Source organism: Bufo bufo, chromosome 2 (genome assembly GCF_905171765.1).
Source record: "Bufo bufo chromosome 2, aBufBuf1.1, whole genome shotgun sequence".
Taxonomy (NCBI): Eukaryota; Metazoa; Chordata; class Amphibia; order Anura; family Bufonidae; genus Bufo; species Bufo bufo.
In genome coordinates this window covers 160,629,760-160,918,117 of record NC_053390.1, presented here as the reverse complement: position 1 = coordinate 160,918,117, position 288,358 = coordinate 160,629,760, and the positions used below count along the sequence as shown (strand labels likewise).

The window sequence follows — 288,358 nt, the reverse complement described above, 5'->3', positions numbered from 1 at the left end:
AAAACGTAATTTTATCTTTTCATCAACAGAGGTGTGTGAGGGCTCGTTGTTTGCAGGGCGAACTGTAATTTTTTATTACCATCAGTTGTTCCATTTCTTGGGGGAAGTGAGATAACCAAAAATACAGCAATTTTTGTGGATGCAGCAATACTAATTATATTTATTTTTACTGTGATAAATAAGGAAAAGTGGGCAATTTGAATTTATTTAATATTTTTAAAAACTATTCAAATGTTTTTTTTTTTTTTCCCAGTCCACTTGAACCTATAATTGTTTGTACTATTCACAGCATTTCTGTGTTTGCATTTCTGTGACTGGCAAGGTGCTGATAAAATTGTTAGCGCAGCATCTTGGTACCCCATTATCTAAGCCTTCAGATGCAGTGGTCACTATTGACCATGAAATCTGAAGAGGTTAAAAGGACAAGGTTGGAGTTATCCCCAATTCTGCCCATAGCAGGTGGGTATGCGCAGTATAACACAGCCTACTCCCGCCCAAATTAAACAAAATTGTGAAAACTTTAATAGGTTATTTCAGAATGTAGATTCCTTTTTAAAGAGAACCTTTCACTGGTCGCGACATAATATTAGTACCTTGTAGATGGTACTAATGTGCTAATGTTTTAGAGATCGGCTGCCCCATTGGGGTGGCAAAAAAGAATGAGGGCACAGTGCCCCGACGGAGCAGCCGATCTGAAAAAAAATTAGCACAGGGACATCTACTGATCATGCCCTACACGGCCAGGTATTATGTCAGGACCAGTAAAAGGTCCTCATTTAAGGGGAACATCAGCTGCTAATTTCTGTATTTTCAGCATTTTCAATATCTCTTTCCTAACAAACTATCCCAGTGTTGGTTATGTGTCTGATTGGGGTCATAATCTTCATATGTCAGTCGAAACTTAAAAGCTTCATTACTGGGCAGAGATGAGCCCAAAATATGACTGCTTATTATAATGCAGCTTTGAATAACAGGAGAAACTTAATTAAAAAATAGCATTCATAGACTAATATGTTGTAATTTTATGCTAATAAATTTGCAGGACAAATGAGACAAGAAGAAAGCCTGAACTGTACTCATTAATGAGCACTATGTCAAGCCTTGCAGTCTTCTGCACAATATAATGGGATATTTCCAGCAAGTTTTCATTTTTTAAATGCCTCTGGTTGTAACCATATACTCACCAGTAATGTCCACTTAACATCGGCAGTTTATAGTCAATTAAGTAGTACACTGACTCCATTATAGTGCGTAACACAATCTCCAAAAGTCTGCATTTTCAAATATATATTAGGGAAGGCACTTTTTCAGAAGCATGTAAAGTATTTTTTGGACTTTAAAATTCACTGTTTAGCAGGAATAAAATCTTTCTTAAAAGTGCCTGCGTCTTATAGCCTGCAGTCTGCGTGGTCCAGTTTTAATTAGTAGAAAATGTTTATTTTGTAATTTCCTGTTGTCTAAAGCTGGGGGGGGGGGGGCATCCTATGGTTAGCTGAGTCTTATAGTCCCAAAAAATACAGTAATTTGTTACATATCTACTTAAATTCTGATCTTTCGTGATCCTCTTGGCTGTTGACCAGCCTTTACTGAACGACTGATCAGTATAAATAGAGTGCTGATTTATCACAGAGGTTAAGAAATGATAAGCTCAGAGTCCTGTCTACAAATGCTCGCAGTTTAGGTAAAAAAAATCAATGAACTTGGGTCAATAATGGCATCTGAGAATGTAGATTTAGTGGCTGTTACGGAGACATGGTTTAATGAAAGAAATGACTGGGACATAACCATACCAGGGTACTCTTTATACAGAAGAGACAGAGAAGGCAAGAAAGGAGGAGGAGTGGCCCTGTATGTGAAAGATAGCATTAAATCTAACCTAATACAAGTTGGTGAGGCCAACATAGAGTCAGTTTGGGTTACGTTGCAGTTTGCTAACCATGCAGTAACTCGTGTAGGTGTGATATATAGACCACCTGGTCAAGTTAAAGAACTAGATGATCTACTAGTTGAAGAAATAGCTAAAATGACAATGAAAGGAGAAGTTATCATTATGGGAGATTTCAATCTTCTAGATATAAACTGGAAAACCAAAATAGCAAGTTCTACCAGGAGTACAGATATTCTAAATTCCCTACTGGGGTTATCTCTACAACAAGTGGTTGAGGAGCCAACCCGGAGGGAGGCCATTTTGGATTTGGTATTCACAAACGGGGATTCGGTATATGATGTCATTGTAGGCGAAACCTTGGGATCTAGTGATCACCAGTCAGTGTGGTTTAATATAAGAACTGTGAAAGAGTCCCACCACACAAAAACAAAAGTTTTAGATTTTAGAAAAACAGACTTTTCAAAAATGAAATTAGTCATAAATGAGTCCTTATCAGACTGGAACGGATTACATGGAGTCCAGGAGAAATGGGACTACTTAAAAGTTGCATTATTGAAGGCAACAGAAAATTGCATTAGACTTGTCAGTAAAAGCAAAAAAAGGAGGAGACCAATGTGGTACTCAGCAGAAGGGGCCCAAATCATTAAAAATAAAAAGCTAGCATTTTGTAATTATAAAAAAACCCAGAGCAATGAAGATAAGGAAATCTACAAGATTAGGCAGAGAGAGGCCAAGCAAGTTATAAGAACTTCTAAAGCGCGGGCAGAAGAAAAACTAGCTCAGTCTATGAAAAAAGGGGATAAGACATTCTTCAGATATATAAATGAAAAAAGGAAATTAAAACAAGGAATAACTAAATTAAAAACAAAGGACGGAAGGTATGTAGAAGAGAATAAAGGGCTAGCCGACTGCCTTAATGAATACTTCTGTTCAGTTTTTACAAAAGAAAAAGGAGAAGGACCTCCACTAGAAAGAATTACTATTAAATCGTTTGATGCATGTATCTTTACAGAGGAAGATTTTCTAAGTTTTCTGTCTAAGGTGAAGACAGATAAGTCACAGGGGCCTGATGAGATACACCCAAAATTATTAAAAGAGCTTAGTGGTGAGCTGGCAAAACCGTTAACAGATTTATTTAACCAATCATTAGTAACAGGAGTCGTCCCGGAAGATTGGAAATTGGCAAATGTCGTGCCCATTCACAAGAAAGGTAGTAGGGAGGAATCGAGCAACTATAGACCAGTGAGTCTGACATCAATAGTAGGCAAATTAATGGAAACCCTATTAAAGGATAGGATTGTGGAACATCTAAAATCCCATGGATTGCAAGATGAAAAACAACATGGGTTTACTTCAGGGAGATCATGTCAAACAAATCTTATAGATTTTTTTGACTGGGTGAATAAAATAATAGACGGTGGAGGTGCAGTAGACATCGCATATCTAGATTTTAGTAAGGCTTTTGACACTGTCCCACATAGAAGACTTATCAATAAACTGCAGTCATTGAGCATGGACTCCCATATTGTTGAGTGGATTAGGCAGTGGCTGAGTGACAGACAACAGAGGGTTGTAGTCAATGGAGAACATTCAAAACAAGGTAATGTTACCAGTGGGGTTCCACAGGGATCTGTACTGGGACCGATTTTGTTTAATATCTTCATAAGTGATATTGCAAAAGGCCTCGCTGGTAAGGTTTGTCTTTTTGCTGATGACACAAAGATATGTAACAGGGTTGATGTTCCTGGAGGGAAACGCCAAATGTAAAAGAATTTAGGAAAACTAGAAGAATGGTCAGAACTCTGGAAACTGAAATTTAATGTGGATAAGTGCAAGATAATGCACCTGGGGCGTAAAAACCCAAGGGAAGAATATAGAATATTTGACACAGTCCTGACCTCAGTATCTGAGGAAAGGGATTTAGGAGTAATTATTTCAGAAGACTTAAAGGTGGGAAGACAATGTAATAGAGCAGCACGAAATGCCAGCAGAATGCTTGGATGTATAGGGAGAGGTATAAGCAGTAGAAAGAGTGAAGTGCTTATGCCGCTGTACAGAACACTGGTGAGACCTCACTTGGAGTATTGTGCGCAGTACTGGAGGCCATATCTCCAGAAGGATATAGATACTCTAGAGAGAGTTCAGAGAAGAGCTACTAAACTAGTACATGGATTGCAGGATAAAACTTACCAGGAAAGGTTAAAAGGACCTTAATATGTATAGCTTGGAAGAAAGAAGAGACAGAGGGGATATGATAGAAACTTTTAAATACATAAAGGGAATCAACTCGGTAAAGGAAGAGAGCATATTTAAAAGAAGAAAAACTACCACAAGAGGACACAGTTTTAAATTAGAGGGGCAAAGGTTTAAAAGTAATATAAGGAAGTATTACTTTACTGAGAGAGTAGTGGATGCATGGAATAGCCTTCCTGCAGAAGTGGTAGCTGCAAATACAGTGAAGGGGTTTAAGCATGCATGGGATAGGCATAAGGCCATCCTTTATATAAGATAGGGCCGGGGGCTATCCATAGTATTCAGTATATTGGGCAGACTAGATGGGCCAAATGGTTCTTATCTGCCGACACATTCTATGTTTCTATGTTTCTATTAGTGATGAAAATGGCCTGCACTAAGATGGATCTGTCTCATAACTTTTATCTAATTTTATCTAATGTGTATGGCAAACTTGGATCTGTCTCATAACTTTTATCTAATTTTATCTAATGTGTATGGCAAACTTGTGTACCAGCAAGGACTAAAAATTATTTAACTCTATGGTTGGGAATTTGATGTCCATAGCTCCTGCTCCAACCCCAAAAGATAAATAATGGAATTATTCAGAGCAGAATTTTGTACCACTAAAACAAGGATCCCAAGTCAGCCAGTCAGCCAGACATTGGATGGAGTGGAAGGGTGCATTCTCAAACACTGCTCCATTGAAACTCCTCCTTATTGCAGACATGCATGAGTTAGAACCCCATTCTAGTGAGTGGTGGGTGTCCCAGCAATTAGGCAATATTTTACACTGGGGGGATAGGGATTTACCAGGAAGGGAATTATTTTTTAAAGTACGTTTTGCAGTTGTCTGGGCAGCCATAGTCTGCACCAAATGTCACACAATAGAGGACATTTATAAAAGCTTTTACACCACTATTGTGGCATAAAAAATGAGTGCAATATGGCATGTGCCATAATTTGTGACTTATGTTACAATATGCAAAAGAAGAGGGAGGACTTCACAGTCCCCAATCTACATCTTAATTTTTTGGCTTCACAACTACAACATATTAAAGGGAGATTATCACCACAGTTGCCCTTATAGACCACTTACATATCACTGTAGCATAACTATAGATAAGTCAAATGGTACCTTTGTCTTTTTGTTTGGATGTTCACCACGGGCAAAAACTGAGTTTTATTCACATGTAAATGAGGGCTCGCAAGTGCCCAGAGGCGGCGTTCGGGCTGTAAGTGCCCAGGCTGCTTTTCCTTCTCACTTAACCCCTCCCCAGCCTGTTGATTGGCCCACCCTGTAAGCCTCTTACGTCATCCAGTGTACTAGCTGAGATCCCGCAGGCGCAGGCGCATGCGCACTGTGATGACCATTGTGGGCAGCAACATCGTTCCATGCAGTGTGGTGCATGCACCGGCGGGATCTCGGCCAGTACACTGGATGATGTAAGAGGCTTACAGGGCGGGCCAAGCAACAGGCTGGGGAGGGATTATGTGAGAAGAAGGAAGAGCAGCCTGGCCACTTAGAGCCCGAATGCTGCCTTGGGGGACGTGCGAGCCCTCATTTACATATGAATCAAACTGTTTTTGCCCCTGGTGAACATCCAAACAAAAAGACAGGTACCATTGACTGATCTGCTACAGTGCTATGTAAGCGGTCTATAAAGGGAAAATTGTGGTGACAGACTTACTTTAAGGGCTTGGAGAATGACAAGGAGATAAATTCTAGGGAAAAATTAAATTAAAGGGAATCTGTCACTAGCATATTAGCAAAAAAATTTTTTTTCATGAATCCATGTGTAATAAAGTACCTTATTTCCATATGTCTTGTTCTTTTTATTCTGTGTCTTGTCATTTCTTCGAAAAAACGCTTTTTATGATATTCAAATGAAGCTGTAAGGAGCCCAGAGGGGCGTTATTCTTTGTCCACGGTGCCCAGGAACGCCCCTCTGAAGTGCCGTGCCCGCCTAAATTTTAAAACTAAGAACTCCTCCAAGATCGCCTAAATCGCCTCCCAGAGGCGAGGCTAAGTGGTCCCCCCCACCCAGCGCCGCGCTCTGCGGCAAACACCCCCGATCCTCCTCTCGCCTGCATCCGAAATCCCGCGCAGGCGCAGTGACGACGATTGCCTGCGCCTGCACAATGATAAGACGACTGAGGGCAACAGCTTCAACAGCGTCACTGGGCATGCGCCGATCCCAGTGACGTGTTCACTGGGCATGCGCCTGCGCAGGATTTCGGATGCGGGCGAGAGGAGGATCGGGGGTGTTTGCCGCAGAGCGCGGCGCTGAGGGGGGGTGAAGCACTTAGCGATTTAGGCGATCTTGGAGGAGTTCTTAGTTTTCAAATTTAGGCGGGCACGGCACTTCAGAGGGGCGTTCCTGGGCACCGTGAACAAAGAATAACGCCCCACTGGGCTCCTTAAAGCTTCATTTGAATATCATAAAAAGCGTTTTTTCGAAGAAATGACAAGACACAGAATAAAAAGAACAAGACATATGGAAATCAGGTACTTTATTACACATGGATTCATGAAAAAAATATTTTGCTAATATGCTAGTGACAGATTCCCTTTAACGTTCCATCTTTGTTTGGAGGTTCTTGAATACACGTGGTGTTATACTCATGGAAGAGGTTTACCCACTGTTCTACTTATACACAAACTATGATGGAAATTGCGAGATGTTTGAGGTTCAAAATCTCCCTCCCTATACATCTATATGGGATACACTATGGCAGGGGTGGGGAACCTTTTTTCTGCCGAGGGACAATTTGGATATAATTCTCAACTTAAAAATTTGACTACTGTATTTGGTCAAACATATACTCGACTAAGGGGTAAGTTACAGAAATTACGCTTCAATAAAAAAATAATAATCTAGAGCGCTGTATTTAGCAGCAGAAAATGATGCCTGCACCATCTATATTACATATAGTATAGGGGCCATTTTGACCACACAAAGCAGTCTAATTTTTAAGTTCAGAATGTTACTTATTTAGTTCTTTATTTGGCATTAATGGCAGGAAGCTCATCCCAGGGAGGTCCAGAGAGGGGTTCACCCAGCTTTCAGTCTCCCTGCCTCTTTCTTCGCAACTGCCCCTGCCTTTGTACCTTTCTCAGCCTCAGATCTGACCCCCACCAATATCAGCCTCAAATCAGCCTTCTATCAGACCCCCCAGCCTACATCAGCCTCAGATCAGACCCCCAGCCTCAGATTAGACCCCAATCAGACCCTCCCTAGCTTCAGATAAACGTATCTCAGCTTGTCACGATGGGATGATCCAGCTAATAGACGACCATAAGGCGCATTACCACAACCCGATGTAGGATACAACAGAGTTTATTACGAGACAACGCGTTTCGGGACCTCGACGACCCCTTTATCAAGTCTACAAAGAACATAAATAGTAAAAATATAGTAGAAAATAAATAGTAAAAAATAGATGTATATGTACGTATAAAAGTCGTATATAGAATTTGATATATAGAGATCTATGGGTATATATTTGCATGAATAAATAAATATATAGGTAAAAAAGAACCCTCAATTAAGTGGGCAAGTACATCAATGAATATAAGAAAATATATATAAAAAGAGATCTGTAAGTATATCCTTATATACATAAATAGATAGATAGATGAATAAGTAAAAATTAAAATAAATAAAAATTAAAATACTTGATTGGGTGAGTAAATACCTCAATAACATAAATTCATCGGTAAATATATATATATAATAATAGTGTATACATAATTCATTATCCACATAAATAACGTATATATAATTCAGTATGACGAGACGTTTTTATGTTGGTAGGACTGACATACGTTGATACACATTGACAGAAAATGTTTACGTGTTTAAAAGTACCTGTGTCACCCTAGTTTAAGTGCAGCTGGGTGTATACTGCCTGGTTCCTTCTAAAAGTGGCGTGTGTCGGTGCCAATGCGGTCATGTAAAACAGAGAGGGAAGATATTTAGAACATTGGCTAGGATAGACTAACAGGTAAATCTATACCTTTCCCTTTTCCCCTTCTCTCCTTTCCTTCTTTTCCCCTTTTTTCCTCCTTCACCCTTCTCCTTTCTTTTTCTCCCCTTTTCCTCTCCTCCCCCTCTATGTGTATGTAACTGTTTTGGACAGGTAGACCTTTGAATATGTTTAACAGTCTGTGGGTATATAAGTGTATCCATATGAAGATAGTTAACTTGTTTCAATTGTGGATGGAATTTGTGTAGCGGTTTATTGCAGCGTTCTTGCTACAGTCTTGCACGTGGCACATGTGGAAAGGGTGCGCAGGCAGGAGGTCTACGCATGCTAACACAGGGGTTGATATCGGGAGGGCAGGGGACGGGGTCAGACAGCGCTGGGATGCCGGCCACTTCTTTGAGCAGCACGCCAAATGTGCTTGTTAGCGGTGTCAGTGCTCTGTAAGTGAGCGAAGCGATGAAAGAGAGACACTGATCCTCCTCTCATCGGTGTCTTCCCTGATAGTCTAGAGGAGAGAAGCGCTGCACCATAGACTTCGTTATGTGTGAGAGGGCGACAGCATGACTGTGACATGGCAATTGATTTATTAAAGATGGAATGAACTGGTTGGAGGACAATAGGAGAATGGATGTATGAATGTGTAAATAAATACTGGAGAGATGATTAGGATGGAAGGGAGGGTCAGGGGGGAGTGTTGGAGAAATTGGTAAAAAAATGTTGGGGATAAAGACTAGGGATGTAGAATTATACGGGAAGGGAGTGACATTAAACATGGATATAAATATAATGAGATAAATAAATGGATAATTGAATAAATGAATGTAATTGGTGATGATACTGCTCCGGTATAGTGATGAGGAGAATATGATTAAAACCAAGATGTATAATAGAATGAATCTGGGGTTAGGTTGCAAGTCTGGGAGATTGCGATTAAGAGGTAAAAGCACAAATCTGCAATGATAAAAGGCAGAAAGAAGGGGAAAAAAGAAAAAAAAAAAAGGGAAAGAGACAATGAATAATCCGGCAATATAATGGAGGGAAAAATACAGGGTGAGCCATTTATATGGATACACCTTAATAAAATGGGAATGGTTGGTGATATTAACTTCCTGTTTGTGGCACATTAGTATATGTGAGGGGGGAAACTTTTCAAGATGGGTGGTGACCATGGTGGCCATTTTGAAGTCGGCCATTTTGAATCCAACTTTTGTTTTTTCAATAAGAAGAGAGTCATGTGACACATCAAACTTATTGGGAATTTCACAAGAAAAACAATGGTGTGCTTGGTTTTAACGTAACTTTATTCTTTCATGAGTTATTTACAAGTTTCTCTTTGTTTACAGCCATTGACATGTCGCCGAGGTTAACACGTGAGGAGCGGATAGAAATTGTGTTGATGTCTGGTGAACGCAGTAACCGGGTCATTGCAGCAGATTTCAATGCAAGACACCCTACGAGACCACCCATCTCCCATGCTACAGTTAGCAAACTGCTTGCTAAGTTTCGTGAAACTGGTTCAGTGTTGGATTTGCCAAAATGTGGACGCATGAAATCTGCCTCTAATGAAGAAACATCAGTGGCTGTCCTAGCTTCATTCAGCAAGAGCCCACAGCGTAGCACTCGCCGCATGTCACTGGAGAGTGGCATTAGTCTAACATCCCTTCGGCGGATTTTAGCTACTCACAAATGGCACCCTTACAAACGCCAGCTACTGCAGCATCTCAACGAGGATGACCCATATCGGCGCACTGAATTTGCAGAATGGGCAAAAAAAAAATTGGAACAGGACCCTCAGTTTACGCAGAAGATTTTGTTCAGTGATGAGGCATACTTTTATGTGAATGGTGAAGTTAACAAACAAAACCACCGCTATTGGTCTGACACTAACCCACATTGGATAGATCCCTCCAAGACTGTTGGAACAAAAAAATTGATGGTATGGTGTGGTATATGTGGTACAAAGATAGTGGGGCCATTCTTCATCAATGGAAACCTCAAGGCCACTGGATATGCGAAATTGCTACATGATGATGTGTTTCCCTCTTTATGCACTGAAGCTGGCACGTTCCCTGAGTTTTTCCAGCAAGATGGTGCACCACCACATTATGGGTGTCAGGTCCGAGCATTCCTAGATGAACAGTTTCCTGGAAAGTGGATTGGTCGTCGTGGGCCAGTTGAATGGCCCCCAAGGTCTCCCGATCTGACCCCCTTAGACTTTTATCTTTGGGGTCATCTGAAGGCAATTGTCTATGCTGTGAAGATACGAGATGTGCAGCACCTGAAACTACGGATACTGGAAGCCTGTGCTAGCATTTCTCCTGCGGTGTTGCTATCAGTGTGTGAAGAGAGGGAGAAGAGGGTTGCATTGACAATCCAACACAATGGGCAGCACATTGAATACATTTTATAAGTGGTCAGAAACTTGTAAATAACTCATGAAAGAATAAAGTTACGTTAAAACCAAGCACACCATTGTTTTTCTTAGGAAATTCCCAATAAATTTGATGTGTCACATGACCCTCTTCCTATTGAAAAAACAAAAGTTGGATTCAAAATGGCCAACTTCAAAATGGGCCCCCAATGGTCACCACCCATCTTGAAAAGTTCCCCCCCTCACATATACTAATGTGCCACAAACAGGAAGTTAATATCACCAACCATTCCCATTTTATTAAGGTGTATCCATATAAATGGCCCACCCTGTTCTATAATGTACTAAAAAAGAATAAAAAGTATATTAAATTCAATTGGAGTGAGCATTAGAGAAGTCGCAAACATAAAATTTTCCGTTCGTGAACGGCGAACGTGAATTTTCGCAAATTTTCACGAACAGGCGAACCGCCATAGACTTCAATAGGCAGGCAAATTTTACAACCCACAGGGACTCTTTCTGGCCACAATAGTGATGGAAAAGTTGTTTCAAGGGGACTAACACCTGGACTGTGGCATGCCGGAGGGGGATCCATGGCAAAACTCCCATGGAAAATTACGTAGTTGACGCAGAGTCGGGTTTTAATTCATAAAGGGCATAAATCACCTAACATTCCTAAATTGTTTGGAATAACGTGCTTTAAAACATCAGGTATGATGTTGTATCGATCAGGTAGTGTAAGGGTTACGCCCGCTTCACAGTGACAGACCAAACTCCCTGTTTAACGCACCACAAACAACCGCAAACAGTCCATTTGCACAACCGCAAACTCCCCATTTGCACAAGGTTGGATACAAAGCTAGCCATGTCCCGTTCCTTGTCCTCACTGATGTCATTGAAGGTCTCTTCCTCCACCCAGCCACGTACAACACCAAGGGTCCCTGAAAGGTGACAACAAGCCCCCTGGGACGCCTTCTGTGGTTGGTCTTCCACCTCCTCAAAGCCACCTTCCTCCTCTGACTCCTCTTCTTCAGACTCCTCTCTCTGCATTGCCGCAGGTCCAGCAATCGACGACGACAAGGCTGCTTCTGGTGGTGATGGTGACCACAACTCTTCCTCTTCATGCTCATCTACGGCCTGATCCAGCACTCTTCGCAGGGCACGCTCCAGAAAAAACGCATATGGGATGAGGTCGATGATGTTGCCTTGGGTTTGACTGACCAGGTTTGTCACCTCCGCAAAAGGACACATGAGCCTACAGCCATTTTGCATGAGCGTTCAGTAACGCGGCCAAAAAATACCCAGCTCCGCAGAGGCTGTCCTCTTTGTTTTGTCCCCTATCAGGGGCCGGTGTATGGAATAAATTTTAGGAACCGGGAGATGGAAAAAGATGCTTGGTCGGTCCTCTTACTTCCAATTTGGGGCACTGCGCGTACGCCTTGCAATGTACTGTGCCACCAGATATGAGTGGTGTGTTAAGTAGTACTATTCCTATCAGTTTAATCCCTGTTACGTCCCCTATCAGGGGACATGTATGGAATAGATTTTAGGAACCGGGAGATGGAAAAAGATGCTTGGTCGCTCCTCTTACTTTCAATTTGGGGCACTGCACGTACGCCTTGCAATGTACTGTGCCACCAGATATGAGTGGTGTGTTAAGTAGTACTATTCCTATCAGTTTAATCCCTGTTACGTCCCCTATCAGGGGACATGTATGGAATAGATTTTAGGAACCGGGAGGTGGAAAAAGATGCATGGTCGGTCCTCTTACTTCCAATTTGGGGCACTGCGCGTACGTTTTGCAATGTACTGTGCCACCAGATATGAGTGGTGTGTTTAGTAGTACAGTGACAGTTAAGTGACATAGAAAACAATGATTCTGCAGTGTGGGCCCATTGTTGGCTTTAATGATCACCTTAGATGATCACAAAGAAAATTAATGTTTTGTTCTATGCAAAATTATCCAGCCGATCGCTTTTGGTCTGTTCACAATGAAGCAACGACCTTATCATCTGGGGTGTGCCAACATTGCCATTGCCAACACACTCATAGAGGTGGTCGCTTCATTGTGATACATAAGCCCCTTCACCACAACAAGGTAATGATCACGAAGGGGAATAGACACATGTATGTGCCTTTTTTTTTTTTTTTTTTGCAGCCACAGTGCAGCACCAGAGGCCAGAAAAATTAGGCATGTACACATGCCAGAAAAAAATTGGTATTGTTGCAGCTGCTGCTGTAGCAGCGACCAGAAAAATGTATGTTTTCCAGGCAGAAAGTGCACTAAAACATTGCGGCTTGAACCCTAGTTGGTGGCAGATAAGTCACGCAAGTCATCCGGCATGCAGAGATAACATACAGCAGCGTGTGGACCATTTTTAGCCGAAGGCAGCTCATCTCATCACCAGGCCTTTTTTAGTCAAATGTATCGCCCACTGTCAGTCCCTTCGGGATCCATGCCTCATTCATCTTAATAAAGGTGAGGTAATCTAGACTTTTTTGACCTAGGCGACTTCTCTTCTAAGTGACAATACCTCCTGCTGCACTGAAGGTCCTTTCTGACAGGACACTTGAAGCGGGGCAAGCCAGAAGTTCTATCGCAAATTGGGATAGCTCAGGCCACAGGTCAAGCCTGCACGCGCGGTAGTCAAGGGGTTCATCGCTCCTCAGATTGTCGATATCTGCAGTTAAGGCGAGGTAGTCTGCTATCTGTCGGTCGAGTCATTCTCTGAGGGTGGACCTTGAAGGGCTGTGGCGATGCGTAGGACTTAAAAAGCTCTGCATGTCCTCCATCAACAACACGTCTGTAAAGCATCCTGTCCTTGCCGGCGTGGTCGTGGTAGGAGGAGGATTGCTTTCACCTCTTCCCCTGTTAGATTCCCGTTGTGCTGTGACATCACCCTTATACTCTGTGTAAAGCATACTTTTTAATTTATTTTGGAACTGCTGCATCCTTTCCGACTTGCGGTAATTCAGTAACATTTCAGGCACTTTCTGCTTATACCGGGGGTCTAGTAGTGCGACCACCCAGTACAGGTCGTTCTCCAACAGCCTTTTTATAAGAGGGTCCCTCAACAGTCACGACAGCATGAAAGACCCCATTTGCACAAGGTTGGATGACGAGCTACTCATGTCCCGTTCCTCGTCCTCACTGATCTCACTGAAGGTCTGTTCTTCCCCCCAGCCACGTACAACACCACAGGTACCAGATAGGTGACAATGAGCACCCTGGGATGCCTGCTGTGGTTGGTCTCCCTCCTCCTCCTCCTCAAAAGCCACATTTCTCCTCTGACTCCTCTTCCTCAGACTCCTCTTCCAGCGTTGCCGCAGGTCCAGCAAGCGATGCTGATACGGCTGTTTCTGGTGGTGATGGTGACCACAACTCTTCCTCTTCCTCTTCAGGCTCATCTACGGCCTGATCCAGCACTCTTCGCAGGGCACGCTCCAGGAAGAAAACTAATGGGATGATGTCGCTGATGGTGCCTTCGGTGGGACTGACTAGGTTTGTCACCTCCTCAAAAGGACGCATGAGCCTACAGGCAATGCGCATGAGCGTCCAGTAACGTGGCAAAAAAAATTCCAGCTCCACAGAGGCTGTCCTAGCACCCCGGAAATACAAATACTCATTGACGGCTTTTTCTTGTTGGAGCAGGCGGTCGAACATTAGGAGTGTTGAATTCCAACGTGTCGGGCTGTCGCAAATCAAGCGCCTCATTGGCATGTTGTTTCGCCGCTGGATATCTGAAAAGTGCGCCATGGCCGTGTAGGAACGCCTGAAATGGCCACACACCTTCCTGGCCTGCTTGAGGACGTCCTGTAAGCCTGGGTACTTATGCACAAAGCGTTGTACAATCAGATTCAACACATGTGCCATGCACGGCACATGTGTCAACTTGCCCAAATTCAATGCTGCCAACAAATTGCTTCCGTTGTCACACACCACTTTGCCTATCTCCAGTTGGTGCGGAGTCAGCCACTGATCCACCTGTGCGTTCAGGGCGGACAGGAGTGCTGGTCCGGTGTGACTCTCTGCTTTCAGGCAAGTCAACCCCAAGACGGCATGACACTGTCGTATCCGGGATGTGGAATAGCCCCTGGGGAGCTGGGGGGGTGCAGTTGATTTGTGGAGCAAGATGCAGCAGCAGAAGAGGACTCAGCCGAGGAGGTTATCGTAGAGGATGGAGTAGGAGGAGTAGAGGAGGTGGCAGCAGGCCTGCCTGCAAATCGTGGCGGTGTCACCAACTCCTCTGCAGAGCCACGCATTACATGCTTGGCAGCCATCAGCAGGTTTACCCAATGAGCAGTGTAGGTGATATACCTACCCTGACCGTGCTTTGCAGAACAGGTATCAGTGGTCAGATGGACCCTTGCCCCAACACTGTGTGCCAGACATGCCATGACTTCCTTTTGCACAATCGAGTACAGGTTGGGGATTGCCTTTTGTGCAAAGAAATTTTGGTCGGGTACCTTCCACTGCGGTGTCCCAATAGCTACAATTTTTTTGAAGGCCTCAGACTCCACCAGCTTGTATGGTAAAAGCTGGCGGGCTAAGAGTTTCGACAAGCCAGCTGTCCGACGCCGGGCAAGGGGGTGACTTTTTGATATTGGCTTCTTACGCTCAAACATGTCCTTGACAGACACCTGACTGTGAGCTGAAGATGCTGGACCAGGAGGAAGATGCTGGACCAGGAGGAGGATGGCGGCTTTGAGTTTGTGTGCTGCTTGTACTCATGTGTTGATCCCATAGGCGTTTGTGATTTGAGATCATGTGCCTTCGCAAAGCAGTTGTACCTAGGTGGGTGTTGGACTTCCCACGACTCAGTTTCTTTTGGCACAGGTTGCAAATGGCATCGCTGTTGTCAGAGGCAGACACACAAAAAAAATGCCACACTGCTGAGCTCTGCAATGACGGTATTCTGGTGGTGGCAACAGCATGCATTGATTGGCGTGCTGTCTGGCTGACCCCGGGTGCCGATGCATGCTGTCTGACTGTGCCACTAGCTCCTTGCGACGACCTCCCCCTGCTTCCAACTCGTCTCCTCCTCCTCTCTGTCTCCCCATCTGAACTTTCCCCCTGTTGTTCTTCTCTTCGAGCGGGCACCCACGTGACATCCACGGACACATCGTCATCATCAACCGCTTCACTTGTATCTGACAACTCAGCAAAGGAAGCAGCAGCGGGTACAACATCATCATCATCATCATCATCATCATCACATCGTACGTCCATATGTGTGAGGCTGCCTGACTGAGACATATCCCTGTTATCTTCATCCTCTGGCAATAATGGTTGCGCATCACTCATTTCTTCCAACTGATGTGTAAATAACTCCTCTGACAGATCAAGTGAAGCAGCTGTGGTGCTAGTGCTGGTGGTGGCGGCAGGTGGGCGAGTGGTAACTTGAGAGGTGCCCGAAGCTGAGCTAGAGGAGGATGGTGCGTCAAGGTTCCGAGCGGAAGCTGTAGAAGATTGGGTGTCCTGTGTTAGCCAGTCAACTATGTCCTCTGTACTTTTCGAGTTCAGGGTACATGGCCTCTGAACACTGGGCATTATTCTAGGGCCAAAGGGAATCACAGCACGACGGCCCCTGCGGGGTGGCCTGCCTCTGCCTGTCATTTTTTTTTAGATTAGTTTAGTTGTACTATGCGTGCAAGCTACTGTGACACCAGATATGAGTGGCACTGTGCACTGGCAGAAGTTGGCAGAGTAGACCCTGTAGGCCTGACGCACACGCTTGCAGACCACTAACTGCTATTCAATCTATTACAGTCAAAATTGTTTTTGTTTTTTTAAATGTAATCTACTGTGACACCAGATAGGAGTTGCGCTGGTGACACTATGCACTTGCAGGGCCTGAAACACACACGCGTGCAGGCAACTGACTGCTATTATTTTACAGTCAGATTTTATTTTATTTTTTAATGTAATCTACTGTGACACCAAATAGGAGTTGCGCTGGTGACACTATGCACTTGCAGGGCCTGAAACACACACGCGTGCAGGCAACTGACTGATATTATTTTACAGTCAAAATTGTTGTTGTTTTTTTAAATGTAATCTGCTGTGACACCAGATAGGAGTTGCGCTGGTGACATTATACACTTTCAGTTCCTGAAACACACACGCGTGCAGGCAACTGACTGCTATTATTTTACAGTCAAAAATTTTTTTTTTTTTTAAATGTAATCTACTGTGACACAAGATAGGAGATGCGCTGGTGACACTGTGCACTTGCAGGGCCTGAAACACACACGCGTGCAGGCAACTGACTGCTATTATTTTACAGTCAAAATTATTTTATTTTTTTAAATGTAATCTACTGTGACACAAGATAGGAGATGCGCTGGTGACACTGTGCACTTGCAGGGCCTGAAACACACACGCGTGCAGGCAACTGACTGCTATTATTTTACAGTCAAATTTTATTTAATTTTTTTATGTAATCTACTGTGACACCAAATAGGAGTTGCGCTGGTGACACTATGCACTTGCAGGGCCTGAAACACACACGCGTGCAGGCAACTGACTGCTATTATTTTACAGTCAAAATTGTAGTTTTTAAAAAAAATGTAATCTACTGTGACACCAGATATGAGTTGCGCTGGTGACACTATGCACTTGCAGGGCCTGAAACACACACGCGTGCAGGCAACTGACTGATATTATTTTACAGTCAAAATTTTATATTTTTTTTAAAATGTAATCTACTGTGACACCAGATAGGAGTTGCGCTGGTGACACTATGCACTTGCAGGGCCTGAAACACACACGCGTGAAGGCAACTGACTGCTATTATTTTACAGTCAAAATTGTTTTGTTTTTTTAAATGTAACCTACTGTGACACCAGATAGGAGATGCGCTGGTGACACTGTGCACTTGCAGGGCCTGAAACACACACGCGTGCAGGTAACTGACTGCTATTATTTTACAGTCAAAATTTATTTTTATTTTTTTATGTAATCTACTGTGACACCAGATAGGAGTTGCGCTGGTGACACTATGCACTTGCAGGGCCTGAAACACACACGCGTGCAGGCAACTGACTGATATTATTTTATAGTCAAAATTGTAGTTTATTTTTAAATGTAATCTACTGTGACACCAGATAGGAGTTGCACTGGTGACACTGTGCACTTGCAGGGCCTGAAACACACACGCGTGCAGGCAACTGACTGCTATTATTTTACAGTCAAAATTTTATTTTATTTTTTAAATGCAAGCTACTGTGACACCAGATATGTGGTGGCACTGGGCAAGTGGGCACAGTATACGCTGTGAGCCTGACACACACGCTGGCAGTCAACTGCAATTAGATTACACAGAAAAAAAAAAAAAGCAGACTGATGTACTAGCCCTAAAAAGGGCTTTTTGGGGTGCTGTCAGGACGCTGTCCTTACAGCAGAGATCAGATGAGTCTTGCAGGACTGGAGTGGACACTGAATACACTAGCCTAGCTATCGATTTCCCTATTAAATCAGCAGCAGCTACACTGTCCCTCCTCTCACTAAGACTGCAGCTTCCGAATGAATCTAAAATGGATGCTGTCCAGGAGGTGGGAGGGTCTGGAAGGGAGAGTGTGCTGTTGATTGGCTGGAATGTGTCTGCTGACTGTGAGGTACAGGGTCAAAGTTTACTCAATGATGACGAATAGGGGGCGGACCGAACATCGCATATGTTCGCCCGCCACTGCGAACAAGCGATGTTCGCCGGGAACTGTTCGCCGGCGAATAGTTCGGGACATCTCTAGTGATCATCAGCTTTGAAGGATCTTTATTGTGGACAGTGAAAAAGTGTCGGGACACGCTATGTTTCAGGAAGCCCTTCATGATATTTGACCTGTGTTTGTTGAGGCGTTCTCTGAGTGTTTGTATCGTGCGACCTACATACTGTATTCCACACTCACATTCCAGAAGGTAGAATATATATACGATGAGGAGCAGTTAACAAAACTTTTGATGTGGAACTCTTCTTTTGTGAAGTTGCTTCTAAACTCTTTTTTTTTTTGCAAATAAGTAGATTATTTTCTATTTGTATATGCAGTTTTTGCAGTTTATGCAGTTTTTTACTTATTTTGTTTTTTTTTGAGTTTTTGCAGTATAACAATTGCAAATTCAAGTGATATGAACATTTCAAGTATGATGGCTATAGAACTGTAGTGGGCAGGCCTTTTTTTCTGGCAGAATGCGCCAGAATGGCGTTCCGCCACCTATTTTCGCCGACTCGCCCCCGCCCCCTTTAGTTACTGGGCCCAGCCGGCCCGCTGCTAGTTGCGTCGCTAGAGGGGGGCGAGGGGGGCCCCCCCCTATGTTATTCTTTGCCCCCCGCTGATTCTCCCAGGTGAATACTAATGAGCGCTTCCATTATAGAAGCGCTCATTAGTGTACCGAAGGACCAGGAAGTGGTGAACGCTCTGTACTTACCACTTCCTGGTCCTCGGCTGTCGGCTGTGCAGGGCTGCGCACAGTGTGACCTCACGCTGTGCGCGCCAGTTCAGAGCACAGTCGACTGAGGAGAAAGAAAATTGCAGGCGGCATCCGTCCAGGAGCAGGAGAGGTAAGTGTTTTTTTATTTTATAAAAAATGGCTGCTGGGGGCATAATGGGGGCTAAATGGAGGCATATGGGGCTAATTGGAGGCCTATGGGGTCTATGGGGGCTAATTGGAGGCATATAGGGGCTAACTGGAGGCATATGGGGGTTATGGGGGCTAATTGGAGGCATATGGGGGCCAATTGGAGGCATATGGGGGCTAATTGGAGGCACATGGGGGCTAATCGGAGGCACATGGGGGCTAATTGGAGGCCTATGGGGGCTAATTGGAGGCCTATGGGGGCTATGGGGCTAATTGGAGGCATATGGGGGCTAATGAGGCATAATGGGGCTAATGAGAGTCATCATGGGGGCTAATTAGAGACACAATGGGGGCTAATTAGACTATTAGAGGCATATGGGGGCTAATGAGGCATATGGGGCTAATTAGAGACATAATGGGGGCTAATTAGGCATATGGGGGCTAATAAGAGGTATAATGTGGGCTAATGAGGCATAATGGCTTATAATGGGGGCTAATAAGAGGCATAATGTGGGCTAATGAGGCATAATTGCTTATAATGGGGGCTAATGAGGCATAAGGGCTGATATGGGGGCTAATGAGAGACATGGGGGCTGATATGGGAGTGATGAGAGGCATAATGAGGGCTAATGAGAGGCATAATGTGTCATCCACAGATGCCCCCATAACAGTGTGTCTTCCACAGATCCACCATAACAGTGCGCCTGCGCACTGACGAGAGACAGAAAGAAGGGGAAAGAATCCGCGGAAGCAAGCAGAGGACAGCACAGCAGACGACTGAATAGCTTCTTTTGTAAGTAAATTGTTTATTATAAGTGTATCCCTGCATACCGCAATTCTCTCGTATTTTGTAATCTTATTTATACACTGCTCAAAAAAATAAAGGGAACACTTAAACAACACAATGTAACTCCAAGTCAATCACACTTCTGTGAAATCAAACTGTCCACTTAGGAAGCAACACTGAGTGACAATCAATTTCACATGCTGTTGTGCAAATGGGATAGACAACAGGTGGATAGGCAATTATAGGCAATTAGCAAGACACCCCCAATAAAGGAGTGGTTCTACAGGTGGTGACCACAGACCATTTCTCAGTTCCTATGCTTCCTGGCTGATGTTTTGGTCACTTTTGAATGCTGGCGGTGCTTTCACTCTAGTGGTAGCATGAGACGGAGTCTACAACCCACTCAAGTGGCTCAGGTAGTGCAGCTTATCCAGGATGGCACATCAATGCGAGCTGTGCCCAGAAGGTTTGCTGTGTCTGTCAGCGTAGTGTCCAGAGCATGGAGGCGCTACCAGGAGACAGGCCAGTACATCAGGAGATGTGGAGGAGGCCGTAGGAGGGCAACAACCCAGCAGCAGGACCGCTACCTCTGCCTTTGTGCAAGGAGGAACAGGAGGAGCACTGCCAGAGCCCTGCAAAATGACCTCCAGCAGGCCACAAATGTGCATGTGTCTGCTCAAACGGTCAGAAACAGACTCCATGAGGGTGATATGAGGGCCCGACGTCCACAGGTGGGGGTTGTGCTTACAGCCCAACACCGTGCAGGACGTTTGGCATTTGCCAGAGAACACCAAGATTGGCAAATTCGCCACTGGCGCCCTGTGCTCTTCACAGATGAAAGCAGGTTCACACTGAGCACATGTGAGAGACGTGACAGAGTCTGGAGACGCCGTGGAGAACGTTCTGCTGCCTGCAACATCCTCCAGCATGACCGGTTTGGCATTGGGTCAGTAATGGTGTGGGGTGGCATTTCTTTGGAGGGCCGCACAGCCCTCCATGTGCTCGCCAGAGGTAGCCTGGCTGCCATTAGGTACCGAGATGAGATCCTCAGACCCCTTGTCAAACCATATGCTGGTGCAGTTGGCCCTGGGTTCCTCCTAATGCAAGACAATGCTAGACCTCATGTGGCTGGAGTGTGTCAGCAGTTCCTGCAAGACGAAGGCATTGATGCTATGGACTGTCCCGCTCGTTCCCCATATCTGAATCCAATTGAGCACATCTGGGACATCATGTCTCACTCTATCCACCAACGTCACGTTGCACCACAGACTGTCCAGGAGTTGGCAGATGCTTTAGTCCAGGTCTGGGAGGAGATCCCTCAGGAGACCGTCCGCCACCTCATCAGGAGCATGCATAGGCGTTGTAGGGAGGTCATACAGGCACGTGGAGGCCACACACACTACTGAGCCTCATTTTGACTTGTTTTAAGGACATTACATCAAAGTTGGATCAGCCTGTAGTGTGTTTTTCCACTTTCATTTTGAGTGTGACTCCAAATCCAGACCTCCATGGGTTGAAAAATTTGATTTCCATTTTTTAATTTTTGTGTGATTTTGTTGTCAGCACATTCAACTATGTAAAGAACAAAGTATTTCAGAAGAATATTTAATTAACTCAGATCTAGGATGTGTTATTTTTGTGTTCCCTTTATTTTTTTGAGCAGTGTATATACTTATTTTGTTTTTGCCCCCCATTTTTGACTGTGGTATCTTTGTGCCCCCCTATATATTGTTCCTGGAGTCGCCACTGCCGCGGGCACTGGCAGCCTGGCTGTCACGCCCGTCACTGGCAATTTTACTTGCATCCCTGTTCTCTAAAGGGGCGGTCCTAGGGGTGGGTAGGGGTAGGGGCATGGCCAGGGGAGGGGGGGGTGAGTTCCACCACCTTTTCTCTGAGAAAAAAAAGCCCTGATAGTGGGTATATAAAACCCGACATCAGGCAATATAAATCACAGAATAATATGAGGTAGAAGTGCCCAAGTGGACAAGTAGCTTATGATAGTAAACAAACAGGCGAGACATTAGACAAGGGGTCAGGGGGGAGGGAAGGGGGGAGATGTGAAAAGGGTTACAGTTTCTTTAGAAGAGCTTAGACCTGCGCATCCCGAAATGAGCCTGAAGAGCGGAAGGCTTCCCAGGGGCTCCATGTCTTCACATATCGTAAGGTGTCAGTGGGTGTAATACTGATTAGGTCCTCTAGTCTCTGGTATAGGGCGATTTCATCAAACCACTCCTCAGGCGAGGGGGAAGAGGTGGATTTCCAATGCCTGGGGATCACCGCCTTCGCTGCCTGTACCATGAATTTTAGGAGGGATTTCGTATATGCTGGGACATTCAGGACACAGTCAAACAGCAAGAGGGCTTCTGGAGAGTTTTGAATGGGGACACCTGTGACTTCTTTGACTGTTTTATAAACAAAGTTCCAGAAAGGCCGTAAGCCTGTACAATTCCACCACACGTGGATCATCGTGCCTTCCTCCTTGAGACATCTCCAGCAACGGTCCGATACTGTCGGGAACCATTTATGGAGTAACGCTGGTACTCTGTACCATCTAGATACAATTTTGTAGCTCGTTTCTTGAGCTTTGGCCGAAATTGTTGATTTGTGCGATAGAAGGAAGCATCTGTTCCACTGGGCTGGAGTATAGTGGTTTCCCAGATCCCGCTCCCAGGCTTGACAATATGGAGGAAGGCATGATGATCGTTGGTGTATCAGCAGCTTGTACACAGAAGATATGGGGTGTAAGATAGCTGAGGGGGAGATACACATCTGCTCAAACTCAGTGAGTTTCCGGGCTAGAGTGTGGGTTTTACTAAAAGAGGTATAGAAGTGCTGAAGCTGCAGATACTCGGGCTAGTAGAGCTACTAGTATTTGGAATTACGGGCTAGTGGAGCTACTAGTATTTGGGACAGAGGTTTCAGTGTGGGACCAGAGAGGACATGGTAGAACCTGATCGGGCGGGTTCTTGTGCCCTGAAGAAAGGGTCTGGATGAGCGACCCGGGGGGAATCTGGGGTGGTCAGTTACCGGTACTAGAGGGCCTTTAGGGTCAATCAATGAAGTTGGGCAACCTATGGATGCTAAGGTTGCGAGGGTATGATGGGCAGAGAAGGACAATTGCGATAACGCATGACGTGGAGAGCCCACTAACCATGGGAGGGTTGTTACAGAACACGGTGAGGTGTCCTGTGTATTTTGCACCCATGATTTGGATGTGTCAGTACGCGTCAAGTCCAGCAGTCGGGCATAGGCTGCAGCGTGGTAGTCTGGGAGACCTACCCCTCCAGTTTCTTTGGTGCGAGTCATTATCTCCCAATTTATCAGCGGTCGGCCGGGAGCCCAGACAAACTGCGTGAAGTATCTGCGAAGTTGGGACCAGAATGTGGACGGGATGCGAAGGGGGATGGTTTGTAAAAGGTACAGTAGTTTTGGTGCTTCTAAACTCTTTTGTTCAATGGGATACATTGTTACAGCACTTACACAGGGTGTGATTACATTTATAACTGCCCACAGTATCAGAATGCACAACGTTTTTTTGGAGGGGCTCTTTCTGTTTCAACTTGCTAGGGGCCAGTAAATTTTTCAAGGTCCTCACTCTCCTGAATGTAATTCGTGGTTTTTGTGGAATATTGTGTCTAAGATAGGGGTCGTTTTTCAGAATGTGCCAATGTTTTTTTAGAATGTTCCTTAACTTAGCGTGATTTGGATTGTAGGTGGTAATGAATGAGGGTCTGTACTTCTTTGACTCCTCTAATCCTTTTAGTTTAGTTTTGGTCTCGAGGCATTCACTTTGAGTGAGGTTTTTTTGCACGTTCAAAGGCCCCATTTATGATTTTTATTTTGGAATCTAGATCTTAGTATTTCGCTTTGTGTTGTGAAGTCATTTGTAGTTGAGCAGTTCCGGCGTATTCGTTTGAATTGGCTAAAGGGTATGTTCTTTTTCCACTTACTGTAATGTGCACTTCTGAAATCTTAATAGTTATTTACAGCCACCTTTTTAAATTAGATTCATTCTGTTATACATCTTTGTTTTAATTAATCATATTCTCCTCATCACTATACCGGAGCAGTATCATCACCAATTACATTAATTTATTCAATTATCCATTTATTTATCTCATTATATTCATATCCATGTTTAATATCACTCCCTTCCCGTATAATTCTACATCCCTAGTCTTTATCCCCAACATTTTTTACCAATTTCTCCAACACTCCCCCCTGACCCTCCCTTCCATCCATCCTAATCATCTCTCCCGTATTCATTTACACATTCATACATCCATTCTCCTATTGTCCTCCAACCAGTTCATTCCATCTTCAATAAATCAATTGCCATGTCACAATCATGCTGTCGCCCTCTCACACATAACGAAGTCTATGGTGCAGCGCTTCTCTCCTCTAGACTATCAGGGAAGACACCGATGAGAGGCGGATCAGTGTCTCTCTTTGATCGCTTCGCTCACTTACAGAGCACTGACACCGCTAACAAGCACATTTGGCGTGCTGCTCGATGAAGCGGCCGGCATCCCAGCGCTGTGTGACCCCGCCCCCTGCCCTCCAGATATCAACCCCTGTGTAAACACGTGCAGACCTCCCTGCCTGCGTGCCCTTTCCACATGTGCCACGTGCAAGACTGTAGCGAGAACGCTGCAATAAACTGCTACACAAATTCCATCCACAATTGAAACAAGGTAACTATCTTCATATGGATACACTTACAAGTGATACCTCGGTTCACGAACTTAATTGGTCGCGAACCGAGGCACATTTTCCCATAGGGTTCAATGTAAATCCGGTTAATCCGTGCTGACCTTTTTTTGGGGGGTTTTGAAGCACAAAAATATGAAACAAATTACAATACACATTAGTACAGTATAGTAATGTATAAAGAGAGGACACTAACCTTGCTTGAGATGACTTCTGGCATGGAGGAAGGCAGGTGGGAGGCAGTTATTGTTTGGAGGGAGAGTCCCCCTCCATAAGGACATCAGGGGATCTCCTTCAGGGGTTTCCTCTCTCCTTTGTCTCCTAGCTGCAGGCTCAGTTTTTCTGAAAAATCTGTCCAATGTCACTTGTCTCTTCCTGCGCTGCATAACCCTCCGGAAATGAGAGACCACATTATCATTTCTCTCCACGGTCTTCCTACAGGAAGTCACGACCATGTGACAGCCTGGAAATAGCATTAAAATGGCCGCGGCTCCTGTTCGTGAACCGAGGCGGAGTTCGTGAACCGGAGCATATTTTTATAAACTTTTCTGTTCGTGAACCGAGTTGTTCGTGAACAGAAGCGTTCGTGAACCGAGGTATCACTGTATATACCCACAGACTGTTACATATATTCAAAGGTCCACCTGTCCAAAACAGTTACATACACATAGAGGGGGAGGAGAGGAAAAGGGGTGAAAGAGAAAGGAGAAGGGTGAAGGAGGAAAAAAGGGGAAAAGAAAGAAAGGAGAGAAGGGGAAAAGGGAAAGGTATAGATCTACCTGTTAGACTATCCTAGCCAATGTTCTAAATACCTTCCCTCTCTGTTTTACATGACCGCATAGGCACCAACACACGCCACTTTTAGAAGGAACCAGGCAGTATACACCCAGCTGCACATAAACTAGGGTGACACAGGTACTTTTAAACACATAAACATTTTCTGTCAATGTGTGTCAATGTGTATCAACGTATGTCAGTCCTACCAACATAAAAACGTCTCGTCATACTGAATTATGTATACGTTATTTATGTGGATAATGAATTATGTATACACTATTACAAACCGGATTCCAAAAAAGTTGGGACACTAAACAAATTGTGAATAAAAACTGAATGCAATGATGTGGAGATGGCAAATGTCAATATTTTATTTGTAATAGAACGTAGATGACAGATCAAACGTTTAATCCGAGTAAATGTATCATTTTAAAGGAAAAATACGTTGATTCGAATTTTCACGGTGTCAACAAATCCCCAAAAAGTTGGGACAAGTAGCAATAAGAGGCTGGAAAAAGTAAATTTGAGCATAACGAAGAGCTGGAAGACCAATTAACACTAATTAGGTCAATTGGCAACATGATTGGGTATAAAAAGAGCTTCTCAGAGTGGCAGTGTCTCTCAGAAGCCAAGATGGATAGAGGATCACCAATTCCCACAATGTTGCACAGAAAGATAGTGGAGCAATATCAGAAAAGTGTTACCCAGCGAAAAATTGCAAAGACTTTGCATCTATCATCATCAACTGTGCATAACAACATCCGAAGATTCAGAGAATCTGGAACAATCTCTGCGCGTAAGGGTCAAGGCCGTAAAACCATACTGGATGCCCGTGATCTCCGGGCCCTTAAACGACACTGCACCACAAACAGGAATGATACTGTAAAGGAAATCACAGAATGGGCTCAGGAATACTTCCAGAAACCATTGTCAGTGAACACAATCCACCGTGCCATCCGCCGTTGCCAGCTGAAACTCTACAGTGCAAAGAAGAAGCCATTTCTAAGCAAGATCCACAAGCTCATGCGTTTTCACTGGGCCAGGGATCATTTAAAGTGGAGTGTGGCAAAATGGAAGACTGTTCTGTGGTCAGACGAGTCACCATTCGAAGTTCTTTTTGGAAATCTGGGATGCCATGTCATCCGGACCAAAGAGGACAAGGACAACCCAAGTTGTTATCAACGCTCAGTTCAGAAGCCTGCATCTCTGATGGTATGGGGTTGCATGAGTGCGTGTGGCATGGGCAGCTTGCATGTCTGGAAAGGCACCATCAATGCAGAAAAATATATTCAGGTTCTAGAACAACATATGCTCCCATCCAGACGTCATCTCTTTCAGGGAAGACCCTGCATTTTTCAACAAGATAATGCCAGACCACATTCTGCATCAATCACAACATCATGGCTGCGTAGGAGAAGGATCCGGGTACTGAAATGGCCAGTCTGCAGTCCAGATCTTTCACCTATAGAGAACATTTGGCCCATCATAAAGAGGAAGGTGCAACAAAGAAGGCCCAAGACGATTGAACAGTTAGAGGCCTGTATTAGACAAGAATGGGAGAGCATTCCTATTTCTAAACTTGAGAAACTGGTCTCCTCGGTCCCCAGACGTCTGTTGAGTGTTGTAAGAAGAAGGGGAGATGCCACACAGTGGTGAAAATGGCCTTGTCCCAACTTTTTTGGGATTTGTTGACACCATGAAATTCTGATTCAACATATTTTTCCCTTAAAATGGTACATTTTCTCAGTTTAAACTTTTGTTCCGTGATTTATGTTCTATTCTGAATAAAATATTAGAAGTTGGCACCTCCACACCATTGCATTCAGTTTTTATTCACGATTTGTATAGTGTCCCAACTTTTTTGGAATCCGGTTTGTATTATATACAGTGGGGGAAATAATTATTTGACCCCTCACTGATTTTGTAAGTTTGTCCAATGACAAAGAAATGAAAAGTCTCAGAACAGTATCATTTCAATGGTAGGTTTATTGTAACAGTGGCAGATAGCACATCAAAAGGAAAATCGAAAAAAAAACTTTAAATAAAAGATAGCAACTGATTTGCATTTCATTGAGTGAAATAAGTATTTGAACCCCTACCAACCATTAAGAGTTCTGGCTCCCACAGAGTGGTTAGACACTTCTACTCAATTAGTCACCCTCATTAAGGACACCTGTCTTAACTAGTCACCTGTATAAAAGACACCTGTCCACAGAATCAATCAATCAAGCAGACTCCAAACTCTCCAACATGGGAAAGACCAAAGAGCTGTCCAAGGATGTCAGAGACAAAATTGTAGACCTGCACAAGGCTGGAATGGGCTACAAAACCATTAGCAAGAAGCTGGGAGAGAAGGTGACAACTGTTGGTGCGATTGTTCGAAAATGGAAGGAGCACAAAATGACCATCAATCGACCTCGCTCTGGGGCTCCACGCAAGATCTCACCTCGTGGGGTGTCAATGGTTCTGAGAAAGGTGAAAAAGCATCCTAGAACTACACGGGAGGAGTTAGTTAATGACCTCAAATTAGCAGGGACCACAGTCACCAAGAAAACCATTGGAAACACATTACACCGCAATAGATTAAAATCCTGCAGGGCTCGCAAGGTCCCCCTGCTCAGGAAGGCACATGTGCAGGCCCGTCTGAAGTTTGCCAATGAACACCTGAATGATTCAGAGAGTGACTGGGAGAAGGTGCTGTGGTCTGATGAGACCAAAATAGAGCTCTTTGGCATTAACTCAACTCGCTGTGTTTGGAGGAAGAAAAATGCTGCCTATGACCCCCAAAACACCGTCCCCACCGTCAAGCATGGGGGTGGAAACATTTTGCTTTGGGGGTGTTTTTCTGCTAAGGGCACAGGACAACTTATTCGCATAAACGGGAAAATGGACGGAGCCATGTATCGTGAAATCCTGAGCGACAACCTCCTTCCCTCTGCCAGGAAACTGAAAATGGGTCGTGGATGGGTGTTCCAGCACGACAATGACCCAAAACATACAGCAAAGGCAACAAAGGAGTGGCTCAAGAAGAAGCACATTAAGGTCATGGAGTGGCCTAGTCAGTCTCCGGACCTTAATCTAATCGAAAACCTATGGAGGGAGCTCAAGCTCAGAGTTGCACAGAGACAGCCTCGAAACCTTAGGGATTTAGAGATGATCTGCAAAGAGGAGTGGACCAACATTCCTCCTAAAATGTGCGCAAACTTGGTCATCAATTACAAGAAACGTTTGACCTCTGTGCTTGCAAACAAGGGTTTTTCCACCAAGTATTAAGTCTTTTTTTGTTAGAGGGTTCAAATACTTATTTCACTCAATGAAATGCAAATCAGTTGCTATCTTTTATTTAAAGTTATTTTTTCGATTTTCCTTTTGATGTGCTATCTGCCACTGTTACAATAAACCTACCATTGAAATGATACTGTTCTGAGACTTTTCATTTCTTTGTCATTGGACAAACTTACAAAATCAGTGAGGGGTCAAATAATTATTTCCCCCACTGTATATATTTACCGATGAATTTATGTTATTGAGGTATTTACTCACCCAATCAAGTATTTTAATTTTTATTTTAATTCTTACTTATTCATCTATTTATGTATATAAGGATATACTTACAGATCTCTTTTTATATATATTTTCTTATATTCATTGATGTACTTGCCCACTTAATTAAGTGTTCTATTTTACCTATATATTTATTTATTCATGCAAATATATACCCATAGATCTCTATATATCAAATTCTATATACGACTTTTATACGTACATATACATCTATTTTTTACTATTTATTTTCTACTATACTACTATATTTTTACTATTTATGTTCCTTTTAGACTTGATAAAGGGGTCGTCGAGACCACGAAACGCGTTGTCTCGTAATAAACTCTGTTGTATCCTACATCGGGTTGTGGTAATGCGCCTTATTGTCGTCTATTAGCTGGATCACCCCATCGTGACAAGCTGAGATACGTTTTTGCAATTTTTACCTGAGTGGCGACCTGGCCTTCGCCCTAAGGGTTCCCTGACGCATCTGGCAGCACCAACCTGTGACCTACAAATCTCACAGCCTACCTTCAATACGGTTGCTCCTGATCTCGGTGCAACCAAAACAGGTGAGTTTATCGTATCCATCTGCTTTTGAAGGAAGCTGTTGTATCTTGACTTATTTACCCTATGAGCGCCTCTCTCACCGACTCCCATCAGAGCCCCCAACCTTAGATCAGCCCCATCAGACCCCCCCAGTCTTCGATAAGACCCATCAGACCCCTCAGCCTCAGATCAGACCCTCCCTAGCCTCCAATCAGCCCTCATCAGACCCTTCCCAGCCTCAGATCAGACCCCCAAATAGGCCTCCAGCCTCAGATCAGACTGCTATCTGAACTTCAGCCTCAGATCAGACCCCCCAGCCTAAGATCAGACCCCCATCAGACCCTCCCCACCCTCCAATCAGATCTCAGATCAAATTTAAAATAAATGAACTTACCTTTTCAGCTCCAGACAGCGCTGCCTCTTGGCAGATTAAGTTACACTCCATGGTCTTCTTCCTGCTGCACTGTACTGTGACCTGACAGCGCACAGCGTCAGGTCATAGTGCACGTCTACATGCACTAACTCCTGTCGCTGTATGTGTCAGGACAGTGCAGAGCTGGAAGAAGACCAGGGAAAGTGAGGACAGCCAGTGCAGTGCTGTTCTCACCTTCCCGTGCCTCTCGCATGCTAATGACTGCTGCCATAATGGCAGCGGTCATTGGCATTTTCACAATATGTTCTGGCAGGGGGCCAGGGGCCACATGAAATGATCCCCCGGGCCAGAGGTTCCCCACCCCTGCACTATGGCTTGCAGAGCAGTATTTTCTTGATGGTTTTGGAGAGTGGTGGTCTAAGGCAACCTGCACATAATGAGGATTACGCACAATTTTGTCCATGTGGAATCTCGTGCTGAAAACACACAGCACAATACAGTACCAGAAAAGTGTATGAGATTAGACAAATTAAGTTAACTCCCCCTTATATGCATTCTTGGCTGTGAAGTGAAAGATCTTGGGATACGTGAAGGTGAAAAGATAACCAGAGCCGGGCTGCTTTATAAAAAGTAATTGCCTAGCGATGGTTAGATGAAAAATCTCCAACTATAGGGGAATTTAAGCAAAGTCAATTGTTGTCCTTGGAGAAAGGAAAGAAAATAAATTTTCCAGTAAATTTGAGATATTATGGTCCAAATGGCTGGATACCCCCAAAAAAAACAAAAAAAAACCAATTATATATATACAGTACAGACCAAACGTTTGGACACACCTTCTCATTCAAAGAGTTTTCTTTATTTTCATGACTATGAAAATTGTAGATTCACACTGAAGACATCAAAACTATGAATTAACACATGTGGAATTATATACATAACAAACAAGTGTGAAACAACTGAAAATATGTCATATTCTAGGTTCTTCAAAGTAGCCACCTTTTGCTTTGATTACTGCTTTGCACACTCTTGGCATTCTCTTGATGAGCTTCAAGAGGTAGTCCCCTGAAATGGTTTTCACTTCACAGGTGTGCCCTGTCAGGTTTAATAAGTGGGATTTCTTGCCTTATAAATGGGGTTGTGACCATCAGTTGCGTTGAGGAGAAGTCAGGTGGATACACAGCTGATAGTCCTACTGAATAGACTGTTAGAATTTGTATTATGGCAAGAAAAAAGCAGCTAAGTAAAGAAAAACGAGTGGCCATCATTACTTTAAGAAATGAAGGTCAGTCAGTCAGCCGAAAAATTGGGAAAACTTTGAAAGTAAGGGCTATTTGACCATGAAGGAGAGTGATTGGGTGCTGCGCCAGATGACCTGGCCTCCAAAGTCACCGGACCTGAACCCAATCGAGATGGTTTGGGGTGAGCTGGACCGCAGAGTGAAGGCAAAAGGGCCAACAAGTGCCAAGCATCTCTGGGAACTCCTTCAAGACTGTTGGAAGACCATTTCAGGGGACTACCTCTTAAAGCTCATCAAGAGAATGCCAAGAGTGTGCAAAGCAGTAATCAAAGCAAAAGGTGGCTACTTTGAAGAACCTAGAATATGACATATTTTCAGTTGTTTCACACTTGTTTGTTATGTATATAATTCCACATGTGTTAATTGCATGATTTTATGACGTAAAGTCATGATTTTATTAAAGACACGGAGGCGAGTATTGCATCACTCCTTCTTTACTGAAATTCCACAGCAGCAAAGAATTAACATAAAAAAACCAAGGACAACCCCAAACAACCCCTCCCAATAGTTAGTCCATAAATAGGTCCTCCCCTGTCATCTCTTCCTTTTTCTTTGATAAGAACCACACTCGAATACTGGACCGAACCTCATCCAGCGGAAACTCCAACCGGGAACCATGAACCGAGAAACTGGAACCAGAGCTCAACCGGAGCATCGGCCAACTGGCATCAAGAACTTTTTGGACACATCACTAGGTGTATATCGGGAATCAACCTACGGAAAGAAAAAACAGGATAATACGAGGTAATTCACAGAACCCAAAACTTTTTCCAAGCATTTGGAAGACAAAAGCGTCAATTATAAATAACATAATACAATCATCTGGTCATCAGCTAAACAAGAAGGGAGGGAAACAGAAGGGTGGGCAATACTCGCCTTCGTGTCTTTAATAAAAGCATGACTTTACGTCATAAAATAGGAAAATCATGCAATTTTATAACAAGACACGGAGGCTCGTATTGCAAGTTTAAAGTGACGAAATAACAGCAGAAAAAGCATGTGGAGGTGGCCTGAAATAAAATTCCCTAAACATTGAAGCTCTAGACCAATCAGCTAATCGCAGAACATCCTCCAGACGGGCTCCTGCAACGGTCATGGAGGTAGCCGAAGCTCCTCTAACCGAATGAGCCGTGAATACCGACGTATCAACCCCAGCTTGAGAAAGAATCCACTTAACCCAACGGGATAAGGTGACACTAGAAACCGGGAGAAACGGTCTGCGGAAGGAAATGAACAATTGCGGGGCAGAAGGAATACGTAAGGAAGTCGTGCGGTCTAAGTACTCCTTCAAACATTGCACCGGGAAAAGAGCTTGGTTATCAGGAAAAGCCGGGTAGGATACCGACCGAATATTAGTCTTTGTGCGACGAGATATATTAAAGGAGACACCACTTGGAGTAAAAGACAGAGCATCGAAATCCAAGGCTCGCACATCTGAAACCCTTTTGCAGGAGATCAGACACAGCAGGGTGACCAGCTTCGCCGAAAGTTGGCGTAGAGATAAAGAAGAATTGAGAGGCCAACCAGAGAAAAATTGAAGAACCAACATAACATCCCAGGAACTAGTGAAACGGGGTCTAGGAGGACGAGATAACCATGATCCCTTGAGAAGCCGACACACCAAAGGGTGTTGACCCGCCGGGCAACCCGCAAACCCTTGGTGGCGAGAAGATATGGCTGAACGGAAGAGGTTAATGGACCTATAAGCCTTACCCTCTTCATAAAGAGACGACAAAAACTCGAGCATGTCCGTCACAGGAGCCGAAAAGGGATCCAGATCCGCCCCACGCACCAATCAGACCAACGTTTCCAGGCTGACTGATAAGCGCGTCGGGTGCCGGGGGCCCACGCGCTCTCCAGAAGGGTACGAGCCGTTCCCGATAAGCCTGTGACGTCCCAACGCTCCCTGAAACTCTGCACGCGAGGAGACGAAGAGAGCCGTCCGTCAGCAGTGGATGAGGTTGGTCCAAAGGTCTGCGAAGGAGATCTGGAAACGATGGAAGAAGACGGGGGTCCTCTACTAGAAGCTCCAGAAGTTGAGGGAACCATGATTGGGCTTGCCAAAAGGGAACTATCAGCACCAAGTCCGCCAGTTGACGACGAACCTGTGATAGCACCCGTGGGATGAGCGCAAATGGGGGAAAGGCATAAGCCAGATGACTCGATTAATCCTGTAGTAGGGCGTCCACAGCCTTCGACCGAGGGTCCGGCCTCCAACTGTAGAAGCGCGGGAGCTGGGCGTTCCAACGTGAGACAAAGAGGTCCATAGAGAGGGGTCCCCAAACCGACATGATGGAGGAGAACACCGCTGGATCTAATCTCCAATCGCTGAAATCCGATGAGTGACGAGAACTCCAATCCGCGAAAGTATTGTGTAGTCCTGGGATATATTCCGCGATTACCGTGAAGCCTTTGTCTAGGCAAAAGGACCAAAACTCCTTCGCCAGATGGGTTAGGATCAATGAATCGGTGCCCCCCATGACATTGACATAACGCACAGCCGACACGTTGTCCATCCTGAGTCTGATACATGCCGAGATCCTGTCGTTGGTGAAGCTGCGGATGGCGAAAGATCCCGCCAACAGTTCCAGAACGTTTATGTGGAGATGAGATTCGTTGCCTGACCAGGGTCCTCCGGTGGAAACCCCATTGCAGTATGCACCCCAGTCGAGGAGACTGGCATCCGACTCCACAATCAGGTCCGGTTGAGGTCCCACGATGGCCTTGCCATTCCACGCGTCGAGGTTGGAGATCCACCACATGAGTTCGTCCCTCGTCTCGCGATCCAGGGTCACCACATCCGCATAGGATGCTCCCGCTTGCAGGTGGGCGATCTTGAGCCGTTGCAACGCTCGATAATGAAGAGGTGCCGGAAAAATCGCCTGGATAGAAGAGGAGAGAAGACCGATAATGCGTGCCAGGTGACGTAGTGACATTTGAGGAAGTTTCAGAGCGTGACGTAGTTCTTTGCGTATGGACCTGACCTTGGGCCCCGGGAGGCATAGGGTCTGTTCGCTGGAGTTCACCACAAAACCCAGAAATTCCATCAACCTGGAAGGTTGTAAACAGGACTTCTCGGTGTTGATGACAAACCCAAGACCTGTAATAAGAGACATTGCAGACTGCAGGTGAGTTAGAAGCTCCGATGGGGATTGAGCCATGAAGAGGATATCGTCCAGGTAGATCACAAGACGAATACCCTGACTGCAAAGCCAAGCTACCACTGGTCTCATCAATTTGGTGAAACACCAAGAGGCTGATGAGAGGCCAAACGGTAGGCACGTGAATTGCCAGAGGAGGTCGCGCCAGCGAAATTGGAGAAGCAGTCTGGACTGAGGGGACACAGGAACCGTCAGGTAGGCATCTTTCAGGTCCAACTTCACCATCCAGTCCCCTGGAAGTAGAAGGTCCCTGAGTAAATGAATCCCTTCCATTTTGAAATGGCGTTAACATACAAACCTGTTCAGATTCCGTAAATTTATTACTGGTCGGAATTGGCCTCCCTTCTTTTCCACCAAAAACACATTGCTGACAACCCCAACAGAATGGGGAGGAGCTGTCACGACCGCTATCCCAGCAGCAGTCGTGTCGCACCAGACGGAGGGGAAGGGGGACCCTTATCTACGGATGGGAAATAGAATGGCCACCCCTGACTAACCCTAAGCTGGCACCTGTCTGCCCTGATACCCTAGACGGGGTGTGAACCCGTGCGGCGAGCAGGATGCCTAAACCCTCAGTCGCCCTAACAAGACTGGACTGGGGAAAGGCCGATGGGAGCGCTAGTCACCATCACTCACGTCTAGGAAAACAACAGGGGAAGACAGCAACAAACAAACAACAGCAGAGATAGACTTATCCAGTCACGAGCAGAGAAGGCGATCCCAAACACGACAGTCCACGCCGGACAAGAGCTCCACAGCAACACCATCAAACGATCTCCTTCCAAGGTCAGAGTAGCACTGGAAGTAAGGACTATATCTGGCAATGACTGCAAGTGAAAGTGAAACTAATATAGTAGCTGGGAGTGGCAGACAGGACTCACCTGAGAAGGATGCCTACAAACTCCCAGTCAGGACAAAAAGGGTCACAAGGCAAAACCCAGATGACATACCCTGAACCACGGAGCAAACTCACAAGCTATCGCGAGTAGCAAGTCGCTGCGACCTTCTCCTCCCAGACCTGTCTGGATCAGTCACAGTCGTGACAGTACCCCCCTTTCTACGAGGGGCCCCTGGACCCTCAAGACCAGGCCTCTCCGGATGGGAGCTATGAAAAGCCCGAATGAGTCTGTCCGCTTTTATCTCTGATGCTGGAACCCACATTCTCTCTTCGGAACCATAACCTTTCCAGTGCACCAGGTACTGAAGAGAGCGGCGAACATATCGTGAATCAACAATCTTTTCTACCTGAAACTCAAGACTGCCATCAACAACCACCGGTGGAGGCGGTAGTGGCAATGGTTCAGGAGGTTCTACATATCTCTTAAGCAGAGATCTGTGGAAGACATTATGGATCCTTAGAGTCTGAGGTAGCTCCAGACGAAAAGCCACCGGGTTAATGATCTTAATTACCCTATAAGGACCAATAAATCTCGGACCTATTTTCCACGAGGGAACCTTCAACTTGATATTTCTGGTAGACAACCACACCAAGTCATTCACCCCAAGGTCCGGACCTTCAGAGCGCTTCCTATCAGCCGCACGTTTGTATCTACCACCAATTCTCTTCAAACTTTCTTGCACACTCTGCCACACTGAAGAAAGTGAAGACGCAAATCGTTCCTCCTCGGGAATCCCAGACGGCCCCCCCTCACTAAACGTACAAAACTGAGGATGGAAACCATACGCACCAAAAAATGGTGACTTATCGGTGGATTCTTGACGACGATTATTAATGGCAAACTCGGCTAACGGTAAATAAGATGACCATTCCTCCTGATTTTCGGAAACAAAGCATCTCAAATATGTCTCTAGGTTTTGATTGGTACGTTCAGTCTGACCGTTGGACTGTGGATGGAAAGATGAAGAAAACAACAGATGAACCCCTAAACGAGAACAAAAAGCTTTCCAAAATTTAGAAACAAATTGGGTACCACGATCCGAAACAATATCGGAAGGGACCCCATCAAGCTTCACGATGTGGTCAATAAAAACCTGAGCCAGTGTGTTAGCATTAGGCAATGCGGCAAGAGCAATAAAGTGCACCATTTTACTGAATCTGTCAACAACTACAAGAATAACAGTCTTCCCCGCTGATACTGGTAGATCCGTAATGAAATCCATTGACAGGTGCGTCCAAGGCCTGTTGGGGATGGCCAGAGGTAAAAGACGCCCTGCCGGACGAGTATGATCTACCTTAGAACGAGCACAGGTAGCACATGCAGACACAAAATTCAACACCTCCTGGCGCAATTTAGGCCACCAGAACCAACGAGACACTAACTCAGAGGTTGCCCTACTACCTGGGTGTCCTGCCAGTGTGGAGTTATGGTGTTCTTTTAGTATCTCCAGTCGTAGATTTTCTGGCACAAACAGTTTACCCGAGGGGCAGGAGGCCGGGGCGTCCCCCTGAGCTTCCAACACCCTCCCCTCCAAACCTGAGTATAATGCAGAGACCACCACCCCCTTTTGCAAAATGGGCTCTGGTACCTCAACATCACCCCCTCCAGGAAAACTTCGAGACAATGCATCCGCTTTAGTATTTTTTGCCCCCGGGCGATAGGTTATTACAAAATTAAACCTAGTAAAAAATAACGACCACCGAGCCTGTCTAGGGGTGAGACATTTAGCAGACTCCAGATATAATAAGTTTTTGTGATCAGTAATCACCGTGACGGGATGAACCGCCCCCTCCAAAAAATGACGCCACTCCTCAAAAGCCAACTTAATAGCCAAAAGTTCCCTGTTGCCAATATCATAGTTCCTTTCTGCAGTAGACAATTTATTCGAAAAGAAAGCACACGGACGCCATTCACCAGGGGACGGGCCCTGAGATAGTACCGCTCCCACCCCCACTTCTGATGCGTCAACCTCTACAATAAAAGGAAGCGAGACATCTGGCTGTACGAGAATAGGGGCCGAGGTGAATCTCTCCTTCAGAGATGCAAAGGCAGTTTTGGCTGCATGTGACCATTTGGAAAAATCAGATCCCTTTCGGGTCATGTCCGTCAGTGGTTTGACCACCAAGGAATAGTTCTTTATAAACTTTCTATAAAAATTGGCAAACCCCAGGAAGCGTTGCAATGCCTTCAGGTTCTCAGGCAGATCCCAGTCTATAATCGCCCGGACTTTCTCTGGATCCATGCAGAAACTTGAATCTGACAACACATACCCCAGAAATGGCAGTTCTTTTACGGCGAACACACATTCTTCTAACTTAGCAAACAATTTGTTGGCCCTTAATATCTGCAGCACTTGTCTCACATGGATCTTATGTGTATCCAGATCCGGGGAATAGACCAGGATGTCATCAAGATATATCACAACAAATCTCCCGATAAGGTGACTAAAAATATCGTTGACAAAATGTTGGAATACCGCAGGCGCATTAGTAAGACCAAATGGCATGACCAGATTTTCATAATGCCCTTCCGGAGTATTAAAAGCCGTCTTCCACTCATCCCCCTCTTTGATGCGAACCAGGTTATATGCTCCTCTGAGATCCATTTTGGAGAACCATTTAGCACTAGCAACCTGATTAAAGAGGTCGGGAATGAGAGGAAGAGGATAGGGATCTCGGATAGTTATCCGGTTTAATTCCCGGAAATCCAGGCAAGGACGTAGGCCCCCATCTTTCTTTTTAACGAAAAAGAACCCTGCAGCCACAGGTGAAGAAGAGGGTCTGATGTGTCCCTTAGCCAAACTCTCCGAAATATAATCTTTCATAGCCTTCCTCTCCGGGCCGGAAAGATTGTATAACCGGGTTTTAGGTAGTTTTGCCCCAGGTAATAGATTAATCGGGCAATCATATGGACGATGAGGTGGTAACCCCTGACAACCCTTCTCAGAGAACACATCCATAAAATCTGACAGAAAGGCAGGTAAAGATGTTACAGAGAGTGTAGAGCACCTACTACTCAAGCAGTTGTCCTTACAATGTTCACTCCACTCCACAATCTCCCCGGCCTGCCAATCCACCACTGGATTGTGAGTCACCAGCCAGGGAAGCCCCAATACCATAGGAGCCGGAAGACCGTCCAGGACATAACAAGAGATATGCTCTTTATGGAGGTCCCCTACCTGCAGATGGATATGGAGGTCCCCTACCTGCAGATGGATATTATGGATGATCTGAGTTAACTCTCTCTGAGTAAGAGGGGAGGAGTCGATGGCAAACACAGGAACAGTTCTGCATACCGGTTCCCGAGTAAAACCCAGAGCCTGAGCAAACCGTGAATCCACCAAGTTGAGCCCCGCCCCACTGTCCAAAAAGACGGAACAGATCTCAGTTTTATTGCCCGCCTCAACGGTAGCGGACAACAAAAACTGAGACATGCGTATGGAGGAAATGAATACGCCCAGACTGTTCTCCTCCGCACAATCTGGGGACTCTAGTTTTCCGGCGGCTCCTTTGTTTGTGGTCTCTTGGGTTCTGAGGGACAAACCTTTACAAAATGACCCCTCCCCCCACAACGAAAACAAACCTCTGACCTACGGCGGAACTTAGGAGGATTCACCCGTCTAGTGGCGCCCCCTATTTGCATTGGTTCGACTGGACCATAACAGACCGATCCCTGCCCTATAGAGGCCTCCGTAAAATTTAATAGTCTCTCCCTGAGTCGTCTGTCGATTCTTATGGACAGAGACATAGCAGCCTCAAGAGACCCAGGGACCTCGTATACCGCCAGCGCGTCTTTTAATTTTTCAGACAACCCCTGGCAGAACTGACTCCTAAGGGCCGAGTCGTTCCATAACGTATCAGTAGCCCACCTACGGAATTCGGAACAATATAGTTCAGCAGACCGGTTCTCTTGCCGAAGTCTACATAGCTTAGACCCAGCCAGTGAGACCCTGTCCGGGTCATCATATACGAGACCCAGGGCTTCAAAAAACTCCTCCACTGATCGTAAGGCCGGAGAGTCTGATGGTAGGGAGAAAGCCCAAGCCTGCGGATCTCCTTGCAGGAGAGAAATTACAATGCCCACCCGTTGTTCCTCACCGCCGGAGGATCTAGGGCGTAACCTGAAGAACAATTTGCAAGCTTCTCTGAAGGTTACAAATTGGTCTCTCCCTCCAGAGAACCTATCAGGTAAAGCCACTTTTGGCTCAGGAGTACCTTTGTTTCCCGTAGCAACGGTGGAACCCAAGGATTGCTGCTGCAGCACTGTTGCTTTTAATCCTGCCACTTCAAGGGATAACCCCTGTAATTGTTTCGCCAAAACCGAAACCGGATCCATAGTGGAACAGACAAAATACAAAGCAAAACAGCAAGCAAAAAAGAAAAAAAAAATGTCACTTTTTTTTTTTTTTTTTTTAAAAGGCCAGATATACTGTCACGACCGCTATCCCAGCAGCAGTCGTGTCGCACCAGACGGAGGGGAAGGGGGACCCTTATCTATGGATGGGAAATAGAATGGCCACCCCTGACTAACCCTAAGCTGGCACCTGTCTGCCCTGATACCCTAGACGGGGTGTGAACCCGTGCGGCAAGCAGGATGCCTAAACCCTCAGTCACCCTAACAAGACTGGCCTGGGGAAAGGCCGATGGGAGCGCTAGTCACCATCACTCACGTCTAGGAAAACAACAGGGGAAGACAGCAACAAACAAACAACAGCAGAGATAGACTTATCCAGTCACGAGCAGAGAAGGCGATCCCAAACACGACAGTCCACGCCGGACAAGAGCTCCACAGCAACACCATCAAACGATCTCCTTCCAAGGTCAGAGTAGCACTGGAAGTAAGGACTATATCTGGCAATGACTGCAAGTGAAAGTGAAACTAATATAGTAGCTGGGAGTGGCAGACAGGACTCACCTAAGAAGGATGCCTACAAACTCCCAGTCAGGACAAAAAGGTTCACAAGGCAAAACCCAGATGACATACCCTGAACCACGGAGCAAACTCACAAGCTATCGCGAGTAGCAAGTCGCTGCGACCTTCTCCTCCCAGACCTGTCTGGATCAGTCACAGTCGTGACAGGAGCCCTCTCTATTGCTCCTTTGTCCAAAAGGGAACGGAGCTCTTGGTCCATGCAAGACCGGGCCGGTTCTGCTAGAATTAGTGGATGAGGGTCTGGAAGTGACAGATGAGAAACTATCAGATCTATCCGAAACCCCTGGACCGTGTCTAGCACCCACGGATCGGAGGTAACCCGGTTCCAAGCAGGTAAAAAATGTTGGAGTCTGCCCCCGATACAAGGGTTGGAAGAAAACCATAGGTTTTGAGGACTTACCAAGTGGACGTCTTGATCCAAGATTGCCTCTGAATCCTCTGGAGCGATACGTCTGACCCCTGGATGGGAAGAAGGAGGACTGTTGTCTCTGATCTTGGAAAGAGGGTCGTTGATTATAGGGACCTCGAGCGTTTCCACGCGTCTGGAAGTGGACACGGCCGGACAGTCGGCCCCTGAAACTGCCGGCCTTATTAGAGAGACGCCCGTGGAACACTCTACGCATGGAGCTCTGAGCTTTGTCAAGCGCAGTAAAAGCTCCCACAAATTTGCCTAAATCCTTAACCACTTCAGCCCCCCTAGCTTAAACACCCTTAATGACCAGGCCACTTTTTACACTTCTGACCTACAGTATTTTCACCGTTTATTGCTCGGTCATACAACTTACCACCCAAATGAATTTTACCTCCTTTTCTTCTCACTAATAGAGCTTTCATTTGGTGGTATTTCATTGCTGCTGACATTTTTACTTTTTTTGTTATTAATCGAAATTTAACGATTTTCTTGCAAAAAAATGACATTTTTCACTTTCAGTTGTAAAATTTTGCAAAAAAAAACGACATCCATATATAAATTTTTCTCAAAATTTATTGTTCTACATGTCTTTGATAAAAAAAAATGTTTGGGTAAAAAAAAATGGTTTGGGTAAAAGTTATAGCGTTTACAAACTATGGTACAAAAATGTGAATTTCCGCTTTTTGAAGCAGCTCTGACTTTCTGAGCACCTGTCATGTTTCCTGAGGTTCTACAATGGCCAGACAGTACAAACACCCCACAAATGACCCCATTTCGGAAAGAAGACACCCTAATGTATTTGCTGATGGGCATAGTGAGTTCATAGAACTTTTTATTTTTTGTCACAAGTTAGCGGAAAATGATGATTCTTTTTTCTTTTTTTTCTTGCAAAGTCTCATATTCCACTAACTTGTGACAAAAAATAAAAACTTCTATGAACTCACTATGCCCATCAGCGAATACTTTGGGGTGTCTTCTTTCCAAAATGGGGTCACTTGTGGGGTAGTTATACTGCCCTGGCATTCTAGGGGCCCTAATGTGTGGTAAGTAGTTTGAAATCAAAATCTGTAAAAAATGGCTGGTGAAATCCGAAAGGTGCTCTTTGGAATGTGGGCTCTTTGCCCACCTAGGCTGCAAAAAAGTGTCACACATGTGGTATCTCCGTACTCAGGAGAAGTAGGGAAATGTGTTTTGGGGTGTCATTTTACATATACCCATGCCGGGTGAGAGAAATATCTTGGCAAAAGACAACTTTTCCCATTTTTTTTATACAAATTTGGCATTTGACCAAGATATTTATCTCACCCAGCATGGGTATATGTAAAATGACACCCCAAAACACATTGCCCTACTTCTCCTGAGTACGGAGATACCACATGTGTGACACTTTTTTGCAGCCTAGGTGGGCAAAGGGGCCCACATTCCAAAGAGCACCTTTCGGATTTCACCAGCCATTTTTTACAGATTTTGATTTCAAACTACTTACCACACATTAGGGCCCCTAGAATGCCAGGGCAGTATAACTACCCCACAAGTGACCCCATTTTGGAAAGAAGACACCCCAAGTGTTCCGTGAGGGGCATGGCGAGTTCCAAGAATTTTTTATTTTTTGTCACAAGTTAGCGGAAAATGATGATTTTTTCTTTTTTTTCTTACAAAGTCTCATATTCCACTAACTTGTGACAAAAAATAAAAACTTCATGAACTCACTATGCCCATCAGCGAATACCTTGGGGTGTCTTCTTTCCAAAATGGGGTCACTTGTGGGTTAGTTATACTGCCCTGGGATTCTAGGGGCCCTAATGTGTGGTAAGTAGTTTGAAATCAAAATCTTTACAAAATGGCCGGTGAAATCCGAAAGGTGCTCTTTGGAATGTGGGCCCCTTTGCCCACCTAGGCTGCAAAAAAGTGTCACACATCTGGTATTCCCGTACTCAGGAGAAGTTGGGCAATGTGTTTTGGGGTGTCATTTTACATATACCCATGCTGGGTGAGATAAATATCTCGGTCAAATGCCAACTTTGTTTAAAAAAATGGGAAAAGTTGTCTTTTGCCAAGATATTTCTCTCACCCAGCATGGGTATATGTAAAAAGACACCCCAAAACACATTGCCCAACTTCTCCTGAGTACGGGGATACCAGATGTGTGACACTTTTTTGCAGCCTAGGTGGGCAAAGGGGCCCACATTCCAAAGAGCACCTTTCGGATTTCACCGGCCATTTTTTACAGATTTTGATTTCAAACCACTTCTCACGCATTCGGCCCCTAAAATGCCAGGGCAGTATAACTACCCCACAAGTGACCCCATTTTGGAAAGAAGACACCCCAAGGTATTTCGTGATGGGCATAGTGAGTTCATGGAAGTTTTTATTTTTTGTCACAAGTTAGTGGAATATGAGACTTTGTAAGGAAAAAAAAATTTCTAAAAAATCATCATTTTCCGCTAACTTGTGACAAAAAATATAAAATTCGAGGAACTCGCCATGCCCCTCACGGAATACCTTGGTGTGTCTTCTTTCCAAAATGGGGTCACTTGTGGGGTAGTTATACTGCCCTGGCATTCTAGGGGCCCTAATGTGTGTTAAGTAGGTAAATGACCTGTGAAATCCGAAAGGTGCTCTTTGGAATGTGGGCCCCTTTGCCCACCTAGGCTGCAAAAAAGTGTCACACATGTGGTATCGCCGTATTCAGGAGAAGTTGGGCAATGTGTTTTGGGGTGTCTTTTTACATATACTCATGCTGGGTGAGAGAAATATCTCGGCAAAAGACAACTTTTCCCATTTTTTATACAAAGTTGGCATTTGACCAAGATATTTATCTCACCCAGCATGGGTATATGTAAAATGACACCCCAAAACACATTGCCCAACTTCTCCTGAGTACGGCGATACCAGATGTGTGACACTTTTTTGCAGTCTAGATGCGCAAAGGGGCCCACATTCCTTTTATGAGGGCATTTTTAGACATTTGGATCCCAGACTCACGCTTTAGGGCCCCTAGAATGCCAGGGCAGTATAAATACCCCACATGTGACCCCATTTTGGAAAGAAGACACCCCAAGGTATTCAATGAAGGGCATGGCGAGTTCATAGAAATTTTTTTTTCTTGCCACAAGTTAGCGGAAATTGATTTTTTATTTTTTTTCCTCACAAAGTCTCCCTTTCCGCTAACTTGGGACAAAAATTTCAATCTTTCATGGACTCTATATGCCCCTCACAGAATACCTTGGGGTGTCTTCTTTCCGAAATGGGGTCACATGTGGGGTATTTATACTGCCCTGGCATTCTAGGGGCCCTAAAGCGTGAGAAGAAGTCTGGAATATAAATGTCTATTTTTACGCATTTGGATTCCGTGAGGGGTATGGTGAGTTTATGTGAGATTTTATTTTTTGACACAAGTTAGTGGAATATGAGACTTTGTAAGAAAAAAAAATAATAATTTCCGCTAACTTGGGCCAAAAAAATGTCTGAATGGAGCCTTACAGGGGGGTGATCAATGACAGGGGGGTGATCAATGACAGGGGGGTGATCAAGGAGTCTATATGGGGTGATCACCCCCCTGTCATTGATCACCCCCCTGTAAGGCTCCATTCAGACGTCCGTATGTGTTTTGCGGATCCGATCCATGTATCAGTGGATCCGTAAAAATCATACGGACATCTGAATGCAGCCTTACAGGGGGGTGATCAATGACAGGGGGGTGATCAATGACAGGGGGGTGATCAGGGAGTCTATATGGGGTGATCACCCCCCTGTCATTGATCACCACCCTATAAGGCTCCATTCAGATGTCCGTATGTGTTTTGCGGATCCGATCCATGTATCAGTGGATCCGTAAAAATCATACGGACATCTAAATGCAGCCTTACAGGGGGGTGATCAATGACAGGGGGGTGATCAGGGAGTCTATATGGGGTGATCACCCCCCTGGCCATTGATCACCCCACTATAAGGCTCCATTCAGATGTCCGTATGTGTTTTGCGGATCCGATCCATGTATCAGTGGATCCGTAAAAATCATACGGACATCTGAATGCAGCCTTACAGGGGGGTGATCAATGACAGGGGGGTGATCAATGACAGGGGGGTGATCAGGGAGTCTATATGGGGTGATCACCCCCCTGTAAGGCTCCATTCAGATGTCCGTATGTGTTTTGCGGATCCGATCCATGTATCAGTGAATCCGTAAAAATCATACGGACATCTGAATGCAGCCTTACAGGGGGGTGATCAATGACAGGGGAGTGATCAATGACAGGGGGGTGATCAGGGAGTCTATATGGGGTGATCACCCCCCTGTCATTGATCACCTCCTATAAGGCTCCATTCAGATGTCCTTATGTGTTTTGCGGATCCGATCCATGTATCAGTGGATCCGTAAAAATCATACGGACGTCTGAATGGAGCCTTACAAGGGGGTGATCAATGACAGGGGGTGATCAGGGAGTCTATATGGGGTGATCACCCCCCTGTAAGGCTCCATTGAGACACTTGTATGTGTTTTGCGGATCCGATCCATGTATCAGTGGATCCGTAAAAATCATACGGACATCTGAATGCAGCCTTACAGGGGGGTGATCAATGACAGGGGGGTGATCAATGACAGAGGGGTGATCAGGGAGTCTATATGGGGTGATCACCCCCGTCATTGATCACGCCCCTGTAAGACTACATTCAGACGTCCGTATGCGTTTTGCGGATCCGATCCATCTATCAGTGGATCCGTAAAAATCATACGGACATCTGAATGGAGCCTAACAGGGGGGTGATCAATGACAGGGGGGTGATCAATGACAGGGGATGATCAGGGAGTCTATATGGGGTGATAAGGGGTGATCAGGGGTTCATAAGGGGTTAAAAAGTGACAGGGGCGGGTGTAGTGTAGTGTAGTGGTGTTTGGTGCTACTTTACTGAGCTACCTGTGTCCTCTGGTGGTCGATCCAAACAAAAGGGACCACCAGAGGACCAGGTAGCAGGTATATTAGACGCTGTTATCAAAACAGCGTCTAATATACCTGTTAGGGGTTAAAAAAATCACATCTCCAGCCTGCCAGCGAACAATCGCCGCTGGCAGGCTGGAGATCCACTCGCTTACCTTCCGATCCTGTGAACGCGCTCGCCTGTGTGCGCGCGTTCACAGGAAATATCGCGTCTCGCGAGATGACGCGTATATGCGTGACTCTGCGCAGCGCTGACACCTCCGGAACGCGATCCTGCGTTAGGCGGTCCAGAGGTGGTTAATAAAACTGTCGCCAAAAAGGAGCCCCTGAGCCTCCTTACCCGTCTCAGTTAGAGCCATGTTGGAAAGTTTGGGCTCAATTTTCATGAGCAGCGCTTTCCTTCGTTCAATGGAGAGCGAGGAATTAACATTCCCTATCAAACAAATGGCGCGTTGCGCCCAGCCACTGAGTTCTTCTGGGTCTATGCCAGTACCTCAGTTCTGGCAGTTTCAGCCATTTCAAATATTTTTGTCAGGGGCCCCAGACTGTCTAAGAGCTTGTCTTGACAAGCCAGAAGAGCGGAGTCTAGGCCTTTGCGGGGATTAAATCCAGACTTGGAAAGGAACTGGATCATCTTTGGATCTACATTAGGCGTCTCACACACCTTATTCGGTACTAAGGGACGGGGGCATTCGGCCTTTAATTTATTTCGGGTTTCTTTGGAAAGAGGTTTCCTCACCCTATTTTCTAGATATTGGGCCACATGTGGAATGGGCAACCACTCGGCCGACCTAGGATGGTGTAGGCTGTCTGGATCAAACAGGGGTTCGCCCTGTGGATCAATAAGGGAATTAGATCCCGGAGTATTGGCATCTGGACCCGTGCTAGAAGGGGGATGAAGCGGCGGGGAAAACCCTTTAAATTCGTCAGCCACCCGGACCCCCTCAAGGTCTATGTCAGAGGTATAATGATCCTCACTCAAAACCTCCTCATCAGACTCAATTTCAGAGTCAGAACTGAGTTCGGGACGAGCCCGAGCGGACTTCCAGGGGCGCGCTTTTTCCGCCTGGTGCGGACAGGCTCTCTTACGTGACCTATGCACACTGTCTTTTGATGGAACTAAGCCATCATTACAATCAATTCTGGAGGTAATCGGGGTTGGGGTAACAGTTGGGGTGGTGACAGGGTTTTGCGCTCTAAGCGCCTGGGATATAGACTGAGAAATAATAGAAGATACATTGCCCATGGCATTAGCAATTGCTGTAGAGATGGATTGTTGAAAATCCACAACCTGGGGCTCAGTATGGGCGAGATTTGATCCTGCAGGGAGCAGGGCAGAGCTAGTGGTGGGGCCCACTAGAGCAGAGGGAACAGAGGGAGTATCGCTAGGCAGGGACATGATAGAGGAGTTAGTCACTCCTGAGAAGAGCTGTACAACAATAGAAGGTAATAGAAAAAACACCTAACGATAATCAGAGCAGGCAGGAGCAGGCACCGATGTCCAAACGTGCGGTGGAATGGCGCCGCCGGAACAAGGAAGAGGGTGAAGGGGGAGGAGGCAGAAACGCCCCTCTACACCCAACAAGAAACAGAGGGGTACCAAGATGGCGGCCGAGATGTCCAGTCTCGGCGCCCCAAGAAGTAATACAGGCGAGTAGCAAGATGGCGCCTGAGAATCTCGGGCCCGGCGCGCTCCCCCCCCCCCCCCCGCGACTGCCGCCGAAGTCCCGCGAGTCGCGTGACTTCGGGCGGCAAGAAGCGCGAACGGCTAGCCGAATAGGGGAGGAATGGCGCCTGGAAAAAAGTAAGTAGGGAAAGGGGGGAGACGGAACGGAGAACTCGATATAGAGAAGACTATGGTCCGCAGTAAAACCAAAACCACGCACAGCTATCAGAAGGAAAAAACTCCTAGGTACAATGAAAGAATATAGGACAAAATAAAATAAAAGAACCAAATGTAATCACATAAGAATCATCGTAATACATAAGGCTATAGTCTCAAAGGTTATAAGAAATAGACATTCATAACAGTAATACGAATAAAGAATAATCCCAAGTAAAATCGAGAGGCACTTATCTGCTGTGGGCAGTAGCAAAGAAAGAGGAAGAGATGACAGGGGAGGACCTATTTATGGACTAACTATTGGGAGGGGTTGTTTGGGGTTGTCCTTGGTTTTTTATGTTAATTCTTTGCTGCTGTGGAATTTCAGTAAAGAAGGAGTGATGCAATACGAGCCTCCGTGTCTTGTTATAAAATTCATAGTTTTGATGCCTTCATAGTCATGAAAATAAAGAAAACTCTTTGAATGAGAAGGTGTGTCCAAACTTTTGGTCTGTACTGTATATAATATATATATATATATATATATATATATATATATATATATTTATTTATTTATTCTTTTATTTTTTTATTTTTTTTTATTAATATTATAAGCTCCTGGGCAGCACCAAACCAAAGTAAAGTCCGTGTGCCGGCGGTTAAGGCAGGGGTCATACCACCCGTAAATCCAGCAAAAATAAAGAATAACGCTGCACTTCCAATAAAGTGACATATGCTTTATTCACCAATTTTTCTTTTTTCTTTTCTTTGCTTTTACTGGCTATGATTCTATATTGGATATCTGATCACCCTTGTGGCCTCCCTTGAACAGTGCTGCTCTCTATGCTATTTATATAGTCTGTTAACAAGACTGAAAGCCTGTAAAGCTACATTGGGTTGTGGCCCCTTTTCTGATCAGACTCCACCTATATTGCTTCACCTGAGTACCTGCTAGACCAGTGCTTCTCAATTATTTTCGGTCATGCCCCCCCTAGGAAGAAGAAAACATTTTGCGCCCCCCGCGCGACTGTAAATAGTATCATTTGTCTATAAAATTGTTATAAGTACACCTCTGCATAACACTGTATCCTTATTAACATATAAGAGAATAAAAAAAGAAAGAAATGTGGATCGGACACACACTTATGGGGGGATCTGTGGATGACGGACACTTATGGGGGGATCTGTGGATGACGGACACTTATGGGGGGATCTGTGGATGACGGACACTTATGGGGGGGATCTGTGGCTGGCACTGTTACAGGGGGATCTGTGGCTGGCACTGTTATATATGTGCCATCCACAGACCCCCCACCCCATAACAGTGCCATCCACAGTGCCCCCCCAGCCCATAACAGTGCCATCCACAGACCCCCACCCCTTAACTGTGCCATCCACAGATTCCGTGTGCCCGCCGCCGCCGTTTAAAGTTATTAAACATGCTCCCCTCACTCCTAATAGTACCGTATATCCGAATTTCTTCTGTATAATGCCGGCAGGCGGGCCGGGCGGCCGGCGCGTCCCTCAGTGACGTCACTTGTCTGCGCCGCCTGCTTCATTCATAAAGCAGGCGGCGCAGGCACGTGACATCACTGAGGGACGCGCCGGCCGCCCGGCCTGCCTGCCGGCATTATACAGAATAAATTCGGATATACGGTACTATTAGGAGTGAGGGGGGCATGTTTAATAACTTTTAATTCAATAATACATTTTATATTAGTATACTGGAGGGAGCGGTGGGGCTATAGTACAGTGACCGCACCGCCCCACCGCTATTGCCGGCCCCCAGCTCCTCCTCCCAGTCCATCCCCTGGCCCCCGCTCCGTACATCGCGTCCAGCGCCTGCGCCGGCCTCTGATCAGACGGGAGATGAGCGCTTCCACAATGGAAGCGCTCATCTCCCTGCCGCATATTACACTGCGAGCTGTCGGCCGCCCGGCGCCCCTGTTGCTATGGCGCCCTGTGCGGCCGCACAGCCCGCACACCCCAAAGGCCGGCCCTGAACGAGCCCCCCTTTACGGAGCCTGGATTAGATTAATTTATTCACCAATAAGGCGCAATGTTTCGGTTCACTCCATGGAACCTTTTTCAAGCAGTGATAGCAAACAATGGTGCCAGTACAAGTATATAAAGGAGTGCAATAATTAATTAATCAATTCATCCAATTAGTGCAAAACAATCCATAAAATGCCAAAATATATATATATAAAAAACATGAATTCACCATATCATATTACATATACATGATCCAATATTATAAAAGTGCATATATAATAAAGTATAAATATCATTCACATGTGTAAATATATTCCATATACGATAATTCCATAATTAATCATAATTACATCATTAGTATCCATCGTGAAAGAGACAGGTGCAGAGTTAAAAACATGATTACATAAATGAATAAGATAGGATCAACCAACCAGCATGGAGGAACAATCTGGATTCACGGCATCTCAATGGGAAAACTGTGCATGTCCATGACACACTGGAAGTGCTGCGACTCACTATCAGCTGATCACAGCATATCCGGTATGTACCTGGAACGCAGTCAAGGAAGGGAGGCGGGCCGCCAGGGATCACGCGACCACATCATGGTCACCTGACCGCAGCACGCCCGTCTCCCACCCCAAAACCGCCAGTCCAAGTCGCATACACCGCGCTCCAGGAAGAGCTACAAGTCACGTGAGAAGAAACCACATGATAGGTCAAAGGGCATGGGCAAACTGTCAAATATCTATTATCCCCAATGCTGCAAATAACTAAGCTTGGTATGTATAAATAGTGGCCTGCTTCACTAAGGGTATGGTGTTATTTTGGTGATGTGCAGTGTTTTTGCGCCAAACATATCTTTTGGAATTATGGCCAAAAAGTTCAACCTTGGTTTCATCAGAGCATAACACCTTTTCCCACATGCTTTTGGGAGACTTCAGATGTGTTTTTGCAAAATGTAGCCTGGCTTGGATTTTTTTCTTCGTAAGAAAAGGCTTTCATCTTGCCACTACCCCATAGCCCAGACATATGAAGAATACGGGAGATTGTTGTCACATGTACCACACAGGCAGTACTTGCCAGATATTTCTGCAGCTCCTTTAATGTTGCTGTAGGCCTCTTGGTAGCCTCCCAGACCAGTTTTCTTCTCGTCTTTTCATCAATTTTGGAGGGATGTCCGTCTTGGTAATGTCACTCTTGTGCCATATTTTCTCCACTTGATGATGACTGTCTTCACTTTGTTCCATGGTATATCTAATGCCTTGGAAATTCCTTTTAACAATGAGATCCCTCTGATGCTTTGGAAGCTCTCTGTGGACCATGGCTTTTGCTGTGAGATGTGACTAAGAAAATTTCAGGGAAGACTAACTAGAGCAGCTGAACTTTATTTGGGGTTAATCCGAGGCACTTTAAATGATGGCAGGTGTATGCTGACTCCTATTTAACATGATTTTGAATAGGATTGCTTAATTCTGAACACAGCTACATCCCCAGTTATAAGAGGGTGTGCACACTTATGCAACCACATTATTTTTGTTTTGTTTTCTTCCCTCTACCTAAAAGATTTCAGTTTGTTTTTCAATTAAGTTGTACAGTTTATAGGTCACATTAAAGGTAGAAAAAGTTTTGAAATGATTTATCTTTGTCAAATTTTTTTTTACAGCACAAAAACCTGATATTTGAACAGGGGTGTGTAGACTTTTTATATCCACTGTATATAAAAAAAAAATAAAAAAATTATATAATATATATATATACATATATACACTCACCTAAAGAATTATTAGGAACACCATACTAATACGGTGTTGGACCCCCTTTTGCCTTCAGAACTGCCTTAATTCCACGTGGCATTGATTCAACAAGGTGCTGATAGCATTCTTTAGAAATGTTGGCCCATATTGATAGGATAGCATCTTGCAGTTGATGGAGATTTGAGGGATGCACATCCAGGGCACGAAGCTCCCGTTCCACCACATCCCAAAGATGCTCTATTGGGTTGAGATCTGGTGACTGTGGGGGCCATTTTAGTACAGTGAACTCATTGTCATGTTCAAGAATCAATTTTAAATGATTCGAGCTTTGTGACATGGTGCATTATCCTGTTGGAAGTAGCCATCAGAGGATGGATACATGTTCTCATTCTGTTTACGCCAAATTCGGACTCTACCATTTGAATGTCTCAACAGAAATCGAGACTCAGACCAGGCAACATTTTTCCAGTCTTCAACAGTCCAATTTTGGTGAGCTCGTGCAAATTGTAGCCTCTTTTTCCTATTTGTAGTGGAGATGAGTGGTACCTGGTGGGGTCTTCTGCTGTTGTAGCCCATCCGCCTCAAGGTTGTGCGTGTTGTGGCTTCACAAATGCTTTGCTGCATACCTCGGTTGTAACGAGTGGTTATTTCAGTCAACGTTGCTCTTCTATCAGCTTGAATCAGTCGGCCCATTCTCCTCTGACCTCTAGCATCCACAAGGCATTTTTGCCCACAGGACTGCCGCATACTGGATGTTTTTCCCTTTCCACACCATTCTTTGTAAACCCTAGAAATGGTTGTGCGTGAAAATCCCAGTAACTGAGCAGATTGTGAAATGCTCAGACCGGCCCGTCTGGCACCGACAACCATGCCACGCTCAAAATTGCTTAAATCACCTTTCTTTCCCATTCTGACATTCAGTTTGGAGTTCAGGAGATTGTCTTGACCAGGACCACACCCCTAAATGCATTAAAGCAACTGCCATGTGATTGGTTGACTAGATAATTAGATTAATGAGAAATAGAACAGGTGTTCCTAATAATTCTTTAGGTGAGTATATATATATATATATATATATATATATATATACACACACACACACAGTACATGTATGGCACTGGTACAGTCTTTAAACATGATGCCTGCTCACGAGTGCAGCAGAGGCCCGCAGCCAATGTCCACAAACGGCAATAATGCCGATCACGGACATTAGCCTTTAGATGCCATTATCAAGTGTGATCACAGCATCTAAAGGGTGAATAACTCAGAAGTGGGTGCTTCAGGGTTAGAGAATGGAATCCTTGTGCAGTGATCGGGGATGCTGGTCATTAATTCTAATAGGTTGGGTTTCTCTATAGCAAAGAAAGTCCGCAGCACTCCTTGAAAGATAAAATGTGCTCTTTATTCACACATCAAATGTTGACAACGTTTCGGTTCTCTTACAGAACCTTTCTCAAGTCACCTGAGAGAACCGAATCGTTGTCAACATTTGATATGTGTGAATAAAGAGCACATTCTATCTTTCAAGGAGTGCTGCGGACTTTCTTTGCTGTCTTCCGTCCTGAATCAAGGGACTACCGCGGGCACCCTACATTTGCCTTGAAGGGAGTGCTGCCAGATTTTCTCTATGGAGATTATATTATATATATATATACACACACAAAAAAAAAAAATATATATATAGATTTAAATCATCCCCCCTTCCGTTAGAATAAAAGACGCACCTGATAAGACTCACCTAGCTTTTTAAAGGGTTTCTGTCACCCCACAAAACTCATCACCGAAAGAGAAGACGTCATCGGCGCAGGCGCACTGAGGGAGTGCTGAGGAGACGAGCCTCCTCATCTCAGAGCGCCTGCGCCGAATGAACAGAGGCGCGCGATTTTTGAAATACTGACAGGGCCGGCCGGAGGAGGAGATCACGGCTGGCCCTGTCAATCAACACGGCGAGGGGGCGGTTTTCTGCTGCGGCTACCAGCAAGTAGACGCCCTACTTGCTGGTAGAGCCCTCATTTACATATTATAAAACTTTGTTTTATAAAGAATCGGCCGCATGAAAGTAAGTAAGACTATTATATTCTCCTATATCGCCCTATAAGGAATCTAACTATCCAAAAAAAAAAAAAAGAGTTTTGTGGGGTGACAGAAACCCTTTAACCACCTCAGCCCCTATGGCTTAAACACCCTTAATGACCAGGCCACTTTTTACACTTCTGCACTACACTACTTTCACCGTTTATTGCTCGGTCATGCAAATTACCACCCAAATGAATTTTACCTACTTTTCTTATCACTAATAGAGCTTTCATTTGGTGGTATTTCATTGCTGCTGACATTTTTACTTTTTTTGTTATTAATCGAAATTTAACGATTTTTTTGCAAAAAAATGAAATTTTTCACTTTCAGTTGTAAAATTTTGCAAAAAAAACGACATCCATATATAAATTATGCTCTAAATTTATTGTTCTACATGTCTTTGATAAAAAAAATAATGTTTGGGTAAAAAAAAAAATGGTTTGGGTAAGAGTTATAGCGTTTACAAACTATGGTACAAAAATGTGAATTTCTGCTTTTTGAAGCAGCTCTGACTTTCTGAGCACCTGTCATGTTTCCTGAGGTTCTACAATGCCCAGACAGTACAAACACCCCACAAATGACCCCATTTCGGAAAGTATACACCCTAAGGTATTCGCTGATGGGCATAGTGAGTTCATAGAACTTTTTATTTTTTGTCACAAGTTAGCGGAAAATGATGATTTTTTTTTTTTTCTTACAAAGTCTCATATTCCACTAACTTGTGACAAAAAATATAAACTTCTATGAACTCACTATGCCCATCAGCGAATACCTTGGGGTGTCTTCTTTCCAAAATGGGGTCACTTGTGGGGAAGTTATACTGCCCTGGCATTCTAAGGGCCCAAATGTGTGGTAAGGAGTTTGAAATCAAATTCTGTAAAAAATGGCCGGTGAAATCCAAAAGGTGCTCTTTGGAATGTGGGCCCCTTTGCCCACCTAGGCTGCAAAAAAGTGCCACACATGTGGTATCTACGTACTCAGGAGAAGATGGGGAATGTGTTTTGGTGTGTCATTTTACATATACCCATGCTGGGTGAGATAAATATCTTGGTCAAATGCCAACTTTGTATAAAAAAATGGGAAAAGTTGTCTTTTGCCAAGATATTTCTCTCACCCAGCATGGGTATATGTAAAATGACACCCCAAAACACATTGCCCAATTTCTCCTGAGTACGGAGATACCACATGTGTGACACTTTTTTGCAGCCTAGGTGGGCAAAGGGGCCCACATTCCAAAGAGCACCTTTCGGATTTCACCGGGCATTTTTTACACATTTTGATTTCAAACTTCTTACCACACATTTGGGCCCCTAGAATGCCAGGGCAGTATAACTACCCCACAAGTGCCCCCTTTTTGGAAAGAAGACACCCCAAGGTATTTCGTGATGGGCATAGTGAGTTCATGGAAGTTTTTATTTTTTGTCACAAGTTAGTGGAACATGAGACTTTGTAAGAAAAAAAAAAAAAGAAAAAAATCATCATTTTCCACTAACTTGTGACAAAAAATAAAAAATTCTAGGAACTCGCCATGCCCCTCACGGAATACCTTGGGGTGTCTTCTTTCCAAAATGGGGTCACTTGTGGGGTAGTTATACTGCCCTGGCATTTTCCAGGGGTCCTAATGTGTGGTAAATAGGTAAATGACCTGTGAAATCCTAAAGGTGCTCTTTGGAATGTGGGCCCCTTTGCCCACCTAGGATGCAAAAAAGTGTCACACATGTGGTATCGCCGTATTCAGTAGAAGTTGGGCAATGTGTTTTGAGGTGTCTTTTTACATATACTCATGCTGGGTGAGAGAAATATCTCGGCAAAAGACAACTTTTCCCATTTTTTATACAAAGTTGGCATTTGACCAAGCTATTTATCTCACCCAGCATGGGTATATGTAAAATGACACCCCAAAACACATTCCCCAACTTCTCCTGAGTACGGCGATACCAGATGTGTGACACTTTTTTGCAGCCTAGATGCGCAAAGGGGCCCACATTCATTTTATGAGGGCATTTTTAGACATTTGGATCCCAGACTTCTTCTCACGCTTAAGGGCCCCTAGAATGCCAGGGCAGTATAAATACCCCACATGTGACCCCATTTTGGAAAGAAGACACCCCAAGGTATTCAATGAGGGGCATGGCGAGTTCATAGAATTTTTTTTTTTTTTGGCACAAATTAGCGGAAATTGATATATATTTTTTTTTTCTCACAAAGTCTCCCTTTTGTCCCTAACTTGGGACAAAAATTTCAATCTTTCATGGACTCAATATGCCCCTCACGGAATACCTTGGGGTGTCTTCTTTCCGAAATGGGGTCACATGTGGGGAATTTATACTGCCCTGGCATTCCAGGGGCCCTAAAGCGTGAGAAGAAGTCTGGAATATAAATGTGTAAAAAAATTTACGCATTTGGATTCCGTCAGGGGTATGGTGAGTTCATGTGAGATTTTATTTTTTGACACAAGTTAGTGGAATATGAGACTTTGTAAGAAAAAAAAAAATAATTTCCGCTAACTTGGGCCAAAAAAATGTCTGAATGGAGCCTTACAGGGGGGTGATCAATGACAGGGGGGTGATCAATGACAGGGGGGTGATCAATGACAGGGGGGGTGATCAGGGAGTCTATATGGGGTGATCACCCCCCTGTCATTGATCACCCCCCTATAAGGCTCCATTCAGATGTCCGTATGTGTTTTGCGGATCCGATCCATGTATCAGTGGATCCGTAAAAATCATACGGACATCTGAATGCAGCCTTACAGGGGGGTGATCAATGACAGGGGGGTGATCAATGACAGGGGGGTGATCAGGGAGTCTATATGGGGTGATCACCCCCCTGTAAGGCTCCATTCAGATGTCCGTATGTGTTTTGCGGATCCGATCCATGTATCAGTGGATCCGTAAAAATCATACGGACATCTGAATGCAGCCTTACAGGGGGGTGATCAATGACAGGGGGGTGATCAATGACAGGGGGGTGATCAGGGAGTCTATATGGGGTGATCACCCCCCTGTCATTGATCGCCCCCCTGTAAGGCTCCATTCAGATGTCCGTATGTGTTTTGCGGATCCGATCCTTGTATCAGTGGATCCGTAAAAATCATACGGACATCTGAATGCAGCCTTACAGGGGGGTGATCAATGACAGGGGGGTGATCAATGACAGGGGGGTGATCAGGGAGTCTATATGGGGTGATCACCCCCCTGTCATTGATCACCCCCCTGTAAGGCTCCATTCAGATGTCGGTATGTGTTTTGCGGATCCGATCCTTGTATCAGTGGATCCGTAAAAATCATACGGACATCTGAATGCAGCCTTACAGGGGGGTGATCAATGACAGGGGGGTGATCAATGACAGGGGGGTGATCAGGGAGTCTATATGGGGTGATCACCCCCTGTAAGGCTCCATTCAGATGTCCGTATGTGTTTTGCGGATCCGATCCATCTATCAGTGGATCCGTAAAAATCATACGGACATCTGAATGCAGCTATACAGGGGGGTGATCAATGACAGGGGGTGATCAATGACAGGGGGGTGATCAGGGAGTCTATATGGGGTGATCACCTCCGTCATTGATCACTCCCCTGTAAGGCTCCATTCAGACGTCCGTATGTGTTTTGCGGATCCGATCCATCTATCAGTGGATCCGTAAAATTCATACGGACCTCTGAATGGAGCCATACAGGGGGGTGATTAATGACAGGGGGGTGATCAATGACAGGGGGGTGATCAGGGAGTCTATATAGGGTGATCAGGGGTGATCAAGGGTGAATAAGGGGTTAATAAGTGACAGGGGGGGGGGTGTAGTGTAGTGGTGCTTGGTGCAACATATTACTGAGCTACCTGTGTCCTCTGGTGGTCGATCCAAACAAATGGGACCACCAGAGGACCAGGTAGCAGGTATATTAGACGCTGTTATCATAACAGCGTCTAATATACCTGTTAGGGGTTAAAAAAATCACATCTCCAGCATGCCAGCGAACGATCGCCGCTGGCAGGCTGGAGATCCACTCGCTTACCTTCCGATCCTGTGTGCGCGCGTTCACAGGAAATCTCGGCCATCGCGAGATGACGCGTATATGTGTGACTCTGCGCAGGGCTGCCACCTCCGGAACGCGAATCTGCGTTAGGCGGTCCGGAGGTGGTTAAGGAGGAAAATAAGAAAAAAAAAAATTTTAACCAAAAGGTGTGCTTTTGGTGGGTTTGGAACTAATGGGGGATCTGTGGATGACGCACTGTTATGGGGATGATCTGTGGATGACGCACACGTTATGCTATATATGTGTCATCCACAGATCCCCCCATAACAGTGTCCCTGTGTAAATAGTGACCCCCAATACAGGGGGGTGGAGGCTGGCAACTGGTGTTGGAATCGCGGCAGGGCCCGGTACAGTCACTGTACATCGGGCCCCGCTCACAGCAGTCTTTATATATAAAGTGTAGTCATGGGAGCTTTGTAAAGTATGGCAATCCTCTGCAGTAGCGCAATGCTTTGTAGTACTCACTGTCAAACTACCGTAGCAGGCAGGCCAGCCGACAGCATAACATCAGTCACTCCCTTACGCGCCTGCTCCACCGATTCCATTAATAAAGTGGGAGGAGATGGGCGTGGCCTGGCATGGAGTGAGGACGCAGGTCGCTTCAGCTACGGTATTATCCTGTCTGTATCCTGACCATCCGCTCTGGTGGACCCTGAATTCCTACCTAAAGACCCTCAGTGAGTCTCTGTGACTGTCCCCCCCAAGTTTCGTCTGACCCTGTGCCCTGCGGTGGCTGCCGGACAATACCCTGGGGCCGGGCCTACATACCAGACGACATCCCTGCCTGCTGGCCGGATCTATCGGTGGGGGAGCCGGTGAAAAGGGATTCCCTGCCATACTTACCTGCACCGGAGGTCGAGCAGAGCCTGGAGGTTTAATCCGGTGGGTTCCCTTAACTTCTTCCCTGGCCGGACGGTGAGCCTGCGATTCCTGCACGTTTGGCGCTGCGGGCACCATCTTGGCCGCAGCACTGAAGACGGCTATACCTCTCCCTCTGTAGCCCGCGCTCCAGGTAGAGAACCTTCTCTTCTTCTGCATCATCAAAGAGACTTACCTGGGGCGGTGTGACGCCGGTTGGGGACACTGTGTCTATGTTATCCTCAGCATAGAGAGGTCCAACACTTATATTAGGCCACAAGAGTTGTTTGCTGGAGTGCGGCTTCCTTCTTTTTTAACATCAAAGCGTGGGGTGTGTTGAAGATTTTATGGGTCGCAAAACGGGCACCTCAGGGCCTGCTATCCCTCCTAAGTTGATGCTCGACAATATGAGCCAAACAGATGGCCACGATGCTGGGGCTTCTTCTGAACGTCCGGAGGTGGATCTTGCAAAAGTCATGGCGGCCATTACTAACTGCCAAACGACACTCACGGTCAAAATTGACCATGTACAGGCCGACCTAACTCTCCTCAGGCATGATATCGATAAGATCCGAGAGAGAACGACTGAGGTGGAGAGAAGGCTGGGAGAGGTGGAAGATACGGTTCAACGTGAGGATTCGGTGGTCCGTGCTTTGCAAAATCAAGTTAAAACCCTGGCGGCAAAAGTGGAAGACGCTGAAAATCGAAACAGGAGAAATAATATTAGGATTATGGGCTTACCGGAGAGGGCAGAGGGTCCTTCCCCTGAGGAATTTACGGAGCGCCTTATCAAACAAATCCTGAACCCAATTACCCTCTCGGTGACTTTTGCAGTGGAGAGGGCGCACATGATTCCTACTCGTCCTCTGCCCCCTGGAGCCCCGCCACGTCTTTTTATCTTTAAAGTGCTAAATTATAGAGATCGGGATGCTATTCTGGCTACGGCCCGTCGTATAAAGGACATTCATTTTGATAACGTCCGGATTTCCTTCTACCCGGACTTCTCTACAGAGGTGCAGAAACAGCGCAGGCAATTCACAGCAGTGAGAGTTCGGTTGCGGGAAAAAGGCCTTGTCTACGCCATGATGTATCCAGCACGTCTCAGAGTCCAGGATGGAGAAGTGGTGAAATTTTTCGCCACCCCAGAGGAGGCGTCCGACTGGCTCGATCGCAGGGGCTGAGTATAATGGGACTTGTGTACCGAGAGTCTTATTTTATGTTCAGGATGGTCACTTTTTTATGTGGGAGCTGAATGTGCTAAAATTGAGTTACCCTACTGCCTAGGTTCAGTTCTTGGGTTTACCTAGAGTGGTGGGTGGCAGCACGGGCCTCCCCGTCCTGATCTACTAGAAAGGAGATTGATTATGGGATATTCAAGCTTGGATAGGTTGGGGTTATCTGGGCAGGGTGGGGGGTTTTGCCCGCTGTTCTGGGCATGTTGGGATGTTTTTACTGCATTCTTGATGTATGGGTGTGACTGTGTGTATGTATGGCTTGGGTGGTGCATTTTCCTCATGAGGTATATCTTTGACACTCCGCCGTAATGGCTATCTGTCGGTTTGTCTCGTGGAATGTCAGGGGACTAAATGATAAAATTAAAAGATCACTTCAATTTTATAAGGAAACATAACCCTGATATGTTGATATTGCAGGAGACACATCTGCAGGGGCGGAAACTGCTAGCGTTGAAGAAGCCTTGGGTGGGAGCAGCTTACCATGCGGTGTATAGTTCCAGAGCGAGAGGTGTATCAATTCTGGTGGCGAAGTCCCTTCCCTTCCGTTCCTACTCTGTTCAGACTGACATGATGGGACGTTTTGTGATCCTTCACGCTGCAGTCAGAGGCATCGATTATCTTGTGATAGGGGTGTATGTCCCCCCCCCCCTTTTCAGAGGGATGTGTTGGATGAAATTATGAAACGAGTTGCAACGTTGCCTCCGGTGCCTCTGATTGTGCTTGGGGATTATAATGCAGTGTTGGACCGGTCAATGGATAGGCTTCGCCCTGGGGGGTCGCATACTGATGCGTTGAATTCCTGGGCAGAGGTATTTGCTCTAACAGAGGGATGGAGGTATACAGGGAGTGCAGAATTATTAGGCAAGTTGTATTTTTGAGGATTAATTTTATTATTGAACAACAACCATGTTCTCAATGAACCCAAAAAACTCATTAATATCAAAGCTGAATATTTTTGGAAGTAGTTTTTAGTTTTTTTTAGTTTTAGCTATTTTAGGGGGATATCTGTGTGTGCAGGTGACTATTACTGTGCATAATTATTAGGCAACTTAACAAAAAACAAATATATACCCATTTCAATTATTTATTTTTACCAGTGAAACCAATATAACATCTCAACATTCACAAATATACATTTCTGACATTCAAAAACAAAACAAAAACTAATCAGTGACCAATATAGCCACCTTTCTTTGCAAGGACACTCAAAAGCCTGCCATCCATGGATTCTGTCAGTGTTTTGATCTGTTCACCATCAACATTGCGTGCAGCAGCAACCACAGCGTCCCAGACACTGTTCAGAGAGGTGTACTGTTTTCCTTCCTTGTAAATCTCACATTTGATGATGGACCACAGGTTCTCAATGGGGTTCAGATCAGGTGAACAAGGAGGCCATGTCATTAGATTTTCTTCTTTTATACCCTTTCTTGCCAGCCACGCTGTGGAGTACTTGGACGCGTGTGATGGAGCATTGTCCTGCATGAAAATCATGTTTTTCTTGAAGGATGCAGACTTCTTCCTGTACCACTGCTTGAAGAAGGTGTCTTCCAGAAACTGGCAGTAGGACTGGGAGTTGAGCTTGACTCCATCCTCAACCCGAAAAGGCCCCACAAGCTCATCTTTGATGATACCAGCCCAAACAAGTACTCCACCTCCACCTTGCTGGCGTCTGAGTCGGACTGGAGCTCTCTGCCCTTTACCAATCCAGCCACGGGCTCATCCATCTGGCCCATCAAGACTCACTCTCATTTCATCAGTCCATAAAACCTTAGAAAAATCAGTCTTGAGATATTTCTTGGCCCAGTCTTGACGTTTCAGCTTGTGTGTCTTGTTCAGTGGTGGTCGTCTTTCAGCCTTTCTTACCTTGGCCATGTCTCTGAGTATTGCACACCTTGTGCTTTTGGGCACTCCAGTGATGTGGCAGCTCTGAAATATGGCCAAACTGGTGGCAAGTGGCATCTTGGCAGCTGCACGCTTGACTTTTCTCAGTTCATGGGCAGTTATTTTGCGCCTTGGTTTTTCCACACGCTTCTTGCGACCCTGTTGACTATTTTGAATGAAACGCTTGATTGTTCGATGATCACGCTTCAGAAGCTTTGCAATTTTAAGAGTGCTGCATCCCTCTGCAAGATATCTCACTATTTTTGACTTTTCTGAGCCTGTCAAGTCCTTCTTTTGACCCATTTTGCCAAAGGAAAGGAAGTTGCCTAATAATTATGCACACCTGATATAGGGTGTTGATGTCATTTGACGACACCCCTTCTCATTACAGAGATGCACATCACCTAATATGCTTAATTGGTAGTAGGCTTTCGAGCCTATACAGCTTGGAGTAAGACAACATGCATAAAGAGGATGATGTGGTCAAAATACTCATTTGCCTAATAATTCTGCACACAGTGTATGCACCCTGATATTCGGCAATACTCTTGCTATTCGGCTTCATATGCAGCGCTCCCCCGGATCGATTTAGTATTTCTCAGTAAGGAGCTGCTGCCCTCGCTAGTGGCCACGGAATACTTGCCGAGAGGCATTTCTGACCATGCCCCCCTGTTGGTGGTTCTGAGACAACCGCTTGCACCTGCCGAAAGGCAATGGAGACTAAATAGTAAATGGCTTGAGGTGCTGCCGGTGGTTTGGGCTGCGCAACAGGGGATGAAAGATTATTGGGAACTTAATGAGGGCTCTACTAACCCTCTGGTGGAGTGGGAGGCATTTAAAGTTGTCCTGCGTGGTACGTTAATTCAGGCAATTGCATCTTACAGGAAAGAGCTGAGTGCCACCAGAATTAAACTAGAAGACGAGGTAGTAGGGAAGGAACAGGCTTTCATCACAGACCCTAATGATGTGAACCGTAGTTTATGGGACGAGGCACAGAGGAAACTTACCCTGCATCTCACTGAGTACACCCAGAAGAGGTTGCTGTTCCAGAGGCGCCTAGTCTTTGCAGATGGCGACAAAAATGGGAGTGCCTTGGCTTTCCTGGCTAGGACTGAGGCGCCGCAGACGGTAGTTCCGCACATTACCTGCGGGGATGGCTTGAAGGTATATCGGCCGGCGGATATTTGTGAACAGTTTGTTCAGTTCTATACTGACCTATACAGTTCTAAATCCACTTCCTTCCCAGATGGGATCCGTTCATTCCTTCAATCCATCCCACTTACTCCTTTGGCTGAGGCTGATAGTAGATATCTAGGGAGACCTATTGATGATGGGGAGGTCAGGGCAGCAATTGAGGACATGGCACCTGGGAAGTCACCTGGTCCGGACGGCTTCCCGATTGAATGGTACAGGTTAGACGTTAATTTACAATCTGCACGTTTACTCAGGCTTTTTGACTATGCATGTGAATCCGGGAAGTTGCCTTCTTCCTTTGGGGAGGCGACCATCGTGGTAATTCACAAAGTCGGGAAGCCTCCGGATCAGTGTGCATCATACAGGCCGATTTCCCTTCTAAACACGGACGCGAAAATCTTAGCCAAAGTCCTGGCTAGGCGTCTTGGCGGGGTGATTCTGTCCATTATTGACCCAGACCAATCTGGTTTTATGCCCGGGAAGACGACTGATATAAATCTTAGGAGATTATTTACCAACTTGCAGGTCAGGCATGATAATGCGGGTTCAAGAGTCTTGGCGTCCCTGGATAACGAGAAGGCCTTTGACTCGGTGGAGTGGCATTTTATTTGGGAGACAATGTTCCGTCTTGGTTTCCCTTCCTCCTTTATCAAGTGGGTCCAATTGTTATATCAGACACCTATAGCACGGATTAGAGTGAATGGAGTCATGTCCCGGCCCTTCAGGTTGTATAGAGGCACTAGACAAGGGTGTCCTTTATCCCCATTGTTGTTCGCCCTGATAATGGAACCCTTGACACAATTGATCAATAATAGCTCTCTGATAGAGGGGTGGACGGAAGCGGGGATTCAGGAGAAGGTATCACTATACGCGGATGACCTGTTAGTCTACTTGGCTGACCCTGGCCCCTCCTTAGAAACCCTGCTGGATGTGGTGAATGGTTATGGGAGGTACTCGGGATTACGGGTAAACTGGGCCAAGTCTAGTTTATGTATAATAGATGTAGATGAAGCTGTAGACATTTCCCCGGTATCCCCCCTGAGAGTAGTGGATAGCTTTCTTTACCTAGGGATACATATTCATAGGGACCCTAGACAGTTTTATCAATTGAACTTGAGGCCTACCATGGAATACGTCACGCGTAAGCTGGAGGCCTGGGAAAATCTTCCGCTGACCCTGGTGGGAAGAATTAACATTGTTAAGATGGTGTTACTACCCAAACTTCTGTATATTTATAGAGCAGCGCCAGTAAGGATTCCTAAGTCCCATTTTGACATTTTGGATAGAACCTTGTCCCGTTTCTTGTGGCTCCATCGGTCCCCCAGACTTGCGAGAAAGACGCTGAAGGCTTCCTACATACAGGGGGGTTTGCAGCTTCCAGATATGTATATTTATTATATAGCTACGCGCCTAATGTATGCATCTTGGTGGATTAGGGCAGATGCCAATAACCCTGCGGTGGTATTAGAGGCGGCGCTGGCTGGATCATATGAAGCTCTAACTAATCTGGTATACAGGGGGGGAAGACCCACAGGTCCTGGGATTTATACGGACTCTATGGTGACAGTTAGCGAGGCTTGGGTGAGGTTTGTGGAGATTCATACGGAAGGTCAGGAGGGGGATACCTGGTCCCCTTATATTCCACTATGGCGTAACAAGCTCCTTCCAGAGCTCTTGCACCTTTCCGATTTTGAATTCTGGCCTAGGAAGGGCCTTAAATATCTAACACAATTGTTCCATGAAGGGATCTTCCGCTCCTTTGAGAGCCTATGAGCTGAGTTCCGGCTGCCCCAGACGAGCTTTTACCGCTTCCTCCAACTGAGACATGCCTGTGAGAAACAATTTAAAGCCCTATCCCTAAATTTAGAGTGCGGCCCACTAGAGTCAGTAGCCAGGAGGAAAATCCCATGCAAACCTATTTCTTCCTTTTATGCTGAAATTGTTAAAATGCAAGAATCTCCTATTAGGCGTTCCTTTGTTAAATGGGCTGAGGATATTCCAGAGTTGGAGGATTCTCATTTGGAGGAGTGGCGTCTGAGATGGAGGACGTCGGTTATAAGTGCGAGAGATCAGCTCATTCAAGCGAAGTGGATGCACAGAGTGTACTTGACCCCACTGCGTCTCTATCAGATGCGGCAGTTACCGAATCCAGGATGTGATAAATGTGGGGAGGAGAGGGGCTCTTTCTTCCATATGGTGTGGCTCTGCCCGGTGATGAAGACATATTGGAAGGGAATTTGTAACTTTATTAATGTTAGGTTGGGGCTCCCAGGGATTTGTAATCCAGTAATATGCTTACTAGGGTTAGTTTCTGATGCTACTCCTTCCAAATATAATAGAATACTATTAAGATTGTTGATGTTCTATGGGAGGAAGAATATACTTTTGAACTGGAAACCGCCCAAGTGTCCTACAGTGAGCCAATGGGTACTCCTTATAAATAATGACCTGCAAATGTATAAATTGACATACGAGGCAAGGGGATCGACTGATCGATTTGATAATATCTGGGGCCTTTGGGTCCAGGCTGAGGGCACGACTTGAAGTCATTGACGATGGCGAATGTATCACCCATTGTATGTATGTGAGAGTGTATGTGATTGAGTGAGTTCTAGAAGCATCTTAGTGACAACAGCGACACCTTGCATTAAAGTCATTTATATGTCTTTTATGGTCAAGATATATGATGATAATAATGGACTTGCTGATGTGAGTGCATGTATCATGGAAGAATGTTTCTTCTTTGTTCTCCCCCTGGGAGTGTTGTATTAATTGCAAAAATGCTAAATAAACACTATTAAAAAAAAAAAGTGGGAGGAGCAGGCGTGTGATGGAGTGAGTGACATTACACTGCCGGCCGGCCTGCCTGCTACGGCAGTTTGATAGTGAGTAGAGTTGAGCGAACACCTGGATGTTCGGGTTCGAGAAGTTCGGCCGAACTTCCCGGAAATGTTCGGGATCCGAACCCGACCCGAACTTCGTCCCGAACCCGAACCCCATTGAAGTCAATGGGGACCCGAACTTTTCGGCACTAAAAAGGCTGTAAAACAGCCCAGGAAAGGGCTAGAGGGCTGCAAAAGGCAGCAAAATGTAGTTAAATCCCCTGCAAACAAATGTGTATAGGGAAATGAATAAAAATAAAAATAAAATAAATAAAGATTAACCAATATCAATTGGAGAGAGGTCCCATAGCAGAGAATCAGTCTTCATGTCATAGCAGAGAATCAGCCTTCATGTCATAGCAGAGAATCAGGCTTCACGTCACCCAACACTGGAACAGTCCATTGTCAGATATTTAGGCCCAGGCACCCAGGCAGAGGAGAGAGGTCCCATAGCAGAGAATCAGTCTTCATGTCATAGCAGAGAATCAGGCTTCGCGTCACCCAACACTGGAACAGTCCATTGTCAGATATTTAGGCCCAGGCACCCAGGCAGAGGAGAGAGGTCCCATAGCAGAGAATCTGGCTTCATGTCATAGCAGAGAATCAGGCTTCATGTCATAGCAGAGAATCAGGCTTCATGTCATAGCAGAGAATCAGGCTTCACGTCACCCACCACTGGAACAGTCCATTGTCAGATATTTAGGCCCAGGCACCCAGGCAGAGGAGAGAGGTCCCACAGCAGAGAATCTGGCTTCATGTCAGCAGAGAATCAGTCTTCATGTCATAGCAGAGAATCAGGCTTCACGTCACCCACCACTGGAACAGTCCATTGTCAGATATTTAGGCCCAGGCACCCAGGCAGAGGAGAGAGGTCCCATAGCAGAGATTCAGGCTTCATGTCAGCAGAGAATCAGTCTTCATGTCATAGCAGAGAATCATGCTTCACGTCACCCAACATTGGAACAGTCCATTGTCATATAATTTAGGTCCCGGCACCCAGACAGAGGAGAGAGGTCCCATAACAGAGATTCAGGCTTCATGTCAGCAGAGAATCAGTCTTCATGTCATAGCAGAGAATCAGGCTTCACGTCACCCACCACTGGAACATTCCATTGTCATATATTTAGGCCCCGACACCCAGACAGAGGAGAGAGGTCCCATAGCAGAGAATCTGGCTTCATGTCAGCATGGAATCAGTCTTCATGTCATAGCAGAGAATCATGCATCACGTCACCCACCACTGGAACAGTCCATTGTCATATATTTAGGCCCCGGCACCCAGACAGAGGAGAGAGGTCCCATAGCAGAGAATCTGGCTTCATGTCAGCAGAGAATCAGTCTTCATGTCATAGCAGAGAATCATGCTTCACGTCACCCAACATTGGAACAGTCCATTGTCATATATTTAGGCCCCGGCACCCAGACAGAGGAGAGAGGTCCCATAGCAGAGAATCTGGCTTCATGTCAGCAGAGAATCAGTCTTCATGTCATAGCAGAGAATCATGCTTCACGTCACCCAACATTGGAACAGTCCATTGTCATATATTTAGGCCCCGGCACCCAGAGAGAGGAGAGAGGTCCCATAACAGAGATTCAGGCTTCATGTCAGCGACTCAGCAGAGAATCAGTCTTCATGTCACCCACCACTGGAACAGGCCACTGTCAGATATTTTTAGGCCCCGGCACCCAGACAGAGGAGAGGTTCATTCAACTTTGGGTTGCCCCGCAATATAATGGTAAAATGAAAATAAAAATAGGATTGAATGAGGAAGTGCCCTGGAGTACAATAATATATGGTTAAGGGGAGGTAGTTAATGTCTAATCTGCACAAGGGATGGACAGGTCCTGTGGGATCCATGCCTGGTTCATTTTTATGAACGTCAGCTTGTCCACATTGGCTGGGTTTGTCTGTAATGACGCCCACTGCCGTGCTGAATACACGTTCAGACAAAACGCTGGCCGCCGGGCAGGCCAGCACCTCCAAGGCATAAAAGGCTAGCTCTGGCCACGTGGACAATTTGGAGACCCAGAAGTTGAATGGGGCCGAACCATCAGTCAGTACGTGGAGGGGTGTGCACAGGTACTGTTTCACCATGTTAGTGAAATGTTGCCTCCTGCTAACATGTTCCGTATCAGGTGGTGGTGCAGTTAGCTGTGGCGTGGTGACAAAACTTTTCCACATCTCTGCCATGCTAACCCTGCCCTCAGAGGAGCTGGCCGTGACACAGCTGCGTTTGCGACCTCTTGCTCTTCCTCTGCCTTCGCCTTCCACTTGTTCCCCTGTGACATTTGGGAATGCTCTCAGTAGCGCGTCTACCAACGTGCGCTTGTACTCGCGCATCTTCCTATCACGCTCCAGTGCAGGAAGTAAGGTGGGCACATTGTCTTTGTACCGTGGATCCAGCAGGGTGGCAACCCAGTAGTCCGCACACGTTAAAATGTGGGCAACTCTGCTGTCATTGCGCAGGCACTGCAGCATGTAGTCGCTCATGTGTGCCAGACTGCCCAGAGGTAAGGACAAGCTGTCCTCTGTGGGAGGCGTATCGTCATCGTCCTGCGTTTCCCCCCAGCCACGCACCAGTGATGGGCCCGAGCTAGGTTGGGTGCCACCCCGCTGAGAACATGCTTCATCCTCATCCTCCTCATCCTCGTCCTCCAGTAGTGGGCCCTGTCTGGCCACATTTGTACCTGGCCTCTGGTGTTGCAAAAAACCTCCCTCTGAGTCACTTCGAAGAGACTGGCCTGAAAGTGCTAAAAATGACCCCTCTTCCTCCTCCTCCTCCTCCTCCTGGGCCACCTCCTCTTCCATCATCGCCCTAAGTGTTTTCTCAAGGAGACATAGAAGTGGTATTGTAACGCTGATAACGGCGTCATCGCCACTGGCCATGTTGGTGGCGTACTCGAAACAGTGCTACAGGGCACACAGGTCTCGCATGGAGGCCCAGTCATTGGTGGTGAAGTGGTGCTGTTCCGCAGTGCAACTGACCCGTGCGTGCTGCAACTGAAACTCCACTATGGCCTGCTGCTGCTCGCACAGTCTGTCCAGCATGTGCAAGGTGGAGTTCCACCTGGTGGGCACGTCGCATATGAGGCGGTGAGCGGGAAGGCCGAAGTTACGCTGTAGCGCAGACAGGCGAGCAGCGGCAGGATGTGAACGCCGGAAGCGCGAACAGACGGCCCGCACTTTATGCAGCAGCTCTGACATGTCGGGGTAGTTGCGAATGAACTTCTGCACCACCAAATTCAGCACATGCGCCAGGCAAGGGATGTGCGTCAAATCGGCTAGTCCCAGAGCTGCAATGAGATTTCGCCCATTATCGCACACCACTAGGCCGGGCTTGAGGCTCACCGGCAGCAACCACTCGTCGGTCTGTTGTTCTATACCCCGCCACAACTCCTGTGCGGTGTGGGGCCTGTCCCCCAAACATATGAGTTTCAGAATGGCCTGCTGACGTTTACCCCGGGCTGTGCTGAAGTTGGTGGTGAAGGTGTGTGGCTGACTGGATGAGCAGGTGGAAGAAGAGGAGGAGGAGGAAGCTGAGTAGGAGGAAGAGGAGACAGGAGGCAAAGAATGTTGCCCTGCGATCCTTGGCGGCGGAAGGACGTGCGCCAAACAGCTCTCCGCCTGGGGCCCAGCCGCCACTACATTTACCCAGTGTGCAGTTAGGGAGATATAGCGTCCCTGGCCGTGCTTACTGGTCCACGTATCTGTGGTTAGGTGGACCTTGCCATAGATGGCGTTGCGCAGTGCACACTTGATTTTATCGGATACTTGGTTGTGCAGGGAAGGCACGGCTCTCTTGGAGAAGTAGTGCCGGCTGGGAACAACATACTGTGGGACAGCAAGTGACATGAGCTGTTTAAAGCTGTCTGTGTCCACCAGCCTGAATGACAGCGTTTCATAGGCCAGTAGTTTAGAAATGCTGGCATTCAGGGCCAGGGATCGAGGGTGGCTAGGTGGGAATTTACGCTTTCTCTCAAATGTTTGTGAGATGGAGAGCTGAACGCTGCCGTGTGACATGGTTGAGATGCTTGGTGACGCAGGTGGTGGTGTTGGTGGTACATCCCATGTTTGCTGGGCGGCAGGTGCCAACGTTCCTCCAGAGGCGGAGGAAGAGGCCGAGGCGGCAGCAGCAGAAGAGGCCGAGGCGGCATCAGCAGAAGAGATAGCAGGGGGAGCCTGAATGACTTCCTTGTTTTTAAGGTGTTTACTCCACTGCAGTTCATGCTTTGCATGCAGGTGCCTGGTCATGCAGGTTGTGCTAAGGTTCAGAACGTTAATGCCTCGCTTCAGGCTCTGATGGCACAGCGTGCAAACCACTCGGGTCTTGTCGTCAGCACATTGTTTGAAGAAGTGCCATGCCAGGGAACTCCTTGAAGCTGCCTTTGGGGTGCTCTGTCCCAGATGGCGGCGGTCAGTAGCAGGCGGAGTCTCTTGGCAGAGAGTGTTCTGCTTTTGCCCACTGCTCCCTCTTTTGCTACACTGTTGGCTCGGTCTCACCACTGCCTCTTCCTCCGAACTGTGAAAGTCAGTGGCACGACCTTCATTCCATATGGGGTCTAGGACCTCATCGTCCCCTGCATCGTCTTCCACCCAGTCTTGACCCCTGACCTCCTGTTCAGTCTGCACACTGCAGAAAGACGCAGCAGTTGGCACCTGTGTTTCGTCGTCATCAGAGACGTGCTGAGGTGGTATTCCCATGTCCTCATCATCAGGAAACATAAGTCGTTGTGCGTTAGTGCATTCTATCTCTTCCACCCCTGGGGAAGGGCTAGGTGGATGCCCTTGGGAAACCCTGCCAGCAGAGTCTTCAAACAGCATAGGAGACTGCTGCATAACTTGAGGCTCAGACAGTTTCCCTGATATGCATGGGGGTGATGTGACAGACTGATGGGCTTGGTTTTCATGCACCATCTGTGCGCTTTCTGCAGAAGACTGGGTGGGAGATAATGTGAACGTGCTGGATCCACTGTCGGCCACCCAATTGACTAATGCCTGTACCTGCTCAGGCCTTACCATCCTTAGAACGGCATTGAGCCCCACAAAATATCGCTGTAAATTCTGCTGGCTACTGGGACCTGAGGTAGTTGGTTCACTAGGACGTGTGGCTGTGGCAGAACGGCCATGTCCTCTCCCAGCACCAGAGGGACCACTAACACCACCACGACCATGTCCGCGTCCGCGTCCGCGTCCCTTACTAGATGTTTTCCTCATTGTTACCGTTCACCACAATAAGAAAAATATTATTTGGCCCAATGTATTGAATTCAAATTCAGGCCTTTTTTTTACAGACACCTAACACTATCTGGCTATATATTTAGGTACCGTATTACACTAATACAGGCACAGCAGTAATGACAGATTTAGCTGAATATAAATTTGAGGCCTATTATTTAGGCGCTGGGTGACAGGTATACGTTTACGGACAGAATTAGACTTGGATCTGCACAGTAGCGTGTGTGTGAAGTTATTGAGAATTACCCTATCAACACCTTGAATCTAATATACCCTTTTAGGGATAGATTTAAAGTAGGCCTGATACAGCAGAAACCACTAATTTAGAGAATTGCAAAATTGGGAATTGTATTTCAACCCAGAACAAAAACTGTGCTTTGACGGACACTAAATAACTTGACCAGCTAAAGCAATAATGACAGATTTGGATGGCCTATTATTTAGGCGCTGGGTGACAGGTATACGTTTACACACAGAATTAGACTTGGAATTGCACTGTAGCGTGTGTGTGAAGTTATTGAGAATAACCCTATCAGCACCTTGAATCTAATATACCCTTTTAGGGATAGATTTAAAGTAGGCCTGATGCAGCAGAAACCACTAATTTAGAGAATTGCAAAATTGGGAATTGTATTTCAACAGCAGACAGTATTACAATTGGCTGGCCACAGCTGAAACACCAGATTTAGGGTACTGCTATTTTGGCAATTGTATTTCACCCCTCAATAAAATAGCAAGCACAGCCAAGCCCCATATGTAGGATATAGCCAAAAAATAACCACACTATTGATGGTTAAATGCACTTGGTGACAGGCTCAGCTTGCCCCTGATGTAGTATATGGCCAAAAAATAACCACACTATTGATGGTTAAATGCACTTGATGACAGCTTGACCCTGATGTAGGATATAGCCAAAAAATAACCACACTATTGATGGTTAAATGCACTTGGTGACAGGCTCAGCTTGCCCCTGATGTAGTATATGGCAAAAAAATAACCACACTATTGATGGTTAAATGCACTTGATGACAGCTTGACCCTGATGTAGGATATAGCCAAAAAATAACCACACTATTGATGGTTAAATGCACTTGATGACAGCTTGACCCTGATGTAGGATATAGCCAAAAAATAACCACACTATTGATGGTTAAATGTACTTGGTGGCAGCTTGTGCTGGCGCACCACAAGACACAAAATGGCCGCCGATCAACCCAGAAAAAAGTGAATGAAAAACGCTCTGGGCAGCCTAAAAACAGTGAGCAATTGAATAGCAGCAGTTCAATGATCCACAGCTGTAGATCGATCACTGAATGAAGTCTTTTGGAGGAGTTAATCACTGCCTAATCTCGCCCTAATGTCGCAGCTGCAACCTCTCCCTACACTTGTAACAGCAGAGTGACGTGCAGTGCTATGTGACCCAAGCTTATATAGAGGCTGAGTCACATGCTGCACTGGCCAATCACAGCCATGCCAATAGTAGGCATGGCTGTGATGGCCTCTCGGGGCAAGTAGTATGACGCTTGTTGATTGGCTGCTTTGCAGCCTTTCAAAAAGCGCCAAGAAAGCGCCGAACACCGAACCCGAACTTTTACGAAAATGTTCGGGTTCGGGTCCGTGTCACGGACACCCCAAAATACTATACATACTATACAGTTCGGGTTCGCTCATCCCTAATAGTGAGTACTACAGAAAATTGCGCTACTGCAGAGGATTTCCATACTTTAACAAAGGTCCCATGACTATCCTTTATATATAAAGTGTAGGGGCCCGGTGTAAGAGTACATGACTGCACCGGGCCCCATCGCGATTCTAACACCAGTTGCCGACCTCCAGCCCCTCCTCCCTCCCCGCTGATACATTGCAGGCCACGCTGTGCAGCATAGCGGCCGGGCGATGTATCAGTGTCAGCAGAGTAAAAATGGCAGCACTTGCTTAAGACGCACTGCCATTTTCCCCCCACTTTTTTTGGGGGGGGGGGGGGAAAGGGAGTCTTATAAAGTGAAAAATACGGTAAACATCATGGGAATAAAAGCATCTAAAAATACTCATACTATTAAAATATCAAAATATATTTCCAATACCGCAAATGGCATAACAGAAAAAATTAAAAAAAGGATCAAAATGGTTAATTCACCATTTTTTCATCGCTTCATCAGGAGAAGAGGGTGGCAGCTTACGCGTGAGGCAGCAGGGTGGTAGAGTGGCTGAAAGTCAGCAGGGTGGCTGCAATGGGAGCCAAACGTGCCCGGATAGACCACCCGCTTCGCAGGAGCCTACCGGTTCACAGAGGCAGCTGTAGCAGGCAGTATGGAGTGTTGGGGAGAAAAATGCCATACTCAGCAGTGTGGCAATTATTTGTTAGGCCGCCAGAGGAGGTGAACATGGCCATTTGCCGAATTTGTGGGCAGAAGGTAAAGCATGGCCAGGGTGCCAATGTTGGCACCACTGCCCTGCATCAACACATGCACCATGAAATGGCATGGGAGAACCGTGGCTCTAATCTGGTGGTCCAGCCTGCCGCAGCAACCGCTGTATCACCCAGTGGTACGCACCTGATTTCATGCAGTCAAGGCTCCACCACCTCAGCTGAAGGGAGCGGTCTGTCCTTCGTCATCTACCGGTCCTGATGCTCCTGCTCCTCCTCGTGAGTCATTCCATCAGCAATCGATCACCGAAGCGATTGCCAAAAGACAACAGTAGGCGTGCACTCATCTAACGTGCATTAACTAAACTTGATCCTGGTCAAGTTGCTGGTGCTCCAGTCCCTCCCTTACCAAGTGGTGGACTCTGCACCTTTCAGAGAACTGATGGCTCGTGCCGAGCCGGGGAGTCCAAAGCAGTCATTTCTTAGCCAAAAAAGGCAGTACCAGCCCTACACACGTATGTAGAACAGAAGATGGGTAGATGTGGTTCCTGCTCAGCCACACCAGCAACTTGGCCAGGTGACGATGCTTCCCCCTACACGTTATCAAGCAGTTAGTCCTACGGCAATATCCGCCTCTGCCTCCTCATCCCCCACCATGTCCTCAGCCTCCACTTCAGGGACAATTCACAGTGCTCCACCAGCATGCCACATGTGCAGGGCACGGCCATATCATGTTGTTCTGCACCTAGTTTGCCTGGGCAAACTGAGTCACACGGGAGGACCTGCTCTACGTCCTTCATCAAGAAATCGAATCCTGGCTTTCTCCCCGACAACTCAAAATCGGAACCATGGTGACCGACAAAAGGAAGAACATGGTGTTGGCGCTGCGTCAAGGGGTGCTGAGCCATGAGCCCTGCATGGCGCAAGTGTTCAATCTGGTTGTAAAACGGTTCCTAAAGTCTTCACCCTATCTGCGAGACATCCTGAAAATGGCCAGGAAAAATTAGCATGCACTTCCGCCACTTTTACACCGCAAAGCACACCCTTCTTGAGCTGCCCCAAAATAGGCTGCAACGTTTCCACCTGTTGGAATCCCACCCTCCATATGTTGGACCGATTATATGAACAGAGAAAGGCCATATACAATTTCTTGATGATACAGGCAGACAGAGGCACTCCCCTGTGTAACTTTGATGTTAGCCAGTGGCAGCTCATGCGCGACACCTGCCGTTTTCTTGGGCCCGTTGAGGCCACTTTGCTAGGACTACGGGATGAAGGTCATTCCACCGATTCATGTCCTGGAGCACATGCTGCTAAATCTGGCTGGCCAGGGGACAGTAGATGTGGAGACTACATCTCAAGGCCACATGAGCCCTGTGGGGGCTGAACTAGAGGAGGGGGAGGACATTAAAGCACAAGCAATGCGTAGAGAAATGGGTTGTTTTTCCTACACAGGTGACAGGAGAGGAGGAGCAGGAACAGCCAGAGGAGCTATAGGGCGATGAGGAAGACGAGGCAGAGGACCCAGACACACTGTGGCAGTATGCAGTGGAGATGGAGGCAGGGAGTCCCTCTGAGTCACTTGCACAAATGGCCCGATGCATGATCACTTGCTTGCGTAGTGACAGCGGAATTGTCACTATTCAGCAGAGGGATGACTACTGGCTCTCCACCATGTTATACCCTCACTACCGATCCAAAATGGGGGAGGACAAACTAAACTACTATTGAGACATCCTATGTAGTCAGTTGGCCACTGCCTATGTGCGCCATCGCCCATCCTCACACAGGTCTGATCGGAGGGGCCCTCTGTGCTTACAATTCCACTACCATGGCTGATGGGGGGGTGGGGTAGAGGAGCAGTACCAGCTCCATCAGCAACAACTTAGGTCTAGAGTCGCTGATGAACAGTTTTCTTCACCCGCCTACTAAATAAAACTACTCACCAGCAGCTAGACAGAGCAGAACCTGAACCAGCAGGTTGTGGCATACTTTAAGTGCACCCTGACACCCCACATCGAATATCCCCTGTACTACTGGGCAGCCAAACTCGATTTGTGGCTGCAACTGGCCGAGTTTGCCCTGGAGAAGCTTTCCTGCCCAGCCAGCAGTGTGGCATCAGAGCAGGTGTTTAGCGTGGCAAGGAGCCATAGTTACCCTAAGGAGAACTCTCCTGTCCACTACAAAATCTGAAAAAGGTGTATTGGGTATGCGTCCTTATGCACAATTGAACAAATATAAGTGAGAATAGGACACTAAAACAAAATAATAAATATTTTATTAATTTATTTTGCTAGAATAAAGGGGTATCTACTGAAACACTGCAAAAAGCAGCAACATAAATCTACACTCATTTATGGGGCCTCACCTAGAACAGCCACACAGGCGGCAAAGAAAGCCACCATGTGGCAAACGGTGGATCCCACAATAAAACCCACCAACACTAAGGGGGCTAAGATACCACAGGTACAGGATGTTGAGCCTGGGTAACTCGTACTATCAAGGTAGATGCCTGGTACCGAAACACCAGGTCTCTCTCCTAACAGTTAATGTCAGCGCGCAGACATTCACTGCACTAACATAGTACAGGTGCAGGATAAAGATCGGGCAAACACAATTAGCTCCACTAGGTGTATCTGGAGCTATGATAGCCCTCCCCTATCCTTGATGGTTTAAGCTCTACGTGTTTCTATGCATTGAATATGCATTTCATCAGGAGCGAATGCACCATGGGTAGTACAGGCCACCACCTCTCAGTTGTATATTTAACCGAGGCTGAAAGCGTATACTATCAATGATATAGCCCAAAACCTCTGACGTGGATGTATGACAGAGGCCGTGAACATAATCTCCACAGGCGGTGCAGCCCAAAACCTCTAGGTTGTATATTTAACCGAGGCTGTGGGCGTCCACCACCAGTGATGTGGCCAGAGGCTAAGAACAGTAGGCAGCAGTAGAGTGATCTCACTAGCACCAACTTTCTCTAGTGTGAGGAATGATGTGATCACTTGTGATATACTGTCCTGCCTAGGCTGACAACCTCTAGATTGAGGCGCAGCGTGCTGGTGTGCAGACTAGCCGGCGCTGTAATGGCCGTGAAGCGGCTCCTAGAACGCCGAGATTTACAGGGTAAACCCCGCCCTGCTAGACACACCCCCCGCCTGCCAGCCAATCCGTCCAGGAGGCTCGGTACAGGACACACCACTAGCAAAGCAGCAGGAGGGATTATATTAGTCTCAGGGGAAGCGCGATGCGCAGCATAATAACCAGGGAAATTCATAGCGGTTCAGTGTATATTGTCACCGCAGTTGCAAACCTAATAGTAAATATACAGTGGAGTGAAACCACAATCGAGGATCCTCATAAGGAGCGCTGACACTCAGCTGCACATGTAGGCAGAGGCTCATGTAAATCTACAAGGTATCCCTCTGATTAAAAGCATGAAAAGACACAGATCTGAAAGCAGATCGATATTCATTCATATAAAGGGGACATATGAAATGGCATCATTGAGGCCGGATGGTTTAATAGTTTTCAAGAAAAAAATCCATCTTGCCTCTTTCTGTAACAAAATGCGGTCACAATCACCGCCTCTGGATGACACCTTCACAGAATCAATCACCTGAAATTTAACCGATGATGCATTACCATTGTGAAATTCTGATACATGGCGTGCAATCGGGGTGTCTTTTAGATTCGTAATATCCAAGATATGTTCCCCAATGCGACGCCTGAGCTCTCTGATAGTTTTGCCAACATATTTGATGCCGCAAACACATGTCATAAAGGTAAATAACCCCAACCGACTTACAGTTGTAAAATGACCTGATAAAAAAGGTTCTCTCCAAAGTGCTGCTGGCAAAACTCTTGGACTTGTCTATAAATCCACAGAATTTGCACGATCCACAGGGAAATGTCCCTGTGAGCGAATTCCGCAACCAAGACTGTGGTTTGGGACCTAGATATAAACTGTGTGTCAACATATCTCGTAGGTTGTTGCTACGCCGGTAGGTGACTGAGGGTCTAGATGGAATCATACTACCAATGTCGGGATCCGATTTGAGTATATCCCAGTGTTCAACGAGTACTTGACGTACAGCCTCATGGGCACTATCATACGTGCCAATGATCCTGACAGTACTATCACTCGTTTCTCTCTTTTTAGGGGATAACAGAAGGTCCCTGTTTGTACTCAATGAATGTTGGTATGCCAGTTTCAGATATCGCGGAGAATACGCACGACATTGGAACCTATGCTGAAGATCCCTCGCAGCCACCTTAAAGTCTCCTAAGTCAGAACAATTCCTCCTCACCCTCAAGTATTGGCCTTTTGGGATCCCTCTTTTGAGGGCCAACGGGTGCCCACTCTCCCATTTCAACAGATTATTGGTAGCCGTAGGCTTCCTAAAAACATTGGTGCTGATGTGCCCATCAGCACCAAGTAAAATGGTGAGATCTAAGAAGGAAATGGCAGTGGAGTCAATCTCCGACGGAAAGAATAGCCCCAGTGTATTGATGTTCAGGGCTGCAACAAATTCCTGGAACAAATCTCTGCCATCCCCCCCCCCCCCCCCCTACCACAGGATCAGCACATCATCGATATATCTGATCCAGAGAGGGATGACAGAAGTAAAGAGCTCCATCTATCTCTTCACAAAACACCACCTCTCTCTCCCACCAGCCCAGGTAGAGGTTCGCAAAAGTCGGAGCACATGGACTGCCCATTGCGACCCCCCTGAGCTGATGGAAAATCCGACCATCAAACAGAAACACATTATGCTTAAGAATAAAACTAAGAAGTTCCATAACAAAAGTGTTGTGGTTCTTGCACTGTTCGCCTCTTTGTTGGAGGAACATGAGGACTGCTCCACAGCCCAACTCATGAGGAATTGAGCTGTAGAGCGCCTCCACATCCAGACTGGCCAACCAGGTGTTCCTATCACAATGGACCCGGTTTAAACGCCCTAATACCTCCATTGTGTCCCTAACATGTGAGGGCAGGCTGTTAACAAATGGGCATAAAACAGTGTCCACATAAGTGCTAATGTTGGCCGTCAGGCAGTTGGTCCCAGACACAATAGGCCTACCCTTCAAAGGCTCATAGCCCGTGTGGACTTTGGGCAGACAATAAAAGGCCGCTGTGACTGGGTGCGTGGGTAGATGAAACGCTAATTCAGTCTTGTCAATAAGCTTCTGTTTTAGAGCTCTATTCAAGATACAGGACAATTCCAACCTATAAGCTGGTGTGGGATCCGACGGGAGTTGTTCATATGTGGACTTATCCCTGAGCACTCTCATACACATACTACGGTATTGCTCGTGCCCCAGGATCACAATGTTCCCACCCTTGTCTGAAGATTTAATCACCAACTCCTTGTCCTGTTGGAGCATCCGGAGAGCCTCTCTCTCCTGTTCATTCAGGTTGTCTGTACTCAAACTTGTGAATCAATCTGAGCTTATTCGAAACCGACAAAAATGTGTCAATAGGGGTACAGTCACTAATAGGGGGCATTTTGGTAGATGGTAGTCTAAGATTTGTAAAGGGGCCATCCCCTGGGACCCGTTGTGCCTCGGCCAACAGATCAGCTAGGATTTGAACATCTGGCAGATCAGACAGCTCAATTCCCAATTCTTCGCATCTCCTCCGGTCATGGGTGACAAAAAACTTGCGTCACTTTAGTTTGCGCGCAAACAAATTGAGATCTTTCACCCATCCGAAACAGTCAAACCTTCGCATGGGGAAAAACGAAAGGCCCTTCTGTAGGACTTGAGTTTCCATGGTAGTGAGAATACGGGTGGATAGATTAATAATTTGTAGCTAGTCTTTCTTGGGAAATGCTGAGATGTTGGATAACAGTCGGGAAGATGTCATTGTTTGTTCCGTAGCAGGTATTGGGATACCAGAGGGGTATTGTCTAAAAAAAAAAACCCTTGCTACCATAACCTCTACCACCTCGTCCCTATCTGCCCTGACCCCTATTTTTACCACCATACGATCTTTTAGTTACTTGAGGCCCTGTTTGTTTCACACCAGCAGCCTCCGACTCGGGTTCACCCTCTGAAGATGAAACCTCTGTATCTAGTTCAAGGGCATCAGAGTGTTTGGTATTGTAATCAAAGATTTTACCCTCCTTGAAATCTCTGATGTCCCTATTGAACAAGGAATGTTTCTTTTCTTTGAGCTCGCCTGCCCACCCAAAATGTGGAGAAACTGACCTTTGTGAAGATGAATCAGGCATTGAACAGCCAGGATTTTCAAACACCAGTGCCTGATGCATCAGACTAGATCATCCATGGTGCTACACCTAAACCATGTCAAAAGAGACCTTTTTCTTCTGGCTACCTGCTTCAGCTACTATTCTGATGCTGCCACACCTGCTGCCAGGTGCTCCTACTGCCACCCACTATCTTCAGCTGGTACTGCTATTGCCCCCCCAGCCACCTTCCAACTGACACTGGGCCACTCTGATCTCCTCATGCTGCTGCCACCTCAACACTATGTCACTGGGCTACTCTGTGGTCTCATGCTGCTGCAACGTCAACACTGTCCCTGTGCCACTCTGTGGTCTCCTCATGCTGCTGCCACATCAACACTGTCACTCTGTCAGAAGGAAGGAAAAATGAGACTCACAACGGATCCTATGTAGCAGCTGTAAGGCCTGTATGACATGGTCCCTATTTTGCATCAGAATTGGTTTATGATTTGGTAGCCAAAAGCAGGAGTGGGTACTAAACACAGAAGACAGGCAAATATTCCATCCACGTGTCATCTCTGTTTTAGATACACTCCTGTTTTTTTTGGGCTTTAGCAGTACTGATGGATCATTGACCAAATGCTGACCGAGTGAAGGCGGATGCTCAACAGACAGGATCCGCATTTTGGGGGTTATTGTTCTGACAGATTAGAGGAAGGGCAAAAAAATCTGCGACTTCAATACAAACTTACTGCTGACACCCTATCCACTCTGTCAGGGGAGCTTTAATTGAATAAGCATTTAATAGAACAGGTTCTAACATCTATGTGGAATCATCTGGTGACTGTGTAAAAGGAGTGCCCTCTTTCATGCTATAGTAGGATTTTGTGTCTCTTCACGGTTCTTTATACCTCGCGCTAACATTGAACTGTAAGACTAATTTAAAACTCAAGTGTGAACTCAGAGGGGCAAAGGTTTAAAAGTAATATCAGGAAGTATTACTTTACTGAGAGTAGTGGATGCATGGAATAGCCTTCCTGCAGAAGTGGTAGCTGCAAATACAGTGAAGGAGTTTAAGCATGCATGGGATAGGCATAAGGCCATCCTTCATATAAGATAGTGCCAGGGGCTATTCATAGTATTCAGTATATTGGGCAGACTAGATGGGCCAAATGGTTCTTATCTGCCGACACATTCTGTTTCTATTTGTTTCGTTTTAGCCCCACAACTGCCCAAATAAGTGAAGTGTGCAGTGATTCTAAGAGCCACTCCTATAACCTGCGTGTCATACTGACTTACAGTATTGTTTCACTACCACAGCAGACTCCCTATGCGTGTTACTGCAAGGCACAGTGTTCTACACCACTATAAAGGCTCTCTGCAGCCTGGAAATAGTTGTTTTTTTATGTGATTTGCCATGAATAAATTCAGATCAATTCAAATCTTTTCGGAAAATTCGGGGAACCAACAACTGAATATTTGAAAAATTTGCTCATCTCTAATGGTGATGTAAAAGCAATTTTTTTTCCCTTCTGTATTTAAACATATAAAACCTATATATAGTGGCTATGAAAAGTCTACACACCCCTGTCAAAATGTCAGGTTTCTGTGCTGTAAAAAAAAATAAAAAAAAATAAGACAAAGATAAATAATTTCAGAACTTTTTCCACCTTTAATGTGATCTATAAACTGTACCACTCAATTGAAAAACAAACTAAAATCTTTTAGGTGAAGGGAAGAAAAACAAACAAAAAAAACTAAAATAATGTGGTTGCATAAGTGTGCACACCCTCTTATAACTGGGGATGTAGCTGTGTTCAGAATTAAGCATTCACATTCAAATGTTAAATAGGAGTCAGCATACACCTGCCATCATTTAAAGTGCCTCTGATTAACCCCAAATAAAAGTTCAGCTGCTCTAGTTGGTCTTTCCTGAAATTTTCTTAGTCACATGCCACAGCAAAAGCCATGGTCCACAGAGAGCGTCCAAAGCATCAGAGGGATCTCATTGTTAAAAGGCATCAGTCAGGAGAAGTGTACAAAAGAATTTCCAAGGCATTAGATATACCATGGAACACAGTGAAGACAGTCATCATCAAGTGGAGAAAATATGGCACAAGAGAGAGACATTACCAAGAACTGGACATCCCTCCAAAATTGATGAAAAGACGAGAAGAAAACTGGTCTGGGAGGCTACCAAGAGGCCTACAGCAACATTAAAGGAGCTACAGGAATATCTGGCAAGTACTGGCTGTGTGGTACATGTGACAACAATCTCCCGTATTCTTCATATGTCTGGGCTATGGGGTAGAGTGGCAAGACTAAAGCCTTTTCTTACGAAGAAAAACCTCCAAGCCAGGCTATATTTTACAAAAACACATCTGAAGTCTCCCAAAAGCATGTGGGAAAAGGTGTTATGCTCTGATGAAACCAAGGTTGAACTTTTTGACCATAATTCCAAAAGATATGTTTGGCGCAAAAACAACACTGCACATCACCAAAAGAACACCATACCCACAGCGAAACATGGTGGTGGCAGCATCATGCTTTGGGGTGGTTTTTCTTCAGCTGGAACTGGGGCCTTAGTTAAGCTAGAGGGAATTCTGATCAGTTCCAAATACCAGTCAATATTGGCACAAAACCTTCAGGCTTCTGCTAGAAAGCTGAACATGAAGAGGAACTTCATCTTTCAGCATGACAACGACCCAAAGTATACATCCAAATCAACCGAGGAATGGCTTCACTAGAAGAAGATTCAAGTTTTGGAATGGCCCAGCCAGACCCCAGACCTGAATCCGATTGAAAATCTGTGGGGTGATCTGAATGTGCCATGCTGATAGACTCATACCCAAAAAGACTGAGTGCTGTAATACAATTAAAAGGTGCTTCAACAAAGTATTAGTTTAGGGGTGTGCACACTTATGCAACCATTTTATTTTTATATTTTTTCTTCCCTCTACCTTATAGATTTTAGTTTGTTTTTCAATTGAGTTGTACAGTTTATAGGTCACATTAAAAGGTGGAAAAAGTTCTGAAATAATTTATCTTTGTCTCATTTTTTTGAGGTGTGTGTAGTCTTTTTATATCCACTATATATGGGGTATCCTTGTAAACATACTGATGCAGAAAATGAAGGGTACAGGTCAGTTTTGCCACAAAGGGAACGCCGAAAAGGACAAAACCCATAAAACTGTGGAGGAATTAGAGTTGTTGCGATACCAAATTTTTGATTCGGTTTCAATACCATAAAAAAAGTATTGCGATACTCGATACCATGCAAAAAAATAAACCAAAAAAAGCCACGTGCATTCCGCATTTAAAAAAATTGCGAATCGCGCAGTTTTTTTTTTTTTTCCTGTTCCGCCGTTCACCACATAGATTTTTTAAAATATTTTAATAGTTCGGACTTTTCTGATGTGGCGATATGTTTATTTATTGTTTATACATTTTATATGTGAAATTGGGAAAGGGGGTGATTCATACTTAATATTTTGGTGGTTTAAAAAAATTTATTTTTTTATTTTTACACTTTATTTAATAACTATTCCCTCCTTAGGGGCTAGAACCTGGGATTTTTTTCATTCCTTGTCCTATTCACCCTGATAGAGCTCTATCAGGGTGACTTGGACTTCACACTGTCCCTGCTGCTCTGTGCACACAGCATCAGGGATGTTACCATGGCAGCCAGGGCTTCAGTAATGTCCTGGCTGCCATGGTAACTCATCGGAGACCCAGGCTTACACTGCTGGGGCTCCGATCAGAAGCTGCGACTGTCACCAATAAGGAGGGGACCCTGTGGCCACTGCCACCAATGATTTTAATACTGGCGGGGTCGGGGGAGGGGGCACTGTGCCACCAATGATTTTAATGGGGTTGAAGGGGGGGAGGGCGCACTGCGCCACAAATGATGATTACCCCTTAATACAGGAGGCGGGTACTGGCAGATCAACGGCAGTTAACCCCTTAGGTGGCGCACCTGAGGGGTTAAATGCAGCTGATTGCAGCTCTCTGTCAGGGGCAGGGTGCCGGCAATGCGACTCTGCTGCCGGCACCTGCCTCCTGTATTATGTGTTAAAGTCTGGACCCATATAAAGTAGTCTTTAAGTATTAGGCTACACAGAGCGGCGCCCAGAGATGTCCCAGCACTTATTATTCCTGGGCGCCGCTCCGTTCGCCCGCAGTGCCCCATTACCGTCTCCTCTCCTGCTCCATATGCTAATTACTATCGGAGCAATAGGGAGGAGACCATCAGCTTTTCTAGTGGGCATTCCTTCTGTCTGGCTGTAGCGCTGTCCAATCGCAGAGCAGGGAGAAAGAACGCCCACTAGAGAAGCTGATGTCTCCTCCCCATTGCTCAGATAGTAATTGGCATATGGAGCAGGAGACAGTAATGGGGCACAGCGGGCGAACGGAGCGGCGCCCAGGAATAATAGTAAGTGCTGGGACATCTCTGGGCGCCGCTCTGTGTAGGAAAAGTCCCATCATTGGTGGCTCAGTGCGCCCGCCCCTCTCTCCATTCATTGGTGGTGGTGGCAGCGCTAGCACAGGGGGGAGGGAGAGACCTCTCCCCTGTGCTGCTGAGGGAACATGAGCGCGCTGACAGCAGCGCGCTCATGCTCGCGCAGCCCAGTTTCGAAAAAATTGAATTACGATACCGGGACAAAAGTATTGATTGGGTATCGAAATTTTGATACCCGCAAAAACCCTAGGAGGAATTGCGTTTTTTTTTCCAATTCCACCAAATTTGACACTTTTTTCCCTGCTTCCAAATACATTGTCTGCCACATTAAATGGCATTAGAAAATACAACTTGTCTCACAAAAAAAAAAAGCCCTCATATGGATATGTGAATAAAAAAATAAATATATATGGCTCCAGGAAAACAGGGAAGAAACATGAAAATGAAAAAACCTCTGGTATCTTAAGGGTTAAAAAGGCTCTCACTATTCCTGACAGAATACATTTAATGGGAACTGCAGTTAAGCTGTATTGTCTGCCTGCTACAGGTATTCTAAAGTGACAGATTGAAAATATTGATTTATTACAAAACTAGTCATTATTTTGGCACCAGATGATATGACGTGGCAAAAATAGCCTAAAACTCAATTTTCCATCCAATTGTTCCATTGTAGCAAAACACGAGTAATATTAGGAACAACTTTAAAGGGATTCTGACACCTGGAGTTTGCCTATAGAGCTGCCGACATGCGCTGCTAGATCGCCGCTAGCACATTCGTAATATACATTCCCCATAGCTGTGAGTGCTTTTATTTAGGCAATTTTTATTTTTGATATATATGTAAATGAGGCCAATAAGGAACCCAAGGGGCTGTTACTAATGTTTCTGGAGCCCAGCCACGCCCACTGTGGAGGAGCCCAGCACCGCCCCGCATCCTCCGAATCTCCTCCTTGCTCTCGGACGTCACAAAGTTAGAGCGCCGTAATCTCGCATCTAGCACATGCGCAGTTCGTTCCGAGGCTGATGCCAGCACAGGGAAGGAACACTATGCCGGCACTGACATACGCGTGCATGCGCGAGATTACTGCGCTCTAACTTGGTGACCTTGGGGAGCAAGGAGGAGGATGTGGCAGTGCTGGGCTCCTTCACCGTGGGCGTTGCTGGGCTCCAGAAACGTTAGTAACAGCCCCTTGGGCTCCTTACTTGTCTAATTTACATATATATATAAAAATAGTTTTTTAGCCTAAATGTAAACACTCACAGCTATGGGGAATGTATATTGCGGACGTGCTAGCGGCGATCTAGCAGCTCTATAGGCAAAATCCAGGTGACAGAATCCCTTTAAAAGTATTTTAAGAGGGCTGTGGAAGACCCACATTCAGACAGGTAACAAACCAAAATGTTATGTTTTTCCGGTTTTTGATCAGATATGAAGAACATCTGATATTCCCGAAAGTTCACAAATCTTATCTCACAGCAAATTATCTAATCTGCCTGTGGAATCTACAATGAGTAGTTATCTTCCTTCAGTTAAGATATTGCTTGATATTTCTAAGAGGGACAAGAAAGGTGTTACATTGCTGGCAAGAGAGAACACAATAAATAAGAACACAGGCCTTTATTGAAGATCGTTTTATTATTTTACATCTCCCAATTTAAATGTAAAAATCATTAGATAAAATATCAAAAGTTTTTAATCAATCAAATTTCAAGAAACAAAGACAGAAAATATACAATCAGACAATACAGCATGAGATGAAATTATATTGAGTCTTAAGAAAACAGAACATTCTTAATACTTTAAAATTTGTGGGAGTCAAAATGGCAGATGGATACAGAATTATTTTCATAGTAATAAGAAAACAGAAGATTAATCATATTTTAGTCAGTCATTCACCCATTATATTTTCAATACACTATAGATTCGCAATGATATTGAGAACACCGTTTCCTGTTCAATGAACCCATTAATATTTAGTATATGCTCTATACAAATAACTTTGGAAGATACAAGTTGCAAACTCTACTGCCTTGATGGTAAAGTGTAACACTGCTTTGCTCAGACACCATTTTATGCAACCAAATAGTGGTGGAAATAGCCATTTTATGGGCCAATCAACGCTAAATTATAGATTATATTTAAGTATCTATGAATACTGATGCATCCCACTATACAGCTCGGTGTGTGACAGCTTTACTTGAAGCTTACAGAAAGCTAAAAACAGATCTCAAACTTGTACACAGGTGAAATTGAACCAACCTGAAATACCAACAAACGTACTATTGGAGAAATCTGATGCTGATAATTATATCTGAGAACTTCATGCTGAATGCAAATCAGACTTGAAAAGCAGTTCAAACATCACCAACATCTATAAACCTGAACGTGTTTTATCTTAATATGAGAAAAATACAAATAAAAAAACTTGGAGCTGAAAATATTTGCTTTTAGCACGCCCGATGATATACTGGGTACCGGGAGGAATATTATATTTTCCTATAACACATTAACTCATACTACAACTATTCAATGGCGTTTGAGGCATTTATGGCGTAGGGATGATTGCTACAGCAATAAACTAATTATTAAAAAAGCAAAAAATAAAAATATATAAAAAATAAAAAAATACAAATAGGCATGAAATGCTTTCCAGTATTTTAAAAATCCAAACAGGGAGTCTAACAGGTCTTATTAATCCACCACATGATTCGCCAATCTACACTCCTTCTATTAGGTCATACTACATTCAGGAGTAAACAGTTTGGACCACTGGAGAAATGTTAAAAAGCATTAGGAATAGTACAATACTGGGTTAACTAAAAATATTGCAGGCAATTCTAACGAACAAAGCAAATCCTAAACACTGAGCGAAATCTAATTCTGCCACTGTTATGCAGGATGAGAGCGTGTTAGGATAAGAGACTTCACTTCTGTCAAGTGAAACAGGTCTTAAAACATTTGGTGACAACTCCATGACTCACCTGGAAAAGAGGAAAGTGCATACTGGAACACAACAGCATGTAATAGATTTTGCTTGGCATTATAAATTTCAATATATCAGCATGCCACAATTTTTGTATCCAAAGCAGAAAAGAATATTAAAAACAAATGCTATAAAAAAAAAAAAGAAAAAAAGGAGACTCTTCGATCCCGTGATGATTCAGTACTAATTTTCCAGTGGCCCCTGGTCTTTTTTAATTGGTCAGCCAACCAATGGCCTTGTTTATCACACAACACACAACTGGCATCACTCAGCGATGGGAGCCATGATACCAGTAGTACTGCCTATGAACCATGATGCCACTGATTAGGTAAAGGGGTCATATGGTGGCTGCTTGTAAACAAAAGACCAGAGGGACTGCTGGTATGTTTGTATTGGATTGGCATGGGATCGGAGAAGTATTTTTTTTTATAGCATTTGGGGCTTTTTTAAAGTTTTTTCATAATTTTTTTTTTTTTTTAAAGAAACTCATAACCCTTTGAATTCCATAAGCCTGCTCTAGAGGTCATGTCAAAACATTTTGCAAGATTAGTAAGTGAAATGCAGGAGAATGTAAAATGTCCTTGGCTTAACAATCGTTAGCTGTGAGTCGTAACAAAATGAGATTAGTAAGTGTGTAAGGTATTTCTACATTCAGCAAACCACAGGGTTCATGGTAACATGGGCACACATTCAGTCTACAAAAAGACTTTTCAGAGCACTGCTGGCAGCTGTGGATTATGTCAAACAAGAATCGTACATCATTAAGTTCAAATAGAAACTAATCCCTCAAAAACAATGCAACCATCAATAAAAAAGTTAAGTGTAAAAAATAAGGCACTTTTTGCTTCAATATGTTCATTCAGGAAGAATACATATGGATTCTGTGATCATCTAAATCACCTCCATGTTGAAAAGCAATGGAATAATTGCACATAACCCAAAACTGACATGTATACATAAAAACTGGAAAAACAAAACAAAAAAACAGATAGTTAGCCAGATGAGTTTGCAAACTCAACAGGATGTAAAGGAAAATGGTGTACATCGGATGTTTCATGTCATCTGCACGTAAAAGTAGATAATCAAAATATTATACAGAACATATTGGTGATGATTCTCAAATTGTGTAAGTACTTGGCCTGCAGACCTATCTGACACTCGTGGCATATCCTAGCAATTTGCCTCCAATGTGCAATATGCATCAACCCCTTTAAGTTCCATAGGGCGGTCACAATCAATGACAAACTTTTCTGTATGCACATTGAAGGGAATAGTCAATCTCATACAGTGGTGCCATATTGTAAGGAAATGTCCCCAATGTGTGATAGGTGCGGTTCCTACCTCTGGGACCTGCACCTCTCTCTAAACTGGAGCCCACAAAGAGAAGAAGGGTGGAACACATGTGCATGGTTGCCCTCCATTCATTTCTAGGGGACTGCCATAAGTAGCCGAGTGGCAGACTCTGCTATTTTAAGAAATCACATAGGAACGAATGGGAAGTGCGGCCAGGGCTCCATTCACTTCTATGGGACTGACGGAAATAGCCGAGTGCGATAGCAGTCCCAAAGAAATGAATGGAGGGCAGCCGTGCCCGCACATTCTGCTCTCCTCTTTGCGGGCTCCATTTTAGAAATAGGTGCTGGTCTCAGGTGCGATATGCCCCCAATGTATGAGATGACACAACCCCCTTTAATATAAAGAAATCCCAGCTGGCGCTTGAAGTCTTCTATTATGTACTCTTTATTATGTCACATCAATATCTCAAAACAATGGACGCTTTTCGGCTAATCCAGCCTTTATCAAATAAAGGCTGGATTAGCCGAAACAAGTCCATTGTTTTGAGTTATTGAAGACCACAAGCGCCATCTGGGATTTCTTTATATTACGTTTTGGGATTTTGTTCCTTCCTGTGCCGGCGTGCAAAAAGGATCGAGTGCCGACAATGGATCGTGAAGGTTAAATTCACACGTAGCAATAAGGGTTTTCACCCAAATTTGTGTCTGGGAAATCTACAGTGGCAGCGAAGCAGATGGGATTTTAACAAATCTCAACCACAAGCTGAGAAAAATAGACATGGAAAATAACCTGCAGTGCAGATTTTAAATCCAAAGCATGTCAGTTTTTTCTGCAGATTTTAGACTTTGTGATGCATAGGGTGAACTCCTCAGCAAATCTGTGACAAATCACATGTAAAACCTGCAGATTTTGCAGGGATTTTCATAGCAAATTCCTCAAGGAATCTGTCAATAGATTTTTATTTTTTTCTGTTAAATCTACTCCACACATGTCCATAGCTTGGTTGGATTTTACCTGCTCTTTATTCCCTCAGGAGTTAAGTGGCATTTAGTTTTTTCAGCCACTTAATCTGTGGAAACTCAAAAAATTATTTATACTCAATAAACATGTACAGGTTTAAGGAGACAGGGCAGAAGTTACTGACTAATTGTCTATATACAACATAGCAGCAGCTATAACAAATGCAGGTAAAAAATAAAAAAATAAAAATAAAAAAGACTACAAAGAAAACAATCAAAGAAATAAAAAACAAAACCAAGCTTCTTTTACCTTTCTAACAGAGAATATACAGGTTTCAGTATTAAATTACTTTGATGAACAGCTTCCTTTAAATCTGGTATATATATATATATATATATATATATATATATATATATATATAAAAATCAGAGAGAGATTATATATATATATATTTATTTATTATCTGTGTGTGTATATATATATATATATATATATATATATACACATACATACACTTGAGGCTTAATTGGAGTTATCATAAAGGTGGCTTCACCCGCAGCATATTTTGTGGCAGAAAATTCCACGACTGAAAATCAGTGTTCATTTGAATAGGGCAGCAAGCACATGGATTTCTGCAAGCCCCAATAAGGTGAATGGAACAGATTTTCATTCACAGAATTTTCTGCCACAAAATCTGAAGCATGTGAAGGCACCCTAAAGAAATGCAGAAATGAGCGGTAAGTCCTGCCAACCAATTGAGGCAGACTAATCAATAAAAGACTACCTTGGCTGCTACAGGTTCCAGATCACTTCCACGTTCCATGCTAAATAAGCCCCTTCACACATCAATCGTCATCAGTATTTGGCACCAGCTACAAATCAAGTGCTTAATAAGGAACACATTTTGTAAAGCATTTTCCTTCAGTTGCACTAGTGGATTCATAAATTGGACAAGCAAGCAAATTATTAATCCATTAAACCTGAGAATACAGAGATAATGCTTCACTCAAATTCTACTCTATGGAAGATGAAGGAGCATGGCTTCCATTGGAGGTGTTTTCAATAGAGAAGGCTGAAAGATATCCTCACAGTGTCCAGAAGTTGGTGTAACAATGTGCTTCTTTATTGCATGTGAAACACAGGAAACGTGGTTGTCACATGGAGCAACGTTCACCTCAGTTTTATTCGGAATGTGTTAATGTCCATGGGGCTCATGTTGATTGTACTTAAGTTCTGAGCGTTTGAAGGGGAGTACATTAAGGATAATGTGGATGATTTTAGGCTCTCAACTTTGAATCCGCCAAAAAGTTCATGAACCTGCATCTATAAAACACAAAAAAAGGCATTTGACATTTTGCATAGCTCTTATGGGTACAGTTTCTCCTTGAGGAGACACCACCTGCAGTTGCAAGTATTACAGGCAAAGCTCACTGGGAAAAGATACACAAACGAGTTCTCCACCAGCAGGGAGAAAACTCCCTCTATCTCTGAGTTTTCTTCCTTCTGAGAAAGGGTTAATTTGCTTACCTTTTGCATGTAATTGCCCACATGTAGATTAAACTTTTCAATTTACCCTTAATCATATTGGTAGGTTGACCATTTCTTTGCACATTACCAACACTAAAAGTGGTTAAAGAAAAATGGACATTTCCATAGGGGGATGTCCAGGCCCTGAGACAAACACCCCTGACGGAATAAAAGCAGCTTTTTAAAGAAGGATGCATCTGGTTTTAATAATTAAATACCAGGGTGTCCTATAAAAGAAGTTTCATTTGTGGTGAATACACATATCTTAACAAATGGCAAAGACCCACAGGTAACGCAACTATTCTGTAAAGTGTTGCTCCCCATGACCAAGAACCTTTAACTGAGGAACCTACTTCTCAACATGATCTGGGGAAAATAGTGGATAGCTACACATCTCAAAAACATGTGGAAACATATGGCCTGACAAAGTCCTGTTGAGGTCTAAGGTTAGGTCTACACGACGACATTTGTCGCGCGACAATAAGTCGCACGACAATAAGTCGCACGACAGATAGGGAGCAACATTTTCCAGGTCTACACAAGGCCAGGTCTACACGACGACATTTGTCGCGCAACATTTTGTTGCACTAATGTTGCGTGACAATTTTTATAATGGCAGTCTATGGTGTCGCACTGCAACATGCGACATGCTGCGATGCAACAGTCGCAGAAAAATCCATCTCAAATGGATTTTCGGCGACTGTTGCGTCGCAGTATGTCGCAGTGCGACACCATAGACTGCCATTATAAAAATTGTCGCGCAACATTAGTGCAACAAAATGTTGCGCGACAAATGTCGTCGTGTAGACCTGGCCTAACTCTTCTAATAAACTCTACTTTGACTAAAAGAGCAGGTTTCTGAGCAGTGGACACCCACAAGATGTCTAGATTCACCAACAAGGCTAATGGACAGAGGCTGTCCTAACAGGATGATCCCTTCATGGATGAGGCGTTTAAAGGACACCTGCAGACCTAAACCAAAAATGTTTCAAGTGTGCTTCACATTTGCTGTAAAGCATCTGGTCCCAAACTTCAAAACAGAGATGTACTCTTAAATTTTCTCTTTCCTTAAAAATGAATGCATTAATAATATGGTTAAGTGACCATTTTTTACACATCCACCCTGCATAGTAGAACCTGTGTTGGTTCTAAACAAACCATTGGCTCACCCTAGGGAGATCTCTTTATATCCATACTAATCAGCTGAATGTGATATTTAACCATTTATGATGACTACATCTATTTATAAAAATATATGCCACAATGTATAGTTAAAGGCGTTGTTCCAGGATCTAAACTGCAGCTTTATTACCAGGATCTCTTGGTGTCGCACCACCGGAACCCCCCCCAACACTGATCACAAGAATAGGGTTCTCCATTTCAAAGTATCTGGGATTGACAGAGTACGGTGCTCAGTTATCTCCATCACTTCCATAGACTTTGCGCCACCACCACTCTATTCAAATGAACAACAAGGGACCATTCCGTTTCCATGCTCGGTGGAGATTCCAGAGGTTGGACCCCCGGTAAAGGGACAGTAATCACCTATCCGGTGAATAGGTGATAACATTTTATTCTATTAACAGTTTACCACTAGGACAAAAGTAAAATTAAGTATCATTTATTACACAGTGATGAATGGTGCACTACTTCCATGACATCACTTACCGGTATTCTTTAAACACCTGAAAGGGTTCTGTCCATGAGCAGACAAATCATACAAGTCTCTGCACTCATGTAGCAGAAAATGATGGCACGGTGCAGAAATAAATTCTGTAGACATCAGTTTTACAAATGTTTTCCCACCTACAGAGTTTAAGTTATGTGTGGCATCTTACAAATTTCTTAAGGTGTTTTCTTTCGCGACTTTATATCAGAGTTATTTATGGTCGCTATTCCTGGCTGCAACAAAATGTTCCTAGACATAACCACATCTGAAGATGTTCTGTGCCGTGCCCCGGGGGAAGGTATATAAAGCCACTCAGATGACAGAACATTAAAAGCATAAGCCCAGTAAAACCATAGGATTTGGGTAAGGGTACTTTCACACTTTCGTTGCCGGAACTGCCTGCCGGATCCAGAAATCTGTATGCAAACGGGTAGCATTTGCTTCCGGATCCGTTTGACAAATGCATTGAAATACCGGATCAGTCTCTCCGGTGTCATCCGGAAAAGTGGATCCATTTCTAAAGGTCTGCGCATGCGTAGACCGGGAAACCGGATCCGGTTTTCCAGAACACTTGGTACCGAATCCGGCATTAATACATTTTTAATGGAAGTGTTCCGGAATTTTGGCCGGAGAAAATAGCATGCTGCGGTATTTTCTCCGGCCAAATACCGTAAGAGGGACTGAACTGAAAACATCCTGATGCATCCTGAGTGGATTGCTCTCCATTCAGAATGCATTAGGATTAAACTGAAGTATTTTTTTCCGGTATTGAGCCCCTGTGACGGAACTCAATACTGGAAAACTTTAACTCTAGTGTGAAAGTACCCTAATCTAGTTCATCTGGTTTTTCCATACTCAAATGCTGTGCGTAGCAGTGGCTGAAAGTGAATCAAACTTCCACAACAGCTGGAGTACTGACACATGCCAGCAATAAGCCTGACATAAAGGTGAAACACTCATTGTCATTTCTTTACTACTGTACCTTTCCCTGAGATGTAGAACAGTATAGCCCAACGTCTTTATTTGCAAACTTGCAGTCAAATCCTTTCCTGTGAAGAATGAGAGCCGCTTCTTCTGAAGGCCCCACCTTAAAGCAAAAAGTGAACAATAAATAACAGATTCTTGCAAGTGCTCTTTTTATATAGCCAAATGATCAAAATGCACTAGAGGAAAATATTGTTAAAAAAAAAAAAGTGACACCCATGAAAAAAAAAGAAAAAAGGCGACATGAAGCCAGGAACGTAATAGTTTCTATAAAGGTATGCGAATAGTATGCACCTACGGTATTGAACTGTTTCTCTTCATATACCCCCATGCATAGAGAGCTGCTAAAGTTATAATCTATGCCTTACCGAAGAAACTAGGAAAAGAGTTCTAGAATAGGAGTCTCCTACTAACGGTCAATACTTTCTGTGTGCAGAATCTCCAGTTTAGGTGAGGAAGCATACCTTTGCCTGAATTGTCCGCAAATTGACGAAGTGCACATCGCAGGGCAATGAAGACTGGAGCGGAGAGAAGGCATCTAGTAGCGGAGGAGCACCAATCTCCGCCTGAACGGCCATAGGGATTACCGGATGGTTTAAGAAAGAGGATGTGACATGGCTTAACAGTGATGGATAACTGACAGACTTCTTTTCTTCACCCTGTTGGAGCAAACAGAGAACATTTAATAAAGGGTATATTTCAAACAGCCTCCACTACAATTTTCTTTAGACATGGTCATACGATTTGCAGTCATTTGGTAAAAGCAGATATTCAGGTCTCAAAATCTGCACTAAGCTCTAGTGCAGACCTGGGCAAACTACGGCCCGCGGGCCGTATACGGCCCGGCGGACCTTTTAATCCGGCCCCCGGCATTTTTGTTGCCGCCGCCGGCCCTGTAACAGCACGGAGTCACTGTCCGGAGTGAGGAGGGGGCGGGGCCCGCGGCCGCTCTGCGCTCCGCTCTGCTGCCTGGCCTGCCTGTCTCTTTAACAGAGCAGACCAGTGGCTGCTGGAGCGTGATGCAGCTGCCGCACAGGCAGAAAGAGGAAGGAGGCGGAGCCCCAGCCAGCAGCCACAGCCAAAGCCAAGCAACTAACAGAACTTACAGGTATTTGGTGGGGGTGGGGGGGGCTCATATAGGACAGGGGGACAGTGTGTGCTTTCCTGCCTGTTACTACATCACCCCCCCCCCCCCCCGGGATTGTGGGGGTCATTAAGGGTTGGACTTGCTGCTGATGTTGAGTGTGCCAGTGTGTGTGTGTCCGTCCCTGTGTGTGTGTGTCTGTCCCTTTGTGTGTGTGTGTGTGTGTCTGTCCCTTTGTGTGTGTGTGTCTATCCCTGTGTGTGTGTGTTTGTCCCTTTGTGTGTGTGTGTGTGTGTCCATCCCTGTGTGTGTGTGTTTGTCCCTTTGTGTGTGTGTCCCCGTCCCTGTGTGTGTCCGTCCGTGTGTGTCTGTCCCTTTGTGTGTGTGTGAGTGTGTCTGTCCCTTTGTGTGTGTCCCAGTCCCTGTGTGTATGTCTCTCCCTGTGTGTATCACCTTGCCCACAGTGTTCCTATGTCTTGACGCAGCTGCTTCAGAACGTTCTGTGCGGGGAAGAAGATGGAAGAGGAGGCAGCGCCAGCATGGAGTCTGTGCGATAGACACAGGGAGGCACACTAAGGACGAAGGTAACACTTCCACATGATCTACACTAGTGTTATCTGTGGTTTTACATAGGACTGCAGGTAACACTACTACATTATTTAGCACTAGTGTTATCTGTGGTTTTACATAGGACTGCAGGTAACACTACCACAAGGTTAGCTCACACAGGGCGCCTGAACACCTAAGGCCGGCCCTGGCTGCGCACCCCAGCGCCAAGGGATGACGTCACTGATGTAATATGCCTCTTATATGTGGAGAGCGGTGATGTCACAGATGTAATATATTACTTATAAGTGATATATTACATCAGTGACATCACCACTCTCCACACATAAGTAATATATTACATCAGTGACATCACTGCTGTCCACATATACCGGTAAGTAATACATTACATCAGTGACATCACCGCTCATCACATATATGTGGAGAGCGGTGATGTCACTGATGTAATATATCGCCTATATGTGGACAGCGGTGATGTCACTGATGTAATATAACATTATATGTGGAGAGCGGTGATGTCACTGATGTAAAATATCACTTATATGTGGAGAGCGGTGATGTCACTGATGTAATATAACATTCTATGTGGAGAGTGTTCATGTCACTGATGCAATACAGCGCTCCAGATGGCGACCAAAATGGTCGCCAATGCGCCTTAAAATTTGCAGATGGCGACAAGACTTGTCATAGGCTACAGGCCTGAGGTCTATTTGGTAGTGAAATCCCAGCGCAGGCAGGCATGATGATGTCATCACGCCTGCCTGTGCCAGGACGCGGTGATTTTATGCAGTATTGAGTTTAGCCTTTTGGCCCGGCCCTCCAAAATATTTTCAGTTTCTCATGTGGCCCCATCGAAAAAATAATTGCCCACCCCTGCTCTAGTGCATGTTTCTTTTCAAAGCCTCCCTCTGCCTATGGGCACCTACGCTTTTAAATGCTGCACTTACTGACAACGTGAGCTGCCGTAGATTTGCCCTATAATTTATGCCAGTGCCTGGCTTTAATTTTAGCAAATATGTTAATAGAAGGCACTTACTAATGTATTGTGATTGTCAATATTGCCTCATTTGCTGGCTTGATGGATTTTTCCATCACATTATACACTGCTTGTATCCAGGGCTTATGACCACCCTGCAATGGCCAGTAGTGGCGGCCGTGCTTTCAAACTATAAGGCCTCATGCACACGACCGTGCCGTCTTTTGCGGTCCGCAGACATGCCTATTCTTGTCCGCAAAATGGACAAGAATAGGACATGCTATATTTTTTTTTTTGCGGCGCCTCGGAACGGAGCAACGGATGCGGACAGCACACGGAGTGCTATCGGCATTTTTTGCGGCCCCATTGAAGTGAATAGGTCCGCACTAGAGCCGCAAAAACTGCGGCTCGGATGCGGACCATAACTATGGTCGTGTGCATGAGGCCTAAGAAGAAGCTCCGGTATCCCTGGTGGCAGGATCGCGGGATTGAAATATCAAGCCAGCAAAGGATGAAATATGAACAAATCACAATACATCAGTAAGTGCCTTGTATTAACTTTCTCTACATAAAAAACGCCATTTGCTGAAGCAACAACCCCTTTAACTGCAAAGTAGTAAACTAGGTGTACAGGCTTAGGCTACTTTCACACTAGCGTTCGGGCTCCGCTTGTGAGCTCCGTTTGAAGGGTCTCACAAGCGGCCCCGAACGCATCCGTACTGCCCCAATGCATTCTGAGTGGATGTGGATCCGCTCAGAATGCATCAGTCTGGCAGCGTTCAGCCTCCGCTACGCTCAGCAGGCGGACACCGTTCGGGTGTCCACCTGGCCGTGCGGAGGCGAGCGGATCCGTCCAGACTTACAATGTAAGTCAATGGGGGCGGATCCGTTTGAAGATGACACCATATGGCTCAATCTTCAAACGGATCTGTCCCCCATTGACTTTCAATGTAAAGTCTGGACGGATCCGTCTGAAAAACTTTCACACTTAGAATTTTTTCTAAACTATAATGCAGATGGTTCCGTTCTGAACGGATCCAAACGTCTGCATTATAGGAGCGGATCCGTCTGTGCAGACACCAGACGGACCCGCTCTGAACGCAAGTGTGAAAGTTGCCAAAGATAAATTCCCCAATTGAATGTGCAAGAAAAGATGGAAATAGCAGCTCTGAAGTGAGCAGCATTGTGAATGCAGCTCCAAACTAGAATGTACTGTAGGCAGTCACTCACAATAAGTTATACAAAGTATTAACAAATGTACCAACTTTGTGAAGGACTTAAAAGGGGGTATTTGACAAAAAATATTCAACAGTTTTCAAAGCAGCACGTGGATCTGAATATTTTTTGTAATAGCATGTAATTAAAAATGTATTATATCTACTTCGTTATTCAATGAATTCGATATGTATAGCGCCTCCTGCTGTTTGCTCTTTTTCAAATTTCTCAGTCCTGTTCATGGAGACTGAAGCACATTCTTTCCACTGCCAGCAGCTTCAGCAGAAAGGACACACCCCTGGGAAGGACATACGTAGCAGAACTGGAGCAATGAATGGGGAGATCTCAGGATTCGTGTGAGGTAGAGGGCTGGTTCTAGCTTTGTTACAAAGAGGTTCTCATGTACTAATATGTATGATTTTCAATTTTTACATTAATGATGGGAAAACCACTAATGTAAAATGCAACTTACCAACATACCCTTTCTTGAAGTTCTGCACTTTTTTCAAAGGTAAAGTTATGCCCCATTGTTTGGTAAGCCTGGCCTCATTCACACAGCGTTTCAGTCCATAAGATGGCTGCAGATAGAGGGGCACGTGACTACCTTCGGCACACCAGCTGCTGTGAAACTACAACTACCAGCACGCAAACATGGTAGGCTGTTCTGATAACTCCTATAAAAGTGAACGGAGCATTCTGGGAGTTGTAGTTTCGGAACACCTGGGAGTGCCGCAGGTTGCTGATCCCTGGACTAGACACATTACTCAGCCACCTCCATTGCAATATACAGCACATTCAGCACCTGTGCATTCACTAGGCTTCAATAGAGGAGACTGAATAGGGTGGCCACTTGCTTCAGCCCAAAAAGCTGGACATTGGGGGCCATGCCCAATTCAGGTAGGCCAAGCCCCCAACTACACTAAACCATGCCCCTCTAATTGCCAGCAAAAGAAATTAATGACGTGCCTAGTTACGTTCTCCTCCATCTCACTAATGGCGGGCAGACCGGAGAAAACTTCAAGAAAGGATATATTAATAAATTGCACACATTTCTTAACGTTCGCTATAAGGTGGAAAACCTGTTTAACACAAAATTTATAAAGGTAAAATATTCTGAGCAAATGGTTTTACTTCAGCCAAATGAAAACTGAACGGGTTGAAAACCCCAGAAATAATTGCGGTAAGATTTATACGTTTCCATAATACTCTATTTTGAGGTGACTTGTGGTTATTAGAACCATATCACAATGACATTTGATTTTGTGTAAGCGGAATGTGAAAAATATAGAAAAGACAAGTAGAACAAATGCTCCACACCTAGCAGAAAGCTAACAAAAACTGTACAGCAAGACAGCCGACATGATGATTCCCGCCAGGCAAAGTAATTACAACTCGCGCTACGTGAAGCGCTTCAAAGGAACACCCCGTAACCTGAAATCCAAACGTGCGGCTCTCTCCCTTAAAGAGTAACTGCAGTTTCATTATTATTTTTTTTGCTAATGTGTAGGGACAGTGACAGGGAACATTTTTGTAATATACTTTATTTAGGGAAAACGTTTATTTGTGGAAGAAAACTGGGGCTGAAATGTCCCTTAGGCTACTTTCACACTGGCGTTTCTGGGTCCGCTTGTGAGATCCGTTTCAGGGCTCTCACTAGCGGCCCAAAACGGATCAGTTCAGCCCCAATGCATTCCGAATGGATAAGGATCCGTTCAGAATGCATCAGTTTGGCTGCATTTGGTCTCCGCTGCGTTTTTTTAGACGGTCACTAAAACGCAGATTGCAGCGTTTTTGGCGTCCGCCTGACGATGCGGAGCCAAACTGATCCGTCCTGACTTACAATGTAAGTCAATGGGGACGGATCAGTTTTTCACTGACAATATGGTGCAATTGAAAACGGATCCGTCCCCCATTGACTTTCAATGTTTTGACTTCGACTTTTTTTAAAATTAATAATGCAAACGGATCCGTTCTGAACGGATACAAGCGTTTGCATTATCGGTGCGAATCCGTCTGTGCAGACACAAGACAGATCCGCACCAAACGAGTGTGTGAAAGTAGCCTTAGCAGCGCTCTCTCAAATAAACATCCGTCTATCAGCAGAGGAGAGACGGGCTGGTGGGCACAGGAGCCTTATGTGTTAAAATTAATTTTATTAAATATAATGGACTTGTCAGTGAGCTTACATAGTGTACAAGTGCTTTCCCCCTGCACTCCTGGCATGCTTACAGCTCACACAGGCATCAATGCCGGTGGCTGGTTCATTAGGATGAGCATGAGCGACCATCTCAGTGAGCAGGACAAAAAAAAAAAAAAAAACTGCAGGTGGCGCTATACAGATACATTTTACTGAATAACTCAGTGGCTATGCTAAATTTTGTATTACATGCAATTACAAAAGAATCCAGATCCAGGTACTAGAATATTTTTCGTGGGACAACCCCTTTAAAGGAAACTGGGCACATGCTGGTCAGCAGATGGTGAGTGACATGACGCTAAGGGCACGCTTCAGTACTGTTGCACACTTTGCGGCTGTCAACAATCACAGGGCAATTCTGATGAGAAGAGGGAAATTTTGACCATGAATTTTACATACCTCATCTACTCCAGTCCTTTTCTCTAAAAGAAGTCTGAATAAATTAAATGTGATCTTGTTATCTTGAAGACCTTGCCCAAGACCACGGTTATCATCCTGCATCAGTCGACGGTCCATGAAAACTTCTAACTGACCTTGGGTGTAAAATAAGGCAATGGTTTACACAATCAAACGTCTGGAAACATTACATTTAAGCTGCAGCTGAACACTGCGCTGCCTCGATACAGATGTCAGGCTTAATAATCACCGGACCATTTGTAAAAATTACAACAGAAGGGAAAAAGCAAGCGGATCAGAAAAAGAGCAATTTATTCTGTCTCTTTAGGCATGACTCATTCTACTAGATTAAACAGTTGAAGGGGGAAATTGACTTTCACTGACCCTTTTGTTTCACGATATAGTATAGTCTTCCAAAACATTATAAAAAAAACAAACAAAAAAAAACTGAACTAATGTCCAACCTCTGATCTCCACCATTGAAACCCATAAATGCCCCAGTCTATAGCTGCAAAGGCGCCTAAGGAGCTGGACTGAGGGGAAAAAGCTCCAAAATGTATTAAATTTTTGATTGTTTTACTTATTTTGCACAATAAAAAACTTTCTTTAAATCACATGGCTTTTGCGTTGCTGCACAGTGCAGGAAGGTGTCAAGACTATCAGGTGAGACAGACTTTAATCTGGTCAACTGACCATCAGATACGACAAAGGGTCCATTCACACGTCAGTATGTGTTTTGCAGATCTGTAAATTGCAAATCCGCAAAACACAGACACCGGCAATGTGCATTCCGTATTTTGCGGACCGCACATCGCCAGCACTCTCATAGAAAATGACTTTTCTTGCTTGCAATTGCAGACAAGAATAGGACAGGTTCTATTTTTTTGCGGAACGGAAATCCGCAAATGCGGATAGCACATTCCGGCCCCATTGAAAATGAATAGGCCGGCACCTGTTCCGCAATATTGCGGAACGGATGCGGACCCATTTTGCGGACATGTGAATGGACCCTTACAGTCAGTTATTTGTATGTTACTCTTAGGGCTTTATCACGTATGTGTGTTGGAGGCTCTATTCGGGGCCTCCATCAGATTCCTGCATGCAGGACTTTTTTTGTCCAGTAAAAAAAAAACAAAAAAAAAAAAAAAAAACAGGGGTCCGAACAGAAACTAAACGGACTCCATTGTTGTCAATGGAGTCTGTTCAGCTCCACTCATCTCTGTTTTGTGATGAATCTGGCTTCTGTTATTTTTGTTGCCCTAACCCTGTAATGGAGCAGAACAACAACAATTACCGTTAGTGATGTGAATTCACCCTTATTATGTTCTGATCACAATTTGGTTTTGGCGTTTTAAAAATAAATAAAATAAATTTATATATACAGAACACTCGATTTGAAAAGTCAATAAGGGATTGAGCTCTTGTAATATCATTTCTTAATTCCTTTTCTATTTTGATTATACCATCTTTACTTAAAGGGGTTGTCTACCTTTTAAGTGATGGCCTATCCTCAGGATAAGCCATCACTAGCTGAATGGCGGGGGACCAACTGTCACGATCAGTGTGGGGGGAAAACACCACACAGAACACAGGAGGTAAGGGGAAAAGTAATTGGGCCTGGAAACTAGGGAAGGAACAGGTCACCTCCTAAACAACCCCAATCCGTGCCCTAACTATCAATCAATATGAATAGACCTTGAAGGTAGGAATATTCATATGCAGGATACCTAGGCCCTTATATCCCTATAATACCCTGGAATAAGGTTAGGACCAGAGACAACCCATTCCTCCCAGATGAACGAATGGAAGTCTCTGTCTCAGGCCCAGATACAAACAACAGGGAATATAACAAACACAACACTTAACTTCTGAAGAGAAGGACAAGTAGGAACACCAGAGACTAACTCACACCAGCTCAGCCAAACCCAAATGAAGCTATCTACTGTATAGTCAGAAGGGTGGGGTCAGACTATAAAGGGTAGAAGTGATAACCACTGAGCAACAGCTGAGAAAAGGGAAGTGGTTATTAACCCTCTCATTACTGAATCAAGAGAAAACAAGGAGGCTGTTAGATTCCTCGACGCTCAGCCAGTCTCCCTGATCTCCTGACATCAGTCACCTGAGGGACCGTGACACCAACTCCCTGCACCCCGGCGATTAGCTTTTCAGGAATAGCTCCAGTGCTGGAAGCAGATAGCTCCGTCTACTGCACTGAGCTCGTCACTGCAGCGTTTCTCCCATGGAACTACTTTCTGCTTTATAAGATGCATTTTCCCCCCCAAAAGTGCAGTGTGGGCTTGGAGAAGACCAGAGAGCGTGAATGTAGGAGAGACCACTGGACCTGGGTAGTGGAGCAGAGCAGAGGAGGTAAGTCACTGCATTTTTTTTATTTATTTATTTTTTATATCTCTGGGGGTCTGATCCGAGGTCCGATGAAAAATATTTTTCTTATTTCCCTCCTCTAGAACCTAGGTTTTAGGCAAATGTAAAAGGGGTAACTAGGGGATAAAAGGGGTTACATTAAATTATGCCCTATCCACAGGGGATCCCCACCGATCAAAAGAACGAGGTCCTGCGCCGCCTGGAATGAACAGAGTGGTCAGTTGGGTATGTGTGTGGCTGCTCCATTCAGTTCTATGGCAGTTTCAGAGATAGCCGAGTAGATAGGGGATAACAAAGTGGTGGTCTCACTTCAGCAAATAGCATTTATCATGTAGAGAAAGTTAATACAAGGCACTTCACTAATGGATCGATGGCCTATTTGCGCTTCTATGGTCCCGGCTACCAGAAAGGCCGGTGCTTTTTTCTATAGTGTGCAAACAGGGCCACAGATGCTGGATTGCAGGGTGGTCGTAACCATGGAAACAAGAAGTGTATAATGTGATGGAAAAATTAGTCTAGCCAGCAAAGGAAGTGAAATGGATAATAGCAATAAATTAGTAAGTGCCTTGTATTAAATTTCTCTACATGATAAATGCCACTTGCTGAAGTGAGACAACCCCTTCAATGTAACCGGAATACCCCTTTAAAGCTGCTCGCCAAACACATGTGTGTGTGAGGAAGAAGGGGGACCCCCTGCAAAAGTCATTGCACTGAAAAGGGTTTTCTGAAATTTTTATACTGATGACCTATCCTATATCTGATTGGTGTGGGTATGACACTTGGGACCCCCGCTGATTAGCTGTTTTGAAAAGGCACCAGTGCTCCTATAAGCGTCGCTGCCTTCTTGAAGCTCACCAAGCACAGCGCCGTACATTGTATAGTGGCTGTGCTTGGTATCGCAGCTCAGCCTCAGTCACTTGAATTGGGCTGAACTGCTCCTAGGCCACGTGACACATGAATGTGACGTCACGCAACCTAGGAAAAGATGAGAGCGCCGGTTCCTTCTCAATCAGCTAATTGGCAGGGATCCCAGGTGTCGGACCCCCACCAGATCCTGAGGATAGGTCAGTTTAAAAATCTCAGAATACCCCTTTAATCTCCAAATGTATCACTTTGATCACACCCCGTATTCCTACATTTTCTTCTGAAGTTAACATGTTAGAGAACATAGGAGGGCACAGAATTTCGCCATTTAACTGCACAAACTTATTTGTTTACCGACCTGCTGCTGCTAATCCAAGCAATTTTATTAAATCCATTTTAAAATGAATACACATTTGGATCTCCGTTTAATTAAATCAGAAATTACTTTGGCCAACGACTCAACATGAAGGCAAACAATGTAGCAGCAAAAAGGTCAGGTAGGTTAGGAAGAGTCAAGCATGGCAGAAGAGCATCATCAACTCACCACTTCTCAGGCTAGCAATGCCCAGCGCCTGCGCAGCGTGCAATGTTAACCGGCAGGCGTTCTCCTGAATGTAAGCCATCGTAGACATTGGATATACATTAGCTTGGAGAGGTAATTTGCTCAAAGTTTGACGGGGTTGAATCTGTTAAATATTTGCCACAAAGAATAGATTAGAAACCTTCTTTTACTGCAGTAGAGCATTTGTGCAATCTATATTTTAAAAAAAAAATTCTATAAAAAGGGACCCAAGCACAAGACTGGATATCCTCCAAGGGGTCTACATTGGGTGCATTTTTTTCATTTTTAAGAATCTAGTCTTTTTAGAATCTTCTCTCGATTTTTGGTTTACAAAAATGAATATACACTCAGAAATACACACAGAAAACACAACAAATGTGCAATGTAAAAAGGCGGTCTAAAGACCCTTATAACATGGTCTTAGAATACCGGCAATGAACGTTCCAGATAATTGCACCATGTAAATATGCTGCCAGTCACACAACAAACAAGCAAAGTACTTGTTTGTTGAGACACATAAAAACAGGCGTATGTCGGCAGCACATCGCTCTGTGTAAGCAGGGATGTGTTGCCGACAAACAATGATTCTGTATAGGGGATGAACAATTGTAGTAGCCATCGTTCATCCCCATGCTGAGCGGACGAGTGCTGAATGTTAGTGCAGCTCACACACAGCAGGTAGTGATTGGCAAAGAACAGTTTGTTTCCAATCACCGCCCTACGTTTAGGCCCATGTAGATGGGTCCTATAGCAGAGCATACATAGATAATACCTAGATAACTATCTAGATTGCTTTATAGATGTTAAGGGTGTTTTCCAATCATTTAAAACAAGAATCCCTTGGGTCCGATTCATGCACCCTCCCGATCAGGTGTCTGAAGGGGCCATGGTACTCCAACAAGAGATGCATCCCCTTGTTTACCAGGCAAAGCTCTATACTTTTAGCATCAGCTATGCCTCGTGTTACAATTCACTACAGCTTCATCCCATTCAAGTAGGAAGGTAGGAATGGGAGTGGCACGGAATCAGAAAGACGAGTAGGACTTATTTTACAGCATTCAGCACCTTTTTAAAAAGATTTTAACCAGTCGGACAACCCCTTTTAACTGTGATTTTACCATCATGGTTAGTGGTGGCATATTGTTAGTATACTTAGAAGGAAGTGGCCATTTTGCCTGCTAAGGCTTCATTCACACATCCGCAATTCCGTTCCGCATTTTGCAGAACGGAATTGTGGACCCATTCATTTCTATGGGGCCGCATGATGTGCTGCCCGGATCCGTAAATGCGGACCCGCACTTCCGGGTCCGCAATTCTGATCCAGAAAAAAATCTAACATGTCCTATTCTTGTCCGCAATTGCGGACAAGAATAGGCATATTCTATTAGTGCCGGCACTGTGCGGTCCGCAAAATGCGGAATGCACATTGCCGGTTTCTGTGTTTTGCGGATCCGCAGATCCGCAAAACACACACGGATGTGTGAATAGACCCCAATTGCTGTGGCTGCTCCTCACTTTTTACTGCACAACCAGGCTCTCATCTACCCACTACTGTAGCTGTATAGATCTCATACCTGGAACCCATTAAGGTCAGAATAAAACTTGTTCTGACTGTTGACATCTGATGATATTCTCATGACAAACTCACGATTGAATTCCCCTCGGATGTCCACAACATTAGTCAATTCTGGAGACTGCCCTTCAAGGCCTATGCGGATAAAGCAGATATGAAAAAAGACACAGGTGAACAAAAGAGCCATTTACAAAACCTCAAACAGTTGCGTCAAAAATTTAGGTGACCCTTTTACTCCTTTTCTAGGATTTTAATCTTCTTACACAAGCTCTATGTCTGTGTACCTGGATATCTATGTGTATGCCCATGTCTTGCTTCCTCTACCTCCTCCATTCTACTTAACATACAAAGAAAACCTCTATGTACTTCTTACAATTGGTAATTAAAGGTAAAACCTCTGCTGCCCGACTAATCCACCTCTCACCCTATTACTCCTCTGCCTCTCCCCTCTGTCAATCCCTTCACTGGTTCCCCATTGCCCAGCGAATTCACTTCAAAGTACTAACAAATACATACAAGGCTGTCCATAACCTGTCCCCTCCCTAAATCTCTGAGCTACTTTCCCGATACATCCCCACATGCACTCTCCGATCCTCACAAGACCTCCTTCTCTCCTCTCCTCATATCACCTCTTGCATCCCCCATACTCTGGAACTCGCTACCCCAACATATCATACTCTCACCTACAGTGGAATCCTGCAAAAGAAACCTGAAAACCCACCTCTTCAGACAAGCCTACAACCAGTGACCCTGCTGCCTCTATACCGCCATGACCAACTTCACCCGCACCTACTGTGTCCGTCTCCCATACCATGTAGATTGTAAGCCCTCACGGGCAGGGACCTCTCTCCTTCTGTACCAGTTTGTAACTCGTCTTGTTTATGATTAGTGCAATTGTCTGTATTATGCATGTATACCTCTTCTCATATGTACAGCGCTATGGAATGAATGGCGCTTTAATAATAATAATAATAATAATAATAAAAAAGGGAACCCATCAGGGAGCTGCCAAGATGACTATATTCACCAGACAACTCCTTCAAACTACATTTTGCCTGAAATGGCATAGCTTTTTAGAGTAAAACATAGTTATTTGCAATCAATGAGCCTGTATAACATAAAAAAAAAAAAAACTTCTACAAATAGTGTAAAAACTAAAATGTACAGAATAGGCGAGAAGACAACAAATGTAAACTAATCCCATATCAAATCACGGGGCAGATGTACTATTGAAAATGCACCAATATTTTGGCGTACACATTTTGCACCCGATTTATTAAGTGTTTTACACACTTTAAGTGGCATGACTTAGCAGAAACGGGTGTGACTTCATAGAATAGGGATAAAAGTGCCTTCACGCGATAAGGAAAGGAAAAAAAAAAAAAAGGGGAACAATTTTTAAGTAAAACTAAGACAACTTACAGGTGGAGTAAACTTACAGTATATTAGCAAGTCTAAAGGTGTGACAGTGATCAGTCAGCCATCAGCTTTTATGATAAATCTGGCGCAGTTTAAGGACCATTTAAAATGTTTTACAGTACTGTTGTGGCTTAAAAATATTGTCACAAATTATGGCCCGTACATATTTACGCCATAATTTGCATCTTCATTTTTCTCTCCAAGTTTCAAAAGTGGCTAGTGGTCAGCATGAGAGGGCATGGCCTCCGGACAGATTTACTATGATTTACACTAGACACTGGCGTAAAGGATAGTTGAAATCTACACCAGATCATCGCTGCTGAAGATGTGAATTTCTGGCATGTGGTCTGCCTGAAGATATGCCAAATATATTAAAAGACCTATGCACTCTGCACCAATGGACTTTATACACTGGAGCTTGTAACGGCAGTCTTAGTATATCTGCCCCTGTCTAAGTTTACGTTGTTAGCTTAGGTAGTCTTAGTAAATCTGCTCCAATGTCCCGAAATCTCACCTTCAACATTGTACAGCCGAGCCGTGTGTGTGACATGACTGAAGTAACAAACAACTTCACTGAAGAGATCGCCACGGGTGACCCTTACAATTGGTGGATCATACACATAAGGCTGAAAAGGGAAAACAAAGATATAAACCTTCACAAACAAAACTGATCCTAAAGTAAGGACAACAAAACCTTTTTTATTTTTCAGGAAAACCCTAGCATTGAACATTTTACATTTACTTTAATGGGGTTGTCCTGCCTTACCAAGTAGTGGCCTATCCTCAAGAAAGGCCATCACTCGCTTATCGGCAGGGATCAGACCATGGGAGCAGCGCTGCAGCAGGAGCGCTTTCAACTAACAGAGAGACAGAGAGTAGTTCTGACGACAGCTGATCAGCAGGTGTGCCAGTTCCCCACCGATTCGATAGTGGTGGCTTATTCTGAAGAAAGACCATCCCTTTGTAAAGCAGAGACAACCCATTTAAAGTTCATCAGTGCTTTACTTATCTTGCACGGATTCGGAGCTAAATTTCCTCTTAAATCTGCTACTTTTATCGTTTTATCACACTGCACGGCATTGTGGGAGCTCAATCTAAAGTAAGATTTTGTTTAGATGGGATTGCACATGATGCAGTGCAGATTAACTGCAGATACATTCCATTATGGAACGAGCAGAATTTCTACGTTGGATTTGGGAGTGAGTGGAGAAGAAAGCACAACTCAAAATCGATGGTCACTGTTAGGGATGAGCAAAAAAAACGTTGTTGCTATACTGTACGGAGTTCCCACTCCGTACACTATTAGAATGCATTGGCTCTGATGACGCACAAGACTTTGTGTAATAACTTTGGGAATTAATTATTACTGTTAAAAAAAAAAAAAAAAAACACACACGTTGGTACCGAACTCCGGTCCGGTTCCTAGTGGTACCTTGGAACAGAACCAGAGTTCAGTACAAAGGTTTCCTACAGTAATAATTAAGTCCCAAAGTTATTACACAAAGTCTTGCACGACTTCGCAAAGTAATAATTTCGGCTTATCAGAGCCAATACATTCTGATACAACAAATGTTTTTGCGAATCGACTTCAGATGTACCATCTGAAGTCGATTCGCTCATCCCTAGTCTCTGTTTCAGGAGTTGCATTTATGATGTCCCCAACTACTCAACGTAGTTGCTGTAGCAGATCACTGTTCTCAGTGGTCACCTGGATTAGAGCAGAACAATACCTAACACATTGCATATAATGGGATGCATTTGGTTTCCATTCTGGACAACATAATTCTTTTTTGCGGAGAAAAAAAATTCCTGCATGCCGATTTCTGTGACGAAGGCTCCGAATGAAGCTTCCAACGCAGATATGAAAATACCTTTAGTCGGGCACAGCGTCATTGCAGCACCGGGGTTGGGGGATGGCACAGACGAGTCGCTCGTTTCATTGTATGCAACAGTAGGATTTTCTAATTAGGGCACGTTCTGACAATCATTTTAGCCTGCGCATCTACATGTTTCCAGCCAAAAAGCAGATCCCATCAGGGAAGCCTAGAAATATCATCTACACATTATTCACTCCCATCTTGACCAGAGGTATGCAGATGAGCCACAGGCAGTAAAACACCTGCCCTTCATGTGCGGCCATTTTTAAAATATTCAACAGGAACTGCAAACTTCTGATAATTGTACATTCATATAAAAACTTCTTTTCTTATTAGTTTGCATCTAATTAATTCTAGAAATGAATTTTCCAGCAGCTTAACATTTTAGCTACTGTTCGACATTACATCCCTTAGCCACTAAATAAATGTACGACAGGAGCAGTCATTTCACCGTTAGAAATGTGAAGAGGAAACCCTCATTTCCATAAACTGCTGCCAGGAAAGTGTAATGATATGCACAAGTTCAGATGGATTTTTTTTTCCTTTAGCAAAATGCACATGGTGAGGAATACAAAACACAAAGAGTGCCCAGCGCCGAACACCAGGGCATGCAGCAACGCCGTGGAGGAAAATGCCTACAGAGGAGAAAATGAGTTTAACTTAAATAAACAGCTTAAGTGGGGAACCCTTTTATTCACAGACTCAATACTGATAGTTACTGAAATCTAGCGTGACATTATGATAATGAACATGACTGAAATGTCTGTGCGCTGCAGACAGGAACTGCTCATCCGCAATATACAGAGCATCGCCATAGTCATGCACGGTAATAATGATGATTCGGCTCAGTTATCTGCATTTAGACATGTGGCATGACAGTTTAAAAACCATTTTATGACAGTAAAAGGTACATTCTCATCAGTTTGCCTACTAAAAAAATGAAATCAAAAACAAAAAAAAAACAAAAAACACACAAATGAGAGCAAATACGTCACAAGACACTGTTGCCGATCCAGTGCTTCAATATGGCGATACTGCCTTCCGGTTTTTACCTGGCACCGAGCAGTGGAATCAGAAAATAATGTTTCATAGAGGACATTCATTCGTTGTAACACTGTTTCTGGAAAGGTACTGGAGGAGGTTTGTATCTCCCACAGAATTCTTATATGGGTGAGGTAAAAGAATACAGAAAATCTGGGTTGCTTCAGCAGTGTAGTTTGCTGAGGCTATTTTACCAAAGCCGTTTGATGGGCTGGATTTCTATGGAATGGCAGGTAGTTGGACATGCCATTCCCTCCCCACTCCACTACACCACTTTCCCCTAGCCTAAGGCAACCAAGGTGTAGCTACTAGCCTAATTAGGCTGGGGATAAGAGTCTGAGAGTATCATTGTAAGGGTTTATGCACACAAACCTATCCCAAACCCCCCCCCCGTTCCAGTTTTTTTTTTTTGGCCGGAATGTGGAACCACTTTTCTGGGGCCGAAAAAAAATGTAAATGACTCAAAGTGTGCATAACCTGTCTATGTCTGTTCCACAAAAAAATAAATGTCCTATTGTCTGCAAGGACAGGACTGTTCTATTAGGGGTTGACCCTTCTGTTTTGCAAAATGCACATAGCTGATATTCGTGTTTCGCGGATCCACAATTTGTGTACATTCACACAACCCTATACGGCAAAGCCTGGAAACTAACTTGCCTGCTATGAAAGCCTGATATACTATGTGTTTAGTTAGCACCCAGACAGGTAGGCATTTTTTACCAAAGTGCGTATAAAAGTATGGGCTGCAGTTATTGTTTTGGACTTTTAACCTGTTGAATCCAGTGGAGTCTTATCGCCAACTCCGTCCACAAGTACAAATCCCGACACCATTCATTTCATAGCTTGGCAAAGCTCCTTTGGTCAATTTTTATGATAATCTACACAAAAGAGATACTTTTCTGGACTACAAGTGGCAATATCAACCTGTATCCAACATATACTGAAGTCTGTAGACAGGTGGTATATAATTCTCACAGAAGTTCTACGAGTTGTTTTTTTTCTCCCCTTTTTGGCCTAACGTAAATAACACTTGTGAAAAAAAAAAAACACGTTGCAATAGTATGTAGTAATTTCTTACTCCCACCTTAAAGAGGTTCTCCATGATGTAACAATTGATGACCTATTCCTAGGATAGGCAATCAATATCAGATGAGCAGGGATCTAACAGCCTGGAGTCCTGCTAAATAGTAGTAACTCTTGTGCTGGAAGTACACAGCTCTATCCATTGTGTAATGGACGGCACTGGTTATAACGGTCCCACTGAAGGAATAGGAGTAGCGCAGCAGTAACCATCTTCGTCCAATACACAGTGTAGTTCCAGCACTACGCCCAAACAGCTAATTGGTAGGGGTGTGGCGTACCCGACCCTGCAGATCAGATATCCGTTGTTTAATCTTGGAGAAACCCTTTCACAATATTTAAAATTTTACTATATTCCACATATTTTTTCCCCAAGAACCTACAATTTAACAATACTGCACATATAGAGACAGTCTTTGAATCAAAGTCAGGCATACCTTGGCATCACCATCAGGCAGGAACAGGTAAGCTCCGCTTTTATCCCTGTTGTTTGTAGTACCGTACCAGGTAAACTCCACCTTCACATTATGAATTTTTCCATCTTCCTTTAGTTTCATTTGCTAAAAGAAAGTTTTCATCAGATTAGTGAACAAAGCATTGTAAAGGGTCTTCTACTATGTTCAGAGCCGCTCACTGAATGTGCTTCATTTCATTCGTCTTAAAGTGTGAAGAATGGCAGTCTCAAAATAAGTGGGAGATTTAGGAACAACCATTTAATACCTCACATTGATGCCTTGAATATAAGATTTATCCATTTATATAAAAGGAATACAAAAAGGTAAAAGTAACGTAAAGTTACGTAGAAGGAAATAGTAATCAAGAATTCCTAAAACCTGCAAAGAAAAAAACCCTCACTCATCCATTTGAATGTCCTGCGGCTATGGTTCCTGATACAAAATGGGTCCCCACTGGGCATGCAGGAGTTATGTGGCAATCATTGTACACCTAACCTCTGCATCCAAGCACTGGCCTCAGCGGTCACATGCTATGACATAACACCTATGACACTTTCTGCCAATGAAGCTGTGTGAGGTTACAGGACAAATTATATACTTTATTGATACCATTGTGCAATACATAGGACCTTTTGATAATTTTTTATAAAAAGGAGAGGTGATCTACAAAAAGTCTGGCATTTGTTTTTTTTTGGCATTCACCACGAGGACTAAATAGGATATTTTAATAGATAGGGTCATTAAACGGAAGCTGAGCTGCAGAAAGGTAGCATAGCGACTACACCGTGGATGAAGCTTCCTTTCTCTGGTCCTATCCACAGCAGCTGCTCAGAACAGCTGATCAGTGGGGGTGCTGGGTATCACACGGCCTTTGTTTTGGTCCGCATCCGAGCCACCGTTTTGGCGGCTCGGATGCGGACCCATTCACTTCAATGGGGCCTCAAAAGATGCGGACAGCACTCCGTGTTCTGTCCGCATCCGTTCCGTGGCCCCGCTACGAAAATATAACATGTCCTATTCTTGTCCGCGCTTTGCGGACAATAGGCATTTATATTAAAGGCAGTCTGTGCCGTTCCGCAAAATGAGGAACGCGCACAGACGCCATCCGTGTTTTGCGGACCACAAAACACACCACGGTTGTGGTAAATTGCACCAGTCAGATATTAAATGACCTATCCTAGGTCATCAATATCTAATCTAGAACCTGGAAAACCCAGGTGGCCTGGGAAGGTATGGGCTGGAACAGAAAACAAAAAAAACTAATAAGGCTAGTTTCACACTAGTGTTCAGAGATCTGGCCTTCTGGATCTAGCATTACCGGATGCTGCCTTAATGCCTGCCGTTTAAATTAACTACAATGGGGACCAGCAGAGATCCAGCAGCAACCCAAATCCTGGGACAGCCTCCTGGATCTGTGAACGCTAAGCCTAAGAAACTGGGATTTCTTATTTTATATAAATAAAACATCCTAATATTCACCAACAAAATGTTTAATTATGTAGACATGTACATGCTTCTTACCTCCAGTAACCCAGAGGTCTGTGAAAACCAAAGCTTTAAATATGAATTCTCTATCGTTAAGTCGGTAACAATGTTATCCAGCTCATTTATTTGGAAGACGTTGTCAGACAGGACTTTGTTACTGCGGCCCCTGGTAAAGACAGTGTATTCGGATTTTACAGACTCTGCGTTGTCAGCTTCCACAAGCTGGTAGACAGCTAGGCCAAGGGGTGGCAAGTGTGCCAGAAACGAGACCTAAAAGGCAGAATTGTGGAGATAAAATGAAAACTTGCACTAGGAAAAGTCAGAGGGAACCTGACCATGAAGATACTATCCAATCTACTGACAACATGTTCTAGAGCAGAGGAGACCAATACATAATTTTGTGGGGAAAAGTTCTTTATTACTTGCTGGTTATTTATATGAAATCTCCATACTTTAAAGTAGGACCTCCCATTGAATTAATAAGTGCAAAACAAGCAGGAATTTCAACCAATACGTTATACTGAATATTTCCCTATAAAACTGCTCAGCTACTGGTGCTCTATTAAACATGCTGCCAACACATAAGATACCATGTTCGTGAGACATTCCCTTTAAGACACAATATGGTTTTACATAATAAATACCCATTTTAGCTTGGGGCTACAGATATTGATGTCTCTGGCTAGTCATCAATATCAGATTGGTGGGGGTCCAACAACTGTCACCCTCACCCATCAGCTGATTCAGGGCTGCCACAGTGCCAGAAGCTGTACAGTGTATGGAGAAGGAGGCAGAGAGCGCCATGCACTGTCAAGTGGCCATGTCGAGGTACTGCCACTCAGCTATCATCCAAGAGAATGGATGCTGAGCTTCAGTGTGCCGAAGCCGGAAAGTACACAGGGTATAAAACCTTCTGCTTTCGCTCTGTACACAGCTACCAGCACTGCAGTAGCCCAAAATAGCAGATTTGTGGGGGCGCCAAGTTTTGGACCCCCACTGATCAGATTAGCTAACTTGAGGATAGCTTATCAATATCTGTAGCATGGATAACCCCTTTGATGTAAGGTAGATGGGTGAAAAAACCCCTGAAAGAAATCAGAGCAAGGTGACTTGCTAGCTTGGTGTTGCCGTATGTCTTTGAACCCAACAGTAGTAAGGCTATAACAGTGTATTGTGTAAGATTTCTATCTTTCTTCTGGGATTTGTTCCATTTTTGCAAACAGAGAAAAAATACATATGTAAATGGACTACCCTGAAAGCAAATATCTTAGGGTGACATACAACATAAAGACATCCGTCATCTATTAACGCCAGTTGATATGAAGCAGTATTTCTAGGATACATACAGTTTCCACATAAAAAACAAAATGAACAACTGAGATATATGTTTCTACTACTGAAAAAACAGGCTGTATAATGACAATAATGGCAACATATTGTGTTCCACCATTTTACATGAAGGACTGCTAAATATCTGATCGTCATTACAAGGGCATGAATACACAGGAAGACAATAGAACTCCAGAATTTAGAAATGTAGAAATATGCTAACCAGTACCTGGTAAGTGTCGGGTGAAATCACTGTTGCGCCATCCCATACTGCACTAATTTGGGATTTCACAGCTTTTCCTGCAGCATTTAGGACTTTAGTTTTTGGCGAACTAACATAAACAGAAACCATAGAGGTACGTTCTTGCTCCAGTGGGTTATACATGACAAAAGACCTGTAAATAAGTGAAAAAAAGTATTAAAAAAAAACAAACAAAAAAACATTGAATACACATAAAATACTTACATATTTGCAAATAGCCACAAATCAGCATGTCATTTATCGTACTTGATTTTGTATATGTGGCAGAGGAACCTTTTAGGCCCCCCTTAGGCTGTACCCGTTGCAACAACAAACTCTGTAACATCCCACAGTTATGCCCTTAGAGTAGTTAATACATAGGTCTGAAAAAAAATTAAAAATCTTAAAGGGGTTGTCTTATATCACCGTTACAAAGGCGAGATGAGACTACGCCTTGACCACCATGTAGCTAGGAAACAGGGGAGCGGGCTGGCGCTTCGCTGGTTCAGTTGCACCCATTGCAGTGTATGAGAACTACAGAAACAGCATAGCAGAGCAATCTAAGTGGTCTCTGATCTAAGGAAACATAGCTTGCTGTGCTCTGCTGTTTCTATAGTTATCATGCACTGCAATGGGTGCTACTGAAATGGTGGCGCACTGACCAGCTCCAATAATTTCCGACCACCCGTTTGTTTGAGCTTCATAATGGCGAGGATGAGACAACCCCTCAAAATTTTAGCGTTTCTTTAGAGTTTGCTCCACCACCAACACTCATCTCCTATCCACAGGATGGGGGATAAGTGTCTGATCAGCACAGGTCTGACCACTGTGATCCCAAACAATTGCTAGAATGGAGGGTCCTGTGTTCCCCCGCTTAAAAACTGGAGGTCACACATGGATAATGCAACTCCATTCAACTCTACTGGACTGTTGGGGATAGCTGGAGCACAAAGGGCATAACAGTTTGGTGGGCCAACACCTTTAACTCCTGTCACATTAAACAGAAAGTTCCATTTGCAGGTAGCATGCTATAGAGCAGGAGGAGCAGAGCAGATCGATATCCAATTTTGTGGGAAAAGATTCATTATAACTAGGGATGAGCGAATCCAAGTCGCTTCACATAAAACTTTGTTAGAATACTGTACAGAGTGAGTGCTTCGTACAGTATTAGAATGTATTGGCTCCGATGAGCCGAAGTTATTACTTTGCGGAGTCTCGCGAGTCTTTGGGTAATAACTTCAGAAATTAATTTCTACTGTTAAAAACCTTTTACCGAACTGGGGTTTGGTTCCAACGTACCTAAGGTACCAGTATTCTAACAGTTTTGTGCAAATCGACTTTGGATGTTTCATCCGAAGTCGATTCGCTTATACCCAATTATAACTTCCTACTCCTAAGTCCAGTGGGGGTCCTACTCAGTGACAGTTATCTCTGTATACCTACTGATACAAGGGAGGCCATCAATCACTGATAGTACCACCCGCTGGACTCCTAAGCCCAGAATGAGCAGGAATTAAAATAAAACAATTGCAAGTTACACTGAATATTTTCCCAAATTACTATACAATAATTGCACTCGAGCAGCGAGACATTTAAAAGGCGAGTAATGTTTTATTTTATACAGGTTCCTACTCTTTTAAATAAATCTCAGGCAACTCCTTTAACCTCTCAAGGACACAGGGTGTACCTGTACGTTCTGATGTCCGAGTCCGAGTCCTGTGTATTTCCGATCACCGCTGCGCGGTGGAAGGTGATCGGTACGCAGTGCCTTCTGAAATTATTCAGCAGGCACTCTGTGACAATGCCGAGGGGGGTCCTGTGACCCCCCCCCGTATCGGCGATCGCAGCAAACCGCAGGTCAATTCAGACCTGCGGTTTACTGCGTTTCCGGGTCTCCGGTGAACAGATAACCCGGAATAGGATGGTGACCGGTGGTGTGATAATAGACCACCAATCACCATCCCTAGATCCTGAGAGGTGGCGGTGACATCACTTCTCAGGATTGCTTCCTATTGGCTGGGAAGGCGGGTGGGCATTAACTTCCCCCAGCTCTGCTCTCCTCCTCCACATTGCTTCCGTGGAGAGAGGAGCCCTTCCGTCCACCTGAGCCCAGCACCCCCACGTGAGCCACTCAAAGTTCGCAGGGAAAGGTAAGATAAGGCAGGGATAGTTTTAGGGAAAAAAAAAAAAGTTTTATTTTTGGGCTTCACCCTTATCGGGTGTCTGGGGTCCACAGCACACTCAGCTTTCAAGGGGAGACTCCTTTTCCGCCAGTATGTTCCCTCTAAGCGGGCGAGGTATGGCGTGAAGCTGTACAAACTTTGAGAGAGTACCTCAGGGTACACTTACATGTTTCGTGTGTACGAGGGGCGAGATTCCCGTATTGAACCCCCAGAATGTCCCCCCACTGTGGGTGTTAGCGGGAAACTTGTGTGGGACCTTATGCACCCACTGCTAGATAAGGGTTACCACCTGTACGTGGATAACTTTTATACTAGTATCCCCTTGTTCTAGTCCCTCGCCGCCAGATACACGTCCGCTTGTGGGACTGAGCAGAAAAATCAACGCGGCCTTCCTACCCACCCCCTCCAGGTACCTATCCCCAGGGGTAAGACCCATGCCCTTACCAGTGGAAACCCGTTGCTGGTCAGATATAAGGACAAGAGGGATGTCCTTGTACTGTCCACAATTCACAGTAACAGCATCACCCCTGTCCATGTGCGAGGTACCGCAGCAACGGTCCTCAAGCCCGATTGTATCGTGGACTACAATCGGAATATAGAAACATAGAATGTGTCGGCAGATAAGAACCATTTGGCCCATCTAGTCTGCCCAATATACTGAATACTATGGATAGCCCCCGGCCCTTATCTTATATGAAGGATGGCCTTATGCCTATCCCATGCATGCTTAAACCCCTTCACTGTATTTGCAGCTACCACTTCTGCAGGAAGGCTATTCCATGCATCCACTACTCTCTCAGTAAAGTAATACTTCCTTATATTACTTTTAAACCTTTGCCCCTCTAATTTAAAACTGTGTCCTCTTGTGGTAGTTTTTCTTCTTTTAAATATGCTCTCCTCCTTTACCGAGTTGATTCCCTTTATGTATTTAAAAGTTTCTATCATATCCCCTCTGTCTCTTCTTTCTTCCAAGCTATACATATTAAGGTCCTTTAACCTTTCCTGGTAAGTTTTATCCTGCAATCCATGTACTAGTTTAGTAGCTCTTCTCTGAACTCTCTCTAGAGTATCTATATCCTTCTGGAGATATGGCCTCCAGTACTGCGCACAATACTCCAAGTGAGGTCTCACCAGTGTTCTGTACAGCGGCATAAGCACTTCACTCTTTCTACTGCTTATACCTCTCCCTATACATCCAAGCATTCTGCTGGCATTTCGTGCTGCTCTATTACATTGTCTTCCCACCTTTAAGTCTTCTGAAATAATTACTCCTAAATCCCTTTCCTCAGATACTGAGGTCAGGACTGTGTCAAATATTCTATATTCGGCCCTTGGGTTTTTACGCCCCAGGTGCATTATCTTGCACTTATCCACATTAAATTTCAGTTTCCAGAGTTCTGACCATTCTTCTAGTTTTCCTAAATCCTTTTCCATTTGGCGTTTCCCTCCAGGAACATCAACCCTGTTACATATCTTTGTGTCATCAGCCCATATAACGCCATGCGCAAAACCTGGGCATGGTACAAAAAAGTTGCGGTCTACTTGGTACAGGTTGCCTTGTACAACTCTTTTGTGCTGTCCTGGAGCGCTGGCAACACAGGGAAATTCCTGCAGTTCTATGAGGCAGTCCTCAAGGCCCTGATCTTTTGTGACCAGGAAAGAGCAGGCCGGAGTACCTCGGTAACTGGAGGCGCCCGGATCGTCCCTGGCCAACACCTTCAAGGTGTGGTCCCCATACTGGAAAGAAGGGTTGGTCCCCAAGAAAGTGCAGAGTGCGTCACAGGAGGGGAATATGGAAAGACACCACCTCTCAATGTGACACGTGCCCCGATCATCCGGGCCTCTGCATTGACGGTTGCTTCAGGGAGTACCACACTTCCATGGAGTACTAAATTTATAATCCCTTTCCCCAATTTTAATTCTATTTGGTCACAGACAATCGCCCAGGAAAAAAAAAGGTTTATATATATATTTTTTTGACGGTGTTCATCTGAGGGGTTAGGTCATGTGGTATTTTTATAGTTCTTATGGATGCGGCGATACCGAATATGTATACTTATTTATTTTAGTTTTACAAAATATCATTTTTGAAAAAAATAAATAAATAAATAAGTATACATATTAGGTATTGCCGCATCCGTAAGAACTATAAAAATACCACATGACCTAACCCCTCAGATGAACAGAGTCAAAAAAACAAAACAAAAACAAAAAACTGTAAAGAATGTTTTTTTTCTTTTACACAGTTAATTTTTTTTACTGTGTTCATCTGACGGGTTGGGTCATGTGTTAAATTTTATAGAGCAGATTTTTATGGACGCGACAATACCTATTATGTCTACTTTTTTTAAAATTTATTTCGGTTTTACACTAATATCCTTAAAAAAAAACAAAAAAAAAAAACACCTTTTAGTATCTCAGTCTGAGTCAGTTTTATTTTTTTATATTTTTTTTGCCGATTGTCTTAGGTAGGGTCTCATTTTTTGTGGGATGAGAGGATGGTTTTATTGGCACTATTTTGGGGTGCATATGACTTTTTGATCGCTTGCTATTAGGCTCCATTCACACGTCCGCAAAATGTGTCTGCATCCTTTCCGCAATTTTGCGGAAAGGGTGCGGACCCATTCATTCTCTATGGGGACGGAATGTGCTGTCCGCATCCACATTTGCGGATCCGTACTTCCGCATCCGTGCTTCCATTTCCGCAAAAAAATAGAACATGTCCTATTCTTGTCCGCAATTGCGGACAAGAACAGGCATATTCTATTATGTCGGCAATGTGCGGTCCGCAAAATGCGGAATGCACATTGCTGCTTTCCGTGTTTTGCGGATCCGTGTCTCCGTGTATCCGCAAAACACATTGCGGACGTGTGAATGGAGCCTTACACTTTTTGTGATGTAAGGTGACCAAAAAATAAAAACAGTAGTTTACGACCACATATGGGGTGTTTCTATAAACTACAGAATCAGGGCAATAAATATTGAGTTTTGTTTGGCTGTTAACACTTGCTTTTTTACTGGAAAAAAAATTATTGATATGGAAAATTTGCCCAAAAAATTTAAATTCTGAAATTTAATCTCCATTTGCCAATAACGCTTGTGGAACACCTAAAAGGTTAACAAAGTTTGTAAAATCAGTTTTGAATACCTTGAGGGATGTAGTTTCCAAAATAGGGTCATTTTTGGGTGGTTTCTATTATGTAAGCCTCACAAAGTGACTTCAGACCTGAACTGGTCCTTAAAAAGTGGGTTTTGGAAAATTCAAGAAAAATTTCAAGGTTTGCTTCTAAACTTCTAAGCCTTGTAACATCCCTAAAAAAATAAAATGGTATTCCCAAAATGATCCAAACATGAAGAAGACATATGGGTAATGTAAATTAATAACTATTTTTGGAGGTATTACTATGTATTATAGAAGTAGAGAAATTGAAACTTGGAAATTTTTTCAAAATTTGGTATTTTTTTTAATAAATAAAAATTATTATTTTTTTGCTCCATTTTACCAGTGTCATGAAGTACAATATGTGACGAAAAAAAAACTCTCTCAGAATGGCCTGGATAAGTAAAAGAGTTTTAAAGTTATTTACACATAAAGTGACACTGATCAGATTTGCAAAAAATCGCCTGGTCCTTAAGGTGAAAATGAGCCCGGTCCTTAAGGGGTTAAATATAAGATGTACATAATCCAACGTTTCAAAGCATGAAACGCAAGAGCTACCCTGGTGTATGCCGAAAGTCACACAACTAAATAAAATATGTCAAACTCTGTAATTATATTACATCTTGGAATAATTATATAATTATTAGCTGAACATTTTCTTCTGCGCTGCACTCTGTAAATCATGATGTTACAAGACCCATATACAATGTTAGGACATTAGCTTTTTAATGAAGGGGTAAAGCTTAATCTAGCCAATATACTCACCTTGGGTGCCCAGACACCTTTATGATCGTCTTTTGAGGTAAAGCATCCTGTGCTTTCTGCACATCATCCTGTAATGCACAATTGGAATGAGCTCCGTTAACAGTATTATTACTGAAATAGTATTCCAGTTTCGGTATATAAAGCATTAAAATTATGAAAAATTGTGCAATTTCCAAACATACTTTACCAATTTCTCACTGTTTAAGACCTCGGCTTGTAGTTACTGAATGGGAACTTCCATGGTTTACATTTAGAAGATGAAAATCGGTCTGGGTCCATGTGATGCTCAGGCAGGTACAGCCTGTTACAGAGCAGTTCACCATGAGCTCATTACATGATCAGGACAGATTTCCACCAGATGGAAGTAAACAATGAAGTTTCCCATTCAAACAGGAAGAACATATGTTGAAAAATCTAGACAAACCCAATACAAAAATCTCAAAAAATATTATAAAAGAAAACTATTAAAGAACAAGCTTTATTTGATGAAATCAAACTACTACTATATAGGGATTTACAGGAACTACTGAGAAACATCATACTGCGATACCCCAGTTGACACTTGACCATTGAGCGAGGACGGCACTCTATACCATCAAAACTACATTTAAGTCTAATTGCATTTCTATTATATTGTCTTCTGAAAGTCAAAGTCATCCAGCCATTATATGTGCAAAAAAAACACTTCCTCTATGTAATAAGGGATGGTGCAAAGAGGCATTCAGTAAGGTTTTGTTCACATTTGCAGCAAAGGCTCTGCTATATTTACTGTTAAAATGCTGGACACCTCAGTAGAATCCCGATGGGCCCCGTTCTAAGTCAATGTGGTCCGCCAGGCACTGCGTTTCAGGTTTTAATGAAAACCTGAACACCAGAAGTTTTAACGCTTGCATAAGCGTCAGACATCTGTACAGGCAATTGTACTCTTTACAAAAAGTCTCATGCCTATTTCTTAGCACGAGACTTTCCTTGGCCCAGAGCAATCCTGAATTGGAGCAGCGTGTGTAGTATGTTCAGTTTCAGCTGCCCACTCCATTAATCCTGGTTCAGGTGGTAGGAAATGAGCAGCGCTCACCGCACTGATACAGTACTCTGGATCACCACTGGAGCCTGGCTCTGACTGAAGCGGGGCTTCCACTTTAACAGCCAGGATTGCAGTTCACTTCAATTAACTCCTTATATCAAAGGGTTAACTCAATTTGTAGTATATGGTTTGGCGACTCAAGATACTTAAATAGTTAGGCCTCATGCACACGACCGTGACGTTTTTTGCGGTCCGCAAACTATGGATCTGCAAAAAATGGAAGGCGCCCGTGTTGCCTTCCGCAATTTGTGGAACGGAAAGGGCGCCGGCAATATAAATGCCTATTCTTGTCCGCAAATCTCGGACAAGAATAGGACATGTTATATTTTTTTAGCAGTGCCGCGGAACGGAGCCACGGATGCGGACAGCACACGGAGTGCTGTCCGCATCCTTTACGGCCCCATTGAAATGAATGGGTCCGCATCCAAGCCGCCAAAACGGCAGCTCGGATGCAGACCCAAACAACGGTTGTGTACATGAGGCCTTAACTACAATAAAGATGTCACTAAAAAGTAAGTTTTATTAAATATATGTTAAAACTTGTGTGTGAGGAAAATAATTTCATAAAATCTGACTTGTCCAGCCCCTCAATCAGGGGTACTACACCAAGGGGGGCAGCCAGCCAGCGTGTGGGCACTGCTATCCCCCTGCGGACAAAAAATGAGGTTGGTGAAGGAGGAATCCATGAACTCTTCTGTCAGCTGCGTGTATCTGGACATCAGTCTAAGGCCTCATGCACATGAACGGTCCGCAAATTGCGGATCAGCAAAACACGGAAGCACACAACCGTTGTTCTGGTCCACATCCGAGCCGCAGTTTTTGCGGCTCGGGTGCAGACCCATTCACTCTGTGTGCTGTCCGCATCCGTTGCTCCGTTCCGTGGCCCCGCAAAAAAAATAACAACATGTCCTATTCTTGTCCATTTTGCGGACAAGAATAGTCATTTCTACAATGGGCCGCCTGCTCCGTTCCACAAATTGCGGAAGGCACACGGGCGGCTTCCGTGTTTTGAGGATCCACAATTTGCAGACTGCATAAATGTAACGTTCATGTGCATGAGGCCTTAGACTGATGTCCAGATACACGCAGCCGACAGAAGAGTTCATTGATTCCTCCTTCAACCACCTCATTTTTTGTCCCCAGGGGGATAGCAGTGCCCACACGCTGGCTGGCTGCCCCCCTTGGTGTAGTACCCCATGATTGTTGAGGGACTGGACAAGTCAAATTTTATGAGATTATTTTCCGCACACACAAGTTTTAACATCTATTTAATAAAAGTTACTTTTTAGCGACATCTTTATTGTAGTTTAACTCCTTAGATCAATAGTGACTGCAGCATCTAGGCAGTTGGAGAAACAGTTAGAGGAACAGGGCACCCTCTACCGCCATCAGCCATGGCAGTCAATGGTCTAACAAACACCCCCAGGTCTGACATGACTGTATGTCTATTAGACTAGTGTTCGTCAACTCCAGTCCTCAGGGCCCACCTACCGGTCATGATTTGAGAATATCCCACAGAATAAATACCTGCGGTGAGTCCTGATACACTGACACTAATTCTATCACCTGCTCAATACAAAGGAAATCCTGAAAACACGACAGGCAGGAACACAGCATTAGGACCCTTTCACACAAGCGAGTTTTCCGCGCCGGTGCAATGCGTGATGTGAATGCATAGCACCCGCACTGAATCCTAACCCTTTCATTTCAATGTGTTTTTTTTCACGCATCAGTTCTGTGTTGCGTGAAAAACGCAGCATGTTCTATATTCAGCATTTTTCACGCAGCTCTGGCCCCTTAGAAGTGAATGGGGCTTCAGTGAAAAACGCATTGCGACGATTGCTAGGAGATGTTGTTGTTAAATCTTCACGCGCGTGAAAAACGCATCAAAACACATTGCAATTGCGCTGAAAAAAACTGAACAACTGAACGCAATTGCAGACAAAACTGGAAGAACCTTGCTTGCAAAATGGTGTGAGTCTCACTGAACGCACCCTAAACGCATCTGGACCTAATCTGTGACGCTCGTGTGAAAGAAGCCTTAGACTGTGCAGCAAACACAACCTAATAGGCTACAATGCATTGGTATACAAGATGTATCACTGCATTATAAAACCAATGTTCCCCAGTGAGTAAAAAATTATTAAAAGGTTTATGTTTATTTGGAAAAAAAAACATTTTATCGGTAAAAAAGTGGTTTTATTTGGTAAATGGGTTTAAAAAAAAAAACATATATAAACACATTATTTAAACTGTCCTGTGAAGAACGTCACAAAACAAAAAAAAGTTTGTTTTTTAAACTTTTTTCAATCCCCCCCCAACCAAGATAATAAAGTCTTAGTTGGCTACAGCAGAGCAATAATAAATGAATTTTGTAAAAAAAAGTCACAAAAAACACAAAGCTACATATTTGCTAAAAAGTGCGACTTCTGCTCAGCACCGATATGAACCAAGCACTGAGAGAGTGGGAAAGACTAAGAATACCTTATGAACTCTGAATCACAAGATGCTAGCAAGCAAAAAAATATGACGACATGTTAACCCACCATAATGAAAAACGGCGATGATGGATTATAGATGTAGGCTCCTTTATCCTTAAGAATAAGAACATGTGTAGCATCTACGATCACCTTCTTCAGGTTCATCAGCGAATGGTAAAGCCTACAGAGCAAAAGTTGCAATTGCAATTAATATATGTAAATGAGCTACACAAGTAGATCTACATAAGTATACAGAATACAGATAGGTCGCTCTTCCTTTTGGCGGAGTCTTTGGTTTGGCTGCATAAGCCAATTAAAAAAATAATACAGTAAATGAATAGTAAAAGAGCTTCAGGGAACATAAAATATGCAGATTTCCCATGAGACAGGCATAAATTACACATTTTTATACACAGGTAAATAAAGAATCATAGTCAACAAGGGGACAAAAAAATACTTACTACTTAAAGGGAACCTGTCATCAACTTTATGCTAACCTCACTGAGGGCAGCATAAATTAGTGACAGAAATGCTGATTTCAGCGGTGTGTGACTCATGAGCCAAAAGTAAGTGGTTGCCGAGAATTGTCATCATAATCATTGCAGCCCAGGCCTTGAAAAGAGTCAAATCTACTTGAGAAGAGTCCTGGTTATTCCTAATCTCCTGCTCTCTCACCCATCTGCTGATGATTGGCAGTTCTCTACTAGAGAGAAAGGGAGAAAACTAGGTAGAAGACTGTCCGTCATCAGCAGCAGGAGAGCAGGAGATTATGGATAACCAGGACTCTTCTCAGGTGGCCTTGACTCTTTTCCAGGCCCAGTCTGCAATGATTGTGATGCTGGTTCTCGGCAAGCACTTACTTTTAACTTTTAAATGACAGATCGCTGAAATCAACTCACCTGTCTCTACTTTATTCTGCCGTTAGTATGGACAGCATAAAGGCGATGACAGGTTCCCTTTAAAGGGAATCTATCACCATGATTTTAGACTATTATCTGCAGTCATACATGACATATGCCCCATTCCTCTGCTGTCAGCACTCAGCGGTGATGAAACACACAGTTCGGACTGCTGTTCAGTGCTAACATAATGGACAGGACTCATGCGCATGCACAGCAGTCCCCACCAGGTATGTCAGTGCAGCTTTAAAGGCCGACAGGAGGGGAATGGGGGCAGTAGAAAAGTAAAAAGTAACAATCTGCTACTCATGTATTACTGCAGATAAATAGTCCAAAATTGTGGTGACAGATTCCCTTTAAATCATTCTAACGAAACCAATACTTAAGACATTATCTTTGGAAGCACATATAAAGGAAGGGAAATAAGACAGGTAGGTAAAAGGCCAGTCAGGTTTCCTGGAGTAGCTGTCACATTTTTTATTATTCACAATTATGCCTGAAATCTACATCCGCTCCTAGCTGGCATAGATTTCTGCTCTGCCACATGGAGAGCATGAGATGTGCCATGTGAGGCATGCCCACTTAATTGTGGTGCATCTGATGACAATGGACAGATTAAAGCCGGAACATGAAACGCCATTCTTAATATTCCCCCTAGGTTTTCGCTATCAGCTAGGCACTTTCACACTGCATACCTTAGCATCCCTATTAGAGCTGAAATAACTGAACATTCTGCAACGGAAGTCAAAATCAAGGTATGACAGCTGTAACATGATGTCATGTATGGGGCATTTTTAGCTCTGGTTAACCATAGTGAGAATACTTCAGTGCAGTAACAATTCTGGAGTATCTATTCTCACGCCTATGTTGCACCATTCCTCTATTAAACCCTTAGCCACCACTGCCTTGTAACATCATCACAGTCCTCATCTTGAACAATACTCTGTCCAATATGGTCAATTTTTAGTCCTTAGATGCACAAAGCTTTGAATTGCATGAGAGGTTACAACAAAATGACAACTGCATTCCCACAAGGGCAGGTATTCATTATTGCATGGAAAAAAGGAGAATACAGGATTAGGGTTGTTGGAATACCAAAATTTGGATTCGATTTCGATACCATAAAAAAGTATTGCGATACTTAATACCACGTGAAAAAAAGAAAAACGCCAAAAAAGCCACGTGCATTCTGCATAAAAAAAAAAAAAAGCCAAATCGCGCAGTTTATTTTTATTTTTTTTTCTGATCCGGCGTTCACCACATAGGAGATTTTTTTTATATTTTAATAGTTTGGACTTTTTGGATGTGGTAATATGTGATATAAAATATATAAACAATAAATAAATATGTAAAATTGGGAAAGGGGGTGATATATACTTTTTTTTTTTTTACTTTTTATTTAATAACCATTTCCTCTTAGGGGCCAGAATCTGGGATCTTTTAATCCCTTGTCCTATTCACATCCGTGTTGTATTGCGGATCCGCAATACACCCGGCCGGCACCCCCTATAGAACTGCCTATTCTTGTCTGCAATTGCAGACAACAATAGGATATGTTCTATTTTTTTGCGGAGCTGCGGCCCGGAAGTTTGGGGCCGCGCTCCGGAAATGCGGATGCGAAGAGCACATAGTGTGCTCTCCACATCTCTTCCGGCCCCATAGAGAATGAATGGGTCAGCACCCGTTCCAGATATTGCGGAACGGATGCGGACGTGTGAATGGACCCTAATAGAGCTCCATTGCTGTGCACACAGCAGCAGGGAGATTACCATGGCAGCAAGGGCTTCAGTAGTGTCCTGGCTGCCATGGTAACCGATCGGAGCCCCAGGATTTCACTGCTGTGACTCCTCCTCCCCTGTGCTGCTGAGGGAACATGAGCGAGCTGACAGCAGCGCGCTCCATGTTCTCTGATGCTATGCTGCGCAGTAGGGCAGCCTAGTATCGATAAATGTCAAATCCCGTTATTGTATGGATACCGGGAGAAAAGTATCGGTATTTCGATAACCGCAACAACCCTATCCAGGATTTGCATTTGTGTTCAAGTAAAGCTTACTGCCAAATTAGAAATCAGCGAGGGCTAGTAGTTTTACCACAGCTGGAGTGACGGAGGTTAGCAATCATAGGATTAGGGCATGTATTTAAAGACACTGGCACATTATATAGCCTGATGATGATTTGAAGGAAAGGGCCACTACATCCCCCCATAGTCTCATTAAAAGGTAGGTTGACACATATCAATATTGGGCCAGATTTTCGGGAACAAACGTTCCTGCAAATGCTAAAGGTGCAGCCGATCACCTGATGAACGAGCAAAACCTTTGTTCGTGCAGACAAGTAAATCATCATCTCTGGGCAGCAGATTTTGGTGTCTAAACCGCGATCTGCAACCCAGAAACAATGCAGATGTATGAGGATGAGCGATGGCAGTAGTGAACCAGTATTCCCATACTGTGGAGGTGATCGCTGCATGTAAATTCGGCTTCCCCTCTGCATGTGAAAACCCACCTTTAGGAGGCGCATAAATCTTGGAAATGAGCTAGTGTGGGGTAGATCCCAAGAAAGACGCAGTAAGTGGCTTAGAGACGGAGCCCCAAAAAGGCAATTACAAATGTGGACAGTGCTCATTCTGTAAAATTATGCATAATGTCCGAATGCTGCAGACAGGAGCAGTGTAACATGTGGTGTCTAATGTGGGCATACGTTGCACAGATGGTCACGTTCACTGTGTTTAGCCCTTGTGGGTTATTTAATATAGGACAGACTATTTGTTCGTGTACGTGAACATTTCTACTCTACCATTACAGGAAACGGAGCCTCCAGACTAATCTGCCCAGTGCAGGAAATCCCACTTTGTTGAGTTTTGCAGAACATTTTCACCTATGAATGGCCAGGACAGATCTACTAAATTGCTACAATCCAAAGCTACCGTATCTGGATAATTAAAGCTGAAGAACTAGGGAAACTAGGATTAAACAATGGGAATGATTTGTCATAATTTCTTTAGTGATCCTTTTAATGTGTATAAATTGGTATATTTTAACACGCGTTTTCTAACTTGTTTGTAGCAGACACTTGATATGCCAAATTGGCATGCTGGCGGATTAGAGCACATGCGTGTAATCCCCCATCAGGCCTTGAGAAAGTGTCACGGATGCAAAATGACCATAAGCTGAACACTGTCTGTATATTGCTCTGCACATCAACACTTTTCAATAAAAGACAGCCACGAGAATGTCGGTCAATGCCTTTTCTTTTCTGGACCAGTCTATTATTCCTTCTAGAAGTTTATTAAAGTATAATCAGCAGGTCCAACTGTACCCCTGAACAGTTTAACACCATGCAATCAGTGCTGCCAGTGGCAGACCCCAACTGATAACACCCAAGTGGACCTTTCCTGCAGACAATTCATAGAGGAATGGCAAGACACAGAGCCGTAAGAATAGCGGTCTCAGAATGGTTATTGCATGGGGAATGCAAGTAGTTACTGAATGAGATGTGTCAGGAGGTGTCATTATAGGCAAGGTTGCTATTAAATCACAAAGATAAAGCGGACCTCCGACACTATGAGAAGACTTTACCTGGTGCCATAATCCACCACTACCCATTCTTTAGCTGTCCCAGTGATCGCATCATGGTGCTGGAAAAGTCCTAAATTCCTCCTGGCTTCTGTCAGTAATTTGTAATGCTCTCCTGATGGGAACGCCTTTAGTTTGCTGCTTCTTTGAGTATGTACTTGTGCTAATGAATAAAGTATCTCAGCAGATCTGAAAATGAAAACAAAGTGGATTACGATAATTCAATTACAGTCACACAAACCCGAACTGCACTATCCGAGTAGCTCGACTGAAAAGTGGTTATGAGTCAAGTTTAGGAAGTTATTATAAAGAACATATAAATCTGTTATTCTACTGCACGATATAACATTTACATCTGTGAAAGGAGCAGCATGCAGATGAAGCGCTGTGCATGTTCAAACCGTGTTTGAATTCAATAACTTAGAAAGGATGGTCTCCATTATTGTCTGCTTTCACATCTGCGCTTTGTATTAAGAGCAGAAGAACGAAAATAACAGAAGTGCCGGATTTGGCAAATAACTGACAGAAAACGGAGCCCGACTATAATAGAATCTGTTCGGTTTAAATTTGGGAGAGCATTTTTTGATGGATTCTGTAATGGAGGCTCTGAAAGCAGATGTGAACATAGCCTTAGAGCAGTGGTTCTCAACCTTTCTAAAGCCGTGACCCCTTAATACAGTTCCTCATGTTGTGGTGACCCCCAACCATTACATTTTTTTCCTTGCTACGTCATAACTAATTTTGCTACTGTTATGATGACCCACCAAAAACACGCACAGACACCAATAAACCAAATGTTAATTCAAATACACAAGTATTCATTCATAACCACAGAACTTTAGCATAAATACAAAATATTTGTAAGCCAAATAAATAACTTTAAAATAAATAATAAACAACAAATACCCCCTAAAAAATAAATCAGTGGTGCGCACAGTACCCCCCCCCCCAAAAAAAAAAATAAAAAAAAATCAGTGGTGCTCAGGGTACCCCTCAAATAAATAAATCAGTGGTGCTTCAAGTCCCCCCCAAATAAATAAATCAGAAGTGCTCAGGGTCCCCCAAATAAATAAATCAGCGGGGCTTCAGGTCTCCCCCAAATAAATAAATCAGCGGGGCTTCAGGTCTCCCCCAAATAAATAAATCAGCGGGGCTTCAGGTCTCCCCCAAATAAATCAGCGGTGCTTCATGTCCCCCCAAATAAATTAAGCCTTGCTCAGCCAAATAATTAAAATAAAATTAGCCAGGCTCAATTAATCATTGGTGGCAGTGGTGCTCAGCGGCGGTGTCATTAACGAAAAAACTCGAACCTCAGCAGACAGGCGGCCCGACTTACCCGTCCAGCCGTCAGGCTCCTTCAAGCACAGGCAGTGATAGGACATCACTTCCTGTGCGCGAGGATAAGGGGCCGCTGCCGTTGTGCGGGCGACCCACAATAGGAATCCTCAGGCGACCCCCCGGAAAGGGCCGATCGACCCCCAAAGGGGTCGCGACCCCTAGGTTGAGAACCGCTGCCTTAGAGGGACACAGGTTTCCGACCACATTACATCTTCTAAAAATATGTGTCCATACGGGAAGCCTAAATGATCAAGGTCCATTAATATTTTGCAGGACTTACTATATTACAAATTCCACTTTTAGCAACTCATCTAGGCCTCTTTGGATGGTTTGAGAGGCATACTCAAAGTATATAACCATTCTGGCTATACAGCAGCTACAAAATCATACAAGGGCATAGACAAACTAACAAACGTGACTCCCTGTAAAGTGGAACAAAGGGCCGGGAGACCTGTGGAAAAATTCCTGCAATGTAACTAAAAACTCAAGTGTCCCCAATACACTGGGCAGAGGACATCTGTACTTTAGGTCAATAACATTATACGGATAGTGTTAATACCAGCATGCACAAAATGCATCCTCTGCACTGGAAGAATAAGCACTTTTTAAGTCAAAATGTATAAAGCTGGCATTACATATGAGATGAGTTGGCTGGAATAGGCGATTTTGCCCATTTCAGTCGATTTCGGTTTAAAAAAAACTAATGCGAACATTTGGAATGACTGACTCTTATCCACTGAAAATATAAAATCACCATGATGGAAAAATGTGGCCGTTGTTGGCCAAAACTGCATGCTTGATCGGCTGAATTTGGCTAATCGTTTTACAAAATCACTTGTACAACTGATCCCACAGACTACTGATCTTCCACTATGTGACCAATCATGGCCTCCGGTATAATCAGCTAAAGATATGCGTGTACCAGATAAGATGCACCTCTTTACTGTATAGACACTTATTCACAGCCTTCATACACCATAAATACTCAGTGGAACATGAAAATATTTTTGTTCTGGTGTTAAATTCTAGGTTATACCCACTCTTTATATTGTTATTGTTTATATAAAAAAATGTAAACAATAACCCAAGTTACTGTATTTTTCGCCGCATAAGACACACTTTTTTGCCCCCAGAGTGGGGGGAAACGTCAGTGAGTCTTATGGGGTGAATACTAATGACAGCTTCCATTACAGAATAGCTGATTAGTGCAGGAGAACCGGGAAGCAGCGAATGCAGCTCTCCTCAGGCTATGTACTTACCACTTCCTGGTCCTTGGCTGCTCGCTCTGCTGTGACTGCGCACCGGGTGAGGACGTCGAGTCACAGCACAGCACACGGAACAAGAAGAGCGTGGATGTCAGGAGTGGCAGCGTCTGATTGGGGGACCTATGGAGGTCTTAAGAAAAATATTTTTTTCTTATTTTCCTCCTCTAAAACCTAGGTAGGTCTTGTGGACAGGTGCGTCTTATAGGGCAAAAAATTTTACATTTTAATTCAATGAGACAAATCTGATGCCAGACGACCAGCAGAATAAGGACATCAAATTATGTATTTAAAAAATAAAATAAAAATTATATATATCTCAGATTCTATTATGACTTGTAGGTTCAAAGTTTATAAATCGGGGGATGTGCGAATTTCATATTTTGAAGTCCTCTCCTTCAGAACGTAAACCGAACAGATCCGTTATGCAGGCCATAGACTTCTATTCTGACGGAATGAATAACAGAATGCCTCTAAAGGCAGTCCCTCATAGAATTGGGTTATGGTCCGTGGTAACGGAATCCATAACGCAATTCAGTAAATACCACAACACGAACTTCAAAATATGAAATTCGCTCATCCCTATTTATCATTCTATGCTCCGTTATGGACAATGGAATACTGCTGTATATCATTTTCTTTATTTATACAAGTTTGAGCAATTCATGGTCATCCTTAGGCACAACCATTCAAACAGATGGCACTGTGGCAATAAATGCATACTCAACTGAAGTATTCCAACTAGTAAATCAGCATAAAAACTGTTAAACACCACGAAGAACACTTGAAGGTAACATACGTTACTAAAACCTCCCCATAGTTGCCTCTTTTTGAATACTAATGTAATGTCCTTGAGAATTATCCAAGGCTGTGACAGTTCTGACAAGACATATTACGGCTGCTTAAGAAAGCATTTATGAGCTTTGTTCTTTCAGTGCATTATTCATAGAGGCAAATGGGGAATATAATGTTTTCCCTTATTTAAAGACTTTTTTTTTAGTAAGGTATTATTTCAATCAAAATTACAATGAAGCCAAGCTATAATCACAGCTCTGTAATTGTACTTACAGGATTCCCTAATTGAATGTAACGTAAAAAGCAAACAAGTAATAAGTAAATTTTAGTGCAGCAACTTTATTGCATTCTCAATTATACAGAGTTCTATTCATGCTAGAAAAGTCACAGGCAAAGTCCCGATTGTTCATATTAATTATGCTCTTACAGCATATAAAAACATAGTCATTGTAAAAAAAAAATTTCAAGCAATGTAGTAATAACAGGAAAAAGCTCTGCATAGTGCCAATTAGAAGCAGTACCAAACAATATATGGGCAAAGTACATGCCCATCCATACAGATAATGCAGTTACACCTCAGGAAAATGTGTTACGTCGTCATTATGTCTGGGCCTCCTGAAGGCACATTGTTTGCTGGGGATTCACAATTATGCCATTTTATCTGCAAACTCTTACGTGAATGTCTCAATGTTCAAGGGGACCTATGGTTCTAACAAATAAACCTTCATCTTACTTAGGCCTCATGCACACGACCGTTGTTCTGTTCCATTCCGCAAAATGGGGTTCCGTTGTTCCGTGATCCGTTTGTGTGTCTTCCTTTATTTTTGGAGGATCACCAGACATGAAGGAAAGTAAAAAAAAAGTCTAAGTCAAGTTTGCCATGCAGATGATAGGGAAAAAAACTGATGCGGATGACAATCTTGTGTGCCTCCGCGTTTTTTTCACAGTCCCATTGACTTGAATGGGTCCGCGAACCGTTTTCCGTGAAAAAAATAGGACAGGTTATATTTTTTTGACGGACTGGAACCACGGATCAGGGACGCGGATGACAAACGGTGCATTAGCCGAGTTTTCAACGGACACGTTGAAAGTCAATGGGTCCGCAGAAAATCACGAAAAACGGAACGGACACGGAATAAAACAACGGTCGTGTGCATGAGGCCTTACTCAGCTGTCATCTCAAAGACCCCCGCTGTAGCAGTCAGCTAGCTCTATGGACAAGCGGATTTCAGTATTCTCCATGTACACGGCCCATACATAGAGCTAGAGTATGTAAAAAGCAAGACACTCAGGCATAAAAAAAAAAAATAGCAAGAGGAGAGTCATCATAATGCATAGAAGCAATGATGTAAGAAAGTGTAAGTGCATAGAGTCAGTCATGTGCACACCCACCACATATGATTCACATATTGCAAACCGCTCAAGGTGTGCTGTAGTATACTTCGACTATATGGCTATCTTTATGCACTTGCTTGCTTGTTTTAAACAGTTGTCCGACCCCCAACGTAATTGTAATTATGGCCCGAATTTACCCTGTGAACCAGAAAATGCTAGGTCCGTCATCACTTACACCGCTTCAGCCATTCACTGGCCTCAGCAGTCACATGCCATTTGGGGACAGGTCACCGTTGGGTCGAGTGAATGGCTGCGGTGGTGCATAGGGTTACAAATGAGACGTCCCATTTCCAGTCCACAGGGAACTGGAAGCAGTGGAGACAGAACTCTTGATGCTGGAACGGGGAGGTAAGTGCCATTCTTTAGGCAGAGCAGATTTGGGTTAATAACTACAACTGCAGGAGGGAATTGGTGAACCCCTTTAATTACCTTTCCTTATTCCTCAGGCATAATACTATTTATTGATTGTTGACATACATTATAATGAGCTTCTTTCTGAAATGTTTAATTACTATGTGCATGTGATACCAGCAACATAACTTTTGCTCAACCAATTTTTTTTCATTGACTTTTTTTTTTAAACTGTACATAAAAAAAAAAGAAGGAAGTGGATAAACCACTTTGTATTTCCTTGGTTTTATACTACTTTTTTTCCTCTTTGCTTTTCTAGGTTTTCATTGTGACCCTCGGTGCACTGTAGACCTAACCATAATCAGAGAAGATATTTTAAATGTAATGGGGCAGATTTACTAATATTGTCTAAAAGTAAAACATTGCAAACTTAGACAGTCTTCTTAAACTGCACCAGATTTATCACAGTGGCTGATGCAGAAGGATGAATGTGGCACAACGACATGAATAAAATGTCAATTTTAAAACACTTTTTTTCACTGATGTCTTTCTGAGAAATGGATATTAAAAACTGACCCATTCAATTGTACGGAGGCAGTTGGTCAGTGAAAAACGGACAAGATAGAACACGTTTTATTCAATGGCCGTCAAAAAAAACTGCTGTGTGAATAACCCCATAGATGACCATTGGTCTTAAAACAGACGTGTGATGGCAGTTAAAAAAAAAAAATGTCCATCACACGTCATGCTCATGTAGCCATAGTCTACGTATAGTGAAAAACATTTCATAAATGCAGTGCTAAACTGGTGCATTTTCAATAATAAATCTGACCTTTTATGTCTAAAAGTAGACTTAGCAGTTATTTAGAGCATAATTATTTGCTACATCCTAAAACTACATGGCCCATTACAGTTTACCATATTTTTCGCCCCATAAGACCCCCCCCCCCCCAAAAAAAAAAGTGTGGGGGGGGGAGTGCTCCTGCGTCTTATGGGGCGAATGCTGCCATTTTGCATCGCAGACTGCGATGTATCAGCTGGACGGGGGAGGGAGGAGGGGCCGGTGTCATGCAAATGCAGCGGGGCCGGTGAGGTCACTATACTCCGGCCCCACCGCTCACTCACTTCCTTAATGCCTAAACATTTTATAATAGCCTTCATTGAAGTTCCGTTCCCCAGCCCCATCTGTACTACTTACTAAATGTCCTGTAGCAGGCAGAGCAGGGCGGGCAGCTGGCTCACTGACGTCACGTGCCTGCGCCGCCTACTTCATTCATAAACTACAGGACATTTAGTAAGAAGTGCAGATCGGAACTTCAATGAAAGCTATTATTATAAAAAAATTTAGGCATTAAGGAAGTGAGTGAGCGGTGGGGCCAGAGTACAGTGACCGTACCGGCCCTGCCGCATTTGCATGACACCGGCCCCTCCCACAGGTTTACCGTAGCTCCGGTATATTAGGGCATCTGTCGATGCCACTATTATGGGGTGGGGGATCTGCGGGTGCCCCCCTCAGATCCCCCCATAACAGTGCCCCCCTCCGATCCCCCCATAACAGTGCCATCCTCAGATCCCCCCCATTACAGTGCCATCCTCAGATCCCCCCCCATAACAGTACCATCCTCAGACCCCCCCCCATAACAGTACCATCCTCAGACCCCCCCCCCCATAGTGCCATCCACAGATTCCCCCCCCATAACAGTGCCATCCACAGATCCCCCCCCCCCATAACAGTGCCATCCACAGATCCCCCCCCATAACAGTGCCATCCACAGATCCCCCCCCATAACAGTGCCATCCACAGATCCCCCCCCCATAACAGTGCCATCCACAGATCCCCCCCCCATAACAGTGCCATCCACAGAACCCCCCCCCATAACAGTGCCATCCACAGATCCCCCCCCCCATAACAGTGCCATCCACAGATCCCCCCCCATAACAGTGCCATCCACAGATCCCCCCCCATAACAGTGCCATCCACAGATCCCCCCCCCATAACAGTGGCATCCACAGATCCCCCCCATAACAGTGCCATCCACAGATCCCCCCATGACAGTGCCAGCCACAGATCCCCCCATAGTAGTGTCATGCACAGACCACCATTAGTTCAAAACCCACCAAAAGCACACCTTTTGGTTAAAAATATTTTTTTACTTATTTTCCTCCTCAAAAACCTAGGTGCGTCTTATAGGGTGAAAAATACGATAGGTTACTCTTTCAAATGTTAGAGGTGTGGAGGGAGCAAACAAAAATACCTTAGATTTTCCAACAAGTTAAAAACTTAAGTGTAACGGTCATTCTTATTTTTAAGACGGTCATTGAGTAAGTCTCCAAAGTTATGTAAACAGAAGACAGAAGAGCGTTGCTAAGGCTCAGAATAGGCCACTTTAGAGCTATTTTTCAAATAGAAATGTACAATTTCAGTAATTAAAGCATATTACAAAAATTGTCAGTATCACTGCCCCTACACATTACACAAATAATTTTTTTTTTATGACATTTACACTTTAATTCCTTGCAGATTCCTTGCCTACACTCACATTTGCTACTTCATTGGCAGAATACAGGCGGCCATTAGGAGAAGCATGCATTCTGAAGAGATACTGTTTACAGCAGAGATGTACTAACAGTTAAAACCATTACATACAAGATTTTTTAAAGTTCTACGAGGACATGTTATGTGCGGACCCATTCACTGATCTCATTGGTAATGTATTAATGCGTACCATACTTCAACAAAAGGATAACCAGGAGATGAAGACAAAAGGGAAACTGCACTGGACACACTGCATAATAAAAGAAAGACTTACCTTAAATTAGATTCTATAACTCGTTCCAGGCGTTTATAGAACGGCCGTGAGGTAAAATATCCACTCCAATAGTGATCATCCCTGTCTGCGTATGTGAAGAAATCTCCACTTAAAACTGGGAAGAACGATGGGCTGCTGGACTCATCAATATTGGTGTTTTTTCTCAGTGCCTCAAAAAAATCTGACAGGGTACCAAACTTTGCCTAAAATTAAAAATACAAACATAAAAATAATATATAATGAGATAATATATATATATATATATACACACACACACAAAAACGAGGCAGCACTCCAGTTGCTATATATATATTCAGAGAGAGAGAGAGAGAGAGAGAGAGAGAGAGAGAGAGAGAGAGAGAGAGAGAGAGAGAGAGAGAGAGAGAGAGAGAGAGAGAGAGAGAGAGAGAGAGAGAGAGAGAGAGAGAGAGAAAATTTTACACACACCTTTTATACAATGTATAAAACAAACATTTTGTATATACAAAAGACAAAACTACTACAAAGTAAATGTCCCAAAAGCCTGTTCCTTCTTACATATTCTACAATATACTGACTCATTTTGACTGGACAGACCATCACTCTTATATGAAGACGCCTTTTTTGACGTTTATTAAATTGGTCTACATAAAACGTTTTGTAAGTTTGCAAATAGTGTTCTTTCAAATTATAACCCCCAAAATACACAGAAATAATACTAAAGAACTACAAGCAAATAAATACAGATAAAGCAAGTTTTATATATAATATAGAAGTCATGGAGAACTACTGGAGTTTGTGGATTCCCTTTTCCTGTACGGTACAAAGTGTACATTAAACAGAAAAAGGAGCTCCCTCACCGCCCAAGTGTACTACACATGCAGGACAGCACTGCAGAAAGACCCCAATCACAGCGGCAGAATGTAATTACAACTATTTGTCCTAGTAGTTACATAGTTAATACGGTTGAAAAAAGACATACGTCCATCAAGTTCAACCAAGGGATAGGTGGAGACTCGAATCCCAGAAGGAAATGAGACTCAGATTTATACATGTTTTCATAAGCATTAATGTTTTTTACTTTTAAGAATTTGTCTAAACCATTTTTGAAACTGTCCACTATTCCTGCTGTGACCACGTCATGAAGAAGTCTATTCCACAGCTTCACCGTTCTTACAGTAAAGAAGCTTTGCCACTTCTGGAGAAGTGGAGACTGAACTTTTTCTTCTGCAGTCGGAGGCAGTGCCCCCTTGTCTTTTGAGCACATTTTACATGGAACAGCTTTTCGCTGTATTTTTTGTATGGCCCATTTATATATTTGTATAGGTTAATCATGTTCCCCCTTAGACGTCTCTTCTCAAGACTAAAGAAATTCTATTTTTAATCTTTCTTTATAACCAAGACCCTCCATGCCCCTTATCATTTTAGTCACTCTCCTCTGTGCTTTTAATTACACTGCGCCACTTTCAACAAAAGGAGAAGACGCGTGGGGGATTTTGAAGAGAAAAAAGCGCTTACACGAGTGGCAGGGAGGCCGGAAGTCGGACCCCCACGATCTGATATTTATGACCTATCCTACAACAGCATGGCACTGCACAATCCCTTTAAGGTGGCCATAGACAAACTAAACTTGATGAAAATGGACTATTTTAAGCACAATGAACATTCATCAGGTAAGAGTTAACCATGAACAATCAAGTTGATCTTTCATTCTTAAAAAAAGATCTTTCCACTACGAACAATCATTCCTTGAAAGGACATTTCCAGAAAGATTTTACCACCTTCACCCAGTGTCACTGAACATGTATGGCCTGTATGAATGACCATAACAAGCAATATGGACAAAAATGTGCATACCTGTGTTACACAATTGTACAACCATCAAGCTACTTTAAAGGAAATGTGACTCCAAAAATGTTATCTGCCAGATAAATCAGATAATAGCAATACTCCTTTTTTCTAATCTGTTAATTTTCTGGTTATAAAAGTTTTTATTTTTTCTTATTTACATAATTATGGGGGCGGCCATCTTGCCTGAGCTGTTCTTAGCAGCATTTACAAAGCATTAATATATTGCTTTATGGCAGCCCCATGGGCCATAGACACAATGGACAGGAGTGGACCCTATTGACTTATTCGGGAGAGTTATCTAGGCATGCTCTGACCTGTGCAGAGATCATTGTACAAGAGGAGAATAGATAAGCTCTGACAATCCCCTTTTGTGAAAGGTGGATCCTGTCTTATCTATACAAAGAGGTGATATCATTACAGGTAGGATTAGAATGAGTAAACTGCAGTACAGTGATCTGTACAAACATTAAGTGTCAAATCATGAGCACCAGATGAGGGAGCAAGAAAACATGGGATTGACAAGGCTTTCAGGAGTTCTACTTTAAAACAAAAACGGGCTATGCTCATGCAGCAAGCACTGGAGCAGGGAAAATATAATCTCAATCTATTTCTAAATAAGCTGGAAGACACACTGGGTGCTATTAAAATTAAAGGGAAATTTGCAATCAGCCCTCCTGGAAATCAAGGATTTGAAACTGAAATTCTAAATCTTACCTTAACATGGAGCTCAGGGTGAGAGTTCATGTGATCAAACAGCTTTTGATAGTTCTGGTATTGCTGATCCCACTCGGCGCTGTCACTGTAGCGAAAATCATCACCCAGTGGGACTAAGAGCACTTTAGTGCGGTAGAGCTTTGACTTCTTTCTGTACTGATCTAAAAGCATCCAGGCTCTGCAATACAAATCAGCACAACCACAGATAAAGACAAAAGAACCAAGCCTGGCTGACATACAAATTATATACGGTACATATACAATGAAAATTTAATTTAGCAATACCTATGTTCAACATTGCCCTCGTGAATAGGCTCAGGAGGCACTCGCCAAGGACAATTGATTCTACCTCCAGGGAGACGCTTAAAATCAAACTGACAGCAGATCTTTGGGTCTGGACCGCACGTATGAGGAACATCATAGCTGTAGAAAGGCATCATATGGCACAAAATGTCGGTGCTACTTCCTAAATCTACAATTAAGTACATGAAGAAATAGTTAGGACAATGAAACCGTAGTATTATATGGTAAAAATCCTTTTTAAAAATAGTAAGCTTCTAAAACTCGCATCATGTCTCCTGTTACATACGGAATACAAGCACTATATTGTAATGAAAAGATGCCCAAGCATGAACCTACACAAATACATTGGAAGCAACCACAGAACAGCAAACTACTACAGCAAAAACAATAGGCTGACATTTTCTGTGTACTACAGCTTACTTCTCAGCTGTGCTGTGTAGACTGGGGTTGGGTCAGCAGAGACAGTGGGACTTGTTAACAGCTGTACACTGCTACTGCTGGAGGTCTAGTTATAGTAGGATAATCATATAACACACAAACACAAAGCTCTGTCATTCCCGATCCTTTTGGTAAGGGGCCACACCGCATCATTTCCTGGAGAATATAATAGTCTATTGACAGTTCTCTGTCATTTATCTTCCATTTACTGGCACTGCCAACAAAGCGCACACACGTGGCTGCACAGTCTGTACAGAGGATACAGCTATTTTTTTATATACTCCTATTATTCCTAATTGATAACTTTGTAGAGAGCAATAGAGCAGGGGTTTAAGAGTACCTTTGATATCGGAGTATATAAAGGAATTGCTGTATATACAACTTTCCCTAGTAAGTTTTTTGACATAAAAAAAAAAACAAAAAAAAAAAAACAAGTGAATCACTGACGTCAATGCAGAATCTAACAGCCTAGTTTGGAGAAACAAACGTTCAAGTTATGAGCCCACATGCCATTGCTCATAGAGGTATGCATCAAGCTATGGTAGATATCACAGATAAAATCTTCACATTTCTTTATGATGTGGCAAAGGACAAAAATATGCAGAAAGTGCACGTTTTCTTTAAAGACCCGACAAGTGACAGCCCCCCCCCCCCCCCTCCTCCTTTTTACAGTTCAACATAAAATATCGGAGAACCCATTTCTGGAATTTTAGAAGCTCAATGTGGGTCTGTAATCAGTTCTTGCAGTGGATTATTCGAGGTGGTGAGGATTTTTTTTTTCCAGAGCAGAGAGGTTTTCAAGGATTCCTAGGAGTCTTCGAACACTTCTTTGATAATTCTTGATTTTGGTTAACGCACTTCTTAGGCCTCATGCACACAACCGTTGTTCAGTTTTTGCGGCTCGAGTGCGGACCCATTCACTTCAATGGGGCCGCAAAAGATGCAGACAGCACACGGAGTTCCGTTCCGTGGCCACGCGAAAAAAATATATAACATGTCCTATTCTTGTCTGTTTTGCGGACAAGAATAGGCATTTCTATAATGGGCAAATTGCGGAAGGCACACGGGCGGCTTCGGTGTTTTGCGGATCCGCAAAAACGGAACGGTCGTGTGAAAGAGGCCTTAGGCTGGGTTCACATCACATTTTTCCCATCCTTTTAACGTATACAAAAAAAAGTTTACGTTAAACGGATGCCTTAGACTGATACCACACAGTGGCATCCGTTCACCGTAGAGTACCAGAGGATAGATCATCAGTTAAATGAAAGTGCAGAACCCCTTTAAGTTATTTTGATGGTAGTTCTGGAACTAAAAAGGTTGAGACTTCTGATATAAAAGATAGTATGCCTATGCCTGCACACACGCACCTAAGACCTCAATCAGATGTGTGCAGTGTACCAGTGTTTAACTGTATATTCCAGCTATAACACCCAGACCTTCCTTGGTTGTACTGAACCAAGACTTCTACTACCATTGCTACGGAGATAAAGGGGTTGTCCGGATATTAATATTGATGACCTATCGTCGGGATAGGTCATCAATATCTGAACGGTGGGGGTCTGACACCTGGAACCCCCGCCAATCAGCTGTTTGAAGAGGAGGCGGTGCTCCATGCGAGTCAGCTTTCTCTTCATTGCACTGCACTTAAAGTACTTGTTCCATTAAAGTGAATGGAGCGACTACTTGTAATTACACTACGCCACCACTCCACACGGGACGTATTGTCATGACAAGGAAGTGGCACTTGCATGGAGCGTCGCCTCCTCGTCTCACATCTGATGGGCGGGGTCCTGGTGTCAGACCCTTAATCTTATATTGATGACCTATGCGGACGATAGGTTATCAATATTAACAGCTGGACAACCCCTTTAAGTTCAGTTTGGTAGAACCCAAGTGTGCGATTGGGTGTAACACCCAGAGTATAAACAATTAAACACAGGGACAATCTGCTTGTGTGAACAAAGTCACACACAATCCATACCTGTCGGTCGAACGATTGTCATCTCTCCCGCTTCCCTCATACACGTTCACCCTGACTGAATATGTACATGTATTACATGGGGAGTAAGGAGAAAGCATCTGCCAGACACTTCTGGTGGTGGCTTATTACTTGATCCTTCTCTCCACTGACATCTCGTCAGGAGAGAGTCGGGAGCACCCCCGATACACATTAAGGAGGACCCGTCACCTCTCCTGACATGTCTGTTTTAATAACTACTTGCACTGCCTATGTAATAACAAATTCTAGAGCATCCATTCTGATCACTCGCTGTTGTGTTATTTCTTTGTTATTTCTACTATAAGTATATGAATTGTCAGCAGCTTCCAGTAAAGGTACAGATGGGTGTTACCCGGTAGAGGGAGGGTTGTGTCCCTGCACGGTCTGCCACTGGCAGTACTGATTGGACAGAGTCAGACCCACCAGCTACTGGTAACGCTCAGCAGTACTTTACTGCAGACTGCCGGCAATTTATTTGTAAACTTCTAGGAGGAATAATACAGGAATGGCACAATATATAGTCATATGAATAGTAATACCAAATTGGTATTACATAGGGAATGCATGTATTTACTAAAACAGGCATGACAGGAGAGGCGACAGGTCCTCTTTAAATTGTTGACCAAATCCGCCGAGAGCGGCGGGTTAAGCCGAAAATACACCTATGGGTGCTTTAACAAGGAGATAATTTTGGTGATAATACATTGAGGTTTCAATTAAATATTTAAAGTTTCACACATTTGTTGTAAAACCTATGAGACGTATGGTGGGGGAAAACTAATTCAATGTAGAGTTTGACTTTAATAATACAGGGCACCATAGCTGAAGGATACTTGAGCTAACAGACATTTCACAGAAAAACTAGAGCAACTAAAGCGTTTAGCATTTGGGGACAAAGAAGGTTGCCGGCACAGCAGGTTCAGAAGGCCCCAGGATGTCTCAAGCACTTCAGACCTTGAACCCTCAATCTGCTGAAGCTGAACTTTCCACAGCAATTCTGTGGCTAAACGTTGTGCAAGTCAAGCATAACAAATATGGTCTTCGGCATAGATCAATGCAGTAAAATGTAATAAAATGACCCACTTTGTGTACTTCGGAAAACAGCAGTCTGACTGGACATTAAAACCTGGTGGACTGAGTAACTTATCTGTGAGCAGACCCAACTCTCAACAGTTTTTTGTTTTAATTAAGGATGTAACAATAATCCATTAGGATTTTTTCATAGAATCGAATGCTCTTAGATTCCAAACCGCGCTGCCAAAATCTCATTCCTGATGAACACAAGAGTTCAAATTCCCAGACAAATATTTTATTAGAGGAGAAAAACAAGAATTTACCATCAAGAACTATACATGGGCAAGATGTTAAACAGAATTATCCTCTATTTTTACATATATAAAATGCATTTTATACACATTCCTTTTTTTCTAATTTGTTTTTATTTTCTGATGGTAATTTCCTTTTATTCTATTTTCTGTACTTGATTATGGGAGCAGCCCTCTTGGCTGAGCTGCTGTTTAAAGCATTCAGAAATAGGAGTTCAAGGCAGAGGGCATCTTTGAGGACATTTTTTATTACTGCATTCTACTTATTCTAGGCAAAAATAAATTTCTCCACTAGAGAATAATAAAAAAAAAAACACATTCAACTGTTTTTCTGCTTTATATATTGAAGACCTATCCTCAGGACAGGGGTCCTACACCTGGCATCCCCACCAATCAGCTGTTTGAAAAGAAGGCAGCGCTGGTATGAGTGCTGTCTTCTCGTCACTGTTTACCTGCTCGTCGTCGCAACGGTGAGCAGGTGTAATTACATCTCAGCCATCCCATTCATGTCTATGGGATAGCTCCTTCCTGTTCACTTAAATGGGAAGGAGCCATCCCATTGAAGTGCATTGGACGGCTAAGATGCAATTACACCTGCTTACCGCTGTGGTTGCGACGGTGAGCAGGTAAACAGGTAAACAGTGACGAGAAGGCAGCTCTCGTAGCAGCACTGCCTTCTCTTCAAACAGCTGATCGGTGGGGGGCCTCACCGATCTGGTATTTACCTATCCTGAGGATACGTCTTCAATATAAATAAAGGAGGACAAACACTTTCAGTGCTTTCTGCTTCAAAGTGAATCAGTCAGAACTGCTCTGGCGGCTTGATCTGTAGCCCTCATCTCTGAACTCCTAACAGCTTATAAATACTCATTTAAGCTTAATTATTATGAGCTGTCAGGAGTTTATTGACAATGGCTACAGATCAAGCTATCAGAGTTCAAGCAGAAAGGAACAGCCTGCAGATATACTGAAAGTGAAAGCTGTAAAGGAAAAAGTTTTTTCTTCAATAAAGCCTAAAAAGGAAAAAAAGATTTTAATTCAAAATGAGTAGAAATCAATGATAAAAACATTGACACCAAAGGGGTCTATAGCCTTTAAAGGGAACCTGTCACCAGGATTTTGTGTATAGCGCTGAGGACATGGGTTGCTAGATGGCCGCTAGCACATCCGCAAAATCCAGTCCCCATAGCTCTGTGTGCTTTTATGGTGTAAAAAAAACGATTTGATACATAGGGACAGGACTCACATATGCAAATTAACCTGAGATGAGTCCTGTCCCTATGTATCAAATCGTTTTTTTTACACCATAAAAGCACACAGAGCTATGGGGACTGGATATTGCGGATGTGCTAGCGGCCATCTAGCAACCCATGTCCTCAGCGCTATACACAAAATCCCGGTGACAGGTTCCCTTTAAAGCAGCCATACGGACCATAGGAACGTGCAGACTAAAGAGTACTCACTGACTTCTATGTGGCATTGTTGTAGATGTGCTGTGAAGAGGTCGTTGTACCGAGAATGGAAGGAAGTGCGCTGTGGCCATCACCTATTGTGAATGATGGATCTTGTGATATGTATACATAGGTGATGCCTGCTATTATACTCCTGCCTGAGGTGAGGACTCCTGAGAACTGCTCTCTAAAGAACAGGGTGTGTCAGCCTATTAAAGTGATTTCGGGCATTTTTTATTTTTTTTGTACAGAGAAAGTAATAATACGAGTTCTTCACTTACCCCAGCTTTGTCTCCAAAAGAACTCTAATGTCTTTTTTGCAGAAAAATGTTTCTTTATTGAATAGTGAATACGCTGAATAAGCATGTTAGACAGCCCTGAGCGTTTTAGAAGGTATGCCATGGTTGGGGAATGTCCAAACGGATCCACAGCCCATCCAGATTTTGGTTTTACACCTATAAAAAAAAATCCATTTAAGTTTATAGTAGACATGTGTTGTATGACGACTTTGTTAATCATTAATATGAAGAGAAAGAAAAATCAAGCTGGATCAAAGATAAAGCTGGCCTAAAATAGTCATCTTAATATTATGCAGAAAAACTTTTAAGGCTAGGTCTACACAACGACAGTTGTCGCGCAACATTTTGTTGCACCAAAGTCGCGCGACAATTTTTATAATGGCAGTCTATGGTGTCGCACTGCAACATGCTGCGACAGTCGCAGAAAATCCATTTGAGATGGATTTTTCTGCAACTGTCGCGTTGCAGCATGACGCATGTTGCAGTGCGACACCATAGACTGCCATTATAAAAATTGTCGCACGACATTGGTGCAACAAAATGTCGCAGTGTAGTTGTGCCCTATCTGTCGCGCGACAAATGTCGTCATGTAGACCTAGCCTTAATAAGGATTGTACATGGATTTTCAAAGTTCGAGATCAATTTGTATTGTGGTGAAATGCGGCGACAGACCTTCTTTGGATTAAGGAGGTTGTCCAAGTTAAAGGGATATTCTGGTCATATTACGGTAAGTTATTCCCTATCCACAGAATAGGGGATAACTTTTAGATCGGTGGGGGTCCTACCAATCATGAGAACGGAGGCCTCAGACCCTGTGGAACCCTCCAAAATGAACGGAGCTGTGTGCGGCTGATTGACTAATTTCTATGGGAGTTCCGGAGATAGCCAAGCCAGGTAGACGCACACATTGCTGATATTGCCTGTGCTTGGCTAAATGCTGGCATTGACTATAAAAAAAAATGGATGGCTCACTCTGCAGACTAAGATAAATTAAATGTATTTATGATACTGCTGGCAATACACATCAGTACTCTTTAGATACTCTTTAAACAAACTCAGACCTCCCCTGTAAATCTGACAAAGACAACAAGATATAATTACCCCTTTTCCGCTTCTGAGTTATGGTCCTCCCAGCCGCCGACATCATCCTCTTGGATGCAGTGGTGACATTCAATGCACACAGGTCACCACGCACCAGAACGTCACTCCCCAGGCCAGTGATTGGTTTCACCAGTAACATGTGTGCACACGTCACCGATGCAGCTAGGAAAACTAAAAGCAGCGGGAAGAACCGGAGCCCAGCGCTGGAAGCAGAGGGGACATGGGCAAGTGTTGATTCATTTGTTCTTTTACCACATGTACAGCGGTTGCTCTGGGTTTTATTTAACCCCTTAAGGACCCGCGCCATACATGTACGACACTGGTGGACGTGATTTAAAGGACCAGCGCCGTACATGAACAGCAGGCTGATCGGGCTGCATATGCCGGCATCGGTGAAAACACAGATGCCGGCGTGTTAACCCTTTGTATGCCGCGGTCAAAGCTGACCGCGACATGCGGAGGGTTCGCGGAAGGTATGGGTGCCCTCCACATCTCCATCGGGTAGAAAAAATTAAATAAAAACATTGTTAAAACAATAATTTTTTTGTTACCTTACATCACAAAAAGTGCAACACCAAGCGATCAAAAAGGTGTATGCCCCCCAAAATATCAAACCTTCACCTCATCCCGCAAAAAATGAGCCCCTACATGAAATATATTAACATCTAAGAACAGATAGTAAAGCTATTAACCCTTCAGGACCCTGCCATATTTCACCTTAAGGACCCGGCCATTTTTTGCAAATCTGACATGTGTCACTTTATGTAGTGATAACTTTAAAATGCTTTTACTTATCCAGGCCATTCTGAGATTGTTTTCTCGTCACGTATTGTACTTCACGACAGTGGTAAAATGTAGTCCATTCTTTTTATTTATAAAAAAAAATGCAAAATTTACCAAAAAAAAATTGAGAAATTAGCAAAATTTCCAAAATTCAATTTCTCTACTTGTATAATAGATAGTAATACCTCCAAAAATTGTTATTACTTTACATTCCCCATATGTCTACTTTATGTTTGGATCATTTTGTGAATGCCATTTTATTTTTTGAGGACGTTAGAAGGCTTAGAAGTTTAGAAAGAAATCTTGAAATTTTTCAGAAAATTTCTAAAACCCAATTTTTCAGGACCAGTTCAGGTCTGAAGTCACTTTGTGAGGCTTACATAATAGAAACCACCTAAAAATTCCCCCATTTTACAAACTAGACCCCTCAAGGTATTCAAAACTGATTTTACAAACTTTGTTAACCCTTTAGGTGTTCCCCAAGAATTAATAGAAAATTTCACTTTTTTGGCAGATTTTAATCCATTTTTTCCAGTTACAAAGCAAGGTTTAATAGCCAAACAAAACTCAATATTTATGGCCCTGATTCTGTAGTTTACAGAAACACCCCATATGTGGTCGCAAAACTGCTGTATGGACACACGGCATTGTGCAGAAGGACAGGAACCCCATATGTTTTTTTGAAAAGCAGATTTCACTGGGATAATTTTAGGCTGCCATGTCACATTTGAAGACCCCCTGATGCACCCCTAGAGTAGAAATTCCCAAAAAGTGACCCCATTTTGGAAACTACGGGATAAGGTGGCAGTTTTGCTGGTACTATTTTAGGGTACATATGATTTTTAGTTGCTCTATATTACACTTTTTGTGAGGCAAGGTAACAAGAAATAGCTGTTTTGGCACAGTTTTTATTTTTTGCCATTTACAACATTCATCTAGATCATGTGGTATTTTTATAGAGCAGATTGTTACGGACGCGACAATACCAAATATGAATTGGTTGTTTGTTTCAGTTTTACATAATAAAGCATTTATTTTTTAAAACATTTTGGGAAAAGGACGCTTTTTTATTTTTATTTTTTTTAACTTGAAACTAAATTTTGTTTCGTAAAACTTTAATTTTATTAACTTTTTTTTCCATTTTATTATTTTTCCCACTCTGGGACTTCAACATTACAGGGTCTGATCTGTATTGTGCTGTATTGAACTGCTAGTGTCTTACACTGTAAGAAGGTAACAGTTGCCTGGGGGCTTGGCCTCTTAGGCCCCTGTACATGCTGGGCCCCAAGCCTTGGAATGGCTTGGGGCTGCCATGGCAACCATCGAGTCCCCGCCACAGCAGCGCGGGGACCCGATGGATAAGGTGAGGGAGCGCAAACCTCCCATATCCCGCGGTCAGTCAGCGCTGACCGCGGCATATGAAGAGTTAATCCACCGGCATAATCACCGATGCTGGTGAAAGCAGCAGGGATCCGGCTGTCAGTAACTGCCGGATCTCTGCTGCTGATTGCGGCACCGCACGCGGGGGATGAGGGAGGACCGCAGGACGAGAATGCTTGTCCTGGGGCACTAAGTACCGGCCCTTTAGGACGAGCAGTCTCGTCCTGGGTCCATAACATGTTAAAAATTGTTTTTCTAGGCTCCTGATATTGACCTATCCTTAGGATAGGTCTTCAATGTCTTATCAGTGAGGGCGCAACATCCTGCACCCCCACGATCAGTTGTTCCTTACAGTCTCCAGTGCTGGAACCAGCTCTTGAATGGAGCAGGAGGCACAGCTCTATTTAAAGCGTAGCAGCCGTGCTACATTACTGCATCTTAGTTGCCACTAAACGAGAGCTGAGCTGCAGTAACCTGGCATGGCCCGTACACTTTGAGGAGAATCGTGCTTCCTGTTCCATTCAAAGTGATTGTTTCAGTGCCGGAGCAGATGATCGGTGGGGGTGCAGGATGTCGAGCCCTAACTGACTGGACATGGAAGACCTATCCTGAGGACAGTTCATCAATATCAAGGTCCTAGAAAACCACCTTTAAAGCTGCCTCATGTCCACAGCTTGGTACAGATATGAGATGCTTGATACAGATGGTAGCCCTTTACCATTTTATGAAATATGAATATGATTTTGTTCATATAATTTAAAGAGGACCTTTCATGGGTCCAGACCTTATAATCTAAGTATCAGGGTATGTAGGGCATACAGCAGGGATCTAATAGTGCTTACTATTTTTTCTGGGTACTGCTCCGTTCGCCCGCTGTGGCCCCCGTTAAATTCTCCCGCCCTGTATGCTAATTTTTGCATCAGTGCAATGAGGAGAAGACTGAGTCTCTCTGTGGGCGTTTCCTTCTCCCTGTCGGTGAGGTGTCCAATCGCATCGGAGAGCGTCACAGCGAGGGAGAAGGCAAGTTTTCTCTCACTCCCTGGCTGTGACGTTCTCTGCTGCGATAGGACAGCGCTACAGCCAGAGAAAGACTCAGTCTCCTCCTCAATGCTCCAATGCAAATATTAGCATACAGAGTGGAAGAATTTAACAGTGACCACAGCGGGCGAATGGAGCGGCGCCCAGAAAAAATAGTAAGCGCTATTAGATCCGCGCTGTATGCCCTACATACCTGATACTTAGTTTATAAAGTCTGAACCCATGAAAGGTCCTCTTTAAATAGCTAAACCTTTAAAAAAATAAAATAAAAAATTATCTTACCAAGATTTTTCTCCAACCACTGGTGCCCTTCTATTAATTGGTCAATTAAACAAAAATAGTGAGTGGAAGCTTCATCAGCCATAACCCATCCGCCCGTAACAATCTCAAACTGTTTCTGCTCAATTAACCTGTTAATTCAATAAAATAACAGTGTTAACACTAAAGCTAGCAAGAATAGCAAAGCCTTCAATTAATACATTTTTCCACAATGTGATTCACAACATGCTGCCTATGCAAGTTACAAAAGAATCCAACACTTGGGTTTTTAGTCAGGCCACAAGTGGTATGCGACTGTCATAATAGACCACAATCCAAGTCTAATGTGACCTGCCAGCAACTTTTCTGCAATTTGGCTTTGTTTTAACAGCCAAATCACTCCTCCTAATTAGAAAGCAAGTTGCAGACAAGTCCCACAAATGTTTTCAGTTGAGCAACTTTCCTGAGACTTGCTGTCACTTGACACATTACAGTGTAACCCCGGTCTCGGAATTGTTTCAGAGCGTGTAAAACTCCTTTAATATTGATGTACAATATACCCGATGGTCTAGTGGGGGAATGGTTCTATCCTTAGAACAGAGCATCAAAATCAGACGGGTGGAGAACAGACTCTAAGCATCCACACAGATCATCTGACTAAATCGTAAAGTCTGTTCTGGATACTGCTGCTTTGTCCCATTCATTTGAATGGGACTAATCTGTAATAGCCAATCTGTTACCAAGTGTACAGGGTCCTGGGTACAGAACAGCATAAACAATGAAGAGGCCGCAGCACTCGTCCGAGCACTGTGGACCCTTCAATCAGCTGATTTGTGGGGGTGCAAAGGATCTGGCCTACAATATCTAATATTGACGATCTATCCTAAGGGTAGGCAATCAGTACTGAAAACCTCTTTACGCCCCTTGAATCACTAGAGATAGTGAAGGTGGATTTAGACCAGGAGGAGAAGCCCATTGCATAGAAGTGTTCCTTCCCGACAGTCAGCTGCTTGTTAAGTTGAGGGGATGATGTGATGCATTTACATGCAGCGATCACCTCCACAGTATGGAGGACGAGCAATCGCTAATTGAATCGGTCATCCTCATACAAAATTATTGTTCCTGGGCAGCGGAGTGCTGTATATACTGCATGATCTGCTGCCCGGTGAGATTCAGGTACCTGCGACTCAGATACTTTCACCTGATGAACAAGATTTTTGTTCTTTAGACAGGAAAATTATCATGAACCTTTACCCTATTTAATTTACTAAGCGGTTAACATTTGTAGACCACCAGCAGTATGGCGGCAATACTGTCACTAAACCTCATACCACCATGTGTAAGATTATGTACCGGTAATTTATATAGAATGTTGACAGTCTGTATAATCTGGTGAGTGTTTGAAGATCCTGGATTAGCTCCTGCTGTACACCACAGCCTTCTATGGAGATCCACCATCTTCTCGTTATTACAATAGTAAATTTAAGAGCAAACAGAGTGGCTGAAATGGCTACAAATTCCATAGACCATTGAAAACTTGGCTTCTATCAAGCATTTTTAACTGCAAACACTTATTTCAGCTTTCTGAAACGCTGCAACAATACAATAATTTGTTCTTGTACAAATTTAATGGACCTGATAAAATGTTGAGGAAAGAGTAAATGCCCCCACTACGGTTTAATTAAATCCCAGAGGCATTGTTAACATAATGTTTATTTTTACACAAGCGCTTACCATAGGTCTGAAAAATAATTAACTTAAAATAAATATTTGGGTTTTTTATTGGGTCGTCCACTGTTACAATCCATTAACTTGTTTGGCAGAGGAAAAAGTGTTCTCTTTTCTCGCGGTCCACTATGTGCAATTAGAAAGGCAGAAAATCTGGGACAGTCACTGAGATGACTAAATAAATACGGCAATTATCTTGTCAATCGTTTTCAACAGAAATTTGCTATCAAAATTACAGGTCAGCAAAGCAACCTTGCAAAATACAGTATAGGCAGCATTGTTCCTGAATTAACAATACAACTGTAGTGTATCGACGTCAGACTAACCTTGACAGTTTGTGCTAAATCTGCAATTTTTTTCAATTTACATTGAATTCTTTCATAAAGAACTCAAAACTAGCACTATGACTTGCAGCTAAAAGACCATGGGGGGCTAGCTATAAAGAATAAGCTAGTCTTAATAAGTTATAATGTATTAAAGGGAATCTGTCAGCAGTTTTGTACCTATGACACTGGCTGACCTGTTACATGTGCACTTGGCATCTGAAGACATCTGTGTTGGTCCCATGTTCATATGTGCCCGCATTGCTGAGAAAAATTATGTTTTAATATATGCAAATGAGCCTCTAGGAGAAATGGGGGCCTTGACTTTACACCTAGAGGCCCTGCTTTCTCTGCAACTGTCACATACTATCCACTTTCATTGTCGGGGACAGGCAGTGAAAAAATCATCACGCCTGGCCCTGTCAATGAAAGTAAAGAGGGTCATAGTTGCAGACAGCAGAGCCTCTAGGTGTAAGTGCAATGCCCTCATTGCTCCTAGAGGCTAATTTGCATAAATTAAAACATCACTTTTCTCAGCAACGTGAGCAAGCAGGCCATTACTGGAACCCCCAGCATAGACCATGTAACAGTAGCACTCAGTCTATATGGTAAGGAGGACATTCAGACAGATACAGAGATAATTTTCTGAAAAAAGTCACTTCTGCATCAATTTATGTGTAACGGAGAAAGCATTATTAGGCTAGTTTGACGCTAGTGTTCATCATCCCCAGCAGGCAGTTGGGGTAGGGAGCAGCCTGCAGGAGAGTTCTGCATTCCTGCAATGCTGGACACTAACACCAACCCGACCCATTCATAATAACAGGGACTGGCAGAGTTCCGCCCGCAACCCAGCAAACAAGCCGAGAATCAGTAGGACAAAAACAGCTCCGTGTAGTGGTTTTCATCCAGGAGATTCTTGGGGTTAGGTCCAGATCTCAGTCGATCCCTATTATAGTGAACGGGACCAGACAGCAATGCGGTAGCTTCCGGCAATGTCGGAATGCAGAGAGATCCAGAAAATCCCTGAGTGTACAGCCTGCCGGATCTAAAGACGGCAGTGTGAAACAGGCCTTACACTTACTTCTTAACAGCATCTCTCTTCTGGCTGTCAATTCCATCCCACCATTTGGCGAAGTAGACAATCTCAGACCAAATGAATTTTCTCTCCTTATTTTCTTGCAATTTTACAACCATATTATTGAGAATGTGCTGTGTCTGGTCTCTGAAATAGTCATCAAAGGTTTTCACCCATCCTGCAAAACAGATTTGAACAATCAAGAACTTAAAGATTAAAATTTTTAACAGAAGAATCTCTCTTCAGTACCACGGCATATCTACTAGTGACACAGACGATGGATAGCAAATTAAAGACATTAAACTGTAAATATATGGAGAGAGGCCTGAAAGAAAATGGTCAGGTAAACCAAGGTATGTAGTGAGGAACAGAAATATTTGAACACCCTGCAATTTTGCAAGTTCTCCCACTTAGAAATAATGGAGGGGTCTGAAATTCACATCGTAGGTGCGTTCCCACTCAGACAGAATTAATTTTTTTAAATTCAGGAAATCAAATTGTATGTTTTTTAAAGAATTTATTTGTCTTGCACTGCTGAACAAAAATATTTGAACACCTGAGAAGATGTGTTACTGTGCCTTTAAAAAGTCCACTTCTATTCCACTCATTAATCTAACTTAGTAGCACCTGTCCGAGTTCTTTAAAGACACCTGTCCACCCCACAATCCAGTCAGATGCCAACTACTACCATGGGCAAGACCATGTCATTATATTTATTATATATTCTATATATTTCATGACGCATGTGGCCACCAGCATGGGTGTATATACAGAAGTGCCCTAAGTAGGATTCTGTTTCATGTAACGATTTATGATGGAGGTATCCGGATTTTGGAGGGGGTGCGTTTCTTGTTAGGCTGCCGTCCGTTGCTCCTCCCCCGTTGTGATGCTCGCGTCATCCGGCGCCGCCTCCGGCACCCCGCGCCTGTGCGTCCTCTCGTCATCTCCACTCGATCAGGTGACTTTGTCACGTGAGGTGGGCGTGCTTTGACGGATTGTTCGCGCGCCGATCAGCATATGCACCTGGGGACGAGTAAGTATTGGCTCTTGATTGGTCCAGAGAGACTTTAAATATCTGATCCACAGTGATGGCGTTACCCCCTGACGAAAGCACGCCGAAACGCGCGGTAGGGTAGCGCCATCCTGGGTTGTTTCACTCCTGGTCTGATATAGGTGAGTCTCGGCTGCAACCTTACTTCCGTGGTCCTTCTTGACCTGGATGTTCTCTTTACGTTAGGTTTTGATCCATTGTGGTATGCTGTTTATTATTTATTCTTCATCTCATAGCTCTTGCTCCACATACCTTGCTTCATGCCCGTGTTTGTTCTTTGCAGCTGGTTTTCATTCACCTTCTATTATGTATATACATTTGGTTTTTGGGCTGGTCACTGTACCATGCACTTCCCATTGACCTCCATATATTTATGCATTTCTGACCGGTGTGTTCTCCCTAGGGTGGCGCCATTCTTTCCCTCTCCCTGCTCCCTTTTACCTTGTCCTCTAGCATCACATGTATGTAAATTTTAATCATGTCTTGTTATACCATAATAAAATTTTATATTTATCATTTGGTACTTTGAGCTCCATTTCCTTTGTTGTTCTGCCGCTGTCAAAAGACACCAGAGACAAAATTGTGGACCTCCACAAGGCTGGAAAGGGCTACGGGGCAATTTCCAAGCAGCTTGGTGAAGATTGATCAACTGTTGGAGCAATTGTTAGAAAATGGAAGAGGCTAAGGGTCCATTCACACGTCCGTTGCTTCTTTCCTGATCTGTTCCGTTTTTTGCGGAACAGATCTGGACCAGATCTGTACCTATTCATTTTCAATGGGTCCTGAAAAAAATCTGACAGCTCAATGTCTGATTTTTTTTCAGGACCCATTGAAAATGAATAGGTACAGATCTGGTCCAGATCTGTTCCGCAAAAAACGGAACAGATCAGGAAAGAAACAACGGACGTGTGAATGGACCCTAAAGATGACTGTCAGTCCCCCTCGGACTGGGGCTCCATGCAAGTTCTCACCTCGTGGGGTATCACTGATGATAGGAAAGGTGAGGAATCAGCCCAGAACTACAAGGGAGGTGCTGGTCAATGACATGAAGAGAGCTGGGACCACAGTTTCAAAGGACACTATTGGTAGAACACTACGCAGTCATGGTTTCAAATCATGCATTGCACGGAAGGTTCCCCTGCTCAAGAAATCACATGTCCAGGCCCGTCTGAAGTTTGCCAATGGCCATCTGGATGATCCAGAGGAGGCATGGGAGAAAGTCATGTGGTCAGATGAGACCAAAGTAGAACTTTTTGGTCTAAACTTCACTCGTCGTGTTTGGAGGAAAAAGGATGAGTTGCATCCCAAGAACACCATCCCTGCTGTGAAGCATGGGGGTCGTGACATCATGCTTTGGGGGTGCTTTTCTGCAAAGGGGACAGGACGACTGCACTGTATTAAGGAGCATGAATGGGGCCATTTATTGAGATATTTTGAGCAACAACCTCCTTCCCTCAGTCAGATCATTGAAGATGGGTCGTGGCTGGGTCTTCCAACATGACAACGACCCGCAGCACACAGCCAGGATAACCAAGGAGTGGCTCCGTAAGAAGCATATCAAGGTTCTGGAGTGGCCTAGTCAGTCTGCATCTGCATACCTAAATCCAATAGAACATCTTTGGATGGAGCTGAAATTCAGTATTGCTCAGCGACAGCCCCGAAACCTGACAGATCTAGAGGAGATCTGTGTGGAGGAGTGGGCCAAAATCCCTGTTGCAGTGTGTGCAAACCTGGTCAAGAACTACAGCAAACGTTTGACCTCTGTAATTGTAATCAAAGGCTTTAGTACCAAATATTAACACCGATTTTCTCAGGTGTTCAAATACTTATGTTCAGCAGTGCAAGACAAATACATTCTTTAAAAATCCCCCTCCATGATTTCTAAGTGGGAGAACTTGCAAAATCACAGGGTGTTCAAATACTTCTGTTCCTCACTGTAGGTCTACTGAATTCCAGAAACAAGCTGTCATGCATAAACTGTCTGGTGTATTCTTTCAGCAACCCTATTAACCAAATGATACATTTTACATGCCATTTTGTTTGGGGGGAGGGCAGAGGTGGTTTGGGTTGGACACCCTTGCTGATAAGATGTTCTGCTCCGGCACCTCAATAGGAGCAGCGCTGCAGTACCCAGCTGCATCCTTTAACAGTAGAGTAACAGCTGCATCCTTTAACAGTAGAGTAACAGCTGCATCCTTTAACAGTAATTCTGGCACTACTGCAGAACAGCCAATTGGTTGAGGTGCAGGTGTATAATCCCCACCGATCTGATATTGATAACCTATCCTGGACAACCCCATTAAGCTCTCAGATAAACTTAAGAGAATATGTCTGTATGATCATATGAAATCAGGCATTTAGAATTATAGTGTTGATCACGCCTACCCCGACTATGTATTTCTATAGTCGCATTCCCCAGAAAAGCATGCTTTTATTGATTTGTAAATGAGATTACTTGAGCACACAGTGGCCTGCCAGAGACCTCAGAGTACCACCAGTTAGTAACACCCATGTGTGGATTAAGGGCATCATAGCCTCCATTCTCCTCTGACTTCTCCCTCTTCCGGTGAGGACATAGCAGCAGTGGCAAGAGGGAGGAAGCGGGAACGGTCAGCAGCTGTGAGCGTGCAGTCAATAGGAGCTGTGCAGCCATACAACTTAGGGGGACAGTGCTCGGTGCTGCCGAATTTAAAACGTGTGCATGTGGACGTTTCTGACATTTCTGGGGGGCCCAATGCCGCCAACCCAAATGTCCCTATTATAATATGCCATTGGTAACAGTCTGACATAATTAGTCCTGCCGCTGGATTGACAGGGCTATAAATATATAGCGCTGTCTTCTAGCACCTGTGCTGTGCCTCCAAGTCTCAACACTTCCACAGCTGATCTGCTGCTGCTCTTAAAGCACCACAGATTCCAACTGAGCAATGGCTGAGCCCAGTCTTCTCATTCATGCGCCATCTCTCCTGGTCTGCACTTGCAAAGTGGATCTGCTGGTGCTTTCCAAGCATTGTAGATTCCAAATGAGCAAGGACTGAGACCAGAAGACATGGCGCAGGTGCATGAAGACCGGGCTAGACAAGATGGCTAATGGGGCCTCTGAAGCACTGGTGTCATGCTGTCCAGTTACTGCTGAGGGGGTTTCAAAAATAGCCAAGCGAGCGAGCCCAACTATTTTCAGAAATCCCATAGCAGTGAATGCAGAGCACACTGTGTGCATGTCTCTCTCTCCATTCACTGCAATGGGACTGTCAGAAATAGCCAAGTAAGCGCTCAGACCTCCTATAGCACAATTGTGATGTTGCCTCCCCTTCACTTCTGTAGACAGGAGTGGGTCCCACAGGTGGGACCTGCACCTCTCTGACATGGATGGCATATCCTAGCGATATGCCATTAATGTCTGAGACGGAAAATCTCTTTAAGCTTGTAGATCAATGGCATTATTCAGAAAGATATATTCCAGGCGGAAAATACATATATGTGATCATTATATGCAATGTAGATATGATGCATCTAAACATCTTCATTGCTCAGAGAATACATGGAACTGTCAAAAGGAGTATTAAAAATGTAAATCAAATGGTTTCATTTGTAGTCTTGATGACTTTTGTGTTATTTCGTTGATATCTGAAGAAACTCCCTACCTTTTCTCATTTTCTATGAGAAACCTCTCTGCTACAAATAGAAACAGAGTATTTCATATTTTATCAGGGGGTTTCTTTTGTATGGGTATTGGGATGACTTGTTGCTCATAGGGTTTTGTGGCTTTGAATTGTGTTTTTCACACAATTTTCAACCACAGGATATACAATGTACTGGAGGAAAGTTTGCTTTTAAATCCACACAATATGCATAATACCACAATAATGCTTTAGTTTGTAAAAGATATGAATATTTATATTTTTAAAATTGTCAGATGCATCAAAATTATGAAAGTCTGGAAGTACACCGAAAGTAATGGGTAGGTCCTACGGTTGTGCCAATGCTCCCTTTGTTTGCTCACCGTGAAGCAAATAACTGAGGTTTTTCCATTTCTATACAGGTAGCAGGCCCTTACATATGACCTAACAGAAGCCTACATATTTCTATGGTCCTTTGTTCAGACCTTGCATAATAAGTCAGTATATTAATGTAAAATAAATTATGCTGATTGACTGAATTTCCCCATTTGTAAAACGTAAAGGGTCTATCCAGTCTCCGTAGGAAACCAGACAACCCCTGGGATTAGGGTTGTTGCGGGTATCGAAATATCGATACTTTTGTCCCGTATCGATACCGTATCAGGATTTGACATTTATCGATACTAGGCTGTGCTACAGCGCAGCCTAGCATCAAAGAACATGGAGCGCGCTGCTGTCAGCGCGCACGTGTTCTCCTCAGAAGCACAGGGGAGAAGGAGTCACTCTCTCCCTGCCACTGCTGCCAATAAAAAGAGAGGGGGGCGGGCGCACTGCGCCACCAATGAAAGTTAACGTTTAATACAAATACAGGTGTCAGCACAGAATCACGTAGCCGCGATCAGCAGCAGTTAACCCCTCAAGTGCAGCACCTAAGTGGTTAACTGCCGCTGATCGCAGTTCCCAGCTATGTAATTCTGCTGCTGGCACCCGCCTCCTGTATTAAAGGTTATTCATCATTGGTGGCAAAGTGCGCCCCCCCCCCCCCCCCCAGTATTAAAATCATTGGTGGCACTGGCCACAGGGTCCCCTTCCCCTCCTTATTGGTGACAGTGGCAGTGGCAGCTTCTGATCGGAGCCCCAACAGTGTAATCCTGGGGCTCCGATCGGTTACCATGGCAGCCAAAACACTGCTGAAGCTCTGGCTGCCATGGTAAGCTACCTGCTGCTGTGTGCACTATGCACAGGGCAGCAGGGAGAGTGTAAAGTCCTATTCACCCTAATAGAGCTCTATTAGGGTGAATAGGACAAGGGATGAAAAGATCCCAGGTTCTAGCCCCTAAGGGGGCTGTTAAAAAAAAAAAAAAAAAAAAAAAGTTTAAAACTAATTAAGTATAAATCACCCCCTTTCCCAATTTTACACATAAAATATATAAACAATAAATAAACATATCACATATCGCCACGTCCGAAAATTCCAAACTATTAAAATATTTAAAAAAAATCTATGCAGTGAATGCCGGAACCGAAAGAAAAAAAAAAAAAAAGTTGAAACTGCGCAATTCGCCATTTTTTTAAATGTGGCATGCATACGGATTTTTGGGCGTTTCATTTTTTCCGCGTGGTATCGAATTGTATCGAATATCGCAATACTTTATGGTATCGAAATCGAATCAAAATTTTGTTATCGCAACAACTGTACCTGGGATCAGGCTGAAACGAAGAACAGGTAAGTACTAACCTGATAGATGCCGCACCACCGCTCCAGTTCAACTGTCCAGGCTCCATTTACCCTGGTGCAGCCATGCGGTCATGTCAACAACATGTGACCACTACAGCCAATCACTGGCCTTAACAGTACACCTGATGAGGTCAGCGGTTGGCTGCAGCAGGATATTTACTTACCTCTCATTTCAGACTGATCACAGAGACTGTTCAGTGTCCTCCTGAAACTGGACTACCCCTTTAATATAAAATTATACTTGCTCAAAAAATTGTAATGCCGCGCAAAAAAAAAAGTTTACATAGGAACTAAAGATTAGGAAGTGCTTTACAATCATGAAAGTACTATAAAAGTACTGGGCAGTTAACCAAGGCATTTTTGAACCCCACTCATCGCCACACAATTGGACGTGCTGCATTATGTCTGCAAAACTCCTCAAACACTACTGAACTGTAGAGGTTGCCATTAGTGGAGGTGACCCGGCATGTTACCTGTGTATGGGCCCTGTGTATAGTTGAACAGTATATTAAAGAGTTTACCCAAAAGAAAGAAGAGTTTTTTTGGAAGCTACACTGCTCTGACATATTCAATGTTGTCATTTCTGGCAATACGATGGGCAAGTCTAAATGTGCACATTTGTGGCGAAAGTGTCAGAATTGTCTGCTTAAAGTGGTTGTCTCACTTCAGCAAATGGCATGTATGTATCATGTAGAAAAAGTTAATACAAGCCACTTACTAATGTATTGTGATTGTCCATATTGCTTCCTTTATTCCATCTTATTAAACACGGCTCATTTATATGGTTATGACCAACCTGCAATCCAGCAGTTGTGGTCACACAAGCGCTGGTCTATGTGCACTCCCATTGTCCTGGCCACCAGAGAGATCGGCGCTTTTTCCTATAGTGTGCAAGCACAGCCACCGCTGCTGAATTACAGGGTGTCCGTAACCATGGAAACATAGAAGTTTATAATGCAGTAGAAAAATTAATTAAGCCAACAAAGGAAACACTATGGACAATAACATTACGTTAGAAAGTGCCTCATATCAACTTTCTCTACATGATACATGCCACTTATTGAACTCAAACAGCCCTGTTAAACACAGTCATATCACCAGGATACCAAGTCTGCCATGGGGTTTCAGTACAATGCTCACAAATCACCAAAACAAAAATAAAAACCTGTAACATTTAAAAACAAATTATGTTCACACTCAAGGTCACCTTCATGCAATTTTGCATAAAAAAATAAAAAAATAAAATAAATTACATGGTTTTAATGTGTCCCACGCAGAACACTACAGGTACAACACCCAATAAACAAAACATTTAAAGAGGTAAAGCGTTTATATCTGAGATGGATACTGTACATAGATGAGATAGATAACTAATATCTTAATAAAATTAACAGTACTAAGGAGACAAAAAATATATATAAAAAAAATTGGTGGCGATCCAGAAGTCTGTAAACCTTCTAGCCATGGCTGAGTGCTGTACTCTACTTATCTTCAGCAGTCCCATAAAGAACCATAGGTGATGGGTTACAGTGGGACAACCCTTTTCCGAAATGTTTCACAACAGGCCATCTTTGTTCCTGCTCCCCTACACATGTTCAGAAAGTAAAGTATTTCATCCTCCTCCTCAGCTGCAAACAAATGCTGTACCCCTAATATTGCCCATGTGCAGGGACACTGGCTTCTTCATGAAGCCAATCTGATGAAACTGAGCCCTAGTCCCAGGTAACATGCAATAAATACAGTATGTATACTGATAGTGATATACAATCCCTACAGATGTTCTAATCTACCTTGCATGAGAATTTCAACTTCTTGTAGCCGACCACTGAAAAGCTCATGCGCAAGTCAAGAACTACACGGCCAAGTGACAGGATAAACTAATGTAAGTCTTGCACCCCCAGCCCTCTATCTGCTCTATGCAAAATTACATTTGGCATTACATTGTTTGACAATTACAAAGCAGATGCCAAATTTAAGAAAGACATTTAAGACATGAGAGAATAGAGAACATATTCAGCACAGTGCTTTCAGCTTGATTATGCTATTGTGTTAGTGTAATAAAACCTAATTTACTCTTACATTTCCGTATATTACCCTGGTTGAGAAGATTTAACAGCCGTGAGCCCTGCTCATTCCCAATGCTTCTTTTTTATAAGAATCATTGAATGTACAGATTTTATTTTTTGTGTCTTCAGGGTTGTATAGTTTTAGTTAAACACCACTGAGCCATTTTTATCTTATTTTATGCCTAAAAGGCAAATTAATTGCTGCAAATATTGCAAATCCAATGCAGCTAATCTAAAAACTCAAGACAACAAAGTAATTAGACAACCAGTGAAATACCCCTCCAAGAGTGAGGCAACAAATCTTGACCCTTAACCTGTAAATACACCATTGCAAAAGCTGTCAAGTGACAACCCCTTCTGCTGTCCATAGATATTTGTCAGCAGATGGTGATAATATGATGTCTATGTAGGTTCCGAGACCTTTGATTCCAACGGGGAAAATGGTTAGAATTTTTTTTAATATACTTTTTTAGGGGTGGGCGAAATGGCCTAAAATCTATATTGCGATATAATTTTAAGCATGTGCGATATATCGTATATTAACTATATTCATTGGTGGCATAGTGGCCACAGTCCCTCCCCTCCCCCTCTGTTCTCATTGGTGGTCAGCGGCAGCCGCACACAGTGGGGAGGGAAGGACTCCCTCCTTCTCCACTGTGCGTGCTCAGGAGAACTTGTGTGTGCCGAGAGCGGTGCATGCCATGTTCTACCGCGATATGGCAATATAAATGAAATCTATCGTTGGCCAAATTTATGTAGTTAATATCGCATATCGTCTATATCGCCCACCCCTATACTTTTTATTGTTTCTCCTACAATCAACATCACCAGAGGTGTCTGCAGCAGTTTCTCTCATTGTATTTTTATATAAAACAGCAGCTTTACTGATTTTCTTCAGGCATTGGGAAACAATTTTGTAAGCCCTTTCTGCACCTAAAATTTCAATAAAATAACCTACCATCAGGGCAAGAAAAAGACATTTGATTGCTGTGAACATATCTTCTCATACATGCTGCATCTACATTAAATCTAGAAAGTATACTTCAGTATTCATTAAATCATCAATTTTAAAGGGGTTGTGCAGGCAGTATATAGTGATGACCTATCCTCAGATAAGTCATCCACATCTGATCTGCAGGGGTGCGACACCCGCTGATCAGCTGTTCGAAGATGAGGTGGCGCTCCATGTGAACACCGCTCACTCTTCATCACTCTGCCCGTTTTTGGAAGTCTTAGCAGTGTAAATACAAGTAATCGCTCTATTCAAGTGCCGGGTATCGCACCCATGCAGATCAGATATTGATGACCTATCCTGAGGATAGCTCATCACTATATAATGCCTGCACAACGCCTTTAATTTAAATTTCACATGTAAAGAAATGTATTAATTATAGTAGATTCCCTGCACAGAAGACCAGGGCGCCCCATATATGATATAAAGGAGACCACTTCCAAATGTTGGTTGACACTACTACAACCCTAGCCACCCAATGTCATGAGTTTTAGGTTCAGGCAGACGGTTTTCAGTTTTAAAGCATTTAGAAAGGACATTCCCTTTCCCACAAATTTCCAGCTATACTGGCATTTCTGCAAACTTAAAGAGGACCCTTCACTAGAATAAAACATCTAAACTAACTATACAGACGTGTAGAGTGGCGCCCAGGGATCCCCCTGCACTTACTGTTATCCCCGGGCGCCGCTCCGTTCTCCCGGTATAGCCTCCGGTATCTTCATAGTTAGGCTCCACCCAGGGGAACCTGCCGGCGTCTCATTCTCCCATGCTGTAGCACTGGCCAATCGCAGCGCCCAGCTCATAGCCTGAGAGAAAAAAAAGCCAGCTCGTGCCAGGTCTAAAGTTGTTGGCATGGCATGGGCAAGGAAGGGGATGGGCCAGTATGCCTGTCTCATTAACAATTTTCTACGCCTGTTTTAGGTGTAGAAAATGGTCTAAATGTAAGACAGCTCGGAAGTTATCATACATTACATTTAGAACTGGCGCTGGATGCGCTGAAGTTATGGAGAGGCCGGCGACTCTACACAACGCTAGCGGATCCACCGCCAACTATAGGGGACATTAAGACCGGCGTTTAAAACGCCTGCCTTAAAATGTGCCCCATAGTTTTGTGGGGAAATATTTAGTAAAACCTGTAATCCGTACAGGAGGAAGATGTTATCAGTGATCAATCTGCTCAGCTCCTCCTGCTCTATAAAATGCTGCTTTCAGATTGCACTGCATTTTGTGGAGACAGGTCCTCTTTAACCACTTCAGCCCCCAGTGCTTAAACACCCTGAAAGACCAGGCCACTTTTTACACTTCTGACCTACACTACTTTCACCGTTTATTGCTCGGTCATGCAACTTACCACCCAAATGAATTTTACCTCCTTTTCTTCTCACTAATAGAGCTTTCATTTGGTGGTATTTCATTGCTGCTGACATTTTAACTTTTTTTGTTATTAATCGAAATTTAACGATTTTTTTGCAAAAAAATGACATTTTTCACTTTCAGTTGTAAAATTGTTGAAAAAAAACGAGATCCATATAGAAATTTTGCTCTAAATTTATAGTTCTACATGTCTTTGATAATAAAAAAAATGTTTGGGTAAAAAAAAAAATGGTTTGGGTAAAAGTTATAGCGTTTACAAACTATGGTACAAAAATGTGAATTTCCGCTTTTTGAAGCAGCTCTGACTTTCTGAGCACCTGTCATGTTTCCTGAGGTTCTACAATGGCCAGACAGTACAAACACCCCACAAATAACCCCATTTCGGAAAGTACACACCCTAAGGTATTCGCTGATGGGCATAGTGAGTTCATAGAACTTTTTATTTTTTGTCACAAGTTAGCGGAAAATGATGATTTTTATTTTTTCTTACAAAGTCTCATATTCCACTAACTTGTGACAAAAAATAAAAACTTCTATGAACTCACTATGCCCATCACGAAATACCTTGGGGTCTCTTCTTTCCAAAATGGGGTCACTTGTGGGGTAGTTATACTGCCCTGGCATTCTAGGGGCCCAAATGTGTGGTAAGGAGTTTGAAATCAAATTCTGTAAAAAATGACCTGTGAAATACGAAAGGTGCTCTTTGGAATATGGGCCCCTTTGCCCACCTAGGCTGCAAAAAAGTGTCACACATCTGGTATCTCTGTATTCAGGAGAAGTTGAGGAATGTGTTTTGGGGTGTCTTTTTACATATACCCATGCTGGGTGAGATAAATATCTTGGTCAAATGCCAACTTTGTATAAAAAAATGGGAAAAGTTGTCTTTTGCCAAGATATTTCTCTCACCCAGCATGGGTATATGTAAAATGACACCCCAAAACACATTCCCCACCTTCTCCTGAGTACAGCAATACCAGATGTGTGACACTTTTTTGCAGCCTAGGTGGGCAAAGGGGCCCATATTCCAAAGAGCACCTTTCGGATTTCACAGGTCATTTTTTACAGAATTTGATTTCAAACTCCTTACCACACATTTGGGCCCCTAGAATGCCAGGGCAGTATAACTACCCCACAAGTGACCCCATTTTGGAAAGAAGAGACCCCAAGGTATTCGCTGATGGGCATAGTGAGTTCATGGAAGTTTTTATTTTTTGTCACAAGTTAGTGGAATATGAGACTTTGTATGAAAAAAAAATAAAAATAAATAAATAAATAAAATCAGCATTTTCCACTAACTTGTGACAAAAAATAAAAAATTCTAGGAACTCGCCATGCCCCTCACGGAATACCTTGGGGTGTCTTCTTTCCAAAATGGGGTCACTTGTGGGGTAGTTATACTGCCCTGGCATTTTCCAGGGGCCCTAATGTGTGGTAAGTAGGTAAATGACCTGTGAAATCCGAAAGGTGCTCTTTGGAATGTGGGCCCCTTTGCCCACCTAGGCTGCAAAAAAGTGTCACACATGTGGTATCGCCGTATTCAGGAGAAGTTGGGGAATGTGTTTTGGGGTGTCATTTTACATATACCCTTGCTGGGTGAGAGAAATATCTTGGCAAAAGACAACTTTTCCCATTTTTTTATACAAAGTTGGCATTTGACCAAGATATTTCTCTCACCCAGCATGGGTATATGTAAAATGACACCCCAAAACACATTCCCCAACTTCTCCTGAGTACGGCGATACCAGATGGGTGACACTTTTTTGCAGCCTAGATGCGCAAAGGTGCCCAAATTCCTTTTAGGAGGGCATTTTTAGACATTTGGATACCAGACTTCTTCTCACGCTTTGGGGCCCCTAGAATGCCAGGGCAGTATAAATACCCCACATGTTACCCCATTTTGGAAAGAAGACACCCCAAGGTATTTAATGAGGGGCATGGCGAGTTCATAGAAATTTTTTTTTTTTGGCACAAGTTAGCGGAAATTGATATTTTTAATTTTTTTCTCACAAAGTCTCCCGTTCCGCTAACTTGGGACAAAAATTTCAATCTTTCATGGACTCAATATGCCCCTCACGGAATACCTGGGGGTGTCTTCTTTCCGAAATGGGGTCACATGTGGGGTATTTATACTGCCCTGGCATTCTAGGGGCCCTAAAGCGTGAGAAGAAGTCTGGAATATAAATGTCTAAAAAATTTTACGCATTTGGTTTCCGTGAGGGGTATGGTGAGTTCATGTGAGATTTTATTTTTTGACACAAGTTAGTGGAATATGAGACTTTGTAAGAAAAAAATAATAATAATTCCGCTAACTTGGGCCAAAAAAAATGTCTGAATGGAGCCTTACAGGGGGGTGATCAATGACAGGGGGAGTGATCAATGACAGGGGGGTTGATCAATGACAGGGGGGTGATCAGGGAGTCTATATGGGGTGATAACCACAGTCATTGATCATGCCCCTGTAAGGCTTCATTCAGACGTCCGGATGCGTTTTGCGGATCCGATCCATCTATCAGTGGATCCGTAAAAATCATGCGGACGTCTGAATGGAGCTTTACAGGGGGGTAATCAATGACAGGGGGGTAATCAATGACAGGGGGGTGATCAGGGAGTCTATATGGGGTGATCACCACAGTCATTGATCATGCCCCTGTAAGGCTTCATTCAGACGTCCGGATGCGTTTTGCGGATCCGATCCATCTATCAGTGGATCCGTAAAAATCATGCGGACGTCTGAATGGAGCTTTACAGGGGGGTAATCAATGACAGGGGGGTAATCAATGACAGGGGGGTGATCAGGGAGTCTATATGGGGTGATCAGGGGTGATCGGGGCTAATAAGGGGTTAATAAGTGACGGGGGGGGGGGGGGGGTGTAGTGTAGTGTAGTGGTGCTTGGTGCTACTTTACAGAGCTACCTGTGTCCTCTGGTGGTCGATCCAAACAAAGGGGACCACCAGAGGACCAGGTAGCAGGTATATTAGACGCTGTTATCAAAACAGCGTCTAATATACCTGTTAGGGGTTAAAAAAAACACATCTCCAGCCTGCCAGCGAACGATCGCCGCTGGCAGGCTGGAGATCAACTCTCTTACCTTCCGTTCCTGTGCGCGCGTTCACAGGAAATCTCGCGTCTCGCGAGATGACGCATATATGCGTGACTCTGCGCAGGGCTGCCACCTCCGGAACGCGATCCTGCGTTAGGCGGTCCGGAGGTGGTTAAAACAAACCAATGACATAAATTAGTAAATGTTAAACCCTAGAGGACATACAGTGCCTTGCAAAAACATTTACCCCCCTTGACTTTTTTCGTGTTTTGTTACATTACAGCCTTAAATTCTATGTTTTGTTAATCTGAATTTTATGTGATGGATCAGAACACAATAGTCTAATTTGGTGAAGTGAAATGAGAAAAATATATAAATAAAACTATTGTTTAGAAATAGAAAACAGAAAATTGGCCTGTGCATATGTATTCATCCCCTTTGTTAGGAAGCCCATAAATAGCTCTGGTGCAACCAAGTACCTTCTGAAGTCACATAATTAGTGAAATAATGTCCGCCTGTGTGCAATCTAAGTGTCACATGATCTGTCATTACATATACACAACTTTTTGAAAGGCCCCAGAGGCTGCAACACCTAAGTAATGCAACACGCCCATGAAGACCAAGGAGTTCTCCAAACAGGTAAGTCAGGGTTAGGTTATAAAAAAAATATCCAAATCTTTGATGATCCCCAGGAGCACCATCAAATCTATCATAAGCAAATGGAAAGAACATGGCACAACAGCAAACCTGCCAACAAACGGCCGCCCACCAAAACTCACAGACTGGGAAATAAGGGCATTAATCAGAGAGGCAGCACAGAGACATAAGGTAACCCTGGAGGAGCTGCAGAGTTCCACAGCATAGACTGGAGGATCTGTACATAGGACGACAATAAGCGGTACGCTCCATAGAGTTGGGCTTTATGGCAGAGTGGCCAGAAGAAAGCCCATACTTTCAGCAAAAAACAAAAAGGCACGTTGTGAGTTTGTGAAAAGGCCTGTGGGAGACTCCCAAAATGTATGGAGGCAGGTGCTCTGGTCTGACCAAAATTGAACTTTTCAGACATCAAAGAAAACGCTATGTCTGGCGCAAACCCAACACATCACCCAAAAGAACACCCAACACCAGCAGCCAGGACTGGGAAACTGGTCAGAGTAGAGGGAAAGACGGATGGTGCTAAATACAGGGATATTCTTGAGCAAAACCTGTACCACTCTGTGCGTGATATGAGGCTAAGACAGAGGTTCACCTTCCAGCAGGACAATGACCCCAAACACAGCTAAAGCAACACTTGAGTGGTTTAAGGGGAAACATGAAAATGTGTTGGAATGGACGAGTCAAAGCTCAGATTTCAATCCAATAGAAAATCTGTGGTCAGACTTACAGGGGTTATCCCATCTTAGACAATGGGGGCATATCGCTAGAATATGCCCCCATTGTCTAACATGGGATAACCCCTTGAAAAATTGCTGTTCACAAGCGCAAACCATCCAACTTGAAGGAGCTGGAGCAGTTTTGCAAGGAGGAATGGGCAAAAGTCCCAATGGTAAGATGTGGCAAGCTCTTAGAGACTTCTCCCAAGGGACTTGGAGCTGCGATTGCCGCAAAAGGTGGCTCTAGAAAGTATTGACTTTAGGGGGGGGGGGGGTGAATAGTTATGCACATTAACTTGTTATTTTGTCATATTTGTTGTTTGCTTCACAAAAAAAAAAAAACACAAACACACACACACACACACACACACCATCTTCAAAGTTGCGGGCATGTTCTGCAAATTAAATGATGCAGATCCTCAAACAATCCATGTTAATTCCAGGTTTCGAGGCACCAAAACATGAAAAAAGTCAAGGGGGCGTGAATACTTTTGCAAGGCACTGTAAGGATCTTTTACAAAGGCTGAATCTCAGGAACAAACGCATGATCCATGTATAATCTGCAATAAATTACATACCACACTGTTCCGGTTCCGCTCAATGCTGCAGATGTTAAACTGTATTTTGCACGCAAACACTGTGTATTCTAGAATTTTTTACCTGCCCTATACAAATTGTAATCCTAATTAAAAATTATAAACTCTAAACCCAACATAATGAATTAACTAAGGCTGCTCTTAGATAGGCATAATGCAGATGCTTTATTGCTTCTGTATTGTGACAGCTGAACCTCCTGCAGTTCATCAGGTCTGGGCATTGCATTCATAATATGGTACTACATCGATTTGAAAAGCTACCACACTTTTTTCCTTTTTAAACTAATTGAATAAGATCATTTATGGCGACAGAGGGTGAAAATGTCTTTTCGGACTGACAAATCGTTGCCATCTGTCAGAAATATGAGACATTCCTCTCAAGTGATAATCCCTATTACCATTACTGTAGCATGTAACGTGCATTGCTAGAGAAGCGCTCTGCATATTTTACACTAAAGACTGGATTTAGACAAGATATGGAAGGGGGAAAAAAATGTGCTTTAAACCCTTTCCCGACACATGATGTACTAGTACGTCATGAAAGTCGGTGACTTACCGCATTGTGACGTAATAGTACGTCATGGATAACTCCAGTCACCGCGCAGTCAGCCATCTTAGATGAAGGTGAGAACGAGTTTTTGTTCCACCCCTTCAGCCCCAATCACAGCGGTTGGCTGGCTAGTGAAGACCAATGTATGGAGCTGCAGGGGGACTCGGCTAGAAGTGAGTGGGCTGATGACATCAGCCCATGTCTCCTAGGTCAGGGAGGGGACACCAGACACTTTTTTTTGCATTTTTGGGCTTTTTGTTGGTTTTTATGGCTTTGCACCACTTTTTCTGTGTGCGAGCTGTGACTGGCAAGTGCTGATCAGTTGTGTTTTTTTGGTGCTAGCTAGAGAGATATATATATCAATTTTAGTTAGTAGTATTTTTGATTTTTGGGTCCTGCACCTGCTGAGCGCCAGTCAGTACTGTCAATTACTGACTGCGTCTGCTCAGGTTTAGTGCCCTTTTTTTTTTTCAAATACATTTTTATCTAATTCTTTCACTTATCTTTTTCTTTTCTTTCTCATACATTTTATTTTAATAAATTCATTACAATCCCCTCACATGTTAAATCACTACATACACCCCCCTGACACTTCACTTTACATACAATAAAAATATCCAATTCATCCAAGAGAATGTACTCCGCTGAAGAGGCATACGCCATCCTTGCCTCTGAAACAGTCTGCAAGTGAGGGAGAAGAGGATGCCACATTCCTCAACTCCATCATCATAGTCATCCGGTGATGAGGGACCCTCAAGTAGACTCCCCCCCCCCCCCAGTGATCCCCTATGGTCCACACCACCTGAGGATTATGAGCCCCAAATTCCAGAGTTTGTGGGAAACTCTGGAATCCAGATTGACTGCACAGGCTTCACAGAAATAGATTTTTTTCATAATCTATTTCTGTGACGATCTCATAAATTTGATCACGACCCAAACAAATGTGTACGCCCAGCAGTTTATTTCTCAAAACCCAACATCCTCATATTCTAGACCCCTAGGTTGGACCCCTGTAAATGCAGCAGACATTATGAAGTTTTAGGGGCTGTTGCTGCATATGGGCCTTGTAAAAAAAAAAAAAAAAGTGAAATGAGACAATATTGGAGTTCAGATGTCTTGTACCACACTCCAATTTACAATATGACCATGTCCCGCTCAAGATTTGAATCCATTTTGAAATTCCTACATTACAATGATAATGCACAGTGCCCCCCCCCCCCGCCACCCCCCTTCCCAAATTGACCCAAATTTTGAACGTCTATTCAAAATAAGACCCCTTCTGGAGCACCTCAACTCAAAATTTACAGAGGTATTCACCCCAGCAAAAGAAATTAGCATAGACTAGTCCCTTGTACATTTTAAAAGGAAGGGTTAAATTTGGCCAGTACCAGCCCAGCAAGCGGGCACGGTACAAAATAAAAATGTACAAGCTGTGCGAGAGTACCTCTGGGTATACCTACAGGTTACGGGTTTATAAGGGGGGGTATACCTACAGGTTACGGGTTTATAAGGGGGACAGATTCCCTGATACAACCATCTGAATGCCCCCCCCCGTCCTAGGAGTTACTGGCAAGATTGTGTGGGACTTACTGCACCCACTACTGGATAATGGTTATCACCTCTATGTAGATAACCATTACACCAGCATACCCCTATTCATGTCCCTAAAAGCCCGAGGTACTGTGGCTTGCGGCACAGTACGAAAAAAAAATCTGAGGGGGCTCCCTAGATCCCTGGTAGGGCAACTACTCCGAAAAGGTGACAGTAAGGCTCTCCTCCATGAGAACATTCTGGCGGTTAAGTACAAGGACAAGAGGGATGTCTTTTTACTAAACCACCATTCACACAAACACCAGTTCTCCTGCGCAAGTGCGAGGTACCACTACCCATGTCAACAAGCCTGACTGCATCCTTGATTACAACAGGCACATGGGAGGGGTTGATCTGTCCGATCAAGTTCTGAAGCCCTATAGTGCCATGTGTAAAACTAAGGTGTGGTACAAAAAGCTTGCCGTATACATTGTACAGATGGCAATGTACAATGCATACATTTTACATAGAACTGCAGGCCAGACAGGAACTTTCCTTCAGTTCCAAGAGGCGGTAATCAAGGCCCTAATTTTCCAAAGTCAGGAAGGGGAGGGCCCGAGTGCTTCAGGAGGTCATGGTGCCCGTGTTGTACCAGGACAACATTTCCCTGGTGAAGTCCCACAAACAGCAAAGAGGGGAAAGACCCAAAAAAGATGTCTGGTTTGTTACAAAAGGGGAATACGAAAGGACACCATTTATCAGTGCGACACCTGCCCTGATAAACCTGGCCTCTGCATGAAAGAATGCTTCCGAACCTACCACTCATCCATGGATTTTTAATTTCATCCTTCATGCTCCCTGTAATATTTCCATATCTCTGATTTAGTCCACCTTGCTTGCATACCTACTTTCCAACAACCACTACATTATCTTTTCTGTGAGACACCTGTTTAGTAAAAAGTACCCTTTCCACCACTTAAAATGTCCGTACGGGGGTGCTCTTTCCAAAATGGGGTCACTTCTTGGGGTTTTTCATTTCTGGGGACCTCTGGAAATTTTTTAAATGTGACATGGCAGCTAAAATCCATGTCTGCCAATTCAGGCCTGCAAATTGTAATTTGCCTGTAGCGGCCTGCTGTGCGCCAACACAGCAGGCTACGAGCACATATGGGGTGTTTGCAAAATGGGGAACATATACTGGGGTGCATTTTCTCCTTTAACCCCTTGTGAAAGTAAAAAATTGGGGTCTGCTAGTAATTTTTACAAATGTGTGCTATGAAATGCTTGTCTCAAGTAATTCTGCCTTCTGTGAGATACCCGTTTGGTAAAAAGTACCCTTTCCACCACTTAAAATGTTCGTACGGGGGTGCTCTTTCCGAAATGGGGTCACTTTTGGGGATTTTTCATTTCTGGGGACCTCTGGAAAAAAAAAATTATGTGACATGGCAGCTAAAATCCATGTCTGCCAATTCAGGTCAGCAAAATCCATATTTAGCTGTTTGACTCTAGAACCCTGCCATGCATCCATACATCATTTTATGAGCACATATTGGGTGTTGGCGTATTCGGGGGGAAATGGGGAACAAAATGTGGGGTGCATTTTGTCCTGCTACCCCTTGTGAAAGTGAAAAATGTGGGTGTAAAGCTACTTTTTCTGGAAAAAAAATTAGTAATTTTTCCTTTTCACAGCCAAGCATTTCCCAATTCTGTGAAACGCCCGATGGGTCTAAGTGATCACTACACACCTTGAAATATTCCTTGAGGGGTGTACAGTCGTGGCCAAAAGTTTTGAGAATTACATAAATATTGGAAATTGGAATAGTTGCTGCTTAAGTTTTTATAATAGCGATTTGCATATACTCCAGAATGTTATGAAGAGTGATCAGATGAATTGCATAGTCCTTCTTTGCCATGAAAATTAACTTAATCCCAAAAAAACCTTTCCACTGCATTTCATTGCTGTCATTAAAGGACCTGCTGAGATCATTTCAGTAATCGTCTTGTTAACTCAGGTGAGAATGTTGACGAGCACAAGGCTGGAGATAATTATGTCAGGCTGATTGGGTTAAAATGGCAGACTTGACATGTTAAAAGGAGGGTGATGCTTGAAATCATTGTTCTTCCATTGTTAACCATGGTGATCTGCAAAGAAACGCGTGCAGCCATCATTGCGTTGCATAAAAATGGCTTCACAGGCAAGGATATTGTGGCTACTAAGATTGCACCTCAATCAACAATTTATAGGATCATCAAGAACTTCAAGGAAAGAGGTTAAATTCTTGTTAAGAAGGCTTCAGGGCATCCAAGAAAGTCCAGCAAGCGCCAGGATCGTCTCCTAAAGAGGATTCAGCTGCGGGATCGGAGTGTCACTAGTGCAGAGCTTGCTCAGGAATGGCAGCAGGCAGGTGTGAGCGCATCTGCACGCACAGTGAGGCGAAGACTTTTGGAAGATGCCTGGTGTCAAGAAGGGCAGCAAAGAAGCCACTTCTCTCCAAAAAAAAACCCATCAGGGACAGATTGATCTTCTGCAGAAAGTATGGTGAATGGACTGCTGAGGACTGGGGCAAAGTCATATTCTCCGATGAAGCCTCTTTCTGATTGTTTGGGGTATCTGGAAAAAGGCTTGTCCGGAGAAGAAAAGGTGAGCGCTACCATCAGTCCTGTGTCATGCCAACAGTAAAGCATCCTGAGACCATTCATGTGTGGGGTTGCTTCTCATCCAAGGGAGTGGGCTCACTCACAATTTTGCCCAAAAACACAGCCATGAATAAAGAATGGTACCAAAACACCCTCCAACAGCAACTTCTTCCAACAATCCAACAACAGTTTGGTGAAGAACAATGCATTTTCCAGCACGATGGAGCACCGTGCCATAAGGCAAAAGTGCTAACTAAGTGGCTCGGGGACCAAAACATTGACATTTTGGGTCCATGGCCTGGAAACTCCCCAGATCTTAATCCCATTGAGAACTTGTGGTCAATCCTCAAGAGGCGGGTGGACAAACAAAAACCCACTAATTCTGACAAACTCCAGGAAGTGATTATGAAAGAATGGGTTGCTATCAGTCAGGAATTGGCCCAGAAGTTGATTGAGAGCATGCCCAGTCGAATTGCAGAGCTCCTGAAAAAGAACAGCCAACACTGCAAATACTGACTCTTTGCATAAATGTCATGTAATTGTCAATAAAAAGCCTTTGAAATGTATGAAGTGCGTGCAATTATATTTCACTACATCACAGAAACAACTGAAACAGATCTAAAAGCAGTTTAGCAGCAAACTTTGTGAAAACTAATATTTGTGTCATTCTCAAAACTTTTGGCCACGACTGTAGTCTCTGGAATGGGGTCACTTTTTGGGGATTTCCACTCTAGGGTTACCTCAGGGTGTGTTCAATTGCAAGATGGCGCCTGTGAATTATTCCGGTGAAATCTGCCTTCCAGAAGCCATTTGGTGCTCTTTTCCTTCTGACCCCTGTGGTACGCCCATATAGCAGTATACAAGCACATATGGGGTATTGCTGTAATCAGGAGAAAATTGGCAATAAATTAGGGGGTACATTTTCTCCAGTTCCCCCTTTTGAAAGGGAAAAATTTGGGGCTAAAGTCCATTTTTCTTGAAAAAAAATTTTTTTTTCATTTTCACAGCCAATTCCATGTTTTAACTTTGAGAACAAAGTTCTCACTACACATCTTGAAATATTCCTTGAAAGGGTGTAGTTTCCAGAATGGGGTCACTTTTTGGGGATTTGTCCTCCAAAAGCCCTATGGCGCTACTTCCCTTTTGGACCCTGCCATGCACCCATACATCATTTTATGAGCACATATTTGGTGTTGGCGTATTCGGGGGGGGAAATGGGGAACAAAATGTGGGGTGCATTTTGTCCTATTACCCCTTGTGAAAGTGAAAAATGTGGGTGTAAAGCAACTTTTTATGGAAAAATATTGTAATTTTTCATTTTCACAGCAAAGCGTTTCCTAATTGTGTGAAATGCCCGATGGGTCAAAGTGCTCACTACACACCTTGAAATATTCCTTGAGGGGTGTAGTTTCCAGAATGGGGTGACTTTTTGGGGGTTTCCACTGAAGGGCCACCTCAGAGTGTCTTCACATGCGACATAGCTCCCAACTACCATTCCAGCTAAATCCGCTCTCCAAAAGCCATATGATGCTCCTTCCACTATGAAGCCTGCTGTGCGCCCATACATCAGTTTTTGAGCACACATGAGGTGTTTCTGTAAACCCCAGATTCAGGGTAATAGATTGAGTTTTGTTTGGCTGTTAACCCTTGCTTTGCTACTGGAACAAATGGATTAAAATAAAAAATCTGCGAAAAAAGTGGAATTCTGACATTTCATCTCCATTTGCCATTCACCCTTGTGGAACACCTAAAGGGTTAACAACGTTTGTAAAATCAGTTTTGAATACCTTGAGGGGTGTAGTTTCTAAAATGGGGTGATTTATGGGTGGTTTCTAATATGTAAGCTCCAGAAAGTGACTTCATAACTGAACCTGAAAAATTTGGGTTTTGGAAATATTGTTAAAAATGTTAAGATTTGCTTCTAAACTTCTAAGCCTTCTTTGGACTTAATTTCATCTGTGTCATGAAGTACGATATGTGATGAGAAAACAATCTCAGAATGACCTGTATAAGTAAAAGCGTTTTAAAGTTATTACCACATAAATTCACACGTCAGATTTTCAAAAAATGGCCTGGGCAGGAAGGTGAAAACAGGCCCGGGGTTGAAGGGGTTAATGAGGTGTGTGGTGTGTTGCAAGTGTTTTGTGTGACTTACTTCATTCTGCGATAACGCTGGTAAACATCTAGATTGTCACATCAATCAAAGACATCATAAAGGTGCAAATAAACGAGTGAGGGGTTTGTCTTCTGACTCTTTAGGTGGGGAAAAACTAAAGAACCTCCTTCCCAAATGTCTGTGTGTTGGACAAATCCAAAATCCTCTCAAGCGAATTGAGGGAATTAGAGAATGGAAGAGAAAGGGGCACACAATAGGATAGTACGTATATACAGATAAAATCATAGTGAGAATTATGAAAGCTCACCTTTTGGTGTTGTGCTAAAATAGGCACAACCCTATTGAAGGCTTGTATTGATGACTTATCTACCGGAACAGCAGCCGCAGAGTATATATTCTCTTGGATGGGATGTCCAGTCCCCCAAAAGGAAAAGTTGCAATAAAAGAAAGAAGTTTCTGCTTCGGCGCAAGTCCACAATGGAGACAGTCTCAATGGAATAGATTCTTCCTCTTTAATGGAAAACGCGTTTCGGGGATAAGAACTTCCCCTTCATCAGGTTTCATAATATTACAAAGAATGCAATACACAAATGTATATATAGGTAAAGAGCAACAAAAAAACCCGCCAAAAATGCACCTGGGGCCGCCCCCTAAGGGCGGGGCTACCCCCAGGTGTCACCTTAAGCAGCAAGGAGATCTGATCAAATCAAAACCCTATTTCGGACATGCAGTCAGTTCTATAGTTCAACCATATAGAGAAAAGAAAAATTGCAGCTCTCACCTCTGATCACCCTTGTGAAGCACGGAAGATGTGGCTTGAACCCAGCCACGCTTAATATGTCCAAAAACAAAGGGTCGATTCCAGCTTCTGACGTATAAAATAATTTGTTCTTTATTCGGCTTTCAAAGTTTAAGATCCAACATGCATCACATGGAGAGACACAAAGTAATTGTGACGCGTTTCGGGCTATGGTATTGAGCCCTTCATCAAGACAATACATAGTGCACTAAAAACAGGTACTTCTATATATACACACACAACACAAATGGGTTCCTCCTCTTTCTCTAATTGAGTAGAGGTTACATCCCAGGTGTTCCTGGATAAGGTGGGAAGTCCAACCAAGAACACATGGGCGGGGAGGTGGCAATTCAATATTATGCATTTGAAATCACATACTGATGAACTACATATACTGCAAAGTTAGATCATATTTTCTGTTTAGACCCTTCGGTATGCAGGTTTCCAGAATAAACATCCAATATGCTTCTCTGCTCAAAAGCTTTTGTTTGCGGTCACCTCCTCTAATTGGTGCAGGAACAACCTCCACGCCCTGCACAGAAAACGCAGAGATGTCGCCCTTGTGAACAGTGGCAAAATGCATTGTTGCCGCTGAAACATTCCAAGACATAATATGAGGGACATCACTTAAATGCTTCCTTATGCGTACTTTTAAATCATTTGTGGTGCAGTCCATGTATTGTAGACTGCCTATTTTACATGTTATGACATATACTACGTGGTCTGTATTGCAGTTTATATATTGCTTCAGCATATGTTTTTTGTTATTGGCCATAGATATAACCTCTTTTGAGATAAACATATGTCTACAGCAAATACATTTTTTGCTGCCACATGTGTAGTTCCCATTGGTTTTAGGCCAGGTGCATATTCTGGGGGCAGTCCAAGTCTATTCAGGGAAAATGCCCCCAGATGTCCCTCATTTTATGTCTCGGAATGTTTCAGCGGCAACAATGCTCAATACCATAGCCCAAAACGCGTCACAATTACTGTGTCTCTCCATGTGATGTATGTTGGATCTTAAACTTTGAAAGCCGAATAAAGAACAAATAATTTTATACGTCAGAAGCTATAGTTCAACCATACATCAGTGTATATAAATTTATTAAAAACGAACATCCTAGGAGAATATAAACCTTTATCTAGGTATGTACATATATCTGTCATGTGACCGGTCACATGATCGGAGCACACCGGAAGCAGAAGCTTCCTCTAGCGATCGGCCCCATCTCATATGAAGATACAGGGGGAGAGGGAGAGAGGCCGATCGCTGCAGGCTCCTGCTTGTAGGAGGGCGCATGCTCAATTGTATAGAGGACGCTGCCGGCGGCCCCAGGTGCATTTTTGGCTTTTTTTTGTTTTTTTGTTGCTCTTTACCTATAAATATCCATTTGTGTATTGCATTCTTTGTAATATTATGAAACCTGATGAAGGGGAAGTTCTAATCCCCGAAACGCGTTGTATCCTTCCCAAATGTGACAGAGAACAAGTATGCTCTGTGACTGAATGGGGGGGGGGGGGGGGGGAGAATTGATAACATGCACAGAAGTCCATGTTACCACTGCCATGTTATACAGGGAGAGGAGGATCTATGTTTTCCTCCATTCCCTGTAGCCTGTCAGCAAGTACCCCTGATAGAGCAGGATGAAGCAATTTTTCCATCTCAAGCCAAATAGCAGCTACAGAAATGGCAAGGCCTTGTATTAAAGCCGACAGTCTTATCTTTAAAAGAAGACTGCAGTGCTAAAGGCTATACAGTTGGAGATGGAAGCTTTAGAGATCAAGCTGGGAATGAGAGCTGCTGGTACATGCAGCTCCCACTTCAGCAACCTCACCGGTTGCATGGGGGCTAGAATCATGATCCCAGTCTTGCTTTAGAACTTAGATTGTCAACATTACATCTCTAGTGGATATAAATCATAGTCAACAAAAAAGGAGTGAACCTGAATCACACATCCTCATGATATACTTTGATCTAATAACCGCTTCTCAGAGTCATAAAATAGTATACAGGCCTCTATGTTGCATGCTATACATGAGGCATTAGTATACATTTTGATCAAAAAGCATAAGCCAACTCACCATGACAAGATTGCCTCCTCGAGTAGGAACCTACTCTAAATTTGGCGCCACAGAACGGCACCAGCAAGCAGAAGAACCCAGCAGCCAAACGGCACCCCTAGGTGCTGCAGCTATCGATTATTTTAGTAAATCAAGTATTTTATCGATTAATCCAACTATTAGAGTACTCCAATAAGAAAAAAATATATATATTTAATTAAAAAGAATGTTTTCCTTTATGAAAACTCATCACCCCATGTGGTATCATTGGACCCCCCTGCCATTAATCCTCTGTGCCATCAGCTCCCCCCGTGCTACCCGCTTCTAGCTTACATGCACTATGTCCTGACGATGTGTTGGGATACAGTGCAGCACAGTGCGGGCCACCACGAAGCATGAGTAATAGCAAGCGCTTCACTCACGCTCCGTGGTCACATGACACAAACGAATCCTCGATGCAAAATTTTTTTGTGTCGAGTTACTCTATTGAATCGAGTAATCGTTGCAGCCCTATTGGCAATGCCACCCTGGCACTGGGCCCCACCAACCCATTAGCAAGGCACCACAGCAACAATGGCCACCACGCAGCACCGCACCATGTGAACAGTCGTCAAAGCTCACCTTATCATATGCTCTCAGGAACTCCAACTGAGAACTGGTAGGAATTTGTATATCTAGTGGATATAGATGATACAGCCATCAGTAGCAAGGGCTTATCTCATATGTCCTTGGCTACTGAAGTGCTACCATACATAGACGTACAAGACACACTCTGTGCAGGGAAATAGTTAATACACACTGCAACTACTGAAGAACATTTCATTTAAAATCGATAGAGCATTTCATGTTAATCAATGAGGAGGAGAACCTTCTGCAAGAGTGATTGTTTGGCAGCTGTCTCTAACATCATAGCCTCTGAATCTAAAACTGAAACTCTCAAAAACGGAACTTCTTGTCTTCCCCCCATCCCCCATCTACTAACTCACCTAAACTTGATATTTCAATTTCGGTCTGCAGCACCATCATAACTCCTGTGCAACATGCCCGCTGTCTTGGGGCCACATTTAACTCTGATCTTTTCTTCGTTCCCCATATTTAATTACTTACACGTTCTTGTCGTTTGCACCTCAATAATATCATCAGAATCCTTTTCTTACGGTGGAAACGGCCTTTAATCAATCATTCTCGTCTTGACTACTGTAACGCATTACTAATTGGTCTCCCGCTCACTATACTCTACCCCCTTCAGTCTGTTCTATATGCTGCAGCCAGGCTCATCTATCCATTCAACCACTACACTGATGCTACTAGTCTGTGCCAGTCACTTCACTGGTTGCCCATCCACCACAGAATATAGTTAAAACGTCTCACCCTCACCCACAAAGCTCTGAACAGCACTGCACCTCCATACATCTCCTCCCTCATCTCCATCTACCACCCTACTCATGCTCGCAGTTCTGTTAGAGACCTAAGATTAATAACCTCCATAATTCATACCTCTCACTCCTGTCTTCAAGACTTTTCTAGAGCTGCACCTACTCTCTGGAAGAGGGTTGTTTAGATACCAAAATTTTAATTGGTTTCGATACCATAAAAAAGTATTGCGATACTTGAAAGCATGCGATACCACGCAAAAAAAAAATATATAAAAAAAGCCAAAACAAATCTCCACCTTCAAACGTGCCTTAAAAACACATCTTTTCAGGCAGGCTTATCAAGCTACCTAAAATGACTTTACCCAGACTAAACCTCCCCCCACCAACTCCTCTGGCCTAAACTTGATCCTGTAGTAGTCCCAAACCCGAAGCAGATCGGCCGGCAGAACTCCTGTCAGTTCAATAATGGATTAAATCCTACTTATCACAATCAACTACCTTGTGGGTCACCCCCAATTCCTCATAGATTGTAAGCTCTTGCGAACAGGGCCCTGACTCCTAGTGTTTCAGTTACATATTAGCCAGTTAGTTTTGTTTTGTACATGAACCCTATGAATTTGTAAAGCGCTGCAGAATATGGTGGCGCTATATAAATGTTTTATTATTATTATTTGCATGAGCAGCACATATGCAGCGCCTTCTGTATAGTCACCAGGTTCTGACATCAGAGGATGATTACTCAAATTTTATTTTTTATTAAGTTTGTCCATTGACTTGTTTGTAAGGTATTATAATCATCATTCTTTACTCACAGAGCTTTATTAGTCAAAGTTTTTTTTTTATATTTATTAAGGGCTCAAACAATAGTCTTTGTCCATTGCTTAAGGCCTCATGCACACGACCGTTGTGTGCACCCGTAGCCGTTGTGCCGTTTTTTTCGCGGACCCATTGACTTTCAATGGGTCCGTGGAAAAATCGGAAAATGCACAGTTTTGCAGCTGCATCCGTGATCCGTGTTTCCTGGCCGTGAAAAAAAATATGACCTGTCCTATTTTTTTCACGGCCAACGGTTCACGGACTCATTCAAGTCAATGGGTCCGTGAAAGAACACAGATGCACACAAGATTGGCATCCGTGTCCGTGATCCGTGGCCGTAGGTTAGTTTTTATACAGACGGATCCGAAGATCCGTCTGCATAAAAGCTTTTTCATAGCTGAGTTTTCACTTCGTGAAAAAAAACTCAGAACCGACAGTATATTCTAACACAGAGGCGTTCCCATGGTGATGGGGACGCTTCAGGTTAGAATATACTAACTGAACTGTGTACATGACTGCCCCCTGCTGCCTGGAAGTTGCTGCCAGGCAGCAGGGGGAAGCCCCCCCCCCCCCAGTAGTTAACACATTGGTAGCCAGTGTGGCCGCCGCCCCCCCCCCCCCTCTCCTGTAGTTAACTCATTGGTGGCCAGTGTGCTCCCTCCCCTGTAGTTAACTCATTGGTGGCCAGTGGGCCCCCCCCCTCCCCTGTAGTTAACTCATTGGTGGCCAGTGTGCTCCCTCCCCTGTAGTTAACTCATTGGTGGCCAGTGGGCCCCCCCCCCTCCCTCCCCTGTAGTTAACTCGTTGGTGGCCAGTGGGCCCCCCCCCCCCTCCCCTGTAGTTAACTCGTTTGTGGCCAGTGGGCCTTCTCCCCTCCCTCCCCCTCCTAATTAAAATCTCCCCCCCATCATTGGTGGCAGTGGAGTGTACCGATCGGAGTCCCAGTTTAATCGCTGGGGCTCCGATCGGTAACCATGGCAACCAGGATGCTACTGCAGTCCCGGTTGCCATGGTTACTTAGCAATTTGTAGAACCATTATACTTACCTGCGAGCTGCGATCTCTGCGTCCGGCCGGGAGCTCCTCCTACTGGTAAGTGACAGGTCCGGTCGGGAGCTCCTCCTACTGGTAAGTGACATGACCTGTCACTTACCAGTAGGAGGAGCTCCCGGCCGGACCTGTCACTTACCAGTAGAAGGAGCTACCGGCCGGACGCAGAGATCGCAGCTCGCAGGTAAGTATAATGGTTCTACAAATTGCTAAGTAACCATGGCAACCGGGACTGCAGTAGCGTCCTGGTTGCCATGGTTACCGATCGGAGCCCCAGCGATTAAACTGGGACTCCGATCGGTACACTCCGCTGCCACCAATGATGGGGGGGGAATATTTTAATTAGGAGGGGGAGGGAGGGGAGAAGGCCCACTGGCCACCAACGAGTTAACTACAGGGGAGGGGGGGGGGCCGGCCGCACTGGCCACCAATGAGTTAACTACAGGGAAGGGAGGGAGGGGGCCGGCCACACTGGCCACCAATGTGTTAACTACAGGGGGGGGGGCTGCCCCCTGCTGCCTGGCAGCACCTGCCAGGCAGCAGGGGGCAGTCATGTACACAGTTCTTTTAGTATATTCTAACCTGAAGCGTCCCCATCACCATGGGAACGCCTCTGTGTTAGAATATACTGTCGGATTTGAGTTTCACGATGTAACTCAAATCCGACAGTATATTCTAACATAGAGGCGTTCCCATGGTGATGGGGACGCTTCAAGTCAAAATATACCATCGGATTGGAGAAAACTCCGATCCGATGGTATATTAACTCCTGACTTTACATTGAAAGTCAATGGGGGACGGATCCGTTTGAAATTGCACCATATTGTGTCAACATCAAACGGATCCGTCCCCATTGACTTGCATTGTAATTCAGGACGGATCCGTTTGGCTCCGCACGGCCAGGCGGACACCAAAACGACTTTTTTTTCATGTCCGTGGATCCTCCAAAAATCAAGGAAGACCCACGGACGAAAAAACGGTCACGGATCACGGCAAAACGGAACCCCGTTTTGCGGACCGCAAAAAAATACGGTCGTGTGCATGAGGCCTAATACACACATTGTGAATGGATGCAGGATCCACAATGGGCAAATGCATGTTAGTTTTCTGTTCTACAAAAGTCAAAATTTTTCATAAAAGTAAAACTTTACACAAAATTATGCAACTTTTAAAAAGGGATTCTGTCACCAGGATTTCACTTACTGAGCTGTTAACATGACCACATCAGTCTCCATGATTTATATTACAATATACTAGTTATTACTGCCCTGTGTCTTGTAATTTTTCGCTTTTACTAATATGCAAACACCTAAATAAGGAGCCCAAGGGGCTGTCCCTCTGTCAGTTAGAGCCCAGCCACACCCCTTCTCCTTGAGCCCAGCACCGCCCCACTGCTAATTTATTCACTCCTCCTCACCGACCTCGTAAGACACTAGAGTTGTTGCGATGCCAAATTTTTGATTCGGTTTCGATACCATAAAAAAGTATTGCGATACTCGATACCACACGAAAAAATTAACGAAAAAAGCCACGTGCATTCCGCATTTAAAAAAATGGCGAATCGCACAGTTATTTATTTTTTCTGTTCTGGCGTTCACCGCATAGATTTTTCTTTAGATTTTAATAGTTTGGACTTTTCTGACGTGGCGATATGTAATATGTTTATTTTTTATACATTTTATATGAAATTGGGAAAGGGGGTGATTCATACTTAATATTTTGGTGTGGTCTTTATTTATTTAATAACCATTTCCCCCCTTAGGGGCTAGAACCTGGGATCTTTCATCCCTTGTCCTATTCACCCTGATAGAGCTCTATCAGGGTGAATAGGACTTCACACTGTCCCTGCTGCTCTGTGCACACAGCATCAGGGATGTTACCATGGCAGCCAGGGCTTCAGTAGCGTCCTGGCTGCCATGGTAACCTGTCGGAGCCCCAGGATTACAGTGCTGGGGCTCCAATCAGAAGCTGCCACTGCCACCAATGAGGTGGAGGGGAGAGGACCCTGTGGCCACTGCCACCAATTATTTTAAATAATGGGGGGAGGGGGCACTGTGCCAATGATTTTTAGGGGGGGGGGCGCACTGCACCACCAATGATAATTACCCCTTAATACAGGAGGTGGGTACTGGCAGATCAACGGCAGTTAAAAAAAATGCTTCTTATGATATGCAAATGAAGCTGTAAGGAGCCCAGAGGGGCGTTTATTCTTTCTCCACGGTGCCCAGGAACGCCCCTCTGAAGTGCCGTGCCCGCCTAAATTTGAAAACTAATAACTCCTCCAAGTTCAGCTAAATCGCCTCCCAGAGGCGAGGTTAAGTGCTCCCCCCCAGCGGCAAACACCCCCGATCCTCCTCTCGCCTGCAACCGAAATCCCGCACAGGCGCAGTGCCAGCGATTTCCTGGGCCTGCGCTATGATAAGACGACTGAGGGTTTCCTTAGCCAGCTAAAACGCTGGCACTGCGCCTCCGCGGGATTTCGGTTGCAGGCGAGAGGAGGATCGGGGGTGTTTGCCGCGGCACTGGGGGGGGAAGGAGCACTTAGCCTCGCCTCTGGGAGGCGATTTAGCTGAACTTGGAGGAGTTATTAGTTTTCAAATTTAGGCGGGCGCGGCACTTCAGAGGGGCGTTCCTGGGCACCGTGGAGAAAGAATAAACGCCCCTCTGGGCTCCTTACAGCTTCATTTGCATATCATAAGAAGCATTTTTTGAAGAAATGACAAGACTCACAATAAAAACAACAAGACATATGGCTATAAGGTACTTTATTACAAATGGATTCATTAAAAAAATTTTTTGCTAATATGCTAGTGACAGATTCCCTTTAACTGCCGCTGATCGCAGCTCCCTGTCAGGGGCAGGGTGTCGGCAATGCGATTCTGCTGCCGGCACCTGCCTCCTGTATTATGTGTTAAATACTTCTTTATATGAGTCCAGACTAAGTATTAGGCTACACAGAGCGGCGCCCAGAGATGTCCCAGCACTTACTATTATTCCTGGGCGCCGCTCCGTTCGCCCGCTGTGCCCCATTACTGTCTCCTCTCCTGCTCCGTATGCTAATTACTATCGGAGCAATGGGGAGGAGACATCAGCTTCTCTAGTGGGCGTTCCTTCTCCCTGGCTGTAGAGCTGTCCAATCGCAGCGCAGGGAGAAGGAACGCCCACTAGAGAAGCTGATGTCTCCTCCCCATCGCTCCGATAGTAATTAGCATGTGGAGCAGGAGAGGAGACAGTAATGGGGCACAGCAGGCGAACGGAGCGGCGCCCAGGAATAATGGTAAGTGCTGGGACATCGCTGGGCGCCGCTCTGTGTAGGAAAAGTCGTATCATTGGTGGCACAGTGCGCCTCCGCCCCTCTCTCCGTTCATTGGTGGCAGCAGCACAGGGGGGAGGGAGAGACTGCTTCCTTCTCCCCGTGCTGCTGAGAGAACATGAGTGCGCCGACAGCAGCGCGCTCATGTTCAGAGATACTAGACTGCGCAGCAGCGCATGCCAGTATCGATAAAAATTTTAATACGATACCGGGACAAAAGTATCGATTGGGTATCGAAATTTCGATACCCCAACAACCATACAAGACACAGGGTAGTAATACTAGTATATTGTAATATAAATCATGGAGACTGATGTGGTCATGTTAACAGATCAATAAGTGAAATCCTGGGGACAGAATCCCTTTAAGACCCCTTTCACACGGGCGAGTATTCCGCGCGGATGCGATGCATTAGTTGAACGCATTGCACCTGTACTGAATCCTGACCCATTCATTTCTATGTGGCTGTGCACACGAGCAGTGATTTTCACTTGTGCGTTGCGTGAAAATCGCAGCAGGCTCCTCTTTGTGCGTTTTTCACGTAACTCAGGCCCCATAGAAATGAATGGGGCTGCGTGAAAATCGCATGCATCCGCAAGCAAGTGCGGATGCGGTGCGATTTTCACGCACGGTTGCTAGGTGACGATCGGAATGGGGACCCGATCATTATTATTTCCCCTTATAACATGGTTATAAGGGAAAATAATAGCATTCTGAATACAGAATGCATAGTAAAATAGGGCTGGAGGGGTTAAAAAAAATAAAAAAAAAACATTTTTTTTTAACTCCCCTTAATCCACTTGTTCGCGCAGCCGGCATCTCTTCTGTCTTCATCTGTGAGCAATAGGACCTTTGATGACGTCACTACGCTCATCACATGATCCATCACCATGGTGATGGACCATGTGATGAACGCAGTGACGTCATCAAAGGTCCTATTGCTCACAGATGAAGACAGAAGAGATGCGGGCTGCGCGAACAAGTGGATTAAGGGGAGTTCAATTATTTTTATTAATTTTTTTTAACCCCTCCAGCCCTATTGTACTATGCATTCTGTATTCAGAATGCTATTATTTTCCCTTATAACCATGTTATAAGGGGAAATAATACAATCTACACTACAACTAACCCAAACCTGAACTTCTGTAAAGAAGTTTGGGTCTGGGTACCACAGTCTGTTTTTTATCACGCGCGTGCAAAACACATTGCACCCGCGCGATAAAAACTGAACATCGGAACGCAATCAAAACTGACTGCAATTGCATTCCTACTCACGCGGGTTTGCCGCAATGCAACGGGACGCATCCGGACACGCCCGTGTGAAAGAGGCCTAAGGCTGGTTTCACACGGGCGTTGCGGGAAAATGTGCGGGTGCGTTGCGGGAACACCCACGATTTTTCCGCGTGAGTGCAAAACATTGTAATGCGTTTTGCACTCGCGTGAGAAAAATCACGCATGTTTGGTACCCAAACCCGAACTTCTTCACAGAAGTTCGGGCTTGGGATAGTTATAAGGGAAAATAATAGCATTCTGAATACAGAATGCATAGTAAAATAGTGCTGGAGGGGTTAATATATATTAGAGATGGCAGCACCGTCACAGTAGGAAAAAAAGGATGAAGGGTGCGCAGGCCCAGTATGGATATAAGCCAATCCAGTAAAATATAAACGATGAAAAAGGGCAGCACTCCAATAGATAAAAATAAAAATAACTTTATTTACCCATAAGGCTGTAGCAACAGCCTTATGAGTAAATAAAGTTATTTTTATCTATTGGAGTGCTGCCCTTTTTCATCGTTTATATTTTACTGGATTGGCTTATATCCATACTGGGCCTGCGCACCCTTCATCCTTTTTTTCTACTGTGACGGTGCTGCCATCCCTCTTTTTTTCAATATAATATAATATATATATAATTTAACTCACCTTAGTCCACTTGATAGCGCAGCCGCCATCTCCTTCTGTATTCATTCTTTAGGACCTGGGTAAAGGACCTTTGCTGACGTCACTCCGGTCATCACATGATCCATCACCATGGTAAAAGATCATGTGACGTACCATGTGATGACCGGAGTGACGTCATTCAAGGTCCTTTACCCAGGTCCTAAAGAAAGAATACAGAAGGAGATGACGGATGCGCTATCAAGTGGACTAAGGCGAGTTAAATTATTTATTTATTTTTTTAACCCCTCCAGCGCTAGTTTACTATGCATTCTGTATTCAGAATGCTATTATTTTCCCTTATAACTATGTTATAAGGGAAAATAATAATAATGATCGGGTCTCCATCCCGACCATCTCCTAGCAACCGTGCGTGAAAATCGCACTTGCTTGCGATTTTCACGCAACCCAATTCACTACTATGGGGCCTGCGTTGCGTGAAAAACGCAGAATATAGAGCATGCTGCGATTTTCACGCAACGCACAAGTAATGCGTGAAAATCATCGCTCATGTTAACAGCCCCATAGAAATGAATGGGTTGGTATTCAGTGCGGGTGCAATGCGTTCACCTCACGCATCGCATCCGCGCGGAATACTCGTCCGTGTGAAAGGGGCCTAAAGGTTTTTTTCCCCATCTTTGAAAAAAAGCGTTTGCGGCTTAGAACAGTATTACCATCATTTATGCCAGAAAATAATAACAAATCTATACCAACCAGTGGCTTGGCCTAGATTTCAGACCATGGCACACCGACAGCATGCGCCTCTTAATACATTAAGCACATCTTGCCCTAAGGGCCTTCTTATTAAGCTCAGTCTCAGATTTTATCATTAGAGTGAGGGCTTAGTCCATGTGTTATGTTTGTATCTATTGTTTTAAGTGCATTATTTTCTCTTTATAAATGTAGCCATGCACATCTGCATATTTACTACCATATCGTGCAGGATGTTTTGCATTTTTTTTCCGTGACCTTCTTAAGCCCCATTCACACGTCAGTGTTTTGGTCAGTGATTTCCATCAGCGATTGTGAGAAAAAACAAGGATTGGAGCCTCCCTAGACATAAGGTATAAGGGAAAGATCTGTACCTGTGTTTAGAGCCATACCTGGTTTGGCCCAGCAAAAAATGAGCCCTCATGCAGTTCTGTAGATTTAAATATAAAAAAGTTGAAAAATGATGTGGATAAGAATATGATGATCAAAAACAAAATAAAAAATAATCATTTTTCAAAGTATTAAATCACAAGAAAAGTTGTATAAATGAAGTATTGTAATGACCATACTGATCCGGAGAATTAAGGTAACAGTTCAGTTTTACCGTACAGGGAACGCTGCAAAAACAAACCCCATAGAACTGGTGGAATTGCATTTTTGTCCCCAATTCCACCGCATTTGAATTTTCAGCTTCCCACTACTTCATATGCGAAATAAAATGGGGTCATTGGAAAGTAAAACTTGTCCTACAACTGTTAATGAAGAAAAAAAAAAATGTCAAAAAATTTTTGAAAAAAAAGTTATGGCTACAAGAATGCAGAGTAAAAAAAGAAAAAAATAAAATAAAAAAAATTGTCCCACTCCTTCAGGGGTTAAACTGCTCTGGTAACATTAAAGTCGAGTTCTGATTGGTCACAGTGTTCCACAAAGACTGTTTCAATAGAAGACAGATTGATAAGAACAAGAATTGTACAAACCACACAAGGGTAACAGGTGTCGGATTTTCGTGGCCCACCATGTATGCTTGGCCAGGAACCAAATGAATAGTTTTGCTTATGTGCTGTGCTCAAGAAATAATCCTATCGAAAGGGAATTCCTATGATTTGATTCAATTGCCTCTACTTTAAGACAGAAAGTTTATACTGTACATAAATTATGCATGCAAATTACTTTGATCACTGTGAGCCGTTGGTGCTGAAATGAATCAGTACTGAACCCAACAGAAATTAATCTCTCGCTGAAACATTCATGAGAATTAGTCGACTCATAACACAACAACATAATGTTCATTTCTTGCTAAAATCAACTGCCTGAAAATATGTAGTAACAATGGCAGCAAAGCATGCAGTACTCGAGCAGAGTGGCACTATTCCTTCTTCCTGTGGAATAGCAGATCAAAACAAAAAAAATCCACCAAAAACAGAGGCGAGTGCCTTTTTGTATTTTTAGTACATGCACCTTTGAAAGTCACAACTTTTTCCATTTAGTTTAAAAAAAGTGTCCTTTTCAGTGATACACGTGTCTTCATTTTTGTCATTTTTAGCGGAGGGGGTTTTAAAAAAAATTTATTTCACATTTTGTGCCCACATAAGGCCATACAAAATCTTTGAGGGAAATTTAACATAACTTTTTTTTTTTTTTTTGCCAATTTCTACAGTAACTAGTGCTGACATTATAGTGGAATTAAGGTCCCAGAAAGTTTTACTGTTAAGAGTCAATGCACAGCTGGCTTGGGTCTCTTAACTCCTTAAAGGGGTATTCCCACTTCATTAAATAGGGTTACATTAAATCATTGCCCCCCACTGAACATTTCTTATTATACATGTAATTAAAAAAAAAAAACATACCATTCGGCATAAAAATGCTCCTTTCACTCCCCTGTGTTTATGCTGGTATCCCATGGATACGGCCTCATCTCGCCGGCTGCATCCATGTGCCGCGCCTGCGCACCACATCCTAACAGCAGGCCTATGCTGTAAAACGTGAACGCGCACGTCTTCAGCAGTATCGGGCGCATGCGCAGTATGTTTCACTCGCAGTATCGGGCGGCACTCGCTCAGAGAAACAGATGTAGCAGTGCTGAATATGCGGGTGTTCTGACACAGTGCTGGTTGAAGATTAAAACAGATGTAGCAGAGCTGTATATGCGGGTGTTCTGACAGTGCTGGTTGAAGATAAAAACAGATGTAGCAGAGCTGTATATTTGGAAGGTCAGCATCAATGCTGGTGAAAGTGAAACTGATGTAGCAGAGCTGAATATGCAGGGTGTTCTGACACAGTGCTGGTTGAAGATACATAGTGTGAGGTTTATACACAACTGGAGTACAGCTGTAATGGAAACAAATCTGCATCAGTGCTGGTGGGTGGGGGTTGGTCAAGCTTTTGGGCTAATGTATAATATGGAATTATATTTTTTGATGCACAGAATGGGTTTGTAAAAGATCAGACAGATATTTTATGTGTAAAACTGCAGAACAGCCACGTGTTACTGTGCACTGAGCTCACTTCACATGGCTCTCTGAGTGACCATTCCCCTCACAGACACTGCAGACTGATGAGTCATACTTTTCACATGAACGAGCACAGGACTCGGCTCTCAGTGTGATGTCATAAGGAGGTGTGGCCGGCCTTCACTCTAGCTGCCTAAGCCCGCCCAGCCTTAGCTGCAGAAAAAACAGGAAGTGAACAGCTAGCTGGCAGCAATTGATAATGAAGTAGCAAGATGGGAATACCCCTTTAAGGACTCGGCCCTATTTCACCTTAAGGACCAGGCCATTTTTTGCAAATCTAACCAGTGTCACTTTAAGTGGTGATAACTTTAAAACGCTTTGACTTATCCAGGCCATTCTGAGACGTTTTTTCGTCACATATTGTACTTCATGACACTGGTAAAATTAAGTAAAAAAAAGAATAATTTTTTTGCATAAAAAAAAAATACATAATTTACCAAAAATGGAGTAAAAAAAAGTCATTTTTATTTATAAAAAATACCAAATTTGCAAAACATTTGGAAAAATTAGCAAATTTCCAAGTTTCAATTTCTCTACTTCTATAATACATATTAATACCTACAAAAATAGTTATTACTTTACATTTCCCATATGTCTACTTCATGTTAGGATCATTTTAGGAATGACATTTTATTTTTGGGGGACGTTACAAGGCTTAGAAGTAAATCTTGAAATTTCTCAGAAATTTTCAAAAACCAACTTTTTAAAGGACCAGTTCAGGTCTGAAGTCACTTTGTGAAGCTTACATAATAGAAACCACCCAAAAATGACTCCATTCTAGAAACTACACCCCTCAAGGTATTCAAAACAGATTTTACAAACTTAGTTAACCCTTTAGGTGTTCTACAAGAATTAATAGAAAAAAGAAGAGATACAATTTCAAAATTTAACTTTTTGGGCAGATTTTCCATTTTAATATTTTTTTTTCCAGTTACAAAGCAAGGGTTAACAGCCAAACAAAACTCATTATTTATGGCCCTGATTCTGTAGTTTACATAAACACTCCATATGTGGTTGTAAACTGCTGTACGGGCACACGGCAGGGCGCAGAAGGATAGGAATGCCATCTGGTTTTTGGAAGGCAGATTTTGCTGGACTGTTTTTTTTGACACCATGTCCCATTTGAAGCCCCCCTGATGCACCATGTCCCATTTGAAGCCCCCCTGATGCACCCCTTGAGTAGAAACTCCAAAAAAAGTGACCCCATTTTAGAAACTACGGGATAGGGTGGAAGTTTTGTTGGTACCAGTTTAGGGTACATATGATTTTTGGTTGCTCTATATTACACTTTTTGTGAGGCAAGGTAACATGAAATAGCTGTTTTGGCACAGTTTTTTTTTTGTTATTTACAACATTCATCTGACAGGTTAGATTATGTGGTATTTTTTTTTTAGAGTAGGTTGTCACGGACGCGGCGATGCCCATTATGTATACAATTTTTTTATTTATGTAAGTTTTACACAATGATTTCATTTTTTAAACAAAAAAATAAATCATGTTTTAGTGTCTCCATAGTCTGAGAGCCATAGTTTTTTCAGTTTTTGGGCGATTATCTTAGGTAGGGTCTCATCATTTGCGGGATGAGATGACGGTTTGATTGGCACTATTTTGGGGTGCATATGACTTTTTGTGATGCAAGATGACAAAAAATGGCTTCTTTACACAGTTTTTATTTTTTTACGGTGTTCACATGAGGGGTTAGGTCATGTGATATTTTCATAGAGCCGGTCGATACGGACGCGGCGATACCCAATATGTATACTTTTTAAATTTACTTAAGTTTTACACAATAACAGCTTTTTTAAAACAAACAAAAAAAAAGATGTTTTAGTGTCTTCATACTCTAAGCCATAGTTTTTTTTTTTTTTTGGGCGATTGTCTTAGGTACAGGCTAATTTTTTGCGGGATGAGGTGACTGTTAGATTGGTAATATTTTGGTGGGCATACGCCTTTTTGATCGCTTACTGTTGTACTTTTTGTAATGTAAGGTGACAAAAAAAATGGTTTATTTAGCACAGTTTTTATTTTTTACGGTGTTCATCTGAGGGGCTAGGTCATGTGATATGTTTATAGAGCCAGTTGATCCGGACGCGGGGATACCCAATATGTCTACTTTTTTTATTCCCCTATTACTTCCATATTTTTTTTTTACTTTATTTGGGGAAGATTACGTTTTTGTTTATTTTGACATGAAACTTAATTTTTTGGGGGAGGAAACTTTATTTTTTAAACTTTTTTTGTACTTTATTTTTTGTCCCACTTTGGGACTTCAACTTTTGGGGTCTAATCCCTTTTACAAGGCATTCCAATACTTCTGCAGTGGAATGCATTGGCTGTATGAGTAATACTGTGTGTATTACTCATACAGATTCCTGCCTGTGAGATCCAGGGGGCTGGATCTCAGAGGCTCGTCACAGGAAGGCATTGCGCTGCCTTCCATGCCATCGGGTCCCCCCTACAGCTGCATAGGGACCCGATGGCACCTGCGCCCGCCGCCGCACCATTGAAAAGCCGCAAACCTCAGGTCTCAATCGACCTGCGGTTTGCGGCGATCGCAGACATGGGGGCGGGGGGGGGGGACCTCCCCCTTGCATTTAGCCAAGGTGCCTGCCTGCTGTGTTCTCAAGTACCAGGACATCAGGGCGTACCTGTACGCCCTGTGTCCGTAACATGTTAAAGGGGGTGTGTCATCAGAAAATAGCCTGCTGTTTAAATCACTTTTTTATGTAACATTTTTAAAGAATTTTTGATGATGTTTTTAATTTTATGGAATATATGGAAAATTAAACAAAAAAGATAAAATCCTACAGGTTTCACACTGGCCACTAAGGCTAATAATTGGCGCCACTTATTTGTCTGTACAGATCACTTTACTGCAGTTAACTCATTCTAATCCTGCCTGTAATGATATCACCTCTGTGTACAGGATGCTCCATTTACAGTAACATAGTATATAAGGCCGAAAAAAACACATTTGTCCATCCAGTTCCTTTTCTTATCCAAGTTGATCCAGAGGCAGGAAAAAAAAACAAAAAAAAAACAAAAAAAAAAACTGAGGTACAAGCCAATTTTCCCCACTTAAGGGGGGAAAAATTCCTTCCAGACTCCAATCAGGCAATCAGAATAACTCCCTGGATCAAATAGTAGCTATAGCCTGTAATATTATTACACTCCAGAAATACATCCAGGCCCCTCTTGAATTCCTTTATTGTACTTACCATCACCACCTCCTCAGGCAGAGAGTTCCATAGTCTCACTGCTCTTACTGTAAAGAACCCTCTTCTATGTTTGTGTACAAACCTTCTTTACTCCAGACGCAGAGGATGTCCCCTCATCACAGTCACTGTCCTGGGGATAAATAGATGATGGGATAGATCTCTGTACTGACCCCTGATATATTTATACATAGTAATTAGATCTCCCCTCAGTCGTCTTTTTTCTAAAGTGAATAACCCTAATGTTGCTAATCTTTCAGGGTACTGTAGTTGCCCCATTCCAGTTATTACTTTAGTTGCCCTCCTCTAAACCCTCTCCAGCTCTGCTATGTCTGCCTTGTTCACAGGAGCCCAGAACTGTACACAGTACTCCATGTGTGGTCTGACTAGTGATTTGTAAAGTGGTAGGAATATGTTCTCATCACGGGCATCTATGCCCCTTTTGATGCAACCCATTATCTTATTGGCCTTGGCAGTAGATGCCCGACACTGGTTTTTACTGCTTAGTTTGCTGTTTATTAAAATTCCTAGGTCCTTTTCCATGTCAGTGTTACCCAGTGTTTTACCATTTAGTATGTACGGGTGACTTGCATTATTCCTTCCCATGTGCATAACTTTACATTTGTCAGTGTTAAACCTTATCTGCCACTTCTCTGCCCAAGCCTCCAATCTATCCAGATCCCTCTGTAGTAGTATACTGTCCTCTTCAGTGTTAATTACTTTACACAGTTTAGGGTCATCTGCAAATGACACTAAACTGTGTAAAGTAATTAATACTGAAGATATTTTACTGTGCAAGCCTTCTACAAAATCATTAATAAATATATTGGAGAATATGGCCCAATACTGACCCCTGAGGTACTCCGCTAGTGACAGTGACCAGTAGGTGATTGTTAGCTCTTATCTATTCTTTCCTTGTACAATGACCACTGTACATGTCACAAAACATGCCTAGAAAACTCTCCCACAGAAGTCAATGAGGTCCTCTCCAGAACATTGTGTCTATGGCCCATGGGACTGCCGTTAAGCAATTTTATTAATGCTCAGGCAAGACGGCCGTCCCCATAATCATGTTCAGAAACAAAATAAGCAAATCTACAATCAGAAAAGAAAAAACTGGAAAAAAAAACAATATGTGCCATTATTTGATTTGAACTGGCAGATAAAAATTTTGGTGACACATTTCCTTGCAGCTAATGCAGTTAAATGGGTTGTCTAGTTTGCTGACCATGACGACGATGTTTCTCAGGATAGTCATCAATATCAGATCGGTGGGGGTCATGTGAGCACTGTGTTCTCCCTGTTTATTTGCTCGTTGTAGACAGTGCAGTGCTGAGCAAGTAATTACAGCTCCTTCATCCCATCAATGAAAAGGAGCAGTTGTAGTTGCACTCAGTCCCATTCAAGTGAATTGGGACGGAGGCATTGTAGTTACCCATGCTCGTCGCTGCAATGCCGACTGTGAGCAGGTAAACAGTAAAGTTAACACAAGGTCACACGAGCTCTGCATTCTCTTCAAACAGTTGATCGGTGGGGATGCCAGGAGCCGAACCCTCACAGATTTGATATCCTGAGAAGAAGTCATCAATATCGGAAACAGAACAACCCCTTTAAACAAGGCCTACGACCACATGATCACCGGTACCCGAGCAGGAACCTGCACTGCTGCTTACTGATCTGTATACTGAGGGTCTTGTATAGTGCAAAACACTGTTTTGAACCCGAAAAGTGCTTTTCCTGGACATGGAATAAAGACATAGGGTACACACAGCTATGTTTGGAATGTGTTTGCCATCTTCTGTAAGGCAATGCTTTTAGCCCTTTCACGCATTTGGACGTAACTGTAAATCTAAATTGCAAGTGACTTTCTACATTTGGACGTACAGTAACATCCAATTTGCTTACCAGGGTTGTGACAGTGGTCCCTTACCGGCAAGCGCTCTGATTGGTTAGTCTCTGCAGACTAACCAAATCGGAGCACTTCATTAAGAAAAATGACGGTTTTAAGCTGTGATCTCCACGCTCGAGATCATAGCCTGAAATCAGGCATGACTGCCACCGTGCCCCAGATAAATGTAAGTGCCCCCCCACATGTGGCCATTTGCCCCCCATCGCCCCCAGCTGCTATGTCCTCTCTGCCGGCTGTGATGGCAGCGGCTCAAGAAATGGAGCCGCTGCCATCAGCAGAGAGTGTCTGCTGTAACTTACAGCTGACACTGCTACCACGGACGAAATTGGTGCTGGCACCGATCTCAGCCGTTTAAACCCCACAGATTCCGGTCAGCAGCCGCCCGCGGCATCCATGGGGTTGAGAGGGAGGGAAATCACTCCCTCTTGCATCGGGCCGCTGCTGTTTCGATGGAAGCTGCATGCTGGTTGCCATGGCAACCGGATTCCTTACAAAGGCATCCTGGTTGCCATGTACCTAAGGCTGATCAGACCCTGCGGGAGCTGATCGGACCCTGCAGGGTCTGATCAGTCTTAGTGTAAGTGTAGCACTGACTATACAGTGCATTGCAATAGATGACTATTGCAATGCACTGTATAGCCATCATGCCCACTGGATCTTCAAGATCCAGATGGGTCTTGATAAATTAAATATAAAAGTGTAAAAAAAAAAAAAAAAAGTGAAAAAAGTAAAAGATAAATAAAAATATCAAGAAAGATAGTCTCATATCCGTTCATTTATAAAAAAATGAAATAGAATAAAACACTACACATTTTGTATTGCCGCGTCCGTAACAACCTGATTTATCTAAGTATCATATTACTAATCCTGCCCGGTGAACGGCGTAAAAAAAATATATGTAAAAAAAATTGCTGTTTTGTCACCACGTCCACAAAAAAAATAATAAAAAGTGATCAAAAAAGGCATATGTACCCCAAAATGATACCAATAAAAACTACAGCCCATCACGCAAAAAACAACCCCTCAAACAGCTAGGTTGGTGAAAAAATAAAAACAGTTATGGACTATAGTATATGGCGATGCAAAAGGGTAAATTACTCTTACCGGTAATTGGTTTTTCCAATAGCCTCCCCAACGGCACTGACAGGAGGGTATCCCGGCCCACTGGACAGGAAACACTGGAGCTCCAGATTAAAAATTCCTCCTCTTCTTACCTAAGCCAGTGAATAACCAAGGACACGGAAAATGATGGAAGGAAAAGTTATTAATGCAACATAAAACAATCCACCATCCATACTTTTACCAAAAAATAACCAAAACAAGGGTGGGAAAAACTCCCAGTGCCGTTGAGGAGGCTATTGGAAAAACCAATTACCAGTAAGAGTAATTTACCCTTTTCCCCGACGCTTCCCCAATGGCACTGACAGGAGGATTAAAAGAATGAACAATTTTTTTTTAGGGAGGGACTACTGTAGAAAGAATTCTACGCCCAAAGTAAAAGTCCTGATTATCCTGATAGTCTTACTAAATCAGCTGAAGCATCCGCTAAAGAAGTTTGTTGCTTGCTTCAACTTTGGTAGGGATGCTAACAGCTCCTCTCTAAGAGTTCCAGCTGCCAAGTGATCCTCTAATTTACCTAACCATACTACTAAGGATCTAGCCGTGCAGGTTGAAGAAATACTGGGTCCAAACATCGCATTATTGGTCTCCCATGCTTTTTTAAGCAGGCCTTCACATAGGATCACGCAGTAAGCCCATATCCTCAAATAGAAGGGAGGATTTTTTGATATACGGGCTACCGATGCAACAACTCTGGGGGTCTTGGTCCACAGAATCGCATCACAGTCCTCAAATGCGTACTTCCTTTTAAAAGTGCTTGTAACAGGGACTCTTTTCTGTGGATCTCTTCATTCCATAGAAACATTTGATCCTGTACCGACTGGCTCTCTTTAGGATCTTCTATATCCATAGTGGCACTTATTGTTTTTAGAAGACTCTGCCATTCTTCTGGAAGGAATAACTGTCTCCCATAACAGTCATCAGAGAGTCCGAGCTATTATCAAGGATCTCCCCTTCATCCGCCTCAAATTTGTATAAATGGGAACTATGAGACTTCTGAGGTGGAAGCTTGCGGAGCTAAAGGAGGTAGCCTTGATTCCACTGCCGCATTTACTTCCTCTCTAATCCTACTCCTTATGCAGTCCAGAAAAGAGGACTCTTCTGATACCACTTTCTCAGTGCATTTAGCACATAGCGACTTCTTGGATTTTGAGACAAAGGACTTCTTGCATATAGCACACTATTTGCATCCTGGGTCTCCTCCCTGCATCCTGGAGGTGAAGGTTTCTCTGTCCTAAAACAATCAAACATTAACAAAAAAAAGGGCTAGTAATTTTTAGTATTTATTGACCTCCACCACCTATAAGTGAATACATAAAGGAGTAGAGCCTCACACCCAAGAATTATTCTGGAAGCATACAGGAGAGGAGGCTTACCGGGCTGAGGGCACTGGAACCTGGATCCACAGGCTTGCGGGCCGCATCTTCCAAAGGAGCCAACATGCTGGATTATGGAATCACACCACCAGATGACTGGTAGTGGTTCAGCATCCCCGCCATGAGAGCTTAAACGCGGGGACGTCCGCGTGCGTCAAGTGACATCACGACGCACGCAGCGTCGCTACATCGTGACATCACTCCGTTCCAGGACTTCCTCCTCCCTAGAGAAGGCCCCGCCTGCTTAGTCGCTTGCCGCAATGGATCCAGAACCCCCAGGGGGGGGGGGGGGGGGTATGGGGGTAAGAAGTCAGGGGCTGCCTTCCACTGAAGGGCTTATGCCGAAGCATGGAGAATGGAGCTATCGCATCCCCGAAGCCCCCAACCTCTTCAGGGGACTTCCCAAGCAGGGAAACATAGTAAGGCCGTGCGAAAATCTTCTTAGTACTGTCAGGAGCATCAGCGCTGTCCGAGGACAGGAAACAACACTGGCTTAGGTAAGGAGAGAAGGCCTTTTTAATCTGAAGCTCGTGTTGTTTTCTGTCCAGGGGGGCGGGGATACCCTGCTGTCAGTGCCGTTGGGGATGCCCCAGGGAAAATATCATTTATTTTTAACACAAAAGTGATTTTATTGCTGGAAAATAAAAATAAAAATTGTAAAAACATAAATAAACTACATGAATTTGGTATCGCCATAACCGTATCCACCCACGGAATAAAATAAATCATATATTTACCACAAGAGGAACCCCATAAAAAATAAACACTGACAGAATTGCTATTTGTGCCCACTTCACCTCCACAAAAAAAATTGTATAAAAAAAGTGATCAAAAAGACATATGTACCCCAAAACCATACCAATAGAAACTACAGCCCGTTCCGCAAAAAAACAAGTCTTCACACAGCTACATTGGTAAAAAAAAAAAAAAAAAGTTATGGGCCCTAAACAATTTCAGCAAATTGTTAGAAAATCCCAATGCCACTTTTACCCTTCTGAATGCTGCACTGCCCCCAAACAGCAGTTTATGACCACGTATGAGGTGTTGCCGTATTCAGGAATTTTTTTAAAATAAATTTTGGGGTGCATTTCTCCTGTTACTCCTTGTGAAAATGAAAAATTTGGGGCTAGATTTTTCATTTTCACAGGCATGTTTCTCTAAATTCTATGAAACGCTTGTTGGGTCATAGCATTCACTTATTCCTTGAGGTGGGTAGTTTCCTAAATGGGGTCACTTTTTGGGTTCTCTTTCTAGGGGTACCTTAGCAACTCTTCAAAGGTGACATGGCACCTAAAAATCATTCCAGCAAAATCTGCCCTCCGTTAATATGGCGCTCCTTTCCCTCTGCACCCTGCCGCGTGCCCATAAAACAGTTTATGACCACATATGGGGGGTTTCTGTAAATTGCCGAATCAGGGTAATAAATAGGTTTCTTTGGCTGTTAACCCTTGCTGTGTTACAGGAAAATTGGATTTAAATGGATAATCTGCCCAAAAATTTTGCTTTAATTCTTGTGGAACACTTAAAGGGTTAATAAAGTTTTGGATAAAGGGGCGTAATTTCTAAAATATGGTCATTTATGGGTGGTTTCTACTGTGTAAGCCCCACAAAGTGACTTCATAACCGAAATGGTCCTTAAAAAAGTGGGTTTTAGAAATTTTCTTCAATTTAAAAATGTGCTTCTAAACTTAAGTCTTCTAACTTCCTAAAAAAATTTTTAATGACATTTGCAAAAAAGATGCCAACAAAAAGTAGACATACGGGGAATGTAAAGTGATAACCCCTTAGGGACACAGCCTTATTTCACCTTAAGGACCAGGCCAATTTTTGCGAATCTGACCAGTGTCACTTTAACCACCTCAGCCCCCAGTGCTTAAACACCCTGAAAGACCAGGCCACTTTTTACACTTCTGACCTAAACTACTTTCACTGTTTATTGCTCGGTCATGCAACTTACCACCCAAATGAATTTTACCTCCTTTTCTTCTCACGAATAGAGCTTTCATTTGGTGGTATTTCATTGCTGCTGACATTTTTACTTTTTTTGTTATTAATCGAAATTTAACGATTTTTTTGCAAAAAAATGACATTTTTCACTTTCAGTTGTAAAATTTTGCAAAAAAAAACGACATCCATATATAAATTTTGCTCTAAATTTATTGTTCTACATGTCTTTGATAAAAAAAAACATGTTTGGGTAAAAAAAAAAAAATGGTTTGGGTAAAAGTTAGTGTTTACAAACTATGGTACAAAAATGTGAATTTCCGCTTTTTGCAGCAGCTCTGACTTTCTGAGCACCTGTCATTTTCCTGAGGTTCTACAATGCCCAGACAGTACAAACACCCCACAAATGACCCCATTTCGGAAAGTAGACACCCTAAGGTATTCGCTGATGGGCATAGTGAGTTCATAGAACTTTTTATTTTTTGTCACAAGTTAGCGGAAAATGATGATTTTTTTTTTTTTTTTCTTACAAAGTCTCATATTCCACTAACTTGTGACAAAAAATAAAAAATTCTAGGAACTCGCCATGCCCCTCACGGAATACCTTGGGGTGTCTTCTTTCCAAAATGGGGTCACTTGTGGGGTAGTTATACTGCCCTGGCATTTTCCAGAGGCCCTAATGTGTGGTAAGTAGGTAAATGACCTGTGAAATCCTAAAGGTGCTCTTTGGAATATGGGCCCCTTTGCCCACCTAGGCTGCAAAAAAGTGTCACACATGTGGTATCGCCGTATTCAGGAGAAGTTGGGGAATGTGTTTTGGGGTGTCATTTTACATATACCCATGCTGGGTGAGAGAAATATCTTGGCAAAAGACAACTTTTCCCATTTTTTTATACAAAGTTGGCATTTGACCAAGATATTTCTCTCACCCAGCATGGGTATATGTAAAATGACACCCCAAAACACATTCCCCAACTTCTCCTGAGTACGGCGATACCAGATGTGTGACACTTTTTTGCAGCCTTGATGCGCAAAGGGGCCCACATTCATTTTATGAGGGCATTTTTAGACATTTGGATACCAGACTTCTTCTCACGCTTTGGGGCCACTAGAATGCCAGGGCAGTATAAATACCCCACATGTGACCCCATTTTGGAAAGAAGACACCCCAAGGTATTCAATGAGGGGCATGGCGAGTTCATAGAATTTTTTTTTTTTTGGCACAAGTTAGCGGAAATTGATATCTTTTATTTTTTTCTCACAAAGTCTCCCTTTCCGCTAACTTGGGACAAAAATTTCAATCTTTCATGGACTCAATATGCCCCTCACGGAATACCTGGGGGTGTCTTCTTTCCAAAATGGGGTCACATGTGGGGTATTTATACTGCCCTGGCATTCTAGGGGCCCTAAAGCGTGAGAAGAAGTCTGGAATATAAATGTCTAAAAAATTTTACGCATTTGGATTCCGTGAGGGGTATGGTGAGTTCATGTGAGATTTTATTTTTTGACACAAGTTAGTGGAATATGAGACTTTGTAAGAAAAAAAAAATAATTCTGCTAACTTGGGCCAAAAAAATGTCTGAATGGAGCCTTACAGAGGGGTGATCAATGACAGGGGGGTGATCAATGACAGGGGGGGTGATCAGGGAGTCTATATGGGGTGATCACCCCCCTGTCATTGATTACCCCCCTGTAAGGCTCCATTCAGATGTCCGTATGTGTTTTGCGGATCCGATCCATGTATCCGTGGATCCGTAAAAATCATACGGACATCTGAATGCAGCCTGACAGGGGGGTGATCAATGACAGGGGGGTAATCAATGACAGGGGTTAATCAGGGGTGATCACCCCCCCTGGAAGGCTCCAGGGAGACGCCTGTATGTGTTTTGCGGATCCGATCCATCTATCAGTGGATCCGTAAAAATCATGCGGACATCTGAATGGAGCTTTACAGGGGGTTGATCAATGACAGGGGGGTAATCAATGACAGGGGGGTAATCAGGGAGTCTATATGGGGTGATCACCACAGTCATTGATCACGCCACTGTAAGGCTCCATTCAGACGTCCGTATGCGTTTTGCGGATCCGATCCATCTATCAGGGGATCCGTAAAAATCATGCGGACATCTGAATGGAGCTTTACAGGGGGTTGATCAATGACAGGGGTGTAATCAATGACAGGAGGGTGATCAGGGAGTCTATATGGGGTGATCACCACAGTCATTGATCACTCCCCTGTAAGGCTGCATTCAGACGTCCGTATGTGTTTTGCGGATCCGATCCATCTATCAGTGGATCCGTAAAATTCATACGGACCTCTGAATGGAGCCTTACAGGGGGTGATCAAGGAGTCTATATGGGGTGATCAGGGGTGATCAAGGGTGAATAAGGGGTTAATAAGTGACGGGGGGGGGGGGGGTGTAGTGTAGTGGTGCTTGGTGCAACATATTACTGAGCTACCTGTGTCCTCTGGTGGTCGATCCAAACAAAGGGGACCACCAGAGGACCAGGTAGCTTCTTGCGAGATGACGCGTATATGCGTGATTGTGCGCAGCGCTGCCACCTCCGGAACGCGAATCTGCGTTAGGCGGTCTGGAGGTGGCAGCGCTGCGCACAATCACACAATTGACTTATCCAGGCCATTCTGAGATAGTTTTTTCGTCACATATTGTACTTCATGACACTAGTAAAATGAAATCCAAACAATAATTTTTTGCATAAAAAAATACCTAATTTACCAAAAATTTTGAAAAATTTGCAAATTTCAAAGTTTCAGTTTCTCTACTTCTATAATACATAGTAATACCCCCAAAAATTGTGATGATTTTACATTCCCCATATGTCTACTTCATGTTTGAATTATTTTGGGAATGATATTTTATTTTTTGGGGATTTTACAAGGCTTAGAAGTTTAGAAGCAAATCTTGAAATTTTTCAGAAATTTACAAAAACCCAATTTTTAGGGACCACTACAGCTCTGAAGTCACTTTGCGAGGCTTACATAATAGAAACCACCCCAAAATGACCCCATTCTAAAAACTACACCCCTCAAGGTATTCAAAACTGATTTTTACAAACTTCGTTAACCCTTTAGGTGTTGCACAAGAGTTATTGGCAAATGGGGATGAAATTTGAGAATTTTTTTTTTTGCCTAATTTTCCATTTTAACCCATTTTTTCCACTAACAAAGCAAGGGGTAAAAGCCAAACAAGACTATCTTTATTGCCCTGACTCTGCCGTTTACAGAAACACCCCATAAGTGGCCGTAAACTACTGTACGGCCACACAGCGGTGCGTAGAGTGAAAGGTGCGTCGTTTGGTTTTTGGAAGGCATATTTTGCTGGACTGGTTTATTTACACCATGTACCATTTGAAGCCCCCCTGATGCACCCTTAGAGTAGAAACTCCATAAAAGTGACCCCATTTGAGAAAATAGGGGATAGGGTGGCAATTTTGTTGGTACTAGTTTAGGGTACATATGATTTTTGGTTGCTCTATATTATACTTTTTGTGCGGCAAGGTAACAAGAAATAGCTTTTTTGGCACCGTTTTTTTTTTTTTGTTATTTACAACAGTCATCTGACAGGTTAGATCATGTGGTAATTTTATAGAGCAGGTTGTCACGGACGCGGCGATACCTAATATGTATACAATTTTTTTTATTTATGTAAGTTTTACACAATGATTTCATTTTTAAAACAAAAAAAAAGTTTTAGTGTCTCCACAGTCTAAGAGCCATCGTTTTTTCAGTTTTTGGGCGCTTATCTTAAGTAGGGTCTCATTTTTTGCGGGATGAGATGACGGTTTGATTGGCACTATTTTGGAAAGCATATGACTTTTTGATCGCTTGCTATTACACTTTTTGTGACGTAAGATGACAAAAAATTGCTTTTTTTTACATTTTTTTTTTTTTTTTTTACGGTGGTCACCTGAGGGGTTAGGTCATGTGATATTTTTATAGAGCCGGTCGATACGTACGCGGCGATACCCAATATGTATACTTTTTTTTATTTATGTAAGTTTTGCACAATGATTTCATTTTTGAAACAAAAAAAAAAAATCATGTTTTAGTGTTTCCATAGTCTAGGAGCCATAGTTTTTTTCAGTTTTTGGGCGATTATCTTGGGTAGGGTAGGATTTTTGCGGGATGAGATGACGGTTTGATTGTTACAATTTTGGCGTACATGTGACCTTTTTTGATCACTTTTATTACCTTTTTTGGGAAGTAAGGTGGGCAAAATTTCAATTTCATCATAGTATATTTTTTATTTTTTATGGCGTTCACCGTTCGGGTAAAGTAATATGACCGTTTTATAGATCAGGTCGTTACGGACGCGGCGATACAAAAACATGTGTAGGGAATTTTTTTTTTTTTCATTTTTAATCAGTGATAAATGTGTTTTTTGATTTAAACTTTTTTTTCACTTTACATTTTTTGGACCCAGACCCACTTGGTTCTTGAAGATCCAGTGGGTCTGATCTCTGTATAATACAGTACACTAAATAGTGTTTTGTACTGTATTTTACTTACACTTTGTCTGAACAGATCTATGCCTTTAGCACAGATCTGTTCAGCACCATGGACAGCAGGATGCCTGAGAAGGCGTCCTGTTGCCATGGGAACCTTCCCCATCTGCTCAGTTGTGGCCACAACTGCGCAGACGGGGAAGGGTAAGGAGGGGGGCTCCCTCCCTCTGTCACCCCATCCTGTCTGGGGGCTGCAAAGGCACAGCAGCCCCCTGATGGGAGAGGGAAGGAGCTCCCGACTGTTAACCTCTGCTCTTCCATACCCGCGGTATAGAAAGGGTTAAACGGCTGACATCGCATCACAGATGTCAGCCGTTTATACCAGGGTGTCAGCAATGTGCTGACACCCTGGTATACCCACTGGCCACCAACGATTATTCAAAGGGGAGGCGGGCGGGGGATTGCGATCCCGCCTGCCGCACCGCCCGCTTCCCGCACCGCCTTCAACCCCACCCCACCCCCCCCCCTGCACCTCCCGCTGCCATAAAATCATTCAGGGGTGCAGGGGGAAGGGGGGGTGAAAAATATATATTTTAGGCATATAAAATTTTCTGATCTGCAGAAAGCGTAGCAAACCGCAGGTCTGAATTGACCTGCGGTTTGTTGCGATCGCCGATTTGTCACGGGACCCGGTGGCACCTGCGCCCGCCGCCGCACCATTGAAAAGTCGCAAACCTCAGGTCTGAATTGACCTGCGGTTTGCGGCGATCGCCGACACGGGGAAGGGGGGGGGTCACGGGACCCCCCACCTTGTTCCGATCACCGCCGGCAGTAATCGGAACACCACATGACGTACCGGTACATGTGTCCTTAAGTACCAGGACAACATGACGTACCGGTACATCATGTGTCCTTAAGAGGTTAAAAGCAAAGAAATTCCAATTTTGAAAATAGCTAATTTTTCCCAAATTTCTGCAAATTTTCAATTTTTTTATGCATAAAGGTAAAATGTATCAACTCAAATTCACCACTAACATGAAGTATGATGTGTCACGAGAAAACCTTTTCAGAATGGCTTGGATAAGTAAAAGCGTTCCAAAGTTTTTACCAAATAAAGTGACATGTCAGATTTGAAAAATGGGGCTCCGGCATTTAGTCCAAACTTGGAGTTAAGGGGTTCTGCACTTTGTTTTAACTGATGATCTATCCTCTGGATAGATCATCCGCTTCTGATCGACAGGGGACCGACACCCGGGACCCCCGCCGATCAACTGTTTGAGAAGGCAGCGGCGCGGCCTTCTCACAGTTTACTGCCGGCCCACAGACGTCACGACTAGTATAAACTAGCGTGGGCGGGGCTAAGCTCTATTCACTTGAATGGAGCTTAGCCCCGCCCACGCTAGTTGATACTAGTCGTGACGTCAGTGGGCCGGCGGTAAACAGTGAGAAGGGCGTGGCGTTACTGGAGCACCGCTGCCTTCTCAAACAGCTGATTGGCGGGGGTCTCTGGTGTCGGACCCCCGCCGGTCAGAAGCTGATGATCTATCCAGAGGATAGATCATCAGTTAAAACAAAGTGCAGAACCCCTTTAAGGTACTTTCACACTAGCGTTGTTAGAATCTGGCAGGCAGTTCCGTTGCCGGAACTGCCAGATCCGGAAATCCGTATGCAAACGGATATATCTTTTTTTTCCGGATCAGTTACTTATTCATTGAAATATGGGACCCGTCTTTCCGGTATCATCTGGAATAACGGATCCGGTATTTCATTTTTTCAAAGCTAGAAAGAACTGCGCATGCGCAGACCAGAAAACCGGATCCATCAATTTCCAGAACACTTGGTTCCGGATCCTGCAATAATACATTTAAATGGAAATGAATGCCGGATCTGGCAAGTACGGTAGTGTTCCGGAATTTTGGCCAGAAAAAAATACTGCAGCAAGCTGCTGTACTTTGACCGGTCAAGTACCGTACAAGGGACGGAACGGAAGACATCCTGATGTATACTGAACGGATTGCTTTAAATTCAGAATGCATTGGGACAAAACGGAAGCATTTTTTTCCGGTATTGAGACCCTTTACCGGATTTCAATACCGGAAAAAAATAACGCTAGTGTGAAAGTACCCCAAGTTATATTGGTGAAAAATGACATGAGACATCCTTTAAGTAGACAAACGTCATGAGGGAGTTAAGCTTTGTAAAGCAAAAGTGGCCTGACTCTTGTTCCTCTGAATATATGAATGATGCCATACTGAATGAAATCTGACTTTCATGTGTGATAAGAGTTTCTAATAAACTTTAGTGTATCGGCTCGTAGAGTTAATGACCTCAACTACTCTAGTCAAGCCAAAAACCAATGCTATAAGACTCATTCGGCAGATTGGGCACTTGGTAGTGAATATTTTCATTGCATTACACTTGGTAAGCTGGTAGTAGTGAAAAGCGTCTGGAATTACAGTACGGTCGGTATATAAAATCCTCACAGGCAATCATTCACTTGATAAAAGCACAGCTACAGTTTAAAGTGCACAGTATCACGTCACACAATTTGCTCCTGCAAGATCTTCTTTATATTTAATATCATTTATGAGTACTATACATATTCAATCAATACAAAAGCGTCTGTAAGGACACACGTACTGTAATTTTATTTTAATCATCTTCCAGATAATACAAGAGTACATATGAATCAGACCAAATTCTATTTCATGCTTCATAGGCTCAGATATTACCAGAACACTAAACGGAGGAAGTTATCTGCATTTCCCTTGTGAGCGCTCTTTTTCTTATTGGGAAAGTAGTAACTAGCCGTTGTGTTTGAGGGAGTAAAGTAATCTCAACCCCATCCAGAATGAGGCTCAAAAAGGGCAGATAAGAGGTCTGCAGCCGCGAAGCAAGGGGTAGGTAGAGTGTGCGCTACTTAATTATCAGATAACTGAAGAGGGGGAATGCTGCGTGGCAGTGTATATCCATCTATTTCACGCAGATGGAACCAGTGAATCCCAGTACAGATGCAGTAAATGGTTGCGTGGCCTCCCCTATGTTTGAGAAGCGGGTTAAGGCAAGTATAAAGTCAAACACAAACGAGCGACTTCAATGCAAGAAACTCGCTGCGTGTGACAATGTGATTTCCCGTTCTGAACTGTGCTCCGCTGACAGGATCGCACGGCATTACAAGGCTGCATGTCCATGTGAGACCTGGAATCTACCGAATTACACCGACAGCATAATTCAATAGTTTCCAGGTCGCATAAGGACACACAGTCTTGTAAATCATTATAAACGGTGTGCAATCCAGTTAGAAGAGTAAAGTTCAGAGCGGGAACTCGCACTGCCGACACTCAGCAAGTTTCTCACATTGGACTCGCTCGTCTGTGTGTGGCCTAAGAATTCAAAGAATTGGTGGGATTGAAAGAAAACTTGCCTAAGGACAGGGTCACACACAGCTGTTTATGCCAAAAGAGGACTCATCAGGAAAGAAAATAAGTACCAGCATTTGGCTTCATGCACCCAGCTGTTATTGACCTGTGCTCGCCGTATATGGACACGGACCCGTTCACTTGAATGGGATATGCACTATTTTTTGCAGTGCTGAGGCACGGACAAAAAGCCCACGGGGGCACGCCGTAGTAAGCAGGTGAATGGGTCCGCATCCATGTTTGCGGCTCGCAATATGGGCATGAGGCCATTACCTGTTAGAGTCCTGCAACTATGACATCACGTACATCATTCGAGTGACTGCTGCAGTCAATCACTAGTTTCAGCATTCTCACACCCCACATTAAAGTAGTCACATGAATGATATAAGTGAGATTATCAAGGTAGGACTAGCTGGGGATTTAATGTGTTAGTAATAGTTTTTTTTTTAATGTTATACCATATTCTGGCAAGGTTTCTAAAATCCAAAACCATCCCTTTAAAAGATCACTTAATCAACGGCTATGCTGTGGAGCTCACAGTTTAGCAGGCTGGCACTGGAATCAGCCAACACTGCTGGACAGACCTACTCCCTGACAGTTTCTATGAAACTGGTAATGGAGGCTCTGAATAGATTCTCCAACACCTGCCTCAGACAATGTATATGCAGAGTTACTCAACTGTTTACTTGTATTATACCTACATGTAAAAACTAGGGATCGACCGATTATCGGTTTTACCGATATTATCGGCCGATATTCAGGATTTTGACAGTTATCGGTATCTATTTTGCCGATATACCAATAACGTATGGGGAACACAGATCGCGCTGCTCTCAGCGCTCTCCGTGTTCCCTCAGCAGCACAGGGGAGAAGGAAGCAGTGTCTCCTCCCCCTGTGCTGCAGCTGCCACTTAGAGGAGAGAAGACAGAGGAGGGGAGGGACTGTGGCCACCGCTCCACCAATGAAGTTAAGTCTTTCATTAATTCATATACAGGAGGCGGGAGCTGGCTGCAGAATCACATAGCCGGCTCCCGACCTCTATGAGCGGTAGCTGGGATCTGCGGTAGTTAACCCCTTAGGTGCCGCGGATCGCAGCTACTGCTCAGAGGTCGGGAGCCGGCTATATGATTCTGCAGCCAGCTCCCGCCTCCTGTATACGAATTAATGAGAGATTTCTCTTCATTGGTGGCACAGTGCGCCCCCCCAAGCCCCCCAGTATTAATCATTGGTGACGCAGTGCACCCCCCACCCCCATCCCAGTATTACAAACATTGGTGGTGCAGTGCGCCCCCCCCATCCCCAGTATTAATATCATTGGTGGCAGTGGCCACAGGATACCCTCTCCCCTGCTCCTCCGATCGGGGCCCCAGCAGTGTAATTCTGGGGCTCCGATCGGTTACCATGGCAGTCAGGACGCTACTGAAGCCCTGGCTGCCATGTTCAGCTCCATGCTGCTGTGTGCACAAAGCACAGAGCAGCAGGGACAGTGCGAGATCCTATTCACCCTGATAGAGATCTATCAGGGTGAATAGGACAAGGGTTCTAGTCCCTAAGGGGGCTAAAAGTTAGTTAAAAAAAAAAAACACAATAAACATTAATTTTCAGCAGATTTGTGTAGAAAATTATTTTTTTTTTTTTTCAAAAATGAAAATTCCCAGAATATCGGTATAAATTATCGGCTATCGGCCTGAAAGTTCACAAATTATCGGTATCAGCCAGATATGTTTTTATGGTGTTTTTACTAGGGATCAACCGATATAGATTTTTTAATCAATATCGGTCGATCCCTAGTAAAAACACCATAAAAACATAAGCTTTGTTATTACAAGACTTACCTGGATCATTGTGAGAGTGAGGCACAAGGAAAACCTGAAGAACTTCATTATCCCACTCATGCTCATCGTAGGTTATGTCAAACCCTTGTTTCCATACACCACCATCCGGATTATCAAATGGAACAATGTCATAAACATCCAGCATCTAAAACAAAAAGAATGAAATGACTCCATAAATTACCAGTACCTAGACGATAAAGTAAGGGCATTGTTCTATCGATTAGTAAAACAGTGAGAAGCTTTAGGCTGAAACCACACGTGACAGAAATGCTGCAGATGCTATGTGCAGCTTTGTGCTGGAAAAACCTGCAGCAGAATAACGTACAAGGAAAGTGCCTTAAACGTGATTCTGAAACACGTTTTCTGTCACTTAAAAGGGGTTATTTGGTAAATGATAACCTATCCTCAGGATAGGTCATCATTATCGCATCAGCGGGGGTCCAAGTTCCGGCATCCCCACCGATCAGCTGTTTCAGAGAGCCACTGCTCTCAACGGAGCTCAGGTAAGCGATGCAGGCGCCTGGCAACTTTCCAGGGGCAGTTGTACATCATATAGTAGCTGTGCTCGATATTGTAGCCTAACCTCACTGACTTGAATGGGGCTGAGTAGCAACTAGGCCAGGTGACTGATGTACGGCGATGTCACTGGCCTAGGAAGAGCCTGCAGCACTCGAGGCCTCTTCTAACAGTTGATTGAGGGGGTCTTGGGTTTTGCACCAATGCAGATCTAACACTGTTGATCTATCCTGAAGATCAGTCAGAAATGTAATTTTCCTGTATAACCCCTTTAAATACTGATGACCTATCCTCAGACCAGGACATAAATATCAGACTGAAGGGGGTCCAATGCCCCACCTATTAGCAGTTTTGAGCAGCCACTGAAGCCAGAAGCGTTAGGCTCCGTTCACTACGAGTGGCCACTCTGGGGGTACTGCAGCTGAACTATCATTCAAGCAAACATTATTCTGCATTTGAGAAATTTGTTAAATGGTAGGTATACTGCAGCACACCAGTGCTGGATTCTGCACAGTAGACAAAGCCTGTATGCGCGAAACAGCTGATCGGTTGGGGGTGCCGGCTATCAGACCCCCCCCCCCCCTACTGATCCAACACTGATAACCTATCCTGAAGTGGTGTCACAAAGAACCAGCCCTAGTGCCTTCATGCTAAAAACTCGTGCACTGCTTTGTGTAAAGAGTACAACCCTGTATTGTAAACGCGTGCTACAAGATCAAAACCTTAGCAATTACCAAAACCTAAATGTCAACTTATTTAACAAATGGTCATCTGGACACCGGAAGGAATACATAGTCTCCATCAGCAGCAAAAACAATCCCCCGCCAGGCTTCACAATGAGTTTGTACCGCTTGGCTGGTTTATTTGTGATAACTGCATCTGTGTGACAGGCGTAGTTTCTAGAACTCCCGTTACCTACTCAGTACTGCAAATTCTATTGTTCAGAAGGGGTTTTTTAAACCTTGAATCAGTCTGTGTTTTAAAAAACGAAAACTCTAAAAACCCAGAAACTGATTTTATCTTTAAAATGTTAAAAACAAATTACAGCCACCATCAGATCCAGAGTAGCCCCAAAAAGACAAGTCTGCTTTATATACAGGTGAAACTCGAAAAATTTGAATATCGTGCAAAGTTCATTTATTTCAGTAATGCAACTTAAAAGGTGAAACTAACATATGAGATATCTCGCTTTACATGTAATGAGTCTATTTCAGGCCTTTAGTTGTTATGAATTGGATGATTATGGCTTACAGCTTATGAAACCCCAAAGTCACAATTTTGAGTTATTATTATTTTTTATAATTATATATATATATATATATATATATATATATATATATATTGTGGTGCAACGCGACGTTGGTGGATAGAGAGAGACATGATGTCCCAGATGTGCTCAATTGGATTCAGGTCTGGGGAACGGGCGGGCCAGTCCATAGCATCAATGCCTTCGTCTTGCAGGAACTGCTGACACACTCCAGCCACATGAGGTCTAGCATTGTCTTGCATTAGGAGGAACCCAGGGCCAACCGCACCAGCATATGGTCTCACAAGGGGTCTGAGGATCTCATCTCGGTACCTAATGGCAGTCAGGCTACCTCTGGCGAGCACATGGAGGGCTGTGCGGCCCTCCAAAGAAATGCCACCCCATACCATTACTGACCCAATGCTAAACCGGTCATGCTGGAGGATGTTGCAGGCAGCAGAACGTTCTCCACGGCGTCTCCAGACTCTGTCACATCTGTCACATGTGCTCAGTGTGAACCTGCTTTCATCTGTGAAGAGCACAGGGCGCCAGTGGCGAATTTGCCAATATTGGTGTTCTCTGGAAAATGCCAAACGTCCTGCACTGTGTTGGGCTGTAAGCACAACCCCCCACCTGTGGACGTAGGGCTCTCATATCACCCTCATGGAGTCTGTTTCTGACCGTTTGAACAGACACATGCACATTTGTGGCCTGCTGGAGGTCATTTTGCAGGGCTCTGGCAGTGCTCCTCCTGTTCCTCCTTGCACAAAGGCAGAGGTAGCGGTCCTGCTGCTGGGTTGTTGCCCTCCTACGGCCTCCTCCACGTCTCCTGATGTACTGGCCTGTCTCCTGGTAGCGCCTCCATGCTCTGGACACTACGCTGACAGACACAGCAAACCCTCTTGCCACAGCTCGCATTGATGTGCCATCCTGCATAAGCTGCACTACCTGAGCCACTTGTGTGGGTTGTAGACTCAGTCTCATGCTACCACTAGAGTGAAAGCACCGCCAGCATTCAAAAGTGACCAAAAACATCAGACAGGAATCATAGGAACTGAGAAGTGATCTGTGGTCACCACCTGCAGAACCACTCCTTTATTGGGGGTGTCTTGCTAATTGCCTATAATTTCCACCTGTTGTCTATCCCATTTGCACAACAGCATGTGAAATTGATTGTCACTCAGTGTTGCTTCCTAAGTGGACAGTTTGATTTCACAGAAGTGTGATTGACTTGGAGTTACATTGTGTTGTTTAAGTGTTCCCTTTATTTTTTTGAGCAGTGTATATTACCATCCAAAGGTTATTCCATCATGAAATAAAGATTTGTTTTATAATTATGTAGAATAAGGCTGTACGTGGACTCCCATATTGTTGAATGGATTAGGCAGTGGCTGAGGGACAGACAACAGAGGGTTGTAGTCAATGGAGTATTTTCAGACCATGGTCTTGTTACTAGTAGGGTACCTCAATGGTAAGGTGTGTCTTTTTGCTGATGACACAAAGATTTGTAACAGGGTTGATGTTCCTGGAGGGATACACCAAAATGGAAAAAAAAAACAAAAAAAAAAAAAAACAGGAAAACTAGAGGAATAGTCAAAAATCGGGCAACTAAAATTTAATGTTGATAAGTGCAAGATAATGCACCTGGGGTGTAAAAACCCAAGAGCAGAATATAAAATCAGTGATACAGTCCTAACCTCGGTATCTGAGGAAAGGGATTTAGGGGTCATTATTTCAGAAGACTTAAAAGGTAGGCAGACAATGTCATAGAGCAGCAGGAAATGCTAGCAGAATGCTTGGGTCTATAGGGAGAGGAATTACCAGTAGAAAGAGGGAGGTGCTCATGCCGCTCTACAGAGCACTAGTGAGACCTCACTTGGAGTATTGTGCGCAGTACTGGAGACCATATCTCCAGAAGGATATTGATGCTTTGGAGAGAGTTCAGAGAAGAGCTACTAAACTAGTACATGGATTGCAGGATAAAACTTACCAGGAAAGGTTAAAGGACCTTAACATGTATAGCTTGGAAGAAAGACGAGAGAGGGGATATGATAGAAACTTTTAAATACATAAAGGGAATCAACAAGGTAAAAGAGGAGAGAATATTTAAAAGAAGAAAAACTGCTACAAAAGGACATGGTTTTAAATTAGAGGGGCAAAGGTTTAAAAGTAATATCAGGAAGTATTACTTTACTGAGAGAGTAGTGGATGCATGGAATAGCCTTCCTGCAGAAGTGGTAGCTGCAAAGACAGTGAAGGAGTTTAAGCATGCATGGGATAGGCATAAGGCTATCCTTCATATAAAGATAGGGCCAGGGGCTATTCATAGTATTCAGTATATTGGGCAGACTAGATGGGCCAAATGGTTCTTATCTGCCGACACATTCTATGTTTCTATAAGTGTAATTTTTTTTGGTAAATAAATTCCATTAATCCATTCACAATGTCATGCTCTTCCAGAGGTTTTTGTAAGATTATTGGGCAGTTTCTCTGCCTACAAGATATTATCACAGATGCTTGGTTTACTTTTGCAGTTCTCAAAACTGAATTTGACTCAGCAGAGATCACATGCCTCTTCTTCACAGCAAAAATGTTATAACATGAACAGAGTTGAGAAAAATACCTTAATCCCAACTTCTACAAACCTATGAATGCAGAATCAACCTAATCAAACTAATATGAAAAGTTGTTATTCTAAAAATCTTCATCTACTTGCATATTATAAGTTATACCAGCAAGAATTAGTCTTTATGTAGAAAACTATGATTTAAATCAAGCCTTACTGACTAGTGATTTAAATCATTTTGATTTAAGTCAAATCCACCCTGCTAGAGAGTGACACTTTGAGAGCCTAGAATATTTAACCTTTTCACAATATTCTAATTTTAAGTTGCATTACTGAAATAAATGAACTTTTGCACAATATTCTAATTTTTTGAGTTTCACCTGTAATAGAAAGTCATACAATTTTCTAATATACATGTATTTAACATTCTGCATACATACCTTTCTTATCTCAGGCAGTTGACCCCTATACACAATAGACTGGTATAACCCATGTATCAGTCCTGTGTAATGTTATCCATAGAATCCTAACATATCCCTGACATTCAGTAAACTGTAGTGTTGCATGACATACATGTGCAAAAGGCACATTCATGTGATAAATAGGACTGGTGTTGAACTTATTATGGATATTACAGTAACTGCATTACTGAGTGTATTTACATGGCTGCCTGAATCTAGCTGACGTCATGTAGTTAATAAAATTTAATGTAAAAAAAAAAAAAAAAAACATATCTGCTTCTTCACAAACCCTGACAGACATGATGATATGCATGGCTCACTAATGCACTACTATTCAATTGTTACAATACCTGGGCAGTTAACTGAAAGCCGGGTCACATGATGGCTCACATGCTTGACACCATGTTTAGTCCTATCCAGCTAGCCTAAAGATGCATTTTACAGGACTAAAATGGGATGCATCTTTTTTTTTCCTTGAGGGAGATGCTACTACATGAATATTCTAAAGGTCTGAAAGCAACATTTTACATAGATGTATATTAGAAAATTGTTCAACATCCTATTCGCTAGATAAATAAATGTAAGCCAGAATACCTCTTTAAGCACCATGTTATAATGGTGATGACCCCTTGAAATGAAGAATCATGTGATCTTTATGCAGCCTTTCACATCTGTACTATATACTGGGCAGCAAACAAGAATGCTATATACCTGGGATTCAAATAAGCAGCATTTAATAGCCAAACACTGTACCACTAGAAATGACCAAGGGGTTATGCGGTACGATAAAACATTTTGGATAAGGAGCTGAATGGGTTACAAAAATAAAAGATTTAGTGCACACCTCCCTGTTCTCCTTTTGCGAATGTCTAATTGATTACTAGGTGCATATTTGTCTCCAAGTCCAGTCCAGATATACCAAAAAAAATTAAAAAAAATGACAAGAACAGTCAACAAGGACTATTCCGCGTCACATGCAGAAACTTTTGAAGCCACTTCTTCTGCGCATGTGCCAAGGAATAGAAGAGTTCTGTCCCCGTCCACAGCAAAAACTATGTCTCATCCACAGCTAAGAACAGAAACCTGGTAAAGGACATGACATCGGCAGAAGCAGGACAGGGTTCCCAAGCAGCTGATCCAAATACCTTCAGGATGGCAAGTATATGGCATACTTTCTCCTACAGGCAAGTTGTATGTAATGAAGGCAGGTTGTGGAACCTGCTGGGTCCTTGAAAACCCCTTTAAAAAGGAGTTGTCAAGGTGCTAATTACATGAAGTAATTACACTTTACCGTTCCACCACTATTTCTGTTCTAAACCCTTACGGGTCTCTTTCTGGTCCCTCTTGACACAAAGGAAAGGCCTGCTAAGGTCACTAGATGTAGCAGTGAACCACCTAAACTAATGATTTTTTGAGCAGGCATTTCAGGGCATTTTATGAGAACTAAAGAGGAGACCTTGAAACTATAAAGAACCACTTAAAGGCATAGGCCCTTGGATAGGCCACCCGTATCTCCTCTCAACTGAAGGGATCAGTACTTCAGAAGTAGCTCTGACACCATAGCCAGTTGCTGGAACTACACAGCTGTATGCATCGAATAGTCCACGGAGCTGGTCACAGCAGAAATCCTCCCATTGGTCAGCTCCATCCACTACACAATGGATGGGGCTGTGTGGTTGCGGTGCCTACTTACAGTGCCAGAGCTACTCCCACACAGCTGACTGGCGGGGGTATGAAGTGTCGGGCCCTCTGCAATGAGATATTAATAGGCCATAATATAAAAGGAGTGGACAACCCGGTTAAGCATCAGTGTGGGGAGTGGTAATGGCACCTTATATTATTGTTTTACACCAATCAGATTTTTATTTTATTTTTTCTCTCTCAAAACAAAGTCAGTGGCTGCACAACCCCCTTAACACTACTGACTGTGCCAGCTAGAATTACAGAACTTTTTTGAAAATATATATTTTTAAAGGTGACTAGAGAAGAATTTCAGACCTGAATAAAGAAGGTCCAAGTGAAGGTTTTGAAAGAGTCATTCCGAAAGTAGTCATTCCTCAAGTAGTTATTTATTTTTGTGTAGGCTTCATTATATAAGGAAGCACATGCAAAACTATCTTAAAATATATTCATAGGAAGCTGGTTCAAAAGTAAAACATAGTCTTGAGGGTATATGGACAGAAAAGCCTTACTGTAGAGATACAGCGTGAATGAGCCGGATGCAAAACAATAAAGCTGCAATAGCTGCACAGCATCTCCAACCTTTCATACAATATTTATACATCTTTGCGAAAATTAAAAGTTCAGCAAAAGCTTGAAGTTGCTACACATGATACGGACTGCATAAAAGTGTTCAGCTCAAAAGGCACTGCTGAAAATAGAAGACGTATAAACTGCAGCAGAAATGGACCAAAGCTAAAAGGTCATGTAGGTGGCAGGCCATAGTCCTTAACAAGCAATTAAAGAAGTGTGCAGCCGTATGAATCAATTTCACAGTAGTAATAAAAACCTACTAAGAATTTTCTGTCCAACTAATGTTACTAGAGATATTTTGGTTAAATGCTTTCTTCAAGTACTGCTGAGGTTACGTCCATCCACAAGACCCCAAGCTATATGTTAAGGGACCTCTACCAATTAACTGCTTCCCCCACCAGCTATTACTGTACCTCTACTACTGGGCATCCATTGTCCAGAGGTGCATGGTCCTTATATTAGAGCCTGGTCTTGATTCTAACAAAGCTTATGAGCTGCAGGGGTCACTTTCTGGGGGCTTGTAAACCAGAATCTGGGGGACCACCAGCTCATCTGTACAGAATCAGTGAATGAAAAGAAGCTAAGGTTGTGAGGCAAGTAGTGTTTTTAGTTATTTTAGACCACTTTCTGCAATTTCTTTTTATCAAGGGATCGTAAATCTCTTTAAACAGTTGTTCAAGATAATTTAAAGGGTTCTGCACTGGATAGATCATCAGCAACTGATCGGCGGGGGTCCGACACCTGGGACCCCCGCTGATCAGCTGTTTGAGAAGGCAGCAGTGCTCCAGCAGCACCGCAGCCTTCTCACCATTTACCGCCGGCCAAGTGACGTCACGGCTAGCATCAACTTGCCTGGGCGGGGCTAAGCTCCATTCAAGTGAACAGAGCTTAGCCCCGCCCAGGCCATTGATACTAGTCGTGACGTCACTGGGCCGGCAGTAAACAGTGAGAAGGCCGCGGCGCTGCTTCTCAAACAGCTGATCAGCGGGGCTCCCGGGTGTCGGACCCCCGCCGATCAGATTATGATTATCTATCCAGAGGATAGATCATCAGTTAAAACAAAGTGCAGAACCCCTTTAAGGTATGATCATACTGTGTGGTCATAAGGGCTGTGGAGTCAAATCTAAAGTAATTTATTAACTTTCCTATAAATTTTGAAGTTTAGTGATAATCATAAAATATATTTATGTTCTATCAATCTAAGCCCCTTTTCTATCAATCAGTGCACCTCATACTTGGTATCCTCATCTCTCCGGTGTTCTCTCCCGTCCTTCATACTCTGTATCTTCTTACCTCCCCTGCGTTCTCTCCTTTCCCTTATAGGGTTGTCACGATGATTAGATTTTGATCCCAAAAAAAAGTATTGATACCAGTGATAACAGTACCACGTGTGAAAAAAAAAAAAAAAAAAAAAAAAAAAAATCAAAAAAGCTGAGTGCATTCTGCATTTTATAGAACGTCCGGCCCATAATCGAACAGTCCTATTTTTCGGGGGGACATGGTGACAAAAAAAATGGCGAATCGCGCATTTTTTTTTTTTCTGCTATGGCATTCACCGCATAGTAGATTTCTTTTTATATTTTAATAGTTTGGCCTTTTTGGACGTGGTGATATGTAATATTTGTTTACAGTATATATTTTTATATGTAAAATTGGGAAAGAGGGTGATTTATATTTAATATTTTTGGCTTTTTTTTTACTTTATTTAATAACCATTTCCCCCCTTAGGGGCTAGAACCTGGGATCTTTTAATCCCTTATCCTATTCACCCTAATAGAGTTCTATTAGGGTTAAAAGGATTTCATACTCCCTAGTACACACAGCAGCAGGGAGCTTGCCATGGCAGCCGGGGCTTCAGTAGCATCCTGGCTGCCATGGTAACCGATCGGCACCCATCGATTACACTGCTGGGGCTCTGATCGGAACTGCCACTGCACCACCAATGAGGAAGAGTGGAGGGGACCCTGTGGCCATTGCCACCAATGATTTAATACTGGGGGGTTGGGGTTGCACACTGCGCCACCAATGTTTTTAATACTGGGGTGGAGGGGGGGGGGCACACTGCACCACCAATGAAGATAACTCACCCATTAACACAAATACAGGAGGCGGGTATCAGCGGCAGAATCACATAGCCGACACCCGACCTCTATGACAGGGAGCTGCGATCAGCGGCAGTTAACTGCTTCTCCCCTGTGCTGCTGAGGGAACATGGTGCGCGCTGAGAGCAGCGAGTGCCATGTTCTGTGATACTAGGCCGCGCAGTAGAGCAGCCTAGTATCGGTTAAAGGCAAATTCCGGAATCAAATATATATGGTACAAAAGTATTGATTGGATATCGATAATTCGATACCCGGTGAAACCCTAGTCACTTATACTAGCTTTCTTTTCATCTCTCCCGTGTTCTCTCCTGTCCCTTATACTCGGTATCTTCTCACCTTTCCTGTCCCTTAGGCTACATGCACACGAACGTTGTTTGTTTCCTTGTCCGTTCCGTTTTGTTTTTTTTGCGGATAGGATGTTGAACCATTCATTTCAATGGCCCCTGCAAAAAATGCGGACAGCACACAGTGTGCTGTCCGCATCAGTATGTCCGTTCCGTAGCCCCGCCAAAAATAATAGACCAGTATCCTATTCTTGTCCGTTTTAGGCATTGTTACAATGGATCCGCAAAAAATAAAAAAAATCAGATGGCATATGGATGTCATCCTTATTTTTTTTGCAAAAAACATACAGTCGTGTTCATGTAGCCTTATACTCGGTATCTTCTCACCTCTCCTGTCCTTTTTACAAGGTATCTTCATGCTGCTCTAAGGCCCTTAGTTACAATACCTGAAACTGCTCTATACATGCTCAGTAATAAGTTTTTTATCTAAAGACCAGAGGAGTAAGTTCACTACTGGGCATGTCTGCAGTCATCACAGAAGTGCTAGACAGAACAGTAAGATATTAACGGGGTTGTCCGGGAATAAGTAACTTTTCACAGGTGCCTGCAGAACCATACTTACCTACTCCCCGCCACGTTGGTCCTGCGTTCCGGCTCCTGTGGATCCATCCTCCAGTCTGCAGCTTGTCTAATTTGTCCCCAGCACAATAATAATCATCTTCCCTGCTGCAGGCAGTAACCAGCTTCAGCAGTGATGTGTCCCTCATGGACATGTCACCACTGAATCCAGTCATTGCAGAGCAGATGATCATGCCCATGTCGGAGAAGAACAAACCACAGAACAAGAGACACACTGAAGCCAATGCTCAGAACCGAAGTGGCGGATAGCAGGTAAGTATGAATCTTTCTGCTGGCACCTATGAAATACATGTTTCTTTTATTACCATAAAAAGGTCAAATTCATAGATTGTATACATTTAGGGTGCATTCACACGACCGTATAGATAGATCTGCATCTGTTCCGCAAATTTGAGAAACTGGTGCGGACCCATTCATTTCAATGGGGCCGCAAAAGATGCGGATAGCACACCATGTGTTGTCCGCATCCGTTGTTCCGTTCCGTGGCCCCGCAAAAAAGATAGAGCATGTCCTATTCTTGCCCGCAACCGCGGACAAGCTTAGGCATTCTCTATATAGCGCTGGCCATATGCGGTCCGCAAATTGCGGAACGCACACAGCTGGTGTCAGTGTTTGGCGGATCCGCAATACACTTACGGTGGTGTGTTTTCCAGTTATTAAATGAATAGATGGCATATGTACTTCCCGGAACTTACAAAATTTCAGGAATTTCAGAAATTGTATTCCAATAAATATGGTTTAAGTTCCAAGTACCCTGATTACTTACATGATAGTAATGAAAAGTATGCTGTTAACAATTTTGCTACTGGAAATTAGTTATTACTAAATTATTGGCCATTTACGAAGGAATTGGAGTAATAAAATACAACTGGAGTCAGAACTTACCAGCCATGGCTGTTGTCTCACTGTGGTCAAGTACCCTACGAGGCGCAGCAGGCTCTACTTAAAGGGGTTGGGCATACCACCCCCACTTGGCCAGACCTGTAAAGGGAAGATTACTTACCTGCTTCCTAGCACTGGCTCCCCGCTCCTTCTCTTCCAGGCCTGGGCTGCTCCGTTAGGCTCTCTAACTGAAAATATCTAGTTTGACATTGCCACAGAGGCAGACACCAGATCCCCTTGTGTCATGTGACCATTCGTCATAACGTAAGGGGAGACGGCCACCCCTGTAGCCAGGGATTGGCCGCAGGTGATGTCAAACTGGATGATTTCAGTAAGGGAGTCCAACAGAGCATCACAGGCCAGGAAGGGGATAGGAGGAGAAGGAGCGGGGAGCCAGTGCTGGAAGCAGCAAAGTAATCTTCCCTTTACAGGTCTGGCCAAGTGGGGGTGTTTGCCAAACACCCCCATTCTTGCACAACCCTTTAAACTAATTTAAACTAATTAGGACCACACTGTTTACAAGCCTGATAACTGCTTAAAATAACAAAAGATCACACTCTTTTCCCTTACCAGCACATCAGAGCTGAAAGATTTCGCAGGGTCCGTCCACCACCAAGCGCTGCTCTCATAGAAGCGAACGGGAGCGCACTGCGCACACGCGGCCCCTGCTCCCATTTATTTCTATAAAGCAGACGGAAATAGCAGAGCCAGCGCTCGGCTATTTTCGGCGGCCCCATAGAAACGAATGGAGGGCAGCTGAGCAGTGCGCCCTCCATTCCTTTCCCCGCTCCGTTCTCATTGTAGGTGCGGTTTCTGTGATGGGAATACCCCTTTAATGCCCCCTATGCCTTTCACTGTAGAAATTCGTTGAACGTCCTCCCCAGACGCATGACAATGTCCAGGAACAGAGCAATTTGGGTCCTCTTGGTTAGGTTTAATGTCCAAGAAGTCCAGCAGCAGAAGTGCTGATTCACTAGCCCTGTAATTGCCCTGAAGAAATAGTATTTCAATCATTTTCTATTATCAAATCTAATATTTTTCCTTAAGCAATTTCTCTACATTTAATCATTTTCCCAATAGACTTGTTCAGATCCGAGTAGTGAGAAGGTGACTGAACATCTATACCGCCACACACACAAAAAATAAAATAAATAATATGTAATTGAGTAGAATGATAAAAAGGTAACCATATTTATAATGCTCTTCATAAGACGGTCATAACCCTTCAATAGCCGTTTGGCCCCTTTCACACGAGCGTGACGGATTAGGTCCGGATGTGTTCAGTGAAACCCGCACCATTTTGCAAGCAAGTTCAGTTAGTTTTGTCTGCAATTGTGTCTAGTTTTTTCCTCGACGGTGCAATGCGTTTTGATGCGTTTTTCATGCGCGTTATAAACTGAAAGTTTACAAAAACATCTCTTAGCAACCAGTAAAAAACGTATCGCACCTGCTTGCGGATGCAATGCGTTTTTCACGCAGCTCCATTCACTTCTCTGGGGCCAGCGCTGTGTGAAAAATGCAGAATATAGAACATGCTGCGATTTTCACGCAACGCACAAATGATGCGCGAAAAACACCGCTCATGTACAGTCGTGGCCAAAAGTTTTGAGAATGGCAAAAATATTAGTTTTCACAAAGTTTGCTGCTAAACTGCTTTTAGATCTTTGTTTCAGTTGTTTCTGTGATGTAGTGAAATATAATTACACGCACTTCATACGTTTCAAAGGCTTTTATCGACAATTACATGACATTTATGCAAAGAGTCAGTATTTGCACTGTTGGCCCTTCTTTTTCAGGACCTCTGCAATTCGACTGGGCATGCTCTCAATAAACTTCTGGGCCAATTCCTGACTGATAGCAACCCATTCTTTCATAATCACTTCTTGGAGTTTGTCAGAATTAGTGGGTTTTTGTTTGTCCACCCGCCTCTTGAGGATTGACCACAAGTTCTCAATGGGATTAAGATCTGGGGAGTTTCCAGGCCATGGACCCAAAATGTCAACGCTTTGGTCCCCGAGCCACTTAGTTAGCACTTTTGCCTTATGGCACGGTGCTCCATCGTGCTGGAAAATGCATTGTTCTTCACCAAACTGTTGTTGGATTGTTGGAAGAAGTTGCTGTTGGAGGGTGTTTTGGTACCATTCTTTATTCATGGCTGTGTTTTTGGGCAAAATTGTGAGTGTGCCCACTCCCTTGGATGAGAAGCAACCCCACACATGAATGGTCTCAGGATGCTTTACTGTTGGCATGACACAGGACTGATGGTAGCGCTCACCTTTTCTTCTCCGGACAAGCCTTTTTCCAGATGCCCCAAACAATCGGAAAGAGGCTTCATCAGAGAATATGACTTTTCCCCAGTCCTCAGCAGTCCATTCACCATACTTTCTGCAGAAGATCAATCTGTCCCTGATGTTTTTTTTGGAGAGAAGTGGCTTCTTTTCTGCCCTTCTTGACACCAGGCCATCTTCCAAAAGTCTTCGCCTCACTGTGCGTGCAGATGCGCTCACACCTGCCTGCTGCCATTCCTGAGCAAGCTCTGCACTGGTGGCACTCCGATCCCGCAGCTGAACCCTCTTTAGGAGATGATCCTGGTGCTTGCTGGACTTTCTTGGACGCCCTGAAGCCTTCTTAACAAGAATTGAACCTCTTTCCTTGAAGTTCTTGATGATCCTATAAATTGTTGATTGAGGTGCAATCTTAGTAGCCACAATATCCTTGCCTGTGAAGCCATTTTTATGCAACGCAATGATGGCTGCACACGTTTCTTTGCAGGTCACCATGGTTAACAATGGAAGAACAATGATTTCAAGCATCACCCTCCTTTTAACATGTCAAGTCTGCCATTTTAACCCAATCAGCCTGACATAATGATCTGCGGCCTTGTGCTCGTCAACATTCTCACCTGAGTTAACAAGACGATTACTAAAAAGATCTCAGCAGGTCCTTTAATGACAGCAATGAAATGCAGTGGAAAGGTTTTTTTGGGATTAAGTTCATTTTCATGGCAAAGAAGGACTATGCAATTCATCTGATAACTCTTCATAACATTCTGGAGTATATGGAAATTGCTATTATAAAAACCTAAGCAGAAACTTTTCCAATTTCCAATATTTATGTAATTCTCAAAACTTTTGGCCACGACTGTACACAGACCATTGAAATGAATGGTTCACGATTCAGTGTGGGTGCTATGCGTTCTCTTCATGCATCGTACCTGCGCGGAAAACTCGCTCGTGTGAAAGAGGCCTAAGAGAAGTAGGCTGCTGACAGACACCTCGGCATCTTATAGCCCATGAGAGTAAAGGGGAAGGTTGAAATTCAACATGCCAGCTCCTTTCCTCCAACATAGAGTTCAGCTGACCTTGCTCTTATGTGCATGGGAACTTGTCCCATTACAAGATTCATGGAAAGGAGGCGTAATGGCCAAAGGCTGTGTAACAAAAGCCTATCAAGAGTGCCAATTTAGCAGATGAAGGCCACTTTACAACCTATAAAACGTAACATGATCTCCTTATTTGTCTGTTTTTTCTCTTGTTTGGTCAATTGCAGACCATAGAAAATAAAATAGAAAAGCAATGTAGTCGTCTCAGGCTGCATGGCCTCCCCCTCTCATGCTAGGGCACATGGGCCAGGAAGATTAGGAGTAGGGGGGTTAGGTTTAGAGTACATTCACACCAGTGTTAGGGCTCATGCACACGACCGCATGTATTTTGCAATCCGCAAAAAATACGGATGACGTCCGTGTGCATTCTATATTTTACGGAAGAGCTGGACCCTAATAGAACAGTACTATCCTTGTCGGTAATGCGAACAATAATAGGACATGTTCTTTTTTTTTTTGCGGAACGGAAACGGATTGCACACAGAGTAACTTTATTTTTTTGTGGACCCATTGAAATGAATGGTTCCGCATATGGTCCGCAAAAAAAGAAAATTTGTTTGTGTGCATGATCCCTTGAACACATTTTTTTTTAGGGATCGACCGATTATCGGTCAATATTCATGATTTTCAAAGTTATCGGCATCTAACCTTGCCGATAATGCGTACAGCGCGCTATCAGCGCGCTCATGTTCCCTCAGCAGCACAGGGTAGAAGGAGTCACTCTCTCCCTCCCCCTGTGCCGCGCTGCCAATGAGGAGAAACGGGAAGAGGAGGGGCGGGCACACTGAGCCACCAATGAAAGTTAACGTCTAATACAAATACAGGAGGCGGAGCCCAGCCTATATGACAGGAAGCTGCGATCAGCGGCAGTTAACCCCTCAGGTGCTGCACTTGAGGGGTTAACTGCTGCCGCTGATCGCAGCTCCTTGTCAGAAGCAGGGTGCCGGCTAGGTAATTCTGTGCCGACACACCCGCCTTCTGTATTAAAACGTTAATTATCATTGGTGGCGCAGTGCGCCCTCCCCAGTTTTAAAAACATTGGTTGCGCAGTGCGCCCTCTCCCCCACTATCAAGTATTAAAATCATTGGTGGCAGTGGCCAGTGTCCCCTCTCCTCCTCCTCCTCCTCCTCCTCGGTGATACATTGGCAGCTTCTGATCGGAGCCACAGCAGTGTAATCCTGGGGCTCAGATTGGTTACCATGGCGGCCAGGACGCTATTGAAGACCCGGCTGCCATGGTAAGCTCCCTGCTGCTGTGTGCACTATGCACAGGACAGCAGGGAGAGTGTAAAGCCTATTCACCCTAATAGAGCTCTATCAGGGTGAATAGGACAAGGGATGAAAAGATCCCAGGTTCTAGCCCCTAAGGGGGGAAATAGTTAAAGTTAAAAAAATATATATAATTAAAATGTAAAAAATTGTTAAGTATAAATCACCCCCTTTCCCAATTTTACATATAAAATAATAAACAAACATATCGCCACGTCCGAAAAGTCCAAGCTATTAAAATATATTAAAAGAAAAAACCCATGTGGTGAAAATGCACAGAATAGATATAAGTTTTCGGCCTGAAAGTTCACAGGTTATCGGTATCTGCTCAAAAAAATAAAAAATCTATAAAATCGGTCGATCCAATTTTTTTTTTCTTTAAAAAAAATAAAAATAAAATCTGACACATGGATGTTAAAAAAAGGCTCCTTTCAATTGTATGGGGCAGTGAGCAACATCAAATTTTTTTGACTGCCATTATTCATGGGCCATTAAATAGGCCATGTGAATAGGACCATTCAGAGTGTCGTTTTTTATCGTCATGTGAATGCGCTCTTATGCCTCATTCACACGTCAGTGTTTTGGTCAGCGATTTCCATCAGTGATTGTGAGGAGTGGAGGCTACACAGACAAAGGGAAAGATCTGCACCTGTTCTGTGTTTAGAGCCGCACCTGGTTTTGGCTAAAAATCACTTATTGAAATCACTGACGTGTGAATGAGGCATTAGGCTGCATAATTTTTGTCTACACAGTGAGCGTGGCCATTTTATGGGGAGGAATCTACTAGTTACTAATAGTGCAACCACCCATAGTACATACAGCTGAATAGCTAATCTGCCTAGTTATGCAGAGATAATTCCTCCCTTCGCTGCATAATTGTGCAGATTTGTCTTTTAGCAGCTTTAGAAAGCTGGGTGGCTTGTAGAGGTATGCTACATAAACGATGCCCTGATAATATATTTATGGATATAGTGTATGCAGAACATATGTACTAAGTGTGGCCTCCATTACATCTCTACAGAGGTTGTTACTCAGCTTTCCCAGACTTCAATATTTGCTTACTTAGGCCTCTTGCACACTGCAATTTGCGGGCCCCAATGCACTGTTTGCGGGCTGCAATACGGGCTACAGCCGCGTGCATGAGGCCTTATGCAGTGACAAATCCCTTCACATAGCTAGACCAAATTGCCATTCAGGGTCCTGGAAAAGCTGGGTGACAAGACTGTAAAGCCGTCCCCAGTTTGCTGGCGCTATGACTCAGCCCTGGGTTCGATGTTACATATTTTTTGGGATTGCCCCAGACTCAGTCTCTTCTGGCAGTCGATCCATAAAGCGCTGTCCTCAATTTTTCAGTTTTCAATCCCGAACACGCCTGGTTTTTTCCTATTATTTCTATCGGATCTACCAATGAGCGTGCTTCGTAAGTCTTGTCTGTGCTCTTTGGCGATTGCGGCTAGGTCGTGCATCCCTGCGAGGTGGAAATCCTCTTCGTCTCTGACAACTGGCTGCTGGATTCAAAAGGTGGAGGAGATCTGGAGAATGGAGGAACTTACTTCGCAGCTGCGATCTAAACCTAAAGCTTTTCTGGATGCTTGGGCCCCCTGGTTTGTTTTCCAGGACTATCCAGGACAGAGCCTATTGTCATGAGAAATTAGACGACTCACGCTGTACTCTTTTATGCTTCCCCCCCCCCCGCGGTACTTGTTCGTCAGTGTTTTGTCTGTGTGTAAGTGTAGCAGTTGAGATCTGTTTTATGTGTTTGTTTGTTTTCAATTGTCATGCGCAATCTATTTCTGTTTCTATAGGCACCTGATGCTAGCATTTTTCCATATGGGTACGGGTTTGGAAGATATGTTCTTCTTGGTCATTTTCGTTAATGGCACCAGGACATGCGTAGACAAATATCTTGTATTTCAAGGACGTATATCACCGCGTACTGCAATTACCCCTCTATTCTGCAAGTTCAATGTATTATCTTGACCTTTCATTGTAGTGTTATGTTTTTGAAGTATGCCAAGTACTCGGGCTACTTTCCCGATGCACTTTATGTTATTTGTATAAATTTAAATAAAGAATAATAAAAAATAAAAATAAAAAAGACTGTAAAGCTGCACTGGTGACAAAACATTATGTTGTTCTGGTACAATACGGTAGATTCACATATCGTATCAGGGAAGCAGGGATAATTTTATATAACCAATATGCCCCCATCACCACCCCGCAGAGATTGCTACCCAGCTTTCCCAGACTGCAAAATGCCACAGCAGCCCATTTATGAATTGGTCAATCCCCAGTATTAAAGAGCACTTCTATTTGCTAGGCAGGAACCTGGAAAAGCAGATTAAGAAGATGAGTGACAAATCCTCTATACTGTAGGACAGCTTGACAGATTTGTCACTAAATACTAAAGCCTCATGCACACAAACGTATTTTCTTTCAGTGTCCGTCCCTTTTTTTTTGCGGACCGTATGCGGAACCATTCATTTTAACGGGTTGACAAAAAAAAAAAACGGAAGGTACTCTGTGTGCATTCCGTTTCCACATGTCCGTATTTTCGTTCCGCAAAAAAATAGAACATGTCCTATTATTGTCCACATTACGGACAAGGATAGTACTGTTCTATTAGGGGCCAACTGTTCCGTAAAATACAGAATGCACATGGACGTCATCCGTATTTTTTACGGATACTTTTTTTGCGGACCGCTAAATATATACGGTCGTGTGCATGAGCCCTAAGGGGGAGATTTATCAGTGGTGTGAAGTAGAACTGGCTTAGTTGCTTAGATGGAATATGACTGGTTGCTATGGGCAACTAAGCCAGTTCTACTTTACACCACTTTAATAAACCTCCCCCCTAGGTCTACCTAAATAAATCCTTCTCCTCAGTTGACTGCTTTCCCAGGACCTTGAAAGGCAAATCTGAGTTATAGCTATGTGGACCTGTAATACAGACTGCAGAATGCTAAATCTGCCAGGATAAATCCTGCTCCCCATTCCTAAACAGTGTTACAGCTACAGGAAACAAACCATAAACAAAAAAAGTATGTACATGTACAGTTTGTACTTAGAGGGGGGGGAAATTCGTTGGTATAAAAAGCGAGGGTTCGATAAAACTCACAATAATAGTAGTAATAAGAGTGGATGTGTCATCCAATTAAACAGTAGAATGGAATAAAAAGAGCTATGTTCAGAAAGCAGAATGTAGAAGAGAAGAATAATATAATAAAATAAAATCATATAATGGCTTTCTGGGTGGATAAAATCATAGAACAAATACTCAATAGAGGAAAAAGGCATCAAAGAAATAAGCAAAGAAATAAATACGTAGGCGTATAGCAATAGTTCGCAAAACACAAATTGATAAAAAGTCAGTTTTTTTATGTCATCATCATATTATGTGTGTACGACTGAATTCATAAATACAGAGATAAATGGATAAATAGATAAAAATCAGTCAATTCATATGTATTCTTATGTTACATTTTATGGGTCAGAGAGGGTGTGAGCATCAATTGGTAGGTAGATACATAAATTACATAAATTATTAATTGATTGATAGCACGGGAATGATAGAGGTTGTATGATTCAGACAGTGGAAATAACTGGTGGATTGGATGGTGAAATGAAATATAAATAAATGGAACGAAAAAAAAAACAAAAAAAAACACACACCTGACTCACCTTTGGCAAAGGTAACAATAATATTAACCATTTCTCAAAACTATCATTACTCCCTTATCACTCAGCAATAACTCCAAAACTACTTCTGCCACACAGCGTTGTACTACAGTGCCAGTAACAGCGACCGGGCAGCAAAAATCCAGCTGCACCAGCAGCACACCAGGTAACATCCCTCCCCCACCCACAGTCCGTACCCAGACCCACATCCATCCATTGCTATTTCTTTCAACCACCGAAACAATGCACTCACATCAACATATGACGTCACAATCCATTACAAATCCACCATTTAAGCTCATTCGCAGGAACCAGTCACAGTCCATTGCTCCATCAACTAATGCTATCAATAATTTATTTACCTACCTACCAATTGATACTCACACCCTTTCTGACCCATAAAAGCGAACAAATGAATTGGCCAATTTTTATCTATTTATATAAATTATTTATGAATTCAGTCGTACACACATAATTTTATATGATGACATATAAAAACTGACTCTCCATTTGTTGTGTTTTGCGAACTATTGTTTTAGCTATACGCCCAGTGCTCCAGACTAAAAAAAATACCTAGTAGCCATTGGCTCCTGAACTGAAGAATTTAGGTCGCCAAATCAAAACCAAATCAAAATTTTGGTATCGTGACAACGCTACACCGATCAGATTGGCGTAGGGTTGTTTCGATACCAAAATTTTGATTCGCTTTCCCCACCATTAAAAAAAAAAAAAAAAAAGCATTGCGATACTCAATACCGCGCAAAAAAAAAAAAAAAGCCGCGTGCATTTCGCATTTTAAGAAACGTTCGGCCCATAATAGAACAGTCCTATCCTATTTTTTGGGGTGGCAAGGTGATTAAAAAATGGCGAATGCTCACCGCATAGGAGATATTTTTTAATAATTTTATAGTTTGGACTTTTCGGACGCAGCGCTATGTAATATGTTTATTTATTGTTTATATATTTTATATGTAAAATTGGGAAAGGGGGGATTTAAACTTAATATTTTAGGGTACTTTCACACTAGCGTTTTTCTTTTCAGTCATAGAGTTCCGTCACAGGGGCTCTGTACCGGAAAAGAACTAATCAGGTATATCCCCATGCATTCTGAATGGAGAGTAATCCGTTCAGTTTGCATCAGGATGTCTTCAGTTCAGTCATTTTGACTGATCAGGCAAAAGATAAAACCGCAGCATGCTACGGTTTTATCTCCAGCGAAAAAAACCTGAAGATTTGCCTGAATGCAGGATCCGTCCTTCCAGTCTGCGCATGTGCAGACCGGTAAAAATGTGTAAAAAGATACAAGACGGATCCGTCTGTCCGCATGACAAGCGGAGAGATGGATTCGTTCTTGCAATGCATTTGTGAGATGGATCCGCATCCAGATGAGTCTCACAAATGCTTTCAGTCACATCCAGATCGGTGGAACTGCTTGCCGGATCACACTGCCATAAGTGTGAAAGTAGCCTTAGTGTTTGTGTTTTTTGTTTTGTTTTTTACTTACTATTAGCCCCCTTAGGGGCTGGAACCCTTGTCCTATTCACCCTTTGGCCCCTTTCACATGGGCGAGTTTTCAGTGTGGGTGCAATGCGTGAGGTGAACGCATTGCACCCGGACTGAATCCGGACCCATTCACTTCTATGGGGCTGTGCACATGAGCGGTGATTTTCACGCATCACTTGTGCGTTGTGTGAAAATCGCAGCATGCTCTATGTTGTGCGTTTTTCACGCAACACAGGCCCCAAAGAAGTGAATGGGGCTGCGTGAAAACCGCAAGCATCCGCAAGCAAGTGCGGATGCGGTGCGATTTTCACGCATGGTTGCTAGGTGACAGTCTATTCACTGTATTATTTTCCCTTATAACATGGTTATAAGGGAAAATAAAAATAATAGCATTCTTTAATACAGAATGCTTAGTAGGTCAATATAATAAACATTATATACACCCCAGTATAATAAACATTGGTGGCGCAGTGCGCCCCCCCCTCCCCAACACCCCAGTATAGTAAACATTGGTGGCACAGTGCGCCCCCCCTCCCCCAACACCCCAGTATAGTAAACATTGGTGGCACAGTGCGCCCCCCACCCCCCCAACACCCTAGTATAATAAACATTGGTGGCGCAGTGGGCAGTGTCAATGAGGGTTAAAAAATAAAAATAAAAATTAACTCCCCTCCTCCAATTGATCGCGTAGAAGCCGGTCTCCTGTTCTTTCTTCAGGACCTGTGGTGACATCACTGTTGCTCATCACATGATCCATCACCATGGTAATGGACCTCAGTGACATCACCACAGGTCCTGAAGAAAGAACTTGAGACCGGCAGCTACGCGATCAATTGGAGGAGGGGAGTTGGTTAAAAAAATAAAAATTAACTCCCCTCCTCCAATTGATCGCGTAGCTGCCGGTCTCAAGTTCTTTCTTCAGGACCTGTGGTTATGTCACTGAGCTCCATCACATGGTCCATTACCATGGTGATGGATCATGTGATGAGCACAGTGACGTCACCACAGGTCCTGAAGAAAGAACAGGAGACCGGCTGCTACGCGATCAATTGGAGGAGGTGAGTTAATTTATTTATTTTTTTAACCCTCACTGGCACTGCCCACTGCGCCACCAATGTTTATTATACTGGGGGTGTTGGGGGGGGGGGGGTGTTGGGGCGCACTGTGCAACCAATGTTTATTATACTGGGGTGTTGGTTGGGGGGGCGCACTGCACCACCAATGTTTATTATACTGGGGGGGGCGCACTGCGCCACCAATGTTTATTATACTGGGGGGGGCGCACTGCGCCACCAATGTTTATTATACTGGGGTGTTGGTTGGGGGGGCGCACTGCGCCACCAATGTTTATTATACTGGGGGAGCGCACTGCGCCACCAATGAAGATAACGGACCTGTTAATACAAATACAGGAGGCTAGTACCGGAATCAAATAAGCTGCACCCGACCTCTATGACAGGGAGCTGCGATCCGCTGCAGTTAACCCCTCCTGTATTTGTATTAACAGGTCAGTTAGCTTCATTGGTGGCTCAGTGGCCACAGCCCCTCCTCCTCATTGGCGGCGGCAGCACAGGGGGGAGGGAGAGACTCCTCCACTGCGCTGCTGAGAAGAACATCGGCGGCGGGCAGAGAACTATCATCTCCGGTGCCCCGCCGCTGTATTTAATGGCAGAGCTGTGGCGGCGGGTCTAGTCGCAAATGGCGACAAGACTAAAAAGTCTTGTCGCCATTTGTAAATTCTAAGTCGCATTGGCGACCATTTTGGTCGCCATCTGGAGCCCTGTATACGCCTACGTATATATTTCTTTGATGCCTTTTTCCTCTATCGAGTATTTGTTCTATGATTTTATCCACCCAGAAAGCCATTATGATTTTATATGATTTTATTATATTATTCTTCTCTTCTACATTCTGCCTTCTGAACATAGCTCTTTTTATTCCATTCTACTGTTTAATTGGATGACACATCCACTCTTATTACTACTATTATTGTGAGTTTTATCGAACCCTCGCTTTTTATACCAACAAATTTCCCCCCCTCTAAGTACAAACTGTACATGTACATACTTTTTTTGTTATGGTTTATGTTTCCTGTAGACTTGATAAAGGGGTCATGCGTACCCGAAACGCGTTGTCTCTCAATAAACTTTTACATTCCAAATCCGGTTGTGACTTGCGCCTCACATCCACCAGCTCGCCAGATCACCATAATTGTGACAGGTACAGTTACTATTTTCAGTACTCAACCAAGTGGCGACTTGGCCCTCGCCCTAGGTTCTTCTGGACACGGCAGCTCCAACCTGATACCCAGTTCATCCAGCGGACCTATATCACGGTTGCACCCAATTCGGTGCAACCTGAACAGGGGAGCATCACATTCACCTCAATTTGAAGGACGCTGTTCCACCTTTACTTAAGACTAGGAGGGAATGTAAAATGGTCACAGTTGCCGCTTTTAATGCAGGCATTTCTAAAACCAGTAAGTGTATACACTGACTGAATACCATGAATGGCAGCCTGACAACTGCAGGGAATGTGAAATTTGTTACATGTTGTCAGTGCAAACGTTCTACAGTTAAATCACTCTTCCCACTCCGAAAACCATTTTATAAACACTCTACAAGAAAAACTGTCTTTGTTGCAGATAGAAATTAATCACAGCTTTGATTTCATTTTTCAAAAGCACTAAAAGAAATAGCAACAAAGTCAAATTTAGAAATAAAAAAAATAAAATGCATATAAACTCACTGCCTTCAAACATAAAAAAAAAAAAAACTAGGTACTATAGTTACAAAGCTAATAAAAAAATTAAAAAAATAAAAAACCCGGCCAGGACAAAGCAGGGTATGATAAGCCCAGTTGCCCAGCTTTTTATGGGGGTTTGATTAATTTCACTGGCAGACACCTACCTGGACGTCAGATTTCGGGTTACCACTCGCAGAAGCAAACTGGCAATCCTCTTTATTGATTGGAAGCAATGCAGGTGCAGAGGGAAATAATGGGGAAAATGATCCACGGCTAAAGTTTATGGCTTCTGGGTTTTTCTGACCATCTTTTACAGACTCACTCAGGTTGATTACAGAGTCTCTTATATTAGAGATGATCTCATTATTTTCTGCTAGCAGCCGCTCCAAATGATCAATTTTCTCTTGTAGTATGGAGAGCTGACCCTGCAGAAGAAAAAAGTGGTTTCATTTAGTGATCTTACATTTTATTACAGCTTATTTATAGACATCTACATGAAAATTGGAGTCACTGTCAATAAATTCCACTACTTCTTAAGTACGGAGATAGAGTTATAGCCTGTATTACAGTCCTGAGCCATCTCGCCATACATTAGTTTACCAGACAACAGATTACAGTAGGCACTGTCCAGTATCAGTGGCCACACACATAGATGGAAGTAGGCTGAGTGTTGAACGAGCGATAACTAGTGGATGATCTTATTCACATTTTAGTGAAATCACATAAAATAACAAAGTTAAAAAAAACACATTAAAAAGGGTCATCACATCTCAGCCTTTCACACTAGCGTTTTTCTTTTCCGGCATAGAGTTCAGTCACAGTGGCTCAATTCCGGAAAAGAACTGATCAGTTTTATCCCCATGAATTCTGAATGGAGAGTAATCCGTTCAGGATGTCTTCAGTTCAGTTATTTTGACTGATCAGGCAAAAGAGAAAACCGTAGCATGCTACGGTTTTATCTCCGGCGAAAAAAGCTTAAAGGGAACCTGTCACCTGGATTTTGTGTATAGAGCTGAGGACATGGGTTACTAGATGGCCACTAGCACATCCGCAATATCCAGTCCCCATAGCTCCGTGTGCTTTTATTGTGTAAAAAAAACGATTTGATACATATGCAAATTAACCTGAGATGAGTCCTGTATGTGACATGAGTCAGGGACAGAATTCATCTCAGGTTAATTTGCATATGTATTAAATCGTTTTTTTTTACACAATAAAAGCACACAGAGCTATGGGGACTTGATATTGCGGATGTGCTAGCGGCCATCTAGCAACCCATGTCCTCAGCTCTATACACAAAATCCCGGTGACAGGTTCCCTTTAAGACTTGCCTGAATGCCAGTTCCGGCATTTTTTCCCCCCATAGAAATGTATTAGTGCCGCTATTCAAAATACCGGAATGCCGGATCAGTCCTTCCAGTCTGCGCATGCGCAGACCGGAAAAAAAAAAAAAAAAAAAAGAGAAAAAAGTAAATGCCGGATCCGTTTTGCCGGATGACACCGGAAAGACGGATCCGGCATTTCAATGCATTTTTAAGACTGCTCATGATTCTGAACAGTCTTACTAATGCCATCAGTTGGCATACGTTTTGCCGGAACTTCTTGCCGAAACTCTCTGCCGCAAGTGTGAAAGCCAGTGTTACAGAAATTGCTGAATTCTTTCGGCATCATGACTGTCTGTAACTGGTTGGCTATGGCTAAAACAACCGCTTTAAAATAGTTCGATCAACTTTTGGCATTATTTTTACAACATACTTTACTGATTTTGCACTTTCATGAGAAAACGGTCCATGAAGTTGCCTTTTGGCAGTGAGTTGCCATTGAAAACCCATCTTCACTGTTCAGCACAGCACCCAGTGAAGACGCTCCTTGCTTACTGCCTCCCTCCCAATCACAGCGAAGAGAGTCACAGCCAGGAAGAAAATAAATATATATTTTTTTTATAAAAAGTTCACCCTCTCTCTGGCGCACTCCTCCCTGGCTGTAAGCTGCCCAATCGCAGCGAAGGAGACACACCCTGACAAACACGGCCGTCTCCTTCTCCCTGTACCGATGGTATGGATTAGCATACAGGGTGGGAAACCAGAACAGGGGCACAGCAGGGGAACGGAGCAGCGCATAGGAGAAAAATAAATAAAGAGATATCACATCTCCTCAATATGCCCTACACTGTCAGGTATTGTAATGTCAGGACCAGTGAAATGTCCTCTTTTAGCATAGAGAGGATAGAGCCAGCCGATTTCAGCTCTGATGCAAGCAGAGTAGTGAGTGAAGGGCTCGGCAAATCCCAGGCGCCAGGTCACCATGGCGATCAGAAATTGTCCTTGCCCTCACATGGCTGCCCCCAAGTAATCCGGGACGCTACCAGCACTCAGTTGCCTCTACGTAGACTTCTGACAGTCTGGCAGGGAAGGAGTTACCCAGATCCGCCCCGTCCGCTCACTGGATGCTGCTCGTGGCTAGAGACATCGGCTTCTATAGAGGGCGTTCCTTCTCCCTGGATGTAGTGCTGTCCAATCGCAGCGCAGGGAGAAGGAATGCCCAGGAGAGAAGACGTCTCCTCCCCATTGCTCCGATAGTAATTAGCATATGGAGCAGGAGCCAGTAATGGGGCACGGCGGACGAACAGAGCGGCGCCCAGGAATAATAGTATGTGCTGGGACATCCCTGGGCGCCGCTGTGTGTAGCCTGATACTTAAATTCTGGACCCACGTCTAACACATAATACAGGAGGCAGGTGCCGGCAGCAGAATCGCATAGCCGGCACCCTGCCTCTGACAGGGAGCTGCGATCAGCGGCAGTTAACCCATCAGGTGCGGCACCTGAGGGGTTAACTGGCGCTGATCTGCTGACAGTACCCACCTCTTGTATTAAGGGTTAATTATCATTGGTGGCGCAGTGTTCCGTTCCCCCCCCCCATTAAAATCACTGGTGGTACAGCGCGCCCACCCCTCTCAAACCCCCAGTATTAAAATCATTGGTGGTAGGGGCCACAGGGTCCCCTCTTCATTGGTGGCAGCTTCTGATCAGAGCCCCGGCTGTGTAATCCTGGTGCTCCGGCAGCCAGGATGCTACTGAAGTCCTGGCTGCCATGGTAAAGTCCCTGATGCTGTGTGCACAGAGCACAGAGCAGCAGGGACAGTGTGAGGTCCTATTCACCCTGAGAAATCTATTAGGGTGAATAGAACAGGGATGAAAAGATCGCAGGTTCTGGCCCCTAAGGGGGAAAATAGTTATTAAATAAAAAGTGTAAAAAAAAATATTAAGTATAAATCACCCCCTTTCCCAATTTCACATATAAAATATATAAACAATAAACATATCACATACTGCCACGTCAGAAAAGTCCAAACTATTAAAAAAAATCTATGCGGTGAACGCCGGAACAGAAAAAAGAAAAATAAAATAGCGCGATTCGCTTTTTTTTTTTTTAAATGTGGAATGCACGTGGCTTTTTTTGTTTATTTTTTCTCGTGGTATCGAAATCAAAAATTTGGTATCGCAACAACTCTGTTCTGTACACTGTGTGTGTGTTTCTGTACACTGCGCGTGTGTGTGTGTGTTTCTGTACACTGCGCGCGTGTGTGTGTGTGTTTCTGTACACTGCGCGCGTGTGTGTGTGTGTTTCTGTACACTGCGCGCGTGTGTGTGTGTGTTTCTGTACACTGCGCGCGTGTGTGTGTGTGTTTCTGTACACTGCGCGCGTGTGTGTGTGTGTTTCTGTACACTGCGCGCGTGTGTGTGTGTGTTTCTGTACACTGCGCGCGTGTGTGTGTGTGTTTCTGTACACTGCGCGCGTGTGTGTGTGTGTTTCTGTACACTGCGCGCGTGTGTGTGTGTGTGTTTCTGTACACTGCGCGCGTGTGTGTGTGTGTTTCTGTACACTGCGCGCGTGTGTGTGTGTGTTTCTGTACACTGCGCGCGTGTGTGTGTGTGTGTTTCTGTACACTGCGCGCGTGTGTGTGTGTGTGTGTGTTTCTGTACACTGCGCGCGTGTGTGTGTGTGTGTGTGTGTGTTTCTGTACACTGCGCGCGTGTGTGTGCGTGTGCGTGTGTTTCTGTACACTGCGCGTGTGTGTGTGCGTGTGCGTGTGTTTCTGTACACTGCGCGTGTGTGTGTGCGCGTGTGCGTGTGTTTCTGTACACTGCGCGTGTGTGTGTGCGCGTGTGCGTGTGTTTCTGTACACTGCGCGTGTGTGTGTGCGCGTGTGCGTGTGTTTCTGTACACTGCGCGTGTGTGTGTGCGCGTGTGCGTGTGTTTCTGTACACTGCGCGTGTGTGTGTGCGCGTGTGCGTGTGTTTCTGTACACTGCGCGTGTGTGTGTGTTTCTGTACACTGCGCGTGTGTGTGTGTGTGCGCGTGTGTGTGTGTTTCTGTACACTGCGCGTGTGTGTGTGTGTTTCTGTACACTGCGCGTGTGTGTGTGTGTTTCTGTACACTGCGCGTGTGTGTGTGTGTTTCTGTACACTGCGCGTGTGTGTGTGTGTTTCTGTACACTGCGCGTGTGTGTGTGTGTTTCTGTACACTGCGCGTGTGTGTGTGTGTTTCTGTACACTGCGCGTGTGTGTGTGTGTTTCTGTACACTGCGCGTGTGTGTGTGTGTTTCTGTACACTGCGCGTGTGTGTGTGTGTTTCTGTACACTGCGCGTGTGTGTGTGTGTTTCTGTACACTGCGCGTGTGTGTGTGTGTTTCTGTACACTGCGCGTGTGTGTGTGTGTTTCTGTACACTGCGCGTGTGTGTGTGTGTTTCTGTACACTGCGCGTGTGTGTGTGTGTTTCTGTACACTGCGCGTGTGTGTGTGTGTTTCTGTACACTGCGCGTGTGTGTGTGTGTTTCTGTACACTGCGCGTGTGTGTGTGTGTTTCTGTACACTGCGCGTGTGTGTGTGTGTTTCTGTACACTGCGCGTGTGTGTGTGTGTTTCTGTACACTGCGCGTGTGTGTGTGTGTTTCTGTACACTGCGCGTGTGTGTGTGTGTTTCTGTACACTGCGCGTGTGTGTGTGTGTTTCTGTACACTGCGCGTGTGTGTGTGTGTTTCTGTACACTGCGCGTGTGTGTGTGTGTTTCTGTACACTGCGCGTGTGTGTGTGTGTTTCTGTACACTGCGCGTGTGTGTGTGTGTTTCTGTACACTGCGCGTGTGTGTGTGTGTTTCTGTACACTGCGCGTGTGTGTGTGTGTTTCTGTACACTGCGCGTGTGTGTGTGTGTTTCTGTACACTGCGCGTGTGTGTGTGTTTCTGTACACTGCGCGTGTGTGTGTGTTTCTGTACACTGCGCGTGTGTGTGTGTTTCTGTACACTGCGCGTGTGTGTGTGTTTCTGTACACTGCGCGTGTGTGTGTGTTTCTGTACACTGCGCGTGTGTGTGTGTTTCTGTACACTGCGCGTGTGTGTGTGTTTCTGTACACTGCGCGTGTGTGTGTGTGTTTCTGTACACTGCGCGTGTGTGTGTGTTTCTGTACACTGCGCGTGTGTGTGTGTTTCTGTACACTGCGCGTGTGTGTGTGTTTCTGTACACTGCGCGTGTGTGTGTTTCTGTACACTGCGCGTGTGTGTGTGTTTCTGTACACTGCGCGTGTGTGTGTGTTTCTGTACACTGCGCGCGTGTGTGTGTTTCTGTACACTGCGCGCGTGTGTGTGTTTCTGTACACTGCGCGCGTGTGTGTGTTTCTGTACACTGCGTCTCTGTCTCTCTCTCTCTCTCTCTCTCTCTCTCTCTCTCTCCACACACACATACATACATATATATATATATATATATATATATATATATATATATATACACATATATACACATGTGTGTGGTCACAGGAAAAAAAAAAATAATAATCAAACAGGCTGAGAAGTAAACTATTTTTAAGAGCCTCTCAGAGAGCAGAACCAGTTTAAGAGCGGAGATGCTGCAGTAACAGGTCAATTACAACAGCCAAAATAAATCAATTTCAGGACAAAATCTTACGATATTTAATTGGAAGCTTTTTATTTTTTTTATTTTTTGCCTACTGGAGAAACAACATGAAGATACTTGTCGGTAACTACAGGAACAAAATAAAATTAAGCCTGACATCACCAACCTAGCAATCCTGTCTGATAAATCACCAGAAATAAACCATGGCAAGGGGAACATCTCCTTGCTACTGGCAGTCTGGTTTCAGAACATCAGGAAGGTGTCCTTTGAGATCAATAGTTACAAGACAGTTTAGGAAAAATCCCAGCAGCATGCTCTTCAAGTTACCGTATTTTTCATCCCATAAGACACATTTTTTTTTCCCCAAAGTGGGGGATCTGTACTCACCGCATCCTGGCCCCTCAGCTGTGCCATGGCTGCGCAAAGTGTGAGGGCTCTCTGTGACCTCACGCTGTGCGAGTCAGGTCACAGCACAGCCACAGCAGGAAGAAGACCGAGCGCGCTGGAGGTGAGGAGCAGCGGAGTCAAGAGCAGGAGAGGTAAGTGTTTTTTTATTTGTGTAATGTGTATTTTATTTGATCTGTGGCATGGGGGCTCATAATGGAGTCTTATAAGTGGCATGGGGCTCAGATTGCATGGGGGCTCAAAACAGGGGGCACACAATGGTGGCTGATCTGAGGTCTTACTGGGGTCTTATTAACATTAGGGGTCTGATCTGAGTTCTGATTGAGGGTCTTATTAATATTGGGGCTGTCAGATGAGGTCTGATTGCCCTCTCTGTATTTTGTACAGATCCTGGACCCCAGTGCAGAGAGGGCAGAGCCTCTAGGTGTAATGGCAATAACATTGTTCCTAGAGGCTCATTTGCATATATTAAAACATCATTTTTCTCGGGCGGGCACATAAGAACATGGGACCAACACAGATGCCTTCAGCTGCCAAGTGCACATATAACAGGTCAGCCAGTGTCATAGGTACAAATCTGCTGACAGATGCCCTTTAAACACACCAAGCTAAGGCGAAAAAAATAAATAAATAAAATATATATACCTCCATTAGATAATAGATTAAAACTATATTATATAAACCTACAATTCCATATATTTCATTTAAGAAAAAAAAAAAAAAAAAAAAAAAAAAAAAAAAAAAAGAAGAAAACACATATCCATACGAAAGTTTAGACCCTGTGGACCCTGGCACTCCAATTGCGAGATCCTACATGTTTACCCAGTGTAAACTTTATGCCTGCAATCACCACCTTTGGGCTGTTTTGAAACCTTTTCACAACCGTACACTTTCAAATAAGTAAAATTTCCTGCATGTGCATATAAAAACTGAAATATTTCTAATTTCTGGATTATAAATCTAGTTAAAGAAGCTGTCTCACTTCAGCAAATGGCATTTATCATGTAGAGGATGTTAAAGACCTGTCACCTCTCCAGGACATGCCTGTTTTAATAGCTTCATGCATCCCCAATAACAATTCTGGAGCATCTATTCTTATGTCTGTATGTTGCACCATTCCTTTATTATTTCTACTAGAAGTTATGAATGAATTGCTAGCAGTCTGCAATAAGGGTACAGAGGGGTGGTAACAAGTTGGGGGTGGGGAGTCTGTGCAGGTACACCCCCCCTTCCCAAACTGGTTACCACCCTCTGTACCCTTATTGCAGACGCTAGCAATTCATTCATAACTTTTAGAGAACCTAGTCTGATATTATTGGTTGTACCCCTTCAGGACCCTGCCATTTTTCACCTTAAGGACAAGGCCATTTTTTGCAAATCTTCCAATGTGTCACTTTGTGTTGATAACTTTACAACGCTTTTACTATCCAAGCCATTCTGAGATAGTTTTCTCGTCACATATTGTACTTCATGACCGTGGTAAATTTGAGTCAAAATATTTCGATTTTATTTATTAAAAAAAAAAAATATATATATATATATATATATATATATATATATATATATATATATATATATATATATATTTTTTTTTTTTTTTTTAAATAAATTGGAAATAAATTTGCAATTTTCAAAATTTCAGTTTCTCTGCTTTTAAAAACAGATTGCGATACCTCCTAAAATGGTTATTAACATTCCCATATGTCTACTTTATGTTTGGATCATTTTGTAAATGACTTTCTTTTTTTGGGACGTTAGAAGAATTAGAATTTCAGAAGCAAATCTTAAAATTTTTAAGAACATTTCCAAAACCCTCTTTTTAAAGGACCTGTTCAGGTCTAAAGTCACTTTGTGGGGCTTACATAGTAGAAACCACCCATTAATGGCCCCATTTTAGAAACTACACCCCTTAAAAAAGGTATTCAAGACTGATATTACAAACTTTGTTAACAATTTAGGTGTTCCACAAGAATTAAAGTAAAATGTAGATTAAATTTCAGAATTTCACATTTTTGGGCAGATTTTTCATTTTAATCCATTTTTTCCCAGTAACAAAGCAAGGGTTTACAGCCAAACAAAACTCAATATTTATTACCCTGATTCTGTAGTTTAGAGAAACACCCCATTTGCGAATGTAAACTGCTGTACGGGCACACGGCAGGGTGCAGAAGGAAAGGAGAGCCATGTGGTTTTTGGAGGGCAGATTTCACTGGGATAATTTTAAGTTGCTTTGTCACATTTGAAGATCCCCTGATGCACTCCTTGGAGTAGAAAGTCCCCCCCCCCCAAAAATAAAAAAGTGACCCCATTTTGGATAAGGTGGCAGTTTTGTTGGTACTATTTTAGGGTATATATGATTTTTGGTTGCTCTATATTACACTTTTTGCGAGGTAAGGTAACAAAATGGCACTTTTATTTGTTTGTTTGTTTAAATTTTACATAATAAAGCATTTTTTGAAGAAAAAAAAAAGATTCTTTTAGTGTCTCCATATTCTGTAAGCCATAGTTTTATGGTTATTTTTTGGGACTCATGTAGGGGCTCATTATTTGCGGGATAAGATGACAGTTTGATTAGTACTATTTTGGGGTGCGTATGGCTTTTTGATCGCTTGGTATTTTTGTGATGTAAGGGGACAAAAAATAAATTTAAAAAAAAAAGGCTTTTTTTAACAGTGTTCATCTGAGGGGTTAGGTTATGTGATATTTTAATAGACCTGGTTGTTACGGACAATGCGATAATTAATATCGCAACTTTTTTTTTTTTTTTTCACTTTTAACGCAAAAGCATTTTTGAAACAAAAAAAAAAGAAATCATGTTTTATTGTCTCCATATTCTGAGAACCATAGTTTTTTTAAATGTTTTGGGCGATTGTCTTAGGTAGGGGCTCATTTTTTGTGGGATGAGGTGACTGGTGGCATTTTGGGGGGCATACGTCTTTTTGATCGCTTGGTGTTGCACTTTTTGTGATGTAAGGTGACAAAAAATAAAAAATAAATGTTTTAGCACAGTTTTTATTGAATTTTTTCTACGGCTTTCAGGTGAGGGGGTGGATCATGTGATATTTTTAGAGTCAGTCGTTACGGACGTGGAAATACCCAATATGTCATTGTTTTTTTTACAGTTCAGTGTTTTTTGGGGGAAATTATTTTATTTTTTATAAAAAAACATTTTACTATATTTTTTTTTGTCCCACTATGGGACTTCAACTCCTGGGGTTCTGATCCACTCTGCAATGTATTACAATACATCCTGGATTGTAATACATTGCATGTCAGCTTTTACGCTGACAGCCTGCCTGTGAGACCCAGCCTAAGGCCCCTTTCACACGAGCGAGTATTCCGCGCGGATGCGATGCGGGAGGTGAACGCATTGCACCCGCACTGAATACTGACCCATTCATTTCTATGGGGCTGTGCACACGAGCGGTGATTTTCACGCATCACTTTTGCGTTGCGTGAAAATCGCAGCATGCTCCTCTTTGTGCGTTTTTCACGTAACGCAGGCCCCATAGAAGTGAATGGGGTTGCGTGAAAATCGCAAGCATCCGCAAGCAAGTGCGGATGCGGTGCGATTTTCACGCACGGTTGCTAGGAGACGATCGGGATGGAGACCCGAACCTTATTATTTTCCCTTATAACATGTATTCAGAATGCTAAGTAAAACAGGGCTGGAGGGGGTTAAAAAAAATAAAAAATCATTTAACTCACCTTAATCCACTTGCTCGCGATGCGGGCATCTCCGTCTGACTCTTTCACTGTATAGGACCTGTGGAGAGCATTAACTATAGTTTAAGGACCTGGGATGACGTCACTCCGGTCATCACATGGTACGTCACATGATCTTTTACCATGGTGATTCACCATGGTAAAAGATCATGTGACGTACCATGTGATGACCAGAGTGACGTCATCCCAGGTCCTTAAACTATAGTTAATGCTCTCCACAGGTCCTATACAGTGAAAGAGTCAGACGGAGATGCCCGCATCGCGAGCAAGTGGATTAAGGTGAGTTAAATGATTTTTTATTTTTTTTAACCCCCTCCAGCCCTGTTTTACTTAGCATTCTGTATTCAGAATGCTATTATTTTCCCTTATAACCATGTTATAAGGGAAAATAATACTATTTACAGAACACCGATCCCAAGCCCGAACTTCTATGAAGAAGTTCGGGTTTGGGTACCAAACACGCGCGATTTTTCTCACGCGAGTGCAAAACGCATTACAATGTTTTGCACTCGCGCGGAAAAATCGTGGGTGTTCCCGCAACGCACCCGGACATTTTTCCGCAACGCCCGTGTGAAAGAGGCCTAAGGGCTGGATCTCACAGGCTTCCGTAGAAGGCAAGCCCCGATGCCTATGGAAGGCATCGGGTTTGCCTTCTCTGCCATCAGGTCCCCGCCACTGCAGCGCGGGGACCAGATATAGATACGGAGGGCACCCGTACCCTTCGCAAACCCTCTGCTTGCCTCGGTCAGAGCTGACCACGGCATACAGTCTTCACCTAATGCCGATGTGTGCAGCAGGGGCCCGGCTGTCAGTGACTGCCGGGTCCATGTGGCTGATTGGGAGAGTGCAGTTGCTTACTGAAGGCTAAAAGCAATTCATTCATTACTTCTGGTAGAAATAATAGAGGAATGGCACATCATAGAGTCATACGAATAGATGTTCCAGAATTGCTAGAACATGGGGAATGCATGAAGTTATTAAAACAGGCATGTCTGGAGTGGTGAAAGGTCCTCTTTAATAGGTTGGCAATTTTGTTGTAGTAATCATCCATGACTGGAGACAGAGCCTCTACTGAGCAAGCTTAGGTCGGCTACATGATCTGCAATCACATCAGATATTTCCTCAATGTTCTTGCTCACCTTTCATTCAATGCCATTCATTCTTGGAATTTAAAGTTCATAAATTCATTATTAATGTAGTTATTCAGGAATTTGATATTGATGACCTATCCTCAGAATAGGTAATCAATATCAGACTGGCAGGGGTCCCACACCCAGCAACCTCCACCAATCAGCTGTTTAAAGAGGTTACTGCACTGACCAGAGCACCGCTGAGCGCTGCAGCCTCCTCTTTGCTTACCAAGCATAGTGCTGTCCATTGGATAGTGGTTGTGCTTGGTATTGCAGCTCAGTCCCATTTATTTGAAAGTTACAGAGCTGCGCCTAGGTCACGTGACTGATGTACAGTGACATCACTGGCCTAGGCCCTCAGAGAGCTGGGGCCACTTTGAACAGCTGATCGGTGGGGGTCCAGTGTTTCAGACCCCTGACAATTTGATACCGAGAACCCATCATGAGCATAGGCCAGGAATATCAAATTCACATCGTAAAGGGCGTCCAAGACATTTCCGGCTAGACATTTTCAGTGATCCATTTCAACTTGTGCATTGCAGAAATCCTTTATCAGTCAGTAACCTAATAGGTTTATTCACATCGAACATCTTATGTGTCATCAGAAAATCTAAATTGCTTGTTAGGGTAGGTTCACATTCGCGTTTAATGGATCTGGCAGGTTGTGTCGGCGTTCACCGGATCCAGCCTAGCTGGATACTATCGTTGACTGCCAGGCTATTGACTACAAATGGGATCTGGCAGCTTTCAGGCAAAATTAATAGGGTCAATGTGCGATGTTGCTTCTAGCCTCCTACTAAAGGAAGTTTGCAAAGTTCACAAATTCTTTCTTTGCAAAAATAAATAAAAAAAAAGATATTCTAAAATCTTTAAAATGACATAAGGGCGTAGTGGAAAGACAGTTAACTTCTTATATACACAGGAAACACATTTCTAGTGAAAGCAGCACATTGTCATAATGGCAACCACAGCCATCACATGCAGTCTTCCATAATGTGAACATAGGATAGACCACTGGTGGCAAACCTATGGCACAGGTGCTAGAGGCGGCACTCAGAGGGCACGCATGTCCTGGAAAAAGTCTCTGGGGTACCAATATGCCTTAGACTTTCCCTTTCATTCATTGGCGCAGGGCGCACTATGAACGGCACAGGCAGTACACAACGACATTTATCGCGCGACAATAAGTCACGTGACAGAGCACAACTACACTGCAACATTTGTCACGCAACAATTTTTAGAATGGTAGTCTATGGCAGGGATGGCCAACCTGAGGCTCTCCAGCTGTTGCAAAACTACAACTCCCACCATGCCCTGCTGTAGGTTGATAGCTGTAGGCAGACTGTGCATGCTGGGAGTTGTAGTTTTGCAACAGCTGGAGAGCCTCAGGTTGGCCATCCCTGGTCTATGGTGTCACAGAAAAAGCCCTCTCGAATGGATTTTTTGCGACTGTCGCGTCGCAGTGCGACACCATAGACTATCATTATAAAAATTGTTGAGCGACAAATGTAGTCATGTAGTCCTAGCCTTATTCACAATATTGCCGTTTGTCAATTCATGATACACTTTCAACACAGCAGCATGAAAACAGTTCAGTCTACGCATTTCCAGAAATACTGCCACCCTTGGCCAAAAGCCAATAATCATCCCTTTTTACAACTCTGATAAATCTCCCCTTTTACCCATGATCGCAACGAGGGATATGTGAGCAGACAGTCTATAACACCCCACATCCTATATATACCCACCAAGCCAGCTCACCACACGTGACTTCCTTCATGAGCTGCGCACTGCTGACATCAAAAGTAGGAAGTGGTCATAATAATGTGACTTGACCGAGTAGATATAAAATAGATGCAAATACTGTGCAGTGTAGTACTAATTGTCACTATATGAGAAAGTATCAGAACAACCTACTGTTCTAATAAAAAAATTATGTTTATTACATAATATAATTATGTTTGTTACTTTTTTTTTACTCTCCATGTATATCTAGATTTTAAAATCTTAAAATTTTGCAGTATTAACAGTGGCCACTAGGCCTCCAATATGGCTGATCTGATGGCACTGGCTCACTGGGGGACACATGTCTGAATCAGACATGTGTCCCCCAGTGAGCCTGTGCCATCAGATCAGCCCCATGTGGCATTTGCCATCATCAGACATGGTCTGTGTCCCCCAGCAGTGAGCCAGTGCCATCAGATCAGCACCTGACGCTGACTGATGGCAAATGGCATGGGGCTGATGATTTGCTATACCACAGGCACATAAAAATATTGTTTTTAGAAAGCAATTAGCAATAGGTTAGTAATAGTTTAAGTCTTAAGAGAAAATTTGTCTCATTAGAGATGAGTATTCGATTGCTAAAATAATAGTTTCCTGCAGGCGCCCTAGATGTCATCAAGCTGTGCCTGTTTTGGTCAACTTCATGGAGGAGCTTACATGTGGTGAGGAAGAGGAGGAGGTGCTCATGAAGACCGGTGCGACGTCGGTCATATGGACCTGGGTTTGGGTTTAAGATGTCGGATGTGGAACAGAAAAATATAATCTGCAAACTATGCCGGGCGACAATAATAGCAAAGAGGGAATACAACCAATATGTTTCATCACCTCAAAGTGAAGCACGTTTTGGAATACGAAGATAGCCAAAAACTGCGCCCTCCTCCACAAACGGCCAGTCAGTCAAGTAGAAAGAAAAAAGGTGGCCCTGCCCCTACACACCTGCAGACCGATATTGAGAAAGCATCGGCGGTTGATTGATATTACAAATGCCATTACCCTGTACCTGTGTAAGGACATGGTGCCGTTTCTTACAGTGGAGAAAAGCGGCTTTCAGAACATGATTAAGACACTTGATCCACGTTACGAGGTACCTAGCCGCAAACACTTTAGCCAAACTGAAGTGCCCAAACTGAATGACAAAGTCCGCGAGCAAGTGAAGAAAGAACTCTGGAGCATAAAATACTATGCAACCACTACGGACTTGTGGTCGAATCGCACAATGGATCCTTACATTAGTCTCACAGTCCACTTCATCAATGACGAGTGGAAGTTGTGCAGCAGATGCCTACAGACATCTTATTTCCCCAAAGATCATACAGGGGAACTGATATCTCAGGGATTGAAGGAAGCGCTGGAGTCATGGGGACTTAAAGAAGAGTTACAAGTCTGCATAACCACCGACAATGGCGCAAATATTGTGAAAGCAGTGGAAATGAACGGCTGGACAAGACTGCAGTGCTTTGGTCACAGGCTCCACCTGGCCATCGGTAGGTAAACAGTCCTTTTAGTCCTAGACTAGTTACATTATGCACTGGGGTTGATGTGCTAATGATATCTTCCAATTTTGTCCTTGGAGAGAAGTGTGAAAGACGCCCGTGTTGAACATGCCATTGGCAAATGCAAGAAATAGTGAGTGCCTTTTCTTACACTTGGAAAAGGAAGAGAGAAATGGCTAATGCCCAGGCCGAGCTAAACCTGCCTACTCACCGCCTCATCACTGAAACACCAACAAGATGGGGGTCTCGACAACAGATGATTCAGCGGCTGCTTGAACAAGTGAAGGCCATATCACAGGTCCTGAAAGCAGACAGGAAAACCAGGCACCTGGTACCCACTTGGCAGGATATTGATGTGTTAGAATCTATGAACAAGACCCTCAGTCTCCTGTTGGAGTTCACAGATGCTCTGTCTGGAGAAGAGTATGTGAGTGTGTCGTATGTCAAACCTGTGCTCCATCTTCTAAACACCACAGTTCTTCCTCTAGCTGATGAGGACATTGACACGGACCTGACGAAGGACATGGAGAGCCATCCTCAAGTATTTAAATAAGTACTCAGACCCTGCAACTGATTACCTCCTGGATATGGCCTCCTTGGGTCGACCCACGCTTCAGATCATCATCATATATAGCAGATGACCGAAAAGAGTTCATCTTCACAAAAGCAGCAGCAGAAATTCAGGCACTGCTAGAGACGCAACCGCAAGCTGTGTCTGCAACAGAGTCAGTCATCACCATCACACACAAGCACAGGAGCTGCTGGAGAAGCCCAGAGAGAACCCAAGGAGTAAACGAAGTCTGGGCAGCTTTTTCAAAAATGCATCCGCTCAGCCTGGCCCAGCTGCCCTCACTGACAGAGAAGCGATTGAAATTGAGCCTAAGAGTTACCTGCAGGCACTCGATGTAGAAGGAGAAGCTGACCCACTGAAGTGGTGGAGGCTGCACCAGGCTAATTTTCCCAGGGTGGCAAGCCTAGCCAAGAAATATATCTTTGCATTCCTGCCACAAGTGCCCCCTCAGAAAGGGCATTCAGCACCAGTTGCAATATAGTAACATGCCACCGATCTGCACTGAAGCCCGAGACTGTGGACAAACTTGTGTTCCTGGCGAAAAACCTTGGCTGATGTGCATTAAATGTAATGACAGGACCTCTCAGGAAGCGTGCAATGCTATACTCCTGTATTTATCTCCTTATTGGCGACTCCAGAGGACCTGAGCTTTACTTTCGCACCCTCACTGAATAGTTTTATTAAAATTCTACTTAATTGATATTGATATTATCCTTTAAAATTACTTACTGTTAGACAAGGAACTCAAAAATGTGATTAAAATTACTCAGGGAGTTCAGGTTAGAGGGAAGGGATATACACTCACCTAAAGAATTATTAGGAACACCTGTTCTATTTCTCATTAATGCAATTATCTAGTCAACCAATCACATGGCAGTTGCTTCAATGCATTTAGGGGGGGGGGGGGGGGGGGGTCCTGGTCAAGACAATCTCCTGAACTCCAAACTGAATGTCAGAATGGGAAAGAAAGGTGATTTAAGCAATTTTGAGCGTGGCATGGTTGTTGGTGCCAGACGGGCCGGTCTGAGTATTTCACAATCTGCTCAGTTACTGGGATTTTTACGCACAACCATTTCTAGGGTTTACAAAGAATGGTGTAAAAAGGGAAAAACAGCCAGTATGCGGCAGTCCTGTGGGCAAAAATGCCTTGTGGATGCTAGAGGAGAATGGGCCGACTGATTCAAGCTGATAGAAGAGCAACGTTGACTGAAATAACCACTCGTTACAACCGAGGTATGCAGCAAAGCATTTGTGAAGCCACAACACGCACAACCTTGAGGCGGATGGGCTACAACAGCAGAAGACCCCATCGGGTCACACTCATCTCCACTACAAATAGGAAAAAGAGGCTACAATTTGCACGAGCTCACCAAAATTGGACTGTTGAAGACTGGAAAAATGTTGCCTGGTCTGATGAGTCTTGATTTCTGTTGAGACATTCAAATGGTAGAGTCCGAATTTGGCGTAAACAGAATGAGAACATGTATCCATCCTCTGATGGCTACTTCCAGCAGGATAATGCACCATGTCACAAAGCTCGAATCATTTCAAATTGGTTTCATGAACATGACAATGAGTTCACTGTACTAAAATGGCCCCCACAGTCACCAGATCTCAACCCAATAGAGCATCTTTGGGATGTGGTGGAACGGGAGCTTCGTGCCCTGGATGTGCATCCCTCAAATCTCCATCAACTGCAAGATGCTATCCTATCAATATGGGCCAACATTTCTAAAGAATGCTATCAGCACTTGTTGAATCAATGCCACGTAGAATTAAGGCAGTTCTGAAGGCAAAAGGGGGTCCAACACCGTATTAGTATGGTGTTCCTAATAATTCTTTAGGTGAGTGTATATCCTGTCATAGTCATCCTGCCTGTGATACCTACTGAAAAGTTACCGGAACAGAACAGGAAGTATGTAGATGCAAAGACTAAGCACTGTGGTACTAATTACCACATTTTAGCAACATTTCAATATATGCCACACCTTTCCTCCATACTATCTGAAAAGTCAGCTTGCACTCGTTACTATGCAGCGCGGCACACTCTCCAGCCCTTTGTGAGAGTCATCTACAAAGGAGGTGGATCAGAGGGCCTCTCTTTACTGAAAGAAGAATTGAGACACAGATAGAAAGCATCTGGATACATTTTCTGTATGCATTAGTAAGTAGCGATACTAGATTCCTGGCACACATGAGATGAGTGCCCGAATCCAAGTAAAATTCAACTGGCATGCAGCGCACAGAGAACAGCAGGAAACAAAGCTTAAAGTTTTAATGGGTATACTGTGAAGAACATTACATGCAAGTTTCCTTTCAAATGTGGCAAACAAATGGAACAAGGCGCACAAAAAGAGATGGCAGCGAAGGCCATTTACGCCATATGCTTGGCAAGGAAAACACTTCTGTTCTTTATAGGTTTGGAAGCATCCTGAGTGAATGCAGCAAGAGTACTGCATTTTAGCCACGTCTTATGGTTCAGTGGTCTCAAGATAACATTCATCAGGTGAACACAATGCAGGACAAATCCCAGGAATCAGCTAACTGCTGTGATGACCCATGAGCATCGTTTATCACTGATCATCTCTCAGTTCAGGAAATATCGCGGCATCTTCTATATTGTGCGGTTTTCAAGCGCCCCTGGCTCCATAGACGTGAATGGAGCTTGTGTGAAAAACGGAAGACATCCAGATGCATTGCGGTTCTCATTGATGAGTGTTACCGTAATCAGTTTTTATCACTTGCATCAAAAAATGGATTTCATCCACATGGAAAAAACTGAAACACTGAACACAATCGCAGACAAAACCACACAACGTGTATCATTTGTGTGAAATAAGCCTTAAAAGGGATTGTGTCGTCAGTAAATGACCTATTGTTTCAATCAAATTTATGAATTTTTTTTTTATTTTTTTTTTTTGTGGGTGTTTGACCTCTTGCTCACGAACATATTTTAATTCAGTGTCCATTCCGTTTCCGTATTTCCGTTCCGCAAAAAAAAATAAAAATAGAACATGTCCTAATATTGTCCGCATTACCGACAAGGCTAGTACTGTTCTATTAGGTGCCAGCTATTCCGTAAAATATGGAATGCACACGGATGTCATCCGTATTTTTTGCGGCTCCGATTTTGAGGATCGCAAAATACATAAGGTAGTGTGCAAGAGGCCTTATACAGAGCTAATGAAGAGTTACCTGAATAGAACAGGAAATCTCAACATATTAGGCCCAGTGCTGTACTTGGCTATCTATGGAACTCCTATGAATCTATCAAGATACAAGTCACTGTCCTCATAATAATCAGGAAGTGCAGAAATGTGGCAGCCCTAAACTTCAGCTGGGAAACAATAACTTTTTTCTGAAACTGTGTTAAAGCAGTTCTTTGGCAGGATCAGACCAGACAGGCCGGCCACTTATCACTATGATCATTAATGGACTTTAGGTGCCCCGTGACCCTGATTCACCTGTTAGCTTTCATTGGCTTTTCTTGGACATTTACCAACCACCAGGATCACCCCCAACACGACTTGCCATTGATCAGATCCTTACGTTTATCACTTTCTCAACACATCAAATTCAAGAACTGACTGGCAGCTGTCAGGGGCTGGAATATATAAGGCAGCAGGTGAGCAAAGTCCAGACATAATCCATGTTATTTCAGTCGCCTGTCTATGCATTGAACCCCTTCAGGACCCTGCCATTTTTCACCTTAAGGACCAGGACATTTTTTGCAAATCTGACATGTCATTTTATGTGGTAATAACTTTAAAACGCTTTCTTATCCAGGCCATTATGAGACTGTTTTCTCGTCACATATCCTACTTCATGACAGTGGTAAATGCGAGTCCAAAGATTTCATTTTTATTTATAAAAAAAAAATAAAAAATACCAAAAATTCTCTGCTTTTAAAACAGATAGTGATACCTATATACAGATAGTGATATTAGTTGTAGTCTAGATTGTATTATTTCCCCTTATAACATGGTTATAAGGGAAAATAGCATTCTTAATACAGAATGCTTAGTACAATAGGGCTGGAGGGGTTAAAAAAAAAATTTATATATATTTTAACTCCCCTTAATACACTTGTTCACGCAGCCAGCATCTCTTCTGTCTCGTTCTGTGAGCAATAGGACCTTTGATGACGTCACTGCGTTCATCACATGGTCCGTCACATGATCCATCACCATAGTTATGCATCATGTGACGGACCATGTGATGAGCATAGTGACGTCATCAAAGGTCCTATTCCTCACAGAACAAGACAGATGCCGGCTGCGCGAACAAGTGGATTAAGGTGAGTTAAATTATTTTTTATTAACCCCCTCCAGCCCTATTGTACTATGCATTCTGTATTAAGAATGCTATTATTTTCCCTTATAACCATGTTATTGCGGGCCGCAATAATTATATATTTTTTTCTATTTTTAACATTATTTTTTTTATATTACTTATGGTAATTGGGGATTTTTTTTTTTACACTTTACATCCCCCATAAGGTCATACAAGACTTCTGGGGACACTTAACTTCTTTTTTTTCCCACTATTGATTTCTCCTGCAACTAGGGCTGACATAGTAGCCCCAGTTACAGGGGAAATACACCCCCCATAGAGGGTGTACAGCAGAATACTGCGCTGTACAGCCTCAGTGCAGAGCTGATCATGGTCTATAGAAGACCCGACAGCTCCTGCACTCACGGCCCCGGCGGTCACATGACCACCGGGTAGGGACAGGAAGCGCAAAACGCTTCCTGATCTGTATACACAGTGCTCGTTGAGCACTGTGTATACAGCGATCTAGAAGGCAGGGACACCTGGGAACTGTCCCTGCCTTCTTCCTGGGGTGCCCTGCTGTCACTGACAGCGGGCCCCCACTCAGCAGCTGCACGATTAGACCGTCCATTCAGAGATAAACATCCACCCATAGGATGTTTAAATCCTATAGGCAGATGTGAGGTGGTTAAGTTGCCATGTCACATTTGAAGACCCCCTGATGCACCCCTAGAGTAGAAACTCCAAATAAATTTTGGAAACTACAGGATAAGGTGGCAGTTTTGTTGGTACTATTTTAGGGTACATATGATTTTTAGCTGCTCTAGATTACACTTTTTGTGAGGGAGGGTAACAAAAAAAAAAAATTGCTGTTTTGGCACAGTTTTTATTTTTTGTTATTTACAATGTTCCTCTGACAGGTTAGATCATGTGCTATTTTTATAGAGCAGGTTGTTATGACAATATCAAATATGACAACTTTTTTGGTTGTTTCAGTTTTACATAATAAAGCTTATTTTTATTTTTTGGGCGACTGTCTTATGTAGGTCATGTGATATTTTTATACAGCAGGTTCTTACGGACGTGGCGATGCCCAATAGGTCTACTTTTTTTTCCCCCCCATTTTTTTACTTGAAATTTTTTTGTAAAACTTTTTTTTTTTTTTCACTTTATTTTTTTGTCCTACTCTGGGACTTCAACTTTTGGGGGTCTGATCCCCTTTACAATACTTCTGTATTGTAATGCATTGGCTGTAAGTGTATTACACACTAATACACTTACAGGCTTCCTGCCTGTGAGATCCAGGGAGCTGGATTTCACAGGCCGTCACAGAAGGGAGCAATGATGCCTAAGGAAGGCATTGTGCTGCCTTCCCTGCCATCGGATCCCCGTCACAGCAGCGCGGGGACCCGATGGCCATCCCGGACCCGACATGATCTCGCACGTGCAGAGGCAGTGTGAGTGTTAATGCACCGGCATCAATGTTTTGATCGATGCCGGCGCATACAGCAGGGGTCCGGCTATCAGTGACTGCCGGACCCCTGCCGCTGATCGGGCGGGCGCAGCTCCTGCACCCGCCCGATCACCATGAAGTACATGTACGTCACTGGTCTTTAAGGCTCTGCCAGATATAACGTACATGTAAGTCATGGGTCCTTAAGGGGTTAATGTTAAGGCTGAGGTCATTGTTAGGATGCTTCTGCTCACACGAGGAGATATAGTAATGTCTGCTGTGAATTATGCTTCTAAGATCACGCTGTCTATGAAGCTCATGAGCAAGAACAAGAGCTCCACCAAAGCCAGGTCAAAGAGGTGACAGAGCTTCTCCCATGTCCCAATACAAGTTTGTCATGTACGAGCTGAAAGCACAAGGACCTACCAGCCATTGGTTCCGATCTGCAGTTTATGGGTACATTCTCTACATTTGCAAACACGGGAAACATCAAGTAAAACGCTCCAACAAAGAATTTTCCATTGGAGCGCAGATTCCCAGGAAGTCTTTATTAAGCAACATTTAATAAGATAGAAAAACCAAGTACGGTATGTGCCAAAATTACACACTGATAAATCTGCTCTAAGATTAGTTCCTGCATGTGAAAGCCAAAGAGCTGGATTCAGGAAGGTAGAGACGTAACCTAATCCAACAATAAAAGCTAGCTTCATTTTCTCAATGTATACGTGTTACTGCATAATCGAGAACTGTGCAAACTACCACACAATCTATGGTTATTCACTCGCATTTAAAAGACTTCTGAGATTTTTTATTTTTTTTACTGATGACCTATCCTCAGGGGGTCCGACGTATCGCAGCTCAGCCCCACTAAGGTCCTAGGCCCCGGAAATTATGAACGCGACGTCATTGGCCTAGGAAAAGCAGTGAGGCGGAATAAAAATAATAATCATAAATAATAATAAATCTTGGAAAAGCACTTTAAGTATTTGAGCCAATGAAAAAAAAATGGGGCAATTTAAAGAGGGACATCTGACATATCTGCTTTAGCCAACACTTGAATCCACTTCAGCAACATCATAACTATGTTCTATCATTCCTTTATTATTCCTACTAGAAGTTATGAATGAAATAATATCAGTTTACAGTGAAGGCTCAGATTGGTGTTTCCAGTTTCTTTTGGGGGGGGGGAGGGGGGTCCTTCTCAGCAGCCATGTGCAGACCTGGGCTTCCAGTGTTCCCGGGGAACTGGTCGGGATTCCAGCAGTGCCCTTTCTCCACCAGCAGCCTTACCAGAAGATAGTCCATAGCAATACCCTGATATAACCCCTTAATAACAGTCTACAGGAGGATACAATATTGCATTGCACCACAATTTTGCCACTTTACATTTCTTGGATGAGATTATAAATGTGGGTGTGGTTTAGCAGGAGGGGGTGGGGTCTTCTGTAGACTATCATATATACACAGTCGAGTCCCATTATTATAACCACTTCCTACTTTGGATGTTGTCAGCAGCACGTAGCTCATGAAGGAAGTCACGTCTGGTGGGTATATATGGGATGTGATAGGCTGTCTGCACACATATGCCTCGTTGCTGTCATGGGTTAAAGAGGAGATTTATCAGAGTTGCAGAAAGGGATGATTATTGGCTTTTAGGCCGAGGGTGGCAGTATTACTGACACTGCACAGTATGTTAACTGCTGTGGTGAAAGTATCATGAGTGAGAAAATTGTGTCATTGCGAATAAGCGCAGTGAAAACTGCAGAGCGCCACTGATGTAAGAGGTGCGAGGGCGGACCGACACGCTACAGTGGAGCAGCTCACTGCCAAATTGACCCAGGGGCATACCAGACATGTGTCTAAAACAGTTCGTGAACCTTACTGAACACGAGGCATCGAAGCAGAGGGATGGTCACTGCACCTGTTAAAGCTGCATAGACAAAAGAGGCTTCAATTTTCGCAGCAGTATTGGAATTGGACCTTCGCTGATTGGAAAAGGGTCGTCTTCTCTGTGCAGTCACATTTTCTGCACCATTTGGACGATGGTTTAACACCCTGCAACCATTGCTGGAAGAACAAGCTGGTGGTGGCAGCGTTATGGTCCGGGGAATGTCTTCATGGCATTTTTCTGGGCCCACTCATCCACGTGGAGGGCACTCTCAGCTGATTTGGGATCTTCCAGGAAGACAATGAGACATGTCACATGGCTAGAAATATCCAACATTTGTTGGAAGAGCATGAACAAGACTTCAAGTACTACCCTGGCCCACTAAATAACTTTAGTCATGTTTGCTCTATGGATGCTCCCCCACGCACCCCTTCGGCAGCTGTGGGATGCACTGCAGTCAGCCTGGCTCCAGATACCTGGGACAACCTACCAGGACCTTACCGAGTCACTTCTAGCTGCTGTCAGTGCTGTACATTGCGGTTACTCTCTGGATATTAGCTGGTGGTCATAATAATGTGATTCTACTGGGTAATATAACTTGCGTCAGAAACTGGCACAAATTAGAGCAGAAATGTACAAGTGCTCGGCAGAAGTAGATTTCAATTTCTAGCTCACAGCCAAATACACGCTAAATTTATTTAAAAAGTGTCCACCTCTAAATAAGACTCAGCACAACTTATTCTAGTTTAAGACTGGAATATGAAGCACAAATAAATCTCTCTCCATACTCCATTTGTATAGTACAAACTACAATAAATGTCCTATTGGATGCTGAACACATCTGAAAATCCCCCCAAATTCACTATTAACGTGCATTATAAAATTTATAACTATAGCATATGGCAGTGCAAAAAGGTCATGGTCATTGCATATACTGTACAAAGAGGCAGCGCAGGAAATAATGTCACTACAGTCTTGAAGACACCATCTCTTGTGCCACATCTTTATAAAAAAAAGAACTAGTATTTCCAGTTTAAAGGGAATCTGTCACTAGCATATTAGCAAAAAAAAAATTTCATGAATCCATGTGTAATAAAGTACCTTATATCCAGATGTCTTGTTCTTTTTATTGTGAGTCTTGTCATTTCTTCATAAAAAGGCTTTTTATGATATGCAAATCAAGCTGTAAGGAGCCCAGAGGGGCATTATTCTTTCTCCACGGTGCCCAGGAACGCCCCTCTGAAGTGCCGTGCCCGCCGAAATTTGAAAACGAATACTTCCTACAAGTTCAGCTAAATCGCCTCCCAGAGGCGCGGCTGAGTGCTCAAACCCCCTCCCCCCAGCGCCGCGCTCTGCGGCAAACACCCCGAACCTCCTCTCGCCGCATCCTAAATCCTGCGCAGGCGCAGTGCCGGCGATTTCCTGCGCCTGCGCAATGATAAAAAGACTGAGGGCAACAGCGTCACTGGGACCGGCGCATGCCCAGTGACGCTGTTGAAGCTGTTGCCCTCAGTCTTTTTATCATTGTGCAGGAAATCGCCGGCACTGCGCCTCCGCAGGATTTAGGATGCGGCGAGAGGAGGTTCGGGGTGTTTGCCGCAGAGCGCGGCGCTGGGGGGGAGGGGGTTTGAGCACTCAGCCGCGCCTCTGGGAGGCGATTTAGCTGAACTTGTAGGAGGTATTCGTTTTCAAATTTCGGCGGGCACGGCACTTTAGAGGGGCGTTCCTGGGCACCGTGGAGAAAGAATAATGCCCCTCTGGGCTCCTTACAGCTTGATTTGCATATCATAAAAAGCCTTTTTATGAAGAAATGACAAGACTCACAATAAAAAGAACAAGACATCTGGATATAAGGTACTTTATTACACATGGATTCATGAAAAAAAAATTTGGATAATATGCTGGTGACAGATTCCCTTTAAAAACTGGTGAAGTGCAGCCACACATTAGAAACCGTGGGAGACCATGACTGCAGTAAGAGATGCGGAGCATGACAGGGTGACCAGATCAGCCCAATATCTGAAGCACTGGCAAGACTGAGGTGCTCCACAAAGCTTTCACAATCTGGTACAATACATTCTCCACATAAAATCACAGGATAGATCAGGGAAGACAAGTACATGTCATCCTACCAAAAAAAAAAAATATATATAAATATATATAAATATATATAAATAAAATAATAATAATGGCAGAATATCTTTTTTTCCTATTACCACACCCAAAAAAGTTAAAGGGGTTGTCAGATTAAAAATAACGAAAAGCCACTTAAATGCGGTAAAAAAAAATAATTAAAGCATACTTACCCGTTTCTCTAGCACCATCCTCTGTGCTGCAGGTCCAGTCCTCCTGCCTACAGAGCGACGTGTACGGCACTTGACTACTGCAGCTAAGTGTGTATAATGACGTCATCACCGCAGATTGTATACAAGCAGCAGGAAGACTAGACCAGTGGCACAGATATCGACACTGCAGAAACAGCTATTTTTCTGCACTCATGCAGCCCTAATCCCCAAACATGAGAAAATTATTGTCCATCTTAGGCTACTTTCACACTAGCGTTGTTTTAATCCGGCGTTCAATTCCGACACCAGAACTGCCCGCCGGATCTGGAAAAAACGTGTGAAAACGGATTACATTTGATCACAATGAAAAAATGCATTGGAAAAAACGGATTTATGTACGCCATTTATGGACTAACTTTTTTTTCACATTTTTCGGGTTTAACTCAGCCCTATTTCACCTTAAGGACTTTTTTTGCAAATCTGACCAGTGTCACTTTAAGGCCCCTTTCACACGGGCGAGTATTCCGCGCGAGTTGAACACATTGCACCTGCACTGAATCCGGACACATTCATTTCTATGGGGCTGTTCACATGAGCGGTGATTTTCACGCATCACTTATGCGTTGCGTGAAAATCGCAGCATGCTCTATTTTATTCACGCAACGCAGGCCCCATAGAATTGAATGGGGTGGCGTGAAAATCGCAAGCATCCGCAAGCAAGTGCGGATGCGGTGCGATTTTTACGCACGGTTGCTAGGAGACTATCGGGATGGAGACCCGATCATTATTATTTTCCCTTATAACATGGTTATAAGGGAAAATAATAGAATTCTGAATACAGAATGCATAGTAAACTAGCGCTGGAGGGGTTAAAAAAAAAAAAAATAAGAAGAAGAATTTTTAGGTAATTTTTATTTTTTTAACCCCTCCAGCGCTAGTTTACTATGCATTCTGTATTCAGAATTCTATTATTTTCCCTTATAACTATGTTATAAGGGAAAATAATACAATCTACAGAACACAGATCCCAAGCCCGAACTTCTGTGAAGAAGTTCGGGTTTGGGTACCAAACAGGCGCGATTTTTCTCACGCGAGTGAAAAACGCATTACAATGTTTTGCACTCGTGCGGAAAAATCGCAGGTGTTCCCACAACGCACCCGCACATTTTCCCGCAACGCCCGTGTGAACCCAGCCCAAGTGCTGATAAAACCCAAAATTTTGAAAAATTAGCAAATTTCAAAGTTTCAGTTTCTCTACTTCTGTAATACATAGTAATACCCCCAAAAGTTGTGATGACTTTACATTCCCCATATGTCTACTTCATGTTTGAATAATTTTGGGAATGATATTTCATTTTTGGGGATGTTACAAGGCTTAGAAGTTTAGAAGCAAATCTTGAAATTTTTCAGCAATTTACAAAAACCCAGTTTTTAGGGACCACTACAGGTCTGAAGTCACTTTGCGAGGCTTACATAATAGAAACCGCCCAAAAATGACCCCATTCTATAAACTACACCCCTCAAGGTATTCAAAACCGATTTTACAAACTTTGTTAACCCTTTAGGTGTTGCACAAGAGTTATTGGCAAATGGGGATGAAATTTGAGAATTTCATTTTTTTTGCCTAATTTTCCATTTTAACCCATTTTTTCCCCACTAACAAAAGCAAGGGTTAACAGCCAAACAAGACTATCTTTATTGCCCTGACTCTGCCGTTTACAGAAACACCTCATATGTGGCCGTAAACTACTGTACGGGCACACAGTAGGGCGTAGAGGGAAAGGTACGCCGTATGGTTTTTGGAAGCCAGATTTTGCTGGACTGGTTTTTTGGCACCATGTCTCATTTGAAGCCCCCCTGATGCACCCCTAGAGTAGAAACTCCATAAAAGTGACCCCATCTAAGAAACTACACCCCTCAAGGTATTCAAAACTGATTTTACAAACTTTAACGCTTTAGGTGTTGCGCAATATTTAATGGAAATTAGAGATACAATTTCAAAATTTCACTTTTTGGCAGATTTTCCATTTTAATATTTTTCCAGTTACAAAGCAAGGGTTAACAGCCAAACAAAATTCACTAATTATGGCCCTGATTCTGTAGTTTACAGAAACACCCCATGTGGTCGTAAACTGCTGTACGGGCACACGGTAGGGCGCAGAAGGAAAGGAATGCCGTACGGTTTTTGGAAGGCATATTTTGCTGGACTGTTTTTTTGACACCATGTCCCATTTGAAGCCCCCCTGATGCACCCCTAGAGTAGAAACTCCAAAAAAGTGACCCCATTTTAGAAACTACGGGATAGAGTGGCAGTTTTGTTGGTACTAGTTTAGGGTACATATGATTTTTGGTTGCTCTATATTACACTTTTTTGTGCGGCAAGGTAACAAGAAATAGCTTTTTTGGCACTTTTTTTGTTATTTACAACATTCATCTGACAGGTTAGAACATGTGGTAATTTTATAGAGCAGGTCGTCACGGACGCGGTGATACCTAATATGTATACAATTTTTTTTATTTAAGTTTTACACAATGATTTCATTTTTAAAACAAAAAAAAATGTTTTAGTGTCTCCATAGTCTAAGAGCCATAGTTTTTGCAGTTTTTGGGCGATTATCTCAAGTAGGGTCTCATTTTTTGCGGGTTAAGATGACGGTTTGATTGGCACTATTTTGGGGTGCATATAACTTTTTGATCACTTGCCATTATACTTTTTGTGACGTAAGATGACAAAAAAATGGCATTTTTTTTACAGGGGTTAGGTCATGTGATATTTTTATAGAGCAGGTCGATAAGGACGCGGCGATAAATAAATTAAAAAAAGTATACATATTAGGTATAGCCGCGTCCGTAACGACCGGCTCTATAAAAATATCACATGACCTAACCCCTCAGGTGACCATCGTAAAAAAATAAAAATAAAAACGGTGTAAAAAAAGCCATTTTTTGTCATCTTGCGTCACAAAAAGTATAATGGCAAGTGATCAAAAAGTTATATGCACCCCAAAATAGTGCCAAACTGTCATCTCATCCCGCAAAAAATGAGACCCTACTTAAGATAATCGCTCAAAAACTGAAAAAACTATGGCTCTTAGACTATGGAGACACGAAAACATTTTTTTTGTTTCAAAAATGAAATCATTGTGTAAAACTTAAATAAAAAAAAGTATACATATTAGGCAAGTTTTACACAATGATTTCATTTTTGAAACAAAAAAAAAAAATCATGTTTTAGTGTTTCCATAGTCTAAGAGCCATAGTTTTTTCAGTTTTTGGGCGATTATCTTGGGTAGGGTATGATTTTTGCGGGATGAGATGACGGTTTGATTGGTAATATTTTGGCGTACATGCGACTTTTTTGATCACTTTTATTACCTTTTATGGGAAGTAAGGTGGGCAAAATTTCAATTTTAATAGTTTTTTTATTTTATTTTTTATGGCGTTCACCGTGCGGGGAAAGTAACATGGCCGTTTTATAGATCAGGTCGTTACAGACGTGGTGATACCAAGCATGTGTAGGGAATTTTATTTTTTTCATTTTTAATCAGTGATAATTGTGTTTTTTGATTTTTACTTTTTTTCCACTTTTTTTAACTTTTTTTTGACCCAGACCGACTTGGTTCTTGAAGATCCAGGATGTCTGCATAATACAGTACACTATATAGTGTTTTGTACTGCATTTTACTTACACTTTGTCTGAAACAGATCTATGCCTTTAGCACAGATCCATGGACAGCAGGATGCCAATCTTGGTGTTCTCTGGCAAATGCCAAACGTCCTGCACGGTGTTGGGCTGTAAGCACAACCCCCATCTGTGGACGTCAGGCCCTCATATCACCCTCATGGAGTGTTTCTGACCGTTTGAGCAGACACATGCACATTTGTGGCCTGCTGGAGGTCATTTTGCAGGGCTCTGGCAGTGCTCCTCCTGTTCCTCCTTGCACAAAGGCGGAGGTAGCGGTCCTGCTGCTGGGTTGTTGCCCTCCTACGGCCTCCTTCACGTCTCCTGATGTACTGGCCTGTCTCCTGGTAGCGCCTCTATGCTCTGGACACTACGCTGACAGACACAGCAAACCCTCTTGCCACAGCTCGCATTGATGTGCCATCCTGGATAAGCTGCACTACCTGAGCCACTTGTGTGGGTTGTAGACTCCGTCTCATGCTACCACTAGAGTGAAAGCACCGCCAGCATTCAAAAGTGACCAAAACATCAGCCAGGAAGCATAGGAACTGAGAAGTGTTCTGTGGTCGACACCTGCAGAACCACTCCTTTATTGGGGGTGTCTTGCTAATTGCCTTTAATTTCCACCTGTTGTCTATCCCATTTGCACAACAGCATGTGAAATTGATTGTCACTCAGTGTTGCTTCCTAAGTGGACAGTTTGATTTCACAGAAGTGTGATTGACTTGGAGTTACATTGTGTTGTTTAAGTGTTCCCTTTATTTTTTTGAGCAGTGTATATTGCAGAAGGCCTCGATAGTAAGGTGTGTCTTTTCTGATGACACAAAGATTTGTAACAAGGTTGATGTTCCTGGAGGGATACACCAAATGGAAAAGGATTTAGGAAAATCTGGCAACTAAAATTTTATGTTGATAAGTGCAAGATAATGCACCTCGGGCATAAAAACCAAAGAGCAGAATATAAAATCAGTGATACAGTCCTAACCTCAGTATCTGAGGAAAGGGATTTAGGGGTCATTATTTCAGAAGACTTAAAAGGTAAGCAGACAATGTCATAGAGCAGCAGGAAATGCTAGCAGAATGCTTGGGTGTATAGGGAGAGGCATTACCAGTAGAAAGAGGGAGGTGCTCATGCCGCTCTACAGAGCACTAGTGAGACCTCATTTGGAGTATTGTGCGCAGTACTGGAGACCATATCTCCAGAAGGATATTGATACTTTGGAGAGAGTTCAGAGAAGAGCTACTAAACTAGTACATTGATTGCAGGATAAAACTTACCAGGAAAGATTAAAGGACCTTAACATGTATAGCTTGGAAGAAAGACGAGACAGAGGGGATATGATAGAAACTTTTAAATACATAAAGGGAATCAACTCGGTAAAAGAGGAGAGAATATTTAAAAGAAGAAAAACTGCTACAAGAGGACATAGTTTTAAATTAGAGGGGCAAAGGTTTAAAAATAATATCAGGAAGTATTACTTTACTGAGAGAGTAGTGGATGCATGGAATAGCCTTCCTGCAGAAGTGGTAGCTGCAAATACAGAGAAGGAGTTTAAGCATGCATGGGATAGGCATAGGGTCATCCTTCATATAATATAGGGCCAGGGGCTATTCATAGTATTCAGTATATTGGGCAGACTAGATGGGCCAAATGGTTCTTATCTGCCGACACATTCTATGTTTCTATATGTGTAATTTTTGTGGTAAATAAATTCCATTAATCCATTCACAATGTCATGCTCTTCCAGAGGTTTTTGTAAGATTATTGGGCAGTTTCTCTGCCTACAAGATATCACAGATGCTTGGTTTACTTTTGACTCAGCAGAGATCACATGCCTCTTCTTCACAGCAAAAATGTTATAACATGAACAGAGTTGAGAAAAATACCTTAATCCCAACTTCTACAAACCTATGAATGCAGAATCAACCTAATCAAACTAATATGAAAAGTTGTTATTCTAAAAATCTTCATCTACTTGCATATTATAAGTTATACCAGCAAGAATTAGTCTTTATGTAGAAAACTATGATTTAAATCAAGCCTTACTGACTAGTGATTTAAATCATTTTGATTTAAATCAAATCCACCCTGGTTTCCGTGGGCCTTCCTTTATTTTTGGAGGATCACCAGACATGAAAAGTGAAAAAATATAAATAAAAAAAAATCAAAGTTTGCCTTGCAAATGATAGGGAAAAAAAACGGACGCGGATGACAATCTTGTGTGCCCCTGTGTTTTTTCACGGACCCATTGACTTGAATGGGTCCGCGAAAAAAAAAAAAAAAAAAAAAAAAAAAAGGGGACCGGTCATATTTTTTTGACGGACTGGAAACACGGATCACGGACGCGGACGACAAACGGTGCATTATCAGAGTTTTTAACGGACCCATTGAAAGTCAATGGGTCCGCAGAAAATCACGGAAAACGGAACAACGGACACAGAACACAACAATGGTCGTGTGCATGAGGCCTAACTCCTAATATACAGCCAATGTTATTAACCCCTTAAGTACTGAGCCAATTTTCACCTTAAGGCCTCTTTCACACGACCGTATGGATTTTTCAGTTTTTCGGGCCGTTTTTCCGGATCCGTTTTTAGTTTCCGTTGTGGCATATACAGTAATTACATAGAAAAAATTGGTCTGGGCATAAAATCTTCAATAGATGGTTCCGCAAAAACGGAACGGATACAGAAGACATACGGATGCATTTCCGTATGTGTTCTTTTTTTTGCGGACCCATTGACTTGAATGGAGCCACGGAACGTGATCTGCAGGCAATAGGACATGTTCTATCTTTTAATGGAATGGAAAAACAGAAATACGGAAACAGAATGCATACGGAACACATTTCATTTTTTTGCGGAACCATTGAAATAAATGGTTGCGTATACGAACAGAAAAAACGGCTCGTAAACGAAAAGAAGAACAAAAAAAAAAAAAAACTGTCGTGTGAAAGTTTTTGCGGCACGGATGCGGACCTATTCAATTCAATGGGGCCGCAAAAGATGCAGACAGCACTCAGTGTGCTGTCCGCATCCATTGCTCCGTTCCATGGTCCGCAAAAAAATATAACCTGTCCTATTCTTGTTCGCGCTTTGCGGACAATAGGCAATTCTACAATGGGCCGCCCGTTCCGTTCCTCAAATTGCGGGAGGTACACGGTCGGCTTCCGTTTTTTGCGGACCGCAAAATACGGAACGGTCGTGTGCATGAGGCCTAAATCCCAGGCAGATTTTTGCAAATCTGACATGTGTCACTTTGTGGTGATAACTTTAAAATGCTTTTACTTATCCAGGCCATTCTGAGATTGTTTTTCTCGTCACATATTGTACTTCATGACAGTGGTAAATTTGAGTCAAAATATTTCATTTTATTTTATAAAAAAATAAAATTACCAAATTTACTAAAAAAATTGGGGAAAAAAACACTAAAATAATTATTACTTTACATTTCCAATATGTCTACTGTAAATTACATTTTTTTTTTTGGGACGTTAGAAGGCTTAGAAGTTTAGAAGCACCTGCGATGCCCGGAGGATTGAATTGCGCAGGATCGGGACTGGGGAGAGTTCTAGCCGCCGCCCAGCGAAGTGAATAATGATGAGCTGGGCGGGGCTTAAGAACAGCAGTTGGGAAGGCTGGCTGGGCGCATTTTCACATGAAACGCCGCCCCTTGGGCAGATTGCTGACCGAAGAAGCAGGTTATAAAACTTTATATTTCGCTCTTTATAAGGTGGACAGGGGGGATAGTTATATGCTTTTAAAAGACTGTATAAGACCTGTAATGTGATATATCTAACTATATTTGTGGTCAAGGCTCCGGGGAAAGTGTTGGGAAGAGGATGTGTACTGGACACGGTAGAACCTAACCTTGGCTAGTGGTGTGCCTTTAGCCACGTGACGCGGGTAGCCAAAAAAGGGGGCTAACCCAGGGAGTCTGAGCTGAGTGAAGCTGGAAAATAGGGAGGGTCGGGTGGGGCACTGGCGATGCCGACACCAGAGGGAGGGCGTGAGCCGGCTAAATACCCTATGCCCCTCCCACAAATGCAGGCTGGGAATCCAGCCTGCTATACTTGTGGTCAAGGCTCCGGGGAAAGTGTTGGGAAGAGGATGTGTACTGGACACGGTAGAACCTAACCTTGGCTAGTGGTGTGCCTTTAGCCACGTGACGCGGGTAGCCAAAAAAGGGGGCAAAACATGAATTTTAGGCAGTTTATTATTTGTAGCTTACAAAACCAGACTGGAAAAGGCTTTGGCAATCTCGACCCGTGGATGAGGGATGTAGCGGGAAAAACAGGAAGATTGCCATCGTCCCATCTTCCGTATGACGTGAGCGGGGACGCCATGTTTGGAGGCTGCCGATGCGGCCCCGATCCTGAAGGAGTGTCCGGAAATGGAAGCAGCGTGGAACCCCAGACCCGAAGCTATGGAACGGATGTGTCTGATGAACTGCGCGGACGTCAGTGACCGTACGGGAAAAGGCAGTAGGGGGCTATCGGGAGTTCTGTCATGGAGAGTGGAGAGCAGCTGATTGAACACGGACACTGGGCACCAAGGATTGAATGACTTAAAGTATTCGATCTGTACCGGTGGACCGACTTGGGAGGTTTTGGAGGAAGGAAGAGAGAAGGTGAAGTGGTCTAAACTATGGAGGAGCTGGCTGATAACCGGCCCTGGATTCCGGGCTGAGGTGCAGCAGAATTCCCCCGGCCTGAGAAACCCATAGAAGCTGAGGTAGAGAGCGGCTTTGAGGATCGAACTTCTGAAAGGGCCAAAGGGATTACCATCTAGGGCGACTGAAATTTTTTGGAATAATTCCCCTGTGACTGGTTGTCTGGAGGGAAGGGCAGGGGAAGAGAGCTTCTGAATGCCTCTCAAAACTGCTTTGACCGCCTGGGAGGAAAAGAAGGAGGAATGACTAGGGTGACTGATCATGTGGTGGTGCTGGATGCCCGCTAAATAAAGTCTGATGGTATTGTGGGACAGATGGAGCTCCTTGTGGCAGTATGCCAGGAAAGCCAGGACGAAGGAGACTCTGTCCCTGTCCCCCCTGGGGTGAAGGTGGGCAAACCGCCTGAAGGTGTTCCACCCTGTTAAATAGTTCCGGGCAGAGTTAGCCGAGAGAGACTCGCGGATGAGACCGTGGGCTGCGGAAACGTACTCCTCTAGTCCATGATCAGGGCTTCGAACCCCGGAGGGTTGATCCCGACTCTCCGAGCTCCTGGCATGACCTGGAAAAACAAATTAAAGTTGAAACGGGACAGAGCATCAGCTGCGGTATTTTTCCTGCCCTCTATGTGCCTGCAAATGATGCGGAAGTTGTTTTGCAGGGACAGCCAGGTGAGCCTGCGAACCAGACGCATGACCTTGGGGGAGCTGGACCTACCCCTGGCGAGGATGTCAACAACCGCCTGGTTGTCAGTCATGAAGCACACTGGCTTGTTACTCCATGACTGACCCCAGACGAAGGCGGCTGCGACGATGGGGTAGACCTCGAGCAGGGGGGAAGACCTGGCGGCCTCCTGGTCTGAGGAGACCTGCGTGGGCCAAGGACCTGCAAACCATTGATCCCCGCAGATGGCCCCGAAACCGAGGGAAGCAGCAGCATCGGAGAATACCAAGGGAGAGGCTTCATTCCACTGAGGAACGAAGAGGGAGATGCCATTCCAGCTGGACAAAAACAAGGACCACATGGCCAGGTCCGCCAGCGCGTCACGCCCGAGGTGGATGAGCGCATGCTGATCTGAGGCTGCTGGGAGGAGTCTGAGTAGGCCGGCAGTAAAAGACCTGCCCTGGGGCATGATCCTGGCGGCAAAGTTGAAAGACCCCAATAAAGACTGGAGTTCCAACTTTGACACCGTGCGGGTGCCCACGAGCCTGGCCACGGAGTCCTTTAACCTGTTTAATTTGTCCAGGGGGAGGCTGGCCTCCATTCTGATAGTGTCCAGGGTGATGCCCAGAAAGGTGATTACCCTGGAGGGGCCCTCGACCTTAGCTGAAGCCACCGGAACATTGAGGCGGCTGAACAGGCTGAGGAGGCTGTCCAACCTGTCCGGGGCATGTTCGGCCTGCTCGATGAGCAAGAAGTCATCCAGATAATGGATGACCCTCGGACAGTGGGCATGATTGACCAAGAGCCAATGTAGCGCTTGGGCGAACTGGTCAAAGAGCCAGGGACTGCTCTTTGACCCGAACGTCAAGCGGGTGGCAAAGTAATATTTTGCCCTCCATTTGAGGCCGTAGAACTTCCACAGATGAGGCAGGATGGGCAGCAACTTGAAGGCATCAGCAATGTCCGCTTTTGACAACCAAGCTCCTGCCCCGACCTGTAAAATGAGCTCCACGGCCTCGTCCAGGGACGAGTACTGCATAGAGAACTCGTCCGACGGGACCAGGGAATTCAGGCTGGGGGTGCTGGATGCATGAGGAGCAGACAAGTCATAAATTAATCTTTTTTTATTGGACGATTTTTTGGACACCAGACCTATGGGGCTGACCCGGTACAGAGGGAAAGGGGATTCTGCAAAAGGACCGATCATAAAGCCCTTCTGTAACTCTGCCTCCAGCAGAGCGTCCACCGCCCCGGGATCCGCCAGAGAGGAGAGGAGGTTGGGGCACTCATGAGTGACCTGCGGAAGGGTGACTAGCCCGGTATGGAAACCCTCCGAGAACCCCTGTGAGAGAAACTGGACAAAACTGGGGTCATGATGTAGTTGGAGAAGGGAGAGTAACAGGTCAACGTTGACCCCGCCTAGTCATGGGCGTTTAGCCGTGCGTTGGGAACAGGAGGACTGAGGATGGGCCCTGAAACAGATGGTGCAGATGTGCAAAGCCTTGCATTTATCATAACTGCAAGAACCCAAGTTGAAGTTATTGCATAGCTGATTCTTCCCTAAGAAGGTGATGGGACGGCCGAGTTTGTCCGTGGTGGGATTGGGTTTCTGCGCCCCTGAGCTGGACGTTGGCCTGGCAGGAGATGGGTTGGCGACATGGGGGCACCAATCAGAAGCATGGAGGACTGATTGGCAACCGGCACAGGCTGGGGATTTTTGCCCGGCGAAGTGCCTGCAAAAAATCTCCATGTCCAACACAGCCCAGTTGGTGACATGCTGGTGCTGGAGGAAAGCCGCTGCCGCTTTGGCAGAGAAAGACCGGTGGTACTCGTAGAAGGCGGTACCGCCATATCTGTACCCCAGCTCGGTGACCTTGTACATGTATGTGTCCAATTCTACCCTGCGGTGGGGATGAATGGAGCACACTATGTCCCGGTACAGGCTGAAGGTCAGCATGAACTCGGGGATGGACAGCTTCTTGTTGAGGCGGACGTCTCTAGACCTTAGCACCACCGACACATCACCGCAGGCGATTGTCCGGTTTTCGACCGTATCATGGGTGGAGATTAGGATGGCGGCCAAATTGATATCCTTCCCTGCCAGGATATCCCGCCTGATGTTTTCTGGAACGAAGAACGCTGGGGCGATGTCGGGAGAGGCCAGACCTGTACCTGGGACGTTGGCCTGGGAAGTAGAAGGCACGGCTTCGGCCTCTGGCGGAGGAGGAGGCGTAGCCATCTTGCTCTCGACGGCCTGGAGCCTGGAGTCGATGTGTGACATTGACGATGCCATGTTATTGATGGTCGCATGGAGTTGGGTCAGGGAGAGCTGGATGGTCGACATGGAGACCAGATCTTCGGAGGCTCCGGGTGGTTCAGAAGCCCTGGGAGATTCAGGGAAGAGCAGATGATACAGTTCTGCCTTCCGTGCCGATGCCGAATGGCGGATCCCTTTTTTCTTCAGTTCCGCGAGCATTCTGGGGATGGTCCAATGCCTGTAAGATGCGCGGCTGGCTGCTTCCGAGACCGCTGACTCAGGGATGGACAGTGAGTCCTCAATATCCGAGACATGCGACATGTTGCCCGAAGAAGACCGGACCCTGGAGCCTTAGAAAGTTTAGGATGGAAAAAGTTAGGAAACCTGGGATGGAACAAAACTCGGGAGCCCGCGGAGAGAGTGAACTTCCCACCCTGCGAATCTGGGTTTGGTAAGTGAGGAAAAAATACAAAATTTTAACTGGAACCTGCGGGGAGATGTACCCCGACATCTGCTGACAAGATGAAACTTACGTGATGATGAAACAGGAAAAACGAAACCTGGAGGTGGCAGGCCGAAAACGCAAGAATATCCTGAACGAAATCAGGCGATGGGAGGACAACCTGAAAGAAAACACGAAAAACCGAGCGGCCTGAGCGTGTCAGGTGGTGAGGAGAAGGACCTGACGTGAACAAGTGAACGAAAACGTCGGGCCCTGCACAAACCGAGAGCCGAGACGCGACTGGAAACGAGGCCCAACTGGCCGCCAGCACGGAATTGACCAGTGTGGCAAGCAGTGAGGAGACATGACCCGTACGCTCTGGCAAATGGCGAGCAACGGGCCCCAAGCGTGACAGATAAAGAAACCTGAACTGACCGTGATAGGTACACCTGGGGAAGAAGAAGGATGCGACAGGACAGTAAGAGGGAAAGAAAGACGTGGAGTGAGAAGGCGAGCCCAAGAAACGACCCTGCAAGATAAAAAGACACCAACAGGACCGACCGGACGGGACATGAACCAAACGTAACAGGAGGGAGGACATGATGAAGGCTTGACCAGCAAGAGGACATGACGAGGGCCTGAACGTAACAGGCAGAAACCAGAAAACCCGAACGTATCAGGCAGACAGACATGAAGAAACGGAAAAACCTGAACGTATCAGGCAGACAGTGACGAAAATGGAAACCTGAACGTATCAGGTGGATGGACATGAAAACGGAAACCTGGACGTACCAGGCAAACAGACACAACAAAAGGAGACCTGAACGTATCAGGAAGACGAACATGAAAACGGAAACCTGGACGTACCAGGCAAACAGACATGAAAAAAGAAGCTTGAACGTATCAGGCAGACAGTGCCGGAGATGGAAACCTGAACGTATCAGGTAGACGGACATGAAAACGGAACCTGGACGTATCAGGCAAATAAACACGCAAAACGAAACATGAACGTATCATGCCGAAAAAAACAGAGAACCTCCAGAACGTATCAGGCAGGAAGACGTGGAGCCAATCCTGGACATATCCGAAAAACACTAGAACGGATCAGGAGGGAGTACATGACGAAAGAAAAACCCCGGACGTATGAGGCAACCGGACCTGAAAGTATTAATTGATTGGACAGGCAGTGAGCCTGGACGTGTCGGGCGAGACCCATATTAGAACAGGACAGGAAGAGAAGACCACCTGGACATCCTTGGAGGAAAGCATGGCGACCAGGTATAATAGAAAACAGGTGAGAGAAAACGGAACATATCTGCACAACCCCTTTTTTTTTTTTTTTTTTTTTTTTTCAGGGGCGAAACCGCTGCGTGCCTAGCCACCGGCCCACGCGGCTGCTCCCGGAAACGCCCGGCCGCACCGCAAGACCGAGCCGCCCGGCCATGGCATCCCCGCAACATGTCCGCCCAGCGTATTCTGGGCTTTTCATGCAACACCTTATTGAAAAAACACATGTGGGGAAACAAGTGGCCCGGGCACCAGGAGTGGGCGTGGTATGCCTTCCATATTGGAGCCCAGGATTAGGGGTTCCCCCTGGGTGCCCCACGGTGGAGCGCAGGGAGGTTGGGAATATGGGGGCCTCCTGATGACTGAAGCGACGTGCGGAATGCCGATGCGTTCCACCGTGGAACGCACCGGGGAAGTGATGGAGCTCCGGGAGATGGGCCGGATGCCGATGCGTTCCACCGCGGAACGCACCGGGGAAGTGATGGAGCTTCCGGGAGATGGGCCGGATGCCGATGCGTTCCACCGCGGAACGCACCGGGGAAGTGATGGAGCTTCCGGGAGATGGGCGGGATGCCGATGCGTTCCACCGTGGAACGCACCGGGGAAGTGATGGAGCTTCCGGGAGATGGGCGGGATGCCGATGCGTTCCACCGTGGAACGCACCGGGGAAGCGATGGAGCTCCGGGAGATGGGCGGGATGCCGATGCGTTCCACCGTGGAACGCACCGGGGAAGCGATGGAGCTCCGGGAGATGGGCGGGATGCCGATGCGTTCCACCGTGGAACGCATCGGGGAAGTCGTGAAGTGGCGCCCCCGTCTGCCGCCCCCCCAAGGCCTGGACAAGGAGGAGGAATCAGCCCGGGGGGGGAGGGGAGACGGTTGGAGCCATGCTTGTTGTGGAGGAGACTGGAAGCGGGGAACCTGAAGCGGCCAGCTCCGGAGCGCCCCAGCTGAATCTTGCCCCAGCGCTGCCTGAGCGGACCGCACCAAGTATCCCGTCTCCTGCTGCACCGCTCCCCCGCCAGCCACGCCAGGGATGCGCGCTCCCACCAGACCGGGCGCAACGGGCGCGGCCGCAACGGAGTATAGATGGCGCAGTCAGAGGAGCGCAGCAGAGGAGAAGCGTCGGAGGGGGAAGCGGAGGTGGGCGGCCGGAGATGGAGTGCGGCGGCGAGGCCCGGAGTAACTTACCCAGAAGGAGCGCCGGCCGGGAGGGACGTACCGCCGCCGCGTCTGCCTCGTCAGTCTAGCCGGAACCGGAAGTCGCACTCGTATGACGTCGCCGTAACACGAGATGCACTGGCGATGCCGACACCAGAGGGAGGGCGTGAGCCGGCTAAATACCCTATGCCCCTCCCACAAATGCAGGCTGGGAATCCAGCCTGCTATACATGCTGTTTTGGCCTGTCAGTGTCCCTTTAAACCCCCTTAATGACCAGACCACTTTTTACAATTCTACACTACTTTCACGGTTTATTGCTCGGTCATACAACTTACCACCCAAATTAATTTTACCTCCTTTTCTTCTCACTAATAGAGCTTTCATTTGGTGGTATTTTATTGCTGCTGACATTTTTACTTTTTTTTATATCAAAATGGACAGTAATTTTTGCAAAAATAGACATTTTTCACTCTGTTGTAAAATTTTTCAAATAAAACTACATTTCTATATAAATTTTTCTCTAAATTTATTGTTCTACATGTCTTTGATAAAAAAAAAAAATGCAATAAGTGTATATTTATTGGTTTGAGCAAAAGTTATAGCATTTACAAACTATGGTACAAAAATGTGAATTTCCGCATTTTGAAGCAGCTCTGACTTTCTGAGCACCTGTCATGTTTCCTGAGGTTCTACAATGCCCAGACAGTAGAAACACCCCACAAATGACCCCTTTTCGGAAAGTAGACACCCTAAGGTATTCGCTGATGGGCATAGTGAGTTCATGGAAGTTTTTATTTTTTGTCACAAGTTAGCGGAAAAGGATTTATTTTTAATTTTTTTTCTTACAAAGTCTCATATTCCACTAACTTGTGACAAAAAATAAAATTTTACATGAACTCACCATACCCCTCACGGAATACCTTGGGGTGTCTTCTTTCCAAAATGGGGTCACTTGTGGTGTATTTATACTGTCCTGGCATTTTAGGGGACCTAAAGCGTGAGAAGTAGTTTGGAATCCAAATGCGTAAAAAATGCCCTGTGAAATCGTAAAGATACTCATTGAAATTTGGGCCCCTTTGCGCACCTAGGCTGCAAAAAAAAGTGTCACACATGTGATATTGCCGTACTCAGGAGAAGTAGGGCAATGTGTTTTGGGGTGTATTTTTACATATACCCATGCTGGGTGAGAGAAATATCTCTGTAAATTTTGTATAATTTTTTTTTAAAAGTTGTCATTTACAAAGATATTTCTCACACACAGTATGGGTATATGTAAAAATACACCCCAAAACACATTGCCCTACTTCTCCTGAGTACGGCGATACCACGTGTGACACTTTTTTGCAGCCTAGGTGTGCAAAGGGGCCCAAATTCCAATGAGTATTTTTAGGATTTCCCAGGGCATTTTATACGCATTTGGATTCCAAACTTCTCACGCTTTAGGGCCCCTAAAATACCAGGGCAGTATAAATACCCCACAAGTGGCCCCATTTTGGAAAGAAGACACCCCAAGGTATTCCGTGAGGGGTATGGTGAGTCCATGTAAAAAAAAAAAAAAATTGTCACGTTAGCGGAAAATGAGACTTTGTAAGAAAAAAAATATATATATCAATTTTCGCAAACTTGTGGCAAAAAAAATAAAAAATCTTCTGTGAACTCGCCATGCCCCTCAAAAGTGATCTTTATAGCGCCGCAGCGATTTTACTGTGTTTTTGCAGTGATCAGAAAAATATAAAATTCTGTCACTGCGGTGGGGCGGACTGAACGCAAGTGTGTGCACAAGATCAGGCCAGATCGGGCGAACACTGCGTTTTTTTGAAGAGCCTATAGAACATGTCCTATTCAATTGCGGACAAGAAAAGACATTTTCTATATAGTTCTGGCAATGTGCGGATAGTTCTGGCAAAACAGCGTCTGATATACCTTTCAGGGGTTAAAAAGAAACAAAACAAAAAAAAAACGCATCTACAGCCTGCCAGCGAATGATCGCCGCTGGCAGGCTGTAGATCACCTCGTTTACCTTCCGATCCTGTGAAAGCGCGCTACTGTGTGCGCGCGTTCACAGGAAATCTCACGTCTTGCGAGATGACGCGCCGATGCGTCCAGGAGGAATAACCCGGCCGCCCGCAGGACGCATCCCTGCGTTAGGCGGTCGGGAGGTGGTTAAAGGGGTTGGCCACTATATAAGTACTTTCCACTATATAGTGGGAGGTAGGGTAAAAGAGTTTCCTAATATACTTTATTAAAAAAAATCCAAATGGTAATGTTTTTATAATGAGCCCCACCCCCTCAGCCCCGCTCTGCGTGCAGCCAGTTCGTACATGGCTGCAAGAGACATGGAGGAGCTTTAGGGCTCTTTCACACTTGCGTTCTTGTCTTCCGGCATAGAGTTCCGTCGTCGGGGCTCTATGCCGGAAGAATCCTGATCAGGATTATCCTAATGCATTCTGAATGGAGAGAAATCCGTTCAGGATGCATCAGGATGTCTTCAGTTCCGGAACGGAACGTTTTTTGGCCGGAGAAAATACCGCAGCATGCTGCGCTTTTTGCTCCGGCCAAAAATCCGGAACACTTGCCGCAAGGCCGGATCCGGAATTAATGCCCATTGAAAGGCATTGATCCGGATCCGGCCTTAAGCTAAACGTCGTTTCGGCGCATTGCCGGAGCCGACATTTAGCTTTTTCAGAGTGGTTACCATGGCTGCCGGGACGCTAAAGTCCTGGCAGCCATGGTAAAGTGTAGCGGGGAGCGGTGGAGCAGTGTACTTACCGTCCGTGCGGCTCCCCGGGCGCTCCAGAGTGACGTCAGGGCGCCCCAAGCGCATGGATCATGTGATCACATGGATCACGTCATCCATGCGCATGGGGCGCTCTGACGTCATTCTGGAGCGCCCCGGGAGCCGCACGGACGGTAAGTATACCGCTCCCCGCTCCTACTATGGCAACCAGGACTTTAATAGCGTCCTGGGTGCCATAGTAACACTGAACGCATTTGGAAGACGGTTCCGTCTTCAAATGCTTTCAGTACACTTGCGTTTTTCCGGATCCGGCGTGTAATTCCGGCAAGTGGAGTACACGCCGGATCCGGACAACGCAAGTGTGAAAGAGGCCTTAGAGAAAGCTCCTCTCCTGGGCGTTCCTTCTCCCTGTGCTGCAATTGGACAGCGCTACAGCCAGGGAGAAGGAACACCCACTAAAGAAGCTGATGTCTCCTCCCCATTGCGAACGGAGCGGCGCCCAGGAATAATAGTAAGTGCTGGGACATCTCTGGGCGCCGCTGTGTGTAGCCTGATACTTAAAGGGAACCTGTCATGTGGATATTTGATTATAATCTAACTAATTATATACAATCATTAACTACTAAAAAGTACCTTAGGATGTATTCACTTACTGGTGTGACAGATTGTTACCTCATAATATACACACAAAGATGCCGCATGCTAATGAGCTCATTTGAGTCCAGCGTTTTTTGTTTGTTTTTTAATTCAAAGCTATAGCCACTCCCCTGCCCACCTGCTGCTGATTCCTATGGAAACAAACTGTCATTCAGCAGCAGGTGGGTGGGGAGAGTCAGGAGCTCATGAATATTCATGACTCATCATTATCAGCTGGAGCTTTTCAATACAAGATGTTGGCAGATTGACTGGGTCAATTAAAGAAAGTGACCCAGCATTGTGCTAAGAGAATCAGTCACTTATGTTGCCCTTAGTTAGGACTCCATAAAACTGGCGACAGGTTCCCTTTAAAGTCCGGACCCAGGAAAAGTCCCATCATTGGTGGCGCAGTGTGCCCGCCCCTCTCTTCTCATTGGTGGCAGCAGCAGCACAGGGGAGAGGGAGAGACTGCTTCCTTTTCCCCTGTACTGCTGAGAGAACATGAGAGCGCCGACAGCAGCGCGCTCATGTTCTGTGATACTAGACTGCGCAGCAGCACATCCCAGTATCGAAGAAATGGAAATCCCGGTATCGATAAGTATCAATTGGGTATCGAAATTTCGATACCCGCAACAACCCTACCCCGACGCACTCTTACTTTTCTTCCCGCTGCGAACTCTGAGAGGAATAATAAGCCGGTGGTAGAGACAGTCAGAGCAGGGAGCGAGCCAGTGGCAGACTGGGCATGCACTGCTCTTATTAGGAAAAGCAGCGCATGTGCAGTTAGAATAAAGCCATGGCTGAGCTCATTATAAAAACATTACCATTCAGATTTTTTTAATAAAGTATATTAGGAAACTCTTTTACCCTACCTCCCACTATATAGTGGAAACTACTTATATAGTGGCCAACCCCTTTAAGAATCAGGTTAACACATTTTTTTTGCTGTTATACCATGCTGGGTTGCAGGAAAAATGGATCTAAAAAGGGAAAAATCTAAAAAATTTTAAATTCACCTCCATTTTCCTTTCATTCTGGTGGAACACTTAAAGGGTTAACAAAGTTATAAGGGAAAATAATAAAGATTGGGTCCCCATCCCGATAGTCACATAGCAACCATGCGTGACAATCGCACCGCATCCGCACTTGCGATTTTCATGCAGCCCCATTCACTTCTATTGGGCCTGCGTTGCGTGAAAAACGCACAATATAGAGCATGCTGAGATTTTAACGCAACGCACAAATCACCGCTCATGTGCACAGCCCCATAGAAATGAATGGGTCGGTATTCAGAGCGGGTGCAATGCGTTCACCTCACGCATTGCACCCACACTGAAAACTCGCCGGTATGAAAGGCGCCTTACGTTTTTTGGCCAGAGAAAATACTGCAGCATGCTGCAGTTTTCTCTCCGGCCATAAATCCTGAACACTTAATTTCCATTGAAGTGTATTAGTGCCAGATCCCGCATTAAGTGTCCCGGCAAAACGGATCCGGCTTTTCAGTCTTCCTTTCTGAACGGATGCACGCGGTTATATTATCTGAACGGATGCACGCGGTTATATTATCTGAACGGATGCACGCGGTTATATTATCTGAACGGATGCACGCGGTTATATTATCTGAACGGATGCACGCGGTTATATTATCTGAACGGATGCACGCGGTTATATTATCTGAACGGATGCACGCGGTTATATTATCTGAACGGATGCACGCGGTTATATTATCTGAACGGATGCACGCGGTTATATTATCTGAACGGATGCACGCGGTTATATTATCTGAACGGATGCACGCGGTTATATTATCTGAACGGATGCACGCGGTTATATTATCTGAACGGATGCACGCGGTTATATTATCTGAACGGATGCACGCGGTTATATTATCTGAACGGATGCACGCGGTTATATTATCTGAACGGATGCACGCGGTTATATTATCTGAACGGATGCACGCGGTTATATTATCTGAACGGATGCACGCGGTTATATTATCTGAACGGATGCACGCGGTTATATTATCTGAACGGATGCACGCGGTTATATTATCTGAACGGATGCACGCGGTTATATTTTCTGAACGGATGCACGCGGTTATATTATCTGAACGGATGCACGCGGTTATATTATCTGAACGGATGCACGCGGTTATATTATCTGAACGGATGCACGCGGTTATATTATCTGAACGGATGCACGCGGTTATATTATCTGAACGGATGCACGCGGTTATATTATCTGAACGGATGCACGCGGTTATATTATCTGAACGGATGCACGCGGTTATATTATCTGAACGGATGCATGCGGTTATATTATCTGAACGGATGCATGCGGTTATATTATCTGAACGGATGCATGCGGTTATATTATCTGAACGGATGCACGCGGTTATATTATCCGAACGGATGCATGCGGTTATATTATCTGAACGGATGCATGCGGTTATATTATCTGAACGGATGCATGCGGTTATATTATCTGAACGGATGCGTTTGTGCAGATCCATGACGGAGTGTGAAGGTAGCCTTAGAGACTGAATGCCCAAACTGTAACCTAAAACCCAAAGTGCCAACACTGCAATGTAACCTGAATACTACAGTCCAGTATAGTATATCTTCCATGTACTTTATCACTTAACTATAATAGCCGCTAGGGGTGGGCGATATGATATGTGCCACGATATGGATTTTGTGTATATCGCTGCTCCGCGATAGTGAATGATTGCGCAGAAGCTTCTGGCTCACCGCTCCTTGGCCTCCCGACTGCGCACCGCGCTGTACTGGCCAGGGCCAGCGTGCACACAGCGTCAGCCCGCTTTGCTGACGCTGTATGGGACGTCAGTCAGGTCCCGCCCAGTGCTTGAAGAAGACGCCACATCTGCGGACTCCATTAGCCGGCCGCTGCCGAGCACCCTGCAGGAAAGGCAAGTATAATAACAGCGACTCTTGTGGGGGGACGGGGACTCTTGCTGGAGGATCGGGGGTGGGGGGAGTGGGGAGTGGATAAGGAAAGGATCTTTTTGCAAAGGACGGCCAGAACCTGATCATCTTCTGATGGCACTGAGACTCGCTGCTCGGTCTGAATATATAGCAGGGGGACACATGGAGTCTGATGATGGCAAATGCCATGGGGCGCTGATCTGATAGCACTGGCTCACTGCTGGCGGACACATGTCTGATGATGGCAATTGGCAAATGCCATGGGGCTGACGCTGACTGATGGCAAATGGCATGGGGCTGATGATTTGCTATACCACAGGCACATAAAAATATTGCTTTCAGAAAGCAATTAGCAATAGGTTAGTAATAGTTTAAGTCTTAAGAGAAAATTTGTCTTATTAGAGATGAGTATTCGATTGCTAAAATAATAGTTTCCTGCAGGCGCCCTAGATGTCATCAAGCTGTGCCTGTTTTGGTCAACTTCATGGAGGAGCTTACATGTGGTGAGGAAGAGGAGGAGGTGCTCATGAAGACCGGTGCGACGTCGGTCATATGGACCTGGGTTTGGGTTTAAGATGTCGGATGTGGAACAGAAAAATAATCTGCAAACTATGCCGGGCGACAATAATAGCAAAGAGGGAATACAACCAATATGTTTCATCACCTCAAAGTGAAGCACGTTTTGGAATACGAAGATAGCCAAAAACTGCGCCCTCTAAAAATTTCTTAAAGTTTATTAAATTTGTATTTTTTGTATACATACAGAAGAAAATACATCGCAATATATCGCACATGCTTCAAATTATATTGCAATATAGATTTTAGGCCATATCGCCCACCCCTAATAGCCACCTACATTCAGTGCGCCGCCTGTGCCGTTCATAGTGCGCCCTGCGCTGATGAATGGCAGGAAAAGTCTAAGTCATATTGGTACACCATAGACTTTTTCCAGGGTGCGAGTGCCCACAGAGAGGGCTGAGTGCTGCCTCTGGCACCCGTGCCATAGTTTCGCCATCACTGCTCTATGACCTGTGCAGAAGTCAGGAGGCCTACTGTGAATGGTGGATCCTGTGTTACCTATACAGAGGTGTTATCTGTTATTCTAATCCTGCCTATGATGATCAGGAGATGACTGCTGAAAAGTGATCTGCCCACGCCATGGCATCTATTGTTAGGCTTAGGCTTCTTTCACATTTACGCTGCCAGAACAGCCTGTCGGAGATGTCTAACGCAAATGGGAAACAAGCTTTAGTGACCAGTTAGAAAAAACGCCATAGAAAATTAAAAATAGCATCATCAATAATTCTTTGAACATAAATAAAAAAAATAAAATAAAAAAGTGATTTAAAACGACGCGTCATCAGAAAATGACCTATTCCCTTTTAAGCACATCCATCACATCTGCAGTCAGCTCGCTCAGGATTTTTTCGGTCACAGGCACTGACCCCCCTAGGGTGCCTTCACACGCTGCAGAAATTTCTGCGACTGAACATCAGTTCCATTCATCTAAATGGAGCACATGGATTTCTGCAAGCCTCATTCAAGTGAATGGAAAGGATATTTAGCTGCAACAAAATCTGATGTGTGTGAAGACACTCTTACCAATCTGGAATAATAAATAAATATAAAATAATAAACATTTTTTGAAGGTAACCCCTTTTAAGATACTCTGACATCTACAATCACAGTTCACAAAACCCGATGCTCCATAGCGAGCTGTAAGATTCTGCATAGTACCAAGAGGAGCACATGCAGTATTCGGCTTGTTTTTGGGCGACAAGCTTAGGCTGAATCCAAGAGGGAATGCCCATCATCCACATATTAGAATCCTGCAAAATCAATAGCAATCCTTAAACCCTCTCTGCTCACAGAGAACGTCTACAAACCACAAGACTCGCGCCCAAGCGAACATAAATTAGCTTTGAACTGGAAGATTTCTGCTTCTACTAGAGATGCAGAGCAGTTCTAACCAGGACAAGCAACCAGCAGCAGCGAAGAGGAGGCACCTGAGCGACGAGTATCAAGAGACACGACCATGTTACTTCATGGTTGTAATATCTACTTCGACACCAGTCAAAGTGTTGGAGACATAGGAAAACACTTTATGGTGCCCATTCAGATTATATACGGTTCTGCTCCAAAGGCCAACTCCTAGAAAGGTCACACACTGGGGTGGTTTATCAATGTCTTTACTCCAGCTTTCTGACACACATGCATCTTTGTAGGAACGGGGCTTCAGAGGTAGTGGAGCAACACATCTGACAAGGTCTGTGCCATATACTTCAGCAGGGAATGTGCCATGTTGAGGAACACTGTACACTGCTGTGACAATATTAGGAAATCTCCCCTACTGACAACACGTGCAAAAGATGAAATAAAAACTACATTTCTGGAGCACATATTGCAGCAACAAATCAAGTGTGGAGAGAACAAACCTCCAGAAACAGAGGCGTAAGCCACAACAGCAAAATAAGAAGAATAGAAACTAATAAATGAGAACTTCATCCTGTAAAAGCGAAAGGCAATCCAGTCCTCAAAACTTTCTATTCAGATATTGTCAAGTGTATCTGGAGAACAATCCCAGAGAGAAGCGTGAAGGGTCATCAACTAGCCTTCCCAGGGAGAAAAAACAAAAAAACCAACAAGTAGAACCATGCCTGCCTTAACTCATAAGAAGTCCTAGCCCATGGACCTGCACGGGTTGTCAGCTGTCACCTGTGAGACCAAACTGGACATCCTCCACCTGGCAGCAATGAGGTCTATGTGGAGTTGAAGGGTACGACCACACGGTCAGGTTTACGGATGCCAAAACCAGAAGTGGTACATAAAAGGACAAAAGGAGTACAACTTCACTTTTTTGATTTCGCTCTTGTTTTTGGCTGCCAAAACTGCATCAGGAAACCTGACAGTGTGGCCGTACCCTTCAACTCCACATAGACCTCATCTCTGGGAGATGGAAGACAGCCGACAATAAAGAACACTAGTCCTAAAGGGGCAGGTTCATAGGGTAGGACTTCTTATAGGTACAGTATACTCAGAATTTCCCAGGCCAGCAGTTTTATTAGGTTATCATGACAAGTGCCTTTTAGAGCCAGGCTTGAGTAGACACCAGCTGTCCCACCTCTTCCAGAAGAAAATGAGAATACAAGATAATAAATGGTAACAGCAAAACCATCTTTAGGATAGGCGTCAGGGAAGTTCACTGTAGAACTGTGCCTGGAAGGAGCCTCAGACCACCAGTAATCTAGCAGCCTTAGATGGGCTTTCTATAGAAGCACAGGGTGTCCACCATGGGGGTCCATGTGGGGAGCAGGCCACACATGCAGCTTTCTCAGGATCAGTGAGGTCTTCATGGTATGTTTGAGGAGGTTACTGATCTTAGGTGTTTTGTCCCCCAGCTGTGACCCTCACAAGAAGGAATGGCACTGCTTGGAGATAACTTGGGCTACACATGACTTTAGAAGGAGATGACACCAGCCCAGTGGGGGGGGGCACCTCAATGACATGACACCTATCACTAGATAACCCCCCAGCAGCACCCATTGGATCAGTGGGGGGCACGTCTCACCTTTGGGAAGGCTCCTTCTCTGCGGGGGTTCTGAGGTTGGTCAAACTGCCCCCGGTCCAGCATGAGATACAAGGAGAAGATGACCACACAGAATATAGCGCTGCCCAGCACCGTGATCTGCCGGCTCAGCTTCATCTTCCAGTCCAAGCACACAGCTCCTCGGCGTCCGCTTCACACTCAGCCAGGCAGTGCCCTCTCGTCACACCTGCCCCGGGCACCAGGGTCACATGCTCCTGCTCCACAGGTCACACACTGACGGCTCCAACTTTCCGCCCCATGAGGGCTGCACCTATCCGGACCAGGCAGGGAGTTCCTGCTGCACTCCGTACAGAAAGCGCCGGGGCACAAGCCCCCTCCCTCCCCAAATAGCAGAGCTCCGGGACTTCCGCAGAGTGCTCTCCACTCCTGGCAGGGACTCAGCGCCCAGTGGAGGCGACACCAATCACGTCACGCCGTGTCCCGCTGCCTCAGTCACGGCCACCGCTCCACAACTCCGTCCAGCGGCTTGAAATTGTAACCACCGAGAGGCGGGGCTTACAGGAAGGGGCGGGGTTCCCATGTCCTAAGGACGCGTCATACAATTGTACGGCCCAGCGAAGGGAGTGTGGTGACGTCACAGAACTAGGTCTTAGGAGCAGCCCCGCCCCCCCGAGGTTTGGCAATTTGGGGTCCCTGTCCTCCTACCCTGCTGTGTGTGACGTGTGGCGGAGCAGAGGTCCCGTGTACTGCAGGGGTTAATAGCGTGATATGTGTGTGAGGGCATAAAACTACTGAGCCCTGGAATATCCTGTACCTGTAGACGGTGCTGTACCCGGGCTCCACACACGTTATATCTGTGGGCTGTATATCCCTCACTACACATACGTGTTACCATACCTGCACACAATCCTATACATGCACTCATATCTACAGCATATACTTACTGTATACACCTATACATGTTACCATACCTACATACACTCATCTATATACTTACTGTATACACCTATACATGTTACCATACCTGCACACACTCCTATCTATATACTTACTGTATACACCTATACATGTTACCATACCTACATACACTCCTATCTATATACTTACCGTATATACCTATACATGTTACATACCTGCACACACACTCCTATCTATATACTTACTGTATACACCTATACATCATGCTACATACCTGCACACACACTCCTATCTATATACTTACTGTATACATGTTACATACCTGCACACACTCCTATCTATATACTTACTGTATATACCTATACATGTTACATACCTACACACACTCCTATCTATATACTTACTGTATACACCTATACATGTTACCATACCTACATACACTCATCTATATACTTACTGTATACACCTATACATGTTACATACCTACACACACACTCCTATCTATATACTTACTGTATACACCTATACATCATGCTACATACCTGCACACACACTCCTATCTATATACTTACTGTATACATGTTACATACCTGCACACACTCCTATCTATATACTTACTGTATATACCTATACATGTTACATACCTACACACACTCCTATCTATATACTTACTGTATACACCTATACATGTTACCATACCTACATACACTCATCTATATACTTACTGTATACACCTATACATGTTACATACCTACACACACACTCCTATCTATATACTTACTGTATACACCTATACATCATGCTACATACCTGCACACAATCCTATACATGCACTTATATCTACAGCATATACTTACTGTATACACCTATACATCATGCTACATACCTGCACACACACTCCTATCTATATACTTACTGTATACACCTATACATGTTACATACCTACACACACTCCTATCTATATACTTACTGTATACACCTATACATGTTACATACCTACACACACACTCCTATCTATATACTTACTGTATACACCTATACATGTTACATACCTACATACACTCATCTATATACTTACTGTATACACCTATACATCATGCTACATACCTGCACACACACTCCTATCTATATACTTACTGTATACACCTATACATGTTACATACCTGCACACACACTCCTATCTATATACTTACTGTATACACCTATACATGTTACATACCTGCACACACTCATCTATATACTTACTGTATACATGTTACCATACCTACATACACTCCTATCTATATACTTACCGTATACACCTATACATGTTACATACCTGCACACACACTCCTATCTATATACTTACTGTATACACCTATACATGTTACCATACCTGCACACACTCATCTATATACTTACTGTATACATGTTACCATACCTGCACACACTCCTATCTATATACTTACCGTATACATGTTACCATACCTACATACACTCCTATCTATATACTTTCTGTATACACCTATACATGTTACATACCTGCACACACACTCCTATCTATATACTTACTGTATACACCTATACATGTTACATACCTACACACACTCATCTATATACTTACTGTATACATGTTACCATACCTGCACACACTCCTATCTATATACTTACTGTATACACCTATACATGTTACATACCTGCACACACTCATCTATATACTTACTGTATACACCTATACATGTTACATACCTGCACACACTCCTATCTATATACTTACTATACACCTATACATGTTACCATACCTACACACACTCCTATCTATATACTTACTATACACCTATACATGTTACCATACCTACATACACTCCTATCTATATACTTACCGTATACACCTATACATGTTACATACCTGCACACACACTCCTATCTATATACTTACTGTATACACCTATACATGTTACCATACCTACACACACTCCTATCTATATACTTACTGTATACACCTATACATGTTACATACCTACACACACTCCTATCTATATACTTACTATACACCTATACATGTTACATACCTGCACACACTCCTATCTATATACTTACTGTATACACCTATACATGTTACATACCTGCACACACACTCCTATCTATATACTTACTGTATACACCTATACATGTTACATACCTACATACACTCATCTATATACTTACTGTATACACCTATACATCATGCTACATACCTGCACACACACTCCTATCTATATACTTACTGTATACACCTATACATGTTACATACCTGCACACACTCCTATCTATATACTTACTGTATACACCTATACATGTTACATACCTGCACACACACTCCTATCTATATACTTACTGTATACACCTATACATGTTACATACCTGCACACACTCATCTATATACTTACTGTATACATGTTACCATACCTACATACACTCCTATCTATATACTTACCGTATACACCTATACATGTTACATACCTGCACACACACTCCTATCTATATACTTACTGTATACACCTATACATGTTACCATACCTGCACACACTCATCTATATACTTACTGTATACATGTTACCATACCTGCACACACTCCTATCTATATACTTACCGTATACATGTTACCATACCTACATACACTCCTATCTATATACTTTCTGTATACACCTATACATGTTACATACCTGCACACACTCATCTATATACTTACTGTATACATGTTACCATACCTACATACACTCCTATCTATATACTTACCGTATACACCTATACATGTTACATACCTGCACACACACTCCTATCTATATACTTACTGTATACACCTATACATGTTACATACCTGCACACACTCATCTATATACTTACTGTATACATGTTACCATACCTGCACACACTCCTATCTATATACTTACCGTATACATGTTACCATACCTACATACACTCCTATCTATATACTTTCTGTATACACCTATACATGTTACATACCTGCACACACACTCCTATCTATATACTTACTGTATACACCTATACATGTTACATACCTGCACACACTCATCTATATACTTACTGTATACACCTATACATGTTACATACCTGCACACACTCCTATCTATATACTTACTATACACCTATACATGTTACCATACCTGCACACACACTCCTATCTATATACTTACTGTATACACCTATACATGTTACCATACCTACACACACTCCTATCTATATACTTACTGTATACACCTATACATGTTACATACCTACACACACTCCTATCTATATACTTACTATACACCTATACATGTTACATACCTGCACACACTCCTATCTATATACTTACTATACACCTATACATGTTACCATACCTACACACACTCCTATCTATATACTTACTATACACCTATACATGTTACCATACCTACATACACTCCTATCTATATACTTACCGTATACACCTATACATGTTACATACCTGCACACACACTCCTATCTATATACTTACTGTATACACCTATACATGTTACCATACCTACACACACTCCTATCTATATACTTACTGTATACACCTATACATGTTACATACCTACACACACTCCTATCTATATACTTACTATACACCTATACATGTTACATACCTGCACACACTCCTATCTATATACTTACTGTATACACCTATACATGTTACATACCTGCACACACACTCCTATCTATATACTTACTGTATACACCTATACATGTTACATACCTACATACACTCATCTATATACTTACTGTATACACCTATACATCATGCTACATACCTGCACACACACTCCTATCTATATACTTACTGTATACACCTATACATGTTACATACCTGCACACACTCCTATCTATATACTTACTGTATACACCTATACATGTTACATACCTGCACACACACTCCTATCTATATACTTACTGTATACACCTATACATGTTACATACCTGCACACACTCATCTATATACTTACTGTATACATGTTACCATACCTACATACACTCCTATCTATATACTTACCGTATACACCTATACATGTTACATACCTGCACACACACTCCTATCTATATACTTACTGTATACACCTATACATGTTACCATACCTGCACACACTCATCTATATACTTACTGTATACATGTTACCATACCTGCACACACTCCTATCTATATACTTACCGTATACATGTTACCATACCTACATACACTCCTATCTATATACTTTCTGTATACACCTATACATGTTACATACCTGCACACACTCATCTATATACTTACTGTATACATGTTACCATACCTACATACACTCCTATCTATATACTTACCGTATACACCTATACATGTTACATACCTGCACACACACTCCTATCTATATACTTACTGTATACACCTATACATGTTACATACCTGCACACACTCATCTATATACTTACTGTATACATGTTACCATACCTGCACACACTCCTATCTATATACTTACCGTATACATGTTACCATACCTACATACACTCCTATCTATATACTTTCTGTATACACCTATACATGTTACATACCTGCACACACACTCCTATCTATATACTTACTGTATACACCTATACATGTTACATACCTGCACACACTCATCTATATACTTACTGTATACACCTATACATGTTACATACCTGCACACACTCCTATCTATATACTTACTATACACCTATACATGTTACCATACCTGCACACACACTCCTATCTATATACTTACTGTATACACCTATACATGTTACCATACCTACACACACTCCTATCTATATACTTACTGTATACACCTATACATGTTACATACCTACACACACTCCTATCTATATACTTACTATACACCTATACATGTTACATACCTGCACACACTCCTATCTATATACTTACTGTATACACCTATACATGTTACATACCTGCACACACACTCCTATCTATATACTTACTGTATACACCTATACATGTTACATACCTGCACACACTCCTATCTATATACTTACTGTATACACCTATACATGTTACATACCTGCACACACACTCCTATCTATATACTTACTGTATACACCTATACATGTTACATACCTGCACACACACTCCTATCTATATACTTACTGTATACACCTATACATGTTACATACCTACACACACTCATCTATATACTTACTGTATACATGTTACCATACCTACATACACTCCTATCTATATACTTACTGTATACACCTATACATGTTACATACCTACACACACTCATCTATATACTTACTGTATACATGTTACCATACCTGCACACACTCCTATCTATATACTTACTGTATACACCTATACATGTTACATACCTGCACACACTCATCTATATACTTACTGTATACACCTATACATGTTACATACCTGCACACACTCCTATCTATATACTTACTATACACCTATACATGTTACATACCTGCACACACACTCCTATCTATATACTTACTGTATACACCTATACATGTTACCATACCTGCACACACTCATCTATATACTTACTGTATACATGTTACCATACCTGCACACACTCCTATCTATATACTTACCGTATACATGTTACCATACCTACATACACTCCTATCTATATACTTTCTGTATACACCTATACATGTTACATACCTGCACACACTCATCTATATACTTACTGTATACATGTTACCATACCTACATACACTCCTATCTATATACTTACCGTATACACCTATACATGTTACATACCTGCACACACACTCCTATCTATATACTTACTGTATACACCTATACATGTTACATACCTGCACACACTCATCTATATACTTACTGTATACATGTTACCATACCTGCACACACTCCTATCTATATACTTACCGTATACATGTTACCATACCTACATACACTCCTATCTATATACTTTCTGTATACACCTATACATGTTACATACCTGCACACACACTCCTATCTATATACTTACTGTATACACCTATACATGTTACATACCTGCACACACTCATCTATATACTTACTGTATACACCTATACATGTTACATACCTGCACACACTCCTATCTATATACTTACTATACACCTATACATGTTACCATACCTGCACACACACTCCTATCTATATACTTACTGTATACACCTATACATGTTACCATACCTACACACACTCCTATCTATATACTTACTGTATACACCTATACATGTTACATACCTACACACACTCCTATCTATATACTTACTATACACCTATACATGTTACATACCTGCACACACTCCTATCTATATACTTACTGTATACACCTATACATGTTACATACCTGCACACACACTCCTATCTATATACTTACTGTATACACCTATACATGTTACATACCTGCACACACTCCTATCTATATACTTACTGTATACACCTATACATGTTACATACCTGCACACACACTCCTATCTATATACTTACTGTATACACCTATACATGTTACATACCTGCACACACACTCCTATCTATATACTTACTGTATACACCTATACATGTTACATACCTACACACACTCATCTATATACTTACTGTATACATGTTACCATACCTACATACACTCCTATCTATATACTTACTGTATACACCTATACATGTTACATACCTACAC

The 288,358-nt window shown here is 43.7% G+C and overlaps 1 protein-coding gene across 1 annotated transcript; it reads right to left on the bottom strand.

Moving 5' to 3' along the window:
• Positions 1–89,158: 89,158 nt before the first annotated feature.
• MAN2A1 (mannosidase alpha class 2A member 1) lies at positions 89,159–281,310 on the bottom strand. Its single transcript, XM_040421611.1, has 22 exons — positions 280,785–281,310; positions 231,981–232,241; positions 208,291–208,435; positions 151,734–151,905; positions 148,626–148,753; positions 144,024–144,197; positions 138,512–138,698; positions 138,227–138,404; positions 135,683–135,885; positions 127,735–127,920; positions 123,324–123,438; positions 119,694–119,761; positions 113,574–113,739; positions 112,052–112,285; positions 110,513–110,635; positions 106,592–106,703; positions 104,660–104,793; positions 103,068–103,209; positions 99,281–99,414; positions 93,307–93,501; positions 92,841–92,945; positions 89,159–89,985 (listed from the first exon to the last, which is right to left on the bottom strand). Exons 1-22 carry the CDS (start codon positions 280,917–280,919, stop codon positions 89,833–89,835), a joined length of 3,450 nt encoding a protein of 1,149 aa, XP_040277545.1. The 5' UTR covers positions 280,920–281,310; the 3' UTR covers positions 89,159–89,832.
• Between the last annotated feature and the right edge of the window lie 7,048 nt (positions 281,311–288,358).

Coding starts and splice junctions, on each gene's coding strand:
- MAN2A1 (XM_040421611.1), bottom strand. CDS start 280,919: ATGAAGCTGAGCCGGCAGATCACGGTGCTGGGCAGCGCTATATTCTGT. Junction 127,921..135,682: donor GTTATAGAATCTAATTTAAG/GTAAGTCTTTCT, acceptor TTTCATTTTCAG/ATCTGCTGAGATACTTTATT. Junction 92,946..93,306: donor TGCGGACAATTCAGGCAAAG/GTATGCTTCCTC, acceptor TTTTGCTTTAAG/GTGGGGCCTTCAGAAGAAGC.